This window comes from Patagioenas fasciata, chromosome 2 (genome assembly GCF_037038585.1).
Source record: "Patagioenas fasciata isolate bPatFas1 chromosome 2, bPatFas1.hap1, whole genome shotgun sequence".
In the NCBI taxonomy this organism is placed as follows: domain Eukaryota; kingdom Metazoa; phylum Chordata; class Aves; order Columbiformes; family Columbidae; genus Patagioenas; species Patagioenas fasciata.
In genome coordinates, this window is record NC_092521.1 from 165462415 (window position 1) to 165750772 (window position 288358).

At 38.7% G+C, this 288358-nt stretch overlaps 2 protein-coding genes across 13 annotated transcripts; one reads left to right on the top strand and one right to left on the bottom strand.

Annotated features, from left to right (window-relative positions):
* The first annotated feature begins 36576 nt into the window (after nt 1-36576).
* Nucleotides 36577-192066, top strand: ADCYAP1R1 (ADCYAP receptor type I). Of its 12 annotated transcripts, none has more exons than XM_065830008.2 (19): nt 36577-36682; nt 36955-37273; nt 69512-69679; nt 97708-97813; nt 129483-129590; nt 143946-143981; nt 144630-144671; nt 146658-146761; nt 147314-147411; nt 147860-147992; nt 150156-150309; nt 153641-153701; nt 157967-158036; nt 160008-160099; nt 170981-171034; nt 173894-173977; nt 179544-179673; nt 179907-179948; nt 183002-192066. In XM_065830008.2, exons 3-19 carry the CDS (start codon nt 69629-69631, stop codon nt 183209-183211), a joined length of 1575 nt encoding a protein of 524 aa, XP_065686080.1. In that variant the 5' UTR covers nt 36577-36682; nt 36955-37273; nt 69512-69628; the 3' UTR covers nt 183212-192066. The 12 variants fall into 12 exon arrangements, with proteins under 12 accessions (XP_065686080.1, XP_071661477.1, XP_071661476.1 ...); XM_071805376.1 differs by having other exon boundaries at nt 36619-36861; XM_071805375.1 differs by having other exon boundaries at nt 36619-37273.
* Nucleotides 192067-197357: 5291 nt separating this feature from the next.
* On the bottom strand, nt 197358-225563 carry LOC136098867 (vasoactive intestinal polypeptide receptor 1-like). The gene is made up of 13 exons (XM_065832617.2): nt 225503-225563; nt 217207-217306; nt 213385-213492; nt 212565-212674; nt 209605-209702; nt 208113-208245; nt 207526-207679; nt 205566-205626; nt 204425-204494; nt 203425-203516; nt 202319-202448; nt 200804-200845; nt 197358-199145 (listed from the first exon to the last, which is right to left on the bottom strand). Exons 1-13 carry the CDS (start codon nt 225533-225535, stop codon nt 198957-198959), a joined length of 1320 nt encoding a protein of 439 aa, XP_065688689.1. The 5' UTR covers nt 225536-225563; the 3' UTR covers nt 197358-198956.
* Nucleotides 225564-288358: the final 62795 nt, after the last annotated feature.

A 288358-nucleotide genomic window follows, 5' to 3' on the forward strand; every position in this document is an offset into this window, starting at 1 on the left:
GATCTCAAGAAGAATGGAGTAAAAAACACAGTTTACTGGCGTCTCTGCTATCTTAAGCTGATGATAGAGAAACAGGAAGAAAAATTGCCTAAAGCCAAATCACACAAAATACCACTTCATCTCAGATACTTTAATATGTTCATGCAGTGGTGATGACATCCAAATACTGTGGCTGTCTTATATTTTTATGATCAGAAAAGGAGGTTTTGTCTCCAATATGCGTGTCTATGACATGACATTACTTCAGGATCAAACAGCTTTCACCCTGCTCTCACTGTAGCTGTTCCAAAAGGTTCTTGATTTAGTCTTAAGAAACTTCCAGTCTGTTCTGATACTGAAATGGGATGGTAACTTCAAGAGGATTAGGTACTGAAGGAATATAATTCTGTTCAAAACCAAATTCTGTTCAAAAATTGCAACACTACTCCAGATTAGTATCTGGATTAACAGCCAACAAGAACAGATAGTTCTATTCCACAGAGATTGCTTCCCTATAGCTTTGCCTACCTCTTACACAATTTCTTGTCTGCTAAGAAAAAAATCCACATTTTCATATTTCCTGTCTTGATAAGGGTGGTTTATGATCTTTGCAAAAATTTAATGGGGGATCAGGAGGGGAGAGAGGTAGGGGTGCGCTATACTTTAGAACAGGAGTATTGAGTTTATTCTAGTTGATTTGGCTTCTAGAGTGAAATATATATCCAGAATAATCATTTTCATCTTAAACACGTATTCAGTGAGAGAAGTTCCCTCTGGAGATACTATTGTGCCTCTACTGACTACTAAATTGGAGAGTTATTGAAGACCTGGGTTTTTGCTTTTGATCTTCCCATCTCCTCCTCTTGTCTGCAAAATAGAACATGGAAAGTTACCCTTAGCTTTGAGGGGCTATCTAATGAATCAGGAACACATGGTAAAAATGAGGAATCAGATGCTTCCTCAACTATGTGTGACACATAACTGGAGACGAGGTGGTCTCGGAAGGTGTATATATTTGTTCAGTCTTATTTCACTGAAGCCCTTTCAACTTTTTGGAAACCTTCTGGCATGTTAAGGTAGTCTCATGATTGCCAAATGTTTGGCTACAATATGGTGGGCCAACCTTCAAGGAATTATGAAATATAGTTCTTGTCTGTTCTGGTGCAGCCTGCGTGCACGGCTTAAGATCTTCAGTCTTTGCTGAGTTCTATGTTCTTTCCATTGCAAAATTGCCATTACCGGTTGAATTCAATGAAAATGGGTTTGTAACTCTGGGGTGTGTTTTGACATTTGCTCTCTTTACCATCCACAATTCTCACCATCCCAGCCATGCTCTGTGCTGAACTTTAAAACCCGTTTATTTTTCATTTATGGGAAATAAATAATGACCCAAATAACAGATTAATGGAGAATTTGGTCCATTGTGAGCTGTATGATGGAACCACAAAATGAAATTTTGGTGGTTGTGTTTTCCATAATAAATGACCATAATTGGTCATTAAATTCAACATGTGCGTTATTTATGACAGCTGTAAGAAGTTGAATATCTTTCCCAGTATCCTTCCATTAAAATTTCTGTATTACACATTTCAACTCCTTAGAGAGAAGCATTTGTGTTCCTCTAGTTATTCTCTTCCTCCAGTATGGATACAGCTTCCATGCTACAAAATTAAAAAATCCCCAAAGTACAGAGAGTTTGGTTCGTGCTACAGCCAGAGATAAAGATTTTTAGCTGTTTGAGGCTCCTTTTGCTACCTGCATGTAAACAACTGTAATGATCTTGAAGGGTTGATAGCTTAGTCTCTAGGGAATAGTGAAGGTGAAAGGAAAATGTCATAGTCTGACAATAATTGCATAAGTATGATTAAGCTAAACTACTGAAAAGATGCCTACGAGCTTTGATTGTGGCACAGCTAAGGAAAGAGAAAATTATTTCCTGCTTCAGAGAAGCACACAGGAAAAAATATATTCTAATTTTTGATATATCAAATGACAGAGGAACCATACCTCAGCATTTCATTTGTACAAATACATTTGGGGATTTAGAATCATAGCACAAGGAGAGTATTTTCATTGTGCATTATCCAGAGTCATCAAGGCTATAATTTAATTTGTGATAATGGAAAGAAAGGAAAATGTGGATAAAAATGCTTCTGTGTGCATGTGTGTGCGTAAATACAGCAGTATGTAGTGCCAAAATACAGCAATCTGTATTAGAAGTAAACCATGATTATTTTGGAAGCTGTGGGAAGACAGCAGAGACATGACTTGCTTTTCCTTTTCCTCTTTATTTTGAAGAGATATGGGAATATTTAGTTCAGTTTAGCAGTGTTTTCATCTGTCTTTGATTTGGTAGTGCTATCACTTATTTATCTTCTTGGGTCCAGATGCACAACTAGTACAATTTGACCCAGTGCCATTGATTTGACTGGAATCACGCTAACTTACTATATTTGGGAACTGGAGCTGCACTGGTTTCTTCTTCTTACTGTAGCTGTTTGTAGTCTCTTGCTGAGGTTTTTTTTGGTGTTTTTTTTTTTTTATTTTTAAATTAAATATGTTCTTTTACTGTGTACTAAACACTGTTGTTTGCAGACAGTCAGTGCAGCAAAGGTTAACATGTCAGGTTTTTCTTCCTGATATAAATGTTGAGGCTTGACTGAGGCCACCAAGGGATGACTTTACAGAGCTACAAATTGCTCATTGGAATCTGTGAAAAAAAAAAAATAATGACTTTAGAAGAATTCAACTAATACATATGAACTAAATTCCCAATGGCTGGTGAAAACAAGAACACATTCTCGAAAACTGAAAGATCATAATAGTCCATAGTTGTACCTCATCTGATCATCTTGGTATGTGCTGTAATGCTCAGAATAGAATATTTCATACAGAAGTGCAAGAAAACCTGAAGCTGACAAACGCAGCACAATTTCAACAGTCCAAAGAGGTCTTGGCCTTTTTCCAGCAACACTCTTATCTATAAATTGTCCTTATCCTCCTCAGTTCTCACTTAACCTGCAAAGGGCAGCTAGGCTGATAAAGATTCAGGAATGTGCAGAACCATTTGCTAATCTATGTATAATCTACCCCAATGACTCTTTATAATTTTGTTTTTACAAGAAAGATAAATTTCTAGAGGCGGATCTGATAGAATGTGAAAATAAATCCAAGATAGATATATCACAAAGCCTGACTCATGAAGAAAATGTCAAAGCATCTTTTCTGAGGGAGAGGGGAAGGAGGGAAGAGGATAGTCCTGTCTTGCGATGGAAAAGTCCTTCTTTCCCTTCTTCTTCTTCTTTCCCTTCTTATTTCCCTTTCATAGAGCTGAGGACTGCTCTGGTGTTTAGCACCTTATGGACCAAAGGCACTGGAACAAAACAATTATTTTCTTGGAACAATTTTTGTGTGTAACAGCAATGTTCAGAATTAGTCAATTGTATGACAACATATTTTTCTGGTCATTCTCAAATCCTCAGGTGTCTGTGCAGGATTATTTTTTTCCTTCATACAAGCTATACCTCAAGATATATTTCTGCATACAAGCTATGCTCCAAGATATGAGTTGCACCGTGCTTTTATTGGCCAGGGTCTATGTTCCTGTTATGCAGATGCAATCAAAGATATAATACATTTTCATGAATTCTTTATAAGACATGTCGATGCAAGTCATCCATCTCTCTCTGGTCAGTTTAGAGAGGGTAAGAGCTGTTCTACTCCCTTGCTGGAGGGGTTTGATTTTGCAGGCGAAGGTCTATTATTGTTTGTGGTTTTACTTTATGCACCTGTCAGCTCAGTTCCCAGATGGCTGGTCATGAGGGTGGCCCTTCTGCAACCTTTGGCCACGCTGCTCAGTTTCTACCTGAATTAATGCATGAACTGGATTATGTGAGGGTGTAACGCTGCTGTGCTTTTTAGATGGCTCCTGTAAACACAGAGCCCTACAGCACCACAGTCTATTGCCTTTACAGGGTTGTTTTCTATCATTTTTTTTCTTTCACTGATAGCTTAGCAGCTGGGCCTGCAACATAGCAAATGCAGGAGAAATACTTCCCTGCTGCATGGCCAGTGTGTCCATTGCAACCAGCACAGACACATGGTGAGGAAAGATGAGGCGTAAGGAGAGAGGGTGTCAGAGAACTCTTGCATGTGAGGTGTTGGATTTACTGGGCCTGCTGCCCTTCCCTTGGGTGGTATTTCCTGCTTCTCTCATCAGATGTGTGCAATGGAGATGTGGATGTGAGCTGCTTCCCCCAAGGACATGCTGAGCATCAATGGACAAAAATAGGTAGTTGTGCATCATGGCTCATCTCACCTACATGAGATGTTTAGTTGAGGATGAGAGGAATTGAAGCTTACTGTCCATTGACTGCATTGATTAGATCTCCTGAAGGAGCCCCGGGGGACTAGATAAAGCAGAAATGGCTACTTTGCAGGTGCTTATGAATAGTAAGGTAAATCATTTCCCTTTTCCTTCCCTTTCCCTCTCCTCTCCATCTTGTCTTTCTCTTTCACACTGATGCCTAGAGTCAGCGTTTTAGTCCAGAGCCTTCTGTTTGCTTCTTATTTCTTTTTTTTTTTGATTAAGAAATCTGCACACAACATCTCTGCTGCTCCCAGAATTTTTCTTCTTCCTCTTTTTTTATCCTCACCTAGAATTTCCTTTTTTTTTTTTTTCCCTGGACTCATAATTATCTCCACAGCAACTAATGGGGATTCTCAAACAAAAGGTTGTTATTTCAGTCGAAAAATAACCAGCAGAAGCAGATACATGACTGCAGCAGCAGAGGTACTGTCTGCTCTTCTTTTCAGAGATTTTGAGTATCCCCTGTCCTGTTTTATTCAAAAGATATGACTCCAATGCCAGCTTGAGCACATAACCCTTTTCTTACATATCCTTGCTACTAAAAATCATTAATTCACCAGACACTGAATAAAAAAAGCTTTTGAATCCCAAGATACTAACTTGAAATTTATATCTGAACTTGTTGCTTAAATGAGCAAAAAACCCTAAAGATAATCTATCATCAATATGGCATTGTTTAAAACCAGTGTATTTTCTGCTATGGTCAGGAAGGGGTAAGCTTTAAAGTTGGTGCCTAACATTCATTAGCCAGGAAAGGAAAAAACACATTCTAACATTTCACCAAAATGACAATGAAGGAAAAATAATACTTGCCATGTATGAAGGAACAAGTGTTCCCAATTGTCATGATATTTATTTTAAGTCTTAGAAAGGAGGGTGAAATTAATTTCACCTTAGGTATATAAAAGCATCCAGAATATCTGCGTCAGCTCCCTCTGTGGACGGTTAAAGAAGAATGGCATCTCCAGTGTGTGATTTTTTTCTAGACACCTTGTATTTAATATAAAATTATGCTGTAAGATGAGAGACTAAATTTAAATGAAACTCCACATTTTATTTTTTCTTTCACATATTCTCACTTGTCTCTTTGGCTGCAGTTGCACAGTTTTGTTTGGTTTGTTTTTTCCCCTTCTTAAATATGTTATCCCAGAGCCACTACCACTGTCACTGATGGGCTTGGCCTTGGCCAGTGGCAAGTCTGTCTTGGAGCCAGCTGCCATTGGCTCTATCATACACAGGGGAGACTTCTAGAAGCTTCTCACAGAAGCCATATTGGTAACCCCCCTGCTATCAAAACCTTGCCATGCAAACCCAACACACTTATTTATTTCAGTGGTGTCTTTGTGTGGAGGTGTCCCTGTAACAGGTTGTTGTCACTTCAGGATCTTTTGGTGCAATTGCTAAGTAAGCATCCCTTCAATGGAAAATGGTGACTCTCAATCCAGATCCCATTTTACAGTGAAACCTCACAAGATTCCAAGGTGGAGCATTGATACATTGACTGGCAGCTCTCTGGATCAAGTTATGTTGGAGCCATTACTTCCAGACCTCACAAGTCAATCTGAGAGGCCCAGGTGGCCAAAAGGGACCACTGACCCCCTGGTAGGCATTCATACCAACATGGCCTCACCTAGAGCACTGTGTGCAAGTCTGGGCAACACAGGATAAAAAGGATATAAAGCTACTGGAGGGTGTCCAAAAGAGGCTAAGAAATGGTGAAGGGTTTGGAGAGGAAGCTGGATGAGCAGCAGCTGAAGTCACTTGGTTTGTTCAGCCTGGAGGAGACTGAGGGGAGAGCTCATGGCGGCTCCAGCTCCTCACAAGGGGAGCAAGAGGGGCAGGGCTGAGCTCTTCTCTTTAGCGACCTATGACAGAACCTGAGGGAATGGCAGGAGATGTGCCAGGGGAGGTTTAGGTTGGACATGAGGAAAAGGTTCTTCACCCAGAGGTGCTGGACACTGGAACAGGGTCCCCAGGGAGGTGTCACGGCCTCAAGCCTGACAGTGTTCAAGAAGAGACTGGACAACGTCCTCAGACACACGGTGTGAACTGTGGGGTGTCCTGTGCAGGGACAGGGATTGGACTCCATGATCCTTGTGGGTCCCTTCCAACTCAGAACATTCAATGATTCTATGATGTTCAGGCATCTGAGTTAGAACAGAAGTACTGATGGTATTCAGGCTCCAAATGCTTGACTGAAGTGCCCATATTACAGCAGTTCTGACTGATCAGCTCCAGACAGCACAGGGAATTTGGTGGTGCAGCTGGATGGACACCTCCCACATCTGTGGTGGATTATGGACCTTACCCCTGATGTCACTGGAGGGAACCCTACTTTTGACCCAGACACTGTTTCAACTGCAATTTGTCCTAGCAATTTCCTCTTCAGCAGACAGCATGGTGACCTTGCTGGAGAAGCAAGTGATACATCAGGTAAAGGTCATAGTGGTCACATATTTTGCCAGGGAAAGAAACTATCTGTTCTTGTATAGTCGTGGTCATGGCATTAGTAAATTAAATAAACAACTGCTGAGATGCAGCTTTCCTGGAGATTTGCCCAAGATTAAATTGCACATCTTTACAAGCTGTAAATCCTCGAATGAAATAGCTGCTTTAAGGCACAGCCAAAGGACCACGAGGGACTGTGTTTAGAGATGTTACTATGGTTTTTTTTGCAACATTGTCACAGCTGACTATGTGCTTATTGTTCCCCCATTGGCCTGCAGTAAAAATTAGTCATGTCAGGACTGAAGAGGTCCTATTTTGCTTTCATATGCCAGAAATTAGGGGTATACGCATTGCCCATAGTTACATCTCAGCTGTTAAGTGGTAGCTCATCAGCCCAGATTTTGTGTGGGTATGTGACCAGAGACCACATCTCAGACACTCCCCAGAATGGGATATGCCTATTTCTCAGTTCCTACACTTTCCATCCATATTATTACCGAGATACCCTCTCTGTCAAGCTCATGAAGTTAAAAGACGTCTGGGAATCCCACGTTCCTTCTGAGTTGCTTTAGAAAGCCTGAGAGAATGAAGGCAAGGTGTAGTTAATAAACAAACACTCAAGAACTTCAATATACTGAAGTCAAGGACAAAGAAATCGAGAACGCTGAGAAACAGGTCCAGTCAGTGGTGGGAATATCCAGTGTAAGAAAGCACAGGTCAGGTGAGCAGACTGTGTCTCTTTTGATCACAAAGGATATGGGTTTTGTACTCTGTGCATGTTTTAAGAGAGGAAACTCGCAGTAACAAGCATTTCCCAGGAGTAAAGAGTTGAACTAGATTGGACACAGACCTCATTAGGGTGGCAGATTTGGAGATTTCAGAGTAGTGAGTCTTCCTGATGCTGGTAACATCTGCTCGTTTAGAGAAACAAGACTGAATGAAAATGCTGTGGAAATCCTTGATGTTTGTTCGCCATAAGGAAATAGTGAATGGAAAGAAGTTCTGTGCCTTTTGCTGCAGTTCATGCAGAGAAATACCCATAATCCAAGACTGCACTTACTTCTGCAGCAAGAATTTTATGAATACATTTGCACAGGCAACAACAGTATTGCTGAGACTCTGAAAGTCCTGGAAATGGAAGGAGTCCACTCTTGCAGTCTTAAAAAAAATACTTACATCTAGATAAGGCAAGAATTTAGAATTTTCAACTAAGGACAAGATTAAATATTTATCTGACTCAGCTGTAACACTCCCTCCCTGCTGTTATTTCTCATTTCCATGCATCCCTTCTCCTACTAATAAACTCTGTGATGAAGGGTCTTATGGAAAAAGAATACTAAGCAGAACAGAAGTGGAAAGCATGGGATGGCTGTGGACTTGGAGAGATTGTTCAAAGTATGAATCTCATCTTGGATCTCTGTAAAATAACACAGAAGCAAGTTCACAGAGGAGATCCCTGCCGTTATTATAGCTGCCAACAAGAGAGCTTGAGAGAATATTTTTCAAGATCAATAGACATCTAAATCACAATTTAATTTCTTTTCTGTTTGTTTTTTTTATTATTATTTCTGTGGGAGTTAGGTGTATGGCCTCATTTCATTATGACTTTGGAAGTACATAATTTAGAGGTATAGTCATACTGGTTCCCTACAATGTCAAAGAAACAACCCTTGCAAGGAATTTTAGTCAATTTAGGGATTTTCTTTCCCCTGTGCCCAACCGTGTACATTCATTGCATTTCTACATTACTCTTTAAAATTGTATTCTTAGAGGTCACAATTAGTAACTACTTAGAGACAATCTCAGATGGCCACAGTCTGAGATCTAAATATCCTCAAAATTGGCAGCTGGTGTTTTTTAAATGCCTGTATGCTGACTTGTGCGTAGTGCATAATGTCTTGAAAGTACCTTGAAAAATGCAGCTTTTTGTCCTTAGTGTTGGGTATCAGATCTTGCATTCTGCACCAAGTATAATTCATTCTCCTTTGCAGCCTGAGCTGTGCTAAAAGAAGGATGGCAACAGATCATCGATACCTAGCAATGCTGAGGAACCCAGGTTCCGCAATACCTGTCCTGGGGACCAAATCCTCACTCCTGTTACTCAAACAGTTAAAACATACATTGTTCTGTCTTCAAGATCCCTTTTTCCCTTGGACTAACAAATTATGAACTTTTGCATTTTGATAGCCCATGACGAATTCAACTAAACTTCTCCATGTGCTTTAAAATTGTCTTGTATGGGGGTTTGCTTCATTCCTAGGGACTGAGGTAAGGTAATTGGTATGTGGCTCTCTGTACCCTCCTCCTTGTGTTTTTGTAGCGATTAACATAGCTTTTTTTTTTTATTTATTTCATTTTTTAACATTGGGAATCTCTCTTAATCACTGCAGACTTTCAAAGAGGATGGAGAGTGGCAGCACTTCTTCAGCCAGCTCCCTGCTGGATACATCCCATCTGCCTCCAGGACTTGTATAGGTGGAATTTACCAGGTTCATGAGTTTACTAGATTCCCAAATCCCCAGCTCAGTGCCTGAATTTCTCTCTCAGAAGACAGTTATTTTTTTTGTTCCTATCTGAATCCATCAGCCTAATTATTATGAACAGCCACAGCTGAGGCAAACAGTATCTACAACATTTCAATTAGTGCTCTATGGAAAACACTTAGGGCTGCGTGTATTCACTCCTCTCCTTCCACCCATTCTCCCGTCCCAATCTTAAAACCAGCCAGATGGAAGAAAAATTGTGTGCAGCAAATCATACGTTTCTTTCAGGTCACCACAGTGGGGCATGTAAAATGGGTTGACATTGCACATAGCACAACAGAAGCAGATTTTACTCATCTGTTTAGTCCCTACCGAGCAGCTGAACTCGTGCTTGGCAGAAAGTGGCTTACGGTGAGAAGCGCCTTTGTCTGTCAACATGGCATCTTGTTTAGTCCAACTTCCATGGTCCAAATGTTTCCCTCAAACCAGCACAGATACAGTTGTCAATGAAGATTAGAGTTTTTTTCCCAGCATGTTCTTTCTTCTCCCATCTGGCATATAGCCCTCGAAGGCTGTTGGAGACCCAAGTAAAGCCATAAAGTGCAGGTTGGGCTGAAATCTCACCCTTTCTGGCTTGGGACATCAGGGAGAAAGTAACAACTCTTGCCTGAAATGGGAGGACAGAGACACATGGGAGCACAGCACATTTATTTTATGTCACATAAATGTTCCCTGCAGTGAAGAATTCCCATATAATTGGCCTTCTTCAGTTTAGACCTCTTTGTGCCAATGCTACAGATTGAAAGGCCCAAGGCTAAAAAAGAATCTGGTCTGTTATCTCCAATTCTGTCTACAACTGCCTGAAATGGGGTTATAACATGGAGGGGGTTGATCTCTTCTCCCAGGTAGCAAGTGATAGGACAAGAGGAGATGGCCTCAAGTTGCATCAGGGGAAGTTTAGATTGGATATTAGGAAAAAATTCTTAATGGAAAGGGTTGTCAGGCATTGGAACAGACTGCCCAGGGCAGTGGTGGAGTCACCATCCCCAGAGGGATTTAAAAGGCATTTAGACAAGGTTTTTAGGGACATAGTTTGGTGCTAGAGTTAGGTTAGGTTGTGGTTGTACTTGATGATCCTGAGGGTTTCTTCCAACTTAAATAATTCCATGATTCTAAAATGATGCTATATATAACTGTAATGAGAGGATGAGTGGGATCCAGTCCACTAAAAGTAGACACTGACATTACAGACTTCTAACTTGCAGGTGGACAACATCAACTGCTCCCTTTACAGACAATGGAGATATAGGGTAGGATTCTGATTCCTAAACAAAATTGCTTGCTGGTGTCCTGCCAGCTTCACAGTTGTGCTCCAGAAGGGCACAAACATCCTATACATCTTGCCATGTTTGCCAGGCCTGTGTGGATGTCTGGTACCTTCAGCATGAGCACATCCCCAATGCCAATGGGCACTTCCACGGAGGCAAATGAATCTCTCTCCTGAAGTCTGGCATGTTAAGTCATACTCACATGGGCTAATTCATTCCCATTCCTGGCTCTGTCTTTATTGGTCCCTACATGGTTAGAATAAGATTCCTGTTTTGTCAGAGTGGAAAAAAAAAATAATTGCTCCTTGATTAAGATGTTATTTTATTCCATGCTCAAAGGGTTCTCTAAATGACAGGGAAACAAGCTGAAATTTTAACAATGATAAATGTGATTAATATGTTGGAAGTGCTGGTAATTTTATTTTTCTAGTGAAAAGCCTTTCTCATCCAAATAATGGAATGCATTTTAAAATTTGTTTTTGCTGAACAAATAGTCAGAGCTAGAATTCTAATGAGTTTCCTTTTCCTTCCTGGAAACAATTTTTTTCTCCCAAAAAATAGGAGAAAGGAGGAATTACTTGTTTGTTTACCTTTCTAGGTCATCACTTCATGTTGTCAAATCACCCCATCACATTGAATTATGTCGTTCTCATACAAATGAGATATTCAATGTATCTCATGAAACAACCCTTCAAGTCACATATTAAAATACAGAAACTATGTACCTTAGTGAACACCTTAGTATAATGTCACAAGATTAAATTAAACAATTAATTAAAACAACACTTCCATAGAAAAAGTAAGACCTATACAGTATTTTGCTTGAGAATCGCTATGCACAGTAGTGGTGGATTTATGTGTATTAATTTTGTTCCAGGGGGTCTCATTATGTGACTGGAGCCTGCCCACCACCTTCACTGTGCCAGAAGTTGCAGATGTGATGTGGAGATGCACATTAATGCCCCTCAACTATACTCCAGGACAAAAATATCCCATTATAAACCTTGGCTTCTTTTGGATTGAAGCCCAGTCATGCACATAGGTAAAAAGAAGGTCTCAAGGCACCGTGGGAAGTCAGGATGGTCAGGATTGATCAAGAATGGCTGAGTGATCTGTCCTGACTGCTCCAGGATGACCAGGATGATGACCTTCCTAGAAGTTTAGATAAACCTATCCCTGATAAGCAGCAAAACAAACAGAAACAATGGTGAAATTCACTCTTTGCTTGTGAATCCTCTAGATTTTACCAGACAATGGCCAGATTGCAATTCTTTTTTTCCACCTGAAATGGAGAAATAAACTTAACAACAGAGTCAATTATACCGTTAAGTGACATTCTTTATTTTATCAGTCCTGGGGAACACTGGGGATCATCCTCCATAAGTGCTTCAATGACTGGATGCTCTTGCGTTGCTTATATTCACATAATTAGTACATATGCATAACAATTTCTGAAAATTTTGACATATAATGCATCTATACTAAGAAATCATTGATGATGTTAGTTATAATTGTTTAGTTCCTACATCTATCAATTATTACTTAAATATAAACTAAGCACTCTGCTTCTAAACAATGTATCACTTAATCTTCTATCTCCCTCTTGTCATGTAGAAGGATCTAAAACTTGAAATATATCCCCTCGTTTTTCAGGTGGTCAGAAAGCATTTATTCTGTCAATTGGTTAATGATGGGTATGTCTTTTATAACTTAATCACAGTAGAGATGAATTTGGCAGCTTCTCTTCACTGCAATTATTTCAAGAAGGGTCATGATTTCTTTTTTAATTTTTTTTTTTTTATTCTTCTTAAGGTAAACCATTAATAGTGGTGAAAAGGACCTGAAGAGCATGGCTAGGCAGTCTTTGAAGACGCAGTTGTGTAAGCTGGGAGTTGCGGCTTTCAACAAGGCTGCAGTTTCAGTCTAACTCCAGGCTGCTGCTGAAAAATTTAGTCTTTGATGTCAGCTAGCTGTCCTGCACTATGTTCTGTCACCACCGCTCATGTAAGTTTGTGTTCTGCTGTATCTAAACAGGCTACATGAATATCCCTTTGGAAAGACTATCACTCTCTCTCAAGTAAGAAGGGAATTTAAAGTGGTTTGCTTGAGGCTGGACAGTTAGCCATAAGACATCAGGGACAAGGAGAGAGTTACCTAAATGCCATTGTCGTGGACAACTAAGATACTTCTGTAGTAAAGTTGCTCTTCCTGCAGGACCTATAGGAAACCTTTATGTTCTGGTAGGTGAGGGCCAAGAAGGAGAACACTTATGTAATTTTTTAAGCAACTACCCTGTTTTCCCAAAAATCTCCCACCCTGAAAATAAGCCCTAGTGTGATTTCTCAGGATTTTTGAGGATGCTCGAAATACAAGACCTACACCGAAAATAAGCCCTAGTTACAGTTCATTAAAAAAGTCAATTTAAATAGTGTTCAGGCAGCTATACATGTTAAAAAAAAAAAAAAAGTAATAAGTTTTGGAGCAAAAAATTAATACAATAAAGACCCTGTCATATTTTTGGGGAAACGGGGTAATTTTCCTCTTAATGTCTTCTTGGTGTCCCAGGGACTACTCTAATGTCTTCTAATTGGTGATCTTGAAGGTATTGGTCTCCTGTAGGTGCTTGTGTGGTATTTGCCAGTCCTATGTGGATATCACATGTAACCCAGGGTGGATGAAAAAACATTAGACCTTGTATTAGGAACAAAGCTCCGAAAACTGAATGCCATGGATTAAACTCTTAGCAAAGATTGTTCTGATCGATTGCATAATTGTGAGCACAATTGGAAGAGATTAAGTAAAAGGTCAGTAAAAACTAACATTATGGAAAACTTAAAAGGAAGACTGGAAAACTAAAATCAAAGATGATGTGACTAAGGTCTCTGTGTACTCTCCAGACCTTCTGAAAATCATATTTTCCTCCAGAACAGGACTTCAGTTTGAAAAGAAGAGAGACATAAGAGGAAGTTCTTCAAGGGAAAGCAATAAAAATGACAACCTGCCAAAAGGTAGAGGTGACACACAAGGGAATTATGATGATGACAATAAAAATCTTTCTGTGCATGTGAAAAATTTGGTAATATAAATATTATTTACAGAGCACAGAGGTGTCTAGAGTACTGACCATAACTAAGTACTTTGCTGTCAAATTATTGGCATTTTATAGAACAAAGGAGGTAAGAAAACCACAGAAGAAGCCATTTCCTTTCAACAAACTGTTGCAGCTCATTTGTTTCACTTTATACCTGCGGGCCTTTTTTCCTTCTCATTATTATTCTCTCTCCCTGTCAGATGTTTTGCTTCCAGGGGTAGAAAGACAGTTACAAATGTATGCAAGAGTTCCTGCCTGCCAAGACTTCGGATCTATTGCTGCTGAAAGATCAGCCATGAGGTCAATCTCAGTACTCATTGATTTGACAGTGGTGACTATTCAACTCCATAGAAGTAGAAACTGTAAGGCCATTTTTAGGCAAAAGCAAGAGCTTGACCTCACATCAGCAGTGTTAATGAGCCACTTAATTCAAGGTGTGCTTACTCAAGAAGATCAAGTTCCCTTTATGGTTGTAAACAGCATCATTTGACCTGCAGCAAGTTCTTCCCTTGTGCGTGTGTTTGCTTAGGCGCTTAAAAGTTCAAAGATTGCTTAAATCAAGGATACTTTCAGCATGACTTCTTTTGCTATCTTATTCTTCAGCCGAGTGTTCTGAATAAAAATGTTTTGCAGTTGTGGCTTAACCCGACAGACAGGTAAACACCAGACACAGCTGTTCACTCCTTCCCAGTGGAATGGGGGGCAGAATAATAATTAAAAAAAAAAAAAAAAGTTAAAAGTGATTAATTGAGATAAAGGCAGCTTAATAGGACAAACAGGAAATAGTACTACTACTACTATTACTACTACTACTAATGTATAAAACAAGTGATGCATAATGCAATTGCTCACCACCCACCAACTGATATCAAACCGGTTCCAGAGCAGTGACCCCCTGGTTAACTTTCCCCTTAGTTTATACACTGAACATGATGTCATATGGTATAGAATATCTCCTTAGTCAGTTGCTGTCCCAACTGTGTCCCCTCCCAGCTTCTTATGCACTCCCAACCCTTCCTACTTTCTCAGGTTGAAAACTCACATTTTTGTGAAAAAGAGAAGCTTAAATGTCATATGCAGGGACTTGATGATCCTTGTGGGTGTCTTCCAACTCAGGACATTCTATGATTCCTATTTTTCACAGATCCTGAGCAGTAAAAATATTTGATTTATGGATGTGTGTTTAAGGTTACAAAAAAAAAAAAAAAAAAGAAAAAAAGCTTAATATTTCCTAGAAATGCCTTGGGGAAAAAAAAAAAGAAGAATGTCAAATCCCCAGATACTTGATTCTATGATTCCTAGATACCAGTGAAAACTTTTGGTTTAAGTTTTCATTGTAGAGGGAAATGAAATTGACAGCCACAATGGGAATTTTTCATGAAAGGAAAATTTATGAAAAATTAAAAATGTTTCATAAATGTATGCCATTTCTTTTTCTGGACCAGGGAAAACAGAGGAAGAAAGAGGGAGAAGGAATAGTAAAAATAATGTGATCAGAAGCTTTTATTATATGGTCATAATTACAAATCAAAACTCTAGAATTATAAGGTCATAAGAGTTGTCAAATTGTTCTGCAAAGGGAGACAAAAGTCTGGTCTTCATAGAAAAAGAGTGGTCTTAGTCTTCAAAATCCACATGTGGAGACCGTCACCCAGTAATGATGAAGATTCACAAAGCTTTACAATCATCTTACCCTGTGATCTCTTTTTGGGCTCTCGTGCTTGGAAGGAAGTTCCATAAAGACACACACTGTTTCATTGTCTTGCTATAAATGTTCTTTTCTTACATACCTGCAAATACATTGTTGATCTAATCAGCTGGAGATCAAGACCTGTGCTCCTGATTAGTAAAATATTGACCAATAGTTTATTTAGAAATTTCTTTCGAAATCAAATAATCTACAAATAAGATTTTCTCTGCGTTTCACTCTTTGCACCATGTTGTCTCTTCTTACAGGTATATTCCACAGGCAGACTAATTTTAGGCACATAAAATACACATTTATTTTGCTCAGAGGAACATTTCAGTCAATAGATAGATGATTTTAAAAAACAGTGTTAAGATCAGCTAAACCAATTTCTTGTTAGGCCATCCCAAATCAGCACCAGTCATCGCTGCTCTGCATGGTCTGTGGACGGGTTGGGTTTTGAGTGACCTAAGGGACCTGAAATAGCAACATGAAAGAAACAGAGAGGACCAGACAGAGGTGGCTAAAGTCTGTATTGCTTTTTTTCATAAGACTTTTAGGAAAGGTTCAGCAATCATCGGTGAAAAAATAAATAAAAGTATTTCTGCAGGCAAAAGGCAACTTTTTAATGTACTGATGTTGCAGTCGTTTAGCGGATAATGGGGTGAAACAAGTACATACCTCTAACAAGGTTAATGTGTTTGACATAAAGGCAAAACTGGTCTTGTCAAACTTGAGGTTGTTTTCCTACTTAATGATTTATAGCATAATTATAATCTCCTGTTTAGATCACAGCCAAGATCCTTTGCTATAAATAATTCATAAGTCAGTGATCAGAATTCAGATGTAGCAGGTTATAGGAGATCTAATAACACTGGGTAGTGACAGAAGGCAGAAGCCAGGCTGCGGACCCTAGATATTTAGCTGAGATGTTGAGACATACCTGAGAAGAAGGTGCCTGACCCAAACAGGATGATTTAATTAGTCTAAAATACTTTACAAATCTCTTTATGCAATTTTATGTGCAGTATCTAAGTTCTTTTCCTCAGGGAAGACACTGAACATGAGCTTCTTCTCCAGATTTAGACTTGGAAATTTTCTGAGAGGAAAACGTCAAATTGAGCAGAGCTCCTCTACTTTCTTCCTTCTTTTCATATAGTAGCGATGTGGTCCTATTACTGAAACAAAGAAATAAACTTAACAACAGAGTCAATTATACTGTTAAGTGACATTCATTGTTTTATCAGTCCTGGGGAACACTGGGGATCATCCTCCATAAGTGCTTCAATGACTGGATGCTCTTGCATTGCTTATATTCACATAATTAGTACATATGCATTACAATATTTGAAAATTTTGACATACAATACATCTATACTAAGAAATCATTGATGGTGTTAGTTATAATTGTTTAGTTCCTTACTAACAATACGTCTATTAATTGTTAGTTAAATATTAACTAAGCACTCTACTTCTAAACAATGTACTACTTAATCTTCTATCTCCCTCTTGTCATGCAGAAGGATCTAAAACTTGAAAAATATCCCCTCATTTTGCAGGTTGTCAGAAAGAATTTATTATATCAATTGGTTAATGATGGGTATGTCTTTTATAACTTAATCACAGTAGACATTAATTTGGCAGCTTCTCTTCACTACCCCACTAGCAAGGAAGGATTTGGTTCTTTGCTCTCTTGGATGGGGACAACTTGGATCCATCAGTACTGGAAAGATTTCTTAATCAGTAGCCCATTGTTATTTTAAGAGGGCTATGATGGATCCATGTGCTGAGATTTTATTATATTGCTCGATTATCTGGAATGTAAAAGCTACAGGTTTCTGTATCAGAACCTCGCCTTGAAGTACAAGCAGATCTAGGTGGGATCTTGTGTAGTTTGTAGAGAAAACAAACAGAGCTGTTCTGTACAGGCCAGTCTGCACTGACCAAATATTTGGTGAAGCTGTTGGTCCTAATCAGAGCAACAATCTCTAAAGTTTTACCAGAATTTGTGGTAATCACTGTATCTGGCAAATACACGATATTTTAAGTTCATATCGTGTATGATCCTTTCAAAATGCTTGAGTCTCTGAATCATATAGAGAACAAGAGCCTGCTGAAGCAGATTGAGTTCTTTCTAAACCTACACTATAAAGTCTTTTCTTCGGTCTTAATTACTTCTGAGCATTGTTACACATTGTAGTGTAACATATATTTTAAAACAAACAAACAAACAACAAACCAACAAAACTAAAACCAGTACAACTATCCAGGACCTGTAAATCAGGAAAAACTATTATATAAGGGCAAGCAAAATGAATGGACCTACTTCTGTTACACTATGTTAAGAAAGAGAAACAGAATAAGAAAGAAGGAAAGTAAGAAAGAAAGAATCCATTATCTTTAGTTCAGATGACAATATTTTACAAAGTTAGATATTAACTAAATAGGAAATATAACACTGATTTTTAACCTTGACAGAAGAGCAATGATGGTAGTGGATCATGGTAATTACGCTGTTCTATTGGGCAGGGCAATATCGGACTTTCATAAAGAGTAACTAAACTCAGAGTTTAAGGTAAAAAAATCATAATGTAACATGATTTTTCGTGATCTTATACGATCCCTTGCATACCAAAGCCCACCTTATATACTAGTAGCATTCATACATGGTTGACAGGCCATGTACACTGTGTCTTTATTAATAACATTACAAGAAAAACTGGGAAGGATCATAGTTGAGGAAATGGCCTCACCACGGGAGGTTTAGATTGGATATTAGGAAAAATTTCTTCATGGAAAGGGTTGTCAAACATTACAGCATAGAAGTTACCATCCCTGTTGGTATTTAAAAGATACGTATATGTGGCAGTTGGGTTTAGTGGTGGTCTCGGCAGTATTAGGTTAATGGTTGGAGACAATTATCTTAAGGGTCATTTCCAACCTAAGTGAGTCTATGAAATTCAATTCATGTTGTACCTGTGTTTAATGATTTGTGTCTGGCTAAAGCATCTCCTCAAGAGAAAGACATTACCTTTGATTTGAAGGCATCAGAAAGGAAGAATTTATGGTTTGACTTAGAGTTTGTCACTATTTTAAGTACTAAAAATGTGCTTTATTTCTAATATGAAGTAATAAGACGTTAACATCCAGCCACTCCTCTGGTGCTTTTTACCATTAGGTTAAAGAGATTATCAGGCCTTATTTCCTTCCGGTATGGGATATACTTATTAGACTATTATCAGTCATCTCTCAGTCAACTTTACGATAACCAAAGCAGACTTGTTTTTTCCTTTGCCGTTCAGTCTGTGATTTATACTTTTTTATTTTCAATAGAAATATCTCCAATGGAGTTATTCCCTCTTGACTCTTGGCAGTCACTGAATAGCCAGTGAAAACAGTCAGTTGAAACCGGGACGCAATTTATGTCACCTTAAAATTAATTTTCTGAAATATGCTATATTACTCACACCTCACAAGTGCCTATTTTTTCTCGCTGACTATGAAACAAGCCTGGTATGACCTCCTCAGCAGCAAATGTCTGTTTTGCAGACAAATAGTGTCAAAGTCAAACATTTTCTATAAGCTTTAGTAATTCTTTTCAGCTGCAGTGAACAAGGGCATACAGTTTTCCTGGATGAATTCCACAGAAACAGCACGGAAAGCAAAAATGACACATTATTCTTCTCTTCCTACATTCAATAACTGCTTCCACTCTTTTTTTGCATAGACAGACAAAGAGGATCACAGTGAATCTTATCTTCTTTCCCTCTGAAACCTTTTTGAAATAGCTGCCTGTCAAAACACAACCCCTGTTGTGTCTTTCTTTCCTAATTTTCAGGTGCCTGATTCTCCAAATCACCAGAAATCAAAGCAGTGGTGCTCTTCGATTTAACTGCCACATTTGCTGTCATTACATTATTTGCTGCAGAATTAACCAACACACAGAGGCAACTTTGTCTTGTTTCCATGAAAGCACAGATTTAATAATGGTCATCATCCTTGTTAATGCTGGCTATTAGCACTATCTTTCTCTATCTATCTCTGGCCCTGCATTTCATCTTGCATCTAGGCCTTATCAAGATGCTGCAGTTGTCAATTAGCCTCATTATCTGCAAGGAAAAAGAGGCCCAGAACTGCTGGCTCATGCAATAGCTTTAGTGGTGATTAAAACAAGATGTGGCCACCTGGAAACAGTTCCATTTACAAGTGAAGAGTCTTCACTTTTTATTACAGTCGAGCTCCCTCCCTGATCAATCGCTTGCTGTAAGACTGAAAAGGTGCTTCTGCATTGCATGAAATTGTATTTATGTTTATCATCAGTGAGCTGGATAGAAATCTTATAGTCAGCTTCCAACCTTCCTTCTTAAAGCTCTTCTGTTTGTTGGCTTACGAACTACAATGCTTTCCATACCTTTAATCTCCTTTAATAGATTTTTAAAACTGTCTGTTGCCAGTTAAGATAGACAGTCACAATATTTTAGTATTACCCTTTATTGTAAATACATTTAAAAAAAAAAGAAAAAAAACCAGAAAAAAAGCCTTCTTATTTTGCTTTAATGGGAATGGCATCTTTGATTCCTTCCACACCTCACCCTTACGTCACTGAACCACTGCACACAGCAAGTAAAGGGTGCTACTGCTTGTGAGTGGTGTGTGATGTTACAAAAATAACAAAAATTAAAAAAAAAAGAATACAATACAAAACTAAACTAAGTCTCTTTGGGGCTTGGGGACCCCAGGCAGCACTTTCATACCATCATTGCTCTGCTCTTCCTGGTGTTTCTCTGCACAGGCACATGCTATGCAGCTTGTGGACACGGCAAGGCAGAGATTACAAGCTCAGCTATAAACCTGCCAGAAACTAGGCAAGTAGAGCACTGTGTAACAAATCAGGGCACTCAAGGGCAGTCCAGCTTTAATTTGCTGTGTGTCATAACTGTTTGCTATTCCAGAGCGATCACAGTGATTACTCCCTGATTCTAGGGAAGAAATTTTTTATGGTGGTGGTGGTGAAACCCTGTCCCAGGTTGCCCAGAGAGGTGGTGGATGGACCATCCCTGGAGACATCCCAGGCCAGACTGGATGGGGCTCTGAGCAACCTGAGCTGGTGAAGATGTCCCTGCTCATGGCAGGGGTGGCATTGGATGAGCTTTGAAGGTCCCTTCAACCCAAACTATTCTATGATTCTTTCTCCAGCCATCCACTGCCTAAGATAAAACAGACTCTTATGGTGCAAGACACACTACAAGGCTCATAGAGGACAAATGGATACTTTTTGTCTTGAAACAGATGCAAGTTCATGCATGTGACCTTGACTTCAGGCCCACCATTACCCACCTCATGCTAGGTTTATTTGTGAATGAGTAATTATTGCCTGGCAAGACACAGCTGGGTATAATGAGTGATTTTGTAAAATAAAATCTTACTGGGAAGAAGGGCAGATTCTCAGGTCATGACTGGAAGATCTTGGCTAAGAAACGAAGACCTGCTCACTGGAAAGACACCTACCAGAGTGAGATGAAGTTTATTTACATGCTAGGAAATTAAGCCTATTTAATTGACATTCCTTTGAGATTAGAGGTGTTCTACACATGCTGAAAGTGTTAACCAGATATCAGAAAGAAGAGGCTGTAACAAAATGTGTTTGGAAGTAGCTGTTTTACTGATGAAGAGAAGGGGCTGGCTCAGGGGCTGACACCATCATTTTCTGATCTAGTTTTCCTTTCTTCCAAATTTTCCACTTAATAAGCTACTTCTTCCAGTCTCTGTGCTGTCCTATTACACAGAATATACAGTTCGCAAGTTCCATCCAAAATGTGACTTTATTTTTCAACAGGATTATCACCTCTGCTTCATTGACACCCAAAGCCTTCCTGGCCTGAAGGTGTCATTGCACTCTTTCTTTCCTGCTTATTCAGTTTGTCAGTGGCTTGGAAAGTAATAATTTTGGATTATTTTAGAATGACATTTGAACCATTTTCCCTAGTGGCTTGTGGCAACTAACACAGCTGAGATGTTTGTAAGCTTAAACTTGCTATGTAGCACTGTAGGGAAAGCAAACAAACAAAACCAAACAATAAAACCCCATGTAAACAAAAAACAAACAAAATGGGTTCAGGAGTTCACAGATGAGAAGATATTGAAAATCACTGCTTTAGATTTACAGGGAGGAAGACAAGAAAAATGGCAAACAGCTTGCTTTAATTTTTCTGGACTCGTTGAAGATGAAACGTCTGCACAGGTAACACTACTGGTTTCCTAGGGAAGGCTACTTAGGTAGCTCCCTGTAGGAATTGCTACCTACCTAAATGCTTTTAAAATCTTCATCTGATTGTCAGGAATCTCAAATATATTATATAAAATACTCCCCTTTTGTTTGTTTTGTTTAGTTTTTTTCTTTACCATTTTGACATTTATACTCACCTCTGCAGGAAAAATAATTTATGCCTGGAAATAATCTAAATAAAAACCAAAACAAAACAGAGCATAAGGCTTTCTAAACATCACTGTGAACATCTAAACCTTCTGTAGCACTGAATTATCCAGTGGGTCAGGTGCTGTTAGCAGGTACTGTGCTTCTTTTCAGGGACACAGAATACAAACCCTGTATTGACAGCCTGAGAACATTGCAGGACTCTGTGATTGAGCCATGTTGCAAGCACAGGGGATAATTATTATTTCACCAACACTTTGGTTTTTTTTTATTCAGGAGTCCCAGATCTGTTTGGTTCCTCCGTAGAGCTAATTCTGATTCGTATTGCAACTTTCTGCCTATGATTCCCTTGTAGATGCTGTGGAGTACTTCAAATGAGAACGATCACTGGCAATTTTACTTGGAGCCAATGCTGTGCAATGTGAAATGATTGTGTTAAGCCAGACTGCTTGACTGTCATGATTTGGGAAGCTCTTTGAAAAAAACCTGAAAGAAATGTCTGCAAAAATTGCAGTTCCACAGCTTATAAAGTGTTTATTGCTGGTGATGACATTTTGGGGCCTTTTTTTTCTAAATTTCCAATCTATGTTCATTCAGAGCATTTCATTACGGTTCTAAGTGCAAAATAGCAGAGTTGATAGAATAATGTACTTTATGCCTTGTAAGAAAGAACTGGAAATGAATAAAGGGAACATTTAGTGTTTAGAGGCACTGCAGCTGGAGTGTGTTTTCAAGCTTATTGCAGAAAACTGCTTAATGCTACAATGTTATTGCCTCCATGGTTCATTGAAATATTTATCAGCAAAATAGGTGCTTCAAAAATGATCTGTGATAGTCACAAATATATATAGAATCAGCTTTCATTTTGGCCTCTCCATGCTGATGGCAAAACCTTAATGGGATGTGGGTTACCACAGATGAAGTCCCTGAGAAAGCACGTGTGTCCGCCAGTTGTGAAGTTATAACTTGTGCGTGTGTGATAAAGTGTTTACATTAGTTGGATAAAATATACTCCATATTTCAGTTATGTTGTTGGTGTTTTCCAGGGGAGACCAGACCATTTTTTTAATGGGGAAACTGAGGAAGTGAAGGAGAAAGGGTAAGACAAGGGGTAATGGTTTTAAACTAAATGGGGGGATATAAGGAGCAGATTTTTTGCAGTGAGTGTGGTGAAACACTGGCCTACATTGCCCAGAGAGGTGGTGGATACCCCATCCCTGGAGACATCCCAGGCCAGGCTGGACAGGGCTCTGAGCAACCTGAGCTGGATGAAGATCTGGGTTGGACTGGATGAGCTTTGAAGGTCCCTTCCAATCCAAACTATTCTATGATTCTTGAAATAGGACAATACAGTAACTCAGGCTGCTGTCACAACTTCAACTCAGGTGTTTGATCCATCAAGCGTAGATATCACTTCAGGAAAAGAATAACCTTATTTTGGTTCTTAATGCATTTGCAGGATGTGTACTTTTGACTTAAAAGCAGTATATACATGGAGAAATTGTTTTGGAAGATTAAATGATCCTATAGCAACTTTGTAATAGGCAAATTTATACTGTATACAGATCTAATAGTATTAAGTGTGCATGTAGTTGGCAAAAAGCCGAGGATATCATGAGAGACATCTGAGGGATGTATTTTATCTCTGGCTGTTAAATGCACTTAAAAGCAGCATGAGCAATGTGTATTATAGAAATTATTGACCTTAATGGAACTGAGTATGTGTACATATGGAAGAGGAAGCTGTAGTGATAGTCCCTCCACATTTATACATGTAAATACTTACACTGTAGTCATCGTCACTTAGTGGAACAAATGTATCTTATATATTTATTTTCAACAGAGATAAACTATTTTAAGAATCCCTTCTCTAAGAGGAAATGGGTTGAATCCTAGATTTTTATCTATGCCAATATTTCTAAAACCTTTCATTCACCACTTCTCATGAGGATGATGGCAAATTTACTCCTGAAGGTTGTGAGATGTTCAGATATGGCACTGCATAGGCTTCTGAAATAATGTAAATGAATCACAGGAACATCTGACAGAGATCTTTGGATATCTTTGGAAACGTCCCCAGAAGAATGAGGAGATGACAGAAAGAAGTAAAATACAATACATTGGCAGATGAAACCAGCATCTTTAAAGCAGCAGCAGGGTGGACAGAAGCCAGAGGAATGAAAAATAGAAGAGAGGTAAAAACAGCTACAATTGGATAAAGTGCAAAGATCAGAATTGATTGAAGAGAGGATGTTGTAACCTTTGTACAAGGTTTTAGACTAAAATTAATAAGAAAGGAATTAGGCTGTAAGGCAGATGTTTAGTGAATTAATGGCATGTTGATAAAAAAAGAAAAGTAGGTATTTGTCCTGGACACAGGTAGCATTTGATTCTTGCTAATCTTGCTATTGCAGGGCAAAAATCCCTCATAAACCACCGATTTCTTTAGGATGAGAATGTGTTATATCCACCTTCCGTTGTGTCAGCCTGCGAGGATCAGACTGTGCTTTGACTGGAGAGCAGAAACAAAGCTGGTATTTAAAATAAGCAATATGTGAGGAACTCTTTGTTTCAAATGTAGAATGTATCTAGAGCTAAGCTAAATTCTGAGATAAAATTGCTGTGACAAAAATACAAAAGAAGTCATATTAAATCTGTTGACTTTATGCACTGTTTATTGTGGGATTATGTAAAACAAGCACAAAATATTAATAAAAATGGAAGTTAGAGAGTGCAAAGATAAAAGAGAGTGCTAATGAATCATTTTTGGGAGCTTTCCCTGAAGTGACACTCCACGATGTCATGTTTCTGCCATGCTCGTGTGTGAAGTATGAGGTCTTTTGTTCTGCCTAACTTTTATTTTTGGTAATTATATAACTCCCTTTCTTTTTGCTTTCTGCAACATGTATTTCTCTGTGTAACTCTAATAACATTCACTGTTACTGTTGAAAGAGAACTGAGGAATTCAAGAAACCCATACCTTATATAAAGAAATGATAAGAACTTCAATAAGTGAAGTGGTAAATCCCAGCACTGAATAGAAAACCAGATACAGATATGAACAGAGTGTGGAGGTTTTGTTTGTTTGTTCATTTAGTTGGTTGATTGTTATTATTTACACCAAAATATAAGATTAACAGGCTTTCTTTCCCAGGAATTTTTGAGAATATAAGAATCTCCTAATTCCAGCATATCCTTTACCCATCTAACCCAGTCTTCAGTTTACCCAGGGCAAGGTATGTTAGATGAAAGTGTAAGAATCTAATGCCTAGGGCAATACTTTTTCTGTGTTATTCTTGTCTTGGCTTTCAGCAATTTGGGTCTGATTAAAGCTTTCAAGCAATAGCTTTAACATACGTGAGTAGATTTATTTCATCATTATTAAAGTTTCCTCTGGATAATCTTGTAATTTTTCTTATTTTCCAGTTTATTCCATTCTGAATTGTATTATTTTTCTATGTATTTTTCTTTACAGAAATGCGTTCCACCACTAAAATCTTGTCTTACAAAGTATTTCCTTTTATCAGGTTTGAGTGCCTCACCTTTTCATTCCTCTGACCTTCGTAAGCTACTAAATTTTATTCAGTTATTAAAGCAAATGGTTTATGTTTGGATAAAGCGCCTACTTAAAGTGACAAATGGACTTTTCTTGGAGACATCTAGACTGGGATTAATCTCACCCATCTTTAGATGTTGGCTACATAGGTACCTTTTTCTGACCAAGGTTCCTTCAAAGTTAATAGAGACAAATAACACTTTTAGGGTGTGTTTTTCTCATTTATTTTACATGCCTCTCTTAGGTTGAGGTGATTCATACACTGATTTCTGGTGACTGTATGAACCAGATTTCTTTTGACTAGGACGGGAAACAGGGATTAGCTCAGCTACAGGCACCTATGTCGCAGGTAAACCAAACCTTTGATTAGATGAATCCCTTAGAGATTAAGAACCTTCCTGCTCCTCTGGTACATTATTCCAGTGGCTAATTATCCTACTTTGTTAAGAAAACATTTTTCATTTCTGAAATGCATTTGTCTGGCTGTTGCTTCCAGTCACTAGCTTTTCTGGTTTTCTTTTCTCTGCTAGGTTTGACAGACTCTAAGGAGCAAGTGTACTCTTGTTGTGAATATTTAATCTAATTTAATGTTTTCATATGTTCGTGTTGCAGGAGACGAAGACAGAAATTTTGAATGAATCTGCCTTTGATTCTTTGCATAGTATTTTCATGCTCAGAGAAGGGAAAAGGATTGTCAGGGATGCTATTGTCTCTTGTAGGAGATTGGATTTCATACCAGTATGCACTAGACTATAAAGAATCTCATGAAACATGGGAACAGCAGGAGGGATACCTACTAGAAGTCAAAGGAAAAAGATTTTCAATGTTTTCATATTTGATTTAACACTATTGGCTTTCAGCCAAAAGTAGAGGAAGACAATTTAAACAGAAAAGAAAAAAAATATACAGGGAAAAGGCAGAGAAAAAAAAAAAGAACATACCTGAATGTAATTACCAGTTATGTTCTAATGACAAAGCATATTCATTATTAGAGTCTGCCTCACTAAATGATGACAAACTACTACTAGGAACAGTCTCAGCTATTCCTTTGATGCGAGTGCGAGTAGGAGATATTTTGTGATGGTTAAAGTCCCATCTTTGTTCACTGCTAATGACTCATATTGGAAGGTACTATTTCACATAATAAATGCTATGTAGCACCTGGGAACCAAGACAGTGTATTAAGAAAAACAAATCTGTGTAATAAAAGGAGAAGGAAATTGAGGTAGTGAAGAAGTTCTGTAAGAAATCCAAACAAACCAAATTTCATTCTCTAGATAAGAGATGATTTCCACATTACAGGTGAAGAATTGCATCAGGTAAAACAGCCACCAGGCACCAGTCCCACATGAGAAAACTCAGTGAGTAGCATTTGCAGAAAGCAGCAATAAGCTCCTTCTGTTGAAATCTTTTCATTATGCCTTGACTAACACAGATTTGATACTCAGGGTAATCATACACCTTCCGCAGCCCACACTGGAGTGTTATTTCCTTCCATCTTTTCCTCTTTTGAAGGAAAATAGATTTGTCCTTCATCTTCTATAGCTGAATCTCCTTTGAAAGGTATCTCATGCCAGAAGAGAACACCAGGTATTAGACTTAAGTAATTTTGAATGCCAGAGTCAGACAATGACCACGATTGGATGATCCTCACCTCACAAAGAGGAGTGCAGTAAGGAAATTAACTCAAGACATCCTGTCAGAGAAATTAGAAGAAAACCATTTGACTGCAGGGTGAGGGGAGCCATCTGTCTATGCCAGGAGATAAAGGAACAGCAGGGTCATCCAAAGTGACAAAACCAGCTTATAAATGAAGATAGTTCAGATGGGAAGTGTGACCTTTGAATTTAGCCAGAAGCTGGTCATTCATAACTCTACTAAGAGCTGTCTAAGGAGGATGTAATGCATCTTTCAGCTGCTGCAAAAGAAGACTCGGTCTGAAAGATGAAGGAAGGTCTGTATGAGTTGGAGATGGAAGCTGGATAGATCAGTGATTTCTTCCTCAGATCTGCTTCGCTATTGTTTTTATTATGTGTTAATTAAGGAGAAGTTGTCTGGGTCAAGGCTTAGGCCACAAATCCTCAAGCCATCAACCTGCACGGCAAAAATTCCCTTGTGGACTCACCTTCCATCACCTTTTAGGTTAGAAGTTCAAAGTGAATATTTTTGCCGGTGGCTTTGGTTTTAAGAAAAGATTTTAGGAATTCTGATAGGTATCTACACTCTTTTGATAGAATAAAAAACCCTGAAAGGAGACATTTGCTTATCATTCACATTCTGATAAATGTCCATGAAGGTTTGTATGATTGTGGAGGGCTCTTTCCATACCTGTTGGCAAGTAGAAACTACAGACAATTTTCTGCCTTCAGAGAACACGTCTTCTATGATTTTTGTCTTAGGCTCTTTATCTCACTACAATATCCACTATTTTAAGATAAATACTGATAAGGAATACTCCTTATGCCTGTATTTATTTCTGGTTCTGTGATCTCTTTTGAAACAATCACAAATTCTTACAAAAATGCTATTCATAAAAGCTTTATATATATTGAACTTCTTTATATTTGTAGGTAGAAATTCAGAGAGATTTATCAATGAATCTTTCTGCAAACAATTAGGTGCAGATTTCTGGATTACGAAAGAAGACATAGGTGTATGTGCCTTGCTACATTAATGCTGTTTTTTCCAATTCTTTATACAGATAGTCAAAATCATTTACTTCTGGTGCTACTTAAAGTCAACTGTCTCATCAGACTATCTCACCACTCCTCCTGCAGCCGCTGTCCCTCCCCAACAAACAAAACAAGCCAAGAAGAAGACAAGAATACTTCTTGGAAAATCGCAATTTTCTCTTCTAAACATCCTGCTGACACTTACGGATTGGCCAGAGCTCTGAGCAAACTCACTAAATCAGTGGGAAAGCTCATGATAGCGAAGTGAAGGACAAGAATAAGTGTTCTCAGGACTGTGACACTAACAACAGCTTTAAGAGCCCTTCCCTGCCTCCACACAGCACTGCCTGCTTTATTTTCTCTGTAATGTGCTTGAGCAGGACATGAGTCACACCTCAGAGGTTGCCCCTAAGTGTTTCTCAGCACTTCATTGCTGCTTTCCATTTCTGACCAGAGCCAGCAATTCCCCGTGAAGCTTCTTCCCCACCTTCCTAGAAGGCAGAAGACTTAATTCATCTGTGATTATTTGTTCTTGGATGCAAATAGTCTGGGACCCAGGCTTCCAGGAACTAAGAAAATGAAGAGGAATCAGTAGACTGGCTCTCAGCTCAACTGGCAGTGGTAATATCAGCTGCTGTCTTCTATCTGAAACTTCAGTCTGACTTCAAATGTGACACCAGCAGGTTGATAGGCTCATGATGACAAAATCAAGAGCCCCAACCTGGCTTTAAAGTGAAGACTGAACAAGACTCTTTCCACACTCTTATATTGGACATGTTCCTCCTTAAACATCAGCAGCTTTGTTTCCTGTAAGAAGTAGTGCAACTTGTTGTGTCCTGTGCTCTTTGAGGCATTGCATATCTATTTCTCCTGCCCTCTGATAAAGAACGTAGTATCTATTTTCCCTTACTGAGTTGCCAGGTATGCAGACGCAGTGTGACCAGTGGTGGTTTCTCTTCTGTTTCACAGTTTCTCTAGATTTGGGAAGTAGGCAAACTCCTCAATGTTTCATTAAGGACATGGGGAAAACTTCCTCCTGTACAGCAGTTTAGATCTGAGTGGTAGAAAGTGGATATTATCTCCGGAGCTTTTTCTTTTTTGACATTTGTCTCCCCCTTTAGCATCATCTGATGTAGTGTTTCTTGTTTCTTCTCTGGTCAGCATGCTGTGGTTGCATCTGCATGACTAGACACGTCTTACCATTTAAAACAAAGATGTGTCCACATCTAGTTGTTGTTATTTATGCTACCCATGTTTCTCGTTGCTTCACTCCTCATTCAAAAAAACAGAAAAAAAAACCCAACAACCCACCCCAGTCTTAAGGAAAAGGATGAGGTGTGGTTGAAATTAAGGAATACTCACTATAATCATTAACAACTAATTTATTTAGAGAGCTTGCATTTTGGGTTTTTTTAGAAGCTCCAAACTCAAACAAATTGTACTGGTTTTGCCAAATTTTCTGCAGAACTTTGATGGGTTTCCAAGATTGGTTTGAAGTTTAGTATGGATATTGAACCTTAAATCCACACACACTGCCCTTATTTATCCAGTCAAGGAACAGAATTGTTGCAACATTCAACTGAAAATCAAACCAAGTTTTCTTAAGAAAGTTTATTGACTGAACATAGACATCTGAGTACTTTCCACTCACAGAAATACTTTGGAGATCATAATTAGAAAAATGGACAGGAAAATAACACTTGGGAGACAGATATCTGAGAAGATAATAGCTCACCTACCAGAAATCCCACAAGTAAAAGTATTGCTTGCAAGATATTTGTTTGTGCCTAATAACAAGTGAGACCTTCTTTTACAGATGGCACCTCTGCAAATAATAGTAATTCTTATACCTGAAAGTACTACTTGGGTTGCTTATGTGATAATCACACTACACATTTCTCCCTTAGAACCCAAATCACTTTAATGTAATTTAGAGTATAGACACTGTGAGAGGTTTTTCAGAAGTACCCTGCTAATCGCAGGAGGAGTCTCTGTCTGGAAATAGGGATGATAGAGCAAGGAAAGTCCTAGAAAAGTAATTAAGTGTCTAAAATGCAGTAGAATGGATCTTGGCCACATGGTAATAGAGGGGTTATAAGTAGAACTGCAAGAAATCTGGAGCTTTTAGTTCAGATCAGAATAGTAATTTATATAATAAATTATATAACACATATTTATAGATTGATATATTTATGATTTCAGATATCTAAAGCATATTTTTGCCCACACAGTCTGAAAAAAGTAAAAAAAAAATAATAATTCCAGATCGATTCAAGCATTTTGTTAAACATGTCAAAATGGAGACCAAACTGTCAAAGCATTTCATTTAACAAGTACTGAAATTAAACCTCTCTGTTCTTTTTTTTTTTTCCTTATTCATCAAGTACATCCTGATTACACAATACCTTAGTTCCTTAAAACTGCATTTTTGTCCTAGTTTGTCTCAATTATTTGTTGTTCCAATTACAAACCTTAGGGTGGAAATTTGAATGTTGAGGTACATTGAGGTGAGAACATCAATGACATTATATATTTCTGAAAGATGTCAAATGAAACCTTTGCTTTAGTTATCTAAATCTCCAAACCCAGAGATATCTAATCCCTAAACCATGACTTGGTAGTTTCCAGCAATTCATACTCAGGAGTGGTGAGATGTTAGTACTTTGTGAATGTGTACCTGAATCTTCTGTTAGAAGTAACTTTTCTCCAAACAGGGTTGGGATAAACAGGGATGTCTGAGCTTCCTAGATGCCAGTGAAGCTGTGTAGGCTGTGTGTATCATAGTTTAGTGACCAGACTCAAAACCTCATCAATTTTGGCTAATGGATTGGGTGACAGGGTGCGTACAACAACATAAAATGTAAGAATGTCTTACTGAGTTAGACCAGAAATCAGCATGTAACCTTGCAAGTCCCTAGAAAGAATATAAGCAAGAGGCAAGCATTGAGGTATAAGTGCCTTAAACTATCTCCCAGAATTATCTTTCTGAGCCAGAAGTGGTCTTGTGGTATATGATTGTCTTTATGGACTTTTCCTCCATGGATTTGCTTTGAGCTTTTGGGAGCTTCCAGCATCTGCCAGGTCATATAACATTTTAGGTTAAGATTTTGTATTGTTTTGAACCAGGCCTCCCTGAGTTTTGTTTGGTACCTTTTCATTCTTGCATTAGGAAAGACGGTGGACATTTTTTCCTTATTCACTTTCTCAGTGCCATTTTTTATATACCTCCACTATTTTCCTTCTCAGTAGTGTCTATGGAAAGCTGAAGAATCCTGATCTAGCCAGTTTTTAAAAGTCATTCATCCTATGCATTTAATCCCCTTGATGACCTCCTGCTGTATCTTTTCCATTTCTACTTTGCCCATTTCCTCTCTATCACAGAAACTCGCATTCCCTTCTGTTCACTCCCTTTAGTGGGGATGCAGCTTTCACTGGAAAGATGATTCACACAATGTAATTTCTTTAAACAGCTGATCGTGAATCACAAGAGTTTGTCAGAGGGCTTATTTACCTGAAAAGAGGAAAGAACAAATTCTGCCCTCCTGCCAAGTGGGGCTGGGGCTCCAGAAAGAGGAGGTAAGTCAGATATAGAAAATAACTCTGAGTTTATTGGTAACTGTACTCTTGACTTCAAGAAATGTAGGATACTGGAGCCTTGCATCGGTCACCTGAACTATACACTTTTTTAGTAGAGCAAGTGTATCTAAAACATTCCCTTGAGACTAGCAGATAAAATACAAGAGCTGCAGAAGACCCACGGTTTCCTGAAACAGCAGTTGTTGCAAGAAAACGTCCACTAAGACATCTCTAAAGGCACTGGATATTTCTTTCTAGGCAATTGTTTGTAACCTAAAAGTTACTGAAGATGAAGATATTAAAAGAGCCAACAGATTCCAAGGAGCTGTTCAGTTTCTATGATAGGGTTAGCTCAGCATATCCTTGGTCTTCACAGATCATAAGACTAGATCTGTATTGGCTATAGTGGGAGCATACCACCTCACATACCACCTGCATTCATCTGTCAATCTGCAAAGAGACTCCCATCCTTTGTCCCTGGGATGTTGTATCTTGCTATGTGGCAGTCTGTGAAGGCTGGTCAAGGTAACGTATGGCTGCCACCATTTGGAAAAGCATGGCCTTCTTTCTAGCTGGCCTGCAGGCTGGCTCACAGACCGTGCCTTCCAGTCATGGTCAGCATCTGGTGGCAGTTTCTGCATTTGCAGAACTCTGAGTCAGAGGCAGGTTAGCACTACCCACATGCACGGCAAACCAACCTTAATGTGTGTCCTCGCTTCCTTCATTTTTCAGAGTAGTCAAATACAGTCTTCTGGAGCACAATATGTGTGAGGGAAGAGAGGGGAGGTGGTGATGAAAGGTACAGTTGTTCTCCAGTAAACCTCATTACAGTGCTGGGGGAGGCAAAGAAAGAGTAGATACACAAATCAAGGTCTTCAATTCAATTAAACTCCCTTTCAGGAGTGTCAGATCAACAGCCTCCCCTCCAGTCAGCTGGGACTGAATTTATAGCACCTCAGCTTCCCACTGATGGCTGCTGTGCCCCAACCTGACAGTGTTCAAGAAGAGACTGGACAACACCCTCAGACACACGGTGTGAACTGTGGGGTTGTCATATGCAGGGACAGGAGCTGGACTCGATGATCCTTGTGGGTCCCTTCCAACCCAGGACATTCTATGATTCTACTTCCCAGCATCCTGAGGTACACATCCCTGTGGGTTAAGATGCCTTATATTTACTAAAAGGTAAGAGTAGACACAAACCAGGGTATCTGCTGCTCTTTAAGTTCACAATTTGAGTTACCACCTTTTAACATAGTGATATAGACTTTTGCATACACACCAAGTGTGTCTCAGCTAATTGCAGCAAGTGCAGTATTTAGCATTCTGCCTTTTCCCTGGCTGTGGACATGGTTCTACTAGTAGAAATCCTTTAAAGCAGTACAGCTCATCTACATAGCTAGAAAGGGAGCAAAATAACTGTTGTTGTCTTTATAAATAGCTGATTTCTCCCACTATCTGCCTCCACCAGATCTTGTCCTCAGGAACCAGGGGATGTCTCTTTCTAACTGTAAGAAATCTATTGGCTGGTAGGAAGTGACTGAGGAATGTGCAGACCCATCTGGGATCTCAGCTGCAGCACAGGAAAGCTTTCCTTTCCTCTGGGTCTCTTTTTTGATCCCCAGCACAGCTGATCATCACATCAGAGGTTCTGCACACTGATAAGTTCTGGCAGACATGATTTTAGTGTGGGCAGGAGGCTATGGCACTACCTGGGGGTAGTTCTTGTCTTGACAGAAGGGAACAAGCCAATATTTCAGAGTCTCAATATTTCAGGTTTGTCAAACCTGATAGTGAAAGAGGAATTCACAGAACCACAGGATGGTTGGGCTTGGAAGGGACCTTTGGAGATCATCCATTCCAACCCACCTGCTAAAGCAGGGTCACCAGAGCAGATCACACAGGAAGGTGTCCAGGTGGGTTTGAATGTCTGCAGAGAAGGAGACTCCACAACCTCTCTGGGCAGCCTGGGCCAGGCTCTGGCACCTCAAAGGAAAGAAGTTTCCCCTCATATTCAGATGGAACCTCCTGTGTTTCAGTCTGTGCCCGCTGCCCCTCATCCTGTCATTGGGCACCACTGAACAGAGTCTGGTCCATGCTCTTGACACCCACCCTGGAGATATTTATAAACATTGATGAGGCACCCTCTCAGCTTCTCTTAGCCAGGCTGAACAGCCTCAGCTCGCTCAGTCTCTTCTCCTCATAGGAAAGGTGCTCTAGGCCCCTAATCATCTTTGTAGCTCTCTGCTGGACTTCTGCCAGTAATTCCCAGTTCTTCATAAACCTGGGAGCCCAAAACTGGACACAGAGAGGGAGGAACAACCTCCCTTGACCTGCTGGTCACACTCCTCGTAATGCACCCCAGGTACCGTTGGCCTCTTGGCCACCAGGACACATTCTTGACTCATGGTCAACCTGTTGTCAGCCAGAACTCCCAAGTCCTTCACTGCAAAGCTACTTTCCAGCAGGTCTGCCCCTAACATGTACTGATGTCTGGGGTTATTCCTCCACAATAATTGATTAACCTCATTAAACCTTGGAGGTCTACTTTGTGGCGGTGTTGACAAGCTGGGCTAGTGTTCCCAGAGTGTCTAATTCAGTCTCAACAAACTTGCAGCCAGCTTACCAGTGCCTTGCCCCTATGTAGGATGACAGATGAGTGGCTCTCTAGGTGATGTAGCAGCAACTCACAGTTTTCTCTCAGGAAGTCTTCTCCTGCCCTGTCGGTCTCTCATGCTAGCCAAGATAACGGCTATTATGCTTTACACCCACTTAAATAATGAAGTGCTATTTAATAGAATTTAATAGACTGCTCATGAGGATAACAATAAAGCACCATTTGCCTGAAAATGGCTTGGTTGTTTTCTCCTAAAGAAAATTGTCTTATTCAGAGAACAAAGTTCTTAAATAGACTCTCCTGACTACTTCAGTAGGAAACCTGATATGAATACCAGCTGAGATCATCTAAGGCAGTCCAACTGCCGCTGGATATGGGCCACTAGATGATTCTCTTGGCCCCTTGCCCTTCTCCTGGGAAAGATAAAGAACAGATGTTGGAGCAGTACATAATAAATGAACAGCTGGGAGTCTTCTTCCATACTTACCAAACCAAGACAACATTTTATAGTGGGGCTTCGGTTTTTTAGGTAGGACTGCCATAAATTCTGGAAGTTTCGAGGAGACACAGCTGGGGTATTTTTTGTTTTCTGTGAGTTGGTTGGTTTTTCTTTTTTGGCGGGGGGAAGGTACTTTAAGTCTGCAGAGTGAATATAGATGCTTTTTAATGGGAAGAACAAATATTGTGCTGTGGGGTGTTTTTTTTTTGTCCTACATCTTACCCTTTAGGATGCAGAAAAATAAGTCTTGCTGAGATACACCTGACTAACAAATAGATGTCAACATCTGATTGAGTTGTTAGTCTTGGCTCCCTTTAGGAAAATAGTCAGGTGTTTTATACTATGTAGACATATAAAGTAGGTGCAATGGATCACATCCTAACATTGCCTCCCTCATGTTGTCGTCTACATAGAATGCACAGGCTGATTAGCTCAGCTGTGCAGTGTAAACATGTACATATTTTGTTTGTTTTCTTTTTTGCACCCTGTATTTATTGAGGTTACTTAAAGCTGTGAGATGTGGCTAAAGAAAATAATTGGGTCAGGGATTTTCACACAGGACATTCAATGGATTTATCTTCTTTTATGACCAAATTACCTTTTTTTCTCCCTTGTTTGATCTGGGAGCAGAGTAAAAGCAAGGAGGATTTGAAATGAATTTACATGTTAAGAGAAATGGAAGGTGGGAGATGCAGAAAATGATGGGTAAGTGGTAAAAGATCAGCAGACGAAAGGGCTTCCACAGTGGGAAGGGCAAAATTATTAGGATCCCAGGTGTTGTGAGATTTTGGGTTAATTAGAAGAACCTCATCAGCAGGCAGCTGCTCTTACAACACAGGTGTCAGAAAATTTGGCTAAGGGCATTCAGGATCTCACCTTCTTGACCTGGATATGTGGGACCTGAGAGTAGCATGACTGGCAGCAACAAAAGCAGCATGATACCAAGTGTCTCCATGGGATGCTCTGGCAGAAGGCTATTCTAGGCCTGCTATAGATGTTCAGACACTTTGAGCAATCATTTTCCAGGTCTTGAAAGCTTTCCTTTGAGTGCTACTCTCTGCAGAAGGGACCAGCAACTGGGTGCTTTTGCGCACTTACCTTGCAGCGTGCATGTGCCACCAGGCTCTTTTCCAGATACAAGTCAAAGGAACGAGCTGGACATCCCTTCCCTCCTCACCGACCATCTCAGCCCTCTCTACAGTTCCAGTCTGCTGATTTTCCAGCAACAGGTACCACTCCTGCATGGCTGTTGCAGTGATCCTGTTGCTGTGTAGCTCTGGGGCAATGCAGATGCTGATGTTCTTGTGCAGTCACATCCCGTCCTGGGTGTCTGTGTTTGCTGTGGGAGAGCAGATCCTTTCCCCAAGCTCAGAGGGCTCATCCTGGACATGGGCCACCTGCAACTACCATCTGCAAACTGCTGTTTCTAGGTGAATTTCTCGCTTCACTTCACCTCAGTTCCCCTCCCTGCCAGCTCCAGCTACTTTATTGCTTTTCTTTGCAATCAACTCTCCTGCAGCTGAGGGAAAAATTATGTCCCTTCATCCTCCCTTTCACATATCGCCTCTCCCTTCCAGCAGCAATGCCATCCTCCCTCCCATCACCGTGTTTTGCTGACCCTGTCACACTAATTAAAAAAAGAAATAAAATCCCCGGGACAGCAGAAACGGTGCTTAGGTGATAGGGAGAAGGAGGATTTGGGGGAGGTAGGAGGAGGAAAGAAAAAGGGGAGGAAAAAAAAAAGTGCTTGATTTAAGAAACTTAATTTGAATAAACCCCTCCTCCCGCTCGTCCTCATTGGTTTCCTTCTCCTCCTCCATATTAATGAGAGTAGCCAAGGAAAAGCTATTGGTGCCATGTCCGTTTTCCTTTCCTCAGGCACTTGGGGGAGGAGGTGTTTGCATTTCTCCGCAGGACCAGCTCGCTTTGCAGAGCATTGTCTGGGTATGAGACTCACACGCACAGAAATACAGGGGCGAGCACACCAGAGCCTTGACTCGCAGACAGAGCATCTGATCCAGCCTGAATACTCTTCTCCTTCCCCCACGCCACCCCTTACTTCCCAAGCACGAGTAATCCCCCCCTAGGAATAATAATAATAAAAAGCAGGAAAAAAAAAAAAAGTTTGTAAATCCCCTGCCTGCCTTTTTATTCTGGGAGGTTTTGGTCTTGCTTTTTTAATTTTTATTTATTTTTTATTATTATTTTTTATTTAGCGATGGCAAATTCCTTCACGGCCAGAACCTGGCCCATCCCCTGAGCAAAGGCAGCCTGGACATGACCGGCAGGCGAGGGAGGAGGAATTTGGATTCCCTTCGGAGGCACCGACCCCTCCTCCGCCCGGTACGAGCGAGGCGGGGGGAACCGGGCTCCGGGCGCTCCCTCCCACCGCGGGCAGCCGGGGCTGGGCAGGTTCTGCCGGGGAACCGGTCACTGTCCCCCCCGCCGCTGGCTCCGACCCCACCGGTACCCGCCCCGCCCCGGCACGACGGGGATGCAGCATCTCCAGCACCGGGACGGATCCTTGCTGCAATGGTAAGTCCATTTCTCCGGTCTCTCCCCCAGCCCTCACCCCCGGGTGCCTCCGCTCCGGTTCCCCCGCCGGGCTCTGCCCCGTTCGGCCGCATCCCGGAGATACCAAAGCGCCGTTATTGCAGCCGGCGGGGGAAAAAAAAACCTCCGGCTTGTCTTAGAGTGACATTGATTTACCGGTTCTTCCCTCATCTTCCCCATGTCCTGGGAATACTTCTTTTGGGAGGAATTACATGCAGGCTTTTTGCCTTCATCCTCAGAACTGCAGGCTCTGAGGATGCGTCCGTGAAATGGGTTTGATTCTTTTCAAACAAATAAATCTCCCTTTGCAAGTGGTGACAGGTTAACGTGCTCAGTATGGGAATTACGTCTGTTTTTTAACATAATATGGCTGGTATATAAAACCTGATTGCTAACAGACCCGCTGCTGCTGTTTAGCATTTTCGAGCTCCAGGCTCCCTTTGCAGCTCTGCATCTTCACCTGCCGCAGAAACTCTGATTCACCCTTCAAGCAGTGCAGCAGGACTCCTCTGTTTTTACTGTGGGGTAGTAGTAAAAATTGCTGTTAATGTGCCTTTGACCTCTGCTCGCATGCTTCTGTGCACTTCTCCTTATCAGTATTTGAACAGCTGGTTCTAATAATACCGTCTTTATGCAAAGCACATCTGAAGTCAGAGGGACAGCATGCAGGACAGATGCTTTAATGCTTTGCTGTGAATTTAGCATGTGAACAGTTCAGTTATGTATTGGAATCCGAAGAGTTTACAGCTAGGGAGAGCAAGATAATGCAGCATACTGTTCAGGACTGGAAAATGCATGGAAAAAAAGAAAAGAGAGAGATTTGTTTGGTGACTACTGGTGTTTATGACTAGACGATCATCCTACTTACACAGAAGCAGGTCTGGAAGAACTCCCTGGAAGTCAGTGGCTTTCCTCTGCATCTGATCTGCTGGTAAACAGAATCTGGCCTTTAGCTTGAAGAATATATTGGGGTAGCACTGGAGGTGATGATAATATTGATAAAAAAATATTAATCAAAGCGAATAAGGCAGCAAAGTGACCTGATTCTTTCCTAGGGTATTACAGGTTACCATCCGTCTTTTGTATCTTAATTATAGTGTGAGTGTTGGACTGATATGGCAATATACAACGTAACTGAAGTAGCATTTGTTTGTTAGTTTGTTTGAAATCTGTTGGACTCAACAAACAACAAATGGATTTCATTTGATGTTATTTGGGCACACAGCCGTCTCACTTCTCTATTCAGCGTATGCAGCGCTGGTCAGGTACAGCGGGGAAATGTTTCTGTACATAACACATGCTAATCAATGGGAATGGATGATTACTTAAGGTTACCATCAATGATAGCACAAAGGCAAACTCCTTAAAGTAGTGTTGGTATAGCTACAGAGAAAAAATGTGTTATACAAGCGTCTGTACCAGGCTAATGCAAAACACACTAGAGCTGTCTTGAAAGAAGTTGTCCTATAGGATGGGTAAGACAACACTGCTCCATTTTGATGAATAATTAAGGAATGTTATTCACTGCCATAACGGGAGTTTAGATTAAAGTTGATATTTCTGCTTGAGTCTTGGTTGCAGTTCTGGGTTATGGTCTTCTACCTTTTTTTCTCCTGTTTCTATGTGCTGAGGGCAATGGTTGCTGCTCATTCAGGACAGCTACAATTGATCTGTTATTGTACTGGCAATTTATCCCGGACATCACGAAGCGGAAGGCTTCTGTTATTTTGTTTTCTTCTACCGAAGGCATGTGTGCAGTGACTGGGGGGATAACCATTGGCACTGAACAGACTCCAAGGTCATGGGAGGCTTTATATTTACCTTTAAATAGAGAATGAGCTTTATGATTGCTCCTTCACTATGGTGTTTCATCATTTGTTGGGGTCCCTACAAGAAAACGAGGGCTACTTCTTCCCTGTAGATTTAAGATGTCTGCTGTTTGTGTGGTGGTGCCACAGCCACATGGAGCTCTTTAGATCTGCTATTGCCGCTGTATATGTGAAGCTCATAAACACAAAATCAGAAGCTTTGTTGTGGTATGTTACCAGGGAGAGAAGAACAGAGATTTCTGAGGTTGTGGGTAGCACCGTTGATCACGTTCAGACCTTTGCTCATCACATCTCTCTTCATTTGGCTGACTGAGCCAGCATGGAGAGATTTTTTTCTGGGGTTGAGTTCCATATGTGCCTACGCCTTTGGTAAGTTAAGACCCATGTCCCCAAGCTGATTCATTTCAGTGTAGCAGATTTTGTTTTCCTTTCCTTCCTTCTGAGCACACTTAGTACAAACAGTCTAATTCCTAAATTAGCTCGGATTATCTTTTAATGAAAGCAGAATATTTGAGTTAAGAGGCATTGAGAAAAAGTAAACTCAGGACAAGATTATGCTGCAACTCATATTTGACAGAAAGACCTACAGAAATATCAGGTCTTACAGTCACTCCTGACTTAAGAAAGGAGTTATTTATTTGCCACAGTTCTCAGGAGAGGTAAACTGATATCAGGACATAGAAGCCAGTGGAGATACTGAATTTTACTTCACTCTGCTACTTGGCCCATAGACCACAGGCTCAGTCTTTAAGTCAGCAAAGTGTATTTTTGCTTTGGCTCATGTTCCTTTGTTTCCATTCCCTTGTCCTCCTTTCACATCCAGCCATCCCATACCACCTGTGAAGACAGCAGGGGTAGGATTTGTTAGATACTGCAGTCGACAGGATTTTGGAATGAATCTTCCACATCGGTGCAAAAGTAGAACAAATCTACTTAAAGAGATGTAAACGCACCGGTGTGGAACTCCCTCTTTTTTCCTGTCCGCTACTTTAAAGTCATCTTTGCTGATAATATATCATCAGGGATAGCTGTAACACCACTCTGAGTCCCCCTGCTACTTTATATATACAGCATTCCTTGATGAGATACTTTTCCAGTTCCCTCTGTGCTAAGCTTGTAGTGTTCTTAAGAAATGCTTTGCATACAGAAAAGTATTTGGTAGTTTTCCACTACACTAGCAAGCACTAGAATTCAGGTCTCTGTGGTGGCTGTTGAAACGCTGTTTGGATTGTAATTGGGTGGGCACAAATATAAGGGAAGGAAGGCAGAATTTTTGCAGAATGCTTCATGACAATGTCCAGTCCTCACCTCATCGCTTTGCTTGCATTTTATTCTCTGACCACCTTCTGCTCTCTCCATTTCTTGATCTGTCTTCTTAGGTTTGAACTTTTGTCTCCGCAAGATAAAGAACTTGTGTAAAACCAGATTGCTCAAGTCTTATGTAATTCACTGCAATTCATTGATTGTACCCACATGAAAGCTGATGGGTTCATCTGTAGAGTAACCAGATTAATAATTTCAGGGTAGAACTTCTTAAGAGGCACTAAATCATTCAATCTCCCAAACGAAAAGTAAAAGCATCATCACACAGAGAGTTTCAAGGTAACACGGCTGTTGTGCTGAGGAATATTCCCTTGGAAAAATTCCTTCAGAAATATCCAGCCGCAGTTGCATGGACTCCTGCCTGCGGTTCTGATTCTGTGCTACTGTTGAATTCAAATTCTTCTGAGATAATCATCTCATGGAATGAGCTGGTTTACATTTGACATTACACTTTATCTGCCCTTCAGACATCTTGACAGTCTCGTTCCTGCTCATTCAGGTGTCACATTTTACTCTTGGATGGCTCAAGGTAGGACTATGTTCTGCAACTGCTCTGATCTATTTATTTGACAGATTCTTTATTAAAAAAAAAAAAATTAAAGGTATTAAAACTTCTGCTTAATACCACTGCTTAACACCCTCCCCCAACAAATTAAGCAATAATTCGAATTTTTGTTAGCATAACTCATAATTCACTCTAACACTGGCATATTTATATGGTCTAATTAGTCTTTTTCTTAATAATAGTTATGGCAATAGAAATAATATTAATTTCTTTTATAACTTGTTTGTAATATCAAAGTCTAAGAGCTCCTTACTGAACATACAACATTAAGCTTCTACCACATATATTTGCAATACAACATTAAGCTTCTACCACATATATTTGCAGGTTTGTCCATCCAGTGTTGAGGCATTTCACAAAAAGCCTCCATCACAGTGGCTTTTGTACTCCATTAGAAATGATTGGGTCACTATTGCTCAGGAGCTGCAAATGGAAGGATAATTATAGTCCGTTATCTATGATTTGTTGGTCTTGCTAAATGGAGCTGCGGGTTAGGGCAGGAAAAGCCCTTTTAATCTGCAGGGTGGGTTAATAGCCTAGATTTTTTTGTTTTTATTCTTTAATTCCTCAGAATGAGTCAAGTTTTGCTACTTGTCCTGCAAGGGACAGTGTATTGTTCTATCTGATTGGGTGGGGATTCTTAAGGAAAAAATGCCTTATTGAAGGGAAATGTGACAGAATCAAGTTCTTTTGCAGGGAGTGGATGTATCATTAGGTCCATCTCTGAGGAGTGAAGGAAGTAAGAATTTCCTCATTCTGAAGGGGAAAACTTGGCCCCAAAGGATCCCCTGACAAAACTATCATTCATTCCATGTGGAGGAAGGCTTTCTCACTCAGCAGAAGTGTTTGGCAGCCTGGCTGATGTTCATCTACTCTCACTTAAACATCTGAAAACTACATGGTCACATCCCCGCTAATCACCCCAATTCACTAAATTATAAGTGGGGAGCGTGGTTCCTCTCATCCTGAAGTGGGTCAGATGAATCACCTTATGGAGGTTCTTGCAGCAGCTGACTCAGAGATGCACATCCAAAATCAGTGAGATGAATCCTTCCATGGTATCTCAGAGATACCCCTATGAAGTGTAATTCCTTTCTTGCTCCCATTTTTGCTCAGGGGGATACTGGTAATTTCTTGCTAGCTCTTAGCAATAGCAAATCATGCTAGATGTTAAATTTTCTGAAAAGTCCAAACCTGCTGTGGTGCCCCCCACATTTTCCTCACCCACATCTTCTCATAGAATCGTAGAATAGTTCGGGTTGGAAGGGACCTCCAAAGCTCATCCAGTGTCACCCCTGCCATGAGCAGGGACATCTTCACCAGCTCAGGTTGCTCAGAGCCCTGTCCAGCCTGGCCTGGGATGTCTCCAGGGATGGGGGCATCCACCACATCTTTGGACAGCCTGTTCCAGTATTTTACCACCCTCATTGTAAAACATTTCTTCCTCATGTCTAACCTGAATCTCTCCTCTTCTAGTTTAAAACCATTACCCCTTTTCCTGCCATTACCACACTTTGAAATAGTCTGTTCCCATCCTTCTCGTAGGCTTATTTTAAGCACTGAAAGGCCACAATAAGGTCTCCACAGAGCCTTCTCTTCTCCAGGCTGGACACCCCCAACTCTCTCAGCCTGTCTCATCTTCCTTTTATCCAAACAATGGCAGTCTCAGCCTGTCCCTTGCAAGGAGAATTCATGTCAACATGCCACATGTCTCAGGCGACATCCTATTTGTTAGTTCATATATATATATATATATGTTTTATTCAATTATTTTAGATCTCAGAGGTTTTCATTGGTTATCAACACTTTCTGTCTTCAGCGTACATCCAGTTACTAAGAGAGATTTGTCAACTGAAGCTTGCACGTAATTTTGTGGACAGGTGGGGACACATCAACACAGAGGCACATGTAGGATGGCTGCATGATTTTCTGTAGGCAGATTCAAGCTTGTTCTGCCTGTTCTCTGAGCCAACCAGAAGCTGTGCAGAGCTCCAGGCTTCATCTGATATACCCAACTTGTGAAAGGCTACACTGTACGCTGCTAGAAATGGAGATGAATGCTGACCAGGCCTCATTAGCTTAGGGTTGGCACCTTCCTAAATACATTTGGGCCAGCCTGGAGCACTTGACATGCTTAGAATTAGGTGACCTAAAAGCCAGTTTTTCACTATAAATCAATACCTCAGTGCTTTCTTAGTATAATGCATCCACCCTCTGTCCTAAGCTAATAAAATCCCACAGTCAGTTGATACATGGATTTAAATAACACCTTCCTCCTTAACTGTGGCCTTTAGAAATATTTACTGAAATCCAAACCATGAAAGAAAAAATACCACAAACCTCTCAGAACACATTGATATGTAGGCTGAAATTAAATTTGTAGTAGTAAGAGATACACTTCTTCACAGCAGAACCAAATGGTATGTATTTGGAAAGGGAGTTTTAAATAGCTAATATGTCCTCAATTATTAATTCCTTTTCCTGGAATGGTAAGGCTTTATTAAATCATAACATTTCTGTTTCTGCTCTTACTGTCACTTTTTTTGAAGTAAGTTTATAAAAGTGGGTTTTTTTTTAAATATTTTTTTAATTTCTAGCAAAAATATAAAATGGCACATTCCGTGTGATAAGTAAAAATTATATCTTTATAAAAAAACTGTTTTTGTAATAATGGTATTTATATAGCTATCTAAATTATTAAATTGCTGTAGCTAGTACCAAAAGTAAAATATAAGCTTGGGCTTAGTACATTCCTAAGACGTTGGACAAACAACAGAACTTTCTCTCTTAGAGTTGGCCTAGAAACCAATTATATAAAGAAAGCAGCACAAGTACATTTTATAAAGGCCCAAGTTAAAGTTAGTAAAGTTACTCATTTCCTGTGCTTTAGAGAGTTAGATCTTTGGATTCCTTCCAGGAGTTTTGTGCCTGAACTTAAGATGCGGAGATGAGAGAGCATCAGAAATACCACAGATGCTCAAGCTCCTCATGACTAAGGCTGCGAATATGTCACAGCTGTCACTGGAGCCTTGAATTCTGCCATCCACGCTCATTCATTTGAGTTGCATGGAGTTTGACAGCTTGGATGGTGTTTTTGTGTTAGTAAATGGGTTAGTTAGCTGAGAGGATTATGTACAGTGGGCGAACAGCTGGAACAAACTTCATTAGATAATAGAGCTTGGTGACTGCAGAGGAGAGAGCAGCATGAAAAGCCATTATTAGCCATGTTGAAGTTGCTTCTCTTCAGCATCCAAGTCTCTGGACACTGCTCTATATTCTCTAGCATTTTTTTTTTCCAGACTTGTTATTTGTACTACAGTTGAATGTAGTAATGATGGTCATAGAAAAGAGCCTTCAGAGACTAACAAATTCTGCATGTTATTTAGGAGAGAAGAAACGAATGTCACAGTATTTTTGGTTCCTCCACCAAGTGTACACCTGACAGATTTTCACCTCTGTTATTCAACTCATTCCCTTTCCTCTGTATAGAAGACTTGTGGGTGTCTTTTGATAAAATAGTTTCCATTGTGCTTACTAGAAATGGGATTCAGCTCACAGATGAAGACACCTAAAGACGGGTGTGTATTTTGAAGTGCCTACCTATATCTAAGTATATAAGCTCTTGTTATAGTCAAAGGAGGTTTAGGACACAGTTCAGTCACCTAAATGTGGTCAAGTGCCATCTGAGATCTAACAGAGTATCTAACATCCACTAGGGGTCTGTAGGTACAGTGCTTATATTCATCACATCTTTGACACTGTATGAGGACTGGTAAGATATCCTGGAATGCTGGTGACACCAAACACCGGTGTTTGGGCTACTGATTGTGGCCCCAGGCAAATGCCCAGTAAATGTAGATAAATACGGGTGTCTACTATAGAGTGAGCTCTGTAACTCTTTAGCCTGAAAAGTCTTCAATAAATGCCACTGAGATGGTTTAATCTGCAGTCTGAACCCTGTCCCGCATTTCTGATCCCTCCTGCTGGTTTAGAATGAGACCGATCAAACATTGGCCTCAGTGTCTTATCACACAAAGAGTTCAGTTGTTTTTCATATACTCTCATGCAGGGCTTGGAGATACCTATTGATATTGTTGTCTTGGCATATCACAGTTAAAATACTGGAGCACAAATGAATTGCTGAATTGTAGGTGTACCTACTTATCTCCAGATCATTCCTGGAATTGTTCTCCATCAGACAACCTTGAGATTGAATTCACCTTTCTCCAGATTCAGCTACCACTGGTCATCCTGTGACTGAATAATCCAGAGGGTGTTTTTCTCTCTATAACATTTACAGCAGAAGCGCTCCCACCTTCTGGTTTATCCTACAGTATGTTGCCTTGTACAGCTCACTAGTCCATACTGGCTCTGTGCTGTTCCCTTAGACATTGTTCCTTCATCCGTGCATCATTGCTGCCTTAATTTCAAGCAGAGGAAAAGGTCAATCCACAGCAGATGTGCTGGGGTCATACCTATGATCTTGCTTTGCTTTCCTTAGGACAGTCTGACTGAATATTCTCACTTTACGCTGACACTTCTTGGTGTCCAAGACACACGTCTATTGTTGCCCAGCTTTCTTTCCTCTGTTACTTCTACGTTCTTTGAATATTTGGGATTCAGCAGCTTCAGTCTGGAATTTTTCATTATGACTTCTTTTTTTCAGCTTCCTTCAAATAGATTCCCTGAAATTTTTGCATTTTGATGCAAAAACACCTGTCCATCCAAGTTCCCAGTCTCCTTATTGCTGTTGTCTTTGCTATCTGGTTGTCTCAGTTTCTCTCAACTCTTCTCTTTGCAATGAATGACAGCTACACACCTACTTTGGTGAAGGTTTGTGTTGTCTTTTTTTAAAATTTTATTTCATTTTTTTTTTCCCTATCATGTTCTCTAGCTCCAGAAAACATGGAGCTGGGTCCAAGGTGATCAAAGTAAAACATGACCTATTTAAAGCAATACTCTTTAAACTACCACACTTTAGTACTATTCCAATAGGCCAAGCTGCTTTAAGTTCTTTTGCAGAGCTTTGTGCCCATCAGTTTGGAAAAATGCTGATGTATCTCCCTGAAATAAAATATTTCTTAGCTTTTCGAGGACCGTGTTATCTGTAGCTTCCTGATCTGGCAAAACAAGCCTCATATCTTCCTAGCAGAAATAATAAAAGGCTCTCCAAACTAAGGGTCTCCCTTTTGACTCTATTGTCTTGATTTTCTTTTTTTCTTCTGATAGCCCATTAAATCGACCTCTTGTTTTCCTTCCCACTGTCTCTTTATTTACTCTACTATTCTCAAAGAGCTTCTGAGACAAACCTCAATAAGTAGATTATGTACATTTTGTAGCATTTTCATGTACATCACTACTGCATTATGCGGTACAATGGATGTGACCCATTGTCAAATCTATTCACACCCACAGAAAGTTTAGTGTGTGAAATGTCATTAAAAATATGCGTATGAAAGCAACAATGTGGTAGCTCAACCACACAGCTTAGATCAGATAATTTGTAACACATGATTATTTTCTTAAAAGGTGAAAAGGAAGCTCACATGAACATTAACTTTCCATCCATTTGTTCGATGACTGGAGAAACTCTTACCTGATATTCTGCTTAATGAACAGACAATTTCATACTGCATATCATATACCAAAATGTTAAAATTACAAAATGCTTTCATTTAAATCAGAGGTTGTTCAAATTTTCAGTCAATCATATATAATTTTACATTTTTCCCTTTCACGTCTCTTATAAGTACTTCCTCTAAACATACAACATTTTTGTGTTTGCAGATTTCTGGGTGGGACTAAATGACTGTTTACTGTATGTTGTCCTTATAGGCTGTGGAGTTTGATATCTTTTCACCCCAAAGTAGTTTTCTAAAATAATTCGTATGAACTGGACATCCTTTTCACCTCCATTAACTCTCAGGTTATACTGGGCAGGGAATGCTGTAGAAGAGCCAGGTAAGCCAGACAAGATGATCCAGAAAAGTTAATTGAGATCTATCAACTTAATCTAAACTAATCAGTTTGAATAAAACACACAGATGTGTCTGACAGCATCTCCAAACTAATCCGTATCTCTCTCTTTGGCAGCATGTTCAAACTTGCATTTTATAAATCGGTTTTGAGAACTTTAACACAAAATATTACAGCTTGTGATTCATGGGCTGGTTCCAACCTGCAAAATTTTCTACACTTTCTGCTGTGTCCTTGCCATTTCTAAAGTGCATTGCACAAGTGTGCTATTACTTCGGTGTGACTCTGAAAAATGGCCAGCTTTAGTGCCTCAGTATTTACATTTAGCCTGCAAGATGTAAAAGATCAGACAAGAGATCATAGCCTGTGCTACAGAAAACAATGTGCATTTGTATCAGGAAAGACAAAGGAAATAGACTTTAAAGATGATTGAACCTCTCTTGCTGTTTCACATCTCTGCAAATGCCCACAACATATAATAATCTCCCATCTTTCCTCAAAATGCATCTCAAGACCTGGCTTCCTTGGCTGGTGGAGAAATTTAGATCAGAAAGTTGTCCCGTCATCCTCCTGCCTTGCTTTTCAGCACTTCTAAACATTATATTAACCTTTGTGGCATTTTCTTCTCCTCTAACATAAGAAGGCTAAGAAAAATGACTGAGATAAGGGAACATGAAGAAAAGGAAAAAAATCTAATGTGCTCTAAACTGAACTGATAGTAGCGACATCATCTGAAGGTGACTTTAGCTCTTTGTTGAAGGCTAGTCTCTAAAGAGGTATAAACTCCTCCAAAACCAGCAAAATGAACCACACTGATTTGCCAGCCCATTTAATAATCAAATGAGCAAAAGAGAAAACAAATACCCACTCCTCCAAGTGCTTTCCTCTCCTCTCTGTGCTACGTTTATTCAGTACCCTTTTTGCTATGTGCCCTCTTTGTGTAATTGGAATTCAGGCTCTTCTTACCAATACCATGACCTCAGACAACATTAAGATGAGATTCATGGCTGGCAGCTCTATATTTTTGTACCTGGCTTTACAAAATTTTCTATATGATTCCATACCTTATCCTTTATCATCTGTATCAATAGCCTGTTGTCTTTAGTGACCCAAAAGCAGCTATACAAAGCAGGTGAAGCACAGTGTGACATACATTTCTCCACCTGTTTTGATTTTTTGCTTCTTAGTTTCATGTGAGCCGATTTGGAAGAGCTCCTACACAGTATTTTGTGATCAGCTACAAGAAGGAACCACTGTTCTTAATGTCAGTGATGTCAAAATGTTTATGAACTAGATTCTTCCTGCTTGTTGCAACTTGGCCTTACTACAATACCGTTGAATCAACAGGAAATGACCCCCATTTCTTAATATGTCTCTCAGCAAATATCCTACCAATGTTCTTTGAATTCTTTTAAAACAAATCATTTAAATGAATCCACTTATATAGTGAAACTAATTCGTTCATTTGGTGATTTCTTCAACATGTTGCCCAAATAGCAATGAAGCTCCATTGCAAAAGCACAACACCCTGCACATGAGACATCTGGAGAGCTTACAGTTGAAACGGATTTCTATAATATATCTATATCTGAGACACATCTAAGAAGCTTAACAAGATAGGGTTTGATACAGGTTTTTTTTTTTCTTGAAGCAGTAATTTAAAATAAATGAGGTGACTTGTTCCCCAAAATGTCCTTTTTCCCCCAGCTGTCCACTAAGGGAATCTGGGATGACTTGGTTGTCTATAGACATCCACAAAATATATGTCTCAAGTTGCTGGATGGAAATCCACTTTGATTTGCATAAAGACCTATATAAAATTTGAAGAAAGCTAGCAGTTGAGTACAGTTTCTCTGATGTTTCATATCCTGTTGCTATCAAAGCATTCTTTTAACTCCCATCACGGATTTACAAGACAAAGGCCTTCCATGTCAAAGATGGGATACTAGGGTTAATAGATTTAAAGTAAAAAAAAAAATCAAAACATTTCCTTCATAGACTTATAGACTTTCAAAATCAATACTTACTCCTCTTCTCCCGAAGGATTTATTGAAAGCATCACTGTCATCCTAAATTGGTAGTTAATAAGGAATGATCTGTAGAAAACTCACAACCTCAGAGTTCCTAGGTACTCGGAGAAGCATCAAACATTTATCAATTGCTTAGGTTTTGCAATGTGCTTTCTTATTTTTATGATATGTAATGACAGAAATTTCTGTTGTCTTTTCAAGATAAAATAAATCTTCCTCGATATGGAAGAAACTGCTTTCAGTAAGATCTGTTGAGCAATGGTACATTTGCTTGACTCAGCACTGGCATGAATATCAATTAGACTGGAAATGGTGAAGAAAACATATTATCGTTTACACTCTAATGGGAGAAAAACAGGAAGAATCTGGAGAAACCCAGGAGAATCTGATTTCCAAATAAGTTGCTCTCTATGCAACATTTAATAAGTAAGATATTTAACAAAGTAAGACCTGCACCACAATTACAGAAAACGCTCAAGGAAAATCAAGGCTTAGAGACACTTCTCATAGTTTGGATAAGGTCATTTTGATTTGTGGTAAAGCAGTTTATCAGAGCAGGTAAAAGTGGTGACATATTACTTGACCTCAAGGCAAAGGAAGGGTCCCAAACCGGATGTATTTAGCAATGTGGTTGTAACATTAAAGTCCATTTATTTTCCTTCCTCTGTTGTTAAACCACCATTGGTGGTTACTGGCTACTCAGTTCACTTCCTTATGCTTATTCTCAAACAAGTAGCTGACGAAACACTTCTGATACGAAGGTGGGTGATGAATTTGACATAAAATCAAAGACTCCTGCCTGGCTGGACAAATAGATTTTTACCTTGGTAGAGGATTGCTCAGTAGTTATTGAATTGTTGCCATTGACAGATGGATTCACTGTGGTCCAGCTGTTGACTTGGACAGAACAGCTTTGCTTTTAGACCTTTCAAACACTTTTGGTCTAGAGGCCACACAAAGGATAGTTGCAGAGAGCCAGATGATGCTTTTAAACAAAGGGGAAGGGAAATAGAAGACTAGACACTGCAAGGAGCTGGGGACAGACCAGAAGTAAACTTGTCTACAGGGTGATGTTCTGGTTCTTGGAGAAACATAACAGTACATAAGCCCTCCTAACACTGCCAAGGCACCTTAGGAAGTGGGATCTGACATGGTCACTTGTCTCGGGTAATAAGAAATTATTTTCAAATCTTAAATGCCCTGAAATGATTTTATATTAGTGAAGTCTTTCCACATATTCTATTTGTCCCATTGTCTTTATGTCCTGACTGAGTCTCCAGTGATTAAAACAAATAATTCTGTTCACTATTTGCCACCTGTTTTAAGCTATGTCTCTTTCAATTAATTTAGGCACTATTTGCTTCTTAGTCTTCAGTAGAACTGGTGACAGGGGATATCTGCATGTGTACTCTTCCTTGAATGTATTTTCACAGAATACATTGTTTATCAGGTTCTTTGGGGCATAAGGGACTCTGTGAGTGTGGAATACATTAGCTGTGCCAATGGTGAGAAATTAAAGACCAGAGAACATCCTGGACCTCTGGAATTTGGTCACTAAGCTGTTATTAAACTATTATTAAGTTAATGTTAAATTATTTGCGTGTCGTGTTCCAGGGGTTTGCAGACAGCTCAACCAACATCCGTATTTACAATGCCTGAGCACAGTTCAGGGATTATCAAAGGTTATACATCATTCCCAGCAGGCCATTTGACTCTATACTTTGATATCTCATGTTGTGGCAAGCATGGACTATGGCTTTTCTGGAGCATCTGAGTTCAATCTCCACGTGAAGGGGCCAGCTGAGGTAGAGCAGGAGAGATCTCCCTTGGTGGGCAGACCTGGTTCTGCAGAGAGTTGAGAAGTGTCTTGGAAGAGAGAGTTGGCTGCACATCAAAGAGCCTGTATACTCAATTTGCAGATTCCTGGGAAATCGTTTCCTTAGGGACAACAACAACAAGGACAATTTTAGAGTATTTTCTTTATGTCTGTTTTTCAGTGTTTTCGATGTGTTCCGAAGTCAAAGAGTACAACTGGCGCTTTCCTGCAGAAAGGGATTTTTTTTTCACTTTTGTTTTCTTTTCTCTTTTGTAGTCCACGGTGGCACATACAAATTCTTGTTTATAATAAGAATCTGGCATTCTTAATACTGTTGACATTTTTAAACCCACAGACACAGTGGGGGCTGAAAGAACAGATCTTGCAGGATTCTTAAGGTGTCTTGTAAATGGTAGCGTGTTGGGAGGTTATCTGTGCAATATGAATGCTGTGGGCCATGCAGGGAAGACACACATCCCACTCAACTCCAGTGAGATGATACTCACCAGCTCTGAAAACCAGGCTTGGAACTGGAAAGACTAGGAAAGTGAAATAGAAAAAAAAAATGCAGAAAATTGTGTTTAAGGAAAAAGAATCTTGACAGAAGCCAGCAACCTCCAGATTTATCACTATACACATCAGATATTGATAACAGATTTTGGAACCTGATTTGAGAAAAAGAAAAAAGAGCTACAAAATGGGACTGCTACATAGGATCAATTTAGGTCTGAGTACCAGCTGTATCTCCTTTGATCACCAAAACAGGGAATGAGCTACAGAATGGGACTGCTCTACCAATGATACTAATTTTTTGTTTTAGTGTTTGCTGAAGCAACCCTGTAGGATGAACACCCACTCTGCCTCCTGACAATTAAAGACTCATAGTACAATCAGAGGAATTTAACTTTAACAAGAATGATGGAAATCAGCACAAAAATGTGCAGTTTGGAAGCTGAGAGAACTTTTAGAGCTCACAAGGTGCTAGTGAAACAGAAGAATAACAAGGAGAAAATGAAAGGACTTAAAATCTATGACAGGAGGAATTCCTAAGAAGTAAAACCCTAAAGATGGTAATAAAGAGCAAACTCTATTATCATGGCTGAATTGGGAGTGTAATCAGCATAGGCTTCATCTTTAACCAAAGAAGAGAGCTAGGCATCTGCAAAAAGTGACCAAAGTCAAAAAATGATTCATGTCGTGGAGGTATCAGACTCTTTTTATTAACAGGAGAAAGATTTTAAAATATCTCTGTTTATAATTTAAATGCTAATAATTAACTGGGGAGATTTCAAGCTGTGATGACCAGGAGCAGTATAGTCAGTTCACTAACACTACATGATACTCTGTTTGTTCAGAACATCATGTAATTATAAATCAAATTCAATATCGTGAGGAACTGTGTTTTTCTTTCTGCAGTTAGGGCAGTGGGGCTTAGAACACTGGGTATGTTTGCATTTCCAAATGTCTTTATAATTTCCGTTCAATTCTGAAACAGTAAATCATGATTATATTATGAATTGTTATAAAGTAAATCAAAATGCATCGTACAGCATGGTCTAATATATCAAAATTCATTTAAAATAGTAATTAAAATATGCACCTAAAGTCTTTCTTAAATACCTTCTCCAGTTGTCAAAATGATTTGCAAACTGTGTGTCCCCAATCAGTTATCACCAGCCTTTCTCTGGGGAGAAAAAAAGCTAAAAAGTGTAAATGACAAATGGAAGCAGTGCTTATGATTAAAATATAGCTTGCCTGTTTGCCATTTTAACACTTTTATTTGAACCATTAATTTTAATGGAAATCCCTGATAACGAAGCAGCAAGGTTAATTAAACTCAAAGTCCTGCTTTGGGCTACTTGTGATTATATCTACATTTCTCACCAGTGGTTTAGAACCAAATTTCAGTCCCTCTAGTGAACTATTCCTTACTGTTATGCAACTGTTTTTTTCAGTTACTCACCACTGTTAAGAGCTTCCAGCCTAGACCTGAATCTTTATCCTTTCATCAAAATGCTGATGAGGACTGACTCAGCTCTGAAACACATGGGTGATAAAATCTGAGATCACAAACTGTGCACTGCATGTGTATTTTACATTAAACCACTCAGTAGTATCTAAGAAAATTGAAGTGATTTTTCTTAGCTTCAACCTTCCGGGCTCTTTTGTGGGTGAATGTATTAGAGCAGAATACCGAATTAGGAATTAAAAGATTTACTGGGTTAAATCAGAGAAATCCCACATGGGATGCAAAATTATATGTTGGTTATGTATTGGGGAAGCGGGAAATAAGTGAAATAAAAAAAAGAACCACAGTAAGTGTTTTATAAATTAAACAGACAATGCACCATTTAATGTGCATGATAAGAATACATCAATTAGATGGCAAATGTGAGATAGTAGGAGAATTTGCTGCATATTTTTTCACTGAAAAATATTTATCCTCACCAAATTAGAATATATGCATTACTAAGACCCATTTACACCTACTCAGTCAAGAGTGGTGGGATTAATCTACCAGTTAATTATGAGCATCAAGAGTGAGGAATATCATGTACAAGAAAAAGGGAAAAAAAATCAGCTGTATCATTGGAAGCCCTTGGATTTATGAGTTCTGTAGTCTGAAGTCTATGTGATTGCTGTGAAGTCCAGCAGCTGTCTGAAGACACCACCACCTCCAGCCAAATCCACCATCTTGTCACCACCTCTTGGATCTGCCAGTGGAGCTGCTTCTGAGAGCTCTCCCTAAACCTGATTCTATCCCATTGACCTTCATTAGCAAAGCCTTATTATTCAAGCTAACCCAGTTTATTTGGAATAAATTGGGTTAGACAATGCTTATATGCTCAGCTCAGCAGATTGGAGGCAGTGCAGCACAGGTTAGTGTCTCTAAACTGTCTGGGAATAATGTTATTTTCAGTATGGCTATGGCTGTAGAGATATCCACAGCCTAATGCAAATGTCAAGAGCTGACAGTTATTTCATAGAATAATAGAATATCCCGAGTTGGAAGGACCCATAAGGATCATCAAGCCCAACGCCTGTCCCTGCACAGGACAACCCCACAGTTCACGCCGTGTGTCTGAGGATGTTGTCCGGTCTCTTCTTGAATCACTTCTACGGGATTTAGACAACATGGTGGGCATCTTATTTCTACAGAGGGTTAGTAGAAGGAAAGAGTTGACACGTTTCCATGAAGAAATCTCAACCACCTTTCAACTAACAGAAACAACATCTATTAAGGTGCTGGAAAATATTTAAAAAGGATAACATTGTGAAAGAATAATGAAGAGAATTTTGTGTTATTCCCTGTGTTGGTGATCAGAGGAGATACAGCTGGTACTCAGAGCTAAATTATTCCTGTGTGTATCTGTAATACTGAAGCTATCTAGACATGGAGTACTGAATGCCCTCATTTCTCTAGCAAGTCACTGGGAGCAGAAGTTGTTACTTCGGTCTTCAGAAACGTAGACCTTTCATTTGCTTTATGGCTTCACTGATATGCAAAATAGGAGTGGTAATAGTGCAAATATGAGAATATCTTCAAAAACGATGTATATTTCTTTGTAGGTAAAATAATCCTGGAAGACTAATGTTGCCTCCAGGGTGTATTTACATGTGTAAGCAAACTGGGATGTTTGGTTTGCTTTGGAAAACAGATTAAAAAGGCAAAGGAAAAAGAAAACAGAACAACAACAAACTCAAAACACAACAACATTAATTTCCATTATAGAGACATGCTGATCTATTTTAGAAGACAAGGAAGATGCTGGCCTTTTGGATTGAAGCTGGATGACTGACACTGAATAAAGTAGTACAATACTTTGGGTTTATTCACCCATGTATTTATGACCTGTAAGTCCTAATGTCCTGGGGTTATTTGTGTGTTTTTTTGTTTGTTTGGTTGGTTGGTTTTGTTGTTGTTGTTTGTTGTTGTCATTGTTGTTTTGGTAGACTTGTTTTAGTGTAATTCTGTATTTTTTTTTAATTATTATTATTTTCATTGCTAGCTTAAACATAATAAAGAATATGACCACTTCTTTGCAGAAGATAAGCCAGAATTTTTTATGTAAACCCTGTGATTATTACCCATCAAGGAAGATTTTGTGATCAGTTAGAGCCCAGCAATGCTGGATGAAATTAAGCAATCCAAAAGATAGCTAAATCCATGCCACAAAATCTTGCTTTAATCCAAGAGTGTGAGATGCACACACCCAAAATGTGCAAAATATCATCGGGAAAAATATTCTCTGCCTCACACAGTGTTTTCATTTCATGGGTGTTTCTGAATAAGGCAGTCCTCAATAAAATATCCAGTTCTTTGTGTCTAATGGCAGCCAAGCTGTGCCCTGGAGTCCTCTAGCTCATTGATCAGTGACTGTGTACCATCCTACCCAGACTGCATCACAAAATTTAGCTGCTTGTCCAAAACAGCCTCACACTGCGCTGAATTCAGGTTTATTGCATTTTATTTGCTGAGAAGGGATCGTTCTCTTCCTTTCCCTTATGCGTCCCTTCCCTGGTCTCCCCAGTGAGTTACACATTTCAGAACAGCACACAAACTCATCCCATGCTTCATTTACTCCAGCTGGCAACAAGCTCTTAGGGACAGAAGTGAACTCTGGGACATGGTGAAAGAAACAGCATAAAATGAGAACTCACCTTTCCTACTGCGTGTGGAGGATTGGGTTTTGTTTTTGTTTTTTAATGTTGTTCTTCTGCCTGGTGCCTCACATGAAATGCTGGTATTTGCTGCAGAATATGCTCCCAGGGGTCAACAACAAAAGACCATGAGCTGCCAGATCACCAGAATGGGCAGAACCAGGAAATAAATGTAAAGGTAATTCAGTCTTTCTCTGTGCTACCACTACCTAGTTCCTGAGATTGCTTTAATATTTTAAAACAGAAATATCTCGGAGGTTACCAGGCTATAAGTCAATGCACAGATGAACCATTAAACTTTGGACTATGTTTTACTAGCTGGCTCTCATAAACCACTGGTGGTCTCTTCTTTACTTGTTTGTCCTGATGCACCTTTTATTCTCTACTTCACCGGTGATGAGAAAACCCAAGAAGTCTACTTGCATGTAGCTCTCTGCCATCTGCAGGCATAAAAGTCATTAATAATGCAGCCCCGAGAAACGAGGGCTTTGGGACATCTTTATTTCTTGTCTTAATAAATTGCATCCTGTGGAGGCTGCTGGAGCAGGTCTCCCAGTGCTGGAGATCAATAAAGCTTTCTCTTTCTTAGGTTGATTTCCTTTTTAAAATGTTTTTGTCAAATGCTGAATAGGATGGGCAGGTTCTGTGTTTCTGTCAGAAACCAACCTGTGAAGCTGTGCCTGCCTACAGCAATGCTATTATCATTATTTTAAGAGCTTGGAAGAAATCCTTTCCACAGAGCATACAAGAAAATAGGGAAATAGGAAAATAATAGGAGAACGCTGTATTATACGCTACAGTGAAACTGTGAAGTCTTTGGCCAAAATCGTTTGGCCTAATGGGTTTCCAAAGGGTCAAAGTTTCATCTGCAAAGTGCTTGGAAGGCACACCATAATGACCATCATAATAGAATTATACCATTATACCTTAAGGCCACCACTTTTAGTTTGTTGTTTGTTTTGTTTTTTTCAACAACTAACCCAAATAATCTTTGCCTTGTATGATTGCTCCACCTGCTCCTCAAGCCACTGTCGTTTCTCCTGAGTTTAAATTACATATTGAACTCAAGATGAGTATAAATGAAGACATTAAGAGAATTTAGACTTGATCCAGTGTGAGGAGAATTAAGGGAGGAGTTGAAGCAACAAGAAAAAAACTTTGTTACTGAACATTTCTTGTTATTTGACCTTAATTTTCTTCCCAATACAAGATGCTACTAGCCAGCTAAGTGTAGCTTTGGCAAACTTTTGCTGTTTGGAATGACATTTTTTATGCTGTGTATCTCTCTCAAATCTCTCTCTTCCTTTCTGTCACTCCCTCCCTCTCCCTTTCCTAACAGAAAATACAGCAAAAACAGGCACAATTCATCTCATGCTTTGAAATACATTATATAGGATGATCTAACTTGAGCTCTGAACTCTACTGGCTGTGCTGGGTATGTCTCAGTGACTATACAAATAACTTGTGGAACTTGCCTCAGTTTTAGAAGTATACATTTTAATGAAATGACTCTCACCCAAGGCACTAAAAGACGACCCATGGTGAAAAGGAATTTTCACTGTGTCTTTAAAACATGTATCAACCTATTTAAAACTGAACAGTGTGCATTTTGGAGACGAGGGGGGTTTCAGCATGATTGGATTTACACCATTATATCCTAGATTCTACTGGTATGCATGACTATAAAATGTCAAAGCTATTCGATGGAAAGGAATAACATTTCAGTTGTCTTCTGAACGACATGAAATATTCCATTTCCAGATAATTTCTAAACGAAAATGTGAATTGTACCAAGTTCAGTTCCATCTGATCTCATGATCATCTTGCCAATTTATAAACTTCATCATCACACATATTAACATTCATAGTCAGGGTGTTTGGCTTTCACCTAAACAGACACATTCAATATAGCACGTTAACCCAGTTTTTTATAGGTCCCATTGACTCCTGTTCACACAGCTCCTGTATAACAGAAGAATTCTGATATAGTAAATTGTAGTTCCACACAAATAAAACCAATGCTACAGGGTATTTCAGAAAGATGAACCCAATTTTAAATCTGTACTACTTTGAAACTGTGTTAATCTTTTTGAAACACCCTTTATTATGGATATAACCAGTCTCTTCTAGTTGTGTTTTGGTGGTGTTCTTTTTCTTTTGGCACCCCTTCAATTGATTAAAGACGATAATATATCATATCTCATAAAAAAATTGTACACGTACATTTATGTTTATGTGTGTATGTATGTTTATATTAAACTGTTTTGATCCTGCATTGTTCAAACCTTCCCAAGTATTCAATTAGAGCCATATTCTGCCACCTTATAGTGTCACTATAGGGCCACCTTATCTTCTAGAATTGTCACATGGAAATCCGTGAGCAGATCCTGAAGATGAATATAGAAATCATTGGTTTTAATCACAGGCTGAGAAGGTGATTACATGGGAGTGAATCACTTCCATTCATTTATATTTATTTGTTTTCTGGAAGGGCAGTGGTAGTGCTGGTTTATTCAGAATAATAGTGAAGCAATGGTGTGTGAATCAGCCTGGATAGTTACATTGTCTAGATTTTAGTTTTTAAAAAGCAGTGCACATAAGAAGTTTCAGTGTTGTAAGCCATAGGTATTCATACTTTTTTAAGGCACTTGACACTCTGAAATGTGTCCTCAACTACGACATTAAAAGTGCTCTGAACCATGACTAGCAAAATCAGTTTCATAGCATGGAATAATTTTGCAATGCTACCTAAGATATTAGGACTTCCAGCTTTTTCAAAAGGCAAGTTGTCTAGAGACAAACTAAAGCAAAGTGCTTAAAAGTTTGGGATTACCAGCAACGTCCTCATCATTGTGTCAACTGCTGTGACCTTGGTTCGTGAGACAGTACAAAGGCCTTCGTAACCTGCCAAAATAAGGAAAAGAAAAAAAAGAGAAATCCCACAACATTTTCTCTAGACTCAGTTTCATTTCCTGCTATTTCAGATTGAAGGAAAAGGACTTGGACTGGTCTTTGTGTGAAGAGAAGCCTGCTCTCTGTCCCTGTGTCTAAACTACAACCATCCTCATCTCATCACCCGCTACCAGAAGCAGCTCAGCAACCTTCACTGGCTCTAGATTAGTGGCAACATGAAAGGCCAAGACCACGCTGCGCTTTTCTCATTGCAATTTTCTCTGAGACACGAGTTCAGTCCGTGCTTTAAACTTGTCTGGATGGGAGTCAGCTCAGAGTCGGAGGCTGTGTGATTGGGAACCCATGTCTGGTAGCACTGCAATAATCCACTTGTCAGAGAAAGTGGTTTACAAAATATTCACATTATCTGGAGTCCTTTGAAAACTATAACCTTTTTTTACTATCATCTTACTTCTGGAAGGCGCTTCCAGGGCCTCTCTCTGCTGATGGCCCAAAGCATTCTTTTAAATCCCAGCTTAAGGTCTTCTTGTCTCAACACTGACTTTAATTTCAAATGCTTTTCTTCCTCCTTTGTTTATCCTTCTACTATGCTTAGGGGTGCATCTACTCAACACAGGTTCTTCTGTGCTAATCACACTGGTTTTCTGCTTTTTTAGCTCTCTGTTTACCAAAATGAGTAGCATGTTGTCCCAGAGCAAGGCAAACCCATGTGATGCTGAGGTGAATTGCTCATCTTTTGTTCACTATAGAGGGACGTGAGGGAAACTAACTTGGATATAGATGTTTCACTTTTAGACAGCTAAATTTATGTGACTTGAATTCCATCCTTGGTGTTGTAAGAACATGTGCTGTGGAAAGTCCTAATACTGTCTAAATGTAATGAGTTCATTACCCACAAGATGGGATACAGCTGGGAGAATGTAGGCTGTTCAAGGTGCAATACAAAAGGAGGACAATAGGAAATGTGGGTGGAAAAAAAAAGGAATTATGCAACTTGCTAGTTTTTATGCAGTGACTTAACATTATCTTTCAGTGTAGGAATGAAACTGTTAAAAAAAAAAAGCTTTTTCATTTCCCTGACAGAAGAGACGGGATTGTAGTCCCAGGCCTGGTTTTAGATACATTTCTCTGATAACTGAACAATATGCACTTGAGGAATCACAAAAGTAAGGGAATAATTTTCCTACCCAGCAAGGAATCAGGAAATGTATTATATCTGTTCTTTTTTCATCAAGATAGGCTGAACTTTGGCCCATGGAAGCTCTCTATGTTGTTGTTTAGAAGTGTGGAGTAGGTCAATGGATATTCGTCTGGGACATGGCCATAGATTGCAAAGTCAAAGTCCTCAATGAAGTACAAGCTGTTATACTCAGAATGGTTCTGCCATTTGCATTGTACATGTAAGGCAAAGAAAGATCATTTGGTCATCCTCTCTGAACACCTTGGCAATTTTTCCACACTTCCAAACATCCTTCTGTCAATTCCAAGTTTATACCAAACTGTTTTCTGCACACCAACGTCAAATATTTATTCATCCGGCATCAGGCAATTGCTCATTGTATTTACCACTTTCCAAAGCAACAGGATAGCTCCCTTTTATTGCTTATTTTATTACTTTGGTTCTGCTTTCAGATGATGTTAGGCTTGTTTCCCAGAGACAATATGAGGTTGGTGCATTGCTCCTGGAGCTCAAGAGACTGTGTTTTGCCCATGGGTCCATCATCAGCTGCAGGGCTACAATTTTAGCCTGTACTAAATAATGGAATGCCTTGTTATAGATACCCCTGGTGTTTCCTCACAGCTGAGAGAATGCAGCACCTTGCACAGAGAGTAGCTTGGGTCTGGGAAGCAATGATAGCTTAATAATGACAGCTTTATCTCAAGATAATCAGTTTAGCACATCAACAGAGCTAATTAAAGGTGTTAAGAGTGGCATCAGACTCAAGTAAATATATTATTTCGAGTTAAGCAGTTGGTTTCAAGGTACTGGACAAATACTTGGGATAATCTTCAAATACAGTGGGAATGATGGGCTCTGGTCCAGAGGTTCATTTGCTGCTCTAGCTCTTTCCTCTGGCTGCGATACCATTACTGTTGAGCAGACATCTATCCAGCCAGATGGGTTCAGGGACTGACAGCAATGTTAACAGATAGGTAACAAAGTTCTTACAAGCTCCTACATAATACTGAAAAGCAATATTTACAACTATAGTCAGGGCAGGAAATGGAGACCACCAGTCAAGGAAAGCAAATTAATCAAGTAACTCTTGCAAAACTTTGATATGCCAGATAGAGAACACATTTTACTGGTTGTGGAGTAATGATTTTGAAGGACCTTGCCAAGCAGTACTTAAAGCTCTGCTGGAATGGAGCAACGCATAATTACCTTTATGTTGCCATGTTAGTTGCATATTAGCTATGAAGTGCTACATACATCACAGATGCTTCAAAGTGGTAATTGACCTATCTGTGAAGATGAAAATTTCTCATGTAATTTTTACTTTCCCTACTGATCCTTCTTAAGTGCACAGTAGTTTATGAATATTTCCCTGCAACTGAGCATCCATGGTCTTTAGTTAAAGAAGTCATAGCATTTCAGTCAGTGTCTAGGGAATTCAACAATGGAAGGACATAATAAATCTGAAAGATAATACAGCAGGGAAAATAACGCCAATCAAGGCAAGAATTGCTGGATGAATTTTATGGGTGACGTTATATGGGAAATCTGCCAAGAATAGCAATCTTGTCCACAGGTAGTTATGAACTGTATTGCATAGTCTCTGCTTTCATAATTCTATAGCTATTGCACTTGCAAAGATAAGAGAGAAAATCTTGACCTGTATATGAATGATCCACTTATTTCCATCAGAATTTTCAGAGAGTCTGAAGAAACTGTTCCAACAGACTGACTTTCAAAGTCATTATAATGTCAAAATACTCAGATAACCAGAATATCCTTTAGATATCGATAACCGTCAATGTTTTATCATACTTGTATGGGTGAAGAAGTGTAATACAAAGGAGAGGAACTGTCGTGTCATAAAGATTTTTATTACTTATAAAAATGCGACATTTTAACTGGAGTTTGTTTAAAAAAATAAAGTGTTGGTTAGTTTTATACACTATGTTCCAGAAGCACATACATTTTCAAAACTCAAGAAAGGATGGGTTTATGATCACACATATTAATGGCTGGGATACAGCAGATAAGGATTTTCAATAGGTTTTTGGTGATGTTCTTACTGAAGAAAGATTCTAACTAGAAGGAAAGCAGACATCAGCTGAGATCAGAACTGAGTGGCTTAAACATGACTGATTTACCTCGATTTAACAGGTTTCCACACATACGCTGGCATGTGGTAACTTCTTGCATGTGCTCTTTAACTATGGCAAATACAGCACAATGAAACTTAGTTTACTGACAAAACTAAACCAAAACTAGATTATTCTGCCTTGAATTTCATGCGAGCCAAGAGGGGCATATATACTTACTGTGTATCAACTGAGACATAACAACTTCGGAAGCTTTACAAATTTTAATGTGTCTGAGGCCTAAACAAAGAGAAAACAAAGCTGCAGGAGTGTATGATTCTTTCGGAAAATTGGTAGTAAGTGCCATGCTAGCCCATGTAAGTGAATCTGAATCTGAAAGTGAACAAGATGTTACCAAAATGTGCAGATGATCAAGAAAGGAACCAGATGTTCAGAAAGTATAAATTGGAATATCTTCCTTGAATTGGCTAGCCAACACATTTTCAAATTTTTCTAGAAGATTTTTGAGAGGTATTTTTGGAATGTTAGGAAAATTTTGTAAAGCTAGAGCAATAAGAAATACAAGAGCTGTCGGGTTATACAGAAATGATAAGGAGCGTACTTTGTAAGGACAAATTATAATATTCTTAAATCATCAGGGAATTTCAATTTAATTGAAAGCACTCAAAGGAAAAGAGAAGAACACTTTACCAAAATTGGGGACAGCTGAAGTAAAACATGCGTGGTACTTATTAGGCTGTGTTAATAAAAGGAATATAGTACTGAAAGTAAGAAAAGGCCATGACATAGACAGAAGTCAGTGCGCTGTTTTGCTTACCATTGGCACTTTGGTGTCTTTAACTTTGGAGATGGAATTTTCTTTATTCACCCTCATCAGACTAATTATGCAGAGGGAAAAAGAAAATGGACTTTTTCAAAGCAGTAGCTCTCTTTGTCCAAAATTAGACATCTATCATTAGGGTATAGAAATTGCTCCTGGAGGACACTTTCCTCTTCTTCACTGTCTGTAATGAGAGCCTGGGTAGACTGGGCTGAACTATAAAGGTCTAAAATTTGGATGTGATCAATGTTGTTTAATGTTTTCATTAATGACCAGAATGATGGGGAAGAGTGGACCTCCAGAAAGTTTGGAGATTCTAAACATTGGGAAGGAGTGGTTGAGAGACCAAGTGGTTGGTTGTGCTGGTATTCAGAGGAAACTGGTCAGGCTGGAGAAATGAGCAGAGAGGAACCTCAACTTCAAGAAAGAGAAATGCAAAGTTCTGGACCTGGAGAAGAATAACTGTGCACCAGGGCAGGCTGGGGATCAGCTGTCTGGAAAGGAGTTTTGCAGAGAAGGATCTAACGCTCCTGGTGGAGATGAAGTTGATCCTGAGCCAGCAATGGGCACTTGTGGCAAAGAAGGCCAAAAGCATCATCAGATGTATGAAGAAAAGTGTTGGCAACATGTCAAGAGAAGGTGACAATTGCTCTCTCTCAGCCCCGGTGTGTTGCATCTGGTGTGCTGGGTCCAGTGCTAAGTACAAGACAGACATGAACACACTACAGTGAGTCCTGTGAAAAGCCACAAGGATTAAGGAATTACGAGAAGAAACTGAGAGAGCAGGAGCTATTTAGCCTAGAGAAAATAAGATCCGGGGGATCTTATCAATGTGTAGAAGTATCTGATGGGACAATGTAAAGGAGAGGAAGCCAGGCTCTTATCAGTAGTGACCACCAACAGGACAAGAGACAACAAATACAGATGAAAATATAGGAAATTCAACTTAAAGATAACACTTTCTTATTGTTAGAATAGTGTAGTACTGGAACAGATTGCCCATGGAACTTGTGGAGTCTCAGTGCTTGGAGGTATTAAAAAACTGATTGGAGATGGGTTTTGAAAAACCCAAGTTACCTGCTTTAGCTGACCCTGCCTTGCGCAGGGTATTTGGACTAGACAGTCTCCAGAGGTCCCTGTCCACCCCCAGTTCTGTGGATCACCCTGATCAGTTATTCTTTCTTCTTGCAAAACCACATTGACTTGATTTCTTTCCTATCCAAGTCCTTGTGGAAGGCGATTAAATTGATAATCCTAATTCATGTAGAAACATTTGAACCCCTGGTCTCTTGTTTGCATATGGAAGTCACAGCATCTGCAATTTACTATTCCTTATTTTTGTAATCACACCTTTATGTTCCCTTTTAGAAAGGGAGTTTTAATAAAATTCACAGATATTTTCTGCATGTTATGCAAGGAAAAAAGCAAAAGCAAAATAAAACCAAACCAAACCAACCAACCAACCAACCAAACATGAAAAACCAACCAACCAAAAAAAAATAAAAACAAAACCAAAAAAGATTCCTCCAGATAGAAAAAGGACTATTATTGAGTATTGCTGACAGGCTTCAGGCTTGTTTACTCTTTAACACTGAAATGCTTAAGCCAGTTAGCAAGTTGAATACATTTCTTTCAACTGTTTCCATGCAAAATTACTGCTAGCATTGTATCAGCTCTTTTTAAAAATTTTGTTTCCTGAAGTCAAAAGCAACGATCTTCCTTAACAGTGAAAACATTGGATATTAGAAACGACATCTGTCATTAATGGACATTTTGCAGCACATGAACCTTACATCAGTCCACATGTTAGAAAGATGTCTGGATGACCTGCAGGCTGCATCCTTCCTTGTGGACAACTTTGCGATGAAATCCAGGTTGCTGGTTGCCAGCTCTTTCAGGCAAAGGTGTGGCATTTCTACCTGAGGCCCTCAAGATATTTACGAATAGCTGAAATGGTCTGACTTGTCATTTGTAGCGGTAAATCCTTTTTGAAAATCCACCCCCTAGACATCCTGATGTAATTACCCTTCAAATCCTGTTTTGTCATTGACAACGGGCGTACTGAGTGGGAACAAGGACTCTAGGAACATTTCCAGTTGGGCACACAAGGGGAGAAAAGTGCATAATTGTCTTATTTTTTTTAAAGGAAAGAAAAAGCCAGATTCTCAGCTTCTGTGATCCATGCAGATACTTTACTGTCAATGAATTTAGGAAGATTAATGAAATAAAAGAGAACAACCCAAAATATTTAAACTCCAAGGAATAATAAGTGGTATCCTAAAGATATTAGAAAGGCCATGACGTTGTTCCTTTTGCCTTAGTAGGGTTGTTCTTTAAAGACTACTTGCTGTGGAAGTGTTTAGAGCTCTTGCTGTCTGGTATTCAGTTCTATTTTCTTTTAGTTTTTCTATTACCTTAAATATTTCAGTATCAACTTACTGACACCCTAAACAATCCAATTCCTTCTCAGGCCTTTGTGGTAGGTCAAACTTTACTATTTGGGTTTTCATAGTGTTCATCTACATGCTTCAGAAGAGACTGGGGGTGGGATTATTCTGTCCAAAATTAGGTACTCACAATGTAGATGTCAACAAACTAGCTAGTTGTTAAGAATTCCTTTACACTCATGGGAGAGAAATAGAAGGTTTTAAGTAGACAGTTAAAATAGGTCGCACAAATTGCTTTCTTCATATGTCTGCCTCTCCCCACTGACTGTATAAAAAGAGACTTGAGAATGAGCTCATCTGTGAGTATGTGTCTTCTAGGTGACATGTCCTAGGTCACTGAAGGGTTGTTTCCTCAGTTCTGCTTATTCCTAGCAAGAGAGCCTCAGTTGACATGAGGAAAGTTCACCCTGCCTTTAATATGAATTATGAAGCTGGTGGACTACGCTTGGGAAGTTTTAAGAGAGAAATAAAATTTCATACCTTGTGTTGAGAGCCTAAGTAAGAGAGACTGAGCATCAATTACATAATGACCTGTTCTTACATAACCAAAATATATCCACCTGGCAGATTTGTGCCATAAACAGCTGTGAAATTCCCTTTCCCAAGGAAAACTTGGAAATGCAGAGAGAGTGGTCTGTAAACCAGACTAAGTGGTCAGGGCTGGAGTATTTTCCTCAATGTCTGTCTTTCTTTCTTTTGCACTCCGTCATTCTCCTTCCATGTTTATTACTCATAGGGGAATATCCTTCACATCACTGGGAAGTACTGGGATAACTGTGCATGGAGTGGGTGACTTTGCTGCTATGTATTCAGTCTGCAAAAGTTCAATCGATCCTACTTGTTTTCAGAAGCTTTCAGATTTCTACACTTGTGTGGTATCTCGATCATGGTGCAGGAGAAGGATGTGGTGAGCAGCCCTGACTAGACACTGAATTACGATTAATTAAGTGCTCACGTTTGATCACCAGTGGTCTAAGCCATTTAGGGTCAGCTTTGAAATTTATTGCTTTCCTTTCAAACCACTGGCATGCGTCCCAGAGGACCATAGCAAGGAGCCCAGCAGAGCAGGTTGTTTCTTTCTTTTGGGTGAGATCTCAAGAACAGCTCATGACTGCCTTGTGAAGTCACTAAAAAAATCTCATTTATCTTACATGGGTACACTCTGACGTGCTATATAACAATTCCACCCATTACTTGAGAAGATGAGGTTTGATCTTTTAAGCAGTGATTCTTTTATGCCTCGCTGGGTGTAGGCACGTCCTTCTTGGAAAGGACTCAGTACCTGTTTCTGTTGGTTGCTGACATCGTGTTGTGCACTTGGCACTTAAAATCTTCTTACAGTGCCGTTCTCCTCACCAGGTTTTAGGCCCCCATAACATCATCCACATATGAGCTAAGCTTTTAGATAAGGGAAAGAAATGGGCACTTGTAGCAGAAGACATTTTACTGGAGCTTTTCCAACCTACCCTTGAAGTACTTGTGATTCTCCACTAAGTTACACGAAGTATCTGCTGAAAGTGATCAAATAAATCCACCTTCAGAGATGATGAATTGCTGTCTTAAGTCATTAGCTGACCAAAACAAGGGTTTTTTTGTCATGTGTTGAAGTAGAAGCCCTTCTAGGATCTCTCATTCCATTTTAGTAACAATCAAGTGATTTTCAGATTCTCTGACACTTCTGTTTTACCAAAGATGTTTAAAGATTTTGTTATTCTGGGGAACAGTATTTTTTTCCTTTAAGGGTGTAGCCCCCATACTGTTGGCTATTCTGACTTCATTGATTTTAATTACAGTAGCAAATGCAGATAAAACAACAACATGAAGCACCAGCATCTCTAATTTACTAATGGAATTACAGGATTTGGCTATCAGTGACATCAAAAGACAATATGATAATTCAAGCTTCCTTTCAAATTCTATATTTATTCTTTTTTTCCCCAGTATGAATGGAAATAGAAATGCTTTATAGTCATTGCCCCTATTTTAAAAATGCTCATTTTTATAGTAAAATATAGCTGGTAATACCTGTTTATGAGGTGACTAGACTTTTATTGGTAATAGGTGGACTCTTCACCTATGTATATCATACATGCTAGGAGCTGCTGAACCATATATAGAGATTCTTCTGCAAGTCCGGGGCATAAGTTCACAGAACTGTTAGTTCTTATTACCTAATAAATATTTGGGTCTCTGTGGACAATATGAAAGCCTCAGTCCAGTTTTTGATGCAGGTTTCCATGACGACCTTGAAGGCAAAAATGAAGTAGATTTTTTTACTTCCTCTGCAAAATGTGAAAGAAAGGCAAGGAAATGATTTGCAGATGATCTGGTCACCTCTTTAGAAGTTCCGTTGAAACTTAGATAAAACAGAAAACATCCACTGTCCACTCCTTAAACCTAGTGAATGCCGGATTAAAATAAAACTGAGTCTTCAAATATTGCAAGGAGTGTATTATAAGGGTTACTACTTCACCACAGGGTATCTGTCTACTGACTTACTCAGCCATCTTCCACCCTTCAGTTGTATTTAAATTGTATTTCTGATGCATTACAGTGGCAGAATCCAAGGACAGAATTCAATATGCATAACAGTCTCGGGCCTTTCTGGACAGGCCTACACACAGGAGTGCAAATTATCAAGAAATAATTTAAAATCCAATGTCTGCTAATGCATCTGTCTGGTTTTCCGTTGGTTCTGTTAATGGAGTGACTTTCTTTTTCCAACTCCTCAGTGCTGAATGTCACCATGGATGTTTGCTGTCCTGCTCAGCTGAGATCTTATCAGTCCCTCATTATTTGATAAACCATCAGAAATACAGTTAAGTAATTAAATTCAGTACCAGAGCAGAGCAAGAGTGACTGATCGAATGAGGATGGAAGAAAGCAGATCAGTTTAGAGGGAATTTTATGAATCATTGTTCTCCATTTAGTCAAGATCTGGACAAAGAAGACAAAGATTTAGGAAGAGCTTAATTCTCCTTTTTAGCTTTTTTTAATTGAAAGACTCCTTTCTAGATGTTGATGTCTTTGACAGTATGTTGCAATCAGCATAAGAATTGAGTTTCCCCTGGTTGAAAAAGTCATTTTGCATTTGCCTTTGTCATTCTTTTATTTGCTTTCTGTCTCCAGTCTGTTGTATTTTCAGTCTTTTCTTCTTTGTTACATTTCCTCACATTCTCTCTGATAATTTAAATGATTTTCCAATATACCCGTGCTTTATTCTTTCTCTGATTGTTTGTGTGTCCTGTATCCTTGATTTGTTATTAACTATGATTATTTTCTTTTTCATTTTTTTCTTTCTCTTCTTTCAAACATTTGCTTACCCGTTCTATTATAACACTTCTCTAGTTGTGAAGATGTGTCAGATGTGTTTGTGCCCACGGAGGTGGTAGGTGGTGATGTGTAGGAAACCTAGATCAGACAAGAAGATTTTAAAAGGGGTCTCAGCATGCAAAGACTTAATTTACATTTGGAAATAAAGCAGATGAGAGATGATTCTCTGGCTCTGAGACAAACTGATGTGGCAGAGATCATGCCTATGGGGCTAAACTCTCATGCCATCCTAAGCCGAGAGGTTGCACCTAAACTGCTGTAGTCGTTACCAGCGGACATTTGGCTGAGCTTATCTTTGGAAGAATCAGGTCTGTAGGGTGGAGATAAGATGAAGGGGGTCTGTCTCAAGTGATGGACAACTGGGGAAAGAAAATGAAAGTATATCTCCATGCTAAAAGCCTTCTTGTACCTAGGGCATGAAACAAGACCTCCGTGTCACCAAGGTATCAATCTGAAGCAGGATTGTGTTTTCAAAGGTAATGAGGATTGCATCCAGCCAAAGATTGAGACAGAGAGGTTCTCTTGAGTGAAAAACTGTCTGAGGAATGATCATGGGATGGACTGAATGGGAATTTTTGAACACTTGGTTATGGCAGGAGGTGCTAGGACAGAACTAGTGTCACGTAAAAAATTCTGTTGATGTCCTGACCTCCTGTCTAGCTCCTTGGCAGAGACCAAGCGATGGAAGTCACAGATATGCATGATGCTTTCATCCATATAGCTCAATCCCATCTGATGTCATGGATGAACAGTATAATTCATTGCTTTGTACCCCTATTGCTGAGTTCACAAAAAGCTATCGGTTATTAGCAACTCTGGTCATGGACAGGTGACCTCTGGGAGTAAATCATGATGTCATATAGTCTCCAAAAAAAACCCAGGCAGTTGTGCTTTTGAGAGACTACTGAAAATCACGACTTCAGAAATGCAGCAGACAGGTCCTTTTTCTCATTCAAAATAACCATCCTACCTTTTCCTTTGGGTACAATTTAGGTCTTTGTAGCTATATAAACCATTTCAGTAGTTTCTATGATACATGTCTTTCAGACATGTTCTTTGGCTTTATATTAAGTGTGAAAGACCATCTATAATAGCTGCAATCCAGGCAAATATAGTTGATCTCTAGTATGTGCAACCCACAGTTAAATCTTGGGCTCTCTCTTTTCTGTCCATATATTTTTCATTCTGTTTATGTTTGCAGTATTTAAAATCATTTTCCTTTTTTCACTGCAGAGATCTGAGCCCTGATTTGAAGACCTCAACAAAAAGATCTGCAGACGGTGTGTGCTTCAGCCTTAAAACTAGTGTTAAAAAGCAAAATTTGACTGAAAATCAAAATTAAGAGAGAACATGGACACCATTTGGAAGATCTGCTTCTTCACCTGCGTATTGCTTCCCATGGTAAGGAAAGATATTTTTATTTGCATTGTACCAATTTAAATACATATTCTCAAAGCCAGCACTTGCTAAAAGTGAAGGATCTGTTGTTGACACAGATTCTGACTTTTTCTGTGTGGCCTCATAGGTTTATATTAAGACTTTTACAACCTCCTTCATGGATGCAATAGAACTATGATGACAACTTGTCCTGTAGAAGGGCAAGTCAATTCCTGGGTCGTCTGTTTCAAATCCATTGGCTTAAGATTATTTTTTCCAGGCAGAGGAGATAAAATTGTAGATCCCCATCAGCCCCGTAAAACCTAAGCCTTGAGATATTTCAGCCAGTGCTTTTGAATGCCAACAATTTCAGATGCCGAATTTCAAGACACCATACGAGTGAACCTCTAAAGATACAGGCACTCAAACTCTATCACCACTTCTCTGGAGATCTTGGACTCCTTATGAAGATTACAGGGGTTTATTTTCACCATAAATCTTTATTTACTAAATAACATGCCATCCTATGAATCACTCAGTCTTAACACGTCTGGGGATTGTAACTCTATTCCTACCCATTGTTCCCCTTCCCATTGTGGCTGTATCTAGTTGCACATAAATGCCGTAAGACCACTGAATAAAGCACGTTTTTTTCACTTTGTGGGGAACAATATACAATCCCTATAATAAACTCATCTTGCATTTCAGCTCAGTTTTTTGCTAGACTGTTGATTATAACTTTGCTTTTCATTACTTTTTGAGAAACATTGCACAGAGGGATACTGTGACAAACAGCAACAGTATTTAAATCCTCTATCTTGTTCTTATTAATAGCCTTTTATAACTTCCATGCAAATGCTTTACAATTGCTTAATATATAGCTATTCTCGCATTACTGCACTTTAATAGCCAGATATTTAAAACCATTCTTGACATATATTTTGTTTTTATTTTAAATAAGAACTATTTAATATGATACCGATGTGACCGGAGTACTTTTTAACAGTTTTCACTGAGTTTCTTGCTCATGTATGTTGACTGTGTGACTTTAACAATATATTGCGATCCACATGCAGGGCTTGTATTTATTTTGGCACACAGAAATACACATTCTTTAATCTTTGGTCTTTATTTAGAGACAATTTGAACTGACTGCATATCGGAAATGTAGCATTATTCAACTAAATTCTATAAAATAGGATTGGAACTGGTGATATACTTCTGTTAGTCCAAATAATATAGTCCCTTACCATACAAATAGTTGGTGTTTGAATTTTCTTCTGGTGCATGACTCTTCTGACTGTTGCCTAGGCTTTCTGGTCAGGTAGAAAGTATTAGTTATTAACCAAGTGAGGATGTTTCGTTTATCTCTGAAACAGTTAAGCTAGACTTCCACTAAGCTATTGGGGAGGGAAAAAACCTCCAACATTTAACCTGTTTTAGATGTTTATGTTAGTATGAGATTCCTTGACTATAAAATGAGGTTAACTCAAATTCAGATGCTGTGGTTTTAGACATATATTGGATTACATAAACACACCTTGTTGCGTCTGGTTTGAGACCCAGAAATGACAACTTTCATGTCTCAGTCTCTTAGTAGCTCTCATCTTGCATCTAAGCCTAGGACAGCCTCAGTGTTTCCTCCACTCTAAGTGTTGATGAGATCCATTCTACACCAGGTGAGACTGGAACGCTGATTGGTAGAGCTGCTGAATTCCTGAATATGGGAACATATTTTTCAGACTGGAACAAAATTAATTCAATGGTCATATGAATTGAAAGGCAAAATGCATTTTTTAAAATGACTGATGATCCTCAATGTTTCAAGATTTTTGGTGTTCATCTTGGGACAGTAAAGTGTCTCCTTATTAAGAGGTGAACAATTTCAATTAAGGGAAATAAATGTGACTGAATATATCTCTTGAGCTTTCAGATGAATGACCTTCCTGGCAAATGCAGAAGGACAGCAAATTTCCAATTCCTAGTATTTCAGGACATAAATGTGATTGCTGAGCTGGATAATTAGTGATCAGCTCCAGCTTTTGGAAAGAACAGCTCTCTAATGAAATACAATGAGGCAAACCAGAGCTAATAAGAACAAATATGCTTTGATATATTGTGTTTCTGAAATGTTTATGAGTGCAAGATTTACTGTAGTTTCTTGGAGGAGCTCAGATACTGAAGTTAATGATTTTACACACATTAACTTGTGTCTTTGCACACTCACTTCTTTGGTCAGTGAATCGACTTATGTCTGCAACAGATATTGTATTGTAATTTGTGGATGGTATTAATTCCTTGTTATATCCCATATAACGCAATGTAATTAATACAATATAATATTATTTGTAATATTATTTTCATAGACTGAAGTTCAGGAACGATATAATGTTATTTATGGTTCTTCCTTTGCTGAGACTCCTTTGTAATGCTTGTGCTAGCAAATTTTCTCTCCTTTGGGACACACACATTCTCTTCAAACCACCCCCAATGTACTGTGCTGATGTCCTCAAATCGGTGTTTTTCTGTCATGCAGATTTTAAGATTTTCTACCAAGGGAGTGGATGTGACTTTTAAAATAATTAGAGTAAATCTGAATGTCATCCTAGCATCCTAAAAGTTCCTGGAAAAAATATTTTACATCGCTTTTCTCCAAACACAACTGGTACCGCTCAAGAAATGTCCAATTACTCTCAAGGAGAACTCCTGTTCTCAGCAGCTGGGTTTTATCCCCATTTAGTGCCACACATCTCCATCCCTCACAGTCCATGTGGCTGCATTAGCTCCTGAATCTGTACACCTGCTCGAATGTGGCGTATTGGCTTCACCAATATGCAGACCCGTTGTATCCGCAGAAAACCAAAGCACACAGACTAAAGTCTGCATTTATAAACAGGTTAAGAAAAAGCAAAAAAAAGGACAAAGGGTATTAAGAGAAAATTTGAGGTGACCTTGAATATAGATTCATACCAGACAACAAGAAAATAATATGCTAATAAATAATTAGAAATGGGAATGTTAAGCCAATTCTAATTGTCAGAGACCAGCGTGGTTAGAATTTTCATGTGTGTAACAGGCTATTCTGCATCTGCCTATCACAAAGACATTTCACCTTCTTATTAATCACTTGGAATTGAAGGCAGGATCTAGAATCATGATACCTGCTGGGCCTTGTAGAGTAATCCTTGAGCTTTATTATTTCCCCATTTTAAGTGCTTTCCTAGCTTTAAATGTCTGTGTTGTTATTTTAGCTGGTTTTAATCTGCTTTTTATTAGCTAGCCGCTTCTTTTCAGCCACTCTCATACTTTTATTTGTTTTCTCTGAACATCTTTTATTTGTACATCAGTTTTCTTCATCTTACCTATTTTTTTTGTTTTGAATCCATTTTCACTGCCATTTTGATTGATTTCTCGTTTTGTTCATCTGTGATAGCAGTGGGCTTGATTTTTATAGGAAATATTAACACAAGTCATCATAAAATTATTGAGGAGATAGGATCCTAAACCATTCTTCCTTTGTCTGGTTCCAAATGTACTTGAGAAACAATGAAATTCATGACTCAATGTTGGCTTAGTATATGAACTGAATTTTAAATGTAACTGCAATGCAGGTGTTCTAACTGTCTGTAATAATTCAATCAGATGTATTTCTTTGGTTAATATTCGGAATTTCTTGTGGATGCATTTTTAATGTTGCTAAACTTCAATGTTTCAAACTATAAGATATTATTTGTAGTGCTTTATTAGCTGGCAAACATTCACTGACTTCCTTTAAAAAGAAGAAAAGATGGAAAACAAAGGTGTAAGTGATGCCTTTTTTATACCAACATTGAAGTGTATGAGAGTCATGTGGGCAAATACAGATTTGGATGCGTAGACAACATCTCACAGATCAGAGAATGAAAACCTTGATCTGATTATGTTTTAGCAATTCATTAAGAGGCGAAGACAGAAACTAGACCTGTTTGCTCAGACCCTGCTTATTGAAGGGGATAATATTTCTCAATCTTTTAAGGATGTGTGCAGTCTCCGGAGCAGAGAGCTGTCTGTATCCTCCATTATTCATCTCTAGCTGTCACTTCCAGTGCCAGGCTCTGTTCAAATAGGATCATCTACATTTCCGTCTCCGTCATTTTTTAAAGATGAGAGACAGTGTATTCAGACACACTGTTCAACTAGTTTCTCTCCAACCCTGCTATGTTTGTTATAGCATTCATTTTCTGCCGCAGCCCAAATATGAGGTTCCTCAGGCACAAATATAGATGGTTGTGTTGGTCCCTGCTCCTTAAGCAACCCATTTTTTCCATACAGGGCTTAATGAGACAGTTTTTAATGATTTTATTTGCCTTATGATTTGTAATGTCTCATAACCCTGTTAGAGAAGTCAAGTTCTCTGTAGGATTGCAACCGTCTTTAAAATAATGCGCAATTATATGGGACTTCCCTGTTACTTATGTAATCCAAATAGAAACTTATAGAAATATAGATAGGGAACTGCTGTGAATGTTTTCCAGAGGAGAAAAAACTCAGCTAGCCAAGACGTTACTGCTGCTATAGCTTTTCTTTTTTGATATAATGAGATGGTGCTGGGGGAAATCAGAATATAACAACCTCTTAAAAGCCTATGCTTGTTTTTAAAAAAGTAATTAAAAAAAAAAGTCTCAGGATCTATAATACTGGGTAAGGTAGTTTCAAAGGGAAGGTTCAGAAATTCTGGTAAGGTGTATCACAAAAAGCACCTGAGAAAATCAATGTTGTAGAACAGTAACAGTCTCCTTGATACCAACAAAATTCAGGCACCTTTCAGAGGCACAAAAATTAAGGTCCTGGGTTCCAGGTGGTCCTTGGGCTGTCAGCTGGGTGGAATAGGTACTTACAGAGAGTGATAGAGGAATAGATATCTCAGGGTGATATCTCCTAAATCATAGAACATCCTGAGTTGGAAGGGACCCACAAGGATCATGGAGTCCAACTGCTGTCCCTGCACAGGACAACCCCACAGTTCACACCATGTGTCTGAGGACGTTGTCCAGTCTCTTCTTGAACACTGTCAGGCTTGGGGCTGTGACACCTCCCTGGGGAGCCTGTTCCAGTGTCCAGCACCCTCTGGGTGAAGAACCTTTCCTCATGTCCAACCTAAACCTCCCCTGGCACATCTTCCTAACATTGCCTGGAGTTCTGTTGTTGGCCACTAAAGAGAAGAGCTCAGCCCTGCTCCTCCTGCTCCCCTTGTGAGGAGCTGTAACCACCATGAGCTCTCCCCTCAGTCTCCTCTTCTCCAACCTGAACAAACCAAGTGACTTCAGCCGCTCCTCATACGGCTTCCCCTCCAAACCCTTCACCAACTTCATAGCTCTCTTGAGATACTGATAAGTCCCTGGGTTTTTCTGAGAAAGCCCCAACATGCTGACACTCCTAAGATGCTTGAAGCTGGTGGGAGACCTCAATGTTGTGTTGGTGCTCTCTCTATTAGACTGGCACTTGTAATCCCACACTGGGCATATCAGGTGCCAGTTATGGTTATTGCAGAAGTTAAAGAAAGACACACTTGATTGAAATGCTTTTGAGCTAATTAAGCCTATTTGCACAAAACATTAATGAAAACCAAAAAAAAAAGAAAGTCTAGAAATAAACATATTCTACCACCCTGTGGTTCACAGCGCTATGCAAAAAACACATATACGTACATGCAACTTTGCTTATTTAAGAAGGCAAGATTTCTAGGTCTTAGAAACACATGACAACAGGTTACAAAGCAGAATATAGTTGCCCTACATTAATGTGTTCACTTTTTTGCCCTCTGCTAGTAGTAAGAATTTGTGTGACAGGTAAATAATATGATGACAACACTGATTTAAGGGGCATTAACATGATTCTTTTCCCTGCTGGTTTTGTATTCATGAGCTTGGAGAAGCATTGGATGAGCAGTCAAATAATAAATTGGGAAATTAATATATATATATATATATTTTAGAAAAGGAACCCATTAAAAAAAAAATCAGAATCAGTGATTTTTCATGTTGCTTAGATATTAATATCCAGCACCTGGAGGGATATTATTCAAGCTTCTAGCAAGTGTGCTGCTAGCTTGCTTCTCCTTGGGTTTGCTGCGTCAGCAGCCTAAGAAGGTTAACTGTGGAGTCAGCTTGAAGAGATAGCTGTGATGCAGAACCAAAGCATATTAAATGTAAGGGAGAAACTGAAGAAAAAGAGCAGGAAGAGAGGAAAAGAATACGCAAAAAAACACATTTACGTCATGGCATTGTTAGGGATTTGGTCTTCTTTATGCTTTCCCACCCCTCTCACCGTGGCTTGTGCTGTGAGGGCACCCTAAAATGACTCCTAGCAAATAATGAGCTTAAATTAATTTGCAACTGAAACCAAAACCAAACAACAGACCTAAACCAAATGATGGAAGCAGCCAAGAGGTAATCCAAAATCAGTCAGCACTCTGAAAACATTTAATAAACTGCAGGTTCGCTATTCCAGTTGGGGATATTGTTACCTTACAAACACACAAGAATGATGATCTACAGTCTGCACGCACTCACTCCAAAGAGAAGCCTCTCTCACTCAAAGGCACCCCGAAGAAATAATTGCCTGCCCAGTATGTGGCAAGGGTTCGCTCAAGGATATATCCAGCAAAAATAATCACTCACCGAGGAAAAGGCGAGGGCTCTCAATCCCAGGAAGTCTCCTTAAACAGGAGGGCTCCAACCATGGTCCCACTGCTCCAAGAAGCCCACTCAAAAATTGGTCTTTGGTACGGTCTTCATTTGATAACCTGATCAGATCTGAGCTGTGGTGATTACAAGCATGGTCCAGAAGCTTCTGGGCCTGGAGCACCTCACTGGATGGGGACCCTGTTTATTGACCATGGGTCTTATCCCTCCTAGCCTCCCAGCCAGGGGAAAGTTTATGTGACCAGAGTCACCATACCCTTGGAGGGACAGGACATGGTTGTCATCATCAGTCAGGGTGAGAACAACCATGATGGGGCACAAAAGGTGCTAAAGAGCCATCAACCATCTTATTTAAAGCCATGGACCTTATCAGGCTGTGTGCAACTGCCACAGCTCATAATAAATAATTTCTTCTGTGAAATAAATTCTCCTGCTTTGTGGAGTGAATGTGTGTCCTATGGCAAGAGCTGGGGTCTTCCTGAGGATCAAGTAGCTCTGCTGTAAGCCTGCCTGGGGGAGCACACAGGATCAGTGCTTGCTCCTGGGTTGCACACCACAAAGCTCTCCAGATGAACCATCCAGAGGTTGCCTATGCAATAACCATAGGGTTAGGAAGTAGACACAAAGCAGAGCACACAGTGCTTCAGGCTGCTTCCAGGGCTGCTTTTTCAAAGCAATAGAGACATGGCTATTTAATCAAAATCTATGAGGCCCATTAAAAAACACTGCCAACCGTAAAGCCTGAGTGTTGTTATCATTGCAGTCCCCAAGGGCACAGAACCCAACTCAACAAAACCCTCTTTGTTTTTCTGGGCAAAGGGTGAATAGCTTACTCCAGGCTAGATTGTGCTCATTCCCCTGAAAAGAAAATTGAGTTTCTCTCAGATTTTTTTTTTTTCCCATGTGGAAATCACTTAGAAGTGAGAATGTGGGAGATGTGGGTCCCCTTCTGTAGTAAAATATGGTAATCTCTGTGATATATTTATTCCATGCCATATAATGTTAGTTGTGCCCCAAAACAGAGAACATCACCTTCTTAATGGATGGGACGTGCATCTGTATTTTCCTGTGCATGTTAGAGCTGTATTGGGTACCTAACTGATGTCAGGAAATGAACTTAGGCCAGTATTTAATCATCTACATGCTGGATGTCCAGGCTGAGATATTAACTTTTACTAATATGTACTAATGATGCTTCTACAGTCACTGACAAGGGACAGGAACCTCTAGACATTGATATAACTCATCCTAAACCCCCCTAGTGCTCTCCTTACTGCAGGGTCATTAAAAATTAGCTTAGACTAGACTTTGTCTTTTTAGTTTTTAGAAATCTCATCTTTATTGAGCTGTATGTTATATTTTATGAAAGTCATGTGGATGATGAATAGATGTCAGTAAGACTCTGTTGCCCACTTGATTGCTGTGCATTACGAACATCTTGGGACTCCTCTTCGTAAGGTGGTTTGTAGTGTTATCACAAATGCTGTTTACTACCTGTCCTGGAAGATGTTTTCAAAATCGAATATTGTGTGTGTGTTCCTGTATGAGTGAGGGCAGATGCCAATGGATCATTGTGTCTGCAGTAGAAAAAAGAAAAATGCATACTATTAAATGCTTTGAGATCTTTAAAATAAGAAGGAAGACCCATTTTCGAGATAACAGGAAACACATTTTCCCCACATAGTAACTCTAAAAAAAAATATTTTATAGTACTTTGATAGACTTACTCCTTTTGTTAAAGTTAAATAATTTAATCTCAATTTCCACCACTTTCCCCCTTTTATTTTGCAAAATAACATTTCTAAACAAATACTGTTTTCAAACAAGACTTACTGTATAGAAAGGAAGAACTTGATCGCTCTTCTCCTTCTTTTTAAAAAGGAAAAAATGATGCCTTTTCGTTTGTTTGTTTTCTATCAATATAGTTTAGACTGTAAACTTAATTAACATGTTGTTCCTTGCAGGGAAATAATCTTTCAGCCAAATTTCATTTATGTTAGTTGGTGACTTTTATGGTTTCCCAGCTTTTGTAAGCACTCACAATTCCAATATATTTATATATATATATATGTACACTTATGCTGAAAAATTCTGTTGAGGATTGCAAAGTGATAAAGATTTTGCTGTTCCTGGCCTTCCATGTAACACATTAATGCAATGTCCTTTTCTGTGCAACGTTGCTCAGTTGGCTTATTTTAGAATCCCAAATTCTTACTAATTCTCTAAGAATTTTTGATGGAAAAAGAAAGCACTTTAGCTTCTGTGTACTTGTTTCAAATGCTTTTTGTCCTACAATCTCACTCTGACTCAGCATCTGTGGCAAACGTGTGTTATTCAGGGGTTATTGAAGCCAAATACAGGCTGGTGATTTGATTGTTTGAAGAATCCTAAAAAAGTACATCAATAATTTGACCTACTGGTATTTGCAGATTAGGGAAGGGAAAGTACAGAGATATATATTTTTTTAAAATTATTCTTATATGACAGCCACATCTGAGCATGTTACATATTTTGACATAAAACTGGTTTAGATCTTTATTTTAGCTTTGTTGTTTTCTAAGGGCTTGCCAGATAACTGATAATGCAAAAGGCATATTTGGATAAGATTAGAGATACTCTGAAGCTCAAGCGTATAAATTTGTTTACTTCCCCACAAATATTAAAATAGTGCTTTTTTCTTGCTGCCCTCTGGCTGAGCTGGTTTTAGTTATTATATCTCTGTTAGCAGGTTTTATGATTATTTACTCCATTACTTAAAAAGCATAACAAAATACATGTCATTTTTGCATTGCAATAGAAATGAAATTCTCATGCAATTACAGGCTAAGCTAGCCCATTTTAATTTCTCTTCCAGCAATACAGATGTGCAAAATCTAAACCTTTTCGGCCATCATGTGTTGTCTCTTATGTCTGAACTAATGCAGAAACACCAGTTGAACAAATCATATGCTAATTTAAAATAACAGTTGAATTTCACTGCATGTTTTCAGTCTATCTGCTTTGCCATCAAAATTAAATGACTATTCTCCCCATAACTGGCCACAGCTGTAGACATTCCCTTGCATATTCCATTTCCAAAACAGCTCCAGGAAAGCCACACATTCTGTACAGGTAGGCAATATTGGTGAGAATGGACTGTAAGATGCTGGAAGGCCTTTGATACCCTAAGGAAAGTAGACTAATGTGATCACATCTGTGTGTATGTATTTATTTTTCCATTCCTCCTGGTTATCTAGTAATACCTCCCCAAAATCCTGAATGCTATGGGTGGTTTCAACTAAATTTGAAATGAGGACCACATTCTCAGGCAAATTAATTTTCTGACTGTTTCATGATAATATTTAGGCAAAGATAGAGATAATGCTAACTCCCTGCAGAAAAATAAACTTCAAGTTAAGCTTAAGCCTTGTTAGACAGCAGAGTATCCAAACAGGAGCTCATCTAGGAGACACTAATCCACATGATCGATGACTAAAGCCTTGTGCTACCACTCACAAAACTTGTCAGCTTTATTTATTCATTTATTTTAAATCTAACAGCCAATTCAGGTATCTGGCAGTTCAGGATCACTGCCAATTAGAGCAGAACCTAAGGCACAAGAGCTTTGAAGTGCTTTTAAAACCCCAGATTAGTGCCTGATTTGAGGAATGCTGCAGCTTCTTGTTTCTCACTTCTCTTTGTATCAAATAATGAGACCAAATGCACAACCCTGTCTCTAAAAAGTGTGGAAAAGATAAATCGACATAACGCCAAGGTATGCTCAAGTATTAGAGGGAAGGTACCAAAAGCAAGATGTGTGAGATGTGAGGAATTTGGTTAATATCAGTGCTGCACTGTGGAGAAACGCACTGGTGAGTTGCCTGGAGATCTTTCCAGGGTTAAGCAGTTCTGTCAGACACTTGGATTTCAGACATTCTGAGACCACTAACCTGGAAAAAAAATATATATATATAAATAAAATAATGGGCTCTGTATTGCAGCTCGACCCATAAGTAAATTCACTAGTTGTGTCTGAGTGAAACGCAACTTTATTTCATCAGTTCATTTTGCTGAGGTGATCAAGCATCTTCTCTGTCTCTTTCTCTGACTTTTTCTCTCACATTTCCTTTTACATGGTCTAGTATAGAGTTTATTCTCACCCATGATATCCATATACATGTGCTGATAGCGCATAGCAGCCACGTACCCTGAGTGGTCTGGACAAGCACAGATGGGGGTGGCCAAGGCACAGCCCAGTGCCTCCTGATTTTCCATCACTGGTGTGAGGTCCCACATAAATCTTCATGTGATGAATGCCTTCATGTCTGCATTGACATACTTATTCCTTCTCCGCTTCACAGGAGCTTATTTTTTTCCTGTTTATCCAGCTGTTTACTAGCTGCATTTTAAACTCTTAGGGATTTTTGTGTGAATAAAAGGAGTAGATAGCGACCAGAAATGATAAGGTTTATTTTGCTTTGATTTTCACACTGTAACCTATTTGTTACAACATTCTGCAGATATTTTATTACAGAACACAAAGATCGAAATTTGGCTTTTCTTTCCCCTTTTGTGTCTACAGAATTTTCCTGTAACTCTGTTAATGAAATTCAAAATAACACCTTGTGAATGACAATATTTGAGAGGCAGGTCATCTTGTACTGAGCTCAGCTCCCACTGCATGGCACTGCTTACAATGGGAGGTTTTTGGATATTGAGCAATGTGAAGTGACGATCTTCCAGCTGTGTTCATGGCTTTAGGAAAAAAACCAAAAACAAAACATCAAACAGGTGCAGAAGCTGCCAGATGCCATTGTGGAATCACACCATCAAAATTATGGAAGAATGGAATCCTGAGTTTAATGTAATGTAACAATAAGTAAAAAGAAAGTGCTTGCATTTGGGGGCAGTGGGTGTTATTCTGTTTATTTTTTTCATAAGTGGAATATCTATATCTATATCTGTTGTCAAAGATGTAATGTAGAAATTCTGAACACAGTAATCCTGAGGATCAAATGAATGACATCTGTCATATATTGGAGTCACCCACAATAGCTCACAAGGGACAATATAAGATAGGTTCCACCAGTTTTGCTTTCAAGTCTCTGTTTACCTTAAGTATCACAGCAATTTGTTCTCATGGCAGAGGAATCTTGTCTTTTTCTCTCTCTTCAGTGTGTATTAGACATACAGTATTTATGTATGTTAATGTTTTCTTCAGGTAGCAGGAAAATCAAAGCAATCTAAAATAGCTGCCCCCATTTCTGACCCTACCTTTCTCCATGGAAAAGGAAACGATCTTTCTATTAACTTCAATCTGAATTAAATTTAAAGATTACTGCAATTTAATGCTACGATTTCAAGGGCTCAGAGCTACACCTCTTTTTGTTGTATGTCGTATCACAACTTTGGAAATAAGTGGAGTTATGAAAATTCAGACCATTAACCTTAGAGGAAATGCTTTGCACATCTTTATTCTATTGCACGTATATGGCTGCAGGGTGGAAATAAGGTCCTGCACTCCTTGAGAGTAAAAATAGTATACATAGTGGAAGTGATTTTTCTTTCTGGAGGTAGAAATACATTAGCAGAAGATAAATTAACTTTTTGGAAGGAAAGGATATGAGTAGGAGCTGAAAATAAAGATGTTAAAGTTAATAACTGAGGAATTCTGGTCACTTCAGGTCCTGTGCAGGCATTCATGTGGGGAAATTCATCCAAACCTGAGCAACAACCTTTTCTGAGGCTTCTGCCTAAGAACAACAATTGAGGAACAGACAGACATATGAACTCTGTGCAAAGCCTCTTTTCTGAGGCCATATTTCATGTATTGCGTGGATTTCAGCAGCTGCCACTGTTAAATATATAGGCAAAATCTGGTTTCCCCATGGGAGCCCTCCAAATCAACTCCAAGTAGATGATAGCTTAAACCAACTTTAATTCACAATTGAAAGCAAAACCAGATGACAGACCAAAACCAATGATAAGCAAAGGGTGCAGTTATCCCAAAATCAGTCAACCCTCCAACAACATTTAATAAACTGCAGGTTCAATATTGCAGTTGGGGATAATGTTACCATACAACCACACAAGAATGATGATCTACAGCCTGCACGCACTCATTCCAAGGAGAAGCCTCTCTCCCTCAAGAGTACCCTGAAGAAATAATGGCTTGGCCAGGTTGGCAACAAGGTCTCATTCAAGGATATATTCAGGAGAAATAATCACTCACCAAGGATGAGGTGAGGACTCTCATCTCCAGAAAGTCTCCTTAGATGGTGTCCCACTCCAAGGGGAGGCCTCTTATCACAGTCCCACTGTTCTGAGAAGACCACTCACAGGGGGTCTTTGGCAGGGACCCCATTTTATATCCAGGACAGACCTGAGCTGTGGTCATTATGAGAACATTCCAGAAGCTTCTCTGGGCTTGGGGAACGTGGTTGACTGAGGATCCTGTCTATTGACTGCAGGTCTTACTCGTCCTTCTCCCTCAAACAGGGGGAAGGTGTATGTGATCGTAACCACCATGGCCCAGGATGGGGCAGAGGGAGGTGATGGTCGGCATCGACCAAGGTGTGTGTGTGAGGACAACCACACTGGGGCATAAAAGGTGCTACAGGGACATCAACTGTCATTGTCACAGATGAAGTAGGATCAGTCATTGTCACAGTCATTGTCACAGATGAAGTAGGATCCAGGATTTTCAAGCCCAAACACATAATATTAGACTCCCTTAGTCAACATAGAAGGACCCTATTAAATATGGCATTCATAAATACCCCAGAAGAATACCTTTTTTTCTCCAGGATGCAAGTTTATTGATGCTTCTACCCATTTAGCAAATTAAATTTGGGAAGAGATGCTTGAACGCATCAGCCAGGACTTATTATCTTTAGTGTCGAGTAGTAACCTAAAACGCTTGGGCTTTAGTGTGGTTTTTTTGTTTGGTTGGTTTGTTTTTTGTTGTTTTTTTGTTTGTTTGTTTTTTGTTTGTTTCATTTTTGTTTGTTTGTTGTGTTTGGTTTTTTTTAATCTTGTTTTGGTGACACTAAAGAATTGTCTCTTGTTTAAATATGCAAAAGATTCTGAGTCTCAAATGTCTGCGCATTGCAGTCAGCTGCAAACAGCACAGCTGAAACATCTGGATTAGATGATCTTTTGAGGTCCCTTCCAATCCCTAACATTCTGTGATTCTGTGATCACAGCCCCAGTACCACCCAGTTCTGCATCAAGAACGTCCTTGTACCTGCCAGAGGACGTGACTGGCTTAACACTTAAGATGCCTCCTGCATGTTGTTGGGGCTGAGAACAACAGGACATGTACCATGAGGATAATAAAATCCTGAATCTGCTCTTATTTAGTAATACATCCCTTATCTGAGCAAATTTCTGTATAGCAATGGAGCAGAAAATGCTGGAGCAGAATCTGGGTCATGACAAGGCTCTGAAAGTGAGACCTGTGGCTTATCTGTCAGGGTCTGAAATACATCCAAGTCCTGCAGGTTTATTTGGAATGAAGTCACCCTTTAAGGGGGAGATCTGTTCTTAGAAGAAGGCTATCTCTATCACCACACATTGTCCCTCCTTAAATCAAATCATACCCTGCAGTGATAGAGTAAAATACAAATCTGAGAGAGGGTATGTCATCTGATGCTGTGTTTTGTTGTTTTGTTTAGTTTTCTAGTAATTTTGCTATGTTATTTTGTAACACCTCCTGCATCTGAACTTGAAACCTGTTTGAGGTTTGGCTCATGAAATATAGTATAGTCACTGGTAGGATTTTCTGACACCTCATGAACAGTGCACATGTGATAAATTCATTGCTGTATGCATATTATTCTGCTAACAGAGTAATTAGAGCAGCGTCTGGGTCCCACCTCTCTCCTACCCACATGATTGTCTCATGGACAGTCTATGTGCAGTTTAACTATCCTCATACCAAATCAAGCAAAGCAATCAGATAAGACAAATGGTAGGGTGAGGGGAAATGGCCTCAAGTTGCACCAGGGGAGGTTTAGGTTGGATATTAGGAAAAATTTCTTCATGGAAAGGGTTGTCAGGCATTAGAACAGGCTGCCCAGGGCAGTGGTGGAGTCACCATCCCTGGAAGGGTTTAAAAGATGTATAGAAGAGGTTCTTGGAGAGATGGTCTAGTGCCAGAGTTAGGTGAACAGCTGGACTCAATGATCTTAAGTGTCTCTTCCAACCAAACTGATTTTATGACTCTATGAAGGAGTAACACAGGGATAGGAGTCCCACTTTTTGCCAGAGATGGTAGCATTCTTATATCTTGGTTCATAAGAACTTTGAATTAGGGTTTATAATGGCAGAGTATTCTTGGTACAGTAATTGTTAAATAATAATATTAGCATACAAATTTTTAGGAAAGAAAAAATGTTCAAAAGAGGAAATTTTGGAAAAGTGAAAGAGGGAGATGTATGTCTGAGACACCTGCAGCTAGAACTGGTCTCAAATACATTCTTCTCATGCCAGCCCAAACCCTTTATACAGTGTGTTACCCTTTCAAAACACCATCTCTCCTTTTGCGGATCCTATCCCACAACAGTGTGGGGAGAAAACAAAACAAAACAGGAGTCTTCAGAGTTGTTTTCTAACAGGAAAGATGCACTGGGATGTAAGAAGGCTATACCTGGTCCACTGTTAGTAGGTAGCATTGCTGAATATTCTGCCCAGTATGTGATTTGGACCAAAGATCTCATAATGTGTTGCTGCTTATTTCAGTTCTCGTTCCATGTAGCTGCTGCTCTCAGCTCCTCAGAAAATGTATTTGTGTTGATGGGTCTGGATTTTTTATAGTGTGTAAAAGGAAAATCCCACTACATGTCACAGCTCATCTTAAGATGTTCTAGAGTTCAACTCTTGTGATTATAGAAAGGAATTGGGTGCGATTTTGTTTCTGTGTCTCTCAGGTTCCTGTGAAAACGTCAATTATTGCTGTGTGTCTATTGTGTTTTCACTGTGGCTATTACATGGGTCCCTGCTGATACTGAGTCTGGGTATGTGCTTCTCTTTTATGGCATATATGAAAGCAATATATTTTTATTATTCTTTTGAAAGAGCAGGAATGGGGAATTGAGGTCCAAAATTGTTCACTGCATATTCTTGAGCGGAGCACATTTGAACAGCATTAAAAACACAGGGCATGGTCCTAGTTCAGAGCTGCGTGTTCTCGGATTCTGAAAATATAGGTCATAGTGCTGAAGACGAAGGGAAAATCTCCCATTGCAAGGTATTATTTATCAAGATATATTAGTTGAGAATTTGAGTCCTTTACTTTCATAAGCCAAATACTACAGACCAGGTAATGGGGCTTCTTACATCCAGTGATGTCTAGGACATCTTTAAAAGGTATAAATTCTAAACTTACAATTGCCCAAGGCAGAAATATTGCATGTGGCTAATTTGCTGTGAAACACAAGTGAGCCAGATACATTTGCTTCATCACTGGAGGGAATTGTGTTGGTGGAATTGATCACCAGTTTGGCAATGATTTGTCTACCTAGAATTTAGTTATTCACTGTCGTGATGTAACTGCATATCACCAGACACAGTGTTTTCTGAGAATTACATTTAAATGTTACCGTTAAAGAGCTCTTGCCAGATATTTAAATACTGGTGATCAGTTGTGATTAAAACCTGTGTCCAATGATCGTCCAATACTTCTGTTGGTCTATAAAATCTGGGGTGATTAAGGCAGAAAAACACTGCACAGATACCAGTTTCCAAGAAGGGTGGGGATGAGGTTCATTAGTCCAATATCTACAGGTGCACAAGTCACCTTGGGCTCTCTACTTTAGTTCCAAGCAAGAAGAAAATGCTGACTCTAAGTGTCTTTCTCCATACCATGTTTTTTCACACATATAACTTAGACCATAACCATGGGCTGACAGAGTGTCCAAAACATCAACCGTCTGCAAAAGGAGTGTCTGTTGATGCTTCTCAGCAACACAACATTGATGAAGTCAAAAATACAGACATAAGGTATCAATTGTTAGGCAGATAATAAGAATAGAAACCCTATTTTATCAGATAACCTAATACAAGTCGCATTAGAATCATCCTCTGTAGTATAAACGCAGACTGAAGCATTACAGTGGTTAATAACTTTATACAGGAAAATTCTGAAGTATTCTGTCATTTGGAAAACTCAGTTGTTTCAATATCTTTTAGCATCCTGCAGGAAATGTTCATATAACTAGACTTTTGCATTTCTCCTTTCTCCTTTCTCCTTTCTCCTTTCTCCTTTCTCCTTTCTCCTTTCTCCCTTCGCCCTTCTCCCTTTTCCCTTCTTTCTCCCTTCCTTCTCCCTTTTCCCTTCCCTTTCTTCTTTTTTCCCCACAGAGCAGACTGCATTACCTTATAAAATTTGGATTCCAAAATAGTGAGATATTTCACACAGACATCTGTAAGCAAAGCAAAAACTTTCCTTACGCCCAAACTAGATTACTTGAATGAGACCTCAGTTACTCAACTGATCAGTGCATCATTTTATGTTGTATTTTGTATTCATATCAATGTTAAATGGCTGTGAATGTGACATAAACATGGGAAAGCATAGATACATGTGAAGGGTCTGATGGGGAGTGGCTGAGGGACCTGGGGGGTTCAGCTGGAGAACAGGAGCTGAGGGGAGACCTTCTGATCTCTGAACTGCCTGAAAGGAGCTTGGAGCATGGAGGGGGTTGGTCTCTTTTCCCAAGGAACAAGTGATAGGACAAGAGGAAATGGCCTTCAAGTTGCGCCAGGGGAGGTTTAGATTGGACACTGGGAAAAACAAAAAGGGCTGTCAGGCATTGGAACAGGCTGCCCAGGGCAGTGGTGGAGTCACCATCCCTGGAGGGGTTTATGAAAGATGTGTAGACAAGGTTCTTAGGGACATGGTTTAGTGAAAGTGTTGGGTTAATGGTTGGACTCAATGATCTTTAGGGTCTTTTCCACCCAAAACGGTTCTATGATACTGTACATCATACTCTTAACAGTCATAAGTTGGGACAGCAGAGGAACATGGCAACTCATGAACCATGGCTCTGCCAGCCCTCTCCTTACAGCCACTGCTGCACTTTCCTCCCAGGTAGTGTCTGTGGCCCAAGGACAACCACAGCTGGTCATATTTGCCTCTTAGGATGACTTTCTCTGGTAATTTGGTGGTGGTGTTTTTGATGTGTATGGCCTCACTGGCCATCATTAGGAAGGTTTCCTACATTGCCTCTCTTTGTCTCTAATCCTTTCTGGTGAGCTCCACGCTGGCTTGTCTCACTGCTGCTGCTCTGACACACCATTCAGACTGCTCCCTTCTTTCCTCCATGAATATGTACTTTAATCCCTTCCATGAGTTTTCACAGTGAAATAGTCGCAAACCACTTCAGAGACAGGAAGGAAAAAGAAAGGTTTGTTGAGAAAGTTACTCTAGGCACAGACTTTTGTGCAAAGCTTTGATTCCTTGTGGGATTTGAGTGGGTTTCTCTGTTTTTTATTTTTGTTTTATTTTTTTTTTTTCCCTTCCACTTTGGCACAATATCTAAACCAATGTCTCTTAGCACTGAAAGGAGAAGGAGGGAAATTGAGAACGAGCTTGAGTACTTCCCGTTACCACTGTTGTAATGAGCTCTTTGCCTCCGTTCTTGAGTATTGTCCCCAGTCCTAAAGCCCCTTTGGGGAATATTAGAGTGAGAGCTGTAGCACGACGCTTGCTGGAGCCGCCTGTGGGGAGGAGTGAAAGGGAGGAATGTGTGTGATAGTTGAGGGCAAATAGCTTTAATTTAATTAGTGGATTAATTAAAGCTTTCTCCCCTGGGTCGTGTATATGTGTGTGTGTGGAGAAAGTGTTTCTGCAGCCTCCTGTAGCTGTTCATCACGCATTTCTGTTCCAAGTGTGACTCAGATGGGGTTTCTATTGAACTTGCTGGGAGCCTGCACAAAACAAATTTCCTGTCTAAGATCTTTTCACTTCAGGGTTTTGTTTAAATGTAATGAAGTATAAATGGGCAAATAAAAATGAGTAATAACAAGAACTTGCCTTGCAAATGAATGTGGTATCTGGCAGCAAGAGAAATGCAGAACTCCAAAAAGCTTCTGTTTCCCAGCAGCCCCGCAGTGAGAGAAGTTTTGTGTTAGCACAGATTCCCTCGACCTTCGCTCACTGAAACTCATCAAGAGGTTTTTTCAATGTAATAAACCATTCAAGGACACTTGGTAGCCTTGACTCTGCATACTTTACATAGATCAAGAGGAAAGCAGACTAAGGCCAACAGTGTCCTGGGCTGTATTAACAAGACCACAACTAGTAGATCCAGGGAAGTGATTATCACCTCTATGCAGCACTTGCTGGACCACTTCTAGAATATTACATTCCATTTTAGGCTTCTCAGTATATGAAATATGTTGGTCAATGAAAGCGAGCTCAGAGGAGGGCCACAAGACGTCCTGTGAGGAGACGATGATGAAAATGGGCCTGTTTAGCTGGTGGAAGTAGTGATGTTTTGGAACTTAATAGCAGCCTTACAGTGCCTGTGAGGAGATCATCAAGAAGAAAAAGAAAGACTCATAATCATGGTCCATGGCAGGAGAAAAATGGACTATGGGCATAGAAGAGGCCCTTTTACCCCAAGTAAATTTGAGTATTGGAGAGAGTTGCACAGAGAGGTTGTGCAATTTTCATTCTTGGAGGTCTCCAAACCTCAGATAGAAAAAGCCCTGAAAAACCTGGACTGATCCAATTACTGACCCTCCTTTGAGCAGGAGGTTGAACTGGAGACTTCTAACCTGAACTATCCTGTGGCTCCATGAATCTGTCTGAAAGGTATGTCATAGATAGTTGCCATGGTCTTGCAGTCAACAGAGGCAAGGATGTCTGCGTGAAGGCAAAGCTCTAAACACAAATTCTGTAGACCAAGAAAAATAAGATTAAGACAGCTTTAGGCTATCTTTTATATCCTGTTGGTTTTGGGTTGTTCTGACACCTGGTACAGCCTTCCAACTCTAGTATAAATGGAATATTTCTGTGTTCCACTACTGCTAGAAGACTGAGAGTTGTGCCTTTTCCAGAAATCCTCTGGACATAATAGGGGAGTAGAACAAGCCTTTCTCTGTTGCTGTTGCAAAAGGCAACTCCAAGTATGAGGCAACTCTGAGGATGATAATCAGGGACCTTCTTATGTATCAGCTCTATTCAGAGTTCAGGTAGGAACCTTTCGGCTTCAGACTAGTTTTATTTTGCCAAGACAGAAAACTGCTTTAACAGAGGAAATCTGAGAGCTGGACAAGCAAAATCATCGTCACGTACAAGCTTACCCCGTTGGATCAGTGGTTCCTCAGATCAGATGAAGAGTGCATCCTAGAGTAGTCTAAATTAAAGAATTCCTCTTTCAGGTCCTTCATTGCAGGCATTCAGCTGAATCTGAACACCATATCCCAGACTGCTGTAAATATAACTCCGCATTTCTCAGCCAGACATAATATGTTAACAAGGGCAGATCTTACCCTCCAACTTCCTGTTCAGTCACTTTTAGATATTAATCAAATCATCTGATCTGTTGTGCAGAATCTGCACAAAATGCAATCTGGCCACAGAGCCCAGAGGAAAAAAAACACTCATTACTTATCCTCCTTTACCAATCACAAGCTCCACCAATTTACATATGCACTACTTGCCTGTAACTCCTGTTCAAAGAATTTCTGCTTGCTGAGGCAACCACTCATGGAGGCTTGGCTAAAGTATGGATCTACACTGGGTTGTTCTATTGCCAACAATTTTGCCACGTTCAAGAGTTGGAGAGTGCCCATGGAAGCAATTGACTGTGCAAGTCCTGCATCACTGGTGTCCCACAGTGAGTCCACACAACCCATTTTTGCTCCAAACTAAAAGCTTTTGGAGGGGTGAGAATCTTCCCATGGAGTTTCGGTCAGATTTTCGAGGGGGTAGACCTTGATTTGGACACTTACATTGCGTTGCTCTTGAGTACTTTTGAAAATAGTGGGTTGCAATAAGTTGCAATGTTGCAATGTTGACAGGCAACTGTCAGCTTTTCAGCCCTAAGTTGACTTCCAAGGAATGAAGTAGAAAGACATCTAGCTTGTGTTATTCGGAGTTGTACTTCTAGGAGTTTTACTTTTGGAGAAGAAAGTCTGAGGAAGAATGGAAGAAAGACATTTTATATTACAAAATAGCAACCAGAAAGGGCTATTGAACATTTTGTTTTACCTCAAGCACATTACGTCTAGAAAGATTTTTAAACACTTTTCCAATGAGTGGTTGCGTCCTGCTGGTACAAGGCTTTGAGAAACATTGCTTGCTATTGCCTGCTGTTAGGGATAGAATAAAGGTGTACTTTGGTTTACCCCCAGATGTCAGTCCCTGTGGAAGTCATCAACTATACTGAGAATTCCTCACCGTGCTCAAAGAGAGATTTTTCGACTGATCTCCAAGATAAAAAAACAGTTCAGGCAGACTCAAAAATGGGTTTACCTCATGTTGCATAACATGTCTTTTATCCAGAATTACCACTTCAGAGGGTATGCACTGAGTGAAGGGAACTGTTGATTATGCTGCTGCTGTTTTCTAATCTGCAGGGAGACATGCATCTCCCCAGGAGACATCAGTGTTAGAAGGTAACCATATCTTAAATTCATGTAAGCCACTTTGAAAGGGATCAATGCCTTTTTTTAGCAGTGTGTGCTGTTTGTGGTGTTGGTGTCTTTGGTTGGTTGATTTTGGTTTTGATATTGTGGTTTTTGTTTGTTTGATTGTTTGATGTATGTTTGTCTGTGTGTTTGGTTGGTTGGTTTGGTTTGGTTTGGTTTTCAAGTTTGGTTTGGTTTGGTTTGTTTTTTTTCTCTGCACAATTTGACTAAAGCATGGTGTCAAAACTATGCTACAGATTGTACAAATGTGCCTTGATTTGAATAAGTTTCTAGTAACCTTCCCGTTTCACTTGGTCGAAAGGGTTTTGAAATTACAGTAGCTTGGGTGCCAATTACGCAGGCAGACAAAAAACAATCAAGTAACAACGTTAAGACCTTCCTGGAGACAACTCGTTTGACTGCCAAGCCAATGTTGTGGGTACCAGTCATGATGTAAATCACTTCTGAAAAAATCCCTCCCAAACATCTATTTTTAACACAATGTTTTGCAAGTTTTGGCCCTGGTTTGACCAGTTTGAATCCCTTGATAAGGGATTAAATCTAGTAATGTTTTTGTGACAAGTAAGCTTCTTTCTGCGTTGCTCACATGATAATGTATCATTTTTAAAGCTAACTTTTTAAAACTGAAATTCATATTAGAAATAGTAAAAAGTGTCATTCAGTATGAAGTGAATATTCTAATATAACTAGGGGTTAAGCTCTTGCATTACTTTAGAGACAACACTTAGATAAAACATGAATCAGACTCTATTTCATCTCTATGTTGATGCAAAACACTTATCACGAGGGATTTAATGGAAGTTTTTTTGATGTTGTTTTTTCTTTGCTTTTTCTTATCTGTATTTCTTTACCCCTCTTCTTATTGTCATGGTATTTGATATGACATATCCTGAATGGAGTGGAAGTATTCTCATTCACTTCTGCAAAAAAAGAATCAGGACTTTACAGGCGTAATACAGAAATGAAGAAGAGGAAAGAACAGCTAATAATTCTGAATTGCTATATTTGATCAGGTCTTTGTAGAAAAGAAAATGTCAATCAAATTGCACAGTTCGTTATCACATCTTTACGATGACTTCAAAACATATTTTCTAATCTTGAAGTTTCTCAAGAATACTGGTGACTTTTCTCACTTCTGTGGATCGAGTGGGTTAACTTGTGTAGTGAAATAATCTTTTAAAGCAATGATGAATGTTCTTACAGAGAGCAAAACAAGGAGAACAGTATTTTTTGAATGATTGTATGTAGTCAAAGGCAGTTCAGGTTACTCAGCTGGACCATTCTGCACTGTTGGCCCACAGGATGATTATTTCGGATAACACTGAGAGCTCTTTCAATGCCCAGCTTTGATGTGTTAAAAAAATTCCAAATCCTTCCAGCCACCCAACCTTCTATCCCTATTTGTATCTTTATCAGTGATTATACATGTGGCACAAAGATAATGACCAATTCATAGAGAATGCCCTGGTTTTGCTCTCAGAAGACATTCTACCACTTGATATAACTGAGAAAATTATTAAAGTGCTGGAACATAAATGTCTTTTGCCATTAGATGTAACCTGCAGTGTCCAAAATATCCTGACAAAGGGCAAACATAAAGGCTAAGGCAGCCAGCAAGCAACTGGAGGTCAAGTGAGATGCCCAAAGGCACATCAAATGGTCTAGACATCTGTGCTTAGACTTCTGACCTGCTCCCTTTGGGTATAGCTGTATGTTGGTGCCATACACACAGTACATATCAGGACAGTTACCTAAGCATGGTGTTCAGTTTGATTTCACATCCCTTGTTCAATAGTAGAAGCGTTTAGGAAACCTCTTCTTAGTGTGGTCCAGTCCTGTTCTCTCAGCTGCCTAATCACAGCCTTGTTCTGTGCTTTATTGCCTTTCCACTGTAGACGTCTTGGGGAAAGGAAGAAGTTGCTCTCGAAGTTACCTTCACCTGTCTTGCTCCCAGCGCTTGATATACTTGAACCAAAACAAGGAGAAAGAAAGCTTATTTAAATTCCCATCTGAAATAACCTGGCAACAAGTATTTATTTCCATGAGGAGGGAAGTGTCTGGTATCTTTCTGATCTGCGCAGTTCCTCACATGTGTTTCCTTCCCTGGAGCATCCATATGTTTGAGCAATGCCTTGCTTAAACGTGTGACTCCAAAATTTGATAATCTGATATCCACATATAGCTAGGGCAGGTCTGGAAGCAGTACAGATGTGTTCACCTCATCCTCTGCTCAGGTTTATGTATTAACAATGGCTTTCTTAATGGAACAAGTCACAATAAAGCAGCACCTTGAGAGTGTATGTCAGAGAATATATATAGGTTATAACATAATAAACTGATTGTTATTAATGTTACCATAATGTCAAGGGAACAGAAAGGAGTTAAGTGCTAGAAGTTATGCACAACACATGCCCTTTTATCTCTGTGGTTGCCACCTTAATATAAATAAATGAGGAAAAATGAAAATTCTCAAATTTTCTTGCATACCTATATTGTCTTAGCTAGCTGTGTTTGTCTTGTTGTGTTGTCTCAGAACCAAACAGACATTGATTTTATTTACACTATTTGTATCTATACAAATACTTTCCTTTTCAAAACTGGCATGAGTTTATCTCCTTCATTCCATTAAGATAATTTTTTTCTGGAAAAAAAAAAAAGAGTGAGCTTCATACACTATCCACTTGGTTTCTTGATTTTCCTACTACATGTGTCAAAATATTCTTTAACTGCACATATCACTGATATCTTCTGGGAAACTGAAACCAGACTGTCTCTGCTGAACACAGGAAATTGCAAATGTCCTTGAGGCAAAAGAAATGAAATCAGGAGGCCATGAAGTTCAAGCTTACGCTTCCATTTGAATTGTGCTCTGCTGTTCAGTTGTTGAAGAACTGACTCGACAGATTAAAGGCTCTACCAGCACATAGTTAATGGAGAAACAAGAAACATGTTGATCCATCCAGGAAAACATGGTCACGTTAACGCATCTCTGCATTCAACAGAGAAGCCTTCTGTTATAAACAAGACAAACCTGGCTTTATTATCTCAGATAAGGCATTGCTAGTTAGTGGAGATGACAGGCAGCTTCTAGTCTCTCCTCTGGTGCTGAGGTTTTCTGTCTCAGTTTCTGTATTCCCCAATATTATTTTTTTTGAAGTCAGCTGATGAAGAGTATGTAACTCTATATAACTTCACATAACATCATAAAGATGGTTATAATAAGCCACATGAAAATATCCTGTCAATGGTGAGAGCTTAAGGAAGGCTGCAGGGATGGGTGAAGCACATCACTCCAGTTCTCTCTCTGTGCCCAGCAGTCTGCATTAAAAATATCTCCTGAGCCAGACTTACTAAGCTACAATTGATGAAATTTAGTCAGTTTAGTGAGGTATGTATGACCAGATATGCCTGTCTGCAAGGAAAACAATAAAATCTGAGCTTTTAACCTTAGGCTTTCTTTATAATCAATCAAGTCCTGACTTTGATTTACCTCTTACTGAAGAAGACAACAAAAGTTCTAAGGATAAATCACACTCCTTCATCCTTTTGCTACTGATTGAATCTAAACCCTCTTCTCAAACGCCTAGGGTTACCCTATAGGGCGTAAAAAGTTGCGCATCATGGGTTTCTTGTTCTCAGACTTTAGTATAGTTTGCGGGACTTTGCATACATACATACGTACATATTTATATATGTTTTGAACTCCTTTAGCATTTAACATCCGCAATATCAAGCTGAAAAGAGTTCTGCAGGTTAACAAGAAGTGTGTGAACCATTTCTTTTTGTTTATTCATCTCCTCCTTGTATAATTATTAAATAAGAATAATGATAATAATGTTGATTTTTATTATTATATGGCAGCTTTTCTAATCTACACATACTAAACAGTATCGAAACTGCCACATTCAGTTACTGAGACAACTGCTGGACACTCCTTTAGACCTGAGCAACTGCTAAGAGTGAGCCAGTACTAGCAACAGAAGCCTGAATTACTTGCTATTTCTCTTTTTATCTTTTTAAAAGATATGCTGAGAACCTGAATGTCAGCCAATGCAATTTCCCCAATCTTTGGCAAGGTTTAGGAAATGATGTAGCGAAAGCCCTTATGTTCTTGGGAGATCCCAGAGACTGGTGACTATATATATATGTATATATATATATATTTTCCAGGCTCTTGACAGCCCTTAGAACAGGACAGTGTTTGTTTTGAAAATAAACAAATCTAATATGGTTGTGCCTGGTATACCCCATGGGGAAAATAGCTGAAATTTATTACTGGGATCTTGGAGATGAAATTATAGCATTATCATTTCCTACAAATGGTGAGTAAATGAGTAAAGTTGGAGCTCGTTAGGAAACCATCTCTGTCTTTGAAATAGGGGTGGTTGGCTTTTAATTGTTTCAAAGTTAAAAGTGTGCAAATGACTCTCTGCCTCCACACACACAAAAGCACAACACAAGCACCACCAAACTACCCTGTTTCCCTGAAAATAAGACCTATGCCAAAAATAAGCCCTAGAATGATTATTCAGGATTTTGAGGATGCTTGGAATATAAGCCCTACTCCAAAAATAAGCCCTAGTTGCTTCTCATTAAAAACTCAATTTAAATAGTGTCCAGACAGCTGTACATGTAAAAAAGTAATAAGTTTTGGAGCAAAAACTCATATATGACCCTGTCTTATTTTCAGGAAAACAGGGTAGGATTATGTGTGCCTTGAGATTTACTGTGTGTATTGAGTATTACACACAAGTAATCATAAGTGTGTGTGTTTCGGGCTAGACATGAAGAAATTTTTTACAGTGAAGGTGGTGAAACCCTGGCCCAGGTTGCTCAGAGAGGTGGTGGATGCCCCATCCCTGGAGACATCCCAGGCCAGGCTGGGATGTCTCTGAACAACCTGAGCTGGGTGAAGATGTCCCTGCTCATGGCAGGAGTGGCACTGGATGAGCTTGGAAGGTGCCTTCCAACCCAAACTATTTTATTATGTGCTGTCAGTTCAATGCATTGGTCACCCAAACCATTCCTTTCATTCCCACTGTGCCCTTGTTGCCAGGAAGGCCAATGGTACCTGGGGTGTATTAGAAGGGGGTGGTCAGTAGATCAGAGAGGTTCTCCTGCCCCTCTGCTCTGCCCTGGGGAGACCACACCTGGAATATTGTGTCCAGTTGTGGCCCCTCAGTTCCAGAAGGACAGGGAACTGCTGCAGAGAGTCCAGCGCAGGGCAACAAAGATGCTGAAGGGAGTGGAGCATCCCCCGTGTAAGGAAAGGCTGAGGGAGCTGGGGCTCTTTGGTTTGGAGAAGTGCAGACTGAGGGGTGACCTCATTAATGTTTACAGATATATAAAGGGTGAGTGTCAGGAGGATGGAGCCAGGCTCTTCTCGGTGACAACCAATGGCAGGACAGTGGGTAATGGGTACAAACTGGAACACAAGAGATTCCACGTAAATTTGAGAAGGACCTTCTTCTCAGTGAGGGTGTCAGAGCCTGGCCCAGGCTGCCCAGGGAGGTTGTGGAGTCTCCTTCTCTGCAGACATTCAAACCCGCCTGGACACCTTCCTGTGGAACCTCAGCTGGGTGTTCCTGCTCCGGTGGGGGGATTGGACTCGATGAGCTTTTGAAGTCCCTTCCAATCCCTGACATTCTGTGATTCTGTGTGATTCTGTTGGGATGTGAGGGAAGTTGAACTTTGCAGAGAGGGCTCCAAAATAAACTGAAATAGGCTGAATTCGGGTATTGCTTTCCCTGTGTGCTTGTTCCTGCTTGGCAGTTAAGGGAAAACAGACCACTTCTGTAAAACACTCTACTTCCCCTCTAGTTCTCTGTCATCAAGAATGAAGGAAAAGGGGATGGGAAATATGAAACAGCAAAATTGCTTGCAGAGAATGAGGGTGACCTATCCCGTCTTCAAGCAGTGCACTGATTTTCACGGTGCTTTCCATGGAGCGTGATTTGAACCTTAGCCATGCCCCTATAAATGATCTAATAAAAGCTGAGATTGTCTTGCCCTTGAATTGATATCACCTGGTCACTTTCTGCAACAGGAATGAAATCTCATATTGATTTCTGGGAATGGGTCTTGTTCTTATTTTGTTGCTGCTTTGGGATTGCTTGCATTCTATTGACTGCAATTTTCCTGTTATAAACTCTTGATTTTTAATTTTTCTTTTAAACCCACTCCTTTTTTTTTTTTTTTTTCCTCATAGTGGGCAACCTTAGAGTCTTAAAGATAGGGGAAAAAATTGGATCAAGTCACTTCAGTTTAATTGGCATTGCACTTTCTTTTGGCAAGAAAGTTGCCTTGGATTCATTGGGAGTAAAGGAAGAAGGGAACATTAAGGAATGGATAGGTTGAAAGACTGGAAGAGCTTTTAATTTGGTTTTGAGTCCTGAGCGAGTTTATTGGACTGTGCAAGACTCATAAGAAACTGGTGTAATATTGAACTGAGCCTTAATTGATTTCTGATTCCTCTTTAAAATATTGCTTTGTTTAGAGATACCTTTATTTCAGCCTTATATGAGGAAGGAATACAATAAAATAAACCAAGCATATTAGAAATTACACTTTAATAGAGAGACCAACATTTTCTCTCATTTCTAATGATGTTTTTATTTCTTTTTCTTTTTGGAATGAGACCTCAATACTTACTGATGTTTCGACTTAAATTCATTAGTTATTTTAAGTTTGTAATTGTTCTTTCTCCGCATTTTTTCCCCCATGTTTCAGGTTACAGCAACCCATTCCAACTGCATCATTAAAAAGGAGCAAGAGACTTGTCTGGAGAAGATACGGAGGGCAGCTGCCCTGAACCCTCTCAATGACTCTTCTCCAGGTGAGTTCCAACTTGGTATAAATCACATATGTTGAACTGATGGTTTCTAAACCTTTCCTATCATGTCTGCAGGGCTTTCCAGCAACATCAATGCAAACATCTTACTGTAAAAGGTGCGGTCACTGCAGTTGAATTGAGCATGTACAAACATTATAACGACAAAAAAATCAATAAATGGGGATGTACCAGAACAATTGCTGGTTATTATCAGAGGTCAGGACTTTGCTGCGGTACTTTAGGTGATGCAGTGTCATGTACCTACAAAATTAATCCAAAAGGAAAAAAAAGAAATGAAAGAAAAAAGAAACACTGTGCCTGGAAAGGCTTTGATAATGTTGATGTCTTCTGTTGGTGCAAGTGACAACAACTGTCATGGACTGGACATAAGATTAAGTGCATCACAGGTCTGGTCTGTAACAGCTCATTCCGCATCATCGGCTCCGTCTTAATTTGTGCCTCTCTCTCACATGATCTGAAGACCTTTACAGGGATTAACATTGTGATGACTGTAATCTTGATAAAGAATACTTGTGTTATTGCTGAGATAAGAAACTGAGGCAGCAAGCAAAGAAGAAATTAATAGTTTAATATCCTGTCTCATTTCCTACTGACTGCAGCAGGAGCTTCCTATGGCCAGCATGAATGAGAGAAGGGCAAAGAATGACAAAGAAACTAATTGAAAATCACGGTCTGTTTTCTGAGTCCTGTTCAAAATGCTTCTACAGTGACTAGAATTGGTAAAATTGTGGAGAAAAGCAGATAAAACACATTGCATGAGTGAGTAAAGATGGGCGATTTCACTTTTCCTTGCCACGTATTTTAGCTCAGAAGCAAGGGAGGGCAGGATGCAGATCTGTGTGTTATCAGAGCATCCTCTGAAGCAAACCGTTCTTGCTTTTTAGCTGCTAGGAGTATTTCCATCAGAGTCCTGCTATTAATCTCATACATAAGCTCATTTTTGTTCTGCTTCCCAGCTTTGGGCAAAGGAGCTGTGTGGTTTGGTGGAACTGGGGAAAAGCATGTAATTCAGACAGTTCATTTCAGCCCCAGGGGTGTGTTTTTGAGTTCCCCTTTATGCATTACAAGAGAGCTTCCTAATTCTTCCCAGGTCCAGAAGTAGCAAAAGCAAGGACAAAAGAGAAAAAAACCAAACCAACCCTGTCTCTCCTCCCCTACCCCCAGAATGATGTCAGAAGTGGACCATGAGCCCTACTGATTATAATTATGCAATGACTATTATTTGGATTCAGGAATTCATAGCTTTTCCCAGGTCAAAAGAAACTGTTTCACTAACTGGTTTGCTATCACTCAAATCCAGAATAACCCTGGCAGCTGGGGGACTGTTCAGACCAAACTCTTCCCTCCTGCATATTCCAAATTCAATGAGTACAGCTCAGAGATAGAAGAGGTCTAGAGCCATTGGAAAGGCTTTTGTATCTCAATGTGATTAAAATGTGTCACCCACTCAGGCAGTAAGAGACTGAATCATGTCAAGCAGCAGAACCCAGCTGTTCTTTATACTGTTTCCCCAGTATTTCTTTGATTGAATCACTCTAAAGAAGATTTTCCCAGGCTCACTGTGCATCTTTTAGTTGTTCGCCACATCCTGCGGCAACACTTTCCACAGTTTATGTGGCTTTGGATAAAGAAGCCATATTCCCTCAAAGACTTTTGTTTTCCAGTGAAGAATTCTGGCATATTTCATTCTATGGATCCTATTTTTTGCCCTTTCTCTTTACCATTTTAAAATTGTTATAGACATGTTTTACATATAATATGTTTCATTTCACCTCTGTGACTAGTCTATCCCGTTTAATTCCTGACATTCCAGAAACACCTTTCATAACATGGTACTTATTTCAAGGCAGATCCTGCCACCCTCACTCCCAACAAAGCCTTATCTCCATAACTAAAGGACTGGACATCAACAGATGCACTGCAGTATTTGGGAAAATACCACAAATACCTGTTTTCTCCAAAAACACTTTTGCCCCTGGTCTGTTACTGGGATGGAGCACTAGTCACCACAGCTGAATCTGGTTTTAGGTTAAGTTATCAAGCATCATTTGGAGAAGTTTCATTATGAAACTCCCTGATAAGTAGTAACTGCCCACAAATTATTCAGTAATATGTGCAGTGTGTTGATTCTTCCCAATTTTCACCTGCTGCGGACAACCTATTTTTCACTTGAGAGAAGTGAAAATTGCCCAACATTTGAGTTTTGTTATTCATTTGTAGCAGTAAGGCTTACTAATGATGGCAGGCAGTGGGGAAATGTGTTATTACCTTGTTTCCCTCAAAGAAAGAGAAACATAGGAAATAACTCCCTTGCTTGTTAGAAACAGCTGAAGGAAGGAAGATGTCCCTCCTGGCTGGTGAGTAAACTTCTGTTTATTTGAGAACAAGGAGAAGCATAAAAGTACCTCTTCCCTCTTTTGACTACTTCTGCCTGCAATTTTATGTGGAACAATTCAATATTTGAATTTTCTGAGGATTTATTTCTCCTCAAAGGGGCTGAAAGGTATAAAATGGGTTTTGAGTTTTTAGACCCTGTAGAGGTTTGGGCACATGTTCAAGTTACTGTAGTTTAAAAAAAAAATCCTTCAAACTAGCTGACCTACAGAATCCTCTGTAAGCAAGGAAGCTCCACATTCTGTTGCAGGTAACACAAAGTCAAATGATCATGTAAAAAACTTGGATTTGGGACATGAACAGTCTTTGTGATCTGTATTTCTACAGCATCTGGAGTAATAATGTTACATATAGTGAATCCTACTCCAGGGTGCCCACATGGTGTAAAAAACAATGAGGGTAATAGCGGGTTCTCTGCTTCTGTTTTGAGAGCTTGTCTTCTGCACTGATATTACTCCTACCTAAGAGTACTGCATGGAAAACAATACACTTCAGAGTCAACAGAGGAAGAACATCTTTTAAGTTCCTACATTTTTCAATAATTCAGCTCTCCTGCCTTTGCTTTGCCCCCTTGCTGCGTTCAGCGTCTGTGAACACAGACATAAACTAAATGGTTCCCCAGAGCTCCTCTGGGTGAGGTCCAACACAAGCACAATGTTGACGCTGCAAGAGCAACCACAGCTCTTGAAGAGCTAAGCTGGCACTATATTATGGAAAGTCTCCAACCTCAACTTGTCAGTGCTCTGATGTTTTCCCCTTTCCCTCCCCCTGTACCTCTCATGCCCAGATGTTGTGCTCATTACTGTTTTATTCTTCACAGCACTGTTTTCCCTCCTTCTGCTGCTGTGTAATGCCTATAATGCTTCAGAGACAATTATTGCCTTGAGATTCTATGTTTGTTTATTTTCCGTGGATTTTATGATAGCTTCTTCCTCTTAAATGCTTTAAATTCTCCAGGAGCTTTTATATAAGAAAAAATAAGGAGAAGCTGCTGACCCTGTGTGTCCATCCCTGTTCAACCACCACATACAGACTGAATGGAAAAGAGAATATGAAGAAAATGAAATCTCAGCAGGACACAGATCTAACTCTTTTGCTGTGGAGGTGGAATTAAAGTGATAAAGTGAAATAATGAAAGCCAAAGGCAAAAAAAAGAAAAGAAAAGAGGGAGCGGAATGATTATTTCATACTCAACTTCCCCAGGCAGTGGAGCCAGGCTATTGATTACACCAGTGTTTCCAACCTCCTTTGCTTGAGTTTTTGACCCTGCTATAGCATAGAGCTGCCTCAGTTCCTGTTGGTCCCTCTTCTAGCTGCCAGCAGTTCTCAAGGGACCTTCTATCTGATAAGAACTGATAAAGCTCACTGCTGATCCATATACACCCTTTTTCATTTCTATTTTTTCCCATCTGGGTTCTGTTGACCTGTTCCCAACCCTGGGGCTAGGAAAGAGTGGCACAGGAGTTACTCAGATGCTGAATGACAGTTTCCTGGGTCATGTACACTTAGCATGGGATTCATCTAATTAAATCTTGATGCCTGCAAATGCATCCACACTACAAATGAGCAAGTCACCTTGCTCATTTTGTAGCTCTGAATATCTAATAAGTAGAGTCTGAGGCATGATTCATTTTATCCTCCAAGTAAATTAGATGGTGCCTTTTTTTCTCTATGAACATATATGGAAGTCAGTGTGAACATCTCATCTATATATATTTATGCTGTAGATGCCGGCATTTTGTCAGACAGATCCTACCTTTATCATCTGGCTCTGTTATACTGACTAGGTCATGCTAGAGGTCTGGATTACCCCCAAAAATCTAGACCAAGATTTTTCCCAGGAGATGTTTTGATGCACAGGTGTCTTCATACCATCCATGTGCTTAACTGTAGTAGATCTGCTTGTAGTTGAGTGAGCAAGTTTTGCAGTCATTGCTTCCTTGAGTGGTGACCTTAAAAGACAGGCAGGTGTCCAGCAACCTGCACGTTCACACTTGTCACGTGCATGAATTCACAGAGAGAATCTCCCAACTGTCTTCTGCTTCTTGATGGGCTTGTATCTCATGGAATTGTAACTCCAAAGGCCTTGCATATTTCTTGCTTTGTCTGGGATTTAGTGACCAGCTGCATCTGACACTGTCAATGGGGGCACAAGATCGCAGCCAGGAAATATGCTACTCAGAGAAACCCTGTGATGGAAAGAGCCCTGCTAATGAAGTGTAGAACACTTCTCCAGCTGTACATTGGCATGACAGAATTTTCCCAGCCTGTTACCTGTCTTGCTTTCCACTGTTGGAACTTGATATTGCAGATTTGTCACCTGAATGTGGCTCTCTCTCAAATGGTGGGGGGACTTCCCTCAGTGATAGGATGAGGGGCAACGGGCAGAGACTGAAGCACAGGAGGTTCCATATGAACATGAGGAAAAACTTCTTTGCTTTGAGGTGCCAGAGCCTGGCCCAGGCTGCCCAGAGAAGTTGTGGAGTCTCCTTCTCTGAGGCATTCAAACCCACCTGGACACGTTCCTGTGTGATCTGCTCTGGTGACCCTGCTTTAGCAGGTGGGTTGGACTGGATGATCTCCAGAGGTCCCTTCCTACCCCAGTCATTCTGTGATCTGCATATTTGGGCCTCTGATTTAATATTTATAGTGTCTAAAATGCACTGATCAGGAATGAGCCAAGGTATGGTAATAGCAGACACAGAACAAGAATTTGAATACAAATAGAAGTGATGAGAAATCATTGATGATTATGCGGTTCATGACTTCCTGTCAAATTAATCTTTAAGTTGTAGTTCTAATTAACTAATCTCATCCCTCCTGTCCTTCCTCTGAAAAACACTAAATTTCAGCAGCATTGCCAGGCAAGTCAAGTAATTCAAATGAAATAAGTATTTGCAGGGATGCGGTGCCTACAATGGTCTTTATTGAGAGGGATCCTATCAGCAAGTTACCCTGTAAATTGACAAGAAAGAAACTGGTAAGGGTACCGATAGGGTAGGAAATGGCAATTAGAAAGTAAGAGTGGTAACGCAAGGAGAGATAAAATCACAATAGACTTTGAAAAATGTTTTCACCTTCATATAGTGATGGAGAAGGGTTTTTTTAGTTTTAAATTTTTTTGTTGGATCTCTCCTGTTCTTTCAGAGCCTTGTCATTATCTGCTCTTATTTCCCTTGGCACCAGTGGGAAGACATTACTTCATTGTGCGTGCTGGTGTTTGTGTGCATGTGTCTCCCTTATTGATATAGCTGTGCAAAAGAATGATAGGACTAAGGTTGTTCTTCTCACACTTAGTTTTCGAAAGCTATTGGGTTGGGAAGTTACAGCTAATAATACATCTCTACACCTAAATGTTTTCTTCTTGGCTCTTCTTTGAGCCAGAATGCTGACCCAGATAGCTTTGATCTACCTGAATACATCTGTCCTTGTTCGAAGATGCATTCTTTGCTCATGGATTTATCCATGTGACACTGCATAAAATATATTCTATGAACCTCATGTTAGAGATGGTAGAAGCAAACAAGAATTTCAAGATAAAAGTTAGGGATCATATGATACCAGGGTTTGGATCTGTGCTCATTTCAAAGATCTATACTGTAGATGTCTCCACCTGAGAAAGATACCTGTGCAACCGTTGGTACCTGAGCTTTGATCAAGCTTTACTTTCTCAGGCAAATCACAGTATCACAGTATCACAGTATGTTTGGGATTGGAAGGGACCTCAAAAGATCATCTAGTCCAATCCCCCTGCTGGAGCAGGAACGCCTAGGTGAGGTTGCACAGGAATGTGTCCAGGCGGGCTTTGAATGTCTCCAGGGAAGGAGACTCCACAACCTCCCTGGGTAGCCTGTTCCAGTGCTCTGTTACCCTCACTGAGAAGAAGTTCTTTCTCAAATTTAAGTGGAACCTCTTGTGTTCCAGCTTGATCCCATTGCCCCTTGTCCTATCATTGTTTGCCACTGAGAAGAGCCTGACTCCATCCTCATGGCACTCACCCTTTATATATTTATAAACATTAATAAGGTCACCCCTCAGTCTCCTCTTCTCCAAACTAAAGAGCCCCAGCTCCCTCAGCCTTTCTTCATAAGGGAGATGCTCCACTCCCTTAATCATCTTTGTTGCCCTACGCTGGACCCTCTCCAGCAGTTCCCTGTCCTTCTTGAACTGAGGGGCCCAGAACTGGACACAATATTCCAGATGGGGTCTCACCAGGGCGGAGTAGAGGGGAAGGAGGACCTCTCTCGATCTACTGACCACCCCCCTTGTAATACACCCAAGGATGCCATTAGCCTTCCTGGCCACAAGGGCCCAGTGCTGGCTCATGGTCATCCTGTTGTCCACCAGGACCCCCAGGTCCCTTTCCCCTACACTGCTCTCTAATAGGTCATGCCCCAACCTATACTGGAACTTGGGATTGTTCCTGCCCAGATGCAGGACTCTACACTTTCCCTTGTTAAATTCCATCAGATTATCCCCCGCCCAACTCTCCAGCCTGTCCAGGTCCCGCTGGATGGCGGCACAGCCTTCTGGCGTGTCAGCCACTCCTCCCAGCTTAGTGTCATCAGCAAACTTGCTGATAGTACACTCAATTCCCTCGTCTAAATCATTAATGAATATATTGAATAATATTGGCCCCAGTACTGACCCCTGAGGCACTCCACTAGATACTGGCCTCCAACTGGACTCTGCACCATTGACCACCACTCTCTGGCTTCTCTCTTTAAGCCAGTTTGCAACCCACCTCACTACTCTATTGTCGAGACCACACCTCCTCAATTTAGCTGTGAGGATGCTGTGAGGGACTGTGTCAAAGGCTTTACTGAAGTCAAGGTAGACCACATCCACCGCTCTGCCATCATCCATCCACCTTGTTACATTCTCATAAAAGGCTATGAGGTTGGTCAAGCATGACTTACCCTTGGTAAAGCCATGCTGACTGCCCCTAATGACCCTCTTATCCCTGATGTGCCTTGAGATGACACCAAGGATAAGCTGTTCCATTACTTTCCCAGGGACAGAGGTGAGGCTGACCGGTCTATAATTACCCGGGTCCTCCTTCTTGCCCTTTTTAAAGACTGGAGTGACATTTGCTTTCCTCCAATCCTCGGGCACCTCTCCCGTTTCCCAAGACTTGGCAAAAATGATGGAGAGCGGTCTAGCAATGACTTCAGTCAGCTCCCTCAGCACCCGCGGATGCATCCCATCTGGACCCATGGATTTATGGACGTCCAGACTACTTAATTGTTCCCTAACCCAGTCCTCATCGACTAAAGCAAACTCCTCCATTAACCTGGCTTCATCCGGGGTCTCAGGGGTACAGGGTTCCCCAGGACAGCCTCCAGCGGAGTAGACAAGAAAATACAAGAAAAAGAGCTTCACTGATGTCTGTTTTCCAATCATTGACTCATTCTTTAGCTCTTTGATGAATGTCTCTAAGTTTATCAACACTCTTTTAAGCAGTCTGTTCATCAGATACGAAGGGTGTATTCATGCCATCTAAATATGGTTGTATATAGTAGAGAGGCCTTTATTAATGGTAGTTATTTAAACTGTGTTTATAGTCAATAGATCAAAATAAGTACTTAGAAGTCACTTACACTTACAAGTAATTACAGCACTTAAACTTGCCCTGTTTTGGACATCCGTCTTACATTGAGAAGACTATATGACAAATGCCCATTTGTCTCCAATGCTTATTAAAACAATTGTTATGGAGGTCTGAAGTTAGGTGGCATGAATTCTGTGGATAATAATGTAGCAATACTGGAATGAAGACAACCTTCACAATCCAGGCATAAACCATTCTAGAAAGAATCTTGTTCTCAAACAGGGGAACAGCAGGTAAAAGGGATGTTACAACCCTACTGTGTATTCAGTCACATTAGTGAAGCTGAAAGCCTGGAAGTGCATCGTCATTTAAAAAGTTCAAGATCAGCAATGGCAGAGGAAAGAAAGGGAAACTGCTTTGGAATGATCTGCTGAAGAGGAGACAAATCTCCAATGGGTGAACCGCTGGTATGTTCCTATTTTTAGTAAAATCTTCTAGCATGTTTCTTTCTCATTGCTCTATAATATACAGCCAGACTATACTTATATATATGGTCTGCCTGGGAAAACTAATAGTATAATAACATCAATTTTTCTGGTGAAGGTTTCCTGGTAACAGGGATTAAAAACACATCCACATTGTACCCTAGACATAATATGAAAATTCACATATTAATACCAGTTGAGCAGGGATGTTAATTTGGCATCGTAACTCTCAGCTGAGATTGTGGTCCTGGGTGCAGAAATAATTTGCTGCAGGGCAGTTCTGTGGTTGTCCAATCCAGCAGCTTTTGCTTCAAGATCTAGCTGGGTTGCCATTAGATTTGGGATCTCTGTACTGTTCTTCATTAGGGATCACAGTGTCTTGAGTAATCCTATAGTAGATATAGATACTTTAGTGTCTGTCCTAAGAGTCTTAACCCCAAATCCCACTACTTCTTATTTACTCTTTTGTCTCCAGGGATGTGACTAGTCTGTATTAATTTTAGTAACTAACGCCTAAAGTGTCTAATCTAAACTAAGTGACCACTGAAGAGCTATGGGTCCTTCCTTAAAGCTATTCCTTACAAACCATTGTGCGTTCTTGACATTTGTGGGGTAAATTGTTCTATAGAGTGACCTTTTACTCTCTACTGACTCAGGAAAGAAGCTGAGGAGCCTGTTAAACTATATGGACCCTCTAAGATAAAACTTAGGTGAGGTGATCGTCAACCTGGGAACACTCAGTTAAGATGACTCAGAGAGAAGATGCAAAAATTGCAGTAATGGAGCAGAAATTTCTATTATCTCCTTGGGCAGCATGAACACATTCAGCCGACACATTCAACAACGTTTTGGTAGTTTGAATCAGGACTGCCTTCTTTGCAAATCCTGCTCATAAATCTCAGTTTAGTCATCTTTTCAGCATTTGCTGGACTTCTATTCAGATGAGAAATGAAGGGAAACTACCGGAATTTAAGACCTCCAGCTCTGAAAACACCATTAACTGCAAAGCATATGTATGAGCAACTATTCCCATCCCATCGTATATTCACTGTAATAATTCCTACCTGTTTTTTTCAAAGCTATTACTTTTGTAATCTCCAGAATTGCTGGGAAGTCCTTCTTTAATAACCGAGGAACATAAGTTAAAAAAAATAAAAGATGGAATGGAAATTGTCCAGGCAACTGGGTAACATACTAGAATCATAGAATCATAGAATCCTCTTGGTTGGAAGAGACCCTCAGGATCATTGAGTCCAGCCATAACCTAACCTAACTGTAGTGCTAAACCATGTCCTTAAGAACCTTGTCTAAACGTGGTTCTTAGGGACATGTTTTATTGACACAGATAAAATGAATTTCAGAGAGCAGAACTAAATAAAAGTCTTTTTCTGCAAATGGTATAGTCACTGAAAAATGCAGGTTCAGGTTAAATTTTTAAATAATTTAGACTGAAATACAATATCAATTAACAAATTAAGAAAATAATAATGCATTGACATTTCACGACAGAACATTTTTTTTTCAGAAATATTGCTAATTAAATTTAATTAAGGTTAAAAATGAAAAGCTAAAAATGAAATTTCCTATCTGTCTGTCCAAATCTCTGCATTTCATGACAGCCAAAAAGAAGGAAAATATCTTATTTAATTGAACAGATTTTTTTTCCTCATTTTTGTTTTGTTTAACCATTGAAGCAAGTATCAATTATTTACCCAGTTCCACTTGTGAGTTCCTTGTTTCTATGGTGACAACTAGTTCGTTTTACCATGCCACCTATCTGTTTTTGTCTGTAGTTAAATAGAATCGAGAAGCCCAGTCTTACCTTCTGCTACCTGGCATACATGATGTGCAATGAAAAGCTGATATAGAGTAAATAGAGACAGCATTTTTATAGTATATGCAGAGGTTATCAGTAAGTGATGGTTTTCCCCATATATACCTATTTACTTACTTTTTTTAAAAAAATTACCATTTGCAAATGCGTAGCGCGGTAGATGCATTTGCAATGGATTTTACCTGTGGAGCAGTGGGATTGTTTTAATTCATGCAACCCTAAGCTGCAATTGTGAGCATTACACATAATTACAAGCATGATATACCAAGTCATTGCAGTCAAAAAATGGATGATAGATAGCAGTAAAATTTAAGCAATAAAATAAGTGGTGGTCTTTCGTGTGCTACCATGGTCTGTCGGTATCTTCAGAGTCATGGGCAGCTGGATCTGTGACAATTTATAATAATTTAGCTTTTTAATATCTGTAGTGTTGTGGCAGAAAAAAAATCCCCAAAGGACTATTAACATGTCATCTGAATTATAACTGAGTGACCTTCTGTGATTTCAGTATCATTTTCATGAGATCTTTGTGCCTCCTTTTAAACTGTGTGCTTTTGCTGTATCCCATCAGGCAGTTGCTGCAGTTTTCTGCAGAAGCGGATAAATTTCTGTGCTGAACTCAAGTGTTTCCTTGTATGCAGACGGTGTTTTCATGAAGGTCTTGAAAACCTTATATGTCTGTAAAAATGAGTGAGTCAGGTGTCAGACAACGGAGTATTGTCTTAAAAGATAATTCTGTGAAAACGCTCTTTTGTTCCTATTCCCATGGTATATTCTGCGGTTGTCTGCTGTATTTTCTGACGAAAGTGAGTCTTTATTGCTCCTTCAGCTTTTTAGTCTCACTAAGAAAAACAAAGAGAGTAAATTTGATTCTTGCTGGAACCAATGGCACTGTTGACTCATTTCTAGGATTTTTACTTCTAGTGATGGAACACGGATTAAGACAGCATGGGCTGAATTTCCCTATATTGCCAGAGACTACAGAGCAATCCTAAATGAAATCTAGACTTTGACTGTAAATTGCATTCTAGTCTTCAATAAGTTCCAGAAGCAGGAGAATTAGGGAATGACTTTGGGTATTTTTAGAACTGGATTCAGGTGTGTATAAACAGCAAGTGTCTCCAAGTTCCTTAGGCCATCAAGACATTCTGACACGGGGCCTACAGAAGATCTTTGTCTGTCTAGACTGTCAACTTTTAATCAATCCCATGAAACATCTCAAATGGCACTAAAAACATATCTTTATGAAAATAAATTCTTACAGTAGAAATACCTGATGTAGCTACCTAAAAATTCCATGCTCTCTCAATAGTCAATAGCTCAATAGCTCCCTTATGAGTGCAGATCGTTACCCACAGACATCTTCATTTTATCACTGGAATTACTTTCACGACTTCAGTAAACATGTTGACTTTGTGGACCATAATGGAACTGGGGAAAGGGTTTTATTGTGTAGACACATATCCAGTGTGACTTGAGATGCCTTGGGTATCTGAGACACCAACATAAGGCTCGAGGATATGGCGCAGACTTATTGGAGTAACAATATTGGAATAGAACAGGAGGTCGTGCAGGTGGCCCTAATGACACGCATTGAAACAGTTGAAACTCACCTCAACTTGCATACAGACATATATATTCAGGTTTCTTAGTGTGAACTGAAAGAGCTATAGGACTCACTGAATCAGGGTGTTGAAACACTGGGATAAGTTGCCCAGCAAGGCTGTAGATGTCCCATCCCTGGTAACATTCTAGGTCAAGTTGGATGGGGCTTTTAAATAACCTGATCTAGTGGAAGAAGTTGCTGTGTATGGCAGGGGGAGTGGACTAAATATCCTTTAAAGGTCCCTTCCAACCCAAACCATTCTATGATTCTGTGGTTCTATGAGTCTTGATGGAAAGAGATAAGTATCTTCAGAGAAACAGTCTTGTTTCATAAAAGACTACTCTAAACAAATTAAGGAAAGTTTGTTTGCTGGAGGTTGTTAATCAACCTAACAAAAAAATGCCATTTTTTTTTTTCCATTGATTGTAGAGACAGAGTTAAAAAAAAACATTAAGTATTCTGAGCAATGACTAACAGACACATTTAGTTGTTTTTAACAGAGAAACCGCAGGATAACTACACACACATCCACCAAGTTTCATTTTGTTAGTCAAACTACCCAAAGGCAAGAAAAGGACAATACAGAAATAATTTATAATCTCTGCTTGAGCTCATAAAAGCCTAGAAGGATGTAAAAGATACTGGTACATATGCTTATGGTTAATAAAGACAAAATACAGATGTTGATCCTTTCTATATTCCTTAGGTTTGGGTTTCTGTTGCTAATGATTTCATAAAGTAGATCAAGTGGATATAATAAGATCTACTAAAACAGACAAAGTAGGATTCTTTTATCACCCTGGTATGATGAAAGATCTGTAATACACTTGTTGATTCCCATTCTAACCCACAATAGCTCCCCATATGTCATGATGTTTCCTGTTGCTAGCAATCACAATCAGGATCCTTGTTCCTTCTTCTGGTTCTGTGTTGGGAACAGGCACAACAGGGAACAGAGACACTAGAACAGAGACAGAGTGTATGACACTGGTTTTTCATCAGCTGACAGGACTATAAACTTGGGAATGCACAGATTTTCCAGGAGAATTGTGTGGGAATGATGCTCCAGCCTGTGACCTGCTGCAGAAAAGTGTGGCCAGACCCCCTCCTTTACATACACATGGAGACTGTGGTCACCCAGTTAATCATTTGCATGAAAAGACTATGATGGTCATCAAGCATCATGCAGTGTCCTATTTCTGCCGTGTTTCTATTCATGCCTTCACTCAGTCTCTCATTAGAAGTAGATTTAACAGGTGACACAGCCCAGGAAGTGAACTGGTTGAACTCTATTTTCTGGATAAAATGGGACTTTTATGAGCCTACCATTATTTTAACTTCCTTGGTTATTCTTCTGTACCTTGATATGAAGATGAGAACAATATCATGGTGTTGTTTTGTTTTGTTCTGTTTTGTTTTGTTTTGTTTTGTTTTGTTTTTCATGGAGACAGCATGGTGTTTTTCTCATGGAACTTGAGATTTCTATGCCATATATACTTTTTATCTTGGCTCTTGTCCTGAAGATGCCTTCACAATCAATGGACAAAAGTTGGCTTCTTGGGGGAATGGCTCATCAGACCTCTTTCAGATGTTTGCTTTCAAACGAGAGACATTGTTCTCTAGGATTGTCTATTTCTATCTAATCCTACAAAAAATTTGTAAACTATCCAAATGTGGATGTTGGCAATTGGTCAGTTGAATTGCACTCCGGAAAACGCATTTGCCAGTTACTGCTTGCTTTGTTAGTGCCTGTACTTGGACCACTAATTGGGAAAACAGTAAATGTGATGGGAACAAGAAGTGGTTAGAACCAATTCCGATGACTTTCCATTAATAAATTCAATGGGAAGATTTTCTGTACAGTCTGGAGAATCACTTCCTTTCCACCAGAGTATGGGCTTCTGGAGGAACATTCAGACATACCACGTTTTGTACACTTAGAATCACTCCTTTTGGTATCTGAATTTTTTGTAGGATCACTCAGAAAGCTCTAGTCATGGATCAAGTGTTGCTAGACCAAAGACTGAAGAGAGTCTTCTTGGTCTTCTTGTCCTGTTCTTTACTGTGAAATGTTTTTGTTTGTTTGTTTGTTTTTTCTGATGAAACTTCACCTAGTACTGATGTTCTCACATAGTTGGCCAATGACAAAAATTGCCCAGTTGTGCAGTTTCGTTTCTTGTTTCAGCTTCTTCTGAGCTACATCCCCTACTTCTTAATATACTTTACAAACTTAAGCCAAGAACTTCATTAGAGGAAACTGCCTACTTAATAATATATGCAGTGGAATGAGTGTAATAATTTGGACTTCTGACAGATCGTGCATATTGATTTTTCCTCAGCAAAATAACACTGAAAAACAGTAAGTTAAATCATCTTCAGACAGACGAGCAAGTTATAGTACTATAACAAATTATTAACTACTCCATCTGCTAAGCAGTAGAAAAATATCTGTATGTATTCCTCTCACCATGGCAAAAATGAGATAACTCAGTTTTACTTACCTTCAAAAGCAGAAGTACAAAATAACTTACATGCATAATAACGACTTGAATATCAATTCCCTTAACCTCTACTAAACCCTATTTTTTTTTCACCAAAGTTCTTAATATTTCTTTTTCATTTGACACTTAAGCTATGCACTTTCTTTTGTTGGAAATCACAATGGATCAGATCTTGATCTCCTCCGCAGGATGCTGAAGAGATTTAGAAAGTGGAGAAAGCTCTGCAGTATCTGCTGAACTTCATGGCCTCTTCTGTCACTTGAAGAACAAGGCATCAGGAACTGCACGTTCCATACTCATTGTACTTTTTTTAGTTCTTAGACAAGGGAGGATGAAGGTGGGAAAAGGGAGATAAGCTGCTAGACAGCACAGGTGACTACAAATGTGCGTGGTAATTTGCTCCTGCAGAAAGGGAGCAAAGTAAAATGTGCAATTCCTTCCTCAAAATCATCCTGTGAAATAGAAGGAACGGGAAAGGAAAAAGGGAGAGATATCTCAATTTCATGTAGTTTTCCAACTTTTGTAAAAGAAACAAAGCAAAGAACTCAATGCATTTTGTTTTGGGAGTCATAAAGCTTAATGGGTTGAAGTATTCCATTCTAGATAGAAGAATTTTGCATGCTATACTACAAAAAAAATATTAACTTGGCCTGTGCTGTTGTTATGCTTCTCAGCTTGAGATTTCATTTCCTAATTTGAATTGCACTGCAGAAATAGATTATTCCATGGTGCAAGAATACTTCAACAATATTTCGCTGGAGTCTAAAGGTGAAAGTAGTCTCACATTGGCTGGTTGAAAGCAAAACATTTGCTTAAAGTGGACATGTAGGCTCCTCTGTAGGAAAAAAAAATTAGAGAATTTGTTAATTTCAGATACTTCAGAAGCAGGACAGCTTACTTTCTCTCCTATTGGTGTGTGACCTGTTTTTCCCTCATTTCATATCTACAGGAACATTGAATGTTACAGTCCAATTTTGGTTTTGTTTATTTTTTCAAATATATGCATTATTCCTGCCAGATAGTTCAAAAGGAACGTAATTCAGAAAACTCACCATCCAGACATCAGATTGATCTCAGTTAAAATAAATGTTCTTTCTTCCTTTTCTCATTTCTGAATTTTGCTCCTGGATGCCATGAAGCCTCATGATTTTGACAGCTCGATGAACACATAATGTCTAAGAAATGATTTACAGATGAATCAAAGTAATTACTTCTCTCTTGCACCATACTGTAAACATGTAGCTTAGAGGCACTTTTGCTTTTAGCATGGGCAGTTTTGAACCTCAAGCCATTCGGAAATATCCAAATAGACTCACTTCCCAGCTAATAATATATTTATAGCTACCACCAGCTTGTTTTATGAAAAGGTCACTAATAAATCACTTTTATGACTTTGAGAATTCTTAAACTAAACACACCTTTTCTCCCAAAATAAGTGTAGCAAATACTCAACCTGTGGTGGGTGTGTTCTGCACTCAGCACCAGGAGCAGCTCTTGTTCTTCTCCAGATGTAATTCTGCTGCTCTCAGTCTCCAAACTCAACTTCCACTGACTTCAAGAGGCATTTTTTGTACATGTTTCAGTAAAGACAACTGTAGTGGGCTCTGTATTTAGGGGAAAATGACGTCCTTGGGGAAGAATTGCATCAGTGGATGTTAGACATCTAATTTAATGGCTAAATTAGCTGGCTAGTCTCCCAAAACTCCTTGTACAGTTGATAGATACTGAGATTTACATTCCTTTTGCATATTAAAACACCTAAATTAAGGCGTCTTAATATGAGAGCTAAGTCCCACTCAGGGTGTATCCGTAATTTCAAAGTTGCCTGTTTCCAGTCCTGTATTTCCTATTTCTCCATAACTCACATTTATTCTCTGGGACTGGGTTGTTTGTTTGTTGTGTGTTGGGGTTTTTTGTTTTCTTGTTGTTGTTCTCTGTGGGTTTTGTGTTTGGGGGGGGTTTGTTTGGTTGGTTGATTTGGGTTTTTTGTCTGTTTGTGGTTTTTTGTTTTCTTTTGTTTGTCTGTGTCTGTGAGATGTAAGACACATGTCTGAAGTTACATGGTGGGGTTTTCACCCTTCAAGAACAGGTAGTCAAGTCTTGTGGAAAAGCACCTGGATCTGCTCTACTTATTGATCCTTTTCCTCGCTTTTCTGATTACCTTAAAAGCCATTTCAGACATCCTGCACACCTGCCGTTCCAGAGCAGCTTGCACTTTTGGTAATCAAGCCGTACATTTCGTGTTCACACAGTTACTAGAACTGATTGGTTTGTTTCCTTTAGAGAGAAACAAATCAAAACAAGCACAGTGAAACAATACAACTAGAAATCACGACCAAAACAAAAGACAAGGTTAGAATAATCCATAATTGAGTGGTTAACCAGGACCTGTGTGGAAAAAAAATACTGTAAATAGAAGTCAATGAACAATTAAATGCTTTAGGAAAGAAAAACTATTATTAGGGTGTGTAACAAGAGTATGTTCAAGCCATGTGACAAAAGCAAAGCCAAACTAAAATAATGACCACAAACAATTAATTAAATGCGCTGAAGGACTGTTGTATACATTTTGAGAACATGCCTCATCTTTGTTCCCAAGACGTGAAAGTACTTGAATCTGCTCCAGGTTTTTGGTCGTACAGCCAAATGACTAATATAATTCTACCTCCTCTCTGATAACCTACAAACGACTTAAAACAGAACCCATTGTTATTATAATTGAATAAGCTAGAACCAAATTAAATACAGTACCCCCAGTTAGTAGAACAATTTCATAATTGTCTTCATACAGGATATACCAGAATCACTGATTAGTTTGCCATTATTTTTCTGGATTGAGAACAGATAAATAAAATTCGAATGGCATAATTACAACAGGTGATCATTCCTGTACATAGCAATAAGATTTCTCACTTAATGGAACGTTTTTTGTGCACTTTCTAATTTTTCTTTTACCTGTACCCCTAAACAGTCTACGGACAGAGTAACCTACCTGAGAATATATATAAATACATACTTATACTACAAAACTGCATAAGTATGAGCCTATACCTACAAATAACTGCTACATCTAACTGGATTTTACAGTTAAGGTTATTTTTCTATCTGTTGAGTAATAGAACAGCTGTTTACTCTCAGAATATCATGAAGCGTCTTTAAATATAACACTGATTCTATCACAGTCCCTGCAAGTCAAAAATTATCAAATCATTAAAACATAAAGATGTTTCTGGACCTTTACTCTGTTACTCAAGTGTGGAGAATTGTACCCCGTAACGTACTATTCTTATTCTTTGTCCGGGTAATAAGAATGTCACAGAAAATGAGAAATCTCAAACTTCCTTTCAGATATTTTAGTTGTGGTTTATTTTGCCTGGGTAAGTGGAATAATGTTTATGACCTCTGTGGGTCCCTTTAGCCTTATTTTCTGTTATTTTCCATAATTATTCCACAGTTCAATAAATGCCACTAGTAAAAGAATATTGATTATATGCATGCAAATTTTCATAGTTATTTATTACTTCAGATGGGAGTGTAATTACCTACCCACACATATTTGTGAGCAACACCACAGAACAATTTCTCTTCCTACTAGGTCTTTAATCTTTTCTAGTAAGAAGTGAGGGAGAAGGAACAATATACTTAAATAATTTTCATATTTCTTTTTTTAACCCATCTCTAAATTCTCCAAGCCAAATAGTCTCCAACCTATAGCAGCTTTATACATGGGGAAACTCATTGACTTTTTTGGAATTAACTCCCTACTTACAGGAGTAAGCAAAAGGAAAATGAAGATCTGCAGACACTTTTTTTTCCCAAATTCTTCCCAAAATATCACTTCCTACAAAGACTACTGGAATTACTTCAATGGATGTAGTGACTAAACCAGTAGCGTTGGAGGTTTGATGCATTTCTCTTTATGTCTGGAAGTTGAAACTGATGATACTGGACCTCTGCCAGTAGTGATCGCATCTTCAGCACCCTCTGATGACTGCTTCCCATTGCTTCCTGGATCTTTCCAGTCTTCAGACAAAAAAGACACATCTACCACACTTGTTCTCCAAGGATCTGATCTAAAGGCAAGCAAAGGGGAACTCTCTCATCTCTAACAGTTCAGGTTTTGCATTACCACAACTAAAATTTTGGGGCTTCCTGTGTCCACTTCCTACGGTTATCTGGACATTTTCATCTAACATGTTTCATGTACCTAGGACATCAGAAACACTTCTTTCCTTTTTGTTGCAGTTGAGACAGTCAAATGACATAGAACAAGTTTTTCCAGGATGAAAGTAGTAGATGCCATTTATTGACACAAGTGCAGTTTTATACAGTTTTACCAATTCATGTGTCTCTTCACTATTGATTACAAGTTACAGCAATAACATATCATTGGCTAATTTTGCTATCATCAATGCTATTCTTTTACTCCCTTCTCTCTCAAGGATACACCTTAATATCTTCAAGGCTAATTTCTGTTCCCATGCCCTTTGTCAGTGAATTCAGGGACCCACCATAGTCCCGCACACCTTTTCCTCTGTCTCATTATGATGTGTATGAGTTTCAGTCTTCTGTCGTTTACTACAGGCTTTTGGGAGGTCTTGTATTTTGTAGCTTACACAAATGCATCGGGTCTGGCTGAGATGGAGTTAATTTTCCCCATAGCAGCCCTCACAGTGCTGTGATTTTTATTGGTGACTGTAAAGGTGTTAAGAACACACCAGTGTTTTGGCTACTGCTGAGCAGTGCTCGCACAGCATCAAGTCTGCTCTTCAACATTCCCCCTCCTTGCCCAGTAGGCTGGGAGTAGGCAAGATCTTGGGAGAAGACATAGCCAGGACAGCTGACCCAAACTGACCACAGGGACATTCCATATGGTGTCTGCTCAGCAGTAAAAGCTAAGAGAAAGAAGCAGGAGCAGGGAACTGTTTGTTACTATGACATTTTTCTTCTGGAGAAACTGCTATGCACACTGAAGCCCTACTTGCTGGGAAGTGGCTGGATATCACCTAATGATAGGAAGTAGAGAATATATCTTTTGTTTTCTTTTGCTTTCATGCACAGCCTTTGCTATTGCTTTATTAAACTGCCTTTATCTTGATCCACAAGGTTTTTTTTCCTATCTCATTTTCTCCTCACCCGATTTTGCTGAGGAGGGGAGTGATAGAGCGGCTTGGTGGGCATCTGGCATCTTTAGCCTAGGTCAACCCACCACAGTCCTTTCTGTTTCCCAACATGGGGCTTGAAACCATGACCCTGGAATTAAGAGTCCTTAGCTGAGTTGTGAGCAGTGTGTACACCTTTACTTTTTTTGGATTAAGTTTATATGGCATCTCTTTACTGGTGATGGTGCTGGTCTGGGTGTGATGGCACAGTGGTTCCTTCCCAGTCTACATTCCATTTTTTTTCCCCTTCTGTCTCTGTTAAAAAAATCTTTCCAGAAAAAAATAGAAGTGAAAGCATCTACTGTTTATTACCAGGGGGATGATCATGAAAAATCTTCATACCAGCATCTCCTTTTTCCTTCTTCATCATGCATTCTACCTCCATTTTCATCTATTGATATCCCTCACATGGTGTTTTCACTGACTCCAGATTATAACTTGCTCAGATCAAACAATATGTCTTTATTATATCTTTTACTTCAGACAGGAAGGCATCTAGTGGCTGAGAACTTACTGAACCGTAATATCTTTCCTTTAGTCTCTTTCATATTGATCGAGATTTCTCAGATGTATGAAAATCCTTGTAAGGCTGGGTTTCATTTATTTTTTGGTCTTATTTTTTCTACTCTCTGAATGCATTGCGGGCAGAGTCAGAGAAATTCAATATGAAACAGGAGAAAGGCTTTGTTAAACTCTGACATTGTTATCGAATCACACCTTTGCTTCAAGGTTTCTTTTTAAGTTACTCCAAAAGCTTGAACAAAATGCAGTTTCTGTCTTCCTGTTCAGGAGTATGAAATATAATGTGTTAACATGCGTCTTAACAGAGTATGAACTGGCTTTTTATAATGTATTTATTTCCTTTGTTTCCTACACTAGATCATAAGGTCCCATGGGCTCTAATAAGGAATTGCTTGACTCACCACTAGAACAATTTCCAGGAGAGATTATGGAATTTGCACACTGGAAGAAATTAAGTTATTTAATTCAGTCATTTCTCATTCTTAGAAGATTTGAACGAGTAAACAAAGAACAAATGCCTCTCAAGAGGATTCACATTGGCGTCACTGCGATTACATCAGGAATGAGTTTGGCCCAAGTTCTGTTATAATTTATATTCTACTACAGACGTGTCTTTTCCACTGAGATAACTCTATTTATAAACAATAGAAAAGCAAGAAAGTGAGGACGACAGGAGTCTGAATATAAATGGACAACTTTCTTCTGAGCTGTGTTACAACTCTTGCTCTTGAGAGTCTTTAGCTGTCAGTATCACAATTTATTTTGTTTTGTTTTGTTGGGTTTTTTTTTCAGCTATAAAAAGAACAGAAAATCTTCTTAGCCCCAAAGCTACCATGAAACTTGAATAACAACGATAATTTGTGAATACCTTTGGGGGAAGTTAATATCTGTGTAACAGAATTTAATAGAAGTTCTAAAATTCTCAGTCATATAGACTTGAGGTCAGTTGTTATTTTCAGTTGTTCAATGTCTGTCTGTTTTGTTTGGTGTATTTATCCCTTAAGAAACAAGTCAAAATTCCTGACAAATGTTATTAACTAAGCATCTGTTGATCTGAGGTTTTGCCTGATAAGTCCCATTGAAAATTCTGCTCTACTATGTTGGGGATTTTTTATGATTGGCACATAACCCAATACCCACAGAAAGTTTCAAGGTTTGTGTCCCATTTTAGCCCGACTTTAATGCTGTTGTGAGATAATTAGAAAGTAACAAATCAAAAGAATATGTTATCATTTTTTTTTATTTTATGGCAGAGCAGATTTGAAGCCCTGAATTTATTATATTTTTGGGAAACCCCAATGCTCAAGAGAACTGCTACTAAATCTTCTCATTTTCTTCCATGCAATCAAATTCTCTCTCCACTTTAAAAGGAAAATAGACTCAAAACCACCAAAAAGACATGCTGTAAAAATTTCTACCTTCTCTGTATCCATGGCAACTAATCTTAGTGATTTTTACAGATGTCTTCTTCACAGGCCCCTGAATCTTATAATGGGCCAAATATTACTACTCTCCATGAGTGGGAAAAGTGGATAAAGTTCAGCTATACAGTTTGGAAAGATTCTTTACCTACAGCCCCAGTTGAAGACCAGGGTTCTCTCTGAGGCACATTAATACTTGTGGGGAAAATTTATGTATAGTATTTTATGTATATTATAAATATTTCTATAATATTTTATGTTTTATATATACCTATATTAATATCCAGCTCCTCCATCACCTCAGCCAACTTTAGGCTTAGTTAATATTATTAATTGAAACTCTTCAAAAAGATAGGATGCAGCTGATAATGCTCCACCCTGGTGTTGTCAATCACTTATTTATGGGTAGGTTGTGCCAGTGAAGGGGAGGATCTATTTGGAAAGGATGTGATGGAGGAAGGTAAGGCTTTCTGGAAGGGCAACACATCTTTTTGTTTCTTATTGTATTGCTTTCTTCTCAAGCTATGTCTTAACTCTGCAGACTTTAGCTGGTATTTTTAGTCTGGTCTTCCTAGAAATTACTTGGATATCAGTCACTTAAGGATTAAGATTTGTGCTAGTGTGAAATACGCAGAGCTTTCTAGGCACTGGTGGAAAAGCCTCCTTTCCCCCCTTTCTATCGGGCTGGAGAATTAATAGAAGATAGAACTGATAAAGAAAAGTGCTGGATCCTGCACTTGGGACATAACAACCCCAGGCAGTGCTACAGACTTGGGGAAGAGTGGCTGGAAAGCTGCCCAGCAGAGAGGGATCTGGGGGTGTTGATGGACAATGGCTGACTATGAGCCAGTGTGTGCCCAGGTGGCCAAAAAGGCCAACAACATCCTGGCTTGTATCAGGAGCAGTGTGGCCAGGAGGACCAGGGAAGTGATTGTGCCACTGTACTCAGCACTGGAGAGGCCAAACCTTGAATACCATGTTGAGTTTGGGGCCCCTCATCAGAATGACATTGAGGTGCTAGAGAGAGCACAGAGGAGGAGACAAAGCTGGTGAAGGGCTGGAGTACAAGTGTGATGGGAGCAACTGAGAGACCTGGAGGGTTCAGCTGGAGAACAGGAGCTGAGGGGAGACCTTCTGATCTCTGAACTACCTGAAAGGAGCTTGGAGCATGGAGGGGGTTGGTCTCTTCTCCCAAGGGACAAGTGATAGGATGAGAGGAAACGGCCTCAAGTTCCACCAGGGGAGGTTTAGATTGGATATTAGGGAAAAAAGTTCTTCCCAGAAGGGCTGTCTGGCATTGGAACAGGCTGCCCAGGGCAGTGGTGGAGTCACCAGCCCTGGAGGGGTTTAAAAGGTGTTTAAATGAGGTTCTTAGGGACATGGTTTTGTGCTAGATTCAGGTTATGGTTGAACTTGATGATCCTGTGGGTTTCTTCCAACCAAAATGATTCTATCATTCTATGATCTTTTCTCCTCCTCCTAACAAGGAAGGGAAGTGAGTCAGAATGGTGTGATGCTGGAGCAGGACGATGACAGTTATTTCGGCTGCCCTCCTGCAATAAAAAGTGGGGGGTACCAGCTGTTCCAGGCCAGGCTGCCTCCAGCACTACCCCATGATCTCACATAACCCATGTCCTAGTGATGCCTCATTATCTGCAGCTGGTGAGCTTGGCACTGGCTCACGTTCTGGCAGCTTGTTAGTGTCATTCTGTCCTCCAGCAGTGCTAACATAAAATCTCCCAGGTTTTTTTTTGCTAATTTCACAGTGTCTCTCTGCCTCCAGAGCAGCAAAGTGATGACTTGCTCATAGATGAATAACCAATTTTTTTTTTATTATATTTAAACAAAGTTTTTAAAAAACCCACACCTCTCCATTTCACAGATTATTAGCTTTTTACTCTTCTGTATTAGACAAAGAAATGTTCCAAAGATTTTGCCAAACTGAAGTTGCCCTTTAAAACTCTCCAAAGCTTATCTAATGCCAACTGGTTGGCAGCACTTAAAGGATTCTGGAGATTTTCTTGGATGAGGTTTTCTTGGCAGGTAACAATGCGAGAACAGCAATAAGTGTAGCTTAGAATAAATATCCTGCGATTGTAAAGAATCAAAAAGCTTTAAATGAAGAAAAAATGTTTACACCTCTCTAATTATAGATAACAGCTCCACTTAAAAGCTGACCTTTGGTATGTGTAGAATATTCAAGAAAAAAACACAATAATTTAGTATTAATATTTCTTTTTGAGGTGTGTTTCATGTGAGACATAGACACGAACCAATTACCCTCTTGAGGGGAATAGTTCTAACAGCTGAATTTTTCCACAAATGAGATCTTAATTATCTTTTCAGATTTGAGACAGGTTATGGCCAAACGGTGACTTGTGTGTGTATTTGTATCTATTTTTTTTCCCCACTAAAATAATAGGAATAAGGATAGAGTTCTAATTTATAATTCATGTGGCTCATTCCTAAGGTGGTCAGAAGGTGAACCAATGTGCTAGAGTGATGCAGGACATCCAAACCAGGTGAAATCCTCTTGTTGAAGTCTGAAGTCTGGCTCTCCATTCTAAAATATACAATTTATGTTTAGCAAATGCAAAGCACACGCACTTAATATTTTGAGAGCTAAACCCTGCTATCTTCAGCTCATCTTCTTCTACTGTTATGCCATAAAACCCACTGTTCCAATAAAAGAAAAAAAAAACCTCTCTGTTTCTTTCACTTCAGTTTTTAATATGATGTAGGATTAACTTAGTTGAGATATTTCACTTCTTATCTACTAAGTTCTTCCAATATACTCTTTCATGAATTAGACTGATACTTCTTTGAAAACAGTGCTGCACTTAGTATGTCTTAAATCTCTCAAAATATAATCTCATAAAGCAACTCACTTTACTGATAATGACGTACCAGTAGAAAACGTTATCATCATTTATATCATTATCATTACACAAACCACAGATTCTAAATAGTCACAATACAGTGTTGAATAACTTTACACCACTGGAAGCAATTATCCAGAAAAAGGTAATGGAAAATATTAAGGTGGCTCAGCTGCTGGTAAGCTTGACCACAGTTTATTTTTCTTTACATACAGCTGTATCTGAGTCACTTGGAGTGTACATGTAGAATTCTTCTGCTCTAATTCCAGTTGTTTTAAGCCTAAGATTCAGGTTGTTCTTAGTGCCTTTTCTAATCAGTGGAAGAAAATATGCACCTCCAGAGGATAATTTATCTTGGAAACCTCCTAGAAGTGCCCTCTGGAGGTTTCTGGTTTTCTTCTTGTATTGTAAAAGAAATGCAGAAGAACTTAGTTCAGAGTTACGTATGTACTGTTTATACTGTTAAAGTGAATGAATATCATGTTAGACAATGCAAAGTGCATCTTGGATGCATCTTGGATAGATGAACACATTATTAGTTTAATAGCTGGTTCAAATCGCGTATGTTGAAAGAACACATACACTTTGTCCAAATAATTCCAAAATCTCTTAGGAGCAGAACTAGGAGGGAAAACAAATTTCCTTTTTCTCTGATCAGCTTCCCTTTGTACACATCTTTCATGCCTGCTTTCTACATAAGACATTTTAAGGAAGGAATGACTTCTTTTTTTTCTAGTGCGTGATCAAGTATTCTCTTTTCCAACACAGAATGTCTTCCTTTACTGTTTTTTTTTTCTTCCCTTTTGTAAATTTGGAATTTCAGTTGTTTTTTCTTTTTACTCTCTCATGGCCTGGATTTTCAGAAGAGACTACTGAATCTGACAGTGTTTTAACTTTGCCTCCCAACTTGAAACAACTACAGAATGACTATTTTGGTTATAGGAGCTTCTATAAGATAACTTTACTTTGAAATGGCAATTACTTTTGAAAATCTAGGCCCCATACCCAGGCCTTGCTTAAGCCTTTATTTATTTCTGTATTTACTTAGATTTATGAAAGAACAGAGAGCACCTGTCTCATTCTCCATCTCTCTGAAAGGCTTTATATGTAGTATGCCCTTTAAAAGTTATTGTACATAGCATAATTCAGTTTAATATGCTGGCTTGTAACATTACATTTCCTTCGATATTACTCTCCTGAAGGCAATATGACCTTGAAGGTGATATTTTAAACTAATAAATGAGGAGAGAAACTGAAAATCAAATTGAATGTTGCAAGTCAAAAGGGTGGATTCCTATCTCAAGCCTTTATTTTTATACATGAAGAAAACAGAAGTATAACGTTTATGTATTTACATTTATTCTTATTTCCCAAAGAAACAAATTTTATGCAAATTCTCGTCCATTCCCTTTTGTCTGTATATGGATCCATCAGTCCCTTTGTCCCTTGTTCTGCCATTCCTCTTTTTACTCTTCCCCTTCACCCAATAATTTTGAGTCCACTGAATAAAGTCAGCAACATTTGACAGGGGTACAGTAGTCTCAAAGCTGCAATTTCCTATATGTTTTTTGAAAATGGTGGTGTGCTGAGTACAATAAAGATGTCATAATAATTCTTGTCATGATGAAGGGGACAGGTAGGACTTACCCCCTTTGTGAAGAGGACTGAATAAGTGAGCAGTTACATAGTACACAGGGTATTGCCATGCAAAACAAATATCTCTGCTTTTGCACTTTCTCTAACCAAAAAGTTAGCGGACATGGGAAGGAGGCATGTTGCACGAGGTACAGAATAAAGACATGGTAGGATGTTGTGGATACAGTTAAGAGCATTTAAAGATAGTGAATGTAAATCAGGGTATTGCAGTAGAGCCACCACGAGGAAATAGGACATAAATCTATAGAAAAAGAACTATTTGGACATAATCCTGGTGACATAGTGACTCTGTGTTGGTGGAAGATAACAGGTTCTATCCTCAGTGGATTTAAAGAGAGGTCCCTTCTTTGAACTTGGTGAACTTCAACTATGGGGCTGCCTAAAATCTGGTTTTATGTCCAGCCACTATCAAAACTAAGACTCTCAAGACAGACCTAGGCAGAGGAGAAAAAGAAGATAAGGGATGCTAAGCAATTTCAGAAGAACTCTTTATCATTTCTGTTCTGCTAGCATGGTTTACGTCGGGTTTTTTAATTTTTCTTCTTGGTGCTTGTCCAGACATTTCAGGCAAGAAGGGAGACTTTCAGCTACCAGGAGTATCAGGTTAGGGAGAGACTGTTTTGCTCCTGGAGGCTTAATTTAAAGTGAAGGACAGGAACAAGACTTGTGTGAACCTCCACGAAGGGAGGATGTCTAGAATGGTTTTAGTGCTAGGTATAATTTTAAAATTGCATCAGAAGATTCTGCAATGATAAATATCCATAGTTTCCTCCTTGTTACAAAATTTGACCTTTCTCTGAAAAAGCTGTTCTTTTTCAGTTGCTGTCAGGTCATACCTATCCTTAGGTATATGAAGCACACCTCTCAGCTTCAACAATATTGAATTTAAGCTTAGGCATCATGGGCTTCAAATGAAATTCGTGTAAAATCCATATTGTGGATTCAGCTGAAACCAAGACTCTCATTTTTTGAAGTACGTTTCACAAGAACAGTGAAAGGTGGATCCTGCCGCAGGGAGCTTGCAGTCCAAACATGAGTTTTATTGCACTTCTATAGAAGAAGCTTGAGGCAGAGATGTAAGGATTGATCATGTGTTGTGATTTACCTGTGGTTTGAATTGCTCAGGCGCTGGACGGCTGTGCTAGCACCATTCATAGCCAGCAGTAACGTGTTCCAGTCCTCAGCTGGACTCCTTCACTCAGGATCAGAAAGTGGTTGAAGGAGTCTTCATAGCTACAGGTCACCTCAGCTCTCCATGTCTGCTCCAAAAAACCACAGAGATCCTATGGGGAACACAAGATTCAGCCATTGATTAGGCAGCTGTCTAGGCTAAGCTGAGTCTTAGCCTCGTTCTACTGAGAGTAGTCACCATCACCTTAAAATGGGATGATCCCTATCTGGAAAGTGTCTCTCCGTGAACTGCAGAGTAAATTTTGCTTAACTGAATGGCGTAAAAGGGTAAGTCTTAGCCATCTGAATTAAAAAAAGTAGTAATAATAATAATCCAGTACTTGAATGACTACTTTGTGTTTCCTCAAACATCAGTAATGAGGGATACAGGCTCCCAAAGGATCATCCATCCCATCATGTTGTCCCCAAAACAGAGTTCCTTACCTGGTGTGCATACAAATGAGCCAAATTTAGCACCTGGAGACAAGATACTGTTTTATTACAGAGTTGCACAGGTCTGGATGCTGGAATAAAGCCGGCATGTCAGCAAGAGAAGTAAAAGACATTATACACAAGATCTTATTACTGCGTTCACACCCTAAAGAGCCGATTGGTTACATATGTGCATATTGCATTACACAATCTTTTTAGCATATAACAAGCAACATTCAGCTAAAGGACACTTGATCCAACAGTCTTGAGGTATGTGTCAAAGCAAGATTCAATTAATTGTGCAGGCAAAGTGTCTAAAGCTGCAAGGTCACTAGTCTCTGTAGTTCGTGATCAGGTGTTTTGCAAGTCAATCTTTGCTATATGAGCAGACTGACCTAGAACTGAAACGATATACATCTCTAGGTTAGCAATTGCAGGCAGGATTCGTTCTTGTAAGTGATGACAACAATCAGAGGAGAGGTGACTGGTTGAATAAGATGAAACACTCTTCTGCCCATATTACAAACAGTGTGTAAGTAGTTACTCAAGATCAAATGCCAAGATTTACATCACTTACGTTAACTGATAGGAATCCTAAAAAGTTTACCAAACGTTAAATTCAGTCTGCAGGGTGCAGTGCAGGCGCGGGAAGGGAGGCCAGAGTTTTGCACCCTGTTTTCAAGCCCGTCCATTAGCAAGACAACCACTTTTCCCTCTGTTCTGCATGAAATCTGATTCTTTAAGACTGTCTGTTGTTGTTACCAATTTCTAACATGCTAAGAAGCAGGAAAATGTGTCTGCTTCGAGCTGCAACTTGCTGCTTGCTGTGTCTGAGCTACGTCTTTCAAGGCTGCCTAGGACATCCCTGCATGGCAAAGGAGATCGAGTGCCAGTGCTAGAGGAGAACCCCACTGTGCAGTTTCATACTCAAGTCACATTGATTTCCGTGGGCAGATTTCACCCAGCAGGAGTTGCTGGCTGTATCATGGTTTACAAATGTAAGGGAATTGTGCACGCTGGCTTTTATTACATTTAAAGTATCGTCATCCTTTTCTTTACTCTTCTAAATATCTCTGTATTTTGTTTTAGTTTTGGTTTGTGTTTTGTTTGTTTTTCTCTTCCCTTGGTTTTGTGGTTTTGTTATTGTTTTGTTTGGGGTTTTTTTGTTGGTTTGCTTTCCCAAATATGTTTTTCTAGGCACAACCAGGCAAAATTCTCATTGATAGTGAATTATTTGCATTCTCCATCACTCACCTGTTTTCGTACCTAAGGCAGCTTACTTGACTTTCTGCTTCTCTATCCCTCTTTTTTAACATCAGCACATCAGTGCTTTCTAGCACAACAGACTTATAATGTCTTTTTAAATGCGGCTATTTTTTCACTATGCGTAGTACTACCACAAAAATAGCCACCTGATATAACTGAATTTCATATACAGTGCTATAAAACCTTTTTTTTTTTTTTGCATATCTATGCTTTCTTTTCTGCAGTATGAAGATTTCCTTGCGTTTCTCTAGGTTGGTTTGCAGCATCTATTGCTATCCCGGTGTTTGGAAGACAACCGATGTTGAAATAATAATAAGAAATCTTGCCCTGTTCCTATCAAACCCATTTAATTTAACCAAGAAAGGTCAGCAGGTGGTTCTCAGAAGATCTCATTAGTCACTTTGATTGTCTCTAACACCTCTTGTAAGCAAATGTCTCATTACCATGGATATTTACATATCCTTTACTTTTGTACAGAGTGCCATAGATTGGTGCACTATAAACTTATGACTATATGCCTTCAGATTTCCATGGTAAATACAGTTACTACGGTGTTGAGAGACACAAGCTATCAAAGACAATACAATCTAGTATTTCTTAATGTGATCTTGATTTCCATCTTTAGTAGGCTGATTGTATCATGAAACTTTTAAAGCTCCAGTCTTTGAGACTTTTGGAGATATTCTCGTGAATCACAGTACTCACACAATGAGATCCTCATTTGGCAAAATGGGGTAGGAGTAGAAGAAAGAGAGAGGAGAGGGAAATGTAAAGGATTCCCTGTTTCCAGCTCCTGAGATATTTTAATGAACGTTTTTTTTTCTGTAGTATTTTTTCTGGTGCATCTGGCAAAAAATAAAGGAATTTAGCTACTAGGATCAGGATTTTATATGTTTATTAATTTGTATTATGTCATCTGATGCTACATCCTTTAATTTGAAAAAAATTATCAACTGCTTATCATATTCTATCATATGCCATCATTACAACATCATAACAGCGTTGTTTGAGACTGGCTGGATTCTTCAAACCCTGTACCACTCAGAACTGCCCTGTCCACCTCACATGGTAGTAGCTGGCTTATATTTTGTGAAAAAACACAGGTTTTGATTCCCTGGTGATGGAAAAAATACACAGAGTCCAGTCCTGTGAGCATACATACATTCTCTACTGATGGCAATTCGCTACTATCACAAAAGTTGAAAAAATCTACACTGTTTTTACGAGTTGATCACCCGAAACTCATTATATTGTACTTCTGCCAAGCTGAAAGTGTGACACTTTGAAGTATTATCTGCTTTTACTGAAGATCTTATTTTTCTTGGCACATAGTCAAAGAGAGAGCTTATCAACAGAAAACCATTTGGAGAATCATGGAGCTTGGGGCTTTTAACAGCTGATAAGATTATGTGCTCAATCTCAACATCAAATGCAAATAAGTAGCAGAGTTACTTAGATTAAGTTTTTCTTTCTTTTCCTGCTGAGGTAGAAGATGATCACCATTTGAGATTCCTTTACCAAGTCATTTTTTTTTAGATGTTAGTAGGGAATCTGAGGGATTATTCTGGTATTTTCTGTACACTGGATAAGTCTTCTAGATTTATGACCTAGTAAGATGGTGGTTTACAGAATTACAGAAGGAACCATGCAGATATAACTGGTTCTTGAAAGCCAGTCATAGTTTGCTGTGTCTCTGACACAGTGATCAGAAAGAAGCAGGAGATAGACTCCTTTATTATATTTCAATAGCACATGGAGCCTGATTTTTTCAATATCCTAAGAAAAGACACCTTCCATCCACAGTCCCATCACATCCTCTTCCTGCACGGTTATAAGGGGACGTGGGTTCTTTACCACTCAGATCTTTAATTCAGTCTTGTTACCTGAAGCCTAATCTCCGAACTGTTGTTAAAGACCTAATTATGTCTTTAGTTAATGCAAGAAATCCACCTCTCTACAAACATTCAAGGCCAGGCTGGATGGGGCTCTGAACAACCTGCTCTAGTTGAAGATGTCGCTGCTTATTGCAGGGGGGTTGAAATAGGTGACTTTTAAAGGTCCCTTCCAAGCCAAACTATTCTATGATTCTAAGAAATCATTAGAGGTCAAAATTATCCTTTGGATGTTGAGTTTATATTCTCTAGACCAAAGACTGTGGTAAAGACAGTGAATTATATTACAATAGTTCTTTACTGATACAGGACATTTCTGCTCCCAATTTTTTTAAGAACATGAAAAACATGAAATAAGTGAGCTTTCCTCTCATATCCACAAAACTGGCTGTAACATGAAGCACAATCTGTTTTTTCAGTTTTCAGTCATCTCCCTGGGTCAAATTCCAAAATGTACCAGTACCTGACCTTTGACAAGGATTAGAGGCAAGAAAAATTTATAGAATTTACATCAAAGATGCCTAAAGGTTTAACTCGGCAATACTGAACAGCAGTTAAGTGATACTGAAAGATAGATGGTGGTACATTTCATGCTTAAGGGAAAATTTGTTTCTGGTGTATGTTTGAGTGATTTAACTGGGGCTGATCAATGTCATCTTCTGCCAGGACAGAGTCTGATCATTATTATGCCATGCAACTACCTGTTTTATGCTGTTCCTAATAATTAAAATTATTTTATTCCAGGGAAAGCTTATCAGAAAATTATTCCAAGAAAGCACATTTTTATGGATAGAAGAGCCAACTATAAAGTGCAATAACAATGTGAAGAAAGGAATGGATTTCCACTCCTATTGTATTTATCCCTTCTTCTCTCCTATAGGTTGCCCAGGAATGTGGGATAATATTACATGCTGGAAACCTGCAAGCGTGGGTGAAATCGTCTTTGTCAAGTGTCCTGCACTGTTCAGATTTATCATCTCTGAAGACGGTAAAGTATTTTCACTTTGTTATTTGCCTCTTTGGTAAAGCTGCACATCCAGCGTGAGTGTAAAACCTCCCTTAGGTACTTGGTGTGAAGCAAAATCATAAACTCAACAGTAAAATAAAATACAGTAGGAAACCAGGATGCTTAGATATGTGTATGTGTACAGAGGTGAGAGGGAATGTGTGAAAAAAAAACCCTTCACGGATTATGCAACACAAAAACTTCACCAACTCTAATTGCTAAAGGGAATGTTCTACCCTTGGGTCTCCACTGAAATCAGTGAGACCTCAAACTGTGCTTGGGTCTTGGATAACGAATCATCAGAATTCAAACCTGGTTTAGAAAATAACTAAAATTCAGACTAGTTTCTTCTTATGAGTAAGGAGAACATAGGTATGAGATGACCAACTATTAGGAGCTCCCATGCTGGGAGTCCAGGGAAGAATCAGTGGGAACTAAAGACTCCTGGAAAGATGCAGAAGATCCATCATGCTCTTTTGTGGTCTGTAGATATGAAATGTCATCATCCTACTGCCTCTTGCAGCTGGTACAAGCAACCAAGCAAATAAATGAAAGATCGGAGATTTGGGCTGTTTCTGCTTCCAGCATGTATTGCTGCCTGACAGAGTTGTCTCTTGTCTTGCAAAACATACTGAAGATGGTCAGCTGAGCTGGTGCATTTTCTCTTTTCTCTCTTTCATCTACCACTTTAAGCCTGGAAAAACAGTCTCATGCATCCACTGCGTTTGGTAACCAGATCCTATGAGATCCCAGCTTCAATCCCTATACAACCCAGCCACTGCTCCCAAATGTGTTGCTATTAAAAGAAGAACCTATCTTAATAGTGGTAATACTAACTATTTGACCTAGTTATTAGTATTGCCTTGTGCTTTTTAATGGGAAGACCCTCTGTGCAAGCTACTGTTTGCGTGATGCCAAAACCTCCTTTTCCTTTCTCAGTCTTCTTTAGTCTTTGAAATGCATGAAAATTTGATTATGAATGTGTGAACAGGAGAAAATAACTATTAAGTTGTTCACAGCAGATATATAGCTTGATTAGATGTTCTCTTGAATCCCTTTTTTTAAGTTTTCATGATTCTGTGAAATTATCTTCCCAGCTGAATGACTAAACTGAGATTAAGTCCTCCCATCAATGTTAGCTAATGAGAAGACTTTGCTGGTAACTAGCATAGTTTTTTCCATCTCCTCCCAGTGCCCATCTAGGCTGCTTCAGATCACTTAATCAGTACTCTCCTTTAAAGAACAAGGTCATAATTTTCCCCCAGAATCCTTTTCCTCAAAGATTATTTTACCAACAAATTATTCACAGTCTTGAGTCCAAAATCCACCTTCCCTGTGTTACCACACACAGAACACAATTTGTGGGAGACAGTAAGTGTTTCATGCACAGCTCCAGTACCACTAAATCCTCACCTTTAAATGCATCCATTTGAACTCATCCAGACACTGAAGCAAGTGCCAACACTCCTGTGAAATGGAAAGATATTTAAGGGTCATATTTACCTCATCTAAATTTACCCATATGAAATTTGAATGTTTTCCCTGTGCAAGTCCTTTGGACTCCATCTGTAGTCAGTGAAAAGAAAGAGACCCACAGAAGACAATTTATATTATTCCAAGTGTTATGAGGTTAACTGTACCTAGGAGATACTTCTCTTTATTCAGCAAGTACCAGGGGCACCTAATTTTTGAACGGGAAAAGATAAGTCCCTCTTTAAATTGTCAGGTATAAATAAATAATTACTACTATAATTCTATGTGCTTTAATCATAGCCAGTATAATTAAACATAATCTTTACTGCAGTAATATTGGTTCAGTACTCAGTGGGTACAGTGGCACTTACTGAGGCATTCACGTTTAGTGATAAAAGAAAAAAACAATACTCCAGCATCCTTTGGGGTTTGTATCTAGCATGGGTAAGGAAATAATCTTCCCTTTTTCTGGTGTGTTTTTTTATTTTCTTTCTTTGTTTGTTTGTTTTCACTTTTCCATGACTTTGTAATCAATTTTCACTGACTACTTGTCGTTCAGCCTGACTGCCAAACCAATACTGGTCATCCTTTGCTCAGGATATACACTCAGCCAGAAGTTTTCATGATCCAGTTTTCAGTGATGCTTTCAGCCTACAGGCAAAATACTTTTATGTTATTCGTTGCGCATCAGCAGATGGATGATATACTGTTATTTTCTGATATATTATAACTGCAGGCAGCCTACTGCTTAATACAGCACTTGTCTAGATTTCCACTAGGACCCCTCCTTTTCTGTGGCTTGTAATCTACACCCCCTACATACCCTCTAGCTATGATGTGCTAACACATGGTAACATAATATAGCACTTTTCTCTCTCTCTCTCTCTGCCTGCTTTGGATTCAATTCTCAGGATATTTCTAGTTTGATACTATGGAGAGTGATGCTGTGTACACCCATAGCACAGGAAATCTCCCTCACTGCCAACCTGTCCACACACCTTTGCCATGGACATCTTAGCTATTCTTTATATCAGGAGTGTCTCTGATGCTTCTATTTATATCCCACACAGATATGGTGTCTTTTCACTTTCACTGATGAAATTTCTTTTCCACGGTGTTATCACTTCTGAAGTAATTAAGGCTAAGGGGGCTCTTGAGAAATCATGTAACATGTCTCCCTCCTCGAAGACGAGGTTAGCTCAATACAATCTATTCTAGCACTTCACTAATCTGTCACTGGTTAATGGGAAATATTATTTGTTTAATAAAGAGAAATATACATTTTAGAAAAAAACAAAAACAAACCAAAAGCTCTACTGTAGCTGGAGCTATATAAAATAAAGGCCAAGAATAATATTTTTAAATTGTCTGTCTAGGATTCCATAGAATCGTAGGATCATTTTCCTTGGAACAGACCCTCGGGATCATCAAGTCCAACCATTAACAAAACTCTGGCACTAAACCATGGCCCTGAGAATCTCATCTATGTGTCATTGTAAACGCCTCCAGGGATGGTGACTCCACCACTGCCCTGGGCAGCCTGTTCCAATGCCCGACAGCCCTTTGGGGAAGAAACTGTTCCCCAGATCCAACCTCAACTTGAAGCTGTTTCCTCTCATCCTGTCGCTTGTCCCTCGGGAGAAGAGACCAACCCTCTCCATGCTCCAAGCTCCTTTCAGGCAGTTCAGAGATCAGAAGGTCTCCCCTCAGCTCCTGTTCTCCAGCTGAACCCCCCAGGTCCCTCAGTTGCTCCCATCACACTTGTGCTCCCGCCCCTTCCCCAGCTCCGTTCCCTTCTCTGAACTCACTCCTGCACCTCAAGGGCTTTCTTGTCGTGAGGGGCCCATTTCCAGATTTGTTTCCATACTGCACTTCACATCTGACCTGTAGCAGGGTGACAATGTGACCTAAGGGAGGAGCAGTCAGTCCAATGTAAACATAGGTCCCACTTGCTTGATTTCCTTAAAGGATCACTAACAAAAGTGACAGCTGTTACTTCTTGTAGTGCTGGGTTTGAGGGCTTTTTGGACATCTGTTCAATAGGAACAAAACCAAGATTCATAGTTCATTAGATAAACAAATAAACATTTAATCTGGAGTAGTTTGAAATCTCTACAGATCTGGCTGGATTTGCACTGGTGACCCCAAGGTGGAAATATCTACATCCATAATCACTCTCCTGAGTCAATCAGCATGAGTTTTCACTATCATTGCTGCTAATTTTAATTAGCCAAGTATATTTGTTTCAATCAGGGCTTAATGAAAAAGTCACATTTTATGATGGTTCCTTAAATGAAGGATTATTAGATAAGTAAAATGTTTCTAAGGCAAGGCTAATCACATTTTATAGATTGTTACAGTGCCTATTGCTATGTTTCTAGAATATATAACTAGGCTAGGTACTAACAGTAATATTTAATTATAGCGTATTCATTCTTAAGAGAGCAAAATATTTATATGGCCATAAATCATTTTTACGAACAGTAGCAATAACTTGAAATTTTACTTTAAAAAGTTTATCCTACAAAGCACTGAAGCATCTGCAGGTACAGCTGTTTGTGTAACAACAGGGAAATCATACAATGGGGAGGTGTTAAAGAAGGGGTAGAATTTAACTTTGGATAACTAAGTTATATGTGGATGTCTGAACTGATCACATGGATTTCTGGTTCAGTAAATGGAAAGCAGTGCGTACGTGTAGAAGATGTTTCCTCTGACCTGTCTCAAATGGTTATCTTGAGATGAATTAAGTCAGTGGAAAGGGCTGTTTGTTTTGTGAATTTCAGAAAGGAATTTGGCTGCCTTGGCTTGGATGTCTGATTTCCAAATGAAGTAAAAGGAGAAAGAAAAAAAAAAATTAAAAAAAGACAGGTTACAAAATAAAAATTAGCCAACTAAACTGTCATCTGAAGAGATGTTTTGTTGAAAAAATTATATATGGATTTAGCTAAAAATGTCAGCTCTTGCTGTTTTTAAATTGCAAATATGCTCTAACCTTCACTGCAATTAAACTGAAGAGTAATATTTGAACTGCTGTCAACATCAGACAGAAAACCTGATGTTATATACTATGCATTGTGGGTTTTTGACCCTTCCTTGGAAAATTTCATTTCACCTCTCTACTCCTCCAAATCACCAGGATATTTTATTACCTTTTAGTTGCAGACTGTGAACAAGAAAGTCATTCTTAAAATCTCTCCATGTTAAAAACAAATATTCACTCCCAAGTCTTTTCTAATCTGGCAGGTTAAGGATTTACAATGACTTGCCTTCTGAAGTGTTCCTAAATGTTAATTTCTTTTCCACTTCAACATTCATTTCTTTGATTGATATACACCAATTCACAATTTTATTTTCATTGGGAGCTATGACTTCCATGCTGTCACTGTTGTATATTATGCTTTCTCCAGTCCCTTCCCAGTACCACCTCCAGAGACAACCAATCTAGAATGGAGTATATTTAAAGCATTCCAAGGTATCCTGGAAAAGGAAGAGAAAAATAAAGTGTGTCAAGCTGTGATGTTGTGTTTCAGTATGACATACCAAGACCTAGAGATGGCCCCACTTGAAAATTTTCACTGTTTTGTTCTTTTTCCCTCCGTATTTTTTTTTCCAGAGGTGATATTGCCTGGCAGTGGAAATCTACAGAAGCCAAGTCTGTGCTTTTCTGTCTTTGCCTTGCACATCAGCGATATTCTGGAACCTATCAAGCCACATTACTCAAATGGATTATTGAAAGAAACCCAATAGCCAGAGCAGAAATGAGCATATTTTTAGAACTTTGATTTGCCATAGAAACTGATACAAACGACAATAGGCAGTTTCTGAGCATTGCCATATGCTCTACATTGAGAAAATGCTTTCATTCACAAATCCAAATAATAAGTAGGACTCGCTCTTACTGAATCTTCCAGCAATTCAGAATTTTATCTAGAGTTCAGTCTAGGACACTACCTGCTACACCCAAAAGAACAGTACTACAAGACATGGTTTGCTATGTTAGAGAAAATATACATATTTTTTACCAAACACATAAAACACATCTTATGTTGAGACCACGATTAAGGGGTCCTAACCAAAATTCAGTAGAATAAAGAAGGTATCCAGGTATTATAGAGTTTAAGAGGGAATTATATCCTGTTCTCATACTTTTGAAGCGAAGTATTTGACTTGCTGCTACTCTGAAGTTAAATGATTTCAGTGTCCAGTCAACCAGCTTATTTGTTCCTGAGAACAAGAAATTAATAATAACCTATTACTGATCCCACTAACGACACTGGGAGACACTCAAGTGCTTTGTTGCAAGAACACTAAACTCCATTTATACTGCACTAGAGATATCATGGGTGGACAACAGGGTTTATGATTGCAGGGTTAATTGGATTTGGGAAGCCATCTGTGACTTTCTCTTGTCTGACTTTAGATGTTGTTCTTAATCAAACAGAACAGGATGACAAGAGAAAAGTTAATGAGAAGGGAAATGATACTACACGTTCATATGCGGAAAGCCCTTCTGTGTAATTTTTGGGGAAATGGCCCTGGTAGAGTCTTTAAGTGCTAACTACATACCACTGTGAAAATGGTATGTAACTCCCAAACTGGATGAAAAGACAATACAAGTAATTGTCTTCCCAAATATTTGCAAGTTACACTTTCTAATAGTTTGGGTTATATATTGATATTTTTTGATGAAGACAGGAACAAAAGGTGACTGCTAAAGATCAGGGGACTTCTAAATAACGAAATGTATCTAGAAGATTCTGCACTTATTTTCTAGTGAAGTAGAAGATGCAGGATTTCTTTGCTACTAGCTGAAATGGAGGTCGGCATTGCAGCAGGCTGAAACTGAAAATTGCATTTGCCTGTCAAATAGACAAGGCAAAAGATCAATGCAAAGGTCTAGATTTCTATTCAAGCACATCACCCCTGATGGGTATTTCAACATCCTGCATGAAAATGAGGGAAAAATGTCCCCAAAAGCAAGGAGTAGTCTCTGAAAACCCGACATGATCCATCCCATAGCATTTCCATCGTGGGAGTACTAATGATCCATCAGAGCTTAATCAGTCTTTGAAGCAATCAGGACTCTGTGTATACCTTAGTTTCATCCTTCACTTTATATGAGATTCTACATAACATTCAGAAACATCTTCAATGCAAGGATATCTGGTTTTTTAGTACATTTACCGGCTAAAGATTTTGGAGAACTTTCAAAGCTGTCTGCAGATTGCATATATGTTATTGTTGCTTAGTCTTCAGCAAGTCCTAGAAAAAATAGTGACATAAAGCAGGAATACAAGAGACCTACTGAGTGTCTAAGTTACAAATAATAAGTCTTGCCAATAACCAAGATGATAGTGCTTACTAGATAACAAGTCATTTCCTGCTGGTTTTCATCCCCAGGCTTTCCACAGGCAGTAAAACTGTGGGATTACTTCAGCTTTTCCAAAGCGAGGAAAACAGGTTATAATTAAGCACGCTTCCTCGGTCACGGCATCACAAATTCTATCTGCAATGCAGAGAGAAATGGGAGGAAAATATTGCTATCAAAGAATACTAGCTCTATCTACGTTTCCAATCAAGTAACTAAGGCCCCATCAATATTTTTTTTTTACAGGAAAAGGACGTATTATGGTCTTTCCCACCAAATTATGGGGACATAAGACTCAATGCTTCTGATACTCAAACATACGATGTGACCAAGAGCATTTCATTTCAAGATCAAGTCCTTGGTCCTTTGCAAGATGCCATCCTGCAGTGGCCAGGATAAAGCTGTAACAGAGTTCAAGACCTTTGTCACTATATCTGAAACCTAATTTGGCCTTGGAAAAAAATAATAAATAATTCTCTTCTGGGAAGCATGCAAGGATGGAACATGCTGAGAGCTGCTGAGTAGTTTGGAGAGCACTTGGACAGCAAAATGTAGCACTTTGAAGTATCACTGTAGGTCCAACATGGGCAGTTGACTGCAAGATTTTAGGTGTGGTGGGCAAACATTCATTCTCACCTTTAAGCAAGTGATTTAATATGCTTTCTTCTCTGAGACTTATTTCCTCATTGATAATCTCCATTGGACAATGTTTCTTATTTTCTGTTTCTTGTTTGAGAAATATTTGTTTTTCTCTGAAATATCACCCATGCCCTCTTTGGAACTAGACCCTTCAATAGTATTTGCATTGATCTTGCACTCTGATAGATGCTTCTATGAGAGCCAGCCTCATAGGAAGGATACACTTAATGTTTGGATGATGCCTTGCAGTTGCTATGGTGACCTCAGTCCGCTGCTAGTTTCATACCCTTTGATAAGAGGAAGAAAAGAAGAAAATCATAATCTCCCTTATGTGTTATTGATCATATCTCTGCATCAGTCCTGCTTCACCCAGCCTTATATACTCTGGCCATAATGTTCTCCATATGAGACCTCCTTGTTATTCTCCCATGACTTCCAGGCATGATTCACTGGATCTTCTTGTCTCTATGTCATTAAACCATGTGCCGTGAAATCATTACGGGATATAGGAAGGAAGGACTTGTTTATCGATTCCATCACTACCTTTACTGTAATGTTTTGCACAAACCACTGAATAACAAAGAAGTTGCAGAAGATAGTTCACCTGACCCTGTGGTAGATATATGAAGAAATCACCTTCCTGAAGTGCCAGTTTCTTTACCCTTTATGGGAGGAGACTTAAAAAACAGATCAAATTATCTTTGGGTGAGCAAATTGGATGGGATAAATTTGCCCCACAGGATCAGTTCCACAGATGTCCTTAGGGACCAGTTCTTATTCAAACGTCCAAATATGAACCAGGCTTCCCAATCGTACCCTTAATTTCTCTCTGCCTCAGTTTTCCTGTTTTCTAAATACGGTGAACAATACCAATGAATTTTGTGCCGTCTTTTATGTAAGCACTATGCTCACAAATCCCTTTGATGAGGCAAATGTCAATATACAGTAAATGCTAAGTGAGCCAATGACTTCTGTAGTTTAAAATATTGTCTATGGGACATGAGGCTGGAGAGACCAAAACCCCTAGAAGAAGTGGAGGGGAGCACTTAGCATAAGGAAAGGTGTGGGAACCTGTAAGACCGTGTGCTCTCTGACCTTGCGGGACAGCCACTTTCTATAAATCCTGTTAATGAGATTGTAAAGACCTAGCAGCTGATTCTGGATCACTTTTTTTCCCCAAAAAAAGAGCAGTAATGAAGGAACGGGATGGCTGGTTGGTGTGCACATGAGATCGTGTGTGCCAACATGTCACGGAGGCACTGAAGAAATCAGTTTAGGCAGGCGACAAGTTCTAAACAGACTATTCTAGCCAGAACTGTTTATTGGAGAACCAACTAGAAGTGGGGTCTATCCAAAATTATTCAGCACTCTGACAACATTTAATAAACATTTAATAATTTCATTGCTGTACAACCACACAAGAATGAGGATTCTCAGTGTGCATGCACCCACTCACAAAAACAAGAAGCCTCTTTCACTCAAGGGTATTCAGAAGAAATGATCACTTGCCTAGGGTGGGCAAGGGCTCACTCAAGGATATATCGCTCCCCAGGGAGAAGGTGAGGGCAGTCAATCCTGGGAAGTCTCCTTAGATGGTGCCCCTGATCTGAGCCAAAGGGTCTCTTCACAGTCCCAATGCTCTGAGAAGACCACTCCAAGGGGGTCTTCAGCAGGGGCCCTGTTTTATAGCCTGGTTGGATCTGGCTGTCATCATTAGGAACATGGTCCAGAAGCTTCTCTGGGCCTGGGCACCTCCTTGGCTGAGGATCCTGTCTATTGACCAAGGGTCCCACACAGGGACCCACCTCAGGACAGGTGAATGTGAGGAGTCACCATGCCCTGAGGTGGGGACATGTGATGGTTTGCACCAACCATGATGCATACATGAGGAGAGGGACAGTGGGACACAAAAGGTGCTGAAGACCCATCAACAGCCCCATTGCAAGCTCCAGATCTCACCAGGGGTTGTGCAACCACCACAGAAGGCACGGGAGTGGGCAGAGGGCATAAGGAGCAGCGGGCAGAGCGTGCAAGCAGTAGCTGTGCGAGATGCTCAGGGAGCCCCCAGAAAAGCTGCTGAGCAAACTGCTGTTCCCGACTGCGGCTTTGCCAGCCGGCTGAACAGATTGCAGCAATAGGAAAGGGAGCGAAAAGGCACAGCATGGTGGATGCTGAGGAGCCGGGTGTGGGAGCTTACTGATTTATTTCGTCTTTATAAATTAAATGTTAAGCTTCCAATCAGTGCTACATAAAACAGGAAAAAAATCAAATTCCCACCTAACCAGCTCGTTATCCACATAGCTGGACAGCATGATAATAAGTGATCGTAAGAAATGTTTTCTATAACCTCCCTCTGCCACAGCCTCTGCACTTTGTGAAGGGAGAGAATTAAAATGCAATAAAAACAGTGTAAGCTTTGCACACTGATCTCAAGGCTGTTGAAATCCAGCCTTTGGGGGGATTGCCTATGTGAACCAGTCCTCCAACCCGTAATACTGAAATGGGAACAACAAGAATAAGGGAAGGGTGTGGGCAAGCCATTTCAGGCCAGAATAATTCTGGAATCCTTTCAATTCCCTCTCCTGCCACTAATGTGGGACAAATGCTGGAACAAAAGGGTTAAATGCAAGTTGTGCTCAGATAAACAAATCTATGGGAGATAAAGTGGTTGCCATGCCAGCTGACACCGAACGCAGCCAGCACAAGTTTGGCATGAAGGGGATGATCTAAAAGGCAGCACTGAGCTCCGAGGCGCATGGTGCACAGGCTGTTTCTTGGCTTTGGCTTTGCAAGTCCTGTTCGCTTTACATCAGAAGCAACAATTGCTCGCATAAAATTTCTCATGTGTTGGAAGATGGTGAGGAGGTACTTTTGTTTTCTGGGACTCACCAAATGAAAACCAATGAAGAAAGTCTGCTAAATGTGCAAGAAAAGGGCATGAAATATCTGGGTCTCTGCCACTAACTCCATGGGGAGACATTGGGAAGTCCTTTGACTTTTTTTTCCCTTTCTCTTTCACCTCTCTGTGTAGAAAACAGAAATAAGAAATATTTTCTGTGTTTGGTTTCTCCGCTTGGTCTTTGGAAATGACCTTTCAGAGTTCTAATGGCTCTTCTGTTGGGTCTTTAAGTACTGCTACAAATAACATCTAATTAATAATGACCGTTAAAATACGAATTGAAGATTTGCTTTATATCCCAAAGAGTGACACATATTCAGTCTGGTCAAACTGTGAATAACAATATTTATCAATATACTGGGTAAATCATCCTTTGTCAAGGACAACATTAGCTTCCTTGGGAGTTTGTAGACTGACATGAGCAATTATTGATTTAAACAATGGTGTTTTAAGATACCGTTTAACAGCTGCTGTTTGATCCATCTTCCCATACTTTTGGCTGAACTGCTATTTAACTATATGTGAGGAGCACAGGTGTCAATGTAAGACATGACTGCAACCCTTGAATTAAAATCCTGAAAAATCAGTTTCCAATGAAAATGCAGATGAAAAGCATGTTTTATTTGTGACTTATTTCTGGGAGAGTAGTGTATTTCGTCCAGCCTGTTGCATAATCATGTTGATCAACTTTCTCTGCTTCGTCAGTGAAGTCCAAAGCACCAATTTCTCCTTTTTTATGTCCTAAGAATAAGGTAATGAGAGGACTTGTGTGAAAGCCCATGCAGTGACATGCCCTATAGTTTTGCCCATTACTTCACTGACATCAGAGTAAGTTTACTGTGGTTTGCCTAGAGTCAGAAAGGCACGCAGGTAAAAACCAACCAACCAACCAACCAACCAACCAACCAACCAACCAACCAACCAACCAACCAACCAACCAACCAACTACCACAACCCCACAAAAATACAGTTTCAGGGTAATACTCTGAAAAATGAGAAGAACTGCTCTACGTCTGGACTTCCTACAACCCCAGCTCAAATACAAGCTCAGGTCTTGTCCCTATACATGTAGATGTGCTAAATGTTAAGCACAGAAATAATCCAGATTAACTCCATTGCACTGTCATACATGTGAGCAAACATAGCCATTGGCACAGTTATCCGTCACATAAACATCCATATTCTGGTGCAGGGTGCATAAACATATGGTGTCAGAAGATGGGCAGCAGCAGGATGCAGGAATTTAAAGCCAGATGGTGGCTGTATGTTCCCTCATTATGTGCTTTTTATATATGTGTGTGTGTATATATAGATATATATATAGATATATATATATATATATATATAAAAACACACCCACAAATATTATTGTATATGTATCTATGTTATCCCAACATTCATCAGCTAAACTTTGACTTCCAGTTGTAATTCAGGGCATAATGTTCAGTGGAAATCTAATTGACTTTCAGTAGCTTATTAGTGAAAATTAGGTTGGTAGATCAAGCCTAAAAGCCTGTATAGTAGAACGCTGTACTGGAACTTTCTTCAGTACATTATCAAGAACTCAGATGTAGAAAAATATGTTAATAAATCCAAGTTTGCTCTTACAGCAGTCAGAAAATTAGCGTTATTGAAAATGTGAATCCGTTCATAATGTCCAAACAGTTAAAATGCAATAATAATATAGGTATATGAAAAAAATAATATAAAAAGCCTGTTTTTTAACAAAGTTACATTAGTATAAATTTTCAACTGTTATTAATGATGTAATGAAATTCAAAATGAACTAAAATCTAATATTTTAGCACCAGTGTAACCAACTACCACCTGTATTTAGAGTGAAATAACATGAATTTTTATTTCTTCCCTTTTATATTATAGGAGGGAAATAGCAAAAAATTAAAACATTTCCATTTAAAAAAAGGCGTTTTTCTGATCAGCCAGCGTAATGTGCCAGGGTTCCAGGCACATCAGGCCTCACTCTACTTCATATTGACCTGGTTTCCTCCAACAAGAATTCTGGAAAGTTCACAATATCACATTTCAGGATTTAAGCCACACTGTACAACTGATAAACTAAAACTGGATTTTTATGAGTCAAAAGGGTTTTTTTGGAAGTTTTTTTTGCATCTTCTTCTTACTCTGCTTCTGTGGGTCAGGCTTTTCAGTGAGGCAACCTCATTTAAGGAACCAGTTCCATTGTGAGCTATTGAATTGGGTGGCAACAGGCTGGGAAAGACACTATAGAAGACAGTGATAGAGGAACAGTGGCTTGTTCCTTGATCTTCTGCCATGTGAAAATTCCCACAGCATGTCCTAAATCTGGTATTCTGAATTCAGATCTTAGCAACATGGGTATCCATATTTGAGCTGTATCACTGTTAATAAACCTGGGTTTTGGTAGGCTTAGGAGGGAAACAGGTCTGTCCAAAATATTTTTCAGAGGCATCCCTGTTATTCTGCCAAGAATCTGGAGAACAGCCATAGCATATCTGCAGCATCTGGTGATTTAGTCTGATGGAGCAGGTTGAAGGATCTTCGCTGGAAAATGTTTGCTCAGAGCATTGGTTCCTTCCCTTCAGAGTTAGTACACCCACCCAGCATTTCCAAATATCCAATGATTCTCATATGTGAAATCTTCAAAGCAGCTGGAGTTGGGCAGAAAAGCCGGGAGACCAAGGGTGTTCTCATCATGATTTTCAGGATGAACCCCCTGGAGTAACTGGTGGGTTGAATGTGTAGGTTTGATGATGAATACATCCATTCAAAGACACGGTACAACCTACCTTAAGCTTCATCTTATTTTTCTAGTCTCCCACCATCATCTTCACATGAAATCCTCTGTTTTCTACCTTAGAAGTTAAAAAAAAAACAACACATCTGATTTTTTTTAGAGGAGAGAAAAGTCAATATATTAAAAATTATGATATGATAAGGAATCTGAAAAAGTACAAAATGCATTTTATGCTCTGCTGAAAAGATTCTCTTTACTATTTTGTTTTGTTATTCTGTTTTTCTCCTTTCCCATAGGGTCAAATCAACCTTTGTTTGGATTTCACTTCTAATAAAAAAACCTCTCATACAAATTGGCGAATGGCTTTTCCAACCCCTTGTTAAGACTTGACCATATGCTCAGGGCTGTTAAAGAAGAACAACCTGAAGCCCCGTGGTTACTGCAGGGAATTACAGAACTAAGCTAATCTAAACATTTAACCTGCCATAGCGGTCAATGAAATGTTGGAAACGTGTTTTCTCTGGTGGGCAGAGCTATTTGCAGGCTGTTTTTTCAGGTTTCTGTCTGTGCATGATGCAGCAGCACCACTCGGTGGCTTAAGACATCTCCTCATTACATGGAGCTTGAACCAAAATCCGCTGAGGATTTGGAAAACCCTGACTTCAGTGCAATTTGGGTTAAGTATTTAGTAGAATGGATGGGAGAATGGTTCAAGATAATCCCAACAATTTATTTTGGAAGGACAAAAGAAAGGAAAAATTTTAACACAAACCCAAACATTTATAATTTCATAGTAAATTGTGTATTTTTGGTTTACAAATCAGCATGTATTTTGACACAATATTTTGAAAATGTGTGGGTCTTTCTTATTTCAGAACTTTACTCCTCCTCCCCCCCAAAAAAAAAGAAAACAAAAACCTAAACAAAATTAAACAAAAGCAACAAAAATGAAAACCACAGAAAAAGCTGCCTCATCTCTTTTTCATATCCCTCCTAGAGTCTGATGAAACTCCATGATAACCAGAGATTTAACAATACAATGCAATCAGCCATCTTCTGAAAAGCACTTTTCACCCGTGAATATACAGTACTGATCTTGAAAACAAGATTTAAACAAAATTTTCTTGCGATTCTTCTCTGGCCACTGTTATATCCGCTCCTCTTATGGGAAGCAAGCTATTATCAAGATCAAATTAATTATTTTTATTCTTCTAATTTCAGGTTGGGAAGTGGATAACCTGGGGCAAACCCATGCAGGTAAGAACCAGTTGTGTTCACTACTTCTTATGTACTTCTGTTCTCAAAAATTGTATGTAGGGTACTTGATGATATCGACTGAAAAGTTGTTTGTGTATCAATCATTATGATAATGAATACATGTGGTTCATTATAACACTGTGATAAAAAGTGAAAATACAAATCTGACAAGTTTCCAGGCCTCGATGTGATCTAACCTAAAACCACAAAGTCAAACTGTCTTACATGAAAACAATGTTATTGCTTTTTGTCATTGATAGATGGAAATAATTTTTCATTAATTCAGTGAAAAATGACCATACTTAAATATCTATGGAATATAAATGTAGATTTCTAATGAGATAATAACTGACTTTTATATTTTTACGATAAAATTGACCCTAATTTAATTGTACGTGGTTTTTAACTATGTCCTTACTGCTTGCGGTAGCAATTTTTTAATTTTATATGTTCAACTTTGATTTAAACTCACAAGTAAAACTGTGTTTACTTCCTGAAAAGATAGACTCAGGTATTTTTTGCCTTTGGGCCTGATCCAAACAAATCAAAATCAATTGGATTCTATTCGCTGATTTCCGCAGAGACCAGTTTGGGTCTTAATAGAAAACACAGTCGAAACAATTTCATACCAAATTTCCACTTTTATAGGTGATTATGACCTGCTGGAAAGCACAGCCCAGTCTCCCCTAGGTAAGAAACAAAACCATGGAATATTTCTCTTTTCATTTTAGCTCTGTTAAAAAGGAAGCTCCAAGCTTTTTCTCCTGCCATTTAGGTATTATTTTCTAATCAGTTCTAATTATGGTGACACATTTTCTGGTGCATTACTTTTAGCACTGTTATGAAAATTTATTCCTCCGCTATTGAGAATTGCAATCTAGTAAGTGTGTTGTTATAAATTATATCTACCTGCTTACCAGTAATTACTAAATGGCGTTAAGGGAAGTCAACACCATGATTCAGTGGTTATTTTCCACAGAAAACCGGGGATGAATGTGCAAGAGTAATTTACCAAAATTTGCCAAGTAATGCAATGTTCTTAAATGAATGCTGTGATTAAGTAGATATATTCTTCCGCATGGATGGCAAAAAGATCCTCTGAAAATAAGGTCACTGCTGGTGTTACGAGCTCCTTGAATAAACTGCTCTAAGAATGTGAAGCAGCACAACCTTTATTTAAAAAAAATAAATAAATAAACTAGAAATTTCCATCAATTTTGTTGAAGGTACAGCTCAAACTCCAAAAACTGTAATAGTTTGATAAGTTGAAACTGTTCTATTGTGCTGGAGAGGAATAAGTGCAGTCGGCAGCTCAGCTTTAATTTTCCAACCAGGTCACAGAGCTCTGGCGAGAGTAATGGTGCTTAACAAGAGCTCCACGGGGGCCATCCCACCATGGGCAGCCTCAGCAACAAAATCAGTGTCAAGTGACAATTTTCTACCCCCAGCTCTTGTTTCTTGATATAGTTTTAAGCCTTTTGACTGTGTCAGTGAAAGCCGTTTAGAAGCTAGGCTTTCTATATGAGATTAACCAAACAATTAGGGTAAAAAGATAAAAAGAGAGAAAGCAGTTTTCTCTGAGTCAGTTTTGAGCCTACTTGCAAACACTTGCCTTAGAGAAAGGTTAAAAACTGGGACTGGAACAAATAATTGACAGAGTTAGAAGCTCTGAAATAGGTGTGAAATTGTCATCTGAAACCACACTGTAGATCTAGGGATGTAAATGAATGTGTGGCTCTGGAGACAGACACTGGGAAGAGATTCCCATTCCATCTTTCCTTTGTTTTCCCACAGACCCTTGTCACAAAGTTACTCTCAGATTAGAGCCCTGAAAATCTAGAGCCTTGAAGATAAGGACCGGAGGAAATGACCTCAAGTTGCTCCAGTGGAGGTTTAGACTGGATATTAGGAAAAATTTCTTCCCAGAAACAGTTGTCGGGCATTGGAACAGGCTGTCCAGGGCAGTGGTGGAGTCACCATCCCTGGAGGAGTTTAAAAGACACATAGATGAGGTTCTTAGGGACATGGTTTAGTGCTAGGTGTAGGTTATGGTTGGACTTGATGATCTTAAGCATCTCTTCCAACCAAATGGATTCTACGATTCTATAAATGAGTGGGATATAAGTTATCTGACTGCAGGAGAGCAATCCAGCTGCTTCACCATAGACATATAATGGCTATTTTACATATCCTACAGTATCTTTGCCAGTCCCATATAGATGCCTCAGATGTAGATCACCTTAAATAGCACAAGCTTCCTACCTATATTTAAGCGGTGGACTTAATCTTTTGCCATCTGAAGTGTAGATGTCTACATCAAAGCTGTGTTCCCTAGATGCCTTTCGGAGTCAATGGAGACAAATGGATATTTAGCTGAACCCTGGCTTAGGTGCCACTTGGGAACGAGATCTTTGGTGACCTGGAGGCACTGACTACACTGGTTAAATCTTTTTTGCTCTCTGGTGACTATCTGTAGTAGCAGATGCCTATTGTGGAACTGGGTCATTAAGATGGCATTAAGCTTTCAAGATATTATTTAAGTCTTCTATGCGTAGCCAGATAAATAATACCTGCAGTGGTACTGTGGGATTTTCTTTGGTGTCGTACCAGGGAGAGGGAGGGTATGTCATGGGGTTTGCTTCAGTAATGTCACATTCTCAACTATACTTGACGTAGGGGACATCAGCAGAAACTGCACTGAAGATGGCTGGTCTGAACCTTTTCCTCATTATTACGATGCCTGCGGCTTTGATGAAAATGAAACAGAGTCTGATAACCAGGTGGGAATTAATCTTATAACTAAAAACAAATGAAGTGGGGGGAGCAGGAGGCTGCTTTTTTGTCCAGCTTCTGGTCGTGTTCTGATTTGATGGTGATTAGAATGAAGCAATCAGATATTTATAGGCATAAAAATGGCAGAAGAAAGATTTAAATTCTTCCTAGCCCACTACTATTTCAAGAATATGAATGTTTATTATTGATACAACTTGTAACTTCTAGAAGCATGGGTTAGCCCCCCATTCTTCCCCTGTTGAGTGAAGAGCCCCTTAGCCAACTATATTTTTCCACAGGTACATTTAGAGTAGTCAAAGAAATACAGACAGCCTTTGCTAGCTCACTGACAAGTAATCTTCACGACATTCAGACCCAAAGCTATTCCAAACACAGAGCAACGCTCTAATACACAGCGAGATCTCAGGGGAACCCAGGGGAGAAAACAACCAGGATGCTCTAGAGACAAATCCTGCCTATGGTTCCCCCCGCATTTTGACAGAATAAAGAAGATGTGACCATAGATGAACTTTTAAACTGTGTTGTTTTTGCCTCCCAAGGATTACTACTATCTATCTGTGAAGGCTCTATACACGGTGGGATACAGCACCTCTCTCGTCTCCCTCACCACTGCCATGGTTATCCTGTGTCGTTTCAGGTGAGTCAGGATATGAGCAGTGAACTGTTCACTCACTGGAGGAAAGAGCCTCGAGCTCCTCAGCCCAAAACAATGTTTAAGCTTTTATCTTACCAGATGTAGAATAAGAGGGAGACAGCTCTTTTAATAGAGTTGTTCCTTCAGCTTGGACACACTCTCATAGTCATATTTCAGTAGGCTGTAGATGCAACTACAGAAGCTGCATTGAACTGGGTCTATTTTATGCTTCCCTGAATGATTTTATAGGAAAATCACCTAATCCTTCTCTTGGTCAGCTTTAGGGTCAATATTATCCACACTCCTTTTTTTCAGATTTTGCTATTGCAACGCCAAGGTGCTATGTCCATATGTGCAGATAGACCTAGTGTGCTATTTCCATGAAAGAAAAGTACTTTATTTTTTATTTATTTTTCTCTTCTTTTCCTTTCCCTTACTCTTGCCTCTCTAGGAAGCTTCACTGCACCCGGAATTTTATCCACATGAACCTCTTTGTTTCATTCATCCTCCGTGCAATATCTGTATTCATTAAAGATGGGGTTCTTTACGCTGAACAGGATGGCAACCACTGTTTTATCTCAACGGTAAGTAAAAATAAAGCCAAAGCCTTTTCCTTTATATTTTTTTCAGCATGAGATAAGCAAAAACAGTGAGACAGGCAGCAGTCTGTTGAGTATCACAGACTGAGAAGCTATTGGGAAAGAAGGTAATTGGTGGTAAACTTCCCTCCTGGTTCACAGCAAAACTGGGGATGTTATCATCTCATGATGTCATCAGCGCCCAGCAGTCTGTCTGTCAGAACAAACCTGCAGGTTTCAGTTTCTGACTCTACGCAGGTTGTTTCTCCCTTTCACAGGTCTGCGTAGCGAAAGGCAGGATGAGAGCAGACACAAGCAATTTCCTTCATCTGAAGGTCTGGTTTTTTCTCCAGAGCCTTATTTTTTCTGGATGTCAGGCAGAGCCATGTGTAAAGAGGCTGACCATGCAGAAGCAGAAAATACCCCTGATGATCACACTCTCAAAGAATCATTACTATTATCTACATGTTTGTCTCTGAAATGTGAGGTTTCATGGAAAGCAGTCCCTTTTATAGATGCACTTAGCTTTGTATTACATATAAAACCCAATTCCTTTCACATTTAAGGCTAATATTTGATTTGATAAATCAGCTCAGCAGGTGTAATTATGATGGAATTACATTGAGTTCCCAGAGTGAGATCTCCTTTATCCATCCAGTTATGGGCTAAATTAGTCTCTTCCAAAAGGAAAGTGCAGGTGTGTAGTTTCTCATCCTTTACTTTGTCATTGAAACCAGTTTTTGCTTTTAATTCTTCTCTGTGATAAAACTGAAGCTGTGTTAGATCTGGAGTTTGTTCACACCACTCTTCTGATAGTAGCATCTACCTCTTTGTTTTGAAACATTTGAAGCATAAAACACATTAAAATCAGCCATCTAATGACCAGAGCTTCAGCTGCGGTAGAACTTCCATGAAGAAGCTCAAGATCTGATGGTTTAAATATCTTGGTTGTAGATCTGTCACATGAAAGGGTCAAAATTATCAGCATCCCACTGCCCCAGTCAGGAACTTCCAGTTTATACACTGAATCTGCTCTGTTTTGTTGAAAAATCCTACTTTTGAAGAACTAATGGGATGCAACAGTAGAAAGACAAGTGTGTCTTACTCTCACTGAGTCAGGGTAGAGCTTGGTTTCCACCTAAGGTTTTTAACATAGAATTGTTTAGATTGGAAGAGACCCTTAAGATCATCAAGTCCAACCTTAAACCTAACACTACCAAGTCCACCAAAAACCCATGTCCCTAAGCGTCACATCTACACATTTTTTGAATACTTTCAGGGATGGTAATTCAACCACTGCCCTGGTCAGCCTGTTCCAATACCTGACAATCCTTTCAGTGAATAGATTTTTCCTAATATCCAATCTAAACCTACTCTGGCACAACTTGAGGCCATTTCCTCTCATCCCATCACTTGTTGCTTTGGAGAAGAGACCGATCCCCTCTCCACTACAATCTCCTTTCAGGTAGTTGTGGAGAGTGAGAAGGTCTCCTCTCAGCCTCCTTTTCTCCAGATTAAATAACACCAGTTCCTTCTTTTTTTTTTTCCCTTTTTTTCTTTTGTCTGCTGCTTTTCACTCCAGTAAATGAATGAAAGCTTCTATCATTTTTTTAATTATTTTTTTAATTCTTTTTTTTAACAATAAATCACTCTGTTTTCTTTACACTTACACTTACTTTGATTTTCTGTCCCTGAGTGACAACACCCACAAATGGTAAGGACGTGCAATTCTCAGCTGCACACAGGAGGGTGCATCCTTTCTGACCCCACTCTCAGGGCTTTCCACAATCATCCTACCATTTCACATCTTTAGGTTTCTCAATACACCACTGGATTCTTTTCTTCTCTACACTTAATCCTTGGAAGGGGGCTTAAATCTAGCAATTAGCATCCACTGACGATGTGAACTCCCACTAATGCAAGACGTTCTCAAGCTGTCTGCAGACGTTTGTCGACCACCTCCCACTGGTAAAATTGGCTACCTGCCCTTTAAAGCTTCATTCTCTAAGTGCCACCTCACATTCTTATCATGCTTTTAAAACTTTACTATGAAAAGTGCATAATACCAATCGCAGCTGTGTTCCTTCCTACAAAGAGATTTGGAGAGGTTGAAAGCATTTTAGGTGGAAACAACATGAAAATAACTTTGTTTTTCTTGATTCTCTGCAGGTGGAATGCAAAGCAGTGATGGTGTTTTTTCACTACTGTGTTATGTCCAACTACTTCTGGCTTTTCATTGAGGGATTGTACCTTTTCACTTTATTGGTAGAAACCTTTTTTCCAGAGAGGAGATATTTCTACTGGTACACTATTATTGGCTGGGGTACGTGACATTTCTTGTCTAAAACATGTCTCAGTGTGCAAGATGACTCTACAAACCATCTAGTATTTCCACATACAGTTTCAAAGTATAGTTTTAGTCCTTGTATAGAATGATTGCAGACCGAAACATGTTGTGTTTTTTTGTCTGATAGAATTGAACTAAAATCTTGAAGTCACAGCATCTCTTGCAGAGATGTAGACTACAACTGAGGATTGCATTCTGCAAGATATGATCTTAATGCCAAGTTCTTCAGCTTAATCAAATCTGCAATGCTAAATCTAGTCCATTTGCTAAGACTTCATTTCTGCCTTTCTTCCAGATAATAGCTAAATTGAAAACATATCCAAAGGGCATCTGCCTGTGCTCATCATACCTGGGTGGGAAATGGAAACTTGCAATAGGAAGAAATAAGATTTGTTTCAGAAAAGCCAGTTGCATGATGATAACCAGTGTAATTATTTTTTTCACGCTGGCTTTCTGGAGATAAATTGATTCCTGAAACATTTAAATTCAAACAATTCTTTGCTAATGTTTTTGTATGAAGTCAGGTGGTGAATGCAGAAGTTCATTTTAAATGTATCCTAAGAAGATTAAGCTCATTTTTTGTACATAAACAAACGTAATTCTGAAATAATCTGGAAATAAGCCTATATATTCATGTGTGAAGTCTACATGCAAACCACCTACCTTAAAATATTTTCCTTCTAAAACAATCCTCATGTAACCTGAACCTTCAAGTAATCCACTGAAACTAGTTCTGTTTTTTTCCCTGAGGGAGCTTTATGTACACAAATGTCTCATCTCCTGGCAAAGACTCCCCCAATAGGAGCAAAGACACAGAGCTGAAAGAAGTTATCAGTACTAAACTATGGTGTATAAAGGCTATTGGAAAAGGATGGCTATTGGAAAGGGATGTTCCAAGTTCCCACTATACTATCCACAGATAAATAATCTCATTATAGCTGAGATACGTCTCTTTTCAAAGCGAACTTGGGAGTTATGTACATGAAAATATGGTAATTCTAGAAGAAAACAATGTGTAAATCTTTCCAATCTGAACATAAATTGGAATTTGGGCTCCTTCAACTAGGTTTGCAGAAATTTCACATCTGTAGGTTCTTGTGAATGTGAATGTGAGAATACTGTAACACAGCATACTAACTAATTAAAAAGAAGTCTCTGTAATGAAAGAAGCCAGATAAATTCATTCTATAATGCAACCTCCAAATTTTTGATCTTGAGTTGAATACCATAAATAAGACCTAGCTGTTCAGTTTATACATATCACTTGCAGTATCAATAATATCCATTAATAACACTAAAAGAATCTCCAAGTGTGGAATTTTTTTAATATATTAATAATTTCTCAGCTCCTGCAAATTTCTGCAATTTGAACAACAGTTCTCCTGACCTAGTAGGAGCAATGGGCGCTTTGCAAGAATGGAAGCACTTCAAGACTCTGGATGCCAAGTCATGTAGGGCACAATCAGCCCCTCAGCTCAGAGCTGCTGGGGAGGGAGTTGCATTGAAGCAGCAATAAGTATTTTGCAGCATCTGGATGTTTATCTGTTTCTTAAAAAAGTACTGAGCGCATCAGTACTTTTGATTAATGAGAGCTACATATGGCTGTGTCGATCCAGGCATTTTTTCTCCTCTTAAATATGCAATATGTTGGTGAGTTTTCTAATGCCGGCTCCTTTCTCGGGGCAGAGACACAGTCAGCAAGAATAACTCTCTTGTCAGCCCTTGGGGCTTGTCTGGCTTTTAGTGTTATTCAGAAACTGAAAAGAAGGTGATAAACATACAACATATATTTTGATGTAAAAAAAAAAGACTTTATGGATATTCATACAGCAGGTGCTTCAAGACTCTAAGCTAATCTAAAATGTGCTTTTTGAACTATATTTTTATGACACATTTAGTCTTAATTCTACCTTCCCGCACATGTTTCAGGATTGAAGCACTATTCATACCATCAAAATGTATACCGTGCGAATCAGTGCAAACTAGATAGCACATCAGACTCATGATTTATATTTAAGATTATTTTTATTATTGTGCATCTGTTAAATGCACAAATATCTCAATGTTTTCTACGTATTCTCATGTAAGAAAAGCAGGCTTCAATCTAAATTAAATCTGCATGATTTCTTCTCAAAGCCCTGTCATTTTATTTCTTTTTATCATTTTCCTTTCAAATATTTCAGTTCGTGCTTTTTTAAAGGAGGACGGCTTCATCAGTCATCCAGGTCTAACGAAGATATTTTTATTTCTGATAGGAGGAATATGAGATTTGACAGAGACTCACTTAAGTGAATTCAGCCAAATGACTAATTAATGTGACATCAACACAGCCTTAGAAAATGGATGAAACATAATTGTTCCTGTCAACTTATGACAATCTCTTTCACTACTGGGGTTATCAAGGCCCTTGTTTTGTTTGCTTTTTAGCACTTTATCCTTTCAGTGGTGCCTAAGTAGATACAGGCATTTTCCTAGTCAAAGATTTTGTTTGCCATAGAATATAGACCAAACTTACCCAGAGTTTTCTTGCAAGATTTGACTATTTTATAAAAATATTTCCACTGAAAAATCACACTTTAGTGTTTCAAGAAAGGAAAATAAATCTAAGTTTCTCAGTGGATTCTTACTGTTTTGATTTCATTTGTGTTTTATACGCCTTATTTAAAGAGTGAAGAACTGTCTGAAATATAAATGAAATTTTGCTCCCAATGTTCTCTTTTGGTGTTTCATTTGGGGTTTTTTGGTTGTTTTTCGTGAAAAAAATGGAACATTCCCATGAGTAAAGGAAAACTGTCCTCTACTGATTTGTTGTGGTTGAATAAGTGAAGCAAAATCAGATATTTACAAAATAGCAGAGAAAATGCAACATATACAAATCATTTACAACAAAGCCACATAAAAATACAAATAATAGTGTAATGCCATCACAGCTCAACATCTGCCACTCTGCAATTATTGCATAATTGCAGTAGCTGTAGACACATAAGCTGATGTGACCATTTTTATTTTGTACAGACTATATCTTAGTGTTAATGCAACAAGATGCAGTACAACAGCTTTGAGCAATAATGACATGAAACAGCATCAGTCTTTTCCATTATGTTTTCCTTCTGCAATTCCACCAGAGCCATCCTCTGATTGAGATAGATGTTTCTAGAGCTCTGAATTAATGTAATGAATTGCATTGTTTCATGCATGAGTGCTATTAGAAAATAAAACCTCAGTGGAAAGGCTGCAAAAAGTGCTCATTGCTGAGTTACTAATTGTGTCTAGGCTGCTGATGATATTATCTTCTTATCTTTTGCAGGTACCCCAACAATTTGTGTCACTGTCTGGGCAGTGCTGAGACTTCACTTTGATGATACTGGGTAGGTATCACTGGCTGGGAAATAATTTCATATGCATTAAACACAAGGCCAAGGATGAAACTGAAACATAGTGATCTCAGGACATGACTAATTTCTTCTTCCATTTCAATTTGTTGATGCAAGCAGTTTAGGTTCAGTGTTCAACCTAGAGTTATTTCCTGTGCATAATTTGATGTTTATGTCCCGATTGCACTGGTAAATTCATAAAAGAAGATGTAGGCACATACCCTGTAAACATCCAGTTGGTCGAGTGTCCCTGTGTTGCTTATTCAGTTAAATTAATGGAGTCCAAAGTATGGTTTATCTCATCCTAAAAGAGCTGTCAGGTAAATCACACCTGTGGCTGTCTGCTCCTCTCCAACTGACAATGAAGACAAAGGTGATGAGCTCAGCTGCATGAAGCATTGCAGATATCTTTGATATAATGTGTAAAATCTGTACAAGGAGGTGCTGAGCTTTGATTTGCAAAGGCAATTAGGAGTTTATCTTCCCATTGGAGAGTTTTTTCTACAAACCTAGTCAGGGAGATGAGTAGAGGTGAGACAGAAATCCACATTCTGTCTTTTGTGTGAAAAAAATAAGGAACTGTAATAATTTCAGAAAGAATTCAAGAGAGTAGATTCCACCCAAATGGTCTCTTTTGGTAGGGAAAGATCCTGCAAATACCCTGTATCCTTCTCTAAAGGGCCAGAGGGAAAGGCTGCTCCCAGAGATGCTCCTGCACATCTCAGTGGTCAATGGTTTGACTGGTCTGATAGAGATGCAGACACGGCTGGTAGGAATGGCCATGTATGTACAACTTGAAAATCCAAACTTAGCAATGTTTTCTTTCATGACAGTGACAGCTGAAATTTTGATCTGAATGAAAGGCGTCATTACGTACCCCAGTCCCATTTCTGAGAGACTTGGGCTTACGTTTTAATTTTACCTTACACTAGAGATACCCGAATCCAAAATTTGCACAAGACTCACAGTTCTGTTGGATTTTTTTCCTCCTTGTTCTTCCATTCTCTTTTTGCAAAGCACATAAAGCCCTTCCTCCACTGGGGATGTCAGTGCTTTGACCCAATGTTCTATTTTGACATTAAGACAAATTAAATCATTTATTTCCATGCCAGACAAGCCAGAAACCCCTGTTGTGTCATTATTATGATTACAACACTGGTCCTAAATGCATTAATTCCTCTTAGGAGTCTAAACAGCCCTGGTATTTTGTGGGTGAGGGGAATGTTTTGCAGAAGGAAAAATAAGAAAAAACAAAACAAAACAAAACAAAAAACCCCAAGACCTTTATTTTAGTTGGGGAAGCTATTTAGCATGCAACACATTTACACAGATTCTAGCTGGGTGTCTCAGTGGTTACTTTAAAAATCAGCAAGCATTGTTCTGGGGGTGGGGGAGAAGCCAGCATGAGCCTGAAAATGCTGCAGAAATTACTGAAATGGGAAAACACAGTTACAAAGGCATGGACTAAAATACAGACTCCGAGTCTGTGTCCCCTCCTGCTTGCTCCTTATAAAACTGGCAGAGCTCCCTTGACTTCAGCTCCCGATTTGCATCACTGTAAGTGACAGGTTTGTGGGGAAAAATGCAACTGTCTGTTTATCCAGAGGTGCGCTCCTGAATTAAATGGAGTTATTCCAGATGTACACCAGAGATGTAACAGAGATCAGACCCCGGCCTTTTTCAAATCACATCCCTCCCCCATCGCTCTGGCTCCCTTCCCTTCATCCATCCTGAAAGAGAGTCCTGTGTGTCTGACCTCTACTATAGCAATACATCTGAAGGAAATTAGGAGCCTGTTTATGTAGTACAGCTTGTTGGCTGATATTACAGACTGTTGTGTTGTGCATTCCTTTTTTTTTCTCCTTTCTGGTCATGTTCACCTGAGGAGGAAATTTTTGGTTTTGTTTTTGTGGTTTTGTTTGTTTGTTTTTTAATTTTATTTTGTTGTTGTTGGTTTTGTTTGTTTGCTTGTTTTTTCCACTACATTCATCCTATAGACGTCACAGGGACTGGACCAAAAAAGGTATTTGAAAAACCTTTGTGCGAGCTTGATCTAACAACCACAAGATAGACGTTGGAAATGGAGCTTTACATCCTGTAAAGGAGAGGAATAGGTCTAAGAAGAATAGGCATTTATAGGGTATGATGTATCAACCCAGAGTACACATTTAAAATATATCAGTGCAGGCAGAAAAAAAGCCAAACCCAACTTCCAGGTGTCTCTTTGTCTCAACCACTCCGGGATAATTAGCTGACATGTAGATGTCTTCAATACAGATGACTGGAACTAGAGCGGGTGGATTCCGTCCCGTGTAATTTCTCTTCTCTCCATAGATAAATTGCCATACATCAATGCCTGTTTGTACACCTAGATTAATGTTAGAATTTGCCCCATTTCTTCCAGTGTTGGTCAACTCACTGAAGACTCTCAGGGTAGATTTAATGTGAAGCTTGGAGAGGTTGAGCTCTGAAAATAGTGGGTGATTTTCAGAAGGCAGCATCTAATATATAAATGTATACAAAGAATTTAAAAGATAATTGGTGATTTCAGGTGCTTTTGTTTTGTGGCATACAATTGTTGAGAACTGAAAAGAGCCTGATTTCCAGACTGTGGATCAGAAAGAGTTCCCTCTTAATATTTGTCCCCTTACAAATATTTTAAATTGGGCATCCCAAGTGAAGTAACTCAGAAATGTTACTGCACATTTGAAAATCTTAGCCATCAGTCCCATAGATTTTGGAGGATTTTAAGTTTCTCAGGTTTGTAGGCAGAAGTAAGAATATGTAATTTGGTGCAGATTTGACATCGCAGCTCTCTTCTCACCAGCTCTACCACACAGATATTTGTTGGTTTTATAGGAAACCAATAAGCAATAAAATGTTGTTCCACTGAAATATAATAATATTTTTCAGAAAATGTAAGTTCAGCTGAAGTTTCTAAAGCAGACATCACTCAGATGCCTGGGATTTCTCTCATATGCACTTTGATGACAGAATTTTAGCTCTGCTTCCTCACCCATACACATGTATATAGTCTTGTTTAAAGTAGAGATTTTCGCTTTTCCCCCAGATGCTAGGAGTCTACCATTTAAATGACACAGAAATTGCATTAAGCTCTCATAAGATCAGCAGTGTTTCTTTCCTCTGTGCTCTTTCAAATTGTTTCTTGGCATCTGTCAGCTGCACCATGACAACCACTGCTGGGACTTTTGGCTGTTGTCCCAGTGGGAGGGAAACCCTCCTTCTTAAACTGCGGGTACAAAGTAGATGTTTTCCTGTGATTTCATGTTTTTCAGAGGAAAGCAGGAAGGAAAGAAAGCAGAGACAATTAAAATATATTTTTAACTGACAATCAAATTCTTAATGACTTAAAATAGTGTACCAGGGGTGGTGCAGCAAGGGAAATAAGATTATTTTTAATTATTATTGTTTTTCTAGCTTTAAAAATGTATGTTACAGTTAAAAACTCATATGTGTATGGATCCTTTAATTACCTTCTCTACAAATGTATGTCCAAATGCATGTATATGGAATAAACTTCAGCAGAATCCTTTTCTGACTCTGGAGGAAGATTTTAAATGCTGAGGTAGAAATGCTGTTTCATTTATGATCACTCCCTCCCAACATCTTGAAATGGAGCTGACCTCAACATTTTTTCAGTACTTGAACCTTCTTAGATGAATTCTTGCTCCTTGGTGTGACTTGCAACCCAATGACCGGAAAATGATTCCTATATGTGAATACAACTAGGCTCTAGTACATTCTCGTGCACTAGATATGGGTAAGAATCCTCATGTCAGGGTCAGGAACCAATATTCATAATTGTTTAACCTGGAAAAGTAAGTGAGACATCAAACTTTGGAATAACTATCTCCTACCCTTCGAGGTTTGCCTGTCTTTTTGGCCCTTCTACTGAGAGTTTAGCTTGAAGGGACAACTTTAGTGTTGAATGGTCTGTAGACACAGAAACACACATAAGGACATTATCCAGAATGACTAAACTGTTTAGTAAGAAGTACCATTGAAACTACCACAAAAATACTTATTTTACTTTCAGACAAGTTGGGTAAGGGTTGTAAAAGAAAGCTACAGCAGGGACAGACTAAAGAACTAGTACATTTGCACCCAAATGAAATAATTTCTCTACAAGATCAGTCTCCCACTCTCTGCCCCTTAATAATTGTTGTGAGTTTATTAACTTCCTTGTTATATTTTTATCTTTCTCTTTCCCCACCCCATTCTTTCATTAACGACTGCAGCTGCTGGGACATGAATGACAACACTGCCTTGTGGTGGGTGATCAAGGGCCCTGTGGTTGGATCAATCATGGTAAGTAGCACGTGGAAGATGCCCTCAACATTTCTGAGGGCAAATAACTGATGCAACTGATGCAAACAGCTTAAAATTGCTTTACAAACTATGCTGTGTCAGCTGTGCTAGGCTACTGGATGTCTCGTTATAAAGTACAAGTTAAATGATGGTACGTTGCCTGTACTCAAAGACTGTGTAGACAAGAAGTTGTTCAGTTGCTTAAACATAGATATCAAATGCCACTAGTAAGATCCTAGAGCATATGGACCATTTGCCTGGGGATGGCAGATATGGCATAGAATCTATATGAATCCTGTACCATTTGAGGTGGCAGCTGAAGGCCAAGTGGGACAACTGAGAACATCTAAAACAATACTAGCTGCTAGTCACTAGGAAACAAGACTCTGATGGATGGAATTCATTTCAGTTAGATTTATTTGTCTGATAGTAGCTTTATAAGAGTATTGTGGACATAGTGCAAGATGGTCAATTGTCAGCAAGGCATCTAAGCTCTCTTTAGTTGATGAAGGTCTTGGATTTGACTCAAATGATGCTAGATACCTGTGTATGGATGACTGAGAGGTTCTAAAGTACCCTGTTTGGGCTCCAGCTGCTGTTCTGAAATAATATGGTAATTTAAAAGTCTTGACCTCCTCCAGTATGGAAATTAAGTTGAGCCCCTAGAAAATATGGCCAGTGGCACCTGAAAAAGCTGTTTGGCTGACCACACATAGGTGTTTAATTCTGGGCATGCTAACTTGCTCTCCATAGTCCAGTGGCAGCACTGGTCAGGTCTTCACAGACTGCTGTGGCATTCTAAACATTCAGCTCACAGATATCTGCAGGTATTATAGATGTTTTCATCAGGTTTGACATTTCTCCTCTTAAATACTTAGACAGCTCTCTAAAGTACAGTAACCTTCAGAGACACTAAAGGTAATTCAGCTAACAAAACTGAAGGATGTCGAGATGGAGAGGGTCCAATGGTCTGAGGTTTTTGTAATATCGATGTATGTGGAATTCCATGTTTTACAGACACATTTTATGCAGGAACACATTCTGGCTTGGGGAAATCAGTTATACCTGGCTTCTGTTGAAGGTGTTAAAGATTCAGGCAAGTAGCAAGGGATGACTGGTCTTCTCCCGTTCGTTTGTCATCCTCAGATCAGATGGAAAATTCTTCTGAAAGAGATACTCACATCTAGTTTAAGTTCTTGGTCTCCTTACAGAAGTACAAGTACTGTTTTGGTTTGGTTTGGTTTTCTTCCCACTGTTTTCATTTGGCGTTAAGAAGCTATGGAATTGATGACAGCCAAATCTGAAACTAAAGCATCAAAATAAACTGATTTTATTAATCTCCAAATATTTAAATCTATATGTATAATTATGTGATTCTATGAAAGAGAAGATGCCCAGGATGACATAAAACTAAAAGACATGAAGATGAACATTAGCACGCACCAATCCACATACACCCCTCCCAAAAACATTAGAGATCATTTCATCTGGGACCAAGGAAAGTGACACAACTTGGGATTTTGAAGAAAGGGAAGACACTAACTTGTGACTGATGGATACTGCTGAACTGAGAAATGCCTTAGTTTAGAGATTAGGAGGTAAAGATGCTTTTGCTGATGAGATCTTTCCTATGTGGTTTTGATGTGTGAGGGTCTTTCTTTTTATTCTTTGCACTGGTTTATAATAATGTTGAAACCTTTTTCCTCGTGTTTCTCTTATGTGGTGTTTGGTACTGAAGAAATTCTGCCTTATTTTAGCTGCTGCAATGCGGAGGAGTGGGTATTTTTGCCTGTAAAAGGGGCAATAAAATCCTTGTAAACTTCCCCCATTACTCCTGACCCTGTAAAACTTCTAGATGGCAGTTTGGAGAAGAATGGGGCAATGGAGCCAGCAGGTCATTGGGAATGTCTTATTCCCATGCTTGAAAAAAATATATCACTGTCATAATGTTTTCCTCTCTTTTTCCCCTAGATAAACTTTGTGCTTTTTATTGGCATAATTGTGATACTTGTGCAGAAACTCCAATCACCTGATATTGGGGGCAATGAATCCAGCATTTACTTGTAAGTACAAATAAAGCAGTAATCAATTTAGATTTCTAATATACACATAGGAAAAAAAAAAAGAGACCAAGTCGAAAAGACACCTCAGCTGAAGTAAAAAGGATCACAGGATCTATTAAATTCATTTGGCTGATTTTGACTGGTTTTTAATCCAAAAACCACTGAAATGCATTTTAATGCCAGCTTTCACCTTTCTTTAAAAGACCTAGGAAAAACAAAACAAAATAAAAAGAAGCAAACAAGCATAAATACAAGATTTAAAATCAAACCCAAACAAACTTCTTTACAGGTCAGTTATCTGGAAATTAAGATACTGACCAGGAATAACAATAATTATACTAGGGGGACAGTCTGCTGTGTTTCATACATTCTAGGGACATAATCCAAAGTTCACTGAAAGCAATGAGATTTGGCAAAAAAAATTTATTAACTTTGGGCTGAATTCTCATTTAGGAATATCTAAAGCTGTTTATGTTCATGTTTTTGGTAACCTTGAATGCACTCAATTTAAGTCAAAGAATTTCCCCACACAGCTAGAGTTGTGTACTAAATACACAACAAATCTAAGAATTTCCTTTAGAAGCTGTAAAACTTCCTTTGCAATTTGAATTTTTTTAAAGCCGACAACCTTTCTGTTAGTTTTCACCTCATGAAAGGGCAGAGATTACCCATTTGAAATGCTCATCATTTTCATTTTGAGTGCATGCAGTCGTGCTCCATATAAAAATTATAAAGTAATTTAAAATAACCAGGATATGTGGCAGCATATTTGGCATTTTCTTGGCTTTTCAGCCTAAACATCACGCAGGTTTGCTTTGCATTTTTTGTAAGGTCTAGTGATTTCTAGCACTTGTAAACTTAGGTAAGACTATTGGATTTAACGCTGGATACCTGGTGAAAAAAGCAAGTCATGCAAACCTTGAACAAAATCAAAATATGGCAAAGTAGGAGATCCTTATTTTGTAATACTTTTTCTTAAAAAAAGTATCCAGTGATCGTTTTCACCCTAGGCAGCCACACTCATACTATAATGATTTCATTCACCAAAATTTTAAATTAATTCTGCAGGTGGATATATGTTAGAATTAAAACTCAAGAGAAAGCGTAGTGAATAGGTCAGCTGTACACATGGTTTGCCTAGGACTTTTTATGAAGACTTCCCATGTATAATATTTGCTGCTGGGAATTTGCCCGCTGAATCTTAGTTTCTAATTAGCACCCAAGATGTGTAGAGCTCGCTCTGATTACGACCTGCTCCATTCATACTTGGTGTCGACTGCAAATATCTCACATATGAAGCAATGCCATAGACTCCAATGATTTAACTGTAAAACAACCTTGTCATTTTTGATCAACACGGTGACTGGGTTTTACTGATATTTTTCCTATGTGTATAGTTAGCCCTCCAAAACCAAGAGAAAACATCATATTTTCTGTTTCATTCGCTGCCATTATTTTTCATATTTCTTTGCAACTTTATAAATGGGTGTGTATAAATTGATCTTGCATTCATGTATGTGTTATGAAGTGGAGTGTTGTTTATCCAAACAGATTCGAGAACAGAAAAGTCACACAAAAATGATGAAAAGAAATGAAATGAATAAGTCTATGCAGGTATACACCAGGTATACACAATATTTGTCCACAAATATCCTGTAGAAAGAGAGCTGTTATAATGAAGAAAAGATAGAACAAAGTATGGTTATGTCACCGTAATGAAATCTCTGTGGCAGTTAGACTGTGGTCCATACTATGCATTTTCCATGTTCTATTTTGTTGTTTCAAACTATTAAACATCATCTCATCGGACCAAATTCTCCATCCCGGTCTTTATTCCACAACATATTTAAGTGTTTTGCCTTTAGTACATGAGGAAGTGTGTTCAGCCAGTTTCTGAAGGGAATGTCACATTATATTTTCAGTAGTGATTGGGATTTACTCTGGTATCAATCTTCCACCCTTTGGCCAGGATTTCCATCATCAAAAAAAAAAAAAGAAAATAAAAGACTCTGCAAAAGTTTAGTTATTGATTTTGGTTATTGAATTTGGTGGGATTTATTTTTGTTCTTATACATATGGTACATGTTTATGTTCAGACCCTTTTAATGAATATTGTTGTTAGGAAAATCTACCTCTATTTCTATTTTATAGGCATTACAGTCATGGTTCTGCAAATTCTGCTTAAATTCAAAGATTAATTATATATTGTTACCACTGTGCACTCATTATTAAAAATTTCCACTACTGAAGTTGCCTGCAAGCTATGACAGGAACATGAGAGAAGAGTTCACCCCTGGGGAACTAATGCTTAATTAATACAGTGTAGTCACTAGAAGTTGTAAGACCTGCTTTTAGAAAGAAAACAAACCAACCAAACAAAATCAATCAAACAAAAAACTCCACAAAGAAACAAACAAAAAACCTCCAACCAAACCAAAACCGGTAATTAGTATAATTTGCAGCACAATGATGGGTGCTGCAATTCCACATAAAAATCAGGCTTGCTTTTTAAATAACCTTTCTGATAATCATTATATGCAACAGCCTTTGCCTTTAGGCAGAAAACCTTGGAAACATGTAGTTAATTCCTAGCAGTTACCTGCAGGAGTCAAATGCTATAGCGATTCTAAAGTTCCATTTTATTAGTTTGTATTTTCAGTCTTTCATTACCAGTTTCATACTTAGTCGATCTTTCTTCATGTATTTCATTGCCCCCCCAAGAGCTGCCTATATGCTGCTGATCCCATGTCAGACTGAACAGCTCAAAACACATCAGATTTTAAGAGAACAGTAACACCATCTGTCTTTTAACTGATGTTTTAGGTAGAAACTCCTCCCCATTGCTGAAATGTTTGAGGGCTAGATTGGTCAAAAAATATCTAAACACCTGATGTAGGAATTAAAAAGGAAATAGAAGCTAGCTTTTAATGTTAATTTTATGTTTTGCGTTTTGTTTTCTGTTTTTTTTTCTGAGAACCTTAAGCAACTTTCATACTTCCTCCCAGCAGTCATCATACTCATTATTTATTTTCTAGTGCCAGGAGTGAACTACCAAAGGTGTAAAAATGAAATGACTTTGTTTCTTGAACCATGTTCTGATTGCAGTTAATCTTGTGCCCATCTTGAATAATTCCACCAAATCAAGCACCAAACCAAAGCAAGTCTAGTGATTCAAATTCAATAGGTTTTTATCTGAATCGGAAGTGCTGAGATCCTCAGATGCTGGGGAAGCATAAAGTGATATGGATTGTATTCCTAGTATAATTAAGACAATTATCTGTTGTTCAGACAGGTTTCTTGCCCCATCTGATGTGTGAATTGCATAAACAACTGTGCCATGGTCATGGACATGACATATTTAATCCTGTCATACGAATGACCATGTCATGTATTTATACCTGTATATTCAATCCAGTTAGATTTTACTTAATGTGCTTCCAAACAGAAATCGTTGCCTGATTTTTATCAAGTTCCAACTGCACAGTTTGGTAATATTTTGAAGAAGTAATAGATTATTTGGGGACACTGTAACCCATATGCTGGGAGTCAAATAGCACCACATCAGAAGTCCATGAATCCAATGTGCACTCACAATTTTGCAGACTGGAAACACATATTCACAACCCTAATATGACTGGCTCGCCACACAGCGTGTCACATCAGGCCCACATTATTTGCATGGATTTTCATACTTGTCTGGAATTTTATGGAACAGAAAATAAATTGATCTGGAAAGGCTTCACTGTTTTTCCTGGGATATATCCAACCAATAGAGTGTAACGTGATATGTCAGAATCTGCTTTCAGGCATCCTGGTTTTGGTCAAGCTTTTGTAGAGAGCATATATTCACTCCCCAAAGAAGACATATTCCTACAGAGATACCTGAATAAAGCTTAAATCCACACTATTATTTTAATGAGCATTGTTGCACTGCTGAAAGAGTCATTACAGACAGAAGATAAACTGACAGTATCACTACCATAAAACACTACAGTATTTATTTAGGTATGCATGGTGTAGATGCATGCTGGAATAACCTTAAGATTAAAAAGGCCTGTACATTTCCATCAAATCTTTGCTTATTCATTTTTGAAGATAAAACACATTTAAATGAAAAAGCTTCTTTTTTTTTTTTTTTTTTTTTAATTTTCAGTTTATCATGAATTCATGAATAGTATGATTTGGGAGGGGGAAGCTTGTTTCTGCTTTTGCTTTAACAGATTCTTCATAAATTTTGTATCACATGTTGGAAACTCAATGAAAAGAAAACAAACCCCACATATATCTAGCTAATTCAGGTCTACGTCATTCCTCCTATCAGCATCTTGCTGGAAAGAAAGGAGAAACATGGCATATACCATAGGTAGGTATGATTTTACATATGATGCAACCTAGAGGGTTAGGGCAGGAGAAGCAATGTTGTAAGGCAAATGTTTTGGTAAACAACACTCCTCTACCGTTCACCTACAAAGTCACTGGACACTTAATGATTCATTCTGCTACCGCTTTGTCTTGCTGCAAGTGCTCAGACTGCCAGCATTGATAATTATTGACAGGGTCTTCATGCCAAAAGTCTCAGTTTTGACAAGAAAATGGCAGATGTTTGATGAACCGTCTATTCCGTAGCATGGCACTTTAATTTCTTAACCCTAGGTACTATCAGTTGAGTGCTGGAATGCCCACTAACCCAAAACTGAAAGGAAATCGTGTCCCTGGGCTTATACTTTTCTATCACAAGAGAATGCAACAGAAAACACAGACGATGATCATTTGGTGTCAGTGTTTGATCAACAAGGACCTAGTTCTCATTGCTAAGAAATGCTGGGAGGGTAGACATTTGCTGCTTTGGTTGACAGTAATTCTCGACAGATTCATTTAATGGTCTAGAGAAAATATTCTCATTCAGAACTACTATACTTTTAATTTAATTTCCCTAGAGAAATTAATGGTTTGGCTATTGGTTTGTGGGGGTTTGGGGTTTTAGTTTCTGTTTTGTTAGGGTAGCTTTGTTGGTTTATTGGTTTTGTTTTTTTTGGGGAGGTGTTAATTTGTGCCAAGTCTTTTCAGGTAGGAACTGGGAAAAGTTGAGTGTACTCCTTAGGAATGTAAGTGCATGTAGGCTATTACAAAAATTAGCAAGAATATTATTACACAGGGATTTGTTTATTTTTTTTATGATAAAGTAATTGAAAACCTTTTTCTGCTTTGGTTATCTGTCGTAGATTTTCTGTGGTCTCAACTACTGTAATATCAAACAGCATAGAGTACTTAGGGTGTTTATAATGTTCTTGTGAGGTGTTATACCTGCTGAACAGCTGAGGGTATGATGCATAAAGGGACTTTTTAAAATCCCACCTGGTCCCCCATGGCACGTAGAGCAACATGAACATACATCTTTCTTTGTTGAATCTATTTTCCTAACCTAAACTCTGTCCTTTCATCCAATATGCATCCTTTTCATTCTTACAGTGGTGATGGGGTCAGACCTAAAAATATGTCCACCTTGAAAGTGGCTTTGTTATTTCATGGGCCACTTGCCAGAGGGGTATTCCAGAAAATAAAATTAATATTTTTAAAGGAAATTCCATCAGTTTCCAGTGATATGCAAGCACTTTGCTGAAGCTTTGGCAGGCTCTGCTTTTTTAAATCATTGATCACAAAGCTTGTTTCTTGTGATTACAAGATCATCTGTGATGAATGCCTCGTTAAAAAGTGCTCTGCTTCTGTTATTTTGAAATCTTTAGAAGGTGGGTTAGATTGTAAGTCGATTGTGCCTTGGTCTGCACAGGTGATGCCTGTATGATGGAGGCTGATTCCTGTTATTTTCTATTTTGGAGTAGTAATGAAAAATAGGTTGACTTTGTCTTTAAACACTATTTGTGCACATTGCTGTAAGATATTTTTATGGGCAATTTTATAGTTTCAATGGATATATGGACACAGGAGAGGATATGACACAGATTTATGTTGTTGATGAACTAGTTGATTTTCTTGAAATTTGCCTAAAAAGTTTCATGCTTAACAATACTCTAACAATGACCTAAAATTTCCACTTGACTACAGGCTCTGTGGTAGCATTAGAAAATAAGATTGTGTCTTAAATGAGCAAAGCACAGACATTTTTCCCCCATCTGTTAAAAGAACAAGCCACGAACTGGAAAAGAGCGTGTTTGCATTAAAAGAGAAGCCACTAATAGATGGTCCTTCTACAGAAAAAGCAAGGAGGTGTGCAGTTTAGTGAGGGAGAGAACAATGCCATGTTATATTCAACAGTGTTGTTCTCTTTCTAGAAATGTTCCTTCCAGTTTTTTAAGAAGAAACAGTAATGCAAAGCTCGATGCACGCTCAACAGTTCTATCAAGTGTTGAATAAATGCTAACAGACCTGATTTTGAGAGGGTTTATGCACAAAAAAAAAAGGCTGAAGAGTGTCTTATGAATTCCCATTGAAATGTTAGTGGGATATATCTGGATGCTTTAGACCCAAATGTCTTTCAAAAGCAGTACCTAAAATATCATGGCTTGATTGCCATAGCTGGTATGGAACAGCACTCACCACAGTCGAAGGCTCAAGTCAAGTGTGATTTATACGTAAGTGTGTGTATCTGTGCTTGTGTACCTGTATAAATACAGGTCTTTGTCTACACTTGTACTGCCTGAAATTATTTAAAAAAAAAAAAAACACAAATACTTTAGCAATGTGCACAACATAGAGCTTCTTACTTTAATGTGAACCTGACTGCACTTAACTAAATTCTCTGTAATATTAAAACTTTTGCCACACATTCAAGTTTACTGATTAGTAAAAACAAGGTAGCCTTTCTAAAGAAAATGGGGTGCAGACCTCAAGTGTGTTTCTAAAGTCACTGCACTTCATCAAAGTGAATAACTTAATTTTGATCTCTGTTGAGAAACTTTAGTTGTCATGGAGATCAGCAGGATAGAGAACATCCAGCACCTAAGGCTATGAGTCTTTACAGATTACCCATCCGTTTGGATGCAGTGTTGTATCTTTATCAGAGTAGCTCAATTATTTGGAAAGATAATGGTTTTGGAGATTCAGCCAATTTTTGAGAAACCTCAAATTGATAGCGAAGTTAGGAGCATCCAAATTAGACCGTTCTGGCTGTTTTCCTTTTCCCTCCTGCATGGCTCATAGCTAAGTTTGTGATTCTGAATGCATTGTCAGGCTGAAAGGAATAGATTTGGAATTTTATTTGTCCCTAAATCAGTTTGTTTCTTTGAATCAGGTACTTAGTGTAAAGATAAATGTGGAGTTGAAGCAACTGGTCATGCAGCAGTTGTTGCGAGACTGCAGACAATGGGGAATAATTCTGACATCTCTGATCTTGAACGTGCTTTCAACTTACATCAAAGCTTGATGCACACCTGCATCCATGGTCTCCCATTTACCTTTTTCTACCATTCACATTTTTGCCTCTACCATATGAGAACAAAAAGGGTTTAATTTCCCCTCAGTGTCTCTTCTTCTCCTTGCCATTGATTTCTTGTGCTTCACTTTAGTAACGAACATGCTTCACCTACAGTGGTTTTAATTTTATGTCTGAAGAGTTATTAGGATGTATTCCAAGTAGTCTGAGGTTTGGAATGAGCAAGAAAGGTGGTGCTGTCACAGTGAAGAAGGTTTTTTGGATCTGAAAGGGTGAACTGCTCTCGAGGCTCTTGTAACTAATACTGTGCATAAAAGGAACTGTGTGGTGCAAACTATGTAATTAGTTAATTGTCCAGGAACAGATTCTTCCTTTCTTGGAGAGTACAATACACACTCAAAGGCTGCCAAATTACAGTGACTTAATAGTGAATTAAGCCTTAATGGTGGTTTTAACAAATGTATAGTACCTCAAGATTGGACCAATCCAAAGTTGTGCACATGGTTCACATCATAGTCTTAGTATGTCATTTACTGTGCACTTGTACCACTACTGAGACACTTCCAAAGTGTAATTCCTCATACATATTTCCAATGAAAACACTGGAGTTGTTCACCTGATTAAATACCTGCAAGCCCAGGCCTTTTCAACAAAAGCAGCATTAAGTTATAGGTTGAAACTCGGATCATTGTCTTCAGGGGTATTGTGTAACATGTAAGGCAGGTGAGGCAAAATGATGTAACTGAAGCTTCAGAACTGCAAACTATATAAACTCAGTGCAGCCACACTGATGTTGAGCTCTGCCAGCTGATGGGACTAACACCTGTCTATGATGCTTGAACATCCACTTCTTTCAACAGACTGTTATGCTCATTTGTTTGTAATAAGGACAATGAGTTAATCACGTTCTCAGATATTTTATGTCTGGACTTGGACATACAGAGTCTTCATTTCAAACAGTAAACCTATATTCAAAACCATTTAAGAATTCCATTTGGTGTGGTACGTTTTCCTCACCACACATTCTGTTGTCTTCTACACGACAGTTATGTTACTGCACCTCCATCAGAATTATTCCATAATGGATGACATTAATCTATGCTCTGAAATCAGTGAGAATAATCTAGCTTGTTAAAGTAGGATCTCCAGAGTTAATGCAGAAGAAGCATCAGGATCTGTAACCTGGAAGCTACAGATTATTTAAAGACTGGTTTTGATGGAAGTATTCTACTCTATACTACAAGCTTTCTTCTTCAGAGCACTGCTAAATATTAAGCTTTATCTTCATTATTTGATCTCTGATGGCTTTCTCCATCCTCGTATGTTCCCCCTACAGAAGTTAGCAAAGCCAAGAATGAATAGTGTAGAGATGATTTTTGACTCTCTGATAATTCAGTTTCATCTTCAAGCCTCAGTTCTTCACAAAGGTCTGAATAATTGGACAAAAAACTCCAGTTCAAATTAATATTTGTTAAACATTCCTTTTCAGCCTCATTTATAGTCTGCCATCGGGAATCTGACATCAGCCTCTGGGGAGGTGATAGTGGTTTCCTCACAGACATACTGTCTTTGTGTCAAATTATTGTTGTAATTACTCTGCTAGATTTCAGTTACAATAGATTAAATCTAATTTTCGTGGTATTAAAAGTACATTCATGTAAAGTGTATAGAGAACATTGGATGTTCTCAACAGTGTGAGAGCTTTGAAATATGTAGAAGACCCTTTTGAGGTTTCCTACATACATCCTAGTTTTTAGCTTGAAATTCACTGATTTTACAAATACATAGACACAAAAAAATGAAAATCTTCTTTATGTTCCTCAAAATCACAGAAAAAAAGCAATCCACTGAGCTGTGTAAGACACATCTGCTCAAAACAGAGAAGAGAAAAAAAAATGACCTCTCACATGTTAAATCAATGCAAGAGACCTGAAAGGTAGAGACTAAAAAGTCAGATGAAATAAAACTACTACCACCTATTAAAATCCACTTATTTTATTATGTTTTGATTAAGGACTATCAAGGAGATCTCACATTTTCTCTTTTTTTTTCCAACCTGTTTTTAGATTATTCCCAGGTTGAATACCTCAGACCCCTTAGAGGGGTCAGGGGAAAGCATTTTTGGTTTGACGATGATGGCAGTAAAAAGTGGACCTATAGGTAATGAGATTAAGACTTTGACAACAGGTGACTAGACCAAGACTTTCAAACTTGTTTTCAGTTGAAGAGTAGAGAAACAGAATTGCTTTTTATTTTAATGAAGAGCACAACAGTGGTGGTACTTTTAGCAAAACAGTATGGCACCCAACTAATTAAATAAGACAATCACTCTTGGTTCATTCCACAGTCAGTAGAGATCTACTCAGTCCAGAACATAAAATCCTTAATACTACTTATTTCATTCTGGGCAAGATGTTTAAGATAGGTCAGATAAATCTCACTTTATGGTCTATTTCTCACCCTTGACTGCAAAGCTAATATGGGGCAACAAGCTAAAAGGCACAGAGCCTGTGTAACTTCAAAAATCAGATGAGATGGACCTGAATGACAACTGTGCTGAGAAGCACCAGTGCTTATTCTGTGTCTGGATGAGAGGGGTGAATGAGTCTGCTTGCACACAGTGGGTCAGGGCTCACAGTCACTGCAGCACGATGGGATTGTATAGTTTGTTTTCTGCTCCCAGAATAAGTTTGGTTTTCCAGACTGTTTACATCTGATCTGTAAGTCCATGGTTTTTGTAAATGTAGTTGGTGTTTTATCCAAGAAACAAGTCTAGCTTCAGGAAATCCTTAGCTATTGAGTAGCAAGAAAAAAAAGTCCCCAATCTATAACATCAGCTGTAGGTAAGTAGGCATGTAGCATAAATGATAGATGGTATGGCTGAATTTCAATTTTTCTCTCTCTCTCCCATACAATTTTTCTACTTTCACTTTGGTTAACTTTTTACTGTGTTTTCGATACTTTATTTCATTGCGTTCTACATTCCTTCTCCTACTACCACATGATTGCCAATCCTATTTGTAGTGAGGTTACACAGAATTACTTGAGCAGGGTGCACAAAGATTGTAAATGAGGCACAGTTTTAATTTGCATGAACCAAATTCTAGTTTTCTTGTGTTTCCTAAAGGATGCCCCTTCAGCATATTCAGAGACAATCCGCAAACTTTGTCATTCCCTGTGTGCTATTAGTGTCCTAAAGCCAGAACCCTGATCTTTCTCATTATGGATCTACATGGCCTTGGTAACAGAGCATAACTTCATTCTCCTGAATTAGCATGTTCATTTTACTTCTCTTAAGCACCTCTGAGAAACTTTAAAAGTCTTTAGAATTTAATTGCAACTACCTTTGCCTCAAATTTGTGTCCTCTCTCATTTGCATTAACTTTCCAGATGTCAAGGTGTTCGGTCTGACAAGATGGTCTTCAAGCACATGGTACATCACTCATTTAATCCTGGGAATGTTTAACTTTTTCTTTCCCCTTCCACCCTAGCACCCTCCCTCTTCCTCCCAGATGCAGCTGCAGTCCATGCACAGGACACATGCGGTGAGACTCAGCTTGTTTGCCTTTAGCTGTCTAAAGTCTCGTATTTAATCGAAGCAGTCTAGTTGTCCGTCTATGGTCAAACGGAGAAACCAGGGCACCTCCGTAAGACAATGCATCCCGTGTGTCCTAGACGCCTCTGTTACACAGGTCAGCTCAGCCTCTGCAAGTGCCCATTTCTTTCCATAATCGAGTGAGTTAAAGGTGACAGTTCAGTTTAAATTCACCTTAGGTACATCTAGTTAGATGTGACCAATTCCATTCCGTGTGTGCCTACAGAGATCTGAGGATCCTGCCCTAATTCGTGTAATGTTTGGATATCCATAACCTCATTTATTTTAATTTTCTCTCTTTTGGCTTTTTTTTTGTTTCTTTTTCCTTCTTCCCATTTCTTTCTGGTTCCTGGCTATTCTGTCTTTTTTCTCTTCCTTTCCTTCCACCAATGTTCCTACTTCAAGAATATCAATAAATAAGTAAATAAAGTAAACCAAAAAAAAGGTGGGGGAAAAAATAAGGAAAGAAAATTTATATCAATTCTATAATCTGAAGGCTTTGGGTTACTTCTCAATATGTAACATCAGAGAGGCGTTTCTACCTAAATTAGATAGGGTGGCAGGAAAAAATGCTAACAGCACTAAAATATTAATGTTTTCCTAAGTGCTAGCAAAGTTTTTTATCACAAGTCCGTATGTAAAAATCACCTCACCGAGTGGGGAGCAGCAGTTAATTCTTATATACTATTTTCAAAATCAAGTTCAACCTTTTTGATAATTCTAGTAAATATTAAGTGCTGTCATGTTAGTTCTACTCACTAGGAAAACCTATAATGGAAATCAATCACTGTCAAATAAAACAGGGCATAAGCAGTAAAGGAAAAATGGGTGGTGATTCTTTTTTTTCCAGATAGCTACAGCAATGTTAAGTGTGTCGTTGAAGAACACAAACCCCTACAACACCCTATGACTAAGTTTTCATAGTGATTATTGATTTTTAGATGCTTCATTTTCAGGTTATGTACCTTAAAATGCCTTCATAAGCACTGCTTTTCAACACATGCTGAGCAGCCCTCTTGTGGTAAAAATTAGTCTGATAAAGTGTGTTTCAGTTTGAGTGACCAGCAAATGAGTGAGACTCTTAAAATCCGTAGTCACTTCTGAAAGTCTCAGTCATAGTAAAAAGGAACTATCTCTAAAATTTCCCTACTTGTTTTTGATCAGTGTTAACTCACAACTCAACTCAGATGCAGTGCAAAATTTTATCACGGAAGTGATACTGTAAAAGGAACAGTCATTTTCATATTTGCTTCTTTAGCACCATCCAATAAATGAGATTCATTTTGCAAGTTGAAACATGATTGCTAGTTCTATTTGCTGGATGTGTACACACTGTGATACTGCGTTCTTTCCAGCTCTTATGCTGTAATCTTTAATAACAATGCAGTTGTTAGGTTTTGATTAATCAAAAGGAAAGAAAACAAAACAAAACTTCAGTAAATGGGATTGACTTAAAGGAGTGAACAGTAGGGAGAAATTTAATATTTTCAATTTATTCTATTTTATTGTTCAGCTTAGAAACTGCATCTTCCATCTATGGTCAGGTAAATACAAATCTTAGACCATGCATATTTGTAGAGCAACAAAACCAGAGTTTTATTTATTTAAATAAACTTAGATGTTTGCCTTAGAGGCAATTCCTTAAAAAAATCATATTATCTTTTATAGTTAAGAGAGATTTAGTCAGGGTAGTCAGTGGTACTTGGTATGCTGTTCATCCTGTCCTAAAATGAACAACTAAAGTAGGTCAGATATACCTTGACCAATAACTGTGTATTTCTCTCTCAACTACTTATTCTCTCTGGTGATTCTCAAGGGACTAAGGACGTCCATTTTACTTAGACACTTATCTGTAAATATCCAGCTTTCCCTGAGGTGAGTCCCACCAAAACAGCCACGTGTTGAAAACAAAGCAAAATGAAAAATCTCTAAAGTCAACAAGAAAACACTATTTTCAATGCTCATGTTTCTCAGCCTACCATAACAGACATGAAATCTCTACCCCTCAGTTCTCTAAAAATACCTTCTCGTGTTGTTTCAAATTACCTTACCTGAGAGCTGATTTGAATTAGCCTTCCTCTAGTTAGTTGTTAATGTAAATGTCCCGTTGTCCATAGTAGGTCTTTCTAGAACACAGTATATAGAGGTCATGGTTCTGGTCCATGGTGTATGTACCTGCTGTTTCTATGAGCACACCTGTCTTTGTGTGTGTGATAAAAAATAAGCAGTACTTCTGAATTAGTGGTCAGACATGCAGTTTCCATACTGAACACCCCTCCCCATGCATCAAGGAAACTGAGCAGAAAAGTACTTTTGTGTCCTTACTAGTAGTCTTCACTAAAAAGAAGAGATCTACACTATCTGGGGTACTTACTCATGAAAATGAGGAACACCTGATCCAATTTAATCTTAGCTTAATGCCCATCCTACCAGTCTATGTTACTATTTAATTGTTCTCCACAAGCGTGCAGTCAACTTTCATTCAATATATTGTTCTGTTACCCTCTGTACAATTCCAAACTGCAAAGGTCGTGTGTATTTTGGATACGTAACACTGCCCGACCGCCTCCAGGTTGTTCAGTCTTTGGTCTGTCTGTGAGTCAACACATCACAATTGCCAGCGACAGCCAGTGCATTTTAATTTATTTTGTTTATTTTCGCTTCAGTCAAGCAGCTGGTTTGTGCTGTAATTTCATTCCGTCGTGTCCGCTTTCCATCTTTGTGACGTGTCTCATGAAATGTGTTGAAAGTGACCTACCTTGGCCTGTTCAGAATATGCTGAAAAAAATGCTAATCTTGTCATATTTAGCAGCTGCGTTCAGAAATGCTACTGTAAGCCTAAGAGGGCTAACCAGCACTCTTGCAAGATGTCAGAACTATCAACCATTACCCTGTAAGTGTACGCAATCCTGTGACATTACTGTGTTTGTATGACGCATGTTGCAAGTAAATGAATGGATATTAGCAGAGGGGTAGTAACCAGAGGGCAAGCATTCATTTAGTTCTTGTTGCATGTAGATTTTTTTGTTATTCTATGCTTTTGCTGGTTCATCACAGTCAAGGATTTTAATATTTATTTTTTTTTAATTGTAATTATGACTGATGCTATTTATGGTAGTGTCTGCATAGAAACTATCAATAGCTACAAAGATGAGCGTTGGTCATACTGAGAGTAAATATTTCACCAGAAAGTTTCTTATAACAACAGGGACAGGACAGGATTGAGTGAATCAGACTCTCAATCAGTGTAAAACTGAGTGAAGTAGAGCTAGTATATACCCGGGAATAAGGAAAGGTTAAGGTTAACCCGATAGCAAAACATGATGTGCCTAGTGAGAAGTCATTGCCAAAGATTTGCCTGTGGAGACTGAGGCATCTAGAAAAGGGAATAGATGCCATTTAGTCTAGAGACGTGTGAATTAATTGCTTTCGCACAGTGGACTTCACTCTCTTGTACAAGAAGCCCACAGGATTCATTTAGATGAGGCGTGCCTTTCAGAAATGTATTATACAACATGTTTCCTGATGAACACAGACCTGACAGCCCAGCATTTGGTTGAAGAATGCTTAGTAGATATCTTTGAGACCGTTACGAAAAAAAAGGTGGTTTTGTAACTTACAGTTGCGTATTTTGTTGTTTGTTAGCTATGAAAACAAAACAAAACACAAAACCCCAAACAAATAAAAACCAAACAAAAAACCTCAAAACATTTTAAACGTGAAAATAAATTTAATCTTTAATTTTACATCACCTCAAGGTATTTAAGAAATAGACCACTGAAGATGCTCAAAAGATTCAGTCAACAGACTGACATTGTGCAAAAACAGATGCCCTGTTTCCCCGAAAATAAGACAGGGTCTTATAATAATTTTGCTCCAGAACTTATTACTTTTTCACATGTATAGCTGCCTGGACACTATTTAAATTGGCTTTTTAATGAACTGTAACTAGGACTTATTTTTTGAGTAGGACTTATATTTTGAGCATCTTCAAAAATCCTGAAAAATCATGCTAGGGCTTATTTTCAGGGTAGGGCTTATTTTCAGGGAAACAGGGTAGAAGAAATAGAGAATAGAAGAGCATTCAGCAGGTCCATTTTTACATTGAGAGAAGATTCAAGTCTAGGAATGGTTAAGCAAAACAAAGATCTGCATTTAGGAGGAGATAGTTTAAAATATGAAGTTCACTATTTAACGTACCAACATGATGCAGCAGAGACTTCATGCTGGGCCTTTCCAGAGAAAAAAAATTCACATTAAGGAAGTGCGGTGTTTCAGAAACATGGCAAACTGATAACTCTCTAAGGTGAAATCCTCTAAATAGCCTAACTAGGAACATGGAAAAACTCTGTACGCTTCCAATAAACATAATTAAACCTTCTTTTTGGTGTTAAAATATGGAAGATTCAGAAAGCTTCTACTGCTGTTCAAGTCCTTAGGCTGAAGATTTGATTTATGCATGGGAAATTAAAAAGTTGTAATCAATGACGGTGTTTGGGTGTTATCTCAGGTCTTGGAAAGTGATCCTACGGACCTCATTAAGCTTTTGGATAAAATATGTACCTGTCAGGGGAAGATGATTGAGATGCCTGAAAGTCGCACGTTAATTATGTTTAGCATCCTTTTGATAAAATAGATACTTTGGTTTATTAAACATCAGCTATATTAAGCATTTCATCATTAATGACATCTTGTATCTTCATGGCTTCCTTTCTATCCTTCTATTTGAAATATTGTCATTACTATTTTTTTTTACATATTCATCACTCAGTTATGGCCAAAGAGATGGAATTCCTCTAATCTAATCCTGACAGGCCTACAGTACAGGAATTTATGTGACAGATTCAGTCCAGCCTTCCTTTGTAGTCAATGGAGAGACTTGGGGTGTGATAAGACTTTCCTTAGGGGCAGATGATTTGTCCTTGAGCTTAAGTACCTCTTAGTCTTTATTGAGGATAAAGGGAATGTAAGTGTGGAATAAATTTAACCAAAAATAGACGTCATCATTGCAGGTATCTCATAACTTTAAGCTAGTCAATAATATACATCAATAAATGTACTCAGTAGATACCCAGGGGGTTTACAACAGGAGTCACCTTTTCTTAAAGAGACATCAATAGCAGGCAAGAACTATGCCTTAGAAGTGCATTTTTCTCTACTGCAGCATTAGAATAGCTATTTTAATAATTTCAGTAGAGATATCTACAGTACGTGTGTCTAAATCTTGATGAGATGAATATTGTTCTACGTGACTACCACAGACCTTGATGTCTTCACCGCAAAAGTTTATATTTGATCAAATGAATTTCACTTGACTTACCATTTAAACTGAACTATTCTCCTACTTTGAAGAGGCAGGCCTAAATAGCAGAACAACTACATAGTCTTCCTTCAAAAGCTATAGTTTTAAAGATTTTTCACTTCTTTTGACAGTCTGTGATATTTTGTCTCAAAAAATGTTGGGTAGTGAGAATCTCTAAGACCAAGGCTACAAACTCCTTGCCAGAGTAACAGTTATTCTGTATTTTGTCCTTAATAGCTCAGTGTCATCTGTCAAAGCTTCTGTAAGTTACAGTGACTTTTTTGATCTACATCACTTTGGAACATCTTCAGTGGAAGGGAGATACCTGGAACTGATGGGAGAGTAAGCCCTCAGTTACAGTTCTCACCTCTCTCTGAGGCAGAATAAAGATTGACAACCACAAATTTCCTTACACAATTGCTTCTGGAGCTCCAGGTCCCCTGATGGAGGGGACCTATGTTTTCATTTCCAATTCATGCCTAGTTATGTCCTGTGTAATGTCCATAGACACTACGGCAGCCTCTTCAATAAATGTGGATGTGCAATGGAAAAATAAAGACATAGTTCCTTCAGAGAGCAGTCAGAGTTAGACAGTCTTTGTACTTCTTATTCCTTTTACAATAAAGATGCTTTTCTGTAACTCAATAGAGCAGTGACGAAAAACAGAAAACCATTATCTGTGTCTTTTTATGGTAATACTTTATGGAAAGGTCACATTTATAGTCATGCTATTGGAGAAAACCTCACGTTTAAGCTGTTTTTAAGGAAAATAACAGCTGAAAAATAGAATCTTAGCCTCAACAAAAATTGAAAGACAACTTGCTTTTTACTTTTTTTTGGAGTAACCTTAAGACATTCTTCTACCTGTTGGAGCGTAAACAAGGGTTTTGCTAGGCCTTTTGGGGAACGTGTCTCTTCTAAACAGACAGTTTAATTCCAAGTGGTGATTGTCCTCAAAACGTTGGATCAGCTTCTTGCCTGTCTGAAAGAGTGTGGGAAGAAGAGCATGAGTATCTTGGGCTGTTACACTTCTGAGAATTTTGTTGTATTCTATAACATCTTCGTTTCAGCATTGCACGTAAACTTACATGTCTCATAAGTACCGTTTTAAGTCTTCTTTCTTCCTAATGCTCTTGAAACAACACCATCATCATCCACACAATCATTAGTATCTCTCAAGTTTTTCTTATCATTAAGATCTTTTCCTCTCTATAGATCTTAATAATCTGTAAAATTCAGAATGTGTTATTTCTTGCATTTCATGTACTTTCTTCCTGACTTTTCTGACAATATTGAAGACAGTATCTCAAATAAATTGATGACATTATATTTCAAGGTCTTACAAACTAACTGTATTATTAATCAGACATAATTAATGTCAGAAAACTGACAATAGAAAAAGTCTTGCTTCTCATCTTTCACAAAATTAATCACCTATGACTGTGGTGAGATACAACATACTAACAGATAATTCTAGTCTGACTTTTAAGTCAAAATAACATTATCCTTCTGTCATAAATTCTGAATATAAAGGGTAACAGATTTTGAGAGATTATACTTCTTTGCCCTTACTTCTTTGTACTTGCTAACTTAATTTGATCTTTTTCTTCCACGTCTAGTTAAGACATAGTCTTTACATAATTTTTGTTTAGAGAGATTGTATTATTCTGCAATCTTTTTCCACAATGTTTCTGTTCCTTTTTATTAATCTGATTACTTGCCCATAGAGAAAAAGGATTAGATTTATTTTTTCTGGTGATCACCAAAGTTGGACACTCTTTGTGCCCTTCATCAACCTGTTCAAAAGTTGTTCCTCTCCTGTTGGAAAACTTTTGGTCAATGTCTAACTAATAATTCACAAGAACTGTGTTCTCTGGTTTATGGGGTCTTTAATCGAGACTTGAGATTTGGTGTGCAACAGACTAAAGAATCCTGTGTGTTCAGTACAATCTCCAGGCAAGGGTTGTGATATGATTATTATCATTAGTGTACAAAGTATGACCGAGGAACATCTGCAATGAACTGAACTCCCATTTCCAGCTTAGTATTGGATGTAACAGCGTATGCTCGCAGAGTTCTTGGAGATGTATTAATTAAGTCTTCACTTTCAGTAAGACAAACACATCATTTTTGGGATATTGTTGAGCATGTAGTAACAAATACAACTGTGTATAGATATAAGCAGAGTGAACATTTGAATTTGAAAAATCTTTATGGCTGTTTAGCTTCCTTTGTCCTTCATCTGCTTCCTTAACTTACTTGAAGGAAATCAATAACCTTTTTTTCCCTTTGAAAATGTCCTGGAGGTGACTTTAGGCCACTTTTTTTTATAATGAAGCACTTGCCTTATTTTCAAATCAACATTTACTTTCTCTTGGGTCTGTTTTGCTGTGTAATCAGCAAATGGCACTGACCAAAACTGATGTATAATTCTTGGCTGGACCCCTGCTTTTTGGGATTTTCATCCATACTCAGTTAAGTGGTTACAGGTACACACATTAATTTCTAACCATTTTGCTTATACCTACTGAGTTTGATTTAACTCTAAAAACTCTTCATTCTCATGCAATGGAAATTAGTTACACAGTGGAGTTGCACCTGGGTTTCCAACAGCATAAATGAGACCAAAATCAAGACCTTGAGCAATAGTCATGAGTACAAAATAACATACGGGGGAGTGGGGAAGGGTTAGCATTATTTGTGTTGCTTTTTCAGAATTTTTTGCTATGCAGAAAAAAAATCACACACACACAAAAGAGATTTCAAACACTCCACTGGGATTAAGCAATTGGGTGAGAGGTTTATTATTGTGTTATGGTAGCAGTCTGAATCCCTTAGCAAGATTACCCTCCTCATGTTTGGCACCATAGAAAAAAATCTCTGCTTATAATAATGCAAATTAAAATAACAGTACAGAGTATTAAGTGTTACTAATGTGCTATTATTGTAGCAATCTGAAGTGGGAGCCAACTACAGTGTGTATGAAATCACTGTTTGGGAACAAATGTGAATGTTGTATATTTGTTTGTATAATTACACAGTGTATGTATTTCCCAAAAGGGAGGCAACAAAATATTTTCTGTGTTTTCTTCTTTAATTAAAGCACAAGTTGTTTATTACAAGGCTGCATTAAAGTTCTTTCACTCTATTATAACAGGAGACTGGCTCGCTCTACACTACTGCTTATCCCCTTGTTTGGAATTCACTACACGGTGTTTGCTTTTTCTCCTGAAAATGTCAGTAAGCGGGAGAGACTAGTGTTTGAATTGGGACTGGGATCTTTCCAGGTGATTATACAGTGAATTCTCCTTTTGTTGAAAAGAAACCTCTATTCATTGTAACTACTTTGCATGCACAGTTCTCAGACTGTGTGTTTATTCATTTATGTATATGTTTTCTGCACTAGGATTTTGATTTTGCTTTGTTTGCTTGTTTGTTTGTTTTAACTCCAGTAATATTCTAGCATTTACTGCAGTATTTGCATTACATTATTTTTTTTTTTTCTCTCCCATTTACCTAGGGTTTTGTTGTTGCTGTTCTCTATTGTTTCTTGAACGGGGAGGTAAGACTTTTAATATTTAACCTCCCCCATCCACTGTCTCCATTCCATTTCCTTGAGGGAATAACTGCTATTCTAATCCTTCACTGTAACACATCATCTACCATATTCCCTAATACCTTAGGCTGAATCTCACAGTGTTTCAGCAAAAGAAGACAGATGTTTGATGTCTTTATTAAACCAAAATATTGACCTCGCCAGAGATGATGGCTCAGATTAATGCTCCCTAACAGAGGTAGGGACTATACTGGTGCCTTTGGTTATGTCATCCCAGGTGCAGAACTTTGTGCCTGTTTTTGTTAAACTTCATGCAGTTCTTGGTAGCTCACTCTTCCTGCTCCGTTCTCTCTGTACGGTGGTTCTCCCTTCTGACATGTCCACCTCACCACCCAGACTGGTGTCATCAGCCAGCTTGGTAGGGGTGTTTTCAGTCCCATCATCCAGATCATTTATGAAGCTGTCAAACAGTGTGGGGTCCCGTATCAATCCCTGGAGGACCCCACTAGTGACAGGCTGCCAGCTTGAGTAAAAAAAAAGTTGTTCACCACTCTCTGAGTTTGGCCTTTCAGCCAATTTCCTACCCATCTTGCAGACACCCACCCTATCTATATCTTTCCAATTTGCCTAGCAAAAGGATGTGGGAAAGTGTCAAATGCTTTGCTGAAGTCCAAGTAAGCAACATCCACTGCTCTCCCCATGTCAAGAGAAAATATTGCTTTGTTGTAGAAGATGATCAGGATAGTCTGGAATTATTAGCTTTTGATAAATCCTTGCTCAGTTTTCCTAATCACCTGTTTCATTTGGTTTGTGATAGTTTCTAGGAGGTGTTGTTCCATTATTTTCAAAGACTGAAGTAAAACAAATAGGCCTTCAGTTTCCTAGATACTCTTCATAAGAACAGAACAAAATAGAACAGAATAAAATAGATCCTCTTTAACATCCTTCTTCTAGACTGAGATGACATTTGCTTTCTTCCAGTCGTCAGTTTACCTCCTGATCTCCATGACTTTTGAAATATTATAGGCGGTGGCTTGAAACGGTGTCAACCACTTCCCTTAATACCTTGGGGTGGATTCCATCTGGGTCCATAGACTTACGTGGGTTGAACCCCTGCAAGAGGCCCCAGACAATCCCTTCCTCCACTACCTTGGGTTAGCACAGACGTTGTCATTGGTATTTGATCCTTTGACCAGGGGTCTGTAGAGACAGAGGCAAATAAGTTATTGAGAACCTCTGCCTTGGCAACATTATCGGTGACTAGTTTCCTTGTACTCTTTAGCAACTCTCCTATGACTTCCCTGTGCTTCCGCTTGCCACTAATGGATTTGAAGAACCCTTTCTTGGTGCTCTTGACATTTTGGCCATTTTCAGTGCCAGCTGAGCCCTAGCTTTCCTGACTGCGTCTCTTCATGTCCTAGTAAGGTTCCTGTAGTCCTTGATGGATATTTGGCTACCTTTCCATAGCAATTATGCTTCTGTTCTTTTGTTTATAAGTAAAAACTCATTATTAAGACTGCTGGTCTCAGCAATCACAAGCTCGTTGTCCTCCATGGATGTTTCTCATGGAATCCCTCACAGCTGGACTCTGAGCGTATTGGCATAATCTCTTCTAAGTTCCAGAGATTTTGTCCTACTACTTGTCTTCTGTATACTCAGAAGTGTTGTTTTACCAACAAATGTCTGGGTAATTTAAGTCACCCATGAGAACCAGGTTGTATTTGTCCAAGACTTCCTTAAGCATCTGAAGTAAGGTTTCATCAGCTTCATAATCCTGAGTGTGAGCTTGGTGACACCTAACAAAAGATCCCTCTTGGTGACAATTCCTGTAGTGTTGATAAGATAAACACCTTCCATACTAACATGTACAGTGTGTTAGATCTCATGTAACTCCTTGGTGGAGGGAGGAGGGTCATTCTTAACTAAACTAACACAACCAGATTAACTAAAACCATTTTACCTTTCAAGATGTTAGAGAATGTCTTCTGCCTCCACTAAATTGCTTAGGGTAAGAAAGAGTTCACCTTGGGTATATTACTCTGTTACAGATGCAAATGCTATTTTCTCTTTACAGGTGTAATATACCTTCATACTCTTTCTAATCTATACCTATCTATACTTTAATCAAAATAGAAATTTAGAGGTACTAGAAGGGGAATGTAAGTCTTCTAGTTGGATTTTTCCTCCCTGCAGTTAATGTCCATACTGTTGAAGCACTTGTTTAGCATTTTGCCATATGCTGATCCATTTTGATGATGGTATTAATCTAGGAAAATCTAGCAATGACTATTAAAGACAAGAAGAACTGTCTTTGACACAGCAGCTCATTGGAGACTGGAAAAGTATATTGGGAAAAAAATATGTTTACAAACTTCCTTGTTCTTATGCTATTTCATTCAGAAATATGCTACAAGCTCCTGTCAAAAATGAGTAACAGATGAGTAGAAAAGATGAGTAGAAAAGTTATAGAATTATTTGTTTATTTTCTAATTGGACTTCTGACCATGGATTGGTTTACTGTTGGTGATTTACTGTGGATGCCCATGCAAAAAGCTCAAGGGAAAGGAGGTTGTCGTGAATGTATATGAATCCAAAAGCCTTCATCTGCGTAGAGGTGATCTGAAAGCAGAAGGTAAATTTTTCAGTAGACCTGCATCCATTAATGACATGTGAGAGACAAGCTGCCTTTGTGGACAGGTTATTTCATTACTTTCTAGTATTTTTTGCTTGCTGCTCTATTTGACTCCTTGTTATATATTTGATACTGGCCATCGATGAAAACAGAATATTTTTTCCAAGAGTTGGTGTTGAACAGGTGTTCTATGAAACTCTGGACTGATCCTAAATTATCTGAATTCAGAGACACAAATCCCAGGCTGTTATTCCCACCGCGTGCCTGGGCCTCATTCAAACATGGAGAAGTTCAGGTTTTGCTGAAGTGAGAATTTTATTAATAGTCTTAAAAATTGTTCTATCAGTTTGTGGGGCTTTTTTCTAAACTTGATAATTTGTCAGCATGTCCTCAGGCGGCTAAGTACATAAAAAATGACCTTTTGAAGTTTCTCCCTAAAGGTGCAATCAGAAATAAAGAGAAAATGGAGGAGCTGGAAAGTCAACCGGTATTTTGCTGTGGATTTCAAACATCGTCATCCTTCTCTAGCGAGCAGCGGAGTGAACGGGGGGACACAACTCTCCATTCTGAGCAAGAGCAGCTCTCAGATTCGGATGTCCAGCATAAATGCGGAGAACCTGGCGACATGAGCAGCTAAGGAAAACAAATTGATCAACAAACAAACCAAAACCCGTCCCTTTAAAAAGAAAAAAAGATCATATTTTTGGTGGTGGCAAAAGTCCCTTTCCTTTCCTTTCCTTTCCTTTCCTTTCCTTTCCTTTCCTTTCCTTTCCTTTCCTTTCCTTTCCTTTCCTTTCCTTTCCTTTCCTTTCCTTTCCTTTCCTTTCCTTTCCTTTCCTTTCCTTTCCTTTCCTTTCCTTTCCTTTCCTTTCCTTTCCTTTCCTTTCCTTTCCTTTCCTTTCCTTTCCTTTCCTTTCCCTTTCCCTTTCCCTTTCCCTTTCCTCAATGTTTGTAGAGGTGAAAAAGCAAAGGAAATGTGTGTGTATATACATATATCTTTTTAACAATCACTGTAAATACCCAACTGTACTCAAGGCCATTAATGGAAAAAAGTTTAAAAGATAAACAACAGGCCAAGCCCACCCACTCAATGATTTACATTTCAGAGCATCCGCAAGTAATCTGTTGTCAGTCAAAAGTAACAAGTGATTGCTGTGCAGTTGTGATCCTTGGTTGCCAAACTGATACTAATCTATGAATGGACATGACCACTGTTATTTTTCAAGTTGTTTTCCATTTTGTTTTGGATTTGCCTCTTTTTTTTTCTTCCTAGTCAAACATATCTTAGTGTGTCCCTGTCTTTTGGCATGTGAATTTCTGCGGTGTTTCTCTTTTGAGTCTTAGGATGGAGCTGATATGCTTGGGTTAATCAAACCAGCCGATTCAGGAAGAACTCCAGAAAATTGAGTTCATAACTGGATTTAGTCAGACGTTCCCAGTGAACTTGAAGAAACTGCTGTTCCAATGTGAAGCTGCATAGCTACCATCGCTCAGTGGGAAGCTCCAGGCAAGAGAGATGGGATCGACTGTCTTTCTATACCCAGGGACACTTCTGAGAATGCTTTATGTTCTAGCCAAGCTGTGAATTTTCTAAAAGGACCATGTGGTTGAGATATATCTATATTTTTGGCATTGAGTGGTTGATCAATAGATTGATTAATTGGATTCTTTGAACAATAAAAATAACTGTCCCCTCCCTCCTACCTTAAGAGCAAAATTCAGTTCTAGGATGGCCTTTCCCTCCAGATAACCTTGACCCCTTCGCATCTGTGTCCAAACAGGGCATGTTTTTGGGTTGTGCTGTCACAGAGCGCGGTGCCTTCGCAACCTGGTTGACTTGTGTGTGTTGACTCTTCCCTGCCAGAGCCAAAGGCATAAGAGGGATCTGGTATGATCATCTTGGAAGGTGAAAGTCATCTACATTTGGTGAGGAACTGAACCGAACATTGAGATGGTATGGAAGGAAAAGATAAAGAGTTTGGATGACTTCCCACACCTGGCAGTTTTTTCTCTCTTTGGATATTCTGTTTGTTTAACCACCAATGGTCTTACTGCTTTTCTTTAAGAGGAACTAAAATGTTCTCTCAGCCTTTGCCTTGTAGTTAAAGCCACGACTGGTACATATCTGCTTCAATCAAATGTCAATGATGTCAATTCTTAAAAGTCTTTATACAGTGCATAAAGGCTTTAAAGACCCTTCTAGCATTCACTTAATTTTGGATTTATGGACTGATATATATATATATATATAAGATATATATATATATGCATGTGGAAGTATATGCATATATTAAAAAAGTGAAAATAACTTTTTAAATGTGAAGTTTTGAACTGAAACTAATAGTAACCAGGAAATTCAAAAATTCAGACTTGTTCTCCAGTGTTAGTTGACATGATCATGTAAAAAAAAAGTGAAAGACTTAGAATTTTAGTGTCAGCCGAGTGTGAGCTTTTAATTTCACTGGTTTTGGTTAGTTTGGGTAAAAAAAAAAAAAAAGTTTTAATGTCATTTTTGCATAGTTTTTAAAAAATAATACTGGTTTCCTTATTTTTAAAAGGAGGGAAAAAAGGTCTCAGAAGTTGTGAAAGAGTTATTAATTATAATACTTAACACATATAGTGCTTTATGGGACATAATCTGCTCTCAGTTGTAGCAGTGTAAATGAATGTAAAAATAATTTGAGGTAGGCAGAAATGTTGATATCGACTTTGTATTTGTACAGGGTCATAGTTTTATGAGATGGTAACCCCCTTTCTGGTGAAATCTGTCCTTGTACAGACGACCAGTAAAAAGTTTTAAATCACTTAAATTGCACCCCAGTATCTTAAGTGGGACTTAAGTGATCCAGACACCTATTTTTCTTTTTCAAGTCTTCAGCACTGGTTTGCTGCTCTGAGAGCAGGATTTGTTCCCCTCTACCAAACTGTCTGCAAAAGTCACAAAAGTATTTTTAACTGATAGATTGGGGCTTCCTCTCTCATTAGATGATGCTAAAAGCTATTTTAGAAGGTTTCCCAAGAAATCATGCACTTTAAAGTCCAGAAAGACACAGGAGATGAGAGAAGTCATATCTGTCAGGTAAATGCATACCTAGACATTTTTTGAATCAGACTATCTAATCTTAAATGGGATAACATTTAGTTTTGTATTTTCTGTAATTTGGACTTTCACAAGGTATTATATTGACAATACTGTGTGTTATTTAAAAAAATCAAAAAGTATATTTTGCATGAATGGCTAGTAGCCAATTTTCAAGCATTAATAAATTAGAACTTTTGAGAAAAAGATGTTGAATAACTGCCTCTAGCTGGAGACTTTTTGATGTTCCAGTCCAGAACAAGATGTCTGGATCTATTTTTATTATTATCATTTTTTTTTGTTGTTGTTGTTGAGGCTTTCTCTGAGCTTACTTTCAGATTCTGTTGTTTTCCTGGCTGTCTGACAGTGTTCTTCAATGTGAGTTGGTGGATCTCAGTCCAGTGCCTCCTGGGAAAATGTCAACGTCACCAAAACCACCAATACTGCACAGAGGGGACCAGGTCCTCAGCTAAATTAAAATCAGTACAGAAAATTGTTGTAAATATTTGAACAAGGCAACTTCGCTTTGCCTTTAGATTTGGCCTGAGCACCTTATTGTTACACTTATTTTTGGTGTTTTCAGCCAAGGACTGAATAGTCATGAAAATTTGGGCTTACCCCTTAAATTCCTAGGAGCCAGACAAGCTGGAAGGCAGAGGAGGGGAAATTTCTGGTGTTACAGTCCCTGTGTTTCTTTTCAGTGGACAAAATGAACTCTTCAGTACCTTTCACCAGCACTGAACTTACTAAAAGAAATGGAATCTCTTGGCATATTTAATATACAATATATATTATACAACCAACTCCCATTTATTATGTTTTTTCTTGGCAGTGTTGATGCACTTGCAAATGTGACTTTCCTGAGTCACTCAAACTTTCTCAGTGTTACTGGAAAGATCATACTTCAGGTTTATGTAGTTATTTAAACCAGACTCTGATGCCATCGCACAAATTAGCTCTCAATAAATCTTTATGTTGAATGTAAGCTGAAGATGCTGGATGTGCATGGGCACCATGCACAGTGACTGCCATTTCTATTTGTTTCAGGCTGGAAGAAACCAACAGGTGGTTTGCTTCTAAGTGTGTGTAAATATCAATTGAGTGTAACAGTGCTTTGTTTGATTTTTCACTGTGAAATATATTTTGGACCTAGAAAAGCTATGTTATTAAAAACAATACATAATTAAAAGAAAAACGAGAGTGCAGTGCTCCTTGAGCCATTTTTTCTACTGTGTCCATAATGTATTTCTTGTCTAATTTTCATATTTTGCTTTTGCAAATGTACAGAATGTTTCTGTGCTGCAGCTTTTGTGACTATTTACTGTATCTAACCACTGTTCCATTATTGACTTTTGGATGTGGAGTGCTGGTACTACAGGACAATTAACATCCCAAAATGAAAAGTACAACCTATATTTCAAAGGGGAAGGCTTCTCTCATTGCTGCATAGTGACTTTACCTCCTTTTACCTTTACTTATATTTAGTATATCTGGAACTCAGAGTCCAGGTGATGAAACAATGCTTAGTTGCGGGGTTTTTTTATTTCATAGAGGAAAAATATCCAAGTTCCTCTGCATCATTTAAGCACTTGTAGTTGAAAACCAGGTGTTAAAATAGGGTGGAGAAGGAAGGGGGATGAAGTCAGGTGAGTTTAGAGTGACATGCAAAACCCATGCATTTTGGAAGCTGAATTCAGACTGTGTATTTGGTGTCTAGCTCCTCCTTTTCAGCAGCTGTCCATCATTGCTGTTAAAAGAGCTGTGTCTTGCAACTACAAGGCTAAATAACAACCAGAAGTGGACGTAAACTGACTGTGCTGATAATCTGAGATTGCATTTGCAAAGATGGTTTTTCCTAGACTGTCTCCATCATCAACAACGACTGTGAGGTACCTTCCAGAAGGGAATGCAGAGCTGTTCATGGGAACACAGAATCATAGAATCAACAGCCCAGGATGGAAGGGACCTCAAACAACCATCTGGTCCAATGTTTCATGAGAAAGTGAGCCCAGATGAGATTATTTAGCAGCCTGTCCAATCATATCTTGAAAACCTCCAGTGGCGAAGACTCTGCGACGTCCCTGGTGACATTCCAGTGGATTGTGGCTTTACATTTTACAGTGTTATCACTGTAATTGGGTTTTTTTTCTTATATCGAGGTGAAACTACTCTCAGTGCAACATGTGCCTGTTCCCATTGTCTTTTCCATGCAGGTCCTTATGAAGAAACAGCCTCCATCCTCTTTGTAGCTATCGTTTTAGTACTAGAATCCTGTGATGAGGTCCTCCCTGAGCCTTCTCTTGTGTGGGAAGAAAAGACCTAATTCCTTCAGTGTTTCACCATTTAACAGATTGTCCACCCCTTTGATCATCTTCATGGCCATTCTTCTAACCTTGTCCATTTTGGCCATGTCCTTCTTAAATTGTGGGGACCAGAACTGGTTACAACACAGTGTTTGTTAGACTCCCATTCAAAACTTGACCTGGGAGAATCTGATTCTCATCAGCAGTGTGGAACAGATTAGTTGCCATAAATTGTCTTTCCCATGTCATTTTGTAAAACTGTGTTTTTTCATAATATTGTCATATCAATGGTAGATGAAATTCTGCTTCTGCATAGAATAATAGCTTCTGTACTTGCTTATGAAAGGCTACATAGGATCTCTGGTTAGCTCAAAGATTTTCTTTTTTTTTATTTCATAAATTCCATGGACATAAGAAACCAGTAACTAAAAGTATTTAAAGCCAAAATGATCAAGAATAAAACATATTTAGCAGAGTTGGAGCTATTAGTCTCTGATTCTTAAGTGTTTCAGAGCATTACAGACCCATAAGGACAGTTAATCTGAAAGAAATTCAGTAATTGCCATTATTTTCACAGCATATTACTGCCACTCCTGAACTGATTAAATCCCCTTTTAAAATTCATTATGCTTCTCTTTTTCTTACCTTCTCTTCCCACTGGAAAGTTATTGTAAAACTTCATTCTTCCAGCAGCTAGAAACCTTTTTCTGAGTTTCAAACTAAAGTAACTCTTGGCTCATTTTTGTTCCTTGTCTCACTAATCTTGCCTCCAGTGCCTTTCTCCCTTCCTGAAATATGAACAGCTTTAATTCAGATAAAGTCTACAGCTTATCTATGATTGTGCAGCTGAAAGATAAGGCTGAAAATAATCATACTATTAAGCTCCATTTGTTTCAGCTCTCATCTCAATTTGGTCAGCAAAAACAATGCAAAGAAGCAAACACAGACGTATGCAAATCCATTAAGAACAGTAAGAAAATTAACTGGAAGTAGCATGCCAAGCACCCTAAAAAAAAAATAAATCTAGTCTTTAAAGTCTATGAGTGAGATCTGGGTTTTGAGCGGTTTTCATTCAGTCAGATATAAAGGCAGAAACTATTCCAATCTTCTCCTTTTCTGGTTTCAGTTATGATCTTGCAAGAAGATCTGTATTGCTACTAGTTTCCAATCAAAGGAATAGGACACTCATTCAGTAAACATACTGGAGGATATCAGCATTCAAATGGGTAAAAATGCATGGATTGTGTCAGCTTGTGAGGTTTCAGTGCTCATGTATCTGACACTCTTACTAAATCCCTACTAAATCTGGCCCGTGAACCATGCAGATACCTAACGTCACTTTATTTTTTCATCCCGGCCCTGCCAGAAATCAAATATAAAACTTTCAGAGGGTATAGCAAAAATATTTTTTTAAAAAAGTCTAGAGTGACTTTAGTAACAGTGGCAGTAAGAGAATTGCAAAACACCATTGGCTTTATTTGCCTTGTTATTTGAAATTGTTTTTCAGTAGTGTTTCAGGAACAGTTGCCCATGGCAGACATTTTCAGTCTGTGGTCTGTAGAGATTTCAGAGCCCATAGGCTATTTCTGAAGTGTCCATGGAAGATGATTAAGGAAAATAAGTTCATTCTTTGTTAATAGCAATATATGTTTGTAAGGCTACTGAAGGGCTTTTGTCTTACTTATGTGAAGGATCTCACAGATCAAAAAGAGCTTGAAAACCTGCAAACAGCTGAGGATGAGTTACTACAGGCTATTTTCCATGGCCAATTAGTTGACCGTCTGTTTTTTCAGCTTTCTGCACATAGCGTCATCCAGTCTTTGATGAACCTCTCGACACCTCCCATCCAACATTCACTTTGACAAATAATGATAGAGAGGAGATGGTGAGGAAAGCATGACCACTGTTAGCAAGCTATAATCACAAGGAGTATCTTTATCCCAATATTGCAGAAAGGATAGGTCTCTTTGCAGCCTTTTTACCATGAGTGATTGGTTTGAGAAGATACAGGTAGAAGAGATGCTACGTCCTGGATGATGCTACTGTACATTCCCCTCTGTGCCCTCAACATCTACAGAAACAGGCTAACTGTGATTTCACAGCTGCCATGAGGTCCTATGAAGCCTTCTTGCATGACAAAGTACAAGATCTCAATGCTGAAAGTAATCCTCATAGTTTCCACATTCAGTGGATGCACCCAGAAAGTCCAGCAAATCGAGGTTTTCCTCTTTTCTTTCATTAAATGATTTCCTGATAGTAAGACTTTATTTTCTGTTAGGAGATTTTCTCTTGTGGGCAAGGCTTCCAGAGAAATGTAGGATGCTTAAAATCATCTGCTACATGACACTGTAGAGCAATAAATATGACCTTAGAAGAGCTATTATAGAGTGAAAGGTCTAAAGGGACACAGGACAAGGTAATAAAAACAGACAAAGCAGTATGTATGGGCCACTACATGAGATCCTGCTTGGCGTCCAGCTGCTGGACAAGACAAGTTTCTCTTACAGTGCCTCTGTAAAATCTATGAGCTCTGTGTGGATGCCTAGGAAACTGAGATAAACTCACTGGGTGGGATTCAGCTGCAAAGTCAGATGGCAAGACTTTGATATCTCTGTGAAGGCAGTGTCTGTTTGACTCCTGAGTCTACAACTAGAAATATACATAATACAAAGATGCAACCAAATATCTGGTTTTACGTGATTTTCTTTCTTAGAAAGTTAGAGATCAAGGGCTATATTAAATATGTATCCCTTTCAACATCTGACACTTTCAGCATTAGGCATTCTGGCTCATAGGCAAAGTCCTGGAAAAGATCCTGTGTCACTAAACAGGCGGCTAAGGACATATCCACATCACTTAACTTTAGACAACAATAGTGAAAATATCTTCCTTTCATCTGGTTCCTCCTCTTTGCCTTTGTGGTCATGAGAGCAATGAGCAATTTTAGAGTACAGGCATCAAACATATTCTTGATGTATACTCAAGGATGAGATGATTCACACTTTGCAAGTATCTGTTTCTTTCCGCCGGGAAGTCTAACTGACCAGATCAGAGACAGATGCTGCACTATGGAAATCTACATGTAGATGACTTTTCCCCTGACAACTTTGCCCAGTCACTATTGTTCTCTTTCATGCACGCTGTGAAGTAATGGTCTTGAAAAGCTTGAGGGTGGCTTCAATTGGGGATTACGAACCAGATTTGGGGGAGGTACATGCCTGCTAAAAGCTTAATAGTTTAGTAATTTTCAGAAAGTCTTGTTCTCTCTGTCAGATTCTGTCCATATGACCAGCACTTCTGTGTCCAGAAACAAACCATGGTATATAGTGCACCTGCAGTGAAAAAAGGGATTTTACCCTCTGCTTTTAGCAGTCAGGAACATGCAACCGGTTCAGAATTGCATTTAAGAGTAACACTAGGAAGATACGGAGATACTCTGATGTTAAGCTCCATGCATATCCATACTAAAGAGCTAAGTTCAGCTAAATACACATTGTACTTTGTGTATGAAAACACACCAGCAGAGCTTAAAAAATGTCTTGAACCTCGTGGTCCTTCACCTTCTTATGATTAAAATTGCAATTTCCCATTGGCTTTCTTTTGGGGAATTCATCCATGTAAACAATTACTGTGTGATATGATACTGTGTGATATGACACTCTTCAGTGTCTGAAATGACTTAGGCTTCTGGATATACCTTTTTCAATGGACTTTGTGCTTGCAGAGAAGTCTCAAGAGGCCTTTGTGTACTGGTATAATCTGTAAAAACAAATACTTGATGTGTTCATTCTCCTTTCCTTCTTCTTGTCAATTTAGTGGCAATGTAACATGCTATAGCTCTGAGAAATACCAAGTTATTGAATGGAAAGCTGTATTTTGGCTTTTGACTGTGTCAAGGTACAAATTTACCGGCCTGTTGAGTCTAATACTGACCTTTTTTGGTCAAAATTGGTTTAATAGGTAATGGGATCAGGGGTTATTCAGCTTTGTTATGAGGTGGAAACACAGATATCAATTGCTGCATTCTAACCTTTTTTGTGTTTTGAGAAATTGTTTTTAACATGTATACTGCTGTAGATGACACAATAAATGTATTATCATTTTGTATAAGTCTGTTCTGATATGAAATTTCACCAAAGAGAAATTTTTTGTCTGTGAAGTTACAGGGTAGAGTATTCCTTCCTGAAGCAGAAGGATGGAGTTTTTTGGGCTAAAAGGATTAACTTTCATTCCTCATGGGAAGGAGACCCTGGATTCTGCTGGGCAAACTCAGCCCTGGACCAATCAGATGTGAAGTCTTTGCCATTAGCAAACCATGCACAGTCTTCTTTCGCTATCACTCAGTGGTGTCACACGAGGAAGGCGTTCAGCACACTGCATCAGTATCAAGCATGACTATGGTCTAATACTCTCAATACAAATGCTACACGCTGTCCGTTGCTACTAGTAACCCCTGTGGCTCTGAGCTTTGATCCACAGGGCCTTTGGGGCCTATGTATTATTTCTAAGAGGTCTACACAGGAGAAGAAAGTCTTGTCGATGGCAAGTTGAACATGAGCCTGCAGTGTGCCCTGGTAACCAAGAGAGTCAACCGTGTCCTGGGTGCATCCAGCACAGCATGTCCAGCTGGGCAGGAAGGGGATTGTCCCACTCTGCTCTGCACTGGGGCAGCCTCACCTGGAGCATAGTGTACAGTTCTGGGTGCCACAGGATAAAAAAGATATTAAGGTACTAGAGAGTGTCCAGAGAAGCTCTATGAAGTTGGTGAAAGGTTTGGAGAGGAAGCTGTATTATGAGGAGTGGCTGAAGTCACTTGGTTTGTTCAGCCTGGAGAAGAGGAGACTGAGGGGAGAGCTCATCACAGTTACATCTTCCTCACAAGGGGAGCTGGAGGGGCAGGGCTGAACTCTTCTCTTTAGTGACCAACGACAGAACTCGAGAGAATGTCAGGAAGCTGTGCTAGGGGAGGGTCAGGTTGGACATGAGGAAAAGGTTCTTCACCCAGAGGTGCTGGACACTGGAACAGGCTCCCCAGGGAGGTGTCACGGCCCCAACCTGACAGTGTTCAAGAAGAGACTGGACAACGTCCTCAGACACATGGTGTGACCTGTGGGGTTGTCCTGTGCAGGGACAGCAGTTGGACTCCATGATCCTTGTGGGTCCCTTCCAGCTCAGGACATTCTATGATTCTATGTAGTCCTCAAACGAAACCACTGCCAGTTGGCAAAGGTGGAAAAAGATGAGTCTCCAAAACATCTAATATGCTTCAGGGATTTGTTTCTTTTCTAGTCAAAGCAAACCTCAAGAATTTTATTGTCAGGTTCATTTTTGAAAGATCAGGTGCATCTACCCTACTGGAACAGAGGATTCCACAGTAGGTGTAGTATTTCTGATATTTCTCTCATGATTTTCCTCAGCTTCAGCTACTGTAAGTCTTTGTCTGGCCCTCATGGATCTGTGAATCATCCACAAGGCTATAACTTTCAGTTGCTGTTCTCCTTCATTGTTTAGCCAAAGTACAGATACTTGGAACCCTACAGTACTGCTGAGGCAGGGCCTGGGCTGAAATGGGGTCTTGGGTCCATGGGCAGGCTGGGAGTTGAGGGGGGCAGGGCAGATATATGAATTTTATTTTTTGCTATATTTCAAATAATTGTAAATAACCTACAGTAATCCATTTACAGGGGTTTACTAGGTGATCTGAGGCAGCCTCAGCCACTTTGAGTGCTGAATGGCACAGCACAGGACATGTCTCCCCTTTACACCATCTGCAGAAGGGTTTCATCAGTCACTATCATACTAAACAGGCAGATTAGCAAATATGGAACAAGGAACCTGGAAAACGCCTTCTATCTAAAGGCTACATCTAGTTTAAGTGATTTTTTAGGCTCCTTTTATAGTTAAGAGGGAGAAAAAGAAAAGGCACCTCCAAAAGTATTTCAGCCCACTCTAAAAGTCCTATGTTAAATATACACATTTTTTAAAGAAACAATCCCCACTATAGCACATTTGCTCCAAGAACCAAACACTAGGAAACCTCATTTACTAGGTCTATCAACACACTGAGGAGAGTACTGCCTCAAATACAGATATATTTTCTGAAATTGAAAAATTCTTACTTGGAAACTAAAAAAAATTCTTCACTTTTTTTTAATTTTTCTTAAATATCTCTATGTGCTTTTAAAATTTATTTTAAATAACTTTTTAATCCTACATCATGAAGACTTATAGATCATATCTCTGACTTCACCAAAGGACTATTTTCGACAACTTCTGTTTAGTGGGGTACAGCCATGAAACTGTATCTGGCAGTTTCTCTAGTGTATTCCAGTAGCTGAGCAATCAGTAACCACTGGATTTCCAAAAAAGTCGGACCCATCTCTGCATTTCATTATTTAATCCCTCATCCATTGTTGGTTTAGGCTCTTCTAGACTTTATTTTTAATGTTTGGTGTGGACTCAATCAACTTTGCACAATCAACACAGCTTGATTTGAGATTGAGTTTGCTGGAGAGGAGTCATTTTTGTACAGCAGTTTAGTAGATGGCAAGAAAGTCATAATGTGCTTGTAATGTGACCACACAGGTAGCCTGAATACAAATAAATCAAACTATGACCATCCTTTAATATGCTTTAGCTATAGTGGAGTTTAACTCAGGGAGTAGAACTGAGGGAATAGGAAGGCATGTACACATGGACTAGGTGCCAGGCTTTCATTATAGGTAATAAGACACTGAAAGCAGGAATTGGATGCTTAAGTACAAGTAGCTAGTGTGATTTTGGGAGCTGTGTGGTGTGGTGTCCTGCCCAGCTGTTCTTCCAGAAAAGTATAAGTATTGAAAAATCTGAATTTTATCTCAAGGACAGCACAGATTTCTTGGATGCCCCAGAACATCTTGAATGCCATTTGGTAGCCATTACACAACAGAATCCAATTCTGGAACAATAGTCAGTGATGTGTAGTCAGCTATACATCCAGGTGCTTAGGAGCTCTTAATTGTTAGTACTTCTACTGGCTTAGACATCCAAATCATATACAGGCTGCAACATACAGATGCATATAAATTTAGCTGTCATAACCTCTGAGCTGAACACCAATTTTGCTTTAAAAAAAAAAAAAAAAAAAGAGTGTTGCATTGGGTATTTCTCATCACAGCATTTTTTTTTTTTTCTTGAAGATCATTCTCTGTCACACAATGCACTTTCAAATTGATCAGTTATTTCTTCCCTTAGTTGGAGATGCGCTGAAATGTTTCATGTTTTTCAGGCCCGTTTTTTTTTCCAACAGCTTCTATCCGTCTGCACTGCTCTGAAAATCCAGCTCTGGCTGGTTTAGGTAACCTTGGGGAAGCTCAGCATTGGCAAAGCAGGTAATGCCACCTACTGGAAGGATTTATTTTAATCTGGAGTCCACACAATCAAGCTTTCTGAAAAAAATGTGCTGACACTCTAAGAGTTAAAAATCTGCTCTTAATGAGAAATTGCAGTTACCTTAACAACTTGTCTTTCCTGCAACACCAAGAGAAAATAGCTGCAGCTGTTGGTTTTAATTTTTCCAGGTTGTCATGTAGTTTTTTAAAGGGATTTAAAAATAATACTCGAAGAGTTCAACTGTGCAAAAGATGCTAGGAGATTGGAGAAAGAGAAAGCAGCTTTTCCTAGCTGATATAGCATAATTATATCTTGCAGTTGTCCTTTGGTAATTACGTAAATCTCGCTTGGAAGAGAGTACATCTCAACACATTGTTGGGGACAATGTTTCGATGTATTGCACGCATCCAGACAGGCCAGCACCTCGCACCACAAGATGGCAGTGCCTCCATGCAGACTGTGCAACACTTATAGTCACCATTTGTGACAGTCCCTTTGCTGCTTTTGCAGGCCTGCTGTGAAGCAATATATCTCTGAAACACTCCTTACTCCTACAGACACCATCATGTCCTCAAACGTGCCATCAAGGACAGACCAACAGTCTTTTCACAGCCCAAACAAAACTTTCATCCAAGGGATTTTTGCATCCTTCAGGGTTATTAACATCATCACAAGGTTGTTCCATATGTGCCCTTTGTACAAATTCTATAAATAATCGCTTTGTAGATATGCAGAATCGCTTTGTATATATGCAGAATCGCTTTGTATATATGCAGAATCGCTTTGTGTATATGCAGAATAACTTCATTCCAGATTATGGCGTACACATCGTGATCCAAAATGTTTGAAAAGTAAAATCCAGAAAATGTTTGAAAAGTAAAATCCAGATTATGGCATACACATCGTGATCCAAAGTGTTTGAAAAGTAAAAGGCTTGGAAACGTTAACAGCATTGGGAAGGATGCAGGGACATTTTGGATAAAGGACAGGCAGAGCAGGTGGCTGGTGTTTTGCTGAGGTTGCTGGAGAGCTTTTGAGGCACTGCGTTGGATCTCTGTGAGTTGTGAAGGTGACTGGAAAGAGCTTGAGGCTGGGGACTTAATGCAAGTTGAATGTGTATGGTGATACTATATGGGTACAAACTAGATTGTGGGATCTGATAGGAACAGTGGGGTTGCTAGAGGTATTGAATTTTTATGAGACTGAACGCTGAATTACTGATGGAAGGACTCTTCATGGTATACTGTCACCTTTCTTTACCATCATTTTTCTTTCTTCTGGATCCTTGGTCCAGTAAAGAAGCTTTCCAGTAATGAAGGAAGAGGACATATAGGGAGATGGGTGGTCCCTAAGTCCAATGTAGGCCATGCTGGGAGCTCAGCTGGGAAGGGGACATAGCTGTAAAACACAAGACAGCTGATACATGCACCAAATAAACAATGAATTTAGGTGGAAAATAAAGTTAAATGGAGGTTTTACTGGCAGAAGAAATCTCCAGAACATAAAGCCTCAGGCCAGTTTTATTTTCTGGAATAAATGTTTCCAGGTCAGCCAAAAGCAGAAGCATAATTCACTCCAACATTGTTCCTCATCAAAGGCAGATGAAGAGAAATGGGTCAGTTCCTTCACATAGAAAACTCAGTAATATTTACCACAAAAATTTCCTGAAGAAACTATTCAGAAGTAGGCAAATACCTGAAATAATGGTCTTCTCCCAGAGATCGATAAAAGCGAAGTACCACAGACCTGTGTGTTAGTGATTGTGTCTTGGAAAGGGAGTGGGACATCAACTCAGGCTGCAGGATCATGTAGCGTAAATCTTTTCTTGTACGAGAAGATCAAAATTGTACAGATTCATTGGCTTCAAACCGTATCCATAGTAAACATAATTATAAGACCGTCCTTTTTCTATATAGTCTCAAATACCCAAATGGACATAATTAAAATTTACAAAGTCACAACAACTTTAATTATCACTTGCATTTTATGGATGTACATACAAATGTTTTAAAATCACTATGCTAGACAACAAATTCAAACTACACAGGAACAAAGGTTACTTTTAGAAGGAAAACTGATAAGGAGGTCAGAATATACAAAGTTACACCTTAGAGAGGACATCTGATTCATTTGGACAGATGGGTTTAATGCCTAATTAATAAAGGGCTGATCTGAATCATATTCATAGAAGTCTGGACAATTAATATTGGCTATAGTAATGGAACAAGAGATGAAGCACCTAAAATCAACCAAGACATTTCCACAAAGTCAAATGTCTCCTGGCCTAAGTAATTAACCAAGAGTAGAGCTAAATGGGGGTCTGGAGCACTACTATTTAAAGCTAAACTGATATTGCAGTTCACAGAAAGCCAACACATACTTGAATGGTCATGGTCTCTAGCAGTGCTTTCAAGACTGTATGTAGTTTCTCCTGGAAATGGTTGTACCTTGAAAGGATCTATATATGTGTTTAGTATACCTTGTGTGCCCTTTCTTTACTTTTGAAGAGTTTGAGGTAGAGTCCAGATCAGTCCTGGAGAAAGAGGAAAGTCATCCAAAGAAGTGATGCAAGCACAAAATTGCTTTTGTCTGTTTTACTAGACCATATATTTCTTCACTAGACCACACTGCTGTGTTGATAATTCTGACTCCAGAAACAATTGAGTGGAGTGATAATGAGCTGAGAAATGATGGGCAGGACTGAGATAATCACAGCAATAACAGCAGATTAGTCCTCAAAAGGAGGTCCCAAAAAGAACACAAAAGCACAGATGTATGTATTTCATAGATCTATGTATTTCATAGATGGATTCAATCACCCTTCAGGGTTATGATGGCAGAAAGTCTGTTCCAGCTACACAAGGACCAGCATCTGGACACTCAGATTAGGTTCTGAGTTCAAGTTAACTCAGCTAGAATATTGCATTGGATTTGTTCAATGTTCTTCCTTCATACACACGTAATCTGCCTAATGTTCAGCTACTCCATGTTTTCCCATGGCCAAAAAGGGTTTAGGATCCTCTGACCTAGTTTAATCTCTCTGTTCAACAACCATGGAAGAAAATAACCCAAGCAGATAATGTAATTCATTCTTTTTTTTGTGTCACTCTTGAGACACCTTCACATCCCTTTTAAAGGAGGTTGCCGCACCATAGGTAGGCACTTAGCAAGTTTCTGTGTGTAATTCCCACTAAGTTGGTTCCTGTTGACTCAAAACACCAGTAAAACATCAGAAAACATGGAAAACCTTTGCCAGCACATAACTCTTTCAAAGAAAGATTAGTAATAATGTTCTTGAAAACCGGAAATTTTGGGAAACATTAGCATTGTGACAAACATGCTGGGCCCAGAAGGAACTAATGTAGCTATTTTTTTTTTTTTGAAAGCTAACCTGTTAATTCACACTAGCTCAAGGTCTGGCTTTTCACAATAAAACATGTGGATTGTGTATGCTTGAGGAGAGAGAGTTGTGATACTGATCTGTACCAGGTGAGAAAAGCAGCTCACATTTAGGACAAGAAATTCACAGAAGGCTCTTGACACTTAAGGAAAGTCATAGAGTATCCAAGCTGGCCATCTCTTAGGTAGTATGTCACAACATCACATCTACTCATCCTGATAAAAAAAGCTCAGACAGAAGTTACACCATTCTGGTACACAGATGTTTTCCTTTTCGGGCTGATTTTTTCAAGCAGTGATAATTGAGTGACATAGTTGACTGGACTGTTTTCCCTGGACAATGTCCCATGTTTGTGTGTGAAGCTCAAGTATTCTTGATACTTCCATTTGCACAGTTGCTTCTTGAGTTCACTTTGAACCTGTAGAAAAGGAATTTAAAAACAAAGAATCAGAAAATCAAGACCTAATGGACATTGAAGGTAAAATATGCCAAAATGTATGCCTGACTACTTAGACCAGATACACGAAGGCAAGAAAATCAATCAGGATTAATCTTTAACACATTTTTAGGACTTGAACTATGTCCCTACTCACTTTTGAGAAAAACAGATTTGATTTCCAAAACTCAGAGGATGACAGGGAAGCTTTGGACTGTAGTTTCTATGTTTATTGTTGTAGGTCTGCTTCATAAATATTTCTACCTTTTCATATAATTTCTATTTTTCCTCATACTGAATCTTCTATACCTCCTGGCTATGACCTGCAATATAAAATAAGGGTCTTTCTCCAGGCTTTCAGTTTATCCAAATTGAAATCCCTGTTAAAGATTCCTTGCTTACTCCGAAAGATACTGAATCAACTTGAATACATATTAAATTTGAGAGAGCTCTCAGGGATCCTCAAAATCATAGGAAAAAATGATTTTGTTTTTTTTTTTACCACCTGATACATAACTAACAGATTGATTGAACAAGGCTGAAGGTCCAGAGGTTGAGGGAGAGTAGGAAATTTGTTAAATTCATCTACATTTAGCTCTGAAAAGTGTCCAGTCTAAGCTAGTGGGGAGACTGAGGCACCGTTAATGGATCATTCTTCTCATCTAACCTACACACTTTTCTGAGGATGAGATGTATTTTTACATTTTCTCATGTCTTTTGTTTAATTCTGTTCTACTGGGGAAAGTGCAAGCATATTTTGTCAGTTTTTTTTAAATGATAGGCTCTCTAACATGTACCACATGGAATTTATGCAAATTCTAACAATGTCACAAAAACAGGAGATAAATTATTTGAACAAAACTACTGAAAACGCATGTTGCCCTGGAAAGGGAAAGATAAAGGGGAAGGGGAAGGGGAAGGGGAAGGGGAAGGGGAAGGTGAAGGGGAAGGTGAAGGGGAAGGGGAAGGGGAAGGGGAAGGGAAAGGGAAAGGGAAAGGGAAAGGGAAGGGAAGGGAAGGGAAGGGAAGGGAAGGGAAGGGAAGGGAAGGGAAGGGAAGGGAAGGGAAGGGAAGGGAAGGGAAGGGAAGGGAAGGGAAGGGAAGGGAAGGGAAGGGAAGGGAAGGAAAGAAAGGAAAGGAAAGGAAAGGAAAGGAAAGGAAAGGAAAGGAAAGGAAAGGAAAGGAAAGGAAAGGAAAGGAAAGGAAAGGAAAGGAAAGGAAAGGAAAGGGAAAGAGAAAGGGAAAGGGAGAGGGGAAGAGGAAGGGAAAGGGAAAAGGAAGAAACTCACTAGGAGAAAATAAACCCAAAGTAAGGACGCTTGCAAGATTTCCATTGAGACATCATCATGATAACTATCAAACATAAAGCAGAAAAAAAAGTCCCTTGACAGGAAAGTCACCAACCGTTTTTAAAGAGTCAATGCTTCAAAGCTTTTTTTGTGCCCTTCTGTCTGAACTGTATGAATACGAACACAGTCAACAAGGGTACCAAGGGGAAAAAAAAAAAGCTGTGGGTATTTCATGCTTTTGGGAGCAGATCAAAGCACAGATCTCTTCTGGAAGTAGGAAAAAAAAATTAAAAGCAATAAAGAGCCACGGGTTTAAAAGATTTTTTATTATCTTCTGTGCTTACTACTCACCTCTGCATTTGAGAAGCAATATAGAAGTGCAACAACAAAACCCTAGGAGAGAGAGGGTAGGGAAAAAAGTCAGACATCTGGATTTAAAGTATGGAGTTAAAGACATTAAGTTTTATTCAAAATTGGAGAAAGATAGCAAAATATGTATTTTCCGTTGGAATGTAGGTGATGTGGCACTATTTATTGGGTTTTCATAATGTGATTAAATTACTCAAAGGACTGGTGACACTATATATATATTAGTGCCCTTGTATGGAGACATTAAGGGCTGTATTCATGGAAAGGGTTATCAGGCATTGGAACAGGCTATCCCTGGAGATGTTTAAAAGATGTGTAGATGAGGTTCTTAGGGACATGGTTCAGTGGTAGACTTAGCAGTGCTAGGTTAATGGTTAGACTCAATTATCTTAAAGGTGTTTTCCAACCAAAATTATTCTATCATTGCATCTTACTGTTTACTGTATCCCACAAAAAAGTTATTTCTCAGATAAGGTATTTGGGACCTCTGTCTTGTTCTAATCTGTGTTTACGGTAGTCAATAAATTAGGTGAGGACCTGTTCTTATTTTACATCCTTACTGCTAAACTGTCTTCTCTCATTCATAAGATGATGAGTATGTCCTAACAACCTATTGGAAAAGGTCTTGGGCTCATATTCAACCGGAACTGCAGCCAGATATTGTTTGGGAAGTGTCAACCTAGATCCAAGCCTTTTCACAAACTGTGCCAACACAGGTAAACACTGGGCAATGTGACACTATATCTGTATCAGTAAACTGAACGAGATACAGCCCTGAATACTGGCCTTTTCTTCTCTAGGTTGTTAAAATGTCAACACAGTCCATGACACAGCTTTGCCTTGAGCTAGCGTTTCCCCATAGTCTGGCCATGGTTTAGAGATAAGCATGGGTGAGGGATCATTTTCAACACATATCAATGTGGCCAAGCTTTTGTGGGGTAAAGGGGAGAGTGGAAGGAAAAAGACCTCAGCTATTTATTACGATGTGTACCATACCCGGGCCCTGGCCCTCTCAAATGCAAGATATTGTTCTGAACAGTGGTATAGCAAGATAAAAGAAACAAAGAAATCTTAACATGATGGATTCTGCATTACTAAAGGTTAAGCACAGAACAGGTTGTTATACATTTTCTTTTCAATCCTCTTATCATCACCTTTTTTATATTTGGAATTAGTTTCAATCAGTTCACCTTAATCCATAGACTGGTCTTCATGGTACTTGGTCACAGTTACTCAATAAATGTAGACTATTTTTTTTTTTGTGATTATTAACATGAAGTCTGAGTCAGAACTCAAAACTAGGGTGAGATTTCAAATAATAAGAGAAGGGAACAAACAACAGAAAGGGCTTGCAAAGGAGTAAAATGGAATGTGTGTGTTGAATTTAGACACATTATTAACACCTGCTCTAGTAACCAATCTAAAATGTAAAACTCCTGAGAGTGTGGTGTTTCAGCCCAAACCTCTTAGGACTTATTAACATTTTGTCCAGCTTACCTGAAAAGAACCCAAGCCCAACTCAATGTAAAGACGAGCTTCCAGACCAGTGCTTTCTGGGAAAAATGCAAATACAATATAGTGCACTCCAAAGAGGGGGATCAAAAGTAACGTGGATTTAGCAAGTCTCCTGGCAAACCAAGAATTAAAGAACAGTGAACTGTTAGAAATATGGAATTAGTGATATAAATTAGATGCTGGAATAAATTTTAATATGGAGGGCAGTTCCATAATGGAAGCAAATAAATTCAAAAAAGTTATGGAAAGATTACATTTTGCCAGTCCTACCATCAACACCTGGTGAACAAAGCTTGATAAATTAGCACTCAGGTTTTCTGGAATGACTTTTAAATGTTTTCCTCCCTGCTTCACATGCTAAAACAGGGAAACCAAACTAAGTACTCTGATTTATTCTCTTGAGACTGATCTCAATCACATGTAGGTATCCTCCATGTGTCTCATCTTCCAAAACTGTCAGTGGAGATCCAGTCATCACTGTCCATTGGGCTTGATTTGGTTGCTTAAATAGTGGTGTGAGAGCCATTGATGATGTCCTAAGGTATTTTTCTTGGCCTTTACCTCACTCCAAAAGGGCACAGGTTTACGCTAGGTCCTGTGCCATAGGTAACAGTCATACCTACCTATCTTAGGATGAGTCAAACAGACCAGAGTCCTCTGACTGCATTGATGGGACTCCCATTGACTGTGAAGGGGATCTCAAACAGGAAGGACTGGGTTCATTTACCAGAACCAGATAATTTAAATGAAATTATCTGCATCTTTCTCGGTGTGGACATTTGTGCGGAAGGACCGGGATGCAAGATGAACACACTACTTGACATTTACTGTTAACATTTCCAAGCTGGGTCCTGTTGGAGTTGTAACACTGTATATTTTACTTGTCTCATTGTGCCCCATGTTCATCCCACCCTCCTCTCCCTGAAGAAAAGCAGGGATGTGATATTTGGGATGAAAAGGAAAGTTTATTTATTTCTTCTAAGGGTTTCTCTTTCTGTTGGTAAGGAGTAGAACATTTTTGCTCCTGCCCATAAAACATCTTATAGCAGCTAGAACAAGTCAGTATCAAGTGACCCAGAAATACTTACACAAAATGACTTGAATGGCTCCCTCCTCGCTTTTGAGATTTCAATTTGTGCACTAGAATTCTGATTACATTAATAAATATAATAAAGTTAATCTGAAAAGACAAGACAAGATATTTTCAGCTGATACAAATTAAATAAAAATCCCAATTCACAGGAATTGCACTACTATAAACCAATGCAGGTCTGCTTTCAGATCAAATCAACAACTTTAGAAATGGTATTAATTTTTCCCACCAATATATAGTTATCCATAATGATATGCTGAAAATTACACTGACTTAATATAGACATACATATTTCAATACAGTTTATGTCTGATAAATTTGTGCTCGTTGTCAGCACGTAGCAGATATTACATGGTCTAAATAGTCCCTTTATGACAGGGATTATAACAAATACAGTCCTAAATGATGTACTGTTTCGTCCCTAAATTTAGATGAAATAAATATGTGCACAAGGGAGATCTTTTAATCTTAACTTTACATCTTAAGAACTCATTTTAAAAAATATACTAGGCAAAATGATCGATATATATTTCTTGTACTAAACCAGCATCATATTCTAAGAATCTTGCCAGTATGGATCGCTTTTCTTCAGAAATGACTTACAGAGACACAGACATGACTTTGGTATGTGGAATGGAGGTGTAAAGGTGGTTCCATATGTCCCAGCATGCCTATATATATATGTGTATATATATATGATTTACCCTTCAGTTTGTGATTTAGAGTGTTTTGGGAGAAAACAAAACAAAACAAAACAAAACAAAACAAAACAAAACAAAACAAAATAAAACACAAAAACCCCCGAACAAAAACACCCAAACCAAAACCAACAAGCAAGAAACTAACAAAACCACATGCTATACTATAATTTTCAGCTATTTGAAATTCAGTACCATAGTATGTGCTATGGCTTTCCTCCCAGCTTACCTAAAGGAGACACCAAGTTAGCTTTCACATTTCAAAAGATACTCAAGACAAAATTAAAAAAAACATACTAATACAGTTAGCAGAATGGGGCCTTTGATGATCCATAACACCACTCCATTTTCTTCATCATCCCAACATCTGAAACAGAAAAAAAAAAAACAGTCATGTTATCTATCCTATGTAAGCTTTGAAAAAACATATGAAAGTATTTCTGTCACAAAAACAGGAAAATGATGGATTCTAAGTTTGAAATCTCTATTTAAAGGTCTCTGCCAGTACTGATACCATCCTAAAATTTTCCGTGCAGCCCAATCTAAAGGAAGTTTGTTCAGGATGAGGCGAAGGTTGAAAAACTACAGTGAAGTCAAAAAGTATAAATTTATATTTGTAGGCTTCGTTCCTGCTCTTCTGTTGGAAATATGACTGCTTTGCAGGGCACAGATCAGAGGCTAAACTACAAACATCCACATGTGGACTTTGGGACCATTAGGAAAGTAGGCAAGAAAAATACAGACCCCTGATAAGGATATATTGAAGGGACAGAGCAGAGTAGGCTGTTGGTATTAGTTTTAAGACTGAAAATGTATTTAACATCAAAACCAGCTCAGTTTTAGCTCCCTCCAGTCAAGCACCATACATGCTAGGTTATATTGTATTCCCTCTTTTTGAAAGAAGAAAGGAAAATAGGATGTGCCAAGTGTGGTAGACCATAGAACTTACTGTTTCTACACTGTTAATCTGTAAATTAATGAAATGACCTGAAGGTCTTCAGGGCAGCTCTTAGTGAAGAATCATCTGCTTTATACTTTATATTAAGGAACTGAATGGAAATGAAAGAAGCAGCTACTTTCATGGCACAATATGTTTAGGAAGTAATTATTTGAAGAAATTAGAGTTAGTAATTTATAGCTGATTTTAAATAAAAACATTGATTTTCTTTAAATATAAGTATGTCAAGGACTGGGCATTAGGAATCAAAATTAATTTTCAGTACTTACTATGATATTTCCAGTTTTTAATAGTCCACCAAAATAAGAAGACTAAAAATTGTTTTCTGTCTTACTTGCATATGAAGTTTAAAAGTTAGAGGCACAACTTTGGAACAATTTTTTTTTCGATGTGTTTTCAATCTGCTTTTTACCTGTCAGTAAATCAAAATACAATGCAAAATAGGACATCCTTGATTTTCTTACGCAAGCTCTGACTTACCCGGTATTTTGTTGATGAATTCTTGTGAGGACCCAAGCAACCATCACAGCAGTGGGAGCTCCTGGAAAAATCAACATGGAACAAAATAGAATTGTTTTGTATATCATGTCCCATGGAAACTTTACTACAAGGACATTCACAGTGCAGAAGATTGGATGTACATTAAAGTTCAGACAATGGGTCAGACAATTTTAAATAACTTTAGGAAGGAATTTAACTTGGAGTTCAGTAAAAAAAAAAAAAAGAAAAAGGGAAAAAAAAAGGTAGGAGAATGAAATCAAATAAAAGAGAAGATGGGATACTGTGAAACTATGTTTTCAAAAATAAGAGCTAACAATTACTGGAAGGTTTGGATATGAATTACAAGCACTTGTGATGCTAGAGGAATCACTTATTTATTAATAGCTAGAGCTCTCCATACACCAGCTGGAAGAGTTCACATTTTTGATCTGAGGAGCAATTAATTGGTGATCATCCCATGAAAATCGAGATGAATCCAGGAACTGGCGATTTCTAGCCTCATTTTGTCACTGCTTATCCTTCTGCATTTATGACTGAATAGTTGCCTCCTGCATTTATGACTGAATAGTTATGCCCCCCCCCCCCCTTTTTTTTTTAGCAGATCTATAATCTAACAATTGTTTTTGCTCTCTTTCAGTGGAATTGAATTTCCAAAGACTAAGTGACTTCCCAAGCTGCCATAAAAGGGACTCTAATCTGAAGCAGATGACATTTTCATTGATATATCTGTATAAATATAGGTAATACTTTTCTAAGTATCATTTAAGATCTGTAGGAAAGGCCCAGAAGTTGTCCTTCCTAATTTTAGACCTTTGCTCAAGGCCTTTAAGCTGGGACCATATTATCTTCAAGTTGCCTTTTTAATTAATGAAGATAAATATTTACAACCATATCACCTAAGATCTGAGTTTCCCCTGAGGTGTCTCTCCACTGATTTTAGAAGGAGATGAGGATTAAAGTATTATTAATTGAGGTGTTTCCATTGTTATCTCAAGTTAGCTGTGATTAATGAAGGGCTAAGTACCTAGTTACAGGCAATCATAATTGGAATAGCTCCAAATAAACATCCCCTCTATAAGATTCAGACTTTTAAAATTTACTTACATAAAAAAAAGTCTGAGTATCCGAAGATGAAGGAAAAATTACTGTTTACTTCAGGAGAATTTGGATTTCACCCTTATGCCAAAAATGTCAATGTAACCACTCAGTTTGGATGCCTCTATTTCAGAATAGCCAAGGTAAAGTACAATAAACAATTCTCTGCAGCAAAAGAAATTTTATGTATTACATGCACATATTCTGACAATAGGAGACAATTTTAATTGCTATAAAATCTCTAAAGATTCCTTAAAGCCAGAAGGTCTCTGAAAAAAACCAGAGTTATTTGATTCCTAGGCCTAACTCACATGGTTTAAGATTAATCAATCTGATTCTGCTTACTAAAAGCAAACGGTCAATTTAAAGTTGGTCACCCAAACTTCTCTAGTGAGTGGAGGAAGGCAGCCTGTTTCCAGGATCTTCTTGAGGACTTGACTAATCACCACCACCCCATGCATACCTCACTCCACTGACTGCAGGAGAAACTTGGAGAGATAGTTAAGACTAGATGGCTGACTTAGTAAATTACTGTGGTTGCATGAAAATAATTCCAATCATAAACAGGAGTGCTTCAGTCTTTTGAGCAGGCATATCATAGTGCTTCTAGTAATCCATCCTATCCTCTCCTTCAAAGTTTTGAACCATGTAAATATGCAACAAGATAAGAAGACAGACAGTATAATGGTTCAGTTTTGATGTAGTACTGAATGAATGGGCAACTTTCATCAGAAAGGTGACGCCTTTGATAGGCACCTTTAATCTCAGAACAAATCTTATATTTTATCTAGTTCTGAAAGTAAATGGAAATACCAAATGACATAAAGAGGAAAAGAGTACTAACCCCAGCCAGTAAATATGAACCACCATACATACTGCTTGTCCGAAACAAAAGTCAGCAAAAGCAGTGTTTGCAGGTATATCCCTTCTATAAGAAGCCAGAAGAAATTGGCTAAAATACTGAACTGGAAGAATGCCACAGCAGCTTTACAAGCAACCTGGAAATGCAGAGGAAGAAAAGCTATTAAGTCCACTCTTCATTGCATTTGGTTTCTCTACAAATATAAGCAAAGTTCAATGTTACCACACAAGAAGAAAGAAATTATTACAATATTTCAGTAGCTTTGAGATTCCATCATTTCATTTGACTCTACTTCAGTTTTTTGAAAGGGAAACATTGGCCATCTCCTATAGATGAAATTCTTTCCTGACAGAAATTGTTATAGCTTCATTAAGACCAACAGAACTGTACTGTATATATCAAAGCTGAATGTAGCCATAGTACTTGGTCTTTGGATTTGTGTAATATTGGTTTTTTTAAGATTTCAGATCTGGAAAACTGAAGAAAAATGGGACTAAGAAATCTACATGTTCTCTTCAGGTCGAGAATTAAATATTCAATCAAGGAAAGAGAAAGGCGAAGTACAGTACCGTTGACATAAGGCAGTGGTCCATATTTTCATCTGCAAACAAAACAGCATCTTTCGTGAAAACAGCAATTGCTCTCAGGATAAAGGAGACAAACAAGTGCATATGGATGTAATTCCGTGTGCAGTGGAATTTTCTGATGTGGAAAGAGAAAAAAGAAGTTGTTCTTCAAGAGAAATTTCTCATAGTCTCCAAGCTCAGACAGGAATACAGGGTGACTTCAGACACCTTCCAAAGCAAATAAATGATCTGTCACTACTTGAGAGGGAGTAAGACACAAGGGAGCAGTGCAGTCATTACCTATTTAAGCTAATAAAAGTGCTAGTATAATTGTCCTTGAATCACTACACATTTAAAAGAGATACCAGAACCAGAGAATAACTCTGAGCCCCTTGGGCTGTATTGCAGTAATGCCTTTTAATTATTCTAAATGGCATTTTTTGTTGAACAAGCTCACAACGAACCCTTCATTCCCTTTCTGGCCAGAGGAGAACAGAATATTTAGGGGGGCTCAGTCACATGTTCTGGGATGACTACCAGAAGAGTAGCTGCCTTACCCTAGACTGCATTTCCTTAGATTGGTCTGTCCACAGTTTTATCTTGAGCTGAAGGAATCTCCTTCAAGGTTTGGAAATACCACCTTTTGCTTCTAGGTCCCTCTCTAAGTGATATGACTTTTGAGACTGCAAATCTGCTCCAGCTAGGAAGGTGCTTTAGTGCCCTCCACTCTTGTCTGTAGAGTAACCTTAAGGCTTCTTTCCAAGTATGTGGGAACCAATAAAACCCAGGATCTATTTCCTAATATCCAACATCATCAAACATGATATTTAACTTCCTTTAAATCTCTTTCTATAGCTCCCAATTATGGAAGTAATGGTCTTTCACAGAGGGAACTAATATCTTAGAATGAGTAAATGTTCAGGATATGAGACAGTTTCTGCAGAGCATGTCCTGCTATGCAATGGAGAAACAGTAATTTTATAGCAATATTGAAAATGGGCTGGAGCATTTCCACTCTATGGTAAGATTAAAGTGACTAAGACAGAGGTGTCAAACTCATTTTCACTGAGGGCCACATCAGCCTCATGGTTGCTTTCAAAGGGCCAAATATAATTTTAGGACTGAATAAATGTAACTACTCCTACATTTTTACAGTCCTAAAATTGCAGTTGGCCCTTTGAAAGCAACCATGAGGCTGATGAGACCACCAGTGAAAATGAGTTTGACACCTCTGGACTTAGACAAACTGCCCAGACGACTTTATCTTTTAACATCTACGGGAAAATTCCATGTGATTAGAGAAGGACCCATTGCCATCAATGTTGTAATATCTGAGTTTGAGAATAATAATAGTAATAATAATAATAAATAAAAATTAATAATAATAATAAAACAACAGCAACAAAAGACACAAAACAAAAGCACAGAATATTGGAGAGGAATTGGAATGCACCTATCTTGACACATCCTGAAAAGAGACCAGCTGTTTTTTTACCTGAAGGTAGCAAAGACGATTAGAGCTGTAATGAGTGAAGTCACTGATGCTGCATAGCCAGCAGTGTAGACACGCCAAAATGCAGAATAGTATGATTTCTATGAGAAAAAAAGAACACAAACCAATGCTGGTGGTTATGCAGCATGCATGCTGGTGTGCTTATCTCACAAAGATACATTTGCCCATACTAGTCAGTCCCATCACCTCTGTGCTGCTTCTCATGACTATGATCCGATTCAGGATTTTCTCTCCATCACTAAAACACCTTTTTTCTTTTTGAGGCAGGCTCCACGACCCACAGGCTCATCTAAAATAGTGACCCCTTTGAGCACCTTCAACGGGAAATTGTTACTTTTGTTAAGTAACTACATTTTCCCCTATAGATACATAGAGACTCTAAGGGCATTGAAGCTTGCTGATGGGTGATTTGTCCATCTGTTACTTTAGTCTTGGGCCAGGTTCTACTCTGTTTAGCTCAAAGGGTGTTTCCCACTGAATTGGTAAGTATTAAGTTTCATAAACAGCTATAGCTAAAAGAGAAATAAAACTTGCATTTTGCAGGTAAGGAAACTGAAACACTGGGAAACAGTCACATCACACTGTGGAGGTAGGAATGTTAAGGCTAAGGAAACAATGTGATGTCTTCAATTCTTTGGACAAACATTTCATTCAGTAGGCACATACCATAATACTGTAAGTTCTTTATAGTTTGTTTGTTTGTTTTGCATTCAAATATCCTATGTCTGAAGAAAAATGAAACACATTTATGTTGTTTTAGCTATTCAAATTTGTTCTGATTCACTACAAGATAACGTAATTATTCAAATCCCAAGAAACTAAATTCTCTGAATCCAGGCAAAGTTCCTCCCTGTAAATGCAATGGACACTTTGTTCTCTAGCTGATCTAAACTCTGTTTACCCAAAAAGCAGAAATTCTAGGTTGAGACAACAGAAATTTTAAGTAGATCCATAAATAAATCATGCAACCCTAACAACCTAGGAACCATCCTGGTATTTTTGAAATAGTCCTAATCTTTTATACAGTATTTTCAAAACACAGGTTCTTCAATTGAATAATGAAGTATTTTGATGCATTTAATCTGCTTTTGTAGGACAGCTAAAGAAATCAACACTATATGAATAAGACATTGTAAGTTCTCACTGCAGATACAAAATATAAAACAAGTGGTTTCCATAGAATTTAAGTGGAATTCTTCTTACCTGCTTCCCTGTGTTTACAATGCAATAGAGCTTACTGATCCTATTGTCCTTTTATAGACCTTGTGGGTTTGATTGGAATAACAAACTAAATACAGCCACAGCACAGATGTGAACTCTGCCTTCAAATCTTCCATAACGTCAAAATGCAAATATATAAGGTGTTTCAAAAAGATAGATCCAATTTGAAATCATGCTGCTTTGAAACTGGGCCCATCTTTTTGAAATAGTTTGTAGTCCCTTGCTTGTTTCCAGGCTAGACCAGCTACAAACTATGCCTGGCTTAACACAAGCCAGTGATTGCTTAAAGAAAGCCGTCTTGAAGAGGAAGAGAATTAGGTCTGTAGGAAGAGAGTTTAGGTCTCCCAGTGCTGGAGAACCACATACCAGAACACATGGCACCTTACCAGTCTTACATCCCTTTTCAATTGTTTGCAGGCTTTCCAGAAACTTTCCAGAAGTTTTGTTCAAGTGTTTGTGTTTCTAACTTCCCCATGGGATAAAAAAGTACAAATATTCTTAGTTTACAAGTGGAAAATTGAGTTCCAGTTATCTGTATTGCCTATGACAGCAGCTTTCTAAGTTCACAAACCCAGACACCTAAAGCCAATTGTGTCTACACTTCCTAAAGATTCAGTTACCTGAACTAGTACTGCTGTGTTTGAGCTTTCATGCCTGGAGAACCTAATGGTTTATTCCAGATATCACCTAAAGTGTTAGTGATGACAACCCTCTTCACCTCTCTGTGTCTTGCACTGGTCTGTGACAAATAAGCATTTTCCATGAGTCTGAACACTCACAAAGAGTTACGTGAGTTAACCTTTTATTTCATAGATTGGAGGGATCCCATTGCTTCTATCAAGGTACCACAATAGGAGAAGGAGGCAGTGATGTACGCCATCTTGCATTTGTGCAAGATACATGAACATTGTCCAACACAGACTGGAGATGAGGGGATGGAGACACCTCTGTTCTCTCATGCTGGAACTGTAGCAAATGTCAGAATTCAAAGGCAGAGGCAGCAAGAACATCTCTGTTGATCAACAGCTTCCAGCCATGAGCCAAAGCTCACCACTGAAACACCACCACCACCAATGAAGTGTGAGACATTCCTATCCTGGAGCCAAGTATGATGATGAGGACTATGGACATTTAAATCATATGAAGATGTGGTTGAAAAATAAATGCTGTTGAAGCCTGACTCAGTACCACTGAACACCTAAGATAAAGTGTGGACATATTCAATGGGATCCAAGAGTTTCCTCCTAAAGATTTGTATTGACCACCATGCTATGAAGTTATAGAATCTCTTTCTTTGACTCAAAGAAAATCTGGAAGAAAATCAACAGGAAGGATCTGAAGGAGTTTTCCCTGAAAAAAATCCCCCCTAGACAGACTGGTAGACCTTCCCTGGGAGATGGGTACATGATGAGGATTCAAATCACCACTGTCAGAGAATCAAAGTGTTTGTTAGGCAACACAAGTGAACTAATCATGACTTCACTCATTAACACCAAGAGGAGACAACTGGATGGAGAGGAAAGTGCTATCTGCAACCTCCTTGCTTTATATTAAACAAAATCTGTTAAACAGCCATATACCTAAAAGACTTGATCTTAGAACTGAAGGCAGGTAATTACTGGATTCTGACAGGGCTCAGATGTTTGGGAGCATCCAGCTACTCAGCACACTCAGAACAAGATGCTCTGGAGATGTTCACAATCAGGAAACCAAAAACTCACCTGATCCTCAGGACCTTTACTGGAACCTTCATCAAATCCACAGGCAATGGTGTATGGTGGGAATGGTTCTGACCAATATGCATCCTGTGTACAATTTCTCTGAAGGAAGCCTTTAATGATAAAATATATAACAGAATGAATTAGAGGGTTGATTTTCTTTAAGTTTTGACAAGAAACATCAAATTTATACTCTTACTTTGATTCTTACAGGTTTAATCATTTTCAGCAAGAATGGTTATAGAGTTAAAATATTCTATATAGCTACTAAAAGCTGAGGTATTCCCATTCATTTCAAGATGCAGCAAAACTTCTACATTCCATATAGTGAATTTATTCTGCAAATTCAATCCTTACACAGAGGAAATCCAATTATGCAGTCTATCCTGCATTTGCAAGACAGTTAGTGATTATGGACTAAACCCTGAGCCACCTGATCCGACTTTGAATTTAGACACAATTTTTGAACTTGACCCTGCTCTGACTGGATGATTGGACTAGATGGATTGGACTGAGGTCCTTTCTGATATCAATTATTCTGTGACTTTATAAATCAGTCATTCTATGACATACTTATATTGCTTTATAACCTTAACAATGTAGTGCAGATATCCGTATTTTAGACCATCAAAAAAACTATACAATTCAGTACAGAATAAAACAAAAGAAAAGAGTGTCAAGTAGTGAGGTGTACACCTGGATGATTGCTGACATAAGCTAGCATTGTATCTCAGGAAAATAGGTAAGTTACAGGATATTTAACTTAGAATTTCTTAAAAAAAAAAATGATGTAACGATAAAAAGAATAGGAAAAAAATCTTGCCATGAATATGGGTGATTTCTTCAAAAAATCTGGGACAGGGAACTTTAACCACCTCCCCAAAAGTGGCTCTGGGCCAGCAGGTTAGACCGTCCCAATCTCTGGCGCATCCTGAAAAACAGGGTCCTCTAAATAAAGAAACACACACAGAACATCACACGATTGATCTTCCATAATGATATTGTCTGTGGCTTTCCCACTAATTCACATGAAAGAAGAGCCACAACAGGTCATACAGCTCTGCAAATAAAGGATTGTATTGTTTTCCTCTTCTCCTTGAATGCATGGCTGCTCACATATGCACTTGGCATCCCAACTGGACCTTCCGCCACCTTATCTTGTGAGAGAAAGTGCCTGAAATTCAAGCAGACGCAATCTGAAAGTCAAATTAAATGAAGCTCTCTGTATCATCAAAACAAAAGTCAACAATATCAAAACATTGAATAGTTATTAGCACTTTCTCATTACTGGTTTCAAAGTGTAACTGAAAAACATCAGACTTAAAAATTCAGCTTTAGTCTCTTGATTCCATACTTAAAGTCCACTGATTTTGTCTGTTTTGAATGAAATAAGGGCTGAAGTCCTGGTCTTAGGCAATCAATGGCATTCTTACAATGGACTTCAACAGGGATTAGATTCATCCCTAACTAGAAGAATAACTCCAAGCATCGTATAAAATAGCTGTAATCAGGAGTAGGTCTGACTGGTTGGCATTCATGAAGTTCCCTAAACCAGAGATTGACAGCTGATGATGCAAGGCATGCTACCAGCTATGAGCTCGATGTAAAGGGTTTCCAGAAGTTATAGTTAATCACAGCTTAGTCACGGATGCATCACACAGAGACTCAAGCTGTGGTCACGCAGTGTCTGTTGACAAGTAGGTGTGGGTGCAGCACAGAAAAATTATCAGCATGTATAAGTGACTGAAACAATAAAAAAAAAGCACTGCGCTGTAACCGAAACTAATCTCTAGGTAATCATAAGGTGGATACGAAGAAGTGTGTGAATTTCATTTGGGAGGTGTCATTTTCTTTCGCTGATTCTTTTCTGTTTCCTTCGTGACTGATGGCAAGGAAAATCTAAAATAGTCAAGAGACGAAATGTGAAAGCAATGTTACTTGCCTCTGGCTTCCAAAAGGATAGTCCTGAGAATTTCCCACAGCATTACCCTTGGGAGGATGAAATTCCTAGTATCCTCAGTTTTCCAGATGGGAAAATAGAAGCCCTGATTCATTATCCCTAATTTTAATTGTCTAAAATATTTCAGCTAATCTTAGTTACGTTCTCTCTGTAATCTGTAGAAAGAAACAGGGACTTCCAGCGTCTGATTCATCCTGTATATTGTCAGCTCCTTTCTGAGGACAGGATGAATCACTTGCTGCAAATACCTCAGTGTCTCTGATGATCAGAGCCTAAACTAGGCTGCTAATTTTCAAATTAATAAAGTCAGGGAATATGAGTCCCACTTAGACATGCAGTGACCCACACAGGCTTAGGGACATAAAGGGTCACTCTTAGAGGGACTATGGTACCTTTGAGGAGCTGGGTCTAAAACTCTATCATATTTGGCAACATGGGGTTAAAAGCTAGAATCAGGTGGCCTTATGTAGGAGTGGAATCTGTATGGTTTTAGTCTTAGATCTGGCTTCACTTACAGTGACTTCTACGGTTTGTGTCTGAGAAACCACTGAGTGCAGAGACAGAAAGAGCATTTTACATGTCAATGTTTTCAGGAGACTAATGATTGTCCAAGTCACTTGAGACTCAATCGAAACAACTGCAGTCGGAATTGTATCAAATAATGTTGGCATCATAGATACCTAAGTCTTCTTCAGTAACCCAGGGTTCAGTCTTTTTCAGATAGTTGAGAAAAATAAGCACTTTTAGAGCTCGATTCAATTGACCTGTTTTACACAACCACTTCAAGATTAGAGGAATTGCACCTGGACTCTACTGATGACACTCATTAAACACTGTTTTGCAGAATAAGAAAAGTGGAACTACATTAGACTAAAAAATCTGCAACGTAGACTAATTCCAGCTCAAATTCTCTGTGAGTGCTGAGAAGCAACTCTGTACGATTATGATCCTTCAGTTTCTCTCATGTGCAATTCCTGAAAACTGAGATGAAAACCTGGGACTTTTACTAATCTTAATCTAATTTTAAAACACCTCTGATAAAATGTTGGGGATTATTTTTTTTTCCAGATTTAATGTTTCATTTAAACTATATTGAAAACAGCTATAAATATCAGAACAGATTTTCGGTAAGGTTTTTCTGTATCTAGGGAGTAAAAGGTGGAAAGGGAAGCTTTGAGAAGGTCAGAATTGACAAGGTTCAAGATTTTTAAATAGTTTAACAGAAGTTTGAGGAGTTTTTATTTCTTTGAGTAGCCTTTGTTACAAAGAGGGTTCCCAAATCACATGTTTCCGGCAAAGAGAAAAATACTTGGAATGTCATACTGTTCAAATAGAAAATGCATGTAATAAATCATTATGGAAAATGAGTGATTTTTGCCAGGACATTTTTGGTGGAATTACTGGGTATTGCAAGTGCAAAATGTGTCCAGGAGGTATTCTGGACTTGATTAAATACCAGGAAAAATACAGCTAAATAGAGTAGGCAAGTACAAAAAGCATTAGAGTGACTGGGAAGGATGAAGAAAAGTAAACAAGAAAATAAAGGAAATACCCTGGGGCTAAGTTTCTAAATTTTGGTAGGCTGCTAAAAGCAGTCTTCCAGGTGGTTGCAATACTTCTATTCATACCAAGTGCATGAGGGATCTTTGTCTCATAACTCCCCTGTAGAAAATGAACATCTGGTAATTCATGCCAACTGAAAAATCTCACTGAAGTGGATTAATACTTTTCTAAGCAAAATTGGCCCAAAAAAGTGTGATTTAATTTTTGAAAGAGTTTGGATATTTTGAAATTTCATTTTGAATCAATTCAAAACAGTTGTCCACAACGTCAAAACCCCAGCAAAGTGAACCTTCCACATAGCATCTTAAAAAACATTTCACAGGATCTCTGAAATGTTCATTTTATTTTTCAAAATTTATATCTGAGCATACAAAAATTTCAAAACACCACCACAATAAATGTTTTCAAACATAGAACCTCCAAAAATGTAGAAATAGAGTATTTTGAAGAAGTTGGATTTTTTTGTTGTTGTTTGTTTGTTGGGTTTTTTTGTGTGTGTGTGTGTTCTGTGGGGTTTGTTGTTTTCATTGTTCTGGTGTTTTTTTTTTTTTGCATAAATCATTTTCACCAGATTGGAGTGATTCTTGACACAATGCAATTTGGGCATGCTTTTTAGTGCCTTTTGTGAAAGCTTCTTTGCAGTTTTGGATATAAGTTCAGAACACACCAAATATTTCAGCAATGTAAGATATTCCAAACAGGGTTTTCCTGCCCTAAGTACGTGAACTTGTCGGAGTCTGAACTAATCATCTTAGCCTCATTCTGTAGTTAGTAAAGAGAAATATGACTCCAGAGAAAGATAAATCTCCTCCTGAAGTAAGCGTCTAAACCAGAGGCTTTGAAACACATTCTAGGGACACCCATCTTTCTCCATTTATGTTAAAACAATCTAAAAGGACAAGTCCTGACTTAGATAGTGAGCTTTTGAAGATGTCTAATATCAGATGTTGTACATCCCCAGCCTATAGAAGGAGAAGCACTTCAAGCTATTAAGAAAATTAATGAATGAAAATAGGAATCAAATCTTGATTCAGGAGAACAAATGGTATCTTCACGTTGTGCCCCTGAAGTAATATTATACAAGATGTCTTCATATCACAACTTGACAGTAAGGACCATTACCTTTAAGATCAGGTGAAACAGATTCATTCTTTTCTAAGCAGAGAGCCTCCTCTCTCACCACCTGCTGGAATATCTTGCATTCTGGATGGATTCCCTCAGCCTTGGTGAGACAAAGACAAAACAAACCAAGATTTTCTGTGATTATTGGAGTGAGAAGACCCAGGTTTCTTTCAGGCTCGTACCTCATGGCTGATACATTTTGATTCCCAGAATGTGAAAACTCCAGCTGAAGATTTTTCTGCAAATAAGGCATGTAAATTCAGCCTACTGAATACTGCACCAAAACCTCCTTTGGGATATTTGGATCTCCAAAACACAGGGAGTCTTACATGGAATAGAGCAGACGGTTTGCTCCTTTGGCAGCCGTCCTATTCAAGGTAAAACCAGAGGGGGCAGTGATTTTAATGGAAATGATAGATTGAAGGCTTTCTGAGACATTTCTGAGGAAGACTGTAGGCCATTCTAAACCTCTAATGACTTTGAAAACAGAGTACAGATGAAAATATCACTGCTATATTGCCTTTCAGTCTCAGGAAGTTGATTTATTGGCCTTCAGAATATGTTCAGTGAGCAGTGCAACCAGGACTTCTTTTAGCCTCCACAGAAATGTTACTGGAAGTCATGTAGGCTATTACATCTTAGCAATAATATTTGCCTGGGGGGAAAAAAATGGAACATAATTTTGTTCTTAAAAACCTTTATGAATTCTGCCTGCATTTGGGTTTTAGAGTAGCATAGACAGACTGCTCTTAATTATGAGGCCCTAGAGATGGTTCATACATCCTAATATTAGAACAGAAAAAGGATTAAGGACACTGTTCGAAAAGAAAATTAAGACATGGCCTTTTTCATGCATTATATTCCTCCAGTGGATAACATGAAACACATTTCATAAATCAGCATGAGTGACTCTTAAAATAGTACTTCTTGCTGCTCAACTATAGTAATGTAATTCTGAAATGCAATTTTTCAGTTATTAATAGGTTCTCTGCTCATCACTTTATCTTTTAACATGCATATTACTTTGCATTCAGCCTACATAACAGATGATTCGAGTAGTAGTAACAAAATTATTGTTAAATACAAACATAAATCTCTCACTATTTCATTTTATGAAGATGGATTCAGCTGGGCAGGAAATAATTCATTTCTTCATTTTCTGGAGTTTCTGGACTCTGTTACTGTTGAGAAACTTTGATTCTTAATCTTTATGTTTGAAAGTCATGACAACTTTGACATGATGCTGTGCAACTTACCATCTGTACTGAGTCCTCTGGCAAAAAGTTTGAAAGCAGTGGCCGGTCATAACCCAAAATGAAATAAAAACATGAAAGGAGATTGGAAACAGCTTTGAGAAACAAGCACTTGGGGGAGATCATAGAATAGAATCATAAAATCATTTCAGTGGGAAGAGACCCTCAGGATCATTGAGTCCAACCATAACCTAACTCTAGCACTAAACCATGTCCCTAACAACCTCGTCTAAACGCCTTTTAAACCCCTCCAGGGCTGGTGACTCCACCACTGCCCTGGGCAGCCTGTTCCAATGCCTGACAATACTTTCCAGGAAGAATTTTTTCTAATATCCAATCTAAACCTCCCCTGGTGCAACTTGAGGCCATTTCCTCCCATCCTATCACTTGTTACTTGGGAGAAGAGACCAACCCCCTCCTTGCTCCAAGCTCCTTTCAGGCAGTTCAGAGATCAGAAGGTCTCCCCTCAGCTCCTGTTCTCCAGCTGAACCCCCCAGGTCCCTCAGTCGCTCCCATTACACTTGTGCTCCAGCCCCTCACCAGCTTCGTCACCTCCTCTGCACTCTCTCCAGTACCTCAATGTCCTTCTTATGATGAGGGGCCCAAAACTGAACTGAAGCAATTTATTCCATTTATAGTGACTGGGGAAGCCCATACCCTACCTGCAGAGAAGATGTGCTACATTGGTTTTACACATGACAGAGGAATTGCCACAGCAGACCAGATCCCTAGTTCATGTACTGCAGACTCACACCTCTGAAAGCAGTGATGAATCACCAGAAAACATTTCTTCTAGAAATCCTGACCTACTGGTGGTAATCCTCACCAATGGTGTGATGATAGTCAACCCCACTACCACCAATAGCTAAGCAATTAATCAGCATGCTTACAATTTATTTTCTTCTGGGCTACTGGATTTGGGGTAGGGCTGGCTATTGCCACCAGAGCCCAGAGTATTTTGTTATAGGCCAGTGCATAGGTTAAATATTACTGGCATTTCACTGTTTGAAAATCAACATCAAATGCAATTGCAGATCATCATGTAAGAAGCAGAAAATGAAGGTGATGTTAACTAATAATCTTGTAGCCTTCCTGGAAGTAATCCCACTGTAACAAAAAAAAAAAAAAAGGACATATATACTAAGAAATTCAGAACTGTGACGATGCTTCAATTTGTTGGTTTTCCCCAGGCGTTAGGGAAAATAAAGACATTAAACCATTTTACAGTTAAAGAAAAGCCTTCTGGGCAGAACATTACTTGTGATTTGTTGGATATGGCTTACTTACTTTTTATTATTAATCTCACAGTGCCTTGAGAGAAAAGTGCATATTCTTGCTCTCATCTCCCTACAATGGTGGGACTTTCTAGAAAGCAGGGGCTTTGTATTCATTGTAGGGACATAGTCCAATTTGAGAGGCATCTGCTGTAATGGCAGAGCTCTTGTAGGACACAAGTAGCTCCTGTTCACCTTAGAAAAGGATTATTTAGGGAACAAACAAAAGCAAAGATTTCTGAGATAGGGATGTCCAATGTGACATGGTCTTTCCAACCACAGTAATAAGCATAAGAGGCCGATTTAAAGTGCTCCTTCTTGGATCAACAGTCCCTAGTGGCTAGGTAGTAACCTGGCATGAACCTTACTGAAACTCCCAGTGGGGTGTCTTCTCCCCAAGGCTTATAGAGAAAATGTAAAGGTTTAATGTGGTGTTGTAGACAGCACTCAAGAACGGGGTTTTGCATTGCTGAGCATCGCAACACAAAGACCTCTTGGCTGGCTTGAACATTAATGACCAGTCAAAATTCACAAGGGTATCTTAAATCCAAGTCCTAAGCAATAAATCAATCTTGCCTGGAACAAAGCAATCACACAGTGGACATTAAAAATTTACCTATGACAGACATGGGCATGCTAAAAACCTGAGACAGTTTAGACAGCCACATTTTCGGTTTGCACTTACTTTTAGACTTCCTTTTCTTAACATCTGTAAGGCTGTTGCACTGAAATCTTTAGTGTATACTCACTGGTAGTAAGTATGACATTGTTTCATATTTCATTTGTTGCAAGATAATTTATTTATTTGCCCAAATCTGAACAGAAAAAACAATCTAATGGCACTTTGGGCTTTGATTTGTTCATGCTGGACAACATCAGACTTAGTAAGCTCTGGGAGAGAGTTTTTCTAGCAGCATCCTCATCCCATATTTAGTGCAACTTAGTTAGAAGAAATCTTTCCTGAGAGCCCATCCCAAGATGGTGCCCCTAGGCTGTTGTGGTGGTAGAGAAACTGTAATTTAGATGTCACGTGAAAGACAGATCTTCACGCATTAGGAAGTCCATTAACACACTTTAGGAAAAGTAGGGACATTTTCTATGCTCCCTGAAAACAAGGGAAATACTTCAAAGCTGGGAACCAAATATATTAGTCACTTTTACAAAGCAATTCAATGGGATCAAAGAGACAGAAATAAATTGGTAACACTTAGTCTTTTTGAAAATTAATCAAAAATCAAAGTGGCTGAATTCTGTGGCAAGATGGCAATGTTTCAAGAACTTGAAGGGTCTTCCCGGTGATCTAGTTTAGTTTCCAATGCAGTGCAATCCTAAATCCTCATGAATAGGTTTTGCATCAAATGCATAAATCATTTACTAAGAATATTCATCACTGTTCTTTTTGCCTCTGTCTCCACAGCTTGCATTCATGTCCCAGATCTCAAATCAGATCTCCTCTGAAATCATCTCTGTACTCCCTGTTCTCCCTGCCTGTGCTTCCCCTGTTCACTTTTTCTGATATGACTCTGATGCCTGAATATTTTAGCTTTACCGTATACAAAACCAGAGTTGTCGGCCATTCACATCACACACTGACTCGCGGCTTGGAAGATTAAAACTCACCCAGTGTTTTGGGGCACAGAAAGGCACAGCAAAGACATTCAAAACTCCTGCATCCCCTGCCCATTTTTAGCTGTGGAATGAAGTTTTCAGTCGGTCCTGAAAGCTGGCCAGAGATACCAAAGATGCAGTCCAGAGAACCAGGATGTGCTCTGAAATGCATACTTTTTTTTTTTTTAAGTGAAATTTTGATGAACAAGAAAGGCTTATAGGGTGGAAGGTCGAATAACTAGACACAGGTCAAATAACTGAAGAAGACAAATAAATCCTCAGCCTTTTTCATAAACTTCTCAAACTGTTGAATAGGTCTCATCAAAATCTTCCATTAAGTCTGTCTATTTCCATCTGCTTAACTCCTTTCTCAAAAAGACAAGTGTTAATTAGACAGCTTTGAGACTGGAAGCACAGGTCGCTGAAGTCAGGGCCAATTTTCACATGTGCTTTGAAGGGAGCTGGGATCAACCTTGAGCTCCATAAGCTCTTGCCCACTCCAGTACAATTACATTCACAATCACCCCAGCGAAGATCTTCCTATCCATGGTGGCTTATAAGAAATTCTGTTATATTTATAGTGTAATATATATAATACTATGTTGTGTCAGAAAATTACAAGAAACTACAAAAAATAAGGGAACATTTCCTATGCAGTAAAAAGGACAACAGCTCAAACACACTTGTACATATAGATGAGCACCTACTTTGTTTCTGCCGTATCCAAACCATGTTCACCACTCTTGATGTTGACTGACTGTAGAGTATGAGGTCACCATAGCAGTGACATGACTCCAGTCACCAGCAATGTGTTTAGTTGTCGCAAAGTCCTGCCCTCAACTTGCAAGCCCTGACACAGTCTTGATCCCAGAAGCTTTCAACCCCAAAGGTAAAGACCTATTTCCAATCTTTCTTTTCAGCCAGCTAAATAGATTATTTCAGGAGTCTTTTTCACTGAAAATGACTACCTAGAGGATATTTTCAGTGTTTGTTTTCTCTTTCTAACTCGATTACCTATGGAACGAGAGAAGCTGAGACACTGATTGCCTTACAGTCATTTAGAGGAATATCTTTTCAAGATTGTTTTTAAGACATTGGAGTAATGCTTGAATGCTCCTCTGTGTATTGGATTGCTTTTATCTGACTGTATTTAACTGCATAGCCTTATACAGTACAGTACTTGATATACATACATATCCACGTATAACAATATATTTGTTTACTCATAGGTACTCTGTATGTTACAATACAGTCATACTAATTTATTTTGTTTATAAACCCTGTGAAATTATTATTACATTGAGAAAAATAAAAATGAATTTATTAGCCCTATGCTTACCTTGCCAGAGCATTTAATCACTACTAACACTTAACGAATAACAGAACACTAATAACGGAGGATCTTCATTTTCTGCTATTGCGAGTATTCCTTCAAATTAAAGACAAATGTCTCCCTTTCTGCATGTGTAGTATGTTTGTGTAAAGGTGGGGTTCATGTCACCGAATCCCAAAGAACCGAAGCCTGGATGTTGAAGTCCATCAGCAAGTCCATTCAACTGAACCCATGGCCATTGTTCTTGGAGTGTTTCCACTTATTCCCAGTAGGACTGAAGGAGGCTAAATGTGTAGCTTTCAACAAGATTCCTAATTTTAGATAGGTAATTTTAGATGATTAATCTAAACTCCCCCATCAAGCCTCCCTTAACGATCAATGAAGGCAAACAAGCAGTTCCAGGGAAGGATTCCTCCTACCTCTCTGAGACACCTATTTGAGGACAGAGTGACTCACTGTACAGGAGCCTGTCTCCCTCCATTAACTCCCTCCAGGCTAAAGACACACTTAAACAGACTGATCCTTCCACACCTTCAGCTCCCTATGGAGGGGAATTTGAGGTCTGCAGGGACCAGATCCCTAAGAGAAGAATGTATGTCCCTCCAACACAAATTAGCTGATAGCAGCTATATCAGAAATTCAGGCACCTCACTGTTTTATTAGGCGCTCAGCATCTTGCCACAGATTTGGATCCATATAGCTGTTACCACAAGAAAAGTTTTATTAAAGCAAATGTATATCTCAACAATAACCCATCTGTGTTTCCATTTCCACCTCCATTCATTAGATCAGATTCAACCCCTTCCCAAGAAGTGTAAAAAGCTGTTACGTGTTTGAAGAATAAAGCAGTTCAGCTCAGCAGGTAGGACAGTGAATGCAGAGTCTTTTTTATTCCCCATCCCCTGTTTCCTGAGACTCTGAAATCTAAGACAGAAAAAGTCATTTTTATGCATTTCAGCACCCACCGCTCTCTGTTCCTTGTCACTTACAAGCAAAGGGTAATTTTTAATGTCAAGGACTCTATTCTGCAAGACACAAAGTATATCCTGCAATATACAGCTCCCTGTGGAGCTGATAGGAGGTAAAAGCACCCTGTTTCACAGAGAAAGTTTCCAGCATTACTGTTCTGGTTATTTTCATTTATGAATAATGAATTATTTGCAGAATCCGCACTAGAATTATTTCTCTGCTCTGGCATGATCCTTTGAAACATGAAAGGACTGTTTACTTAATACATCCTATGGGTCTTAGGCCTTCCCTGACTAACTTAGGTTGCAAAGCTTGTCAGGAGACCTAGTTTGAGACACAAAAACTATTGATATTTAGAGCACTGACTCTTACCAGACATATAGCTGGAGTTCATATATAAGCAATAGTTTGAGGTCAGAAACTACATAGAACATGCAGTTCATATAGTGTATTTTACTATGGGTACAGTCCCCTGCAGTATGCTAAAAACATCAAAATGATGTGTGGCAGCCCACAGATGTGCATGATACATCCCTTCAGGTTAGCTCCACTCTGCTGACAGCTGCAAGAATAAGTTGTGATTCTATTATGTGTAAAAAAGTCAGTCCAGATGCTGAAGTCACTCTGCTTGCAGCAGTGTTAACATTTTAGGCTGACTAGTTTTCCCTGAAATAAGGGTATAACATGTGTTAATAACTATTTGTGACAAGGTTTACATAGCAAGGACCTATATCCTACCACTTGTACATAAAGCTGTGTAAATACAGAGGAAAGCAACAGGTTCCAGAGGATGTGAGGTGCAGGTGTGAAGATGTACATGCCATCTTTTACCTTTTAAAACAGAAGGGTCAAGACCAGTCTGTAGCCACATAGGCTCTCACTGTTATCAGTGGAAGAAGACAAGTCACCCCATCTGTCTTCCTCAGGACAAGATAAGGTGACCGTCTCCCCCTTGACTACAGCGGGAGTCTGAATCACAACCCACACTGAACATTTAAGTGTGAAATGACTGAAGTTAGAGTTAATGAGTCCTTGGGAATCACACCCATAAGAAGGTTTCTAAACACTTCTCTGAGGCTGAAGATTGAGGGGAAAGAGGATATATGACTGTACTGGTACTTACAGTAGCTTTTGCTACCCAGCCCAGGCAAAGCCAGAAGTAGCACATGGGGCTTAGGGAGGGATATACCTGCTCCAGTTGTATCCCTGTGCTTATACATCTCCCCTGATGTTTAATGACACAATCTCACCTGCTGCCTCTAGTGCATAGCAGACATATGTCTGTTCATGCTCCTGCTTGTTGATATTATAAGCAGATGCCTTCAGTGGTAAAAACATCAGTGCCTTCTCAAAGGGGTAAACGTGCCAAATCCATTGGAGAACTATTCCGTTTTAGTTATTCTACTTCAGCAAAGTTGCCTTTCTCAGGGCAACTGAGACAGCAACCTGTCCCCTTCTGTCCCTCTAAAGCCATGCTACAGCTATTCTGATTTAGGGATGCTTTTCTGTCCTTTGGAAACTGCAATTCTAATGAATGGAAATGAAAACTTATTTATTAATAGCATCTTAGGGCTGGAAAATTTTAAATAAAAGAGCTGGGTCAACTCTGTAACTCAGGAATATTATTTTTCCTCCCCTCCTACATCCCCATCCCACCCCTTTTATTATTTTTAAATCCTTTCCCTACTCCCTGTTATGAGAAAAGTTACCCTGTCTCTGCAGACATCGCCCCCCCTCCAAATCCTTCTGGGCTGCTACAGAGCCATCCAGCTGTGGACAACAGTGTCAAGAGCCAGATGTGCGGTACCCCCCCCGCTTCTTACCCCCCCAAGCCCATAGGGACCCCGCCGGTCACTCACCAGCGGCAGCAGCAGCCAGCACAAACTTAACATCCTCGGCAGCAGCCGCCGGGTCCTCCCCGCTCCCTCTGCCTGTGGTGAAGCTGCCAAAAGCCGAAGCTCAGCCCGCCCCCACCTGCCCAAGACCCGCCCCGGAGATCCTTGCACCTCCCTTCGCGGCCACCCCGGTCACAGCATCACAGAATCACAGAGTGATTGGGGTGGGAAAGGGACCTCTGGAGATCATCCAGTCCAACCCACCTGCTAAAGCAGGGTCACCCAGATGAGGTTCCACAGGAAGGTGTCCAGGTGGGTTTGAATGTCTGCAGAGAAGGAGACTCCACAACCTCTCCGGGCAGCCTGGTCCAGGGCTCTGGCACCTCAGAGAAGTTTCTCCTCATGTTTAGATGGAACCTCCTGTGGTTCAGCCTGGGCTTATTGCCTCTCATCCTGTGCTTGGTGACCACTGAACAGAGTCTGGTCCATCCTCTTGGCACCCACCCTGAGATATTTATAAACATTGATGAGATCCCCTCTCAGCTTCTCTTCTCCAGGCTGAACTGACCCAGCTCTCTCAGTCTCTCCTCATCACAAAGATGCTCCAGACCTCTCACCATCTTCGTAGCCTCCGCTGGACTCTCTCCAGTAATTTCTCAGAATTATGGACACGACAAAAGCATTTTTTTCTTGATAAGATTTAAGTGCTAATTTATAACCCGTTAATCATTATTTCCCAGTGGTGTCCAACACATGAATTCTGTATAGTCAGAGGAGATCCAGGGCTCACCTAAGTTACCCCAAAATAGGCATCTAATGCTATTTCAGGAAATACATATTTTTGCAGCTTCCTTCATAAGTCTATACCTCTCCTGTCAGTCCTATATCATGTTTGCCAGCTCCACCTAGATATTACAGATATACAAGAGCACCCTGAGTGGCATTACTCATTTATGTTTAAGAAACTGAGTCATGTTAGTGCTATCTATTAATTTCTGTCATTGTGCCCTGGTAGTCCTGATCAAATCACTCTGTTGTAATGGGAATCTAGACAACTTGTACATCTGTGGACAACTGTATTAAAATACTGAAATGTGGGTGCTTTGCATTAATATTAATACGTATGCCACATTAGTCTTGCAAATCAAAGGAATTGCCCTCAATCTCAAGCTAGAGAAACAGTCAGTTCCACAACCCATGCAGAATGAAGAGGGGAACTAAAGCATGAATTTGTGAAATGATATTTGTAACCCAGTCCTCATTTACTTCCCGTCGTCTATGTCTTTTATTAGTGCATAATAGCACGTGATCACTCACCTGCACAAAGAAGCCTCAAATGCTACTCCAAAAATCAAGTCTCTTGTAAAATAAAGAGATTAAAACCTGAATATATAATTTGAAGGCTTATTGTGACTGTTTTTTCCCTGTCTATACTGGATGAGTTAAAGCTGTGGCCAACTCTCACTAGTCAATAACGTGATTCTCGTTACATTGGAAAAGTTTGAGAATCCCGATACAAGGCAAACACCACATGGTATCAGGCAGTTCCTAATTCAAATGCAAAGAAAAATGCAGAGTGTAGGCCTGTATAATATCCCCAAGACAGGAACAGATCATAATTCCTGCTGAACAGTATTCAACCGAATTGAGGATATGAGATCACGGAATAACAGAATAATTCAGGTCAGAAGAGACCTATAGAGATCTGGCCCCAACCATCTTATCCCCTCAAAATAGGTCAAATTTCAAAGTCAGGTCATGTTGCTCAGATATTCGGTTGCTGTGTTGTTCTCATGCTCAGGAGTCACACTGTAAACACAAAGGTACAATTAAATTAATATCACTGTGACATTCAACTCAATGATATTTCAATTAAAGTCCATTATCTAAAGCCTCACAGGTCACTTTGATGAAGCCTTTTAGGTCACCATAATCAACCTTATCTCCCAGTTTGGAGCAAGACTAAGCAAAACTAAGTGAGAACCATACGTTTTTTTGTTTTGTTTTTTTTTATTGGGATTTTTTTGTAGTCTTTTTGTAGTTTCTTGACATGGGTATTCATAAGCAATCCTTAGAAGACATTGCTTCTTTGAGCAGATGTGATCTCTCAGTGCTTCCTTCCTTTTATATATTCCCGCCTCCATCTGCTTTTCCTATCAGGTCTCCAGTTGATCTAAAAACCAGGCCACATTCCAGTCCTTGAGCTTTAAATTAATTAGCTGGAAACTCCTAATGAGATTTTTTATCCATGCTAATAAAGAAAACAAAGCCCCCTCTTGTTGAGGTTTTTGTAGCATCTCACTGTAGCTAATATTATAAACCTCGCCTATCTTAAAGTCTATGAGTTCCTTACTTATATCCCTCCATTGCTTTAAACAGATCCTTTTGTAGGCTAAAACCTTATTTAGGCTGAAATCTAATTTCTGTTTATCATATTCCTTTACTTTATTCATTCTACTGTGTTATTTCTCTGTATATAACCGAAGAAGATCTAATAATGAAATACTACAGGAACCATACTTCTCATAATCCCTTGTGTGCTCTGATGCATTTTGTTACTTTTCATCACAGAAGTGTTCCTTGCCTGATAAGATGGCTATAACTAAGCAATTTGATTTTTCTTCAGCAATTATAGGATAACTAATCTAAGATAAGGGCCAGCTCTCTTTTCCTGCTGTTCTACACCAGCCTGGGCTCAGAATATAACTCTGATGTGCTTAAAAATGTCCTCTTGTTAGTATCAACAAGCAATCTAGCCACCATGATGGTGTGAAACTTAATCAATGAAGCAATAGACATGAGATCCTTCCTAATCCCCATCATGGATGCTCTGAATCAATTGATGCCTTTTAATGAAAATGACTTGACATTTACTGAGCTGTTTAGAACCTTTGTAGAAGCTGGAGAATGTTATTTTCAATACTCTATGCTACCTGAATAAGGTTTTTCTGTAACAAAAATCTTTCTGAAATACAACTACGTTTCCTCTGTGTATATACAATCATCCCCTTAGACAACAAAAATATAGTGCACCAGCACATCAACCAGAGAATAAAGGTGAATCTATTGACATTCTTAAACAATCTTTTGATAAATCTGACTAAAGATACAAAACAAAAAGCCCTGGAAGTATGGGGAAAAGGCTCCAGATACTGAAAGCACAGAATCAGGTGGTTAGCCCGAACATGACATTACTGAGAAACATATTGCAACTATAATTAAAAGCAAAACTCCACTGTATTTAAAAATATGGAGGGTATATAAAAGGGATGGAAGCTTAATTCCTGAGGGTGATCTCTGTGTGGTGGTAGAGAGAGTGGCCTGAAAACAGGAAGACTGAAAAACTGATGTTATAGATTGTTTTTGAGATACTAAAGAGGTCAGGCGCTAAATATCACAAAACAGGTAATTAATGTCTGTGTGAGGATAATTTGCCCAATTAATTTTCTTTCTATATACTAGTTGTGTATCTACTTATTATTATTTTTTTTTCAGGTAAAATTGACTCCTCCTGTGTCCTGGGGCTCTGACTCCATATGTACCCATAATTAGTTACTGCTACCTGGCCTGATTTCAGGGCCACCCCAGAAATAGAGGCAGAGATGCAGCCCAGTTTTGTCATGCAATCATGGACACTTGTCTCACGTGAATTCTTGTCTCACATGTTTTAATCTGTAACATTAATTTCACCCAAGCACCTAAGATGCTTCGCAAATTTGGAAAATTTACCTTATCTGTACTTATCTACCACAAACATACTATTTAGAATCTCTTAAAAGTAAACTCCTTTAATATTTTTTATTATTTTTATTTAAAACACATATTAGTTTGTCAGTGAACCCTTCTCTGTTTCTGTTGTATCTTATTTCTTGTATAAGAAAGTCATTTTTTCAAACCTAAGGGAAGTTGCTTTTCCCAGTGACACACAATACAATCTTCATTCCTATTAATAGTCTCTAAAGATTTGACAAACCAGCTGTTCCCGTCCTCAGAAATAGTTTTATGCATTATATCATTCATTTGTTTTCTTGCTTTCCTCTGGCTGTTTCAACTCAAATTCATTTCTGTTTGTTTTTCAAGATGAGTAGCACAACACTGATTCTTGTTCACTAAAATGTGGTTTTAAGACAAGGCTTGCTCCCTCCATGAAGACCAATCAAAGAACCATGTTACTCCTAGGCATAGGTTGAATCTACAAAATAGAGAATAGGTAAACAAGGGTAACCTAATTTTAACAACTGAGAAGTTCAATTACTAGGGCAAGCTGGTTTCTGCTTGTTTTTATATTTTATGAAGTGAAGAACGTATTTTATCCAGACTTTTCTCTATGATTATGGCAACTTCTCCATGGACTGCAGAGGGGTTCAGGCAGCTATCTCATCTCCCACCCCTGTGGTAGTACTTGTCTCATCTAATTTCAGACAGTAAAAGCATAAATATGAACTGCTTATTCCAGCTTATTTTCACAGTCACAGACACTGTTGAATGCAATTTGCCTGCCATAATTTAGATGTCTACAGAGGACACGATAATCAGTTCCTCAGGGTGTACTCCTCTCCACCATCACTAAAAGGAGGACAGGATGATTGCTCTGATGTAGATGTTTACTTTAGGGGTGAAATTTCACACACCGGTACGGACACCAAATATAGGCCTCTATCTGGATGTGTAAGCTCAAAAAGTGGTCTCTTGCTGTGGTTAATAGCCAGTCAAAAGTAATTAGCTAGGCTTCCTTCGCAGTTATGGGTACGATATAGAAAGTTCCTGTTAGAAACTCATTTGTACTATATTGTGGTGGGAGGTACAGAGTCCTAAGCCATTGTCCCTCTTTTAAGTAACTTCAAAGAGAGGTGGACTTTCTTAAAGACATTGAGAAATTTATGTATCAACATGTGTCTAGACACAGATTGGATGTTTAAGCTTCCATTGAGGTTCATAATAATCTAAAATGGTACCTTCATTTGGTTTATTGAATGACTCTTTAGTTGACTCAAATTCTTTAATGGACTGTATTGACTGAGATCCTCTATAACTTTATACACTTTGAGGCTCAGTTAAGTTGCCCAGTACTAGTTGACCAGTGACAACTGAGATACCTTAGTATATTTAACATTTACATGAGGTTGGCAGATACAAAACATGGGCAGTGAAAGCATGACAGTTCGAGGCTACTTGGGTAAATGGAGATAAGAGTCTTTCATGTGGGCAAATGAATCAAGTCCTGAAGTGAAATAAGATAAATCCAAGCCAGATTAGACATCTGATTTAGGTTGACTTTTAATATTAAGGTGAATCCCATGCTATGTATTTCTCAAAGGTTATTTGAATTACAGCAAATCCAGGCTGCACTGCTTTACCTAAACCCATTTTTCACATCATCACAAACTGTTTCTCCTTAGGATGCCAAGCTTCTTGCATGATTGCATCATCTGATTATGCTACACTTCATTTCCTCCATATATATACATATATATATATATATACACATACAGTCTTTTGCTGTGGGGATATTACCACTAGATTTCTGTTTCTTGCTAGTTGTATTTCTACATATTTCAAGGAACCACATATCTAAATATTGTACTATTCATAGTTGTACTCCCCAAAAGAAAGGGATGATGTCCATGACTTTATGAGCACACTGTTATTAACAGTTCCTTCACATACACTAAAGAGCTTAGAACATGTAAAGGGTCCCAAAGTTCATTTTCTTCTTCAGCTTCCTAGGTGTGGTAAAATAACTACTCATAACAATGTAATTTCTGCGGTGATTAAAAAAAATGTATATTACTTTAGCATAATAAATTCCTGGTTAATTGTCCTCCTAGATAGCTAAGAATTACACATAGAACAAGATTGCAGTATGTGAACACATTGTTTTTGTTTTGTGTATGGGGTTTTCTTTGGTTTTGTTATCATAATGACCTGTTATTAGAAAAATAATGTAAAATATCTGAATATCAATAAATACAATAACAAAACTCTGATATATATATTTAACCATCATTCCTAGGTGATGAATTCATCCCCGGTCCTACAAACTATGAGGTTCTTCTAACCTTCTTTAAGTTTTTATTTTGTGGATATGTTCTCATGCCATAGCTTTATTTGTAATGAAATTAGAAAAGCAGACATGCTTAAGTGTCATTTTTTCTGATGTTTTCTTGCATTTTTATTTTAACATTAGATGAATTTGATCCCATATGCCATTGGCTATACAGATTAAATGAATCCAACACATACATCCTTCATGTGATCTACCCCCTGAACACTCATAATTCTGAGCTCTGTCATTTTGGAAAAGGAGAATTAAAGCAAATGAAATCATAACAGGAACCAAAAGCTTTCATGTGAGAGGAACTTTGTGTGCTCAAGGACAAGCACTGCAAACTATGTGTAGGGGGAAATGAGTTGACTCAATTTCTGGAAGTGCAAAACACTGTGGATAAAGATTTCTGAGTCACAACCCCCAAATGGGGCAGAATCTATTATTAGAGCGATGAAACTCTCTTGTAGGTCTTCCAGCTGAAGTTGCAGTCATCAGAGCACTAGTATTTGCCCTAAAAAGTAACTATGTCAGGAAAACAAGAGAACTATCAGCCTCTATGATTAAATAAAGAATTATTTTGGTATCTATGTAAAAAGTTTACCCTGGGGGTGTTCAAAAGACATGTAGATGTGGCACTCAGGAAGAGGCTTTAGTGGTGGACTTGACAGTGTTAGGTTAATGGTTGGACTCGTGACCTTAAAGATGTTTTCCAACCCAAACAATTCTGTGGTTCTATGAACACCATCCTACTCCCTTCAACATACATACTTGGACAATGGAAGGACAACTGTGGAATCACAGAATCACAGAATCACAGAATACTTCTGTTTACATTAATCCTGAGCAAAAACCTTGTATTAATTTCCTCTGAAGAGTCTCAGTCCCCAGGAATTCCAAAGTTAAGCTTCTGCTCTGAACGGCTTTGTAGAAGGGCATCTCCTTTTCTACAGGGTACCCAGAGAGACCCTCCCCTTAGGTAACACACCCAAAATTTGACAGAGTGGATGAGTCCAAGTGAATTCCCTAAACGCTACCCTGAGGAGCACATGTAAGTAACTGCACAATCTAAGCTACCATGCACCTCAGGAACAGCAATCCCTTGAGACTCTTAGGAGCTGAAGTGTTTCCTATTTCACAAATGGCATCTGACAGGCTAATAATGGGAAAGGATCAAATATAAAATATATTAAAAAAAAACCACCATCAACTTTGGCTATGAAAACCACTATGAGGAGACCCTTTTATTGTTTACTCTCTTCTTTATTCCCATGTCCCTCCCTGCCTTTTTTTCTCCTTCTTTTTCTAGTATAAAAGATTTCCAGTCACAGAAGAGATTAAATATATATAAGAAAATCTAATGGTTGTCAAAGGGTTTCAAAATAACTGGGTTTGGATTTGATGAAAATCATATTTCAAATAACACATCTAGCTAAAATCACGATTCGAACTAATAATCAGTCAGTTTTTTAGTGGCAGAACAACTTTTCGTGAAAAATCCATAATAAAAATAATATAGAACCCTATATTTTTTTTTAGAACTAGGTTTTTATTTAATGTTAACACAAGTGGTGGTGACACCAGGTAATTATTACCCTACCCTCTGAGACACAAGTGCAAGAGGAAAAATTAACAAACTTTTCCCCAGGAACAGACCAATGAAATAAGGAAGAGGTTTATTTCTTCAGAATTTGTGAACTTCCAACAGCTTAAATGATCTGAAACAGTCTAAATTATCTGCAGGAAAATCATAAAAAATATATCTTTGTCACTACCGTGGCTTTCAAAAGAAAATTAAAAATAAATCTTAATTTGACTCAAACTAAGAGTGTTATTTAAACTTTCAGCAAGTCATTAAGTCAAAATACCAGTTGGGGTCGAAATTAATGCTGTAGTCATTGTTTAAGTGAGATTCCATCTTAGCAAACTTACTATTACAGAAAGAATAGGTTGTATATTTTATTGCTGTTTCTGCTACATTCTTTCGTCATTAAACATGTTTGTAGTAACTCAACAATGTGACTTGTTAAGGGTAAGTAAATACAATTTTGAGTGCTACTTGAAAACCCATGTTTAAAAAAAAATAGTAGTGAAAGCAGAATGCCACATAATTCTACAAGTCAAGTGACATTATTTGAATCCTGTCTAACTAATCAACCACTGCTTGATTTAGTACTTCTAGATGATCGAAAGCTAGCTACATTGGTTTTGTCATAAGTATGAGGGGAAGATGCTGTTTTGTAGTTATATTTTTCTGCAGAGCTTACCCATTGTTACTCTTATTTTTCTAGAAGTCATTATAAATAGCAAAAACTGTGTGATAAAAGGCATCAAACCCATTTTCTTTCATTAAAAAATTCATGTAATTCAGTTATAAGCCGATTGTGTTTTGTGGGGTTTTTGGAGATAATTGTGGAATAATGAGTGTATTGCAGCATTATGTTCAGAGAATTAAGCTATTTCCTACAGCATTAGTTGAATAATGCGAGAAAAATCTTACTGTAAATACCCATGAAAAATAGCTGCATGAAAACCAAGTCAGCATTAGGATTGATCTATACCCAGGAACTCATGAATAGAAACTACATAAAAACTAACTCAGCATCACAATTTACTTACACCCGGGAGAGCAGGAATAAGAAGCAGTGTGAGGGTGCCATGGAGCACGGAAAAGGGACAAACTTACAGTTTGGGATTTGAAGATTTTATCTTTTCAAAGACCCTATTCTATGAACTTGCTTATTAGTCCAAATTTTCCTTTCTTTTAAATACAGTTGTGATTTCCTTCCTCTGCCTTCTCCAACAATATTTCAAAACTAGTAAAAAACTCTGGACTTATGGTAGTCAGCCCAGAAAATGTAAATCCATAAAGTTCCTCTTAAACAGGGATAATTTCATTTGTATTTATAATAGCTAGTTTTCTGTGTGGAACGTGGCAAATACTTTATCATTTATACATTTTCACTCAACTCCTTTTCCTGTTACTTAATTTTTCATAGACAGGTTTTAATTCTCCCAGATTTATTATTTGAAACACTGGTGAATAATTCTTGCACACTGACAATTTTGCCTTGAAGCTTCAAGCACATGGAACCTTTACATTCTCTGCTCACATTGACTTAGCTTCTGGTCTTAGTTTCCTAAAGCAAAAATTACAGTGATCACTTCAATATTTGGACTTTTATTTTGTGTGTCTATAATAGGCAACACTCACCTGAAGACATAACAAAAGTGATTGTTTCCCTACTTTGTCTTTCTCTGCCAGGAAAAATAAATGTGAAAAATGAAAGCAGAAAAGAGTCCAACACAAAATCCTCATAATAGTGTTGGTGAAAAAATTCTCTAATGTTGCTCTAATCCAGAAGGAGACTCAGAATTTATACACAGGCCATCTAAAATACCAGAAGAGATGATGAAGATGCAAACAGATGAAAAAAAAACAAACAAAACAACCAAACCTAAAATCACACATCATCTTTAATAAATATCTACTTTTAATAGCAGTCAGCTATCAATTTATAAGGCCAAATGGACACACATTCAAACGTGACCAGCTGAGTCTAACACATCGTATTCAAAGGGATTGACCCGTATAACAAATAGTTAAGCAGTTGTCCAATTTGGTCCAGAGTATTTTTCAGGATCTACTGAGCTGCAGATTGCTGGATGGCAGCCAGGTGCCTTGGAAGCATCACTGCAGATTTACTGTGCTCTTACACCTTTACTGAGCATTTTGCTACAGCTGCTGTCAGAGAAAAGAATCAGCTATTAATGCCTTTACACTGAACTGTACCACTGGTTTTCATGCTCTTAAGCTGTAAAAGCAAACAAACAAACAAACCCCTCCAACAAGTCAATGTATTTTCTCATTTTAAATATTTCAGAACTCAAAGGTTGATTCTGCTACTTAAAAAAAAAGGTCTTTGAGCTTTCTTCCCTGGAGACATCCCAGGCCAGGCTGGACGGGGCTCTGAGCAACCTGAGCTGGTGAAGATGTCCCTGCTCATGGCAGGGGTGGCACTGGATGAGCTTTGAAGGTCCCATCCAACCCAAACTATTCTATGATCGTATTATAATGTTTTATTATAATATTTGCTATTAAGTGACCCTAAATTTTTCTCTGAGATGTTATTAAGAAAATAATAAACCAACAACAATCCCATTTACACTTGCTACTGAATCTGATGTTCTTGGCGCAAATATTAATGAGCAAAGCAGTTGAAACAGAAGCAGAAGGTAGGCAAAGGCAAACACACTAAGCAACGGAGGCTTTCCCGCGTTATTAGTTTATTCTTAGAATTGCTTTTCAGGCGGGCATATGAATCCTGGAAATTTACATGATTACATCCTTGAGTACAGGTCTGGCCTGGGTACACATCCTCAGATCTTTTCTTGGAAACATCACCACCATGAATTCAGGTTGAAATGATCAGGTGATTAGCAGGTTATTTCTGCAGCCTCCTATTACAGGGGCTATAACTATCAGCTGCAAATGTAATTTTCTTCTGAGAACGACAAAAACAGCTCCTGTGGCCTCTGTTAATTAATAGATGGCAGCAAGCTTTGTATCAAGGACTTAAATGTTTCCTGCTAATGCCAGGTTTGTTGCTATTATTGTTTCTCCTCCTGACAGTGGAAGGCTTATTATAGTGGAAAAGCTACCGAGGTAGAATCACCATAATTAAAAAGACTTTTCATGAAACACGAAGTGGCAACAGGAAGACTGTCCTCTTTGGAGCTGGTTAAATATGAAACTACTTAGTGGCCTGAAGAGTCTGAGGAGCTGTTGGTATGTGCTGAAGTGTTGTTTGGGGCCGTGTATTAAACAAAAAGGAACTTATACAGCATAAAATTACAGAATCACAGAATCCCAGAATGTCAGGGATTGGATGGGACCTGGATAGCTCATGCAGTGCAATCCCCCCATGGAGCAGGAACACCCAGCTGAGGTTCCACAGGAAGGTGTCCAGGCGGGTTTGAATGTCTGCAGAGAAGGAGACTCCACAACCTCCCTGGGCAGCCTGGGCCAGGCTCTGCCACCCTCACCATGAAGAAGTTTCTTCTCACATTTAAGTGGAACCTCCTGTGTTCCAGTTTGAACCCATTGCCCCTTGTCCTATCATTGGTTGTCACCGAGAAGAGCCTGGCTCCATCCTCCTGACACTCCCCCTTTATATATCTGTAAACATTAATGAGGTCACCCCTCAGTCTCCTCTTCTCCAGCTCCAGAGCCCCAGCTCCCTCAGCCTTTCCTCACACGGGAGATGCTCCACTCCCTTCAGCATCTTTGTTGCCCTGCGCTGGACTCTCTCCAGCAGTTCCCTGTCCTTCTGGAACTGAGGGGCCACAACTGGACACAATATTCCAGATATGGTCTCACCAGGGCAGAGTAGAGAGGCAGGAGAACCTCTCTTGACCTATTCGATTCAATAATCTAATGAGAAAAAGAAGGCAAAAGTAGCTGGTGGCCTTTAAACCTATGCAGATTCCCTCCATACTCAAGGTGCTTTCTCCCCCATATATTGTCTCCTGCAGTGAGACCTGAGGTTGGCATCACAAAATCACAGAATCACAGGCTGGTTGAATTTGGAAGGGACCTCTGCAGATCATCCAGTCCAACCCACCTGCTAAAGCAGGTTCAGCAGAGCAGATCACACAAGAAGGTGTCCAGGCGGGTTTGAATGTCTCCAGAGGAGACTCCACAACCTCTCTGGGCAGCCTGGTCCGGGTTCGGGCACCTCAAAGGAAAGAAGCAAACCTAGAACAAGAAAGTCGGGGTCAAATACTGCGAAGTATTAAAATGTAAATGCTACATGTATGTGCAAAATTGAGATAAGTCAAGAACTGGAAAGTTTTTCTGAGCTTAGAAAGGTGCAAGAAAATAGTTAGATGGTTTATTAGCACGCACTTAACATAAATCACATGTACTAATTCTAAAATTAATCAATCAATCAATCAATCAATCATCTTTCTTATGAGACTCATTACAGAAATGCAGACATACTAAGAAAATCTGTGTAATGCACATTCATGAACTCAGTAAATATTAGTACAAAGCCAAATCTTTAAAGATCTGCTGGTGCGTAAATACTAATGACAATTCCATGACAAAGGGAAAAGAATAGAAAGATAATTTGCATGATCCCTGTCTTTCTGCACCTACCCATTTTCACAAAGAAATTTTGAAATCCAATGTCCCATTCCAGCCGCTTTTGACAAAGGAACATAGGCTGAATAGTATTTATTTTTGACTATTTTAATGAAAGTAAGGAGTCATATGCTACAGCATCACCTCTATAGTGCTCTAAATTGAGGGAAAGAACAGTCAGTGAGACCAAAACTTATTAGAAATAACAGAACCACATGACAGTTCAAACTTTCAAGCTTATTTTCATTTAAAAATATATAATTCCTTCACTGTTTCCAGTAGTCACAAGACTTTATGCATTATTTAGGATCTAAAATTTCTGAACATTGAGTAAAGGGTGATTTTATTTTGTCCAGAAAATACTGCTGGCTTAGGAAAAGATCCTATAGCAGCACTGTATATGTCAGCAAATAAAGCTTTGTTTGTACAGAAAAACCTCATTATTCATGAAATATTTGATTGCTCAAAAATAATTGAAATTATTTTATTTTTGTTTGCATTGAAGCACTGTTGTTTCCTCTGCCCAGTTTGTTGGGAACATTTAGGGGGAGAATAGAGGAATAGACCCTATAAATTCTTTTTAAGCCATTAATTGGAGGGAAAAGTAGTACTTCTGTCTTTATACTAACACATGGTATTCTTTAAGACGAATGGTATTCTTTGAAAAATGAAGATTTGGATTAAATGAACCATTTGGTGAAATAATGTCAATTTCATACTTTCCTTTCAACTGAATAACCATACGCATTAAAAGTATAGAGGGCTTACACATTATAAAATCTAAGAGATTTTTTTTTTTTAATTCAGAGAAAATAATTGCTAAAAATATTTTTGTTTGCTTTTTTCTTTTTTTTAATATTTAAGAAATTTCAAACCTTTAGATTTCAAATATTTAGGTTTAGAGGCCAAGAAGAGCTTCGAATCTAAAAGAAACATCATACAACCTTTCAAATGTGGAAAAAACCCCAGCTATGGTAACTTTGACTTTAAAAACAACTTATCCTAATTTCTCAGTAATGAAAAACTAAACATAAAGTCAGTTATTTACATGGCTATATTTGCACACACTGAACAAGAAAAGTACAAACATCTTCACAATCACTGGAATAAACTATAGATTTGGGAATGATTCAGCTCATAGTGAGCTCAGTGGCTCGTTATCTGCATAATGACGCTGCTTCAGAGAATAATAGAGGGAAAGTGTCCCCAAAACAGGGCAGCACACAGTTAGGGGAAAACCTTCACTAGGAAAGGTCAAATTGAGTCCAATTGGGCTGAGGAGATGGCTACACTGAGTTATTTCCCAAAGTGTGTGAATGCTCTAAATATATATCTATTTATTTAAAGGGATAACTGCACCTCCGCGAGCCCTGTGCATCCTGCATCATTAAGTGACCTCAGAAAACATCTCCAAGTCCATTAGAAGATTCTGAGAAGAATGTCAAAGAAATTCCAATGTCTAAGAAGTTCCATTGTCAAAGAGGTGTTTAGAGATAAATTGGACATTACCGTGAAGACGTTTAAAACTCCCACAACTCATGAAGACAAAGAGCTTCTAGGGAACAAAAGACTAATTGAAAGCAGGATAAAAATAATGTGTTTCTGGAGCTCTGGTCCAATCTGTGCAGATATTTTAAGAGTTGTGATTTGGACTTTGATATTTATATTTTTGTAGCTTTGTTTTTGGTTTTGTGTTTGTTTGTTTTTGTTTGTTTGTTTGTTTGCAAATGTAACTTTATGGAACATACTTAACGTACTCAACTCAGGACAGGGAAACCCAAGTACTCAGCCCCACTCCCATTGACTTCTCATGCCGTGCACTCCACCGAAGGACCGAAGCTCTTCCTGAAGCTCAGAAAGCTCAGCCCCAATGATACAGTAAATGCATAAATTAAAACAAACAAAAACAAACAAACAAACAAAAGCCTATAGTTGCAGCATTTTAACCAGACAGCCCTTTCCAAAAGCGCAAATCCCTTTTCTATTCTTGCTAAGACGTGCTGTACATATCAGAGTTGCTTGTTTTCTGGATGCTGGGTCGCTGTTTGGCCGTATGTCACTAGATGGAGCTGCGGACCTACTGAAGGCACCGGGCTCTGTTTCTCCTTCTGCCCGCAGAGGCCACCCGAGCTCTTCGCAGATCCCGTCATCCAAGGAGCTGAAGAAAAGCTGAATTCAGCCCAGTGACACATCAGTCAAGATTTTGGAGACGGCAGGTAGCCAGTTTGATTCAGTCGCTGTGAATGACGATGACCTCGAGGGGGAATTCTTTAAACTCGGTCTTGAGCGATCCTGATTTTTGCAATAGAATCGTAGAATCATTTCAGTTGGAAGACACGCTCAGGATCATCCAACCATAACCTAACTCTAGCACTAAATCATGTCCCTAAGAACCTCGTCTAAACGTCTTTTAAACCCCTCCAGGGATGGTGACTCCACCACCGCCCTGGGCAGCCTGTTCCAATGCCCAACAGCCCTTTCCAGGAAGAATTTTTTACTAATATTCAATCTGAACCTCCCCTGGCAAAACTTCAAGCAGGCAGAGATAGGGATGGTCAAAAAGTTGCACAGCAAAGAGTTTGTGAACAGAATATATCTGTGATAACTATGGGTTTGGGATACTTTCCCAATCTTAAGAATGCAAGATGGGAAAGCAAAGGACAGAGTAGCTAAAAGCAGCATTTTTGAGAAGCTGCATCTTTGCAGAAGCACAGGAGGCAGATGGATCTCTCCTTGCTCTACATCACCAGCAAGCCTGGTGGGACAGCCCTGAATTGCTATGCCAAAACCTCTGATGTTCCCATCCTCTCTCTTTTCTTTATCACTTTCCATCAATTTACAGAGCCAAATCCTGCAATTCTGTGGTCTGATGCTCCTCAAAATTCCAGGTGCCCTCCTAGCCAAATACAGAGCAATCCCAGAGTTGCTCCATTTCCCAAAGCAGATATGTTTACCTGAACATGGCTGCTTATCACTCAGCTCCATTTCTAGTCTTCCTGACATATAGTTGAGACAACTTGATAAAAGATGGAGCAGCCCACAAGCAGTGTAAAAAAGATATTAAGCTGCTAGAGAGTGTCCAGAAGAGGCTACAAAGTTGGTGAAGCGTTTGGAGGGGAAGCCCTATGAGGAGTGGCTGAAGTCACTTGGTTTGTTCAGCATGGAGAAGAGGAGATTGAGAGGAGACTTCACGGTGGTTACAGCTCCTCACAAGGGGAGCAGGAGAGGCAGGCACCAAACTCTTCTCTTTAGTGACCAAGGACAGAACCCGAGGGAATAGCAGAAGATGTGCCAGGGGAGGTTTAGGTTGGACATGAGGAAAAGGTTCTTCACGCAGAGGGTGCTGGACGCTGGAACAGGCTCCCCAGGGAGGTGTCACAGCCCCAAGCCTGACAGTGTTCAAGAAGAGACTGGACAACGTCCTCAGACACACGGGGTGAACTGTGGGGTTGTCCTGTGCAGGGACAGGAGTTGGACTCCATGGTCCATGTGGGTCCCTTCCAACTCAGGATGTTCTACGATTCTGTTATTTTATGGTCAAATCTTCCAGTTATTGTCCTAATAACGTCCTGCATTATGATAATACTATACAATGTGGCAATTCTACAGCAATACTCAAAGTTTATTTCCTGTCTCCAAAGTACATTAGATAGATGTACTTTCTCTTTATCAGATGACGAAAGCACTGTGAAAAGATTTAATGGCAGATGACCCAATAAACCACACACTTTGTGTAAATAATTATCTAGTATATAAGCTGTATAAAATATGTATGTGTCTATGTGGTTTTGTACAGGTGTATAACACTTTTGTATATATCTACCTTTCAGTGGAGGCAAACTTTGCCATGTTTACAGCGTATTCAGTCTAGAAACAGCAATCACTAATTAGAGGGTATATTTGCAGAAGGGAACTAATTGACTCTTTAGTGCTCTGACTATCATAACAATAAATCTAAGCAAATATGACAGCTGTTGGTAGAGACTTTTTTTTTCCCTTTTGCTCTTTTTTGTGTTATGATTACTGTTTAATTTTTGACATAGTGTGTAGGAATCCTATTTTTATAATGTTCAGAACATTTTCTTCCACTGACTTCATATGCAACAGGTCTGTGCCAAAACTGAGAACCGAAAGGCCTCAGTTTGAAAAGGGCATATTTGTGAGTAACTTTGACTCACGTGTCCATTATCTGCTTTGTGTAGATGGCAACATTAAAAATCTGACCTTCTTAAACATCAACACTGCTTCCAGCTTTAATGAAGAAAAGTCTGAAAATAGATACGTTTCATCAGAATGGCAAACAGAATTGGAGAAAGCAAAAGATTTGAGCACACTCTTTTCTTCAAGACTCAAACAGCAGCAGCAATGATGTTCAGCCTAAACAGAGCCTGGGGACAATCATTCCATGTTTAACTCAGTTGTGCTAATCAGCCTTAACATCAAGCAGAAGTAGGCCCTGGAAAAATGGAAAAATCAGGGTTCTCTGTGCAAACCCATAGGCATTTCTTTGTTCACTTGCTGGTAAATTAGATACCTGGAGAGTTTATTTCCTAAAGTGTGTTCATTTTCGTTTTTTATTTGGAAAAGATGATGCCATCAATCTTTTTAAATCAACCCAACTTTGATCTCCAGGTCAGGCCAGTAGGGCTAGTTTGTACCCGAGTTGCCTTTACCTTTCTGTTATGTGAAGTCCTTTGGACAAGGAAATAATAAGTCATAGAAACAAAGTTCCTATAGAAAAAGGTAAAGGAAAAAAAAAAGAAGGGAGGCAGATGCCTTGTAGCAGTGACTCCAACAAACTACCAGGCTGGTATCTTTTACTTCTCTACTGTACCAGTGCACCATTAAAAAGCCACATGCATTGCTGAAGGCACCTCAGCAGTACAACCAAAATTGAGCAGTTTGTCCTATTCCTGAAGTACCAAAGCCTGGTAACTCCTTCAAAGGGAATGTAGCATGAGTGCCCTGAGAAACAAGGTGAGGGAGATCGAGAAAATCAGGTTCTTGTATTCGTATTGCTCCTGGAGAATAGGAAAGGTGTTTCTGGGGTGATGTTGCAAGGGCTGAAATGTGTTGCATCCCTGCATCTCCAGCTTCTGCCCTTCTGGGGCTAAGCATCTTGTGTGTGTGTATGCTGTTCATCATTGGGACACTTCACCCGTGACTATTTTTTACATAAATAATAAGCTTCGCCAATATTTGGAGACTGTTTGATATATCAGGGATATTTTTTGCCCTGTGAGGAGTTGTGTTTTCTTTTTCTTTTAACTGTCTGAACATTAAGCAACAGAATCCAACTCTGACCTGTACGTCCAACTGTGAGTTCATGCTATCAAGTTAATTAGAGGAATGACTTAATAAGCTTACACAGGATGTGCTCAAAAGACAAGGATACTGGAGACTTTGGGGAGAAGTGTCCATCAAAGCAGCTACACATCAGGGAATGTGTCTTGGTTTGTTATAACTCTAATAGGTATATTTCTGCCCTGAGTGCTGTGTGAACTGACCCTCTCTTCTTAACCTTCTGTCTGATTTCTCTATGGGTCTTTTATACCTGCTTTCTGGTGAAGTAGGAAAATATCTGTTTTTAACAGTCTTTCCTTGCATTAAAAGTCATCTATGCTTTAATCTAGGATCACCACTGATGGCAGAAGGAGTGGAATTAAGGACCTAATTACAAGAATATCACGCTGTGGCAGGCACTGATTTTGCTTGCAAGTAAGTCTCTCGGACCAGCCTGCTGGTCATTAAGGGTAGAGAAATGGACAAAGAAAGAGATCAAACTGATGAGTTAAATCCATAAACTAGCACAGCTCTGAAGACTGAGGTTTTTTCTTTTTTTAATTTTGTGAACTTTCTATGAAATGTTTTCATTCAGCTATTATTATTTTTTATGTTGTTTTTTTTTTGTATGTGCAAGCAAATTTGCAATCTTGATGATGTTTTTATCCCTTCACATTTGCCCTGTGTTTTCAGGAAGCTGAAATTTGTATTGTGATGCAACATTTTTACTCTATATGTTGACACAGAAGGAAAAAAATAGCCTTTCTGTCATATCCCAACGTCATCATAACTACAGCATTATACTACAAAAATGCTCACCACAGCCTATTTCCTTCCTTAGTGAAGCCTCCTTTAAGGTGTTACCTTTATGTTACCAGAATTTAAGTTCCCTTTGACTAGAAAGGAGAGTCCTGAGTCCAGACTTGCCTTTCACGTTGTTTTCCACATCATGGGAGTTCATCTTCTCCTTAACCCCAGACAGTTTATTTCTCTTTCTTACTGTTTTAATGCTACTTTCAAATGATCTAACTCAGTTGTTGACAGTTATTGTATGTCCAGCCTGACACAATTCAGATGTTAGCAAACATTGAGTCCACCATGTGAAGTGACCATAAATCAGCTATTAGATACTGTTCCACAGAATTCTTATAGTCCTGGACAGTGAGCCTCAAAGAAAGACAGAAAGCTACATTAGATTTGTTACTAAAATAACACAAATACCTCCCACACAGTAAAACTGGACAGGGGTGGAGTAAATCAGGCACAATCAATGTAATTTTTCAGTTATTTTTTGAAGATATTGAGCTGTTTACATGTCATTTTTCAAAAAATAGAGTTGAGGGAAAAATAGACATTTTCCATCCAAAAAATCACTAGTGATAAATGTCATCCTCTCACATGAATTGAATGAATGAGGAATATTGAATGACATATTTCAACACTTTGTTTCATACAATAATAAGCGTTCTGTAGCAAGGATAGTATCTGGATGGATGACCTTTAGGGAAAAGTAGTAGTTTTTCTTATCCCAGCTGCGATGAAGATAGATGGAAGTTTGTCCATTTTTTTCAGCTGTATCAGCTGTGGATATTGAATGCTGGAAGGATTATTGTCTAATTTTTGTATCCTTTTCCCTACATGTTGGAAACAGACTACTGTATTAAACGAACTCCTGGTCTGAACATTTGTGTTCTTTGGTCCTCATTGCATTTCTTAATATATGTATATGCAGATGGACTAATCCAGGCATCATTGAAAGCAAGTTTGTGACTAAAATAACCAAGTTAGACCAGAGACATAAATCAAATCTATATGACCACTTGTTAAAATCTTTCAGTGTTAATTTTCTCTTGCACAAGCCACAGATAAGCACAATTTCTCCAGCCAAGCCCTGTAACTCGACACACCAGAACTGGATGTATCCTGTATCTGCTTGGTACCCATCACAAGGGGATTTTCTTGGCTATCCCCAAAGCCTCAAAGACAGGCTTCCAACAGCTGAGACTGAACATTAAATTTGAAGCACCTCAGGATGAAGTCAGAAGGTCCCAAACCCCGTAATCTGACCATGACACGAGAACAGAATTTATTGTTGAAGTGTATGCCTTCAACATTCTTTTTGAAGTTAAAAGTTAAATAAGAACTTTTTGGACTGAAAAAAGATGCTCACCAGATTCATTAGAGTCTTCATGCTTAAAGCCTGGACAAAAATCCATAATGGGGATTTTGGTGGCTACCCCCGAAGTACCAGAGATGGAAAAAGATCAGCTTGGCCTCAGTGCCAAAAGGTGCATGTGGGAGAAAATGACAAGGTCCTTTAAGAATTAGAGGCTGTTTTTCCTTGCTTGCAATTTCTAATAGCTAAATATTCCTGGCTTGTTACTATTGCCTTGACGATGAATAGCCTACACTGTTTCTTTTTTGAACAATGTTGTTCTCCTAAGCATCTGTTGCTTTTATAAGCACACACAGTCTACTACAGAATTTTCTGTTGCGATCCCCAATGATTATAAAACATTATAGCTATTGATAATGGCTATGTATGTTCTTTTGTTTTTCTCTCATTCAGATAGTTACTGTTACTGTGCCTTTTGCTTTACAGCATCCCATCTGGTGACCCAGATTACCTAGATTTGTGTCAGCCTTGCTTCTCCCTCACTTGCTTAAAATATCAGGTTATGTTAAGGGCATTCTCTTCTTCCAAATGCAAAGAGACTTTGGTTGAGGGCTGCAGTAACTTTCTAGAATTAGCCACATTTTTTTTTTCCAGATTAAATTCAATAATCTATTTTGGAATAATCATTTTCGTATAACCAGTGGCAGTAAAAATAGGTGATAACCATCAGAGATGGAAATGATGCAAAAAGACCCCACATTCATGTGCAAGACTTCATTTATATTCAGTTCTAGCGTAAAAAAAAAGCGTGTATCTGTCTTGACCTGGTCACTGGCTGAGTCCAGTCTAAAATCTAAACATTTCTCTCAAGATCAAACATACCAGCATGAAAAAAGCGGATAATGGCCTGTTAATCTATTAACTTACTAGCTAGTGCTGTAAGAGGGTGCTCATGGGATTATGAATTCCTGGGTTCAGGGATGGGTTAGCAAAGCCAACCGACCAGCACAGGTTGCTCAGGAACTGTCAGGGACACACAAGAAAAGAAGGAGCATGCTCAATTGATGGTTATATTCAGAGCCTTATGGCCTCAAACAAAATCAACAAGGAATCCTGTAGAGGAACCACTAAAGGGACAAATAAAGGCTTACCAGGACTGATTGAGATTCCTTGCAGCAAGTTAGTGCAGGAAAAGCATTGGGCACTAATGTACACAGTGCTTTAGAATCTGAATAATGATATTAAGGAACCATTAGACCAAATAGTTACATTTGTTTCCAAGCGAAACTGATGGAATAGATGGATGATTTACACCCAACTATTGCAATGTGGGCACTCTTTAATTCGGTAGACAGCTTCAAAACAAGCAGATTTAAGCAAACTATCCATTACATGCTGAAGTTCAGACCCCTACATTCATCTTTGGCATTTGGATCCCAGCCTACTCCAGCTGTGTGTTGCCATTAATATTTCTCTAACTCCACCGTTCTTCTTGCCACCTACTGCCCATCCACCTGAAGATGCAAATGGGAGTTTTGGCTATGGGAGGAGAGAGAGGCTGATTTATCAGGTCATTAGGCTTCTCTTAGCAAAGATCCTTCAGCTACAGGATGTGCTCTATTTAATGAGTTGTCTACAGATTTTTGGTCATATTGGTTTAAGGCACTCTATATTTGAAGGAGAGAAGGCACATGCTGAGCTAGGGGCCAGCTCTAATTATGGCTGTTGACATACGAAATCTATCCTACATATTGTCATAATCATGAGTTCCTTAGCTAGCTCCTTCAGCCAATGAAGTCACCTTAATGGTATTTAATATCTTCTTTTTCTTCTTTTTGTCATTAACTTGCTCCATTTCCAGCTCTTTATGATTTTGTTTTATTCCCTTCAGTTACAAGTTCTATTTGCATTTCCAACCCAGAAATCGTCCACTTGCAGCTCTCCTTTCTGATCTCAAAAGTTTATATTCTGCCCTAGCCAGAGGTTGAGCTAGTTTCTTTCCAGAATTGGAAATGGTTCATAGTTGCTTAGCACATTAAAGACACAATAAGGAATTAATCGTATTTTCCTCTTCTTGAAGAATAGCATAAATGTATGAAGTGCTTGTTTATGTCAAACATTTACTGCAGTGAGATTTTTTGGTGTTTACTTCCCATCTCTGTGTCCCTGTCCCACTCCCCTACCCTCCACCATAGTATCTACTATAATGAATACTGAAAATGAAGGTAAAATTCCCTATGAGTCTCATGAAGATCTCTAAGGATACAGAGGACTCTGACATTGGCCAGGTAAGAGGAACCAGCCTGGGGCTTTGACTTAACTTTGGCATCCTTCTAAAATGACTTTTCTTGATCCAGGTACCTGGTACGTTCACGGCATGATGTTAAGTTAATGTATCCAAGTCTTTTTTGTCCTCTTGAAGAAGATCACTTATTTTTCTGGAATAAAAATGATAGTAACTGCAGGACTTAAATGTTGCTAATAGAAGACACTTCAAACAAAGTGTTCTAGCCAGTGTCATGGGGCACACAGAAGACTGAGCAATGTGCTATTTTCAGTAAATGGTGTTGTCCTGTCAGCTTCTGCAGAGAAAAACAAGCCTGAAGCAAACTTTTCTGAAGCTGAGACGAATTAATAAGGGATGTAGAGCTAACATTAAATTCGCTGGAATGATAGGCACATTTTCTTGCCCATTGGCATGTTAAATGACTTCCCTTGCACTCTAATTTGGCCTCTAAGTAACCCTTACCTGACCTTTGTGACTTGTGTCTAAAACAGGTCCTCTGAATTTTATTTTTGTTTCCTTACATTTTTGTTATTTTTATTTTAATTGTCTGAATTTTGTTCATTTCCTCAACTGAAATAATGACCTGCTTGAGAAAGGGCCACAGGTCTCTATTCAGCATTTTTTTTTCTTTCTGATTTGTGTCCCTTAGCATTCCCTTTAATTAGTGAATTTGAGCTAGCTTGCAATACTCCTGGCTTCTTGTGCAGCCTTTAGAAATAGTTAAGGTTTTCAGAGTTACATAGACCACCGGTTGAAATCCATTGTTGCATGCACTTACAGCTTGATGGACTATTTATTTACACTGGAAAGAAAATGTTGACGGTTCAAATCTGACACATATTTAAAAATACAATATATTTTTACAAAACCTAAAGGATTTAGGTGCCTAAGCACTCTGGGCATCAATGGGAGCCAAACATTAGGTGTGTCTGTAAGTCTGAGATTTACATGATGATGACATCACTGCATGTTACATGCATGATTAAGCACACAAATGCTTTTGAAAATCTGATTATCAGTGACCAGCTTCAAAATCACATCATCAACTAATAGAAAAGGTGGAAAACATGTTAATAAGTCATAATGACGACATGTTATAGCTGTGGTGTTCTACAGAGAGAAGCAGTAGAATGTAGGCGGAGGCTTTATTTTAGATAGTTGTAAAAACTTATTAGCCTGGATAGTATAGTAAGGAAAAAATAGCGAAGCTTTTCATTATTTAGTATGCTTTACTCCAATGAAAATATTAGCTTTATCAATGAACTTTTCTTGCATTAGAAGTCATTATTTCTGCCTCTGTACTTTAAACATGAAAAGATTGATCTTCTCTTCTCTTCTCTTCTCTTCTCTTCTCTCCTCTCCTCTCCTCTCCTCTCCTCTCCTCTCCTCTCCTCTCCTCTCCTCTCCTCTCCTCTCCTCTCCTCTCCTCTCCTCTCCTCTCCTCTCCTCTCCTCTCCTCTCCTCTCGTCCTCAGGAGGATCCAGGCAAAAAACTGATCATCCCTGTGAAGGAGCCACTTCAGCCCCTCACTGGTACAAACTGAAGACAACAGGATTGATTGTGGTCCTAGACATAACTGTAAAAATCATAGGACCTTTCAGAAACTTGTGCTGCCTGCCTTGGATAAATCCAGTACTGTTGTTCTGGATGCATTAACAGGGCAAACATTACACTATCTCATGAAAGAAAGGTTTGGATGGAGCTGTATTAGCTTTTTATCAGACCATCTGAGATATCTGGAGAGGATGGATGAGGTGTTTGACGCTCCTGGGTCTAAGAAGCAGCAAACTTCTAACCGAGAGCAACTGTTCTGAGTGTAAATCAAGTAGGTCAATCGTTGAAGAGTGGTTGATATCTGGAGGGCAGAGGGATGTCACCCAAGGTAAACTTAGAGAGAGAGGAGACAGTGACAGCTAAATAATTGTCATCTCCATTAAGACATTGCTGTGCACGGTAAGAAAAACCAGTTCCACAGAGAGTTCGGTCCTGACAGAAATCAAGTGGAATATAAATCATTTGTGGTCATGTGGATGATACCCATGATTAATTTCAGGCATGTAATCGATGAGCAAAGTTAAGAGCCAAGGGACAGCTCCAAAATTGGACCTGAGCATCATCTGGGTGCCTAGGTTTAAAACCACCACCTGAAAACACCTGCACATCTGCCACTTAACCTAAATCTGCTTTTCAATGCTAAAATGCCTGAGGCACCTACACTTGTGGGCCGTCTGTCTCTGAGCATCTCAGTCTTGCCAGTGCTAAGAAAATTACTGTTTTATATTCCCCTTTTTCTCCTTACAGGATTCATCTGATAAACACTTGCTGGAAACACATATCAGATATTTCCTAGCTTATCTGCCACAGAATCACAGAATGCTTGGGGTTGGAAGTGACCTCTGAAGATCTTCTAGTCCAACCCACCACATGAAATAGTGTCTCAGTTTCATGCTAAAACAGGGTCATAGCTACACAAATATCCCTCTTTCTCCTCCCCCCATATGAAAGAGATTTTATGGGCACAGTGTGTTTGATTCTTTCTGTGCCTTGGTGAATGTCCTCTCCAATCTCTATGGAAAATGCTGCAGCCACGAAGATAAGAATTGAAGAAACTTGTGGTGTTGTGCCATGCAAATCCCTTTCACATTTTTTCACTAGCACTAAGGACAATGGTGTATTACTGTGCAGTTCTGCTATTCTGTGTAAACCTGGAACGAAGCTTTCAAGATGCCTTAATGAGCTAAAAGATTCAGTCCTGAAATCCCTTGGGCTCCAGCTCTCTAACTTGGGGTTCCTCTGCTTTTTACTTCAAGGGACACCCATTCTTGCCATGAAGCTAAATCCTGAATACAAAGTGCATTTCTTCTTTTAATAACCTTTTTGATTCTGTATGTCTTTCAAGGCATTCTCTATGTTTGCCTAAAATAATTTAAACAACTGAGCTAATGAAACAACACAGTTAACAAAACAATGGAACTAATTATCATTACTCTGTCTCTTTTCCATAGCTACTTACAGCTGCAATAATACCTTCTTCTCCTCATTGTAATCCTGCATCAATACCATCCAGACTCTACTTGCTAAATACTACAAAAGCACAACTTATATGAAGGTTAGTTCCAAGTTACATATGTATTGATTTGATTGCTAGCACTTGTGAATTAGTTGATTAGATCAAGTGAAATAAATAACAGCTGATCTCACAGGGAGGTTCTTTCTGTCATTTGACTTTGTGTTGTTTACTCAGATTTTTTTCCTTATTTCAAAACCTATAATAAGGTAAGATTTATAAATATTCATTAAGTGAATTTAGTGGTGTTCAAGAAGTGAAAGTGTATTGTTACAGGCCCGAGTGTGGGTTGTAGTAATTGATGGTCTAAAAGATGTGTTTCACCTTTACATTTTCCATATCGCTTAATGTGCATGTTGCCTTTTGGGATGTTTTTTGGGGCATGTAGAAGCTGACGTGGTCCAAAAGAGTTTCTGGGAAAGGTGTTACTGGTTTCCATCACTACTTCAGTAAGGAATTCTGGGATTTCAGTCTTGTTAATAAACCAAGGCTCCTTAAATACAACTGGTACAACTACTAATATTATTACAGTACAGTTATTATTATTTCTTTTCTTGTGGAAGTTGGCAGGAATACTTATATTTTTTTGGATTTTTTTGTGCTGTAAGTAAAAACACTGACTGTCCCAGGTGAGGCTGCTGTGAGGGAAGATGAATTGAATGAACTTGACAGTACAAAAGGCTCAGAAATCTGAGTGCAGTTCTTGTTCTTGCAGGTCTTAGTTTGCTGCTATCACTATGTTACTTCCTGCTCCCTCAGCTGGAGCTAACAACCTCAAGAGTTTAATTTATTATTACACCCCCACAGGTGTCAGACACTTTTCATTTGAAGCAACTAGTTAGCATAGTTAAATTGCACAACTGTGGCCTTCTCAGTGTCTACTAGGCTTGGAATGTATTACTTCTGTTTCAGATCCACTTTGCTTTGCAAAAAATAAGGAAATTTAAGTTGTCAGACCTTCAGGCCTGGCTTTTCTTTGTAAGATATAGTTTTTTGTTCCTTTCATTAACTTTTTAAAGTTACAAAGAAGAAGTTACGTGTCCTGTTTCTATTCTGTTTTGTCTTTCATTTTATTACTTCTGCTGATATTGGCATTTATCCAAGTAATCTAAATTCAGTTTGATCTTTCTAGATTGATTTTTTTCTATTTACTGAGAGTAACACTAAGAAAATATTTGTATAGCTGAAGTGGATCTGTAGAGACACATCGGAATATCTATACAATCTTTATATAGTTTATCAACATTGTCAGTTCTTATCTAATTCCAACACTTACATGACCCCGTTATTGAGAAATCTGAGCATTTCACTCTTTTTTTCTTTTTTTTTATCTTGACAGTGCTCTTAAGAGATAGAGACATAATATAGTGTTTCTTGCAAAGTTGGCTGAAACCCACAAGATAAAGCCCAGATTCATCAATTTCTTTTAAACAACATTCAATCTACTGTGTTTTTATGACTCAGTTATTCCCTCATTTAGGGACCACAGTCTGATTAAGAAGCAGATGCTTAAAGGTAAATAGATTTGAAAAAGATACAATAGTGAGATATTTATATGGAATTTATTGGAAATAAGGCTCTAAATCCTGTTTAAAAAAAAAAAAAAGAAAAAAGTAAATTGTATTTGGGAAATGAGATTTAAGCATTTCGGTTACTTGAGTTTTATAATACTGCATGAGGAAGCACTGCACATTCCCTTAAGAACATGGTCCCAACTGAATTGCATAGAATAATGTTGGTAATTCCATTAAAAGTAACTGAATCTGAGTTTTCAGACTAACCATTGTCCCAGCCTCTACTCACATGTGCTTACTGTGTTGCCCTGAGTGATGAATTTTATATGATGCACCAACATGGTACAACTGTCCCGCTTCAGAAACAGGGGACGTAGAGAACACATCAAGCTCTCCTAGTTCCCAACTCATGTCATCAGGAGGAGTTTTCCTGGTCACAACCTTGTACTGAGCACTAGTGAGGTCGCACCTAAAATCCTGGGGTCAGTTTTGGGCCACTCGTGATAAGGCTTTGAGGTGCTGGAGCGAGTTGAGAGAAGGGAAAGGAGCTGAGGAAGGGTCTGGAGCACAAGTGTGATGGGAGCGGCTGAGGGACCTGGGGTGTTCAGCTGGAGAACAGGAGCTGAGGGGAGACCTTCTGATCTCTGAACTGCCTGAAAAGAGCTTGGAGCCAGAGGGGGCTGGACTCTTCTCCCGAGTAACAAGTGATAGGACAAGACAAGACAGCCTCAAATTGAGATGAGGAGGTTTAGATTGGATTTGAGGAAAAATTTCTTCCTGGAAAGGGCTGTTGGGCATTGGAACAGGCTGCCCAGGGTAGTGGTGGATTCACCATCCCTAGAGGTGTTTAAAAAATGCATAGATGAGGTTCTTAGGGACACAGTTTAGAGGTAGACTTGGCAGCATTAGGTTAAAGGCTGGACCTGATGATCTTCAAGGTCTTTTCCAACAAAAATGATTCTGTGTCCTTCCTAAGAAAGTTGCATAGGCTAGAGAAACTTTCACTGCTGTTTGTGTGCCTCTGGGTCACCATGCAAAGAAGTGATGCAGTTTGGGAACATGGACTATTCCCAGACATTTCTGCTCTTAATCTTGTTGATTTTGTATTAATAATCCCCTCTGCACTGAAGATAAGAGTCATTCTGTTCCATAGGAATCCTGTTGACAAGTTGCTAACATGGGCTTTTGAAGACAGTTGTCCTCCTTTCTAATTCATGGGGACAGAAATACAAGAGTATTCCTTGAAAAAAAAAACAAAAACAAAAACAATACAAACAAAACCAAAACAATAATTAAGTTGAACTTAATATTGTGCCAGGATCAAGTTAAAAGGTAGCTTTTTCTCCAAGAGCTTATGTCTCAATTATTTAGAATCCAGGTCTCTATTCTAAGATGGTTATTGACACTCCTTCCTGTTTTGGTGGAGAACTCCAGAAGGTGACCAATCTGAGGAAAGAAGGTACAAAAGAAGGTAGGTGATTGCCTCCCTACCTTGGTTTTAGGCAACTGGCTTCGCCTTTATCTTTTAGACAATGTCATCAATCCTACCATAATTTAAAAAGTGAGACAAGCACACAGACATTTGCGGTAACTAAAACAGTCCTTTCTCGTAGTGGAGTAGGTGTTTTTATCTAGCAACTTCTGCTGAAACATCATTTTTTATTCCATATAAATTATGCTAAATTATTAGAACACCTGAGATATAGTGATTGAATGCATTATCCCGAAAAAGTACAATCAATTTAAATAAAAGATTACTTGTTCTGTAAAGCTGCATAATTTTGTAGAAAGCAGCAATGAAAAGAGTGAGAAACACGGCTGAGAAGAAATTCTTTATCGCTATTTCTATTTTGAGATATGGATATCAAACTTTCTTCTTTGTGCTGTGTCACACTCACCTGCAACCATGACTGCTCAGTCCATTGATTAAAAAAGATCAGTCTTTATCAGTTATGTCTGAGTGTCTCACCAAAACAGTAATTATTAACAGTTTAAATCTGTTTACTGTTGACCTGACTGTGGTCAGCACATTTTTTTTAAGCTACAGTCTTTCTTCAACCAGTGTCTTTAGGCTGCAAAGAAACGCTTTCTGCAAGTTTGCAGTATTTGCACTTCAGAGTTAAAATCAAGTTTAGGTGCCTCCTGCAAATAACCATCATTGTAGGGTTAACAGTGGAGGTTTGATTGGATCTTTTATTCCTGATAAGAAACTTTCTTTTCTACATTCTACTTTTTTTTTTTTTCTCTGTATTACAAAATGTACTTAAGTCCAACCTTATAATTTTGAGAAAATTGAGACTATGCAGCTGCTGGAGCTGACAGTGTCTGACAAATACTTTTCCTTCGGGGTTATGTCAGTTATGCTGTTACAGAACATGCTGAGCCTGGATCCAACCTACTTTTGTTGGGTTTTTTTGACATGTCACTAGGAGTTGTCATTTGCAATTATGGATGAGATGGTTACATTCAGGCATCACTTTCTAAAGAAAGATGTCTCTTCTGGAGAAATATCAGTGTATAATTGCAGGTTGGAACCATTGTAGGTTTTTTCGCTAAGCTGTCTGGTAATTGAATCAACATGCCTCTTAACTAAAATATTCACAAAGCTGCAATGTCCTTTTTCTACCCTGAAACTATTTAGAAGTTTTTTTGGTGTGTGTGTGTGTAGGTTGTTTTGTTTTCTTTTGTGTTGTTTTGTTTTGTGTTTTGTTATTTTCCCCTTGTTTTCCCCACCCCACTGGGTTTTTATGATTTCTGGTCTGAATTTCTGTAACTTATAGTATTGAGATGAACTCACAGAGCTCGATCCAATGCCTTACGACTTAATTGAGCTTCCTTTGTGTTTTATTGAGTGTAGGATCAGAACAGTTTTAAAATCAGATGTCAGAGTTTCTGCCTAGCAAACTACCCAGGGACCGTGTAGAGCCCAAGCACTGGCAGGTTTGATTACCCATACAGCTGAATTGCTGTTATGGTTTCCTGCATGGTTTTGGCCATGAAGTTATTGCTAGATTTGTTCACACTAATTAGCATAAGCTATTAGATGAGGCCAAGTGCCTTGATGGGAGGGAAAAGATTTAGCTGAGTGGCTGTAACCCATGCTATGCCAGAATGTTGAAGGTGAACCACCCTTGCCTCATTTTTAGATATAGTACAGATGGAGCCACATAACATGAAATATAGCAGCTCAACAGAGCCTCAACAAATCTCAAGGATTCAGGCATTCAAGGGGCAGGATTCCTCTCTCCTTCCTTTAGACAATTGCAAGGCTCATCATGTTGACTTCATAGTCAATGTAGAGAAATGGATACTCTTAGACCATACTTTGCTTGATCTGTTTTAGACTTCTGAGCTAGGATTAGAGAAGTCACACATACAAAACTTTATAGCTCAAACATGAGAGTTGGAAAGGACCCACCAGCGATGCTGTTGTGGTGTGTCTAACTCCCTACTGAGGACCTGTAGTTGGTTGGATGACACAAATGTCACACCAAAAGTTTGTTTCTCAGCATTGTTCGGGAAGTGAGTGGATGACTGTCCCTGATGCTGCCTTCTGTTTGGAGTAAGAGTCATAGATATTTAGGAAGGTGTTTCTTTAAAGATAACAGGTTAGCTGCTTCATTCAAAAAAAAAAATCCCTTATTTTGGATTTCATGAAAGGACACCTAATTTTGTTAAAAGGCCTCTGTGACACAGTACAGTTGGTCTAGATACAGGCTTAAATAAGTTATTCTTTCTAGATCTCTGATATCATTATAAAAAATATACAACACTGTGTCTGAGACCACCAGAATGAAGGCAATTCATCAACAAATCCCATGAAAGAAAAGTTCTTGTAAAATATACTGTTGTTGGATTCAGTCTGTTATTAGTTAGCTCCACATGTAAGAGTTTATAGGTGATTGGATTATTCGCCACCGAGCTTAAAATTTTCTTAGGTTGCTTGCTTTGAAATACCAGCAAGTACCAAAACATTGAATCCAAAATCCAATGCTGTCTTGATCAATTTCTTGGCATCTTTTTTCTAACCACAAGGTATGAGAGTTCTACAACTTCTCATGACACTTCCTATTGTACTACTTGTTGTCCTCATCTGATCTCTTCTGCTTGATTTTTTTCACTTTATGACTACATTATGGCATTTAACCCTTCTTGAAACATTAAAGGTGTAAAACAACTGCTCTGCTTTACTTTATTTTTGTTTGGTTACATTACACTTGTTGCTGATCTAGACAAATGTCATCATAATTTTGTATGTAGAACTTTTCCCTCCTTGATCCAAGCAAAAAATATTAAAATGTAGTGCTCCTGCTTACAATAAATATTTTGAATGGTACAGCATGACAAATCTGTGAGAAAATCTGAATCTCACATTCATCTCAAATTCAGTTAATCAGACAAAAATCCAGATGCTTCAAAAATGCAAAATTTGCGGGTCCTGTTTCTATAGAGAAAGGAACTTTTACCCTTAAAGTAGTAGTCCAGGACTCTTAATGACTTTCACATTAATTTTTCTCAGCTTACAATAGTTTATAGCCTCTGACACTTGTCTTATTACCAATATTGTAAGCCTGACTCATTGTTTTCCTTCTATTTTTATACCACCTTTTTCATCAGGAAAGCCTTTTAAAACAAAAACAACTTCAGTTCCTCTATGCTGTCTTAACAAGGATATCAGCTTCATAATGAATGTGCTCAAGAGTTTCATAAAGATCTCCATCCTTTTGCACATTGCACTGTAATGAGGATAAACAGTTGGGAAAGTTTAATTAAAGCAGAAGAACATGTATCTTTAATCATGTATGTGTATACACTTCTGATTTCTGAGGGCACCCATAAAGGGAGGATATTTAGGCTGGTTTATTCACTAAAACTTATAAGTAATAGTGCATATAGTCTCTCCTGTTGCTCCTGCATATACACCTGTTGGAGTCCTAAAACACAAGCTATTATTTCAAAGAGGGAATAGGAAGAAAAGTGATTCTTGGATCAGATTGTTCTACAATGTGGAACCAAGCAAGATCTACGCAGTAATCACAGTATCGTGCACGGATAGTTTGCAACTCTTCTTGGTAACAAGTCAGCAAAGACTAAATGTGGCTTCTTACTTAGCTTGGCTGAACTGGAGTACATTTAAACCCCATCCCAAACTTGGCACAGCTGAGAGTGATGGCTGGATGTTGGGAGTGGTTGCCCCTCCATCTGCCCCAATGCATGTTTTAGTGATGGTGGCCACCTCATTTTGCCTTTCCATAAACAAATCTGTTAGAATCATAGAATGTCCTGAGTTGGAAGGGACCCATATGGGTCGTCGAGTCCAACTCCTGTCCCTGCATAGGACAACCCTATTTTCCTGACACTTTCTACTATTAGGCAATGGTTTGCTCTGCCTTTGTTTTCTGGACTTTGGTGGTTTGCTGCCATGACAAAGCTAGCGAGACTTGATAATGCAGAGAGTATATTAAACTGACTTACGGTGTTGTAATACACCAGCTTTGAGAACAGACCTGGTTAATGTCTGACCTGCTCAGAAGTGTAAGCAAAGGAGCTCACATCTCTTTGCTTCTGCCTGTTAAGTCTGGCTTGGGGACTTACACTTTCTAAGTAGTGTCAAGTGCAAGTTAAAACAACAAAGCTTAATTAAGATATCTGACACAGTTGACAACCTGATGAACACAAATATAGAACTTGAAAACTAAGCCAGTAACAAAGGATTTTTTTTCCACAGTCATTTTATTACAGAGTAGGTAAATAGATATAGGTTGCCTGATATTTGCCACCCATCTGCATTCATAGAAAACTGGCCTCTGGGGAGAAATTATTTAATGATAACAATTTATCTGTCAATCTTCCTTGTAGATTACAAATCCAAGATTCAAATAACATAGCCACTGTTATGAAATAGCAAAATACATAGGACCTGAATGGGCCAAATATATCATTTCAAGAAAAAACGTGTGGTTATGTCCACCATAGATCATGCAAGTGTTCTCAGACTATGAGGTTACAAATCTGTGTTGGTAACTGGCTGGCTGTGAACCCCCATTTGCTTCCCCGAACCGATGTCAGTGCAAGATAATTTCAAGCATGAACGAGGAAATCTCTTTTTCTGCAAGTTTACACTAAATGGAGTGAAAATTAAGATTCTCACTTCTCCTTGAGACATGTCCTCAATAAAACCTAGAAAATGTTCATGAACTACTTAATTTCCCCTGGCAACCTTGTTCTTTTTCGTGTTCTAGGCATTCCAGGATGTGGTAGTTGGAGACAGTAATGTGCTATATAAATGCCCATCATGTACAGAGCTAGTCAGGAAAGCTTTTCAATAAAGTACATTATGAGATTTAAACATTGTGGGTAAGATTAATTTCATATATCTTTAGACATCTGCAGTTGACAGTTCAGCTGTTCCCCCCTGGGAAACTCTGAGTCAGCAGAAAGAAATTAGCATTTCCAGAGTGATTCATCATGCCTTCTTAGGTGTGTAGAGTTAAGGGAATTGTGCCATAGACTTCAATTATGGTATTGATTAGATCTCCCAAGAAGAAAACCCAGGCTCAAAAAATTAACTTTATGTCTACGTGGGCATTTGCTTTTAGTCAAATGCTTTTACATTTTTATTCTACATACCTATTACAAAGTAGAATATAATTGTGGAAACAGAAGATGTTACCATTTTGGTTTTCATGGGCATGTTGGCTCAATCATCTCTGAAATCGGAGAACTGAATTTTAGTTTGTTTAACTAAGAATTTGGCTTTAGTTTTCCCTTGCAGTTGAATGCTATGATTACTAGGCTGTAGGCTGTTCTTGCGGCTGAGCTTCAGAAGAGAAACTTTCATCCTGTGTATCAAAAACTATCTTTAGAAAATACTTTTTTGGCATAGAAGTAGTTCCGTATAAGTCTGCCTTTAGCAAAAATGTGTCTATGAAGGGGATGAGGGAGACTGTAGTTGTCTTGCTCAGCAATCACTTTTATAAAGTGCCCAATACAGATATTCTGATCTAAATCTATGTATTAACACTGGTATGTATTTGGGCACAAGAGAATAAAAAGTCCTGTAGCTGATCCATTCAAAACTTTTATTTTACTTGTCTTGGAAGTGATTCGGGTTCTGGACTATTAGAAGGCATGATGTTTATTGTTTTATAGCACAGAAATAATGAATGTCTGTGAAGTGTAAATATGCTTGTTTGAGCCTATCAGTGTCTACTGTGATGTTTGCAGCTTTCTTTTCATCTACATTACAACATCGTATTCTAGTTCACCTATGAAAAATTCCAATGAAGTCTGAATGACCAATAGAAACCTTGAGTTATAACTTATCAATATTTGTTTAGTTGATATTTTTTTCTGTAGGAAGCTTAGAGTCAGACCTTTAGTAGGTGCAAATCAGCGTATCTACATTTCATTCCTCTCTGTCTTTGCAAATTCATATGACGACTGAATCTGGTCTAATGTTAGTAGAATCTTTCCTACACTAGTTACTGCTTAAATCAATGTTTTCTTAGCATTGCTGAGGCAACTAGGCTTCATTTATATCTGAAATGTTTGTTAACAGAAGATTTTACATGTATTTTACATATTTAAAGAAACAAAACCAATTCCGTGTGTTTTCTCCTCCATCGTGTATTTCATCTGTCTAACCTGCCTTAGAAAAATTTGTCATAGGAGAAGAGATATGTCTCTCTTTCCTTGGAAAGCCCAATTAATTCCTACAAATGTGATGGACAGTGACACAAAAATCTGTTTATTCCTTAATAACATTTGAAAATGTTGCTTTACTAAATCTCAGGCAATAACCGCCCAGTTAACTAACTGAAACCTCAAATTAATCCCTGTAAGTAATTTGATCAGTAGCAAGAATACTTTTGATTACCCAAACAAGCCTCATAACTAATAATTCAGATTTTTAGAACAGGAAGACAAGGGGCCAGAAACTACAAGACATTTGTTATTCTTTATCAAGTTTGCAGCCTAATTTTACTGATGTGGCAATCTATCTGCTTTCAGTTTCTGCTCTTAAGTGAGTATTAGATAAGAATAACATGTTTCTGAATAGCTGGGCCTAGAAAGTTCTCCCAGAAACTATGGTGACAGTAATCTTAAGCAAAGGATGTGTGACTCCATTTTATATGCTTTTTGCCTTATTACTAATATCAAGAACAGAACAAAAGATGTCATGAGAGAGCCCAAGGGGTCTGCAGTTCTACCTAAGCTAATGTGGCCAAACAGCTTTAAGTCATAATTACCTTTGTCTCCCAGAAGTCCTCAGAGTCTGAGGCAATAATACACCCCTTACCTGGGAATCCCAACCAGTGGTAATTTTTCTTAGGAACTGAAGGTTTGCTCTATAGCTATTCAACTCAACTGCCCATTTGAGGGAAAGTGGCTTAAAAACACATTAGAGAGGATGTCAGGACTCTTGGTTCCTTTGGCTGTGTGCTTGCAGTGTGTCAAATGAACCATTTCCATTCTGCTGTACAATCAACCTGGAGAGAAGAAAACCCATTAGGGATAAGCTACCTCCCCATTTCTCCCAGGTGCCCCCTGATAGAAACAAACTTGGAAATTGCCTCACATTAAAGCCAGATTGCTGGAGTCAGTGCTGTCATGGAAAAGACAGCATCATTTTCTAAACAATGAAACACCCTCACTTACAGGATGTGGGAATGAAGCTGTGTAGCTAATTTAATCCTCGCAGAGCTCTTACTTTATCAGGCTTCACACAATTATACCTTTCACCGCTGGCTGGAGTCTGCATTATGGACTTGATACTCCAGCGAGGACCTGGAGGGATTATATTAACTCTTGGGCTGCTGCCAGACTTCCCACTGGCCAAGTAATACACAACCGGGTTGGTTTTCAGCTTCCTTCTGCAGTCATAAAAGCAGATTTTGCTGTAGCTTAAGACGTTGTTCTTGTCCAGTGGTCCCATATGTGACCCTTCTGTTAGGAATGCAGCAACAGGGATTGTATTCCAATTTTAAATACAGGTTCCACCCCTCACACCCTGGCCTCAGAAAATGATTTTCCACTTTCTCTCAAAGTAACCTAAACTAATAGTTGAGGATTTACAACTTGCTGAATGATAAGAATGTAGGTTGTACAGGTAGAGTCAAAGAATCATTTCAGTTGCAAGAGACAGGTCACAGGAAACTCTTAAACCACTTTTTCCCATCCTACTTATCTTGAAAAAGCTGCTCACATGAAACCATCTTTTTTAATTCCATATCTTATAAACTTTGGATCTAACCTTTACATCTCTATACCTTACAAGGCAGTAGTAACTTGCCATCTCATGCACATGTAAATGGTAAATATTTGCTCTGAACTTCTAAATGCTATTGTAATTGTGTAATGATTAGCTCATCTTATCTTTCAAAACTAATAACAGTGTACATAAAACAAAAAATGTTATGTTATTATTTCCCCCCCTACTTATTTCTCATTCATTGCACCAGACAACAGAATTCAACTCTTTGTAAGCTCCCCACTCATAACTCTTAGGATTTGCTCTGTCTTTAGGCTTCCAGATGACTACCTTCTCCAAATACTATATACGTATTAGATCTGTTGGGTCAGTCTCCAACACAAGAAGGCCACAAGGCAGTATGGCTTCTATTTCTCACGCCTAATCTGTAAAAATGCCTTGACTGTAATACCTGGTCCCCAAAACTGGTGAAATGTTTGGAGAATAGGGGGTGGAAGAAGTGTTATTGGGAGCTCATTAAGAGCCAGCAAGGGCTGTGTGAAGGAAGAAGAGTAAGATTTATTAGTATTGGTCTGTGAAGATGGGGAGGTGTTTATTTGAGCAATGTCCTCAGTGCAATAAGATGTTAAAATAGCTCCTTAGGGCTTTATTGTGGAGCAAGAATTATGAAAGATAGACTATTGCTTTAATAAATGTTGGGTTTAGTAGTTTGATGAAAGATTTGAAAAAAATAACCTTTTAGCACTTGATCCCACAACTTCAGTTTGATTAGGTAGAGATACTATAGATTGTCTAGAGTGTGTATCTCAATATTATGCAAAACACAGGTTAAGGTGACTGGTTCAAGTAAAGATTCCTGGTCTGATGACCCCAGGCTAGACAGGTGTTTAATTTTGCATATAACTGACCCAAATTCTTCTTATTTGTAAAGTCAGCAAAAAACCAGCGGATTTTTTGCATCTCCAGATGGACAGAGTGTAGCCCTTTTCCTGGGGTATTATTTTATTCCGTATTTGGTCGTATTTCCAAACACGAATTGCAGTTCCCTACTGGTACAAATCAATACAGAATTACTCCAGTAAACAGGACTTCAGATTTGCATCAGTTAAGGACAGGACTACTTTTCCTCTGAACCTTTTTTTTTTCTGTCTGCCCTCATCATGCCAATTTCAACTAGTGCCAATCTAGCAGTGTTAATTGAGTTGTGCCAGATTTATAGAGTTGTGACACTAAAATCACACAGAAAACCAAAAAAAACTTTTAATCATTTTAACATGAAGTAATCAATGTAACCCACTTTCATGTGAATTATTTTACTTAGAGAAATAGATCATTATGAATTAATTCTGCATTTCTTCAAGATAAAAATGACTGAAAGCTATTTAATATGTACCCAGGACACTCTGCAACATTTCTGCATAATCCTTATCTGCCACAATTGTTTTTTTATTGAGATTTCTGTACTTTTGTCAATCTACAATAATTTATCAAAACTAATGTCACCAAGTTGAGTAATTCAAACTACGTGTTTCAACTTCCTTCACATTAACCTTTCAGCCTCACTCTCCTGGTTTTGGCATTCACTCTAAGATAATATAGATACTTGATTGATAGAAAATGTTTGAAGAAAATAATAAGCATTTGGGATCAAACAAAGCAAGACAAGAAATTGTGTTTGGGCTTTGTTCTTCAGCTTTGACAACCTTCTAATCTTTCGTCAGACAAGTTCCATCCAAGTCATAGAAGTCAATAAGGAATGCTGATGGAGTGTACCTCTTTAACTGGTCCCAAAAGGATGAGTTACATACATTGAAATTTGGCTACTTCAGGATACAGTACTACAAGGCAGTTGTGAAGCTTTGTTACCTGTTAGGATGGTGGTTGCCATCATCTGGGCTTCCCAGATGTGCACATATGGTGTGGCATTGCACTGAGAACACATCTGACCTCTGCTGTCCCTCAGCTTCTGAAAAGAATTCTTAAGCCACAAGAATAAACCAGATTAATTCAGCTGATTTTTAAATATCACCCTGAAAGTTGTTTCTTTTTCAGTGTTTAATTTCACACATATGCATATACATAATGAATAATTTTTCCCTAGTTTTGTTTCACCTTAGCTAGTGAAACAGAAACATTCATGGTGAGCAACTAAAAATATCCTAACAGTGGAGCTGAGAAAAATGTGCATTATTAAATTACAACAACCAGATATACCTCCCAACTCCTAGTAATGATGTGAATCCCTCTCTCTTCTTCACAGTCACTGCTTTGTGCTTTGATGCTTTATTTTACCTCTTTGAAAGACAGAAATTTCCTGTTCACCTTGCCATTTCTGAATTGCTGCTCTTAGAACAACTGCTGCAGTTTTGCTCTGTTAATTCCACTTCCCAATTCTCAGCTGTAATTTCTGTTATTGCTGTAATCCTTTTCACCAGAAGACAATGCACTTTTATTTACCCCTTGCCCCGCCTACACGAACACTGGCAAAATACCAATAGTTGTTCAGGAGAGTCTTTCTCGAGCCACAGCACTTCGGAAACATCATTAAAGAAAGTCAATTTTCTAATGTTCATACAAAAAAGAGAAGCAGTAGATACCAAGGTGGTAATCCGAAAGGAACAGAGCTTATCACACTGGACAGTTCTGAACCTTGCAGATACTTTGACTCTAAAATTTCACCTGTATCTAGAACTCTGCTTCCAGGTGAACCTCTTACACCATTCCTACCCGAATATGAGGGGTTCCAATGCTATTTGTCCCTGTGCCTTGACTGCAACAATAGCCTGATCTCCTTATCATGCATACAGCGTATCTAAACCATATTTTTCAAAACTGGACTGCCAGCAAGCTAATTTATGGCCATTTCATTTTAGAATCCACCCAAGCTAGCATATGTGTTTACAGCTTAATGACTACAGAAATCATTTAGAATGGGGAAGATAAAAGCTCAAGTCTCTCCCTGCTTTGAGACAGATTTAGGCTGTGCTTATGCTGCTTCTAAGGCAGAATCTTCTTTGCCTATGGAGACTGTGTCTCAGTCACACGACATCTTAGTAGTAGCTAAGGAGCCTTTGTATTGTGGAAGCATCACCTGCTGATGGCTGAAGGATTCTCTGGAAAAAAAGCTATGCAAAATTCAGTTATGAGAAAAAAAGCTTCATACCTATAAACGCAGAGGAAACTAAACTTGATCAAAGAAATGAGCCTGAGCTCTCTTAAGGGAGCCTTGGACCCATGGGCTGGGAGTGAGACCCTTCACCATGAGTTAATGCCTTACAGACTGAAAGGGGATTTACTTCTTTGGGGCATGGGGTTCAGGAAGGGGTGCAGGGGACAAACATCCCGGGATGGTAAAAAACTTAGGGGATGGTTAGGGGAAGTACCAAAGGTAGTGAAAGAAAGGGTCTGAGATGGCTGGAGAAGGAACAATCATTGGAAAACAGAGAGATAAGGAGGGAAAAGGGGCCAGTCATGTGTAAACATCAAACCAGACTAGCTGGTGAGGAAGATATGTGGCTTGGGAACCAGGTATTGGGATGGGCAGAAGTCTGGAACAAGTACTGGAGAGATGTGATGTGGGGGAGCTGGCTGCTGGAGGTTTGAGGTGGTCCAAGCCAGGTACTGGGGAGACCATGAGGTTTGATGGTCATCTGAGCCCACCTGCACATGTGTCTGGGTGTGAGGAGCCAAGGGGATCCAGGGCCAGTTACTTGTCAGACTGAGTGTCTAAGGCCAGTTATTGGAGGGATCCATTGTATGTGTGTGCAAGGGGGTCCAGCAGCTGGAATGGGTCTATCAGCTTTAAGGGCTCGTACATCCACGTGCCTGCAGCTGGTCAGTCCAAGGATCCAGGGCTTGGTTTTGGACAGACTGAATGCTTAAAGCCTGGAAGGATTTATAGTCTATATAATTACCTATTTCCCACCAACTGACCTTCCCCTTGATTAGCCAGAGTGGGGAACAGGATGAGATTATGAGTGCTGTTTGTACTTGCGTAAGTGCTGTGTTTTCTCTCCACATTGATTTGTATGGATCCCATGTGGTTTATATATGTGTGTGCCTACTAGAAACACTCTCCCAGCCTGGCTACTGGCCAGACGTGGGGGCGTGGGGCTGTGGCAGCTCCACCTCTATAAGCTAAAAGATTTAGGAGCTCCCTGGTAGGCAGTACAGGTGCAGTCAATTGTATATCTGGAGTAGTCCACAGGAGTCTGTTGCACATAATAGCAGGGCACAACAGGCAGAAGGAAGTTTTAAGCTGGACCAGAATACTAAATTTGAAGAATATGAATACTGAAAGAGGTAGAAATGGAAATGAATCCTTAATATATTCTTTTACCCTTCTTCTGTGCCACCTGGTGCTTTTTTTTTTTCCTTAGAGAAACGCTTACAAAATTCATGTTACAATAAATAGCAAAAGGTCATTTCATAAATATTATGATCATTTTCATTAAACTGCTTCCATCTAAACAACCCTGGTGTGATTGCTCCAAAATGAATTACCCTTTCTAAATTAGTTCTGCCAAAAGCTAAATAGACTCGTATAAAAGCAGAATTAAAATTATTATTAGAAGAGATTTTGTGTGGTTTGAATACTGTTGTGATCAGTAACTTTGGGACAATATGTCCCATTTGGATCTGCAATATAATTGTGAATGCAAGTTGTATTAACAAAGGTAAACAACTAGAAGTCCAGGGAAGCACTTCTCAATCATATTCTCAAATCCACCTCTTCGTAACATGTAGTACTGGTCTGTGCTAATTTGCACTTTACCGAGAAAGGAGGAAGGAAAGCTGCACAAGAGGCAGACTCCTAGATGATTGTATTCTTGCACAATGTAGCGAAATTCAGATGCTACAGACGGCAAGAAGCAATAAATCTATGACAAGAGCTCTATTATTGTTATTACTTTTTTAGCAATAAGAGATCACAGGCATTTACAATCTGAGCTAGAGGAAACATTTACAGGTTCATGTACAATAAATGCAGTTTATTCCCTGTGTTTCAGAAGTAATTTTCCTTCACATATGCACTCTTTGAAAGTACTCATATTGGTATAAGGTGAATAATGCAGTTATAAGCTGGTGAACCAAGACGCAGAAACCTGCTGTACAGTTTCCAAAACAGTATTTCTAGCAGTGAATTCAGCAAATGTTTTAAAACAAATTTCCCATAACACAGTCCATTCAGTAGGGGATTCCCACGTAGATAGTAGGGTTTAGTAACACTTGTGAAAAGCATAGACAAAGTTTAAGTCCCAGCTTACTCATGGTGGTTAACAGTCATCTCCATCAAGCTTCCTTCTTCAAATTTTGAGGACTGCAGAAGTAATCATCAGGGTCTACTCTGAAGCCAATTATTCTGTTGCTTCCTAAAAATAGGTGAATTTTTCCCTTGTTTTCTGAGCTCCTGTGATTTTTGCAGTCCCTGTTTTGCTGTTGTTCAGGACAGCATTGCTGGAGTCTGTGACATAAAGCAGACAAGCTGTCCTAGCTCAGGTCACTATTTCTCACCTTCTGCCGTGCTTGTTTTTTGACTCTTTTTCAGATTCCCTAGGAAGGATACAGAGACAGGATACAGATACTGCTCAGGGAGATCTCTGTATCCTGTATCTCTCATTTCCTTTAACAATAAAAAAATAAACAAGCAAATGAATAAAAAAACCCTCAAACTTTTTCTATGACTTTTCACCTCAAAAGCAGAAACTGTGACTTTAAATGGTGATCGCTACCTCATGCAGGGCTGAGATGTTTTATCCATGTAATAAATGGGGTTTAAACTGTTAGGGTTTCGTCATCTTCCCTACAGAAATTTTGGAAGGTATTGAAAAAACAGGGACCAGTATGGTTTTATTTGGGTCCATCCTTCTGAACTCTCTACTTCAGTGTTTAAAATGCCAGCCCAGGGACTTCCATCTGTGTAGGGAGGTGGGGGTTGCTCTTTTTTATCATTTTGTTTCATAACATCAGGCTTGTATCGGTTCATTATTCTTTCCACACTGTATCTGTTTCCAAGCTTTTTCTTCCCCCAATTCTTATCATACAATGTAGCTCATACTTTTTGGTCTACACAAGTTTTTAGTGTCATTAGTAATTTTTGTGCCAGACTGTATCACATATTTAATCTCTGCTGAATTTTTTTACTTTTGAGGAGATATGGCCCAGATATTAATTTCTCTTCACGGGTGATGCTCTCTGTTATGTACCTGTTCTGCCCGAAGGCAAATTAATTGCCATGCATTGGATTTAAACAGTTGCACTGTATATATGGACCATGAAAGATGTTAATTATCTCCAAGGACTCTTTGCTACATATTGCTGATGGCCTGATTGCCACATATACTGAAAGCATTATAGAACCCTGCAACTTCTTTTGCAAGAGAAATTGTCTCCGCTGGTCTGTCTCTCTCCTAACAAACGTCTAAAGACTCAGATGGGTAAAAGTAAACAACACTTGAGCAGCCTTTTGCTGAGAAACCCTGTGTATAAGTAACTGGAAAAGCAGAGGAACTTCAAATGTTCTCGGTTTGTACCTCTGTACTGTAGAAATTGGCATGGGGTCTTTAAGAATAAGCTTTATTAGATATTGGTTTGTTGTGGCTATGGGTTATTTGTAGGAAAAATAAAAGAAAAATCCTCTGTAGTGAAAAAAGCAATACATTGTACTAGCAGCACCAAGATACCTGGGGAAGATCAAGATAACCTGTGAGGCAACCCTTTGCTTAAACCTTTCATGTCCTTGCTCAAGTGAGGAGACCAAAGGCATCACATTGACTTCCATAACTTTTTTTTGTACGCAAGAAGGGAAGAATGAAATTAATCTGAAGGTTTTCCATGAGGGATCTTGGGAGGCAGACCTGTCTGCTGAAGATAGGCATGAAGAAGAACAAGAAGTTTGTGTCAAAACAAGATTTTATTTTAACTTAGTAGTAAAGTGGTATGAGTACTTCCCCAGTAATTGACACGTCCAGGTCATAGAAACATCAATATTGCTACCTAGACCCAAACTATCTCAGGTGAGACCTTCTGTTCAAGCTCTTGGGTTTCAGTGAAATCAGCTTATCTTGAGAGCTAAACAGCAGAGAAGGGCAGATTTTTGAGCTGTGGTGGTGATATGTACCAATCACGTGAGTTTGGTGTATTTAACATAATTGAGCTTTGCTGCTGAGCACAGTTCCTATTTGCAAATTACTCTGGGTCTCTGCTGAGCTGGTACTTCCATCTACATCTTTCAGTAGTGCAGTGCAAAACAACAATGCAAATACGTGCTGCCTTCTCCTCCTGCAATACATTACCAAGCCATTTTACCTAATCTCTGTGATCCCATCATGCCCTTTTCAATGGATGACACTTAAAAAACAAAGTCAATTTGAAGCAATTATGTTCAAAGAGTCAAGTCTGAGTTGGTTATGTCCTGGAGTTTCAAAGGACTCTAAACAAAGAAAGAATACAACTTCCTTGGTATCTGAGTGGGACTTTGAGAGCCTGAATTTTCCAGATCCTATATCTAAGCGCAGATATGGTCCACCACACCTTCTACACTTCAGCAAACATTGGAATAATCTCTTGTGTTATTTACTATTGAGAAATGTTATAACATTATTGCCATTGTCTGCAAAACCATCCACTATACTATGTCTATTTTTGCTAAGGAAATTCTCTCACTGGTTTATTTGTTTTAAGCTGTAGGTGAGGATGCTGTCTGTACCTTAAAAGAACGAAAGATAAACTTTCAATATGGTCATACTGGCTGGCAGTTTAATTCTATTGAGATGTTCTTGCAAGAAGATAACTTTCTAGTCCTGGGAGTCTTCAGTTTTTAAAACAAGTTTTCCAGCTCTGATGAAAGAGAATGAAGCCCATTAAAATGGTGCACATTTAATAACAATGTTTAATTACCATGAAGATGCATACTTTGTATTCTACAGTTTCACGCATGTTACAGTTACTTGTTTGCTTCAATTGATTTCATATCATCCACCAACTGGAATATTAAATTTTGATGACTGTAATACTATGTATAGTACTTACATGTCTGTGTTGTCAAATATCTTTTCAAAGAACTCTTTTCAAAACTGTTTTCAGCTGAACTGCTTGACTAGTGGAGGACTAATATCTCTCCAAGCATAATCAGTTTCTAACAAACCATATAAAACCATTTAGGGATGTGTGCACTTGTGGGGAGATTTTCTTCCTAGAAACAGCAAGATTTTGTCTGAATCCTACAACACAGCAAATAAATAATTGATGTGTTAATAACACCTGGAATTTATATTATGCTATTCATTTTCAAAGCACTTACCAAATCTTGCAGCTAGATTTATAATACTCTGTGGAGTCAGAGAATAAATATTGCTGTGCTGAAGACATGTGAGGGTACATGAAGGCAAGATTAGGGGAATGATACTGGAGGAGTGCAGAGCCCCAAGCCTGAACTTGCAGCAGTCACATGTCCCTCTTTGTCCCAGGAGTCAATTAGAAACAAAAGTCAGGAAAATTATTCCATGGTTCAGTGTGTAGTGCCCAATTAGCTTAGATAATAACAGCACTTCGTCAGAAGTGTGTGGCAGCAGTTAAAAAAACACCTGTAGAAACGAAAACTAATTTGCTTCAGGGTTCAGACACCAACCAGATCAAGCTCCTTTGAGATTGGCTCAGGAAGCCAAAGACCTCAAGGTGGTGGTAGCGCTCAGTGCTTGGTGTTGATATGAGGCTCTGCACTTAGCATCAGTATGAAAGAAAGTTTACTTCAGAAACAATTTGATCCTAAAGTTAGCAAGGATGAAGGCAGAAATGCTAAGAAGGCAGCTGCAGAGCCTTCTTGAAGACTGTTCTTACATGGGATATTCACAAATTTTGCTTGTAACTGCTGCTAACTTTGGCTAGAACTCCCATTCTCTCCTGTTTGCATGTACAGTTGCAATGTATAACTTGCAAACATCACAATAATACTCTCTTATTGAAACAGATGTTGTGTTGAAGCCAAAACAGAAGAAATGAAAGATCAGTTCTTAGCAAGCAACCTGGCTGTCATGACAAAAACAGAGATTTTTTTTGGGAATTTGCTGCTTTTAGCAGTACCTATTAGAGTAATGACTTTGGGTCCAGTCAATGATCTTTTTTTGCCTTGTTTGTTTGTTTGTGTTTGTTTGTTTTATAAGAAAGGCAGTGTGTTTGATGGCCTTTTTTGTTTTAACAAGTTATTTTACATGGATCTCATGAAAAAGTTGCTGCTTCCCTTCATTACTATGAAAACACTGCCTGTCACGAATGGGAAAAATCCATGGATGACCGCTGATTTACTAGAAGAGATGTGATACATTAAAAAACCACCAGTTTCTACAGCTCCCCAGTGGTGTGATATATCCAGGTTCTAACCTATATGAAAAGAAGGGTGACTTTTAGGGCCCACCTTCTCCATATCAAAACCAATGCTTTGCAGGTTCAGCTTGGTTTGCAGTATTGTTCTCTAATCATCAGCATGAAAGATATTATGATCACAGAAGTTTGTAGTCAGATAACTGCAGATCATCAGGTTAGCTCTCCTTGCAGCTGGATGTCAACATCTTTGAACCAGCATTCAGTAACTGAACTCTTAGGCTGTCATAAATCTAAGCAAACTGGGTTTATTGAAACCACTTGCAGTAGCAGTCAACAAGACTGTTGTTTGCAATGCACAATACTGTACACACAGTTACTGTGCTGCAGCTCAAGGCAACGCTTTTCAAGTGAGAATTGCCCTCAAACACGCTTATTTCTGCGTATACATTGAGTTATTTGATCGCAGGAGAAACCAACCACCTCCTCTACTGCATCTGCAGTGATTTACAGACTAAATAATGAGTCAGTAGGTTTTGCTTTCTGTGTTAGGTACCACTCTAGAACAAAATATGTCAATAATACTCAGGCTAATGAGTTTTCAATCTAAGATTAAATAAGGACAGGAATGTGAGAGATTTTGATAGGAAGGTCCCTGTTTTGGTTTCTCTGTCCAAGTTCTAACTGGCTTTGCCTTTGATTACCAGGGCTTTAGGAACCAAAGTTCAGGTTCTCAAATGTATTTAGATATATCAGTTCTAAGTGTCCAAGAACATACAAAACTGTTTCAAACATAGTTTAGCTGTCAAAATCCTTTCGATGAGATGTAACGGATAATAGAATTTTACATGGGCTCAAAAAGTGACTGCGCGATTTCATGGACAAAAAGTCCTGCAAAGGCTATTAAACACAGAGTTGCTGCCAGGGCTCTGTAAGTCTGACTCACAAATTGCTGGAGGTTAGAGGAATATTCTGGGAATATATCACTGCATGATTTCCCAGTTTGGACATTGTCCTGTACACATCCATTATGGAGATACAGAGAGACTAAGAGGTTAGATTTTCCTCATTCCTAAGATATTTATGATTACAGTTCTTGTACCAAATGACTGAAATAATTACTCAGCTGAAAAACAAATAGCAGGGCTGTAGAATTGCATCTCCTTATACCAAATTCACATTTGGCCCATGTGAGCTGGCATGATGGTCTGGACCTTCATCCGGAACATACAGTCCTTGATTTCCCGTTTTATCGTAGCTCATACATAAAAATCTGCACAGGGCACAGGAAGAGGATGTAGGAAGGAATCCAGTTGTGATCTGCACACTGGGGCTCATTCAGCACCACTAATGTCTATCCTGCTCTAAGGTGGAGTCTTCTCCCAAAGCTCTCAGGTAAATCCAGTTTGCAAAGGTAGATTAATCCATGCTTAACATTCTCTGCCCACCAGCCCATCCCCTTCTTTTAAACTTTGGCAGACACTGGAAAGTGATGTTATTAGGTTGGTACATTCTGGGGATGTTGCCAAGATTGATTCCTTTGTAACGGTCTGCTATGGTAGCATTGCTTTAGCAGAATGATAGGTGAAATATACTTCTTGTTCCATTACTGACCAAAAATTAAGACTTTCAAAAGAATCACTTCTCCCTAAAAATAATCTGAAGTAACAAGGAGAAAATCTCAGATGTGATACAAGCTGAATCTGCATGAGAAGACCCTTTAGTTGCCTCAAGGAACATGCAATGAAAGCCTAAAGCTTCATGTCAAGAGTTTCACAATTTTTGCATGTGAATTAAAGGATAATGGACTACTTAATCCATTAGCAGACTAATAATGGATTGATTAATGGACAGCCATTAATACATAATGGATCTGTCTCATAATCAAAGGAAGGACCATACTGCTACAGTGTCTGAAGATTTTATATCTGTTACCACATATATCAACACTCCCATTAGACTATGGACCCACGTGCACAAAAAGTTGAAGGGACTTCCATATAGTGCCTTGGATGGATGGAGGTGGGACACCAACCACACACCTCTGAACTTAGAATATTTGGAGCATTTGAACTCATATCCAGAGCCACCCTTGTGTTCATGGTGTTGAGCAAACCAGTGCCTCTTGTAGACTATGGTGGCAGTTTTTGTGTTTTGCTTACATGAAACAACCTAACAGCCACTCCTGGTGCAAGAAGGCTGGACTGTCTCTCTAATATCTTTGTAATATCTTTATTTGTATGATCATTTGTATGTTGTGCTCCACTTCAGAAGTTGGTGCATCTTAGGAAGATGTTTGAAAAAACCACTATGCACACAAACCAAAGATCCTTTTGCTTCCACTGGGAAGCCTAGTGCATGTTGGTGCAAGGTGGAACATAAGACACCTCCTTTCCCTCTAATATTTTGCAACTGGCTTGTTGGACAGTTTGGATAGGACATGATGTGTGTTTCTGTTCACCTCACATGCCTCCCACACTTCACACAAAGGTATCCCTCAGTCATCTGTGGACAAAACAAACCCAACAAAAAGACCCACATAAACCAAACAAATAAAAACCCCAAACAAACAAAAATAACTCAAGCCAATTTACGCTGTTTAGTCTTTTGGGGTGGAAACATGGGACTGTCTTTGGATACCGATACACAATCTTCTCTCAGATATCTGCAGTGAGTGGTAGATACACTTGCTTATTTATTTTGAGAGAATTGACAACTGGGTTAACACAGACAATTGCAATAACCCTAGAAAACGGAGGAATATACTCTAGTTCTTTAATAATGTATGAATCCTGTGATAGGTCTACTAAAATGTAGTCCTAACTCATCCATTTTAGTCCATTTTAGGAACTTAGAGATTGTGACCCCAGGCTCTTTGGGTTTCTAAAGAAGGATTTTTATTTCCCTCTTTACATTGCAAATCATATGAATAACATAGACACTGGAAGAAACTACCCTAAAATGAGCAGTCTGTGATCGAAGTTAAAAGGGTCGTAAATACCACATCTTCCTACATTTCACTTTGGACTCACCTTATTTGAAGTATTCATGCAGAATCTATTAAGTGGAATAATTTGAGCTTTTTGATTGACAGGTTTCTCAAAACTGTACTTTATTTCTGTTCATATTTTCATAGTGTGGGTACTATCCACACTATGATACAAAAAAAGTCACTTTTAGCTATGCTTCAATGCTGCTGAATCATAGCAGCCAAATACTACCGTCGAGCCCATCTGTCCAAAGAGAACAAAAATCAATTTGAAGTTTATCTGCACACAAACTATTCATAAATCACGGAATTATAGGAAGCGCCGTATCAGCTTCAGAAACATTATTTCATTATAAGCAGCTTCGATTTTGTCAATTACAACCACTAAAAATGTATCAGGTTTAAAGAACAATGATTTTGGGGAGCTTTTGTAAATAAATCATGGGATTTTTGTGGTTAATAGTCCCTTGTTAACACTTCAGTTTTTATTACACTCTAATACTTATCAAGCTTGTCTCTACAATAGTAAAAGCTGAAAATTTGTTTGTTTATTTGTTTCTTCCAGGGAAAAGTTACTTTAACACATTATTGCATGATTTCAGAAACTGATGCTTCAAGAAACACAATAGCTCTCAAGCCCTTACGTAATATTTTAACTTCATAAGAAAAAGAGAAGCATGTCATGCTCTGCTCTACTTGTTCTCTTGTGTTGTCTTCAGTTTCACGGTTACAGGCTTGCAGACTTTGCTCTGTAACACCCAGAAAATGAGGAAAGACCCATAAGGAAGTTAGAGACAGATGTGAGCAATGCAAAGCCCAGTCCAGAGGTTCACAGCGTGGGTTTGCAGCAGGTAAGTGATTCAGGGTTGTCCTGTGGATTTACCTTGATCCTCAGCTACGGTGGTATAAGTCGGTGTTCATTCAGCAAAATGTCTCTTCCCAATCTACCCAATCTTCCAGTGAGGAGCCACACACCAAATCCAGTTCCATAGCTCAACCTCAACTGTGATTGCTCACCATGTTAAAGTATGATGCTGTGGAAATGTTCATTCCACTGCAAGGAAAGCCCGTAGACATCTGAATAATATTTCTATACTCTTAGAGGATATCACACTAAAAGAAGAGAGAATTAAATTATGAAAACCCTGTAACCTAACATGGGTGTATTTTCATGAGAACTTCTTTACTAACTCAAGTTATGAGACCTTCAATAAACCAAAGGTTTATAACAATACATTTAAGGGAACTCACACTGTCTTAAATTTAGATCAATTTTAGAGCAACTTATTCCCAAGATCAAGCTGACTTGCAGACTGATCTTTATGGCTTCAATGAGTAGGCAGAGGGGAAAGCTGCAGACACTGAATCTTCTTACATGTTTAATAAATAGAACTGCTGGCACATTAGGCCTTCAAACAGTTCAGGGCTGATTTTCCAAGCGTTCAGTATCTTCCTTTATCAAGTATTTATGTAGACTGGAAAAGCAAAATAAACTTTTAGACCTAGAATGCTGTGAAATGTATTTATGCTCATTTACTATTGCTATGTATCATAGGAATAAGCACAGCAAAACACTGACAGAAAGATTTGCAACACCAGAAGCAGCTTGGTATATACTAATTATACTATATTTTAGGTGCAGAGGACAAGAAACTTCAGAATTGAAGACACAACTATATATTGTTTTTACAATTCAATTTCATCCTACTTTATTGAAATTCATAACTGAATAAAGGATGCAGTGAGCTTAAAATATTTTTTAAAAAGAATGTTTGGTGTTTGAAAAATTATAGTGTACCTCTGCGTTTTCATTTAGTAAGATCAGTTAATCAACATGACCGATATCGTCAAATACACTTGGAATAACTGTATGAAGACATTTCAGTTTTAAATAGTATAGAATGCAGTGTGATTTTTCATCTTGCATGTTGACATTAATAGAACTCCTCCAGGTCATGCTAAAGTATGTTTTATATGCTATGGTGTAAGGAACCAAAAATAGGCTTGATAAGCAAAAAGCAAAAGTGAAATATAGTATACCCAAAAGATAAAAATGAACTGTTGGCTCTACGTATCCTGCATAGCCATGGAGCCCATGTGGACCTCTCCATCAGCTCTTTCACTGGTTTCTGAAATGGTAACTTAAAAAAAAAAAATTCATATGGATGCAATTAATCTTCCCAACTGTGGCTAATACTGTGTCTTGGTGTGTAGTAGTAGTAACATTTGCCACCTACTTCTCCCTTCATTGTCAACAGACTTCTAACCACTACAATGACAGGATTCTTCAGTGAAACTCCCTTCATCCTAAAGTGGATATTTGCACAGATGCTCAAAGTCTGAATACTTGTTAAAATGGAAGAAAAACAATTTGTTAGGATGTTCTTATAGGACAATGTTCACACTGAAATCACTCAAACTCTAGTATTGGTTGCTGCTGTATGGTCACAGGGGCCTCTGTTGTAAGAAACCTTGCAGCAGGACCTTCAGCTGGAACTGGTGGGGCTTCCCACATCACTCTTCTATTCACTTTTTATGATCTTGCTGGCCTGTGTTCCTATGTGAACACTCCATCTTGTCTACAATCTTTACTGGCAATATTAATCACATACAAGATATCTCCTAAAACTCTTAGCCACCTATAAAAGACTGTCCTACATGATTATTTCTGCATCTACTGGAAAGTTTGTTTTCTTTGTTTACAAATATCTATGTACAATTCAATAACTTTGGCAGCAAGAGACTGCCTAAAAATCAATGAGTTACTTTACTCAGGATATTAATCATCATATTTAAGCACGCAAATCATGAATTGGACTGGACTGAACAGGATGTGCCTGGGGGAATCTCCAGAACCGTATGAAATTCCCACCTGGGGAACTCCTGCAACAATCAGTTAAATGGTTGGTTGTTCAGTCAGTCCCCTCGTTTCAATTCTGTCCAGTGCCTCAGAGCAGTCCATATCTCACCTATGCAGACAACAAGTTGGACAGTTGCTGAAAGACCCAGGGAATTAATGACTTAAATACACTGTGCGAGAACAGGCACAATCCTGATAGCCGGCTACACTAAAGGACAAATTTTATTTTCATATGTACAAGTCATTTATAACTGAAGTCCCATAGCTCTTGCTACATAACCAGAACCTGGGCAGATGAGCTGCATCCAGAAAGTGCTTCTTTCTCGCCACTTATTCTAGGGAGTCCAGAATAACTGATTCACTGTTTATGTCTCCACTTAGAGTCTCAGACACTGTGATTTTCAGGCATGACTCACTGTTATCTTATAACGACTCTGAACCATATGCTAACGTCAACTGGAAATTAAGACGGAAGTGTGAAAGTTTCGAACAAACACAGAAGGAACATTGCTGAAACAACTTTCAGAGCAGATCAAGGTAAAAAGCTGACTGAATTATCATTCTTATTCTGTGATGAACTTTTGTTAATTCTTAAGCTATGGTTGCCTATGTAGTAGGAGTCAGAATATGATAAATAAATCACTGCAATTGAGGTGCTGGGATGTGACTATCAGTGTTGCTAAACTACTAGAATGATCCTTGTATGCCTTCCTTCTGGATCAAAAGCACTCCCTCAAACGATTCCCGGGAACATGTATCAAGAATCAGTATTTATATCTGTATCAGCAAGTTGCTCAGCTCAGTAGAAGGGGTTACATAAACAGAGATACTCATGATGGGAATTCAACACTACACTGCAGGGGGTGACTCACGTGTTGCATAACATTAAGTCCAGTCTGGTCCCATGGACAGGCTTGCACTGTATTGAGGGGAGCACATCTGTTGTGCTCTTGCAATCTTCTAATTTAACTCAATCTGCAAGCACCACAGCTCACAGTTTTCAACAACACTCCATGATGTAAAACAAAGCACAAGCAATGTGGATGATCAAGAAATTCATCTCTCAAGTAAATGCCTGAGCCAGTTGTAGAGTTCCAGTGACTATTGGCAAGAAGCAGCTTGGAAGAAATCATTCTGTTTTGGAAGTTAAGGGAATCAACCATCATATCTGCTGTGCTAGGTGACCTTGATTCCCAAGGACTTTTGTCAGGCACTTGTAGGACACCAGCACAGAGTCCGCCCATCCTTGACGGTCCTTTCCACTTTTCTATTGATATAAACTAAAGACTTGTTCTTTACCTTCATTATTTCTGTTATAGAAATTGAAAGTATCAGTTAAAATCTCAATTTCTAAGGGGTCTCTAAGAGATCCAGGGTAGAATTCTGGTTTAAATCTGTGCTTAATCATGGTTTAATTTGCTCATTTAGTTCTCTGGTGGGAAAAGTCGTCTCCATTTGAGAAGACAGGTGCCTCAGGGAGCACCATACTGGGGAAGTGCTGGGAAAAGAGAAGGAAGAAAAAGGGAAACAAAACCTCTTACAGTCTTATTTGTTGCTCAGAAGTTCATTACAAGCAGTAAAGTTACAAAGGCATTTGAAATACTTAGAGATGAAGCAGGTAACAAGAATGAATGCAGAGGCATGACTGCAGGTTTAGAACTCAATGTTTAGAACAACTTCAGTAGTCCTAGACTGGTAAATTCATAGAGTTATCCCCTTAAATTGCCAATTGTACAGGTAATCTTTTATCAGAAGTCTTCGTAAGATTCTGATACATATTTTCTCAGTTATTGGAAAACAGATTTAACATGATGGATGTTTGCTGCTTCTGATTCTGTCCAGGCATCCTTCTACCCCCCCTGAGAGATCAAGGATAAATAATTTTCTACAATATAGTGGAAGGAAAGCCCTTTCTTACATTTCAGTTTTTCTCTCCCTTGTCACTCATGTACTGTATGACATTCAAGGAAAGATCTACTCTATTATTGTTTTTTTGTTTCCTTTTAAATGATTTTCTTTTATTGTTTTGCCCTAAGGTTCTAACAGGAAAACAGAAGTATAGAGTACAACTAAAAAGCATCAAAAGTTTGACAAAGACAAGCGACATATAAAAGCACTAATCAAAGAAATTTTAGTCTTAGTCTTCGATGATGGTAATGAAATACTAAGAGGATCTCATTCTCTCTGGGCTTACATTTATCATTTATTTAATATAAAGGGAAGAAATGTTAAGATACATTATGTCTGAACTTGTCAATTCAGATTCCACAACGCCAATACCTCCTGAGACTAACAGAGTCAATGCTTCTTGGTTTCAGCCAGGACACATTAGAGGAATATTTGAGCCACATTATGTGCAAGCATTTCACATACGCAAGCATTTGCATGTCCAGGTTTTATGTACGACACCAAAATTCAAAGCAAACTCCAGCTGAAACTAGTGAAGTTTACCCCATTTCTAGTTCAAACAGTAAAAAACTCGGGTTTCTCACTGTATCTTTAAAGATAATACATGTTTTCTTCCTAATGAGGTTAATTTTATAAGTCTTTTATTAGGCATGAATACATTTTTTAATATATAATTGAGCCTTTATGACACATAGCTGATCAAAGACTACTGAGAAAGGAGGATAATGAGAAATTCTCCAAGGATCCAAAAATGGTGACAGGTGCAGAGCACCCAAAATGGACTTCTGGCTACCTGGAGAATGTCAGGAGTTCTCTGACCTTAAGAGCTTCTCCAAGTGCATCAGAGAAGAATTTGTACCTATCAATAACATAATTATGGTAGCAGTCACCTCAAAAGCAATTTAGGCAATTTAGGAGCAACACATTGAAAAAGTGAAAGGCTAGATTGGCTATATGTTATAAATGACAGAAAGCACAATAGGCTGTATTTAGGTATAGGTTTTCAGTGTGTCATTGTCTGCATGTTGACTGTTGGTGCACATGCTCTTTACTTGACATTAAATGTGAAGTTTTTTCCACTTGGTCCAAGATGGAAACGTTAATTTCCAGACCAACTCAAATACAATTAAAAGTAAACTCATCCCTGTTGCCAAGTAGTTAATGAGCTCTAAATTCACACCTGAAGTGGTTCTGTGACAAATCATTAGGGCGTCAGGCTTCCATATTGTTGGTACAGTGTTCTCAGACCTCATTAAGGAAACTCACTGTGTTGTAACTTCATTTATTTTTATTAGAGTACGAAAGAAGCTTGATAATTAGGAAGACAGGTTGCTTCCAGACAACTGCCCCTTACAGAAGGCCGTGGGAAATGAGGGTGACTATGTGTCCTGCAGTCTGTCCAGAATCCAACATTCATGGTAACTTTATTATTGCATTTGCCTTCATGTTTTTAACAAAAACTTCACTCATATATGGAGACAGTGAATTTAATGTGTTTGCATTGTATATTTTTTTAATCAGATTTCTTCTTCTTTAGTTTGCTCAGCCCATTATCTGGGGTCATCAAACAATTTTCAAGTTAGAACAAATGAAGAAGAGGTGTTTTGTATCTATGAATTACCAGAAAAATTTCTGAACTTTCTAGGAAAAGTGGCATCTGCAAGAAATGTAGGGCACGTATTTCATGCATTCTTACCACTACTGACTCAGAGGAACAGCAGGCTCTGTTTTCCTCATCATCCAATTGTTGAAAAACGGGAGAAAAAAGATAAATACGTGAGAGCATTGCTTTTCACTGGATAATGATTTCTACAAAATCGTGAGTAATACTTGTGAAAAAAAACAGAGCAGAACTGTCAACATCTGTAATGCTACTATCATAACAAAAATTACCACAAGGTGGTTTTCTGCTTTTGTACCAACATTTTGTATTCTGAGATGATGCCCCCAAGCCAGCTGAAGCAGAAAGGGGAGCTTTCCACTTTCCATCCTATGTACTTGGGAAAACTTATGTCTCAAGTAGACAACACGAGTTAGTTCTGTGATGTGAATGACATAGGACTTGCCTTCTCCATCACATGACTTAACCTTTGCCTGCAAGGTGAAGTACATTGTGCATGTTGTGTGCATTGAGTCAGTGTATTTGTCATTCCATGGCGTGAATTTGATGTTCCATGAGGTGACAACACTCATGTACCTGGTGTCTCATTCACGATTTCTCTTTCAGTGCAAACAAAGCTGATGTAATAAAGATAAATTATATTGTAAGAAAATAAGATTCTCTATGTGTTAAATGAAGCTACTAAAAATCATGCCCATCCCCTCTTTATGGAGATTATACTTACCCAGTCAAGGAACAATTGACTGACGCTAGCTGAAAATCCTTCATAGAAATTATACTGTGGAAAATGGGTTGTTGGTTTTTTTTGGTTGGTTGGTTGGTTATTTTGTTTTGTTTTGTTTTGTTTTGTTTTGTTTTGTTTTGAGTGATTCTGTATCAGTGAAAACAAAAAATAGCAATATGTGTCTGCCTCTATCAATAATGCTTTATAGTTCGCCCAAGAAGAAAATAAACGTAAGCTGTGATATTTCTATTATGATTTTGGCAGTTCCTGGGAAAAGAAAAACAGTGAGGAGAAATCAGTTTTACTCTGAACTGATATAGCTTTGGTCCTAAAGCCATGTAGTCCTGTTAGCTGTGCTTCAGCTGAGCTAATATCTGCTGTCTCTCAGCAGCATGCGTAATATCATTATAGTGAGACTCCGAGTCCTTTGATTTACCACAGCCAATTTTTCTGCATCTCCACTTTGTGAGAAGAGAGAATCATGGAAGATGTAACAGGCAGAACTTTTTCCTGGAGAGCACTAGAAGTGCTACGTTGAATGCATTGAATGCTGTTTCGGCTCTTGAAAATATTTTAATTCAATATTTGATTAAAAAGTCAGTGATTTCTCTCCCAAGGAAATTTCTAACCAGCTGTTTCCATGACAAAGACAACCACATGCAGAGTCATTGATGAGTAACGGATACATTTAGCCAGATCGCTTCATCTTTTGAGGAAATTGTCTTTTGGAAGGTATTTTTCTTAAACTATTTGTCATAATTTTTTGAAAGAGGACTCAAATTATTTGCAAATTGATCAAATGAGTCTGCATCAGGTCCAATAAAAAGGGGAAAAAAAAAAAAAGGAGGGATATTTTCTCATCTCCAGTGGTTCCTAGATTCTAAGCAGAAAAGAAAAATAAACAATTGTTGATTAATTTTCTCATCATAGTGTTTTGCAAACAATAGATAAATTATGCCTGGTGTCTATAGGTTAATAAAGTGATGACTTTTACACTGGGTTTCTTCCTGCTTACCATAACATGATTCTAATATAACAAAATGACTTCCATTCCACTCCCAATTTTATTTTCTCTGCTCATCCACTGGCATTTCTCAGTTTTCATTTCATTATCAGATTGTCATGAAACTTCACAGCCATCCTGCTACATGTATTATTCCTCCAACATATATTATTCCTTTTTGCAGATGTCAACGTGTGCTCTCATCTTTACCACAATTCTTACTCTAGCATTAAATTTATATACTCTGAAGTTCAGCAAATCAAAAAGCGTTCCAATTTCTTGCTATACCTGAAAAAACTTGTCTTCCTGGGCTCTTTATTACTCATTTTATTTATTCAGAGCCGTGTTTCAAACTAGTTTATTTTTATCATACTGAAGTATGTATACATTCAAACTTTAAAAAGAGCAATTACAGCTCAAGTCTCAAAAAAAGTTTTGATTCAGACATTGAACAGTTTTGAAAGATTAGTTTTCTCCTTGCAAAATGTCAGTGATATTAACAATTGATTTTCCTCATTTTGCTTTCTTTAATGCATTTGTCATTCTTATCAATAAATCTCTATTTACATTCATTAGAGATGAGCCATGAAATGTACTGGTAATTCAGCTAATGTTTGTATTGGTAATCTGTTGACTAGAAAAAGATCTTTTAGTGAATGCATTAGCACAATAGGAATATGAAGCTGCTAAATGAAATGGTATTGCTTAATGTGATACAACCAGAACTTGCTGAGATTCTTTGCCTGGGGGGGGGGAAAAAAAAAATACAGAAAAAAAGAGTTATTCAGAGACCAACAATCTCCCTAAGGTGTGTTGTACTGGAAAAGAGACAACTATTTTATTGTTATCTTTAATCTCTGCATGAATATGGGTTCTGTCCTGCAGACCTCCAAAATTCAAGCTGGACCACATACCTAGGATTTTATAGTGTCATAAATTCTAACAGTATTAAGTGTCCTGTAACATGGAGAAATAACCTTAACTAAATCACCTAGAAATCTGCACAAATATATTACTCATACTGTGCTGTATGTAAGGTATCTTTTCATTCTTTTTGCCCAATCTACTTAATCTAGGCTCAAGTAACAGCCAGATAGGAGATTATCTCAGCACCTTGAATGTTACAGATACAGAACAAGAAATCCTGTCTAGTAATTGGCAAATATCAATTGACAGAGTTGAATGAGTGTAAAAATTTAGTTTTGCTTTATCATGGGAATTCAATTCAAGGAGAAAAATATGAAAATGTGCACTATGTAAAGCAACTTGATCCATATTCGTTCCCATTGCCATCAGTCAATAGTGAAGCATACAGACCAGTTAATTTTGTCCTAAATCAGTGCCTAAAACTGTCCTGAAACCATCCTGAAATAGACTGGTTTTATTCATTAAGTACAAAGGGACACTTGAACAACCAGGTATGCAGACTGGGATTGCCTAGCACAGGATGAGAAAAATGTCACACGCAAATTAAAAATATAATTATTCAGTATACAATTCCCACCTACATTCTAACTTTGCCCAGACAGGCTTGTTAGATAGTAATTTCTGGGGCCACAACCTTCACATACAAAATTAAACATCTTAACACTTTTTAATAGTTCATTGCCTGCTCTGTACTATCACTTTCCACTATTGGGTGCCCGATAGCAACAGAGACAAGAAGATAATTAAAATTTAATAAAAAAACCCACAATGTTACACTTTTTATTTATTGGTAGACTTGGCAGTGTAGGTTTAAGGTTGAACTTGATCTTTTCCAATATAAATGGTTCTATGATTCTATGATTATTTGCCTGTGGTTTACAAATCCTTTATTTTTACATCTTCAACACGGGTGGAAAATTCTTTATCACCCATCAGTTGAACGCTAACACCTCAGCTTGAAATAATAATAATTTATTTCCTGACACCCTGGTAATTTTTCCAGCTCATGGGAGACACATGAAGATTTTCTCTCTTTCTCCCTCTTTTGTTTCTACATCCTTTACTCCATGATCTTTTAATTACAAACCCTGTTGCTTATGCAGACCCAAGTCTCTTGAGAAGAATAAATTATTATTTCAGTACATTAGGTGTTGGGTTTTTTGCTTGTTTTGGGGGGTTTGTTTTAAATGGGGTGTTTTCCAGGTTCTATGTACAGTTTTAGAGGCCAAAAAGAAAAAAATTCCCCAATATCATATTTCTAGTAAGATTATTTTGTGTAAAATAAACAGATCAAATTTCTAAAAAAGGCAAGTCTTTTAGCACATGCCAGTATCATATTTGTAAAAAGTAAACATGTCTCTTGGAATTACTATGGATATTACCCAGGTGTCGAGAAAGGAAGCAAGATAGATCTGAATTGTGTTATCCCTGAATTTCTCTGAAGCTGAGAATGCCAGTTTTTGTTCCTGGATCTAAGATTTGAACAAACTATATTGGAAGATCTCTAGTTTTGGCAGCATTTGCTGTCTTTTGCCTCATTAAAACCCTTTCATACCAAGAATGGCCTTGGCATAACTTCACCAAATAATTTAATGGAAATAACAAAATGATTGTGAATGTTCTGTTTTAGTGACTGTTAATCTTCATCACACATCAGCTATCAATCCAGACCCAAACCCTAAATCTAACCCAGTACTCTTTGTCTGATATTCCCACGATAATGAAAAGTAAACTCCTAATTTGGAGATTAAAGCACAGTGAAATAAATCCATTGCCATGAAATTCCGGTAATCAGGGATATTTACTTGCTCTTCTGGACTTTTATCCATGAATTGCAGGCCAAGCTGGAACAACCAAAAGCAGAGATGTCCAGTTTGGCCAGGAGACTGGGAAGGTCTGAAAAACAGAGTTTAAACTGTATTATTGAGAAGTCTCCTATTCTTATCTTTTCATGTCTTCAAATCAAAACACCCCAGAATTATTTAACTGGGAATAAGCCACTGGACTTTAGAGATAAATATGTATATATGGAGTGTGCCTGGCTTATGTCTTATTAAAAAAAAATGAACAATGGCAATGTCTTAACAGCAATGGAAATGTAAGCTGCTACCAAAACACAGCATACACAAGAGCATTATGTGTACTTCCTAGGAAATGTGAGTATACAGTTAATATTCACAGCATATAAAATAGAAAGATGATGGAGAACAAAGGGCCCCTAAATAAGTGAGATTTCTTCAAAATTATCTCAGAACAAGAGGACTGAAAATGACCACATTTCCACCCTATTTCTGTTACGGAGATTTTTAAGGACATATTATTCAGTTTTAAAGCAAAACTTCGGAACTTATAATAGGCATTGAGCTGTGAATAAATAGAAAACAGAGATGAACGAGCCAATTTTAAGGCAATAAGGTCCTAAGTGCAGCCCTGAAGATACCTTTGGACATACATGTTTAAGCAATCCCTTGGCACATACCAGCCTGAAATTTCTGGTGAAATATTAGTTGTCTGCTTCGGAATAGTTTGACAACAGTGATTCCGTATTTTGATAGGCCGAACTACACTTTCCCTCGCCCATTAAAGTCCTTAGTCCTGAAGCCACCATAATCCAGGGAAAATTGTGGCAGTCAAGATACATTAAGGGAAGAAAAAAATAGGGAAAATACTTAGCTTTAGTAGAGAAAGGGATCTTGAGGTGATGGATCTTGGCCTTCTAAATTTTTTGACTGTGAAGGAATGTTTTTTAAAAACACAGGTAGTCCTGATTTTTTAATTAGAAGTCCTTTGTTTTGCTTGTCCTACAAATGCATTTTCTGGTTGGTTCTGGACAGAAGACTCTTCTAAACACAAGGGAAAAGAGTTTCAAATTTCATAAATTCTTCCAGTACCACCTCTGGTTACATTTTCATCTTGTTACATTTTCATTTTCATCTTTCCTGATATAAATTAAGGGTTAACACAGTAAATGTACTCTATCTGAAAACAACTCAAAGCAGATCTGGGTCATGGATTTGTGGAAAGATCTGTTCTCTGTCTGCAGGTTTTTGATATTTATATAAATAACAATGACAACAGTATTGAAAATTGCGTATTTCAAGCTAATAGATGAAAGCTTCAGAAATTAGGAATAGCCAGATGAAGAAAAACAGGAACAATTTAGATAAAAGATCAATGCTATACGTAGAAATAGGATCTAATTCAGATAAATGTAAAATATGCAGCTGTGGAGCAAACACTGACAAAGAGCATATATTAAATGAAAGAAGATGCTGAAAACAAAATGGAGAGCACTATAGAAAGAAAATAAAATAGAATAAAACAAAACAAGACCCTACATGGATGATTGAAGAAAAATAGAAAAGAAAAACTAGCTAAACTTTTGTATGGAAAGAACTGAAATGGAAAATTATTAAAGTTATTAGCACTAAATCCTGTTTCCTTCAAAGTCAAGGTCAAATCTATTGATTATCAGGCCAAGAATGAACTGTAACAGCCTCTGGCTATTTATAAAGAATAAATATATACAAATTACAGGAGGAGTTGTGATGTGAGATGAGGGTGTTGTGTGAGAGTGTCTATTTTAATTAAAGGCAGTAATGGCCCCTGCTATATCAATCACTTGTGCAAGAAAATGTTCTGCTGCCAGCATTGACTTTCAGCTATTTTAGTTCAGACTAAAAATATCACTGTAAAACAATATTCATTATTTCTTTGATCCATGGAGGTTGAAGTTGTTAAACATTTGTTTTCTGTATATTAAACATCTGAAGTTACTGTGAACTCTGGAGTGCCATTTTACTTTGAGGCTGCTGCAGCCTGTTATAAGAGCAGACATATGCACACATAAGTTGTTTTGGTTTTTCTTACCTTCTTCTCATCAAACATAAATATGTTATTTTAAACTTAAAATGCATCATCCTCTGTTGCATTGTATCAGATCAAGGCCATTCAGTTTTATTTGGAAAGTCATCACCCACAACTCTTGCTCACACGTTTTTATGGCCACACTCCAAATAAAGGTCATAATTCAGGTGAGTTTACCATATGACATGTAAAGAGATAAAACAGAGAATGTGGGAAGTATCCCTTTTATGGTCATAAATAATATTTGAGTGTTCAGCACCTTTTTTTAACTCTATGATGGATTTTTTTCCCAATTTGAATCAGGGCCTCTTGCTCTCCGGAGAAGTTGACACTGCATTCCCCGTTTTTCATGTGAGTAAAGTGAAGCAGACCCAGATTAGTCAACTCATCTTTCTTTGCAGAATTAGTGCCTAAAGCTAAGGAACTCAAAAATGGTTCCTATCCCTCGACTATGCATACATCCCCTACTTTTCTTCCAGTTTGGGTCCTGATGCTCACCATCCTTGCCTCCAGTGCCACTCTCTTTTCATAAGAACCTAAAATACATACAAAGACCAGCAGAAAATCAAGGGATGGAAGAATCATGGTCACAGAAGAGAAAATACTGCTCTTTGAGGTTTTCCTTTTTTATTTCACACTTTTATCACTGTATCACCTACTTTTCATAGTAGGCATTGATAGGAATAGGAAGTGTTGTATAGAGAAGATTGGATTTGTGGTAGCACAATTTCAATTCCTACCTGAGAACCAAACAGTACAAAATTTTCCAGTTTTGTACACAGTTTGCCACTTTAAGTGCAGCACAACTGCACAGAAATTTGAGTTACTTTAGATTTGTGGATCTTAAGGGGGGTCGGGAACCGACAAGAAACCTGGCAAAGCAAATCAAGATATTCTCTTCTGCACATAAGAACTGGGAATCTGCCTAAAGCAAAATCCTCTTCTGACAGGGATCAGGAAAAGATGCTTAACACATGAAGAAGGGCAGCTTGGATCAAAATACATTGAGAGAGAAAGCAACAAGGCGTCTTTTCTTCCACATTTGTTTGCTTCAGCTTCTGCAGAGAGAAAACTTCCCTCTTGTGCACCTTTGTCAGTACATGCACAGATGTTGACACGCAGACATTGATGCCAGGTGGTTCATCTCAGATTCCTAAGGAGAGTAGACATGAATGTCAAACATACTCTCATACTTTCAAGAACACATTGAGGGGGACATTTGGTTGGTGATTGCTAATGAGGCCTTAAAAAGTAGAGTCTGTTTCGGCATTAACTTCTATTTTGATTTCAGTGATGTCAAATAGGCCTGATATGATCACACAAATCTTTTTCAGCTTGGATCCTACATGAGAAGAAATCAGACTTGTTTTAATACCGAAAAGGCTTACTGGAGTTACAGGTTGTAAGTGTAAAATGGCAAATGAGCCTGAACCATCCATGTTGTCTTGTGGTGATCAAAACCAAATTGAAGCATACCTGTGATCAACAAATAAGAACTAGATTTAGGCTCCAGTCTCACAGAAATGAAATTATCTAGGGGTGCTTTCAGAGAATCATAGAAACATGGTTCAGGGTTGGAAAGGACCTCTGGAGATTATCTAGGCCACCCTCACTGCTAAAGCAGGTTCACCTGCACAGGATCGTGTCCAGGTGGGTTTTGAATATCTCCAGAGACAGGGACTTCTCAACCTCTCACTTTACTAGGGAAGGCAAGAAAGCTTGTATACAGGGTTGTATCACTCTCCTCTTTTCCCCTTCCCCTCCCATTTACCTCTGTCTAGTTAAGTGCAGCGATGTCTCCATTTTAGGGGATAGGCACATGACTCACTTTAGTCTAAATATTAGCAACTTAGCACCCACAAAGCAGTCTCAGGAATGCCTTGTACAAATTACTATCCCGCTTTACATCTTTTATATTCCTGACAGGGCTTCAAGGCATAAGCATAGACTGATTCAGGTTTAAAGTGACCTCTGAAGATCATTTGGTC

Coding starts and splice junctions, on each gene's coding strand:
- ADCYAP1R1 (XM_065830008.2), top strand. CDS start 69,629: ATGGACACCATTTGGAAGATCTGCTTCTTCACCTGCGTATTGCTTCCC. Junction 144,672..146,657: donor CACAGCCCAGTCTCCCCTAG/GTAAGAAACAAA, acceptor TACTTGACGTAG/GGGACATCAGCAGAAACTGC. Junction 171,035..173,893: donor CCATGCACAGGACACATGCG/GTGAGACTCAGC, acceptor TGTCATATTTAG/CAGCTGCGTTCAGAAATGCT.
- LOC136098867 (XM_065832617.2), bottom strand. CDS start 225,535: ATGTTAAGTTTGTGCTGGCTGCTGCTGCCGCTG. Junction 205,627..207,525: donor GTTCATATTTACTGGCTGGG/GTTAGTACTCTT, acceptor TGATTTTTCCAG/GAGCTCCCACTGCTGTGATG. Junction 203,517..204,424: donor CCATTCTGCTAACTGTATTA/GTATGTTTTTTT, acceptor TTGTCTTTTCAG/ATTAACTTTATTATATTTAT.